The following is a 288,358-nucleotide window of genomic DNA, read 5'->3' as shown; positions in this document are numbered from 1 at the left end:
TAAAAATTCAGATTCAATATGAACAATTGATGTAAAACTAATAATATAGAGTTATTTAGGACTCTCCAATTATTGTTTAAAATAATGGGGGTCAAAGAGGTTTAATTTCTCGAGAAATTAAGTTCTAAAAAAATGCTAGAATGTATCAGAGTCATTTAATAAAAAAATACAGAAAAATAGATAATAGTTGATTTGTGGTCTTTTGTAATTATTGTTTTATAATGTAACTATATTCTATCAATTTTGAAAGAATTATATGGTTTTTATTTTCCTTGATCATACATATTTTTGTTTGGAGGTATTAACTCAAATATTAATTTTGTACGATACCGATATGTATAACAGTTTTGTTAATTTTGTTAAGCCTTTTGAAAATTTTGACCTTAAAATTGTCATCGGAAGAGATCCGCATAAATGTGGAAAACAATGGACCGAGATTTATGGCCCAATAACAGTGTTGAACTAAATCAAGCCTGCACGTAGGGGTGCAAACGGATCAGATACGGATCGGATAGTGGTAAAACCATATCCGTATCCGTTTTTATTTTCCGGATACGGATACGGATCGGATATTAGACGGATACGGATACGGATCAGATATTAACCGGATACGAATACGGATATATGTTTTTTATAATAGTGAATAACATAATTTTTTTCATAATTCATATTAAAATATATAATATATGTCTACTATTCGGATACGGATAATTAAAATTCAAAACTATATCCGTATCCGTATCCGCACGGATATTCGGATATCGGATATCCGTATTAAATTTTCGGATACGGAGTCGGATACGGTCGGATAATATCCAACCCGTTTGCACCCCTACCTGCACGGCCTAAAATAAGTGTTTTAAGCATGAAACACAGCCTTAAAAATCAGAAGAAATTAATAATATATTTTAAGCACAACACATATTAGCTTTAACCATGAAATCTAAAACAAAATTATAAAGTAATATTGTTTATACTAATAATTAATTTTTTTATTAGTCTACTTGACATTTAAACTAAATTTTGTTTTGATCAAAGTAATATATATTATTTCAATAATGACATAATAATTTTATCATAGGCAAATTGAAATAAAAGTACTTGTAATAATGGATATGTATTATATTCAAATTAGCTCTTGTTTTATTAAGTTTTCAGAAATTTGCTATCAATATCTATTTTTATCGGCGCTTGTATCTTTTTTAACTTGATACACAATTCATGCAGTAGTATAATCCGTATATTTTGTTCTCTACAATTTTAATGTATCAGGTTGTTGTCATGATTCAAATTAATACTCGAAAAAAAATAAGATTTCAGATTGTGTTGTTGTTATTATAAAAATTGTGAAAACATTTAATATCAAACACTAAGATACGAATAATTAATTTATAATAATGAAAATAAAATTCTATAATGTAAAAATATCTCCATAATAATATATCTCTTTGACACATAATTGATTTCTTCTAATATTGAATATTCAAATATTATATAAGATTTTTTAAGCTCGAATGAAATTAATTTTTCTCTATTGATATTTATAGTAGTTAAGCTAGTTGAGTTTACATAAAAGGCATTGAGAAACGAGCTGAAAAATAAAAAGTGCGTGAAGGAAGGAAATAAATGAGTGATTCTTCATTGTAAATATATGACAAATAATCATCTCTTTCTTATGAATTTATAAATAATTTTATCTTGCATGAATTGTAGATGAAAGAAATACATAGTTTTGTACTTGAGTAATAGAAAGTATACATTTATAATACAATTATGTTAGAATTAACTGGAATGGGTGACCATTCCTTGAACCACTGTACTGGTGTACCGATGTGGTACTATTACTGTACCAGACCTTGACCAATAAGGAATTATGATCTGAACCAAACTGTATTATGTCAAAAACCAACCAATTAGGTTAACAGATCATAATTTCTGATTTCTCTTGAATTAAGCCCTGAGATCAATATGCATGGCATGCTGATGGATCAAAATGGTACTATACTAACTTTCAGTATAAATTAATATAATTTTTATATCCTAACTCTACTTTCGTTCGGATCAGAAGCGTATGATCTTACCGTGTAGTATAATTGGGGTATCGATCTACAGGGATAATGTATTAAATATTTAACAATTTCTACTAGTATAGGTTCTCCAGTTTATAAAGGTTTGAGGTTGTGACGCTAATTGTAATTAAAATACAAATGTAGATAGTAAATAGAGAGTCTCTAGGGTTTAGGTCTTTTCCTTCTAAATTATGCAAAATATAATTTTGATGTCTCTCTACCCTACATATACGGCACTGTCACCACCGTGTGCGACATATATTGTCCCACAGAGCAACCTGCATATGGTACTATCACTACCTGCAAGCGTCCAGGGTACTTGCTTATGCGATTTTAAAGGTTTTCCGATCTTACGATCGGCTTTTAGGCTAACAATTCAAAATAATACAAGTATGCAATAAATCTGTGAGTCCGTGCATGTGGCCAGTGGGGTAGTCCGCATACTGACACTGGTTAGGCCGCACGGCTCCTGACTTAGTGGATTTTCTGTGTTTTTCACCATTTTGAATATTGCGCACTTTGTATTAGGTGTTGCATATTCTATATGATGTCCTCTTTTGACACCATCTTCATAAATCGCTTAAATATGATATTTTTGCTCCTTTTTTGGTCTAAATATGCAAGTTTCTATAATACCTGCCAAAATAACCTAAAAACATATTTGCAGTAAATAATTTGGAAAAAACAGCTACTTTGCATTTGCTTTTCGTCATTTTTCGTAAGAAAAACTAGTGATTTTTGCTATATGATTTGGCTTCATCACATGCATAACATAGAGTTTAATTTAGCATTTTTACATCAACAGATTAATTAAAACAAACAAGAAAAATTCATCTTTTGAAAAAAAAAACACTCAAAACATTAACGCCTTTTCTACTTTTTAATTAAGGTATTATTAACACAAACTCTCTAAAATATGAGTACTATATGTGGTATACTAACAAAAAAAACAATGTGTCAGAAAACATTATAAAAATATATAATATGATAAAATAATGTCTTGACTGATTGAATTTGATATATATATCATACATTTGTCATATTTTATAATTGATCGGTACAGAGTCGATAGAAGAAATTTATGATCTTTATCGTGTTGGTGTTTAGAGATTCCGTTAGAAGATTCATTTTTTACCTGGTAATATAGTCTTCAGTTCTGTAGTAGTATAAATTAATGATTCTATTTTTAAAATCTGTGCCATTTGGTTTGGATGGATTAAATTCACATGTGAAAAACATGATTCTGAAGTTTAGAATTGATCACTTGACCGTAGAATCTGAATTGGATGAATCGGTCAGAATGAGCCGAATCAGATTGAAAGTTCGAATTTCTTTAACAAAAACTTGTTTTGTACTGAAAAAAAATTAAAATTTTGATAAAACAAATAATTTATCAAAAAACTATGTTAAGACTAGATTACACTTAAATAATTCACTAATTATATAATATAATATAAGCATTACAACTAAAACACACATTTTATTGTTAAAAACTATGCCGAGCTAGCTAAATCATCTCGTCGTCGTTGTACAGATTCAAATAAATGAAGACATTAATTTAGTGTCAAATGAAAATATATGAGGAGGGATCCACTTACACCCTTTTTTGGTAACATCAAATTACACTCTACAATTTAGTTTTCAAAATTTAAACAGTCGAGCCAAACCGTTCAACATGATGGATATATTAAAATGTCCTTACATATCAAATTTTACATTATTTTTGAATTTGTTTACTATTTATTAAGTATTTTACAAAATCGTTGTTTTCAGACCATTGAATTTTTGTACCTATCTTAATAAATAGTAAAAAAAATTCAAAAAAAATATAAAATTTGATCTGCAAGCATATTTTAATATATCTATCATGCTGAATCGTTTGGATCAACTATTTGAACTTTGAAAATATATAATGTAATTCGGTGTCACAAAAATATAATGTAAGTGGATCATCATATAATTATAAAGAGACTTTTGAGTACTTTCTCTCCAATTCGTGGCCGTACATCAACAGGCATCAACTATCAAGTATCAACGGGCTTTCAAAAACAAACGTAAAATCAACGAAGAAATCAGCTTGATTCGGTCTAACTCGATCTGACTCAAACCAAAAATAAGCTAACTTGGTTGAGTCAAACACTGTTCAATCGAGTTCGATGAAAAAATCGCTTGAACACGAGACTCGAGTTTCACTCAGTTCGAACCTGTCTGATTTGAAATTGACTCAGGCTCGGCGGATTTTCCAAACCATAGTAAAAAGTAACCGGCGTCATTTATCTATCACGTGTGTAAAATTTGCTATTCGTACTATAAATTGAGTCATTTTTCATGTGTGGCGAACTATGACGATAAATTCGGCAACAATATTTTGCCAGACATTAATTACAGTAAAAATTAACACAAGAACTGCAAAATTAATTACAAAATCAAACAATGCAATCCAAAGGTGAGTGATGCACGCTGCATAATTCCTTATTCTCAGTCTCCCCCAATTGCACTTGTTCGTCTGAATTGGGAGATGAAGAATTGATATCAGCACGACACAAGGGACACGTAGAATGAGAGGCGAACCACATGTTGATGCACTCCAAATGAAACCTATGACCGCATTGCGGCAAAGCTCTCAATTTCTCTCCATCTGTAAACTCGCTGATACACACTGCGCACGATTCCGAAACCTTGGCATCTCCATGCAAAGAGAGTTCGATTACCGGAATTGATTTGATTATGTTTTCATCGAGGCAGCGAGGGCTAGGTTCGGTACGATTGGAGAAGACTAATCGAGGTTGTCGCCTGATAACCAGGCGACGTCTTCTATGACGGCGACTCAAGCAACTATAGATAATGTAAATGAGAAGGAATACAGCAAAACATACAAAGAGACCCATTAGAATGATTTTTCCGGAGATAACGTAGTGTGGCGGAGCTTGTACGAATTCATCGTGATCGGCATGGTATGGCGGGTCATCTGGCTTGCCCATAAGGATATGTTTATGAAAGTTGTTGATGACTCAAAGAATTAGAAGTGTAGTTATTTATTTGGTTTGTATCAATTTGGAATTGGGTTGCTGTATTTGAGGTGAAAAGATGGATGGAATTAAGTGTTGGTTGTTATGTGTTTGGGAGAGGAGCAAGGGAAGAAATGTATATAGAAACTAGCTAAAGAGGTTGAGGCCTTGAGGGGCATTGCATTACTTTAAGTAGTGACAATGAGGAAGTCAAAAGTCAGCATGAGAGAGAGAGAGAATTAATGTTAGTGACGTAGAGGAAGGAATTAAGGAAGCTTCCTCTACTTTTTTTTTTATTATAAACCTAAAAGCAGTGGCCCCGTCTCCAAATTCAGAGTAATTAGGGTGTTCTTTGTGAATTTAACTGTGTAAAGTTTATCGGATTAGTTTCAACGATAAATCTAAACAGTTTAAATAGATTGTTTGTTAGATTAGTTTCAAACGATAAATCTAAACTATATATTGAAATTGATCGATCTTCAGAGTGACGCGTCTATATTCAAAAAAATTAAAATTTTGAATTAACTTTGTATAGTGTCGAGTCTTTGAAAAGTGTTCAAAAAATAAATGTATTAAAATTAATTTTATAAACCTTCTAATTTTAACCGCTTGACTAAATACTAAATTTAGTCTAAAATTTAAAATTTGTGTATGTAGATGTATCACACAAAATAGTTCGGTTCTAACAATTTAAATAATATATATCATTTGAACTCAATCCAATAATTTTTATAATTAAATTTACAAAGATACTTGGTGACATTAAAAACATCCTAATTCTACTCTGAATCTGAACAAATATTAAAATATTTTCGTGCATTCTAAATCATATCAGAGGGTTCTAGATTATGATATATTATGATCGGACGGTCCAATTCAAACTCAAAATTTTACGTTATTTGGAGAGAATCCAGCCCCCAAGTCTTCGGAATTCGTATCCTCTGAGATATCTCACCGCGTGCGTGATTTTTAAAACAATCTTAACCGTTCAAATACATTATGCACGAATCTCAAAGCACATATACACACCGTGTATGTCAGTCAGACTTGGGAAGACCTGACTCAGAAGGGTCTTTGAGTCATGAGTGGAAAACGAGTTGTAATTATTTTTCTTTTTCTTTGTTTTTTGTTTTTATCTTTGAAAGTGATGTTTGTAATTTATCCCTTTTAAGTCTTTTAGGAAGTTTCCGAGTGCTTGCCTCCAATGCTAAGGCTACCTAATTTACACACTCATAACATTTCAAAAATTATTTAACGCTTGACAAATACATCGGTCACACGGTAAAGAAATTGTAACGAAATTTACATAGCATTGGATAATAGTTATGATAAAATACAAAAAATATTATTTACATAAGCATAACAATATTTTGATGATAAAATAAAAATATACTAATTTTGTTAAGAAGGAAATATAAATATACTATTTAGATAGGCTGTTAGGCATAATAATAACAAAAGTATATCTCTTGTTGTACCATATTCATAATCGGATACAACTGGAGTATCCTCTCCATTTGATATATTGACTTGACCTCTCCTTTTTGCAAACTAGAAAGCAATTCAAAATCCTAGTTCTATATTCTCTGGTTTTGAGCAGAGTATCTCAAAATAGTATATTTAGATCTGACGTTGCAACAATTACTATTTTCCTAGATTACTAAAATTTTGATGTGAAAAAATAATTAAGAAGTCAGATTAAATATGAACAATTGAGGTAAAATAAATAATCTAAAGTTATTTAGGACTCCAAGAGGTTCAATTTTTGAGAATTAATTTTTAAGAAATACTGGAATGTATCGGAGTCCTTTAATAAAAATAACAGGATAATAGTTAATATGAGCTCTCTTGTAATTCTTGTTTTATGTAACTATTTTCTATCAATTTGCAAGAATAATATGGTTTTACTTTTCATGGATCATATATATTTTTTGTTTGCAGGTATTAGTTCCAATATTTTTTTCACTACGATTTATATGTATAACTATTTTGTTAAATTTTTGTTAACTCTTTTAAATTTTTTATATATTTGACCTTTATAATTGTCATTGGCAGAGCTCTGCAAAAAACTCTTTTTTATCTGTAGAAATTAATAATTTATACTTAAGAAATATAAAAAGTGTTGTGTTTCCAATAATTATAGAAAGATCGGATTAATGAATCCAATTCAAATATATAGATCGGACTCAATGATTCAGATCCACAGTCTGATTAGAGGAGAATCAAATCTTGGTCCACAGATGATCCTCGAAAAACATAATATTTGAATATGAATTATTGAGTTTAATCTATAATATTTGGATTAGACTCACCTTTCTTTTTAAATTTATTGAAAATAAGAAACTCTTTCCATTTCTGTAAGTCTGAATTTAATAATTTATATAGATATTTTTTTTTTCAAAAAACTCTACAGCCATCATAAATGTGGAAAAAAAATGAGCTGAGTTTAGTGGTCCAATAACAGTGTTGAACTAACTGAGCCATGCATGGCCTAAATTTTGTGTTTTAGGCATCAAACACAGCCTTAAAAATATGAAGAAATAGAGAATATATCTTATGAGCATACCATATACTAACGTACTTGATTTTTTATTAATCTACTTGATTTTTAAGTTATATTTTGTTTTGATTAAATTAACATATATTGTTTCAATAATGAAATATATATAATTTTATAAGAAACAAATTGAAATGAAAGTATCTGTATCAATTGAAATGTATTACAACCAAACTGACTCTTGGTCTATCGAGTCTTCCATATTTGCTATTAACATATCAGATATGTAATTTTGATTTGTGCTTGTCTTTTTTGTCATCATACACAATTCACAAATCGGTACCCTTATATTCTTTTTTCAGCACTTTTAATGTTTCAGGTTGTTGTCATGATTTAGAAACTTGAAAAGGCAAGAGATATGAGATTGTGTTGTTTTCATGATACAAATATTTAGTTTCAAACACTAAAATAGAAATAATTAATTTATATAATGAAAATTAAATCCTACAAAATAAAAATATCTCAGTGATAATATCTTTATTTTACATAGATTTGATTTCTTCTAATATCTAATATTCAAATATTATATAACATTTTTTAAACTCACAGGCAATTAATTTTTCTTCAATGATATTTATAGTAGTTAAACTAGTTATATAAAAGGAATTGAGAAACAAGCAAAGAAATAAAAAGTGCTGTAAGAGAAAAATAAATGAGTGATTCTTAATTGCAAATGTTAATAAAACTTACTTGGATAATATATGACATGAAATGTTAATTCAATGGATTTAATGAAGGTAATTTTGTGTCCTTGATATACAATTTATTAATCCATATAATTTTTATATTTTGTGAAAACATATAATTTCAAAAATTATCATAGAAATAATTAATTTATAATAATGAACTAAAATTCTAAAATATAAATATTTCCGTGATAATATGTTCCTTTTACACATAATTGATTTATTCTAATATCTAATATCCAAATAACATATTTTTTTTTAAACTCAGATGCAATTAATTTTTCTCAATGATATTTATAGTAGTTAAATGAGTTATATAAAAGAAATTGAGAAACAAGCAAAGAAATAAAAAGTGCGTGAATAAGAAAAATAAATGTGTGATTCTTCATTACAAATGTATGACAAATAATCTTCTCTTGCTTAATGCACTTAAATAACATTATCTTGCATGAATTGTAGATAAAAGAAACACAAATGTAGTTTTGTACTTGAGTAATATAAAGTATACATTTATAATTCAATTATGTTAGAATTAACTGGAATGGATGACCATGCATTCCTAAAACCACTTTACCAGTTTACCAATGTGGTACCAGTACTGTACCAGACCCTGATCAATAAGAAATTAAGATCTGAACCAAACTCGTATTATGTCAAAAAACAACTAATTAGGTTAACAGCTCATAATATCTGATTTCTCTCTTGAATTAAGCCCTGAGATCAATATGGAATGCATAACATAAGAGTTTAGTTTACCATTTTTACATCAACAGATTAATAAAACAAACAAGAAAAATTCATCCTTTGTCTCTGATCATGATCAAAAGTAAATTACAGAATTCTTAAATAGCCTACACAAATATAAAGAGGTCCAAATAAAAGACCTATATTACAAAAACAACATAATATGTGAATAAACTCCTAATGAGGTTGGGACCCAACATAATCATCGTCCACTCCCAATAACCAGCATGGCTTTATTCTCCAGACTACGGTCTGAAATCATTTCCAATTCTTGATTGTTTGAAGGTTTTCTAAGTAAGCTCTCCATCTCGTTGCAATCGTCCTGTCCCCACGGATGCTTCATGGTTTTTCTTAACTTGTCGATCCCTTCAGCAACATCTCTCATTTCAGGCCTCTTTTCTCCTTCCATATTCAAACATTCTCTCGCGATCTCAGCAACGCCCATGATCAGATTCATGTTCTCTTCATTCAGAATTTGGTCATCTACAATTTCCTCGATTTTTTTCTCCTTCATAGCAGTCAAAAAGGCTAAAGAGAGACTCTTTTCTTCCCCTCCCTCCAAATAGAATGCCTTTTTACGAGTTAGCAGCTCTATAAGAACCACACCAAAGCTATAGACATCACTTTTCACTGTCAATTGACCTGTTTGCATGCACTGCGGGTCTAAATAACCGCGAGTTCCTTGCACCATTGTGAGAAATTGATTTTCATCTGTTGGTGCTAAGGTGGATGCTCCAAAATCAGACACCTTTGCCACATAATTCTCATCTAAAAGAATATTAGAAGATTTAACATCACAGTGAACAATAGGCGGAAATGCCCACGAATGCAAGTAAGCAAGGGCTTCGGCAGCCTCTTGAGCAATTCTGATGCGCCTGCCAAATGAAACACGGGAAGCACTTGAATGAAGGAGGTCAAAAAGGGTTCCCTTTTGAATAAACTCATAAACCAGGATTGGAATTTCTACTTCTAAACAACAGCCAAGGATCCTAACAATATTTTTGTGGTTTATTTGAGAAAGAATTAACATTTCTTTTCCGAATTCCTTCTTATTTCTCTCATCAATTATCTTGCATTTCTTTATTGCTACATCTTTGCTGCTCATAGTTCCTTTGTAAACAGTGCCATTTCCTCCTTGTCCAAGAATGTTAGCTTCATCAAATTTATTTGTAGCCTCTTTGAGTTCTGCTTCTGTGAATATGGTAAATGCATTGCCATGATTGCTTCTCATTTCTTCAAGTAGTAGTCGGCCTCCATATTGTTGAAAATACTTCTCTTTAATGTTGGTGAGCCTTCTTCTTTCACGTACAATATAAGTCGAAAAGGCCAAAAATAGAAGCAATAGAAGACCTACGCTAATGCCTATTGAGAAAAAAAAAGTAGATATAAATTAAAGTGTCAGAAAAGCGGTACAGTGATAAACTATTTTTGTCATAATAACAATAGTGCTCCTAATCAAAGATTTAAATAGCTGTCATAGCATGCAGCTGGCAGCTTTTTGGCATGATAAATGCTATGACACTGTTAGTTTTTTTTATTTAACCATTTAGCGGCTTGTACTAAATATAGTGGTTGGAAAAGTTCAAGGCCCTATGGACTCTAATACTTTAAAACAGTTATCTAATGATACATTGACTACCAAATTTGCTCAATTATCTATATATTGAAACACAGTTAGCCCTCAAACAAAAACATATATATTCTGCTGAAGGAAGAAGATTATATAATGAAATTAATGATGTATCATGGTTCTGAAAATCGGAATCGTAATTAGAATCGGTCACTTAATCATTGAATCAGAATCGGATAAATTGGCCGGAATTAGTTGAATCGGATCGGCAACTCGGAATTTTTTGGCAAAAACTTGTTTTGTACTAAGAAAAATAGAAAAATTGATATTTTGATAGTTAACAGTTTAAATATTTATAACACTCATAATAATTAAATTCTGATGGATAACAATTAATTTAATTTGTAGTGTAATTACTTAAAATATTAAAATTATCTAATTTTAATATAAAATAGACTATTTCATAAAATAATAAAAAAAAGTGAATGAAATTCACCAAAGAGAAATAAAATATTTAATTCCTACATTTTATATTTTCGTAACGAGTAAGGCTTGGGTGCTATGGATAGCATAAGGACATCCATGCTACGTCCCGTATAAACTTCAAACTTCGATTTAAGTAGCTCAATAAATTGGTTATATAATAATTAAGCTTGTAGAATACTAATTTTTACTATTTTTGTAATTTTTTTACTACTTTCTATAATTTATGAAAGATGACCAAAATATAAAAGAAAATTGTCAATATTTTAGGCTATTTATTGTCATATTTCATAAACAATAAAAAATAGTAAAAATTAGTATTCTACAAGATTATTATATAACCAATTTATTAAGCTACTTAAATCGAAATTTGAAATTTATACGATATATTTTTGAGGCCGTAGCATAGATCTCTTTGTGTTATCCATAGCACTCAAGCCTTACTCTTTCTTAACAATCAAATTTAATTTGTAATATAGTACAATCTCATTCTTTACTTAGTCAAAAAAACAAATAAACAACCCTAGTAAGGCACTCAAGCAAACCAGCAGACTTTTGAGTCTTTGACCAAGTATTTTGCTCAACAGAAAAAAAAGAATAAGTTGTTGGATCACGATATAAAATGGACAAGGTTTATCATGAGCCACTACAAATTCAAATTTTCGATCGTACAAAATTATACACCAAGTCTAGCCATAGAAATAACTAAAGATTCTTCCTCCTAAGTCAGCCAAGGACTTCCCCCTTTCCATTTTTTTCCGAGCACCATTTTCCTCTTCTAAAGATTCAAAACTGAACTTAAATCTCAAATCAATAATAATGATTTTCTTGCTCTCAACCTTAAGATACAACAGAAACCTAAGGCGGGAGACCAAATCAGTCTAGGACAATGATTTTCACTGTCCATGTACTGATTTGGGTGAAACTCGATTTGACTCGGCCTAACTCGGGTGAAACTCGGACTGACTCGGCCTGAAAATTGGATAACTCGGCCAAGTCAAACACTATTCATCCGATTTTTGCTCAAAAACTTGTATAGGCACGAGACTCGGGTGAAACTCATACCGAGTTGACTCAGTATCGGCCGAGTTTCAGAACCATGTGATGAATGGCCCTTCTAGTTCAAAATATTTGAAGGATAAGAAAATTAAGGATCATTTGATACTGGCGAATTACTTTCATTAGATAAGGATCATTAGGGCAGGGTAAGAAATTGCTACATAAATCTTCATGGCTAATTATTTGAACATTCATATTTTCTATAAACAACTTGGTGATCTTGCGGTTCTTGAAATGTATTCCTAGGTACTTAATTTCCTTTTATGTGATTCACCTTAATACTAAATTGAATAATCAGTTAAAAGACTATTTCGTAATCAATTATATTTGAAGCCAATATATTTAGGGGTGTCAATGGCTACGATACAGGTAGGGTGGAAGCATTTTCGTACTCATATCTACTAAGAATGACCTTACCCATACCCTACCCTTACCCATTAAGATTTGACCTTACCCTACTCTATCCTTACCCATTGAAATTATCATGTAACGAAACGGTAGTGGGTGAATAACGAATAATACTACTATAATAATTAGTTTTATTATATTTTACAAATATAACATCAAAACTCATTTATTTCTCACATATGCAATAATATTACTAATAAAAAAAATGTACAATCAATTTTAACTAAATTATATTTTTTATAATACAAGAGAATTTAAAAACAAAAATATATCTTCCGACAAACTTAATTATTTAATTAAAGAACAAGACATACAAATAAAAATAATATGTTTAATATTTTTCTTACAACAAAAATAATACACTAAATAACAGAAGTAATCACTAATTATTGCTCAAACATTATCATATTATTATATTTTATATAATTACCCTATAGGGTAATGGGTACAAAATAGCATTTACCCGTACCCTTACCCGTTTAGCTAACGAAAAAAAAAATCTTTATCCATACCCATATCCAATAAGCTAACGAAAAAAAAAACCTTACCCATACCCGCCTTATCGAATACGGTATGGGTCGGATAAATAGCTAAAAAGGTATCATTGACACCGCTAGCCATATTAAATGGCTACTGCAACTTTCTAAACTGAATTAATTATCATTCCAATTCATTTTGGAGTCACCTTGAGGAAATAATATTGAGTAGTATATCACATATAGGTTTTCCTTTTTAAGGGATGGAAAAACAAACAATGGCTGTCGTGGTTTTATTTATTTATTTTTTTAAGTAGAAGGCAAAACACCTCCTAGATGCCATGGTTCAATTTTTAGAATGCCTAATCTGGTTCTAGTGTAAGAAATTACACCATTTTCCTCAAAATAACTATCATGTTCTTGGAATACTTGTGTACGTACCGATTGCCAGCTTAGCGAATGGTGATAGAGTTTGGCTCTGAGCAACGTTAACCGGGTAGCATCTTCCGTTCCTTGTAGCATCGCCTTGTGTGCCCGGTGGACAAATGCACTCGTAGCTTCCTTGTGTATTTATGCATGTCCCAGACCGAGAGCATGTTAAATTATCATTACATTCATTAATATCTGCAAAGAAAATAAAAGAAAAACTAAACCTTTTAGCCAATTGTAATGACTGGTAGAAGTATTTGTCTTACATGATAACCAATGTTTCCCAAACCTTGTTGGTTGAACTAAACATGGCTCCTACAATTAAAACCATTGAAAATTTACTATGGGCCAACAGGAATTAGAAGTGCAAAGAGATTGTCAGCTGAGTAAGAGAACCTAATTAATGATAATCCACAAATGAAAATACAATTGGCTAAAGAACAAAATGAGTTAAACTAAGCTCAAAAGTCCACTTCTTCATGGGGTATTGCAACTACCAAAACAATTAATAATAACAACAGATAACATATTAATGACAGTAAGTCTAGATAAAAGGAAAGGGATTGTATTTTGGTGAAAGGATTAGACCTTCGCAGCCGTCAAGGAGATATGGATTGCCTTGGTACCCTTTTGAGCAATTACAGATGTATCCTGGACCATTTCGAGAGTCAACACAATCACTTTTCTTGCTGACACACGCATAGTTGTTCATGTTGGTTTGAGCAACTTTACATTTTTCTGTCCCTATGGACCAATCAAGCACAACAGGAACAGTGCCATTGTGCTCATCCCAGAAACTAGTTGTAGAAATATAAGAAGTACTGAAGTTGAAACTGTCAGTCGCCATTATCACTGCATAACTACAGTCGCCATTATTGTAGTTTGAATCAAAGGATATCTGGTAATAGTTAATACCAGATGGAATTGAGGTTTGGCAGCAACCATTTCCAGAACATGAGCCATTCCTTAAGCTCTCTGGATTGTAGCAGGTAGATACACACCCTGTCCGGTACTTGGTACCACTGTAGCCATTCATGTCATTGAATGCAAGGGTCTCACATCCAATTACTGTGAACCTATTGTCGAACTCTGAAAACCTATATATTGTAGAAGTTAAGCTCAGCCATCCAGGACCTGAGTTTTTACATTGAAAGGCAATTGTGTTGTACAGTCTAGCTTGAGCTGTCGATAGCGTGACGTTAAGCACCTCAACATTCCCATGAAAAGGGACCATTTTTTCACCAGTCTTATTACAGCTTAGTGCAAATCCTCTATGAAGGGAGCAATTGGTGCCAATACCAAATGGGTATGGTATGTCGACAGAACCACATTTGTCCAGGCAGCCGGGCTTCACCATTATTTTGCCTTCTGCAGCTGTAATATATAGAATAATATGGAATAAAAATATCAGCAATGCCATGTGATAATGTTTTTGTTGTGTGGTATTGTATGTTCTATATGTGGATTTTATTAGATCAAGTATCTATATGATTATATACAGAGGCATGGTCCCCAGGTTCTTTTTCTTCGAAGAAAAGATCAAACCTAATTTTGTAATCATTTTTGAAAATGTCAACCACGTTTATTGTTATTATTTATTATTTTATTTTTTTGCAGTAAGACTTTGTTGTCATTTGAAATGGCCTTACCTAGCTAATTGGACAGCATTACGTCCAACGATTTGACAGCAACGATCAAACGAATAAGAAGTAATTAACAATTGACTGATAATTACCAAGTCAAAAAAATACTGATATATGGCTGGCCTGGAGACACACTTGCCAATTCTGCCATCTGCCGGAAATTTGGTTTTGGATGGGTTAATGTCAATCCCTTTTTCATACTTGGAGCAAATTCTCTGACATTACACACTTTGCTTGTCAGCTGCCTACTATTTCATGATTTTGAAAATCGGAATTGGAATCGAAATCGGAATCAGATAGTCGACCCTTGACGCAGAATCAGAAGAATCGGTCGGAATCGGCTAAGTCAACTCGGAAACTCAGATTTTTACTAAAACACTTGTTTTGTATAATAAAAATAGGAAACAAATATAAAAAAAATATTAGTTCAAAAATGATGTTAAGGTCATCTACTAATAAAATAAAATATGAACATTTAAATTAAAAAAATCACAAAAATAAAAAACGTAAAAAAATAATTACGTGTTCATCACATATCACATCTTATGTTCTTCACATTAGATTTTAGCTTGTATATTAAGTCCACTTTTTAGAGAAAATAATTCAATAATATAATATAAACATTCAATATCAGCCGATTAAAAAAATTCACTCCATATTTTCTATTATTATTATTTTTTTATTATTATTATTATTATTATTATCATTTATTATCATTTATTATCATTATTATTATTTTTCTATAATTAAACAACAAAATAATTCAGGTAATTAATGTTCCCTCCAAATTATGTTTTGTTATAGAGATTTGGCAGTTAATGTGGCAAGTCATAATATGTTCCGTATTTGTTTTAATTCATATAAAAAATAATATCTAAAAATTAATAATTGAAGAGAGTACAATAAAATTTGGTGTTTTAATTTCACAGATAATTAATTGAAGAGGAATATTCTAGCATAATTTTTCAAAAATTGTCTATCCTTGTGCCTTTTTGTTATAGATCTATCCCTCAGTCCCATGGTTCTGAAAATGTTAATCGGAATCGGAATCGGGTAGTTGATTATTGATTTGAAATCGGAAGAATCGGTTGGAATTGGCCGAGTCAACTCGGAAACTCAGATTTATTCGAAAAAAGCTTATTTTGTATTAAAAAATAAGTAAACAAAATGTAATAAAATAATTAGTTTAAAAATGATGTTAAGATCACTTTTTACATTAATATAATCCACTAATAAAATGAAATATAAACATTCAAAGCTCATCAGATAATATATGAATAGTCGCACATAGTATAAAAATATAATTTATTCAAATATGCAAAAAATAATTCCATTTATATAATCAACTAGTATAATAAATTAAAATAAAAGCGTACATAAATAGTGAAAATAGTCATGCAGAATTAATTACATATTACATAGATAATAAAATATTACAATAATTAATAACGTACGTAATATAAGGAGATACACATGACATTTAGAAGAAGAAAAGACGAAGCAGAATGGACAGATGTATAAGAATCCACTAGTTTATATTATTTTGTACGTGCTTTTTTTTCTGTGACCAGTAATGTGGCAATTAGAAAAAGTATATAAAGTTGACCCGCTACATTAAGAGCATTTAAAAACAGCAGTTCCAAATGGACATATGTAAAAGACAAATTAAATGTGTTCAGTTTATCTAGGCGAACATGGTGTAGCTTGAACCATGAAGCATATTTAAAATTGTTAGGCAATAACATAGCGAAACGAGTCTACGCAGATAAACCGTCTCCTTTCGCAAGGAATGCGTCTTTCTTCTCCAAAATTCCTGCGACTTTTTGTCCCAAATCAAAAACCTAGATAACCTTCTAACAAAATTCCTTTTTCAATCTTGCGATTACTTAACAGACTAGGCCTGAATCGGTCTATTTCGGCCTGACTCGGCTGAGTCAAGCACTGTTCATCTGAGTTTTGCTAAAAAACTCACACAAGCGCCAGACTCGGATAAAACTCGATCCGATCCCATCCGATTCCGAGTTGACTCGGAATCGACCGATTTTTTGAACCATGCTCAGCCCAAAATATGTGGCTTAAGAACTTTAGGTTAACTGTTCTGATATGTGTTTGTTTTGATCCAGTTTACAGCTGAAGGATTTTGTGTTTGATATGTTTTCTTTTCAGATACACTAATTTCGTATTAAGCTGGTGTAAGTTAACTATGTTTTTTTTAATGGAAACGGGTTTAGGCCTTTTTATCAAAAAAAAAAAAAACCATGAGCAAGTCAGCAGTCAGCATGAGAAAAAAAAAAGAGGTAGCACAATTGACTAGAAAAAAAAATTCTAAGATTGTTGTAATCAAAGATTGAGAATTTGATTACTTCTCACAACTTCACAACTTCTGCTGAGATTTTTATTTTTACCCAAAAAAATATATATTTTATTATAAATAACTAAGGTTTAGCAAAATTTATAAAAATGCTCAAACCACACAGAATATTTGCGGTCCGGATTTAAAATTCCGGACCGAATAAAATATTTGTGCTCCGGTTTTTTTTTTTTGATTTAAAATTTCGAACCGTATAGAATATTTGCGGTCCGAAATTTATTTATTTATTTTTTTTTTTTTTTCAAATGACCGAGGTAATTTTTGAGTGATAATATCTCACGATCTATTTAGAGATTTTGTATGAAACTTCACAGTCTTGTTCTACGATATCAAGACTATATGTCGGTCAATTTTCATGATTTTTGAAAATGTTTTTCTATGATAACCAGAGATGCAAAGTTGGACTCAGAAGCACTCCTTCAGCAGTTCGGACAATTTTTGGGAGATGATATCTCACGATCTGCTTAGATATTTTCTATGAAACTTCACAGTCTTGTTCTACGATGTCAATACTACATGTCGGTCAATTTTCATAATTTTTGAAGATGTTTTTATATGTTAACCAGAGATGAAAATTTGGACTAAGAAGCACTCCTTCAGCAGTTCGGGCAATTTTTGAGTGATGATATCTCACGATCTGTTTAGAGATTTTGTATGAAACTTCACAGTCTTGTTCTATGATGTCAAGATTACATGTCAGTCAATTTTCATGATTTTTGAAGATGTTTTTTTATGATAACCAGAGATGCAAATTGGACTCAGAAGCACTCTTTCAGCAGTTCGGGCAATTTTTGGGAGATAATATCTCACGATTTGTTTGGAGATTTTAAATAAAACTTCACAGTCTTGTTCTATAATATCAAGACTACATGTCGGTTAATTTTCATGATTTTTAAAGATGGTTTCCTATGTTAACCAGAGATGCAAAGTTAGACTCAGAAGCACTCCTTCAGCAGTTCGGGCAATTTTTGAGTGATGATATCTCACGATCTGTTTGGAGATTTTGTATCAAACTTCACAGTCTTGTTCTACGATTTCAAGACTATATGTTAGTCAATTTTCATGATTTTTGAAGATGTTTTTCTATGTTAACCAGAGATGCAAAGTTGGACTCAAAAGCACTCCTTTAGCAGTTCGGGTTAACAAGACTGTGAAGTTTTATTTAAAATCTCCGAACAGATCATGAGATATCATCTCCCATAAATTGTCCGAACTGCTGAAGGAGTGCTTCTGAGTCCAACTTTGCATCTATGGTTAACATAGAAAAACATCTTCAAAAATCATGAAAATTGACTAACATATAGTCCTGACATCGTAGAACAAGACTGTGAAGTTTCATACAAAATCTCCAAACAGATCGTGAGATATCATCACTCAAAAATTGCCCGAACTGTGAAGGATCGAGTGCTTCTGAGTCTAACTTTGCATCTCTGGTTAACATAGGAAACCATCTTTAAAAATCATGAAAATTAACCGACATGTAGTCTTGATATTATAGAAAAGACTGTGAAGTTTTATTTAAAATCTCCAAACAAATCGTGAGATATTATCTCCCAAAAATTGCCCGAACTGCTGAAAGAGTGCTTCTGAGTCCAATTGGCATCTCTGGTTATCATAGAAAAACATCTTCAAAAATCATGAAAATTGACTGACATGTAATCTTGACATCGTAGAATAAGACTGTGAAGTTTCATAGAAAATATCTAAACAGATCGTGAGATATCATCTCCCAAAAATTGTCCGAACTACTGAATGAGTGTTTCTGAGTCTAACTTTGCATCTCTGGTTATCATAGAAAAACATTTTCACAAATGATGAAAATTGACCGACATATAGTGTTGACATTGTAGAACAAGACTGTGAAGTTTCATACAAAATCTCTAAACAGATCGTGAGATATCATCACTCAAAAATTACCTCGGTCATTTGAAAAAAGCCAAAAAAATAATAATAATAATAATAAAAAATTCAAACCGCAAATATTATGTACGGTCAAAAATTTTAAATCAAAAAAAAAAACCGGACCGCAAATATTTTATACGGTCCGGAATTTTAAATCCAGACCGCAAATATTATAAATTTTGCTAAACCGTGGTTATTTATTATAAAATATATTTTTTTTTGGGTAAAAATAAAAATCTCGGTAGCTCTGCTAACGTTTTCAAAAAACAAAAAAACAGTCAGCATGAGAGAGATAGAAAGAGAGAGGAAGAAGAAAGGAAGCTTCCCCTACTTGTATGATCCGAATTCGGATTTTCCAAATACCTCAAAATTTATTTCCTTATTTCCTGAGATTGTATGATCCTAATTTGGACGAATATAATTAGAAGAATTTCGTGAATTTTACATGAGATCAAATTGTATGAGCCTATTTTTTATTTATTATATTTTTTAAATCTGATGGTCCGAATTCAAACTCAAAATTTTGTTTCATGAGTGATGTGTACGTTTTCATAAGTTTTATAATTTATGGAGTTTATTCTTGTATTAGATCTTGCACTGATTATCATAGTTAATTTTCTTTGTCATCTTTGTTTTATTTTAGTCGATAATTATATTTCCTAGATGAATTTCTTTATCATGACTCTTGAGCTAACCTGCCTGTGTACGTTAAGATTTTCATTTTGGGTGTGTTTGGATGAATGGATTGACAATATGTTCTGATATAAAATTATGAACAGTGTACCACGCCTGTCATATGAATATTCAACTGGACTAATTCAAATGAAAGAGATTGGATTGTATGGTTTAGCATAACCATGTGGTTTGTGTGGAAGCAAAGGAATGAGAAGATTTTTAGAGATAAGGTGTTGCCTTCAATGAATTTAGTTGATCGAATTCATGAAGAGAGAATTTTGTGGATGAAATTTTGCAAGGACAAATTGAGATAGATATAAAATGGTGGAAGGAGAGAATGAATGTAATTTTTATTATTCTTTTCATTTTTGGTTTGGTAGCTTCTACCAACATTGTCAAAAAAAAAAAAAAAAAAGAATATTCATGAATTGCAATATGAATATTCAATGCATGCGGGGGTGACTCTTGACTCTTCTGAGTCTTCAGACACTGAAAGACGAGTTGTAATTATTTTTTTTATTTTTTTATTTTGATTCTTCAGACACTGACAAATACGTCCCTCACACGGTGGAGAAATTCTAACGAAATTTACATACCCATAACAATAATGATGATAAGATAAAAATATACTATTTTCTCATGAAAGAAATAAAAGTATAATATTTACATAGGAATAACAATAATGATGATAAAATAAAAATATATTATTTTTTTAAGAAGGAAATAAAAATACTAGTATTGTGTCTATATATTGCAAAAGAAGCATATTATAAGATATAAAAAATATCTCATACAAAATAACATATTTTCACAAAAAAAAAAAATTGACTAAACAACAAATAACATTTCTTAAATGACAAGTTAAATATAATCTACACGTAAATAACATTCCTAAACGACATATTAAATAACATATTAAATAACATATTAAATGACATATATTTATTTTTATCTTTTTAACATATTTTCATAAAAAAAAATCAAACAAAATGACATATTAAACGATAACTAACATTTCTTAAATAATATAAAATAATAGAAATAAATGAAGACATGGCCAATCAATTATTAATCTATTCAAAAATTACTTAAATGACATTTAAAAAATAAAAATAAATCATGACCAATAAAAAATATGATATAATTTGAATATAGAGAGTACGTGTCTAAATAAATTTAGACTTCTGCACGTAAACAAAAATAAAAAAAAGATGCATAAAATCAAAATATCTGATTGAGGGCTAATATTTAATCCAAAATTTAATCTTTTAATCAAAATCATTGATATATCTGAATATCTATGTGCTTATTATAAGAATAGAGTTACTATTTACATATGCATAACAATAATGATGATAAAATAAAAATATACTATTTTTTTTAAGAAGGAAATATAAATATACTATTCACATTCGGATACAACTGGAGAATCCTCTCCATTTGTTATTCTGGCTTGACCTCTTCCTTTTGCAAACTAGAAAGCAATTCAATCTCCTAATTCTATGTTCTCTGGTTTTGAGCAGAGTATCTGAACAGTATATTTTGATCTGACGGTGCAACACATACTTTTTTAGATTACTAAAATTTTGATGTGAAAATTAATTAAGAAGTCGATTAAATATAAACTGTTGATTTAAAATAAATAATGTAAAGTTATCTAGGACTCTCTAATTATAGTTTAAAATAATGTTGGTCAAAGAGGTTCAAATCTTGAGAATTAAGTTGTAAAAAATACTGAAATGTACCGGAGTCCTTTAATAAAAAAAATAACACGAAAAGAGATATATAATAGTTGATATGAGATCTCTTGTAATTCTTTCATAATGTAACTATTTTCTATCAATTTTGAAAAAATTATACGGTTTTTATTTTCATTTATCATATATACTTTTTGTTTGCAGGTATTAATTCAATTTTTTTTACTACGATATGTATAACAGTTTTGTTAAATTTTTCTTAAGTCTTTTGAAAATTTATATAGACCTTTATAATTGTCTTTTTGAAAATCTGGGAAGTCGTGGGAAGGAATTAGACTTTCGACTTTTTTTTTTTTGATGGTTGGCGGCGAATTAATTACCGCCAACAGATTGATTGATATATATAAAAAGAGTTATTTACAAAACTTAATTGGAAACCCTAATAAAACAAATTAACTCGCCCCTATTGCTTCCAATAAAAGACAGTACTTCCCCTCATGCCCTGCTACACCCTCTTGGCAGAAGTTAGATATTCTGCATCCATAGAAGAACTTCATTTGTTGTATCATTAAGGAGGTTGCCCACTAGTTTACTCTTATTTGAGAAGAACCTTCTATTCCGTTCTCCATACAATATTGTGCAATATACAAATACTCGCCTCGATATCCTTGATCATGAGGCGCCAACTATCTTTGATATCACCTCTATTCTGGATGCGCATGTTGAATTGTGCAAATAAACCTTCCCAGAGCCTTTGAGCATATTGGCATTCCCAGATAATATGACCTGTTGTTTCGACATCTGTCGAGTCGCATAACTGACACTTCGGTTGTATTGTGCATCCCCTGATGAGTAGAATTTCCTGCGTTAGGATTTTGTTTTCTCTCATTAGTCATACAAAAATGCGCATCTTCATCGGCACCCGTAGCTTCCAAAGGATTTGATAATCATGGGAGATAATCACTATGTAAGCCGATGCACATGAGAATTGACCTGAAGTGTTCTAGCGCCAGGTTAGCTCATTGTCTCTCCTTACTGGACTTTTGACTTTTGAGTATAACAACTCTAGGACTTTATTATAGCCAACTGTGCTATCTTTTCTTTCAAACTTTATAATTGTCATCGGAAGAGCTCCGCAAAAACTCTCTACATTCATATAAATTAATGTGGGAAAATGGGCCCATTTTAGTGGCCCAATAACAGTTTTGAACGAAATGAGGCCTGCATGGCCTAAATTTTGTGTTTTAAGCATCAAACGCAGCCTTAAAAATCTGAAGAAATAGAGAATATATTTTATAAGCATACGAGCTTTATTCATAAAATATAAAAGAACAAATTTATACGACAATATTTTTTATCCTAACGTACTTGAATTTTGTATTAACCTACTTTATTTTTGAATTATAGCCGTTACACTATTTAATTTTGGTAAGTTGCTTTTTCATTTTTGGTACAACAGAGAGAAGAGCTAGGGTCTTTAATTGACAAAAGTCGGCTTTGCTAAATACAACCCAACTTGCGGAAAAATTCATTTTACTAACTTTTTTTTTTTCAAGCTAGTGTCTTCACATTTTTACCGTTTAGGTGGCCTTTATTTTTATTTTTGAAGGTCAGGTAGCAATTACTACCGACAGATTCATTGAAATAAAAATAAAAAGTGCTACACATGATTTATACAAGGCCCCCCTCTAATTAATTACACACACTCAGTATTTTAAAATAAAGCTCTGGAATTACAATGCAAAAAGGACAGCAATAAAAATTGAGAACGCCGAAGCACTGTTCATTCGTAGCGGATTAGGTGGCCTTTAATTCTCAACTCTTTCTCAAGCTAGCACATGTCTTAGCATTTTTACTGCTTGACTGGTCGGTTTGACTCTCCCTGAAAATCGCTAGTGTCATTTTCCACTTCATCTTTTTTTTTTCAATTTTCCTCAACAATTCGGAGTTTATTGATTTGGGGTTTCTCAATGCTTTCTTTCTCTTGTTCGCCAGCTCATATAGTGTTCATTGCTTTGGTACGGGTACATCCTTTTCCAATTTGATGGGTTTTTTTTTTCTCTTCAGTGGTATGGAGATTATGGATTTGTCCTCTCCAGATCTCAAGTTTTTTGTCGGAGAGAATAGGTGGTTTTTTTTTTGTATGGTTTGGGAAGAACAATTCGGTGCTCAACAACTAACTTTCTGAACGAATTAGTCTTGCACAGTGCAGCAACCATCTCTTCTCACTGTCATTTCTTTTATTTTTTAGCAACAATCATGGTCTGAAAACTCGGCCGAGTCAGACCAGAATCGGACCAAAAATAAAAAATAAACCACGATCTGATTGATTTCGACCGATTCATCCGATTCCGATTACACAGTAAAGTGACCGACCCTAAATTAGATTCTGATTTTGCTAACCATGGCAACAACCTTGCTTTTTCTGATTTGATTTTTTTACTTGCATTTTACTGGTTCAACCAATGGTTTTTTTTTCTCCATTTCTTAACGGGTTTCAACCCAATAACCATTACTAATTTCTCCCTTTCTTTTTTTGCTTGTATTTGCCATTAATGACAAACTCCTCTACTGGTCTGAAACATATTGTTAATATTTTTTTTTCCAATTAAGTGTGTCTTAATCCGAGTAACTCGCTCTGATACCACTTTGTTAAACTAAATGCACCTCTAATTGAACAAAAACTGAAATTAAATTGCAATTGAAAGTAAGTAGATGAGTTTAGAGAGATTTGACACGCGGGATGTTAACAGAGTTCGGCAAAACAAAGACCTACGTCTCCGGGGCTTCGCAACCTTGAGTGATGCGCCTTTCTATTACCCAATACGAAAGGATTACAACTTGTGAACCGTTGAGCTCTTACACACCAAGTTGGAAATCAAACGGCCAACTCAAGGAGATGAGAACAAGGTCTCTTAGTTCAAGCTACTCAATAGAGACACTCAATAGATCACTCTAACCTAATCTAATTTGAGATTAGTGAAGTGTGTTTGAGGTTGTTTGAGGGATTTTGAAGTTTTAAGCTCTCACAACAATGGAGTAGGCTAAGCTCTCAGAAAATTGCTTTTTAGAAGATTAGAGTCAGCTGAGATAATTTGGGAAGAAAGCTCATTCCCCTATTTATAGAGTCAACTCAAAACTGAGCTAAGTGAGCTAAAACGTTACAACGTTTTCCCTTTGCGATTTTTAGGTTTTCAAATTGACTGACAACTCAGCTAAAATGCTCAAAAATGTTACAACGTTTGTAAAACGTTACATAACGTTTTGCTCTATAAAATCTTGATAAAAAACATAACTTTTGAAGATCAAATTTAAGTAAAACGTTACAACGTTTTGTGAAAACGTTATAACATTTTAAGACTCTTGTACAACTGGATTTCATAGTCCCTTAACATCCCTAAAACGTTACAACGGTTTTGCAAAACATTATAACGTTTTAGGACTATTTGTACAACTGAATTTCGTAGTCCTTTAACAGACTTAAAACGTTATAATGTTTTTATAAAACGTTATAAGGTTTTATGTTTTCTCTGAGTTTGATCAAGCTCTTACTTAGTGTTTTTGACAGGAGTAAAACATTATAACATTTTACAAACGTTACATAACGTTTGGCTCTGTAAAAACAGTCTCAAACATGCTTTACTAATTATTAAATATTACAATTTACATTCTTGACGAATATCTTCATGATTTCTTCAGTCCAAGTATTATACATTGCAATTTCAATTCTTCTTGAACCTACATATATAATCTCAAAGTAAAAGAAATTGTAAAATTCAATAATTGTATGTTTTTGCAAATTAGTCAAATAGACGTAAAATATTATTGTACGAACAACACACTAAATATCAAAGCGAATTTAGCCTGCTTTATTAAGGGATAGGATATTTTTATAATGGTGTAGATCGATCTTGTTCTTATAACAATGATTAAAGAACTAACTAATTTGAAAATAACATACCGCTCCATCAAATTAACACTAAAATGAACAATAAACCATGGACTTAGTGTAGAGGCACGAGTCTCTTCTTCTAAGAGGAAACAAGTTCAATTCTTATGAATATATACTATCTAAAAATTACTGGAGTGTACCAAAATTCTTTAATAAAAAAAAAAATCTATAAAATCAACAAGAAGCCTGGTTAGCAAATTAAATGGTGATAGACCTTTCCTCTAAGACCCAAGTTCAATTTCCGCAAGAAATATTTAAAAAGAAAATTCCATGTTGAAATTAATTAATGATAGTTCTTGTTTTAAGAAAATAATTAACACTAAAGTGAATACTAATTAATGTTTTCTTATTCGAGTAGGTGGATGTCCAACAAAACAAGCCATTAACAAGAAAAGTTAGGTAAATGAATATATTCAGTTGACCTAGATTAAAAGAACCAAAAATCAGTTTCTTAAACATAGAAAGGAGGACGAGATGAAATAAAACACGCATCTATTTTGCATCTATTATTTTGAATAGTGATTGTTTTATTATATTATGTGTTGAGAAAAATATAAAAATAGAATATATTTGAGAAAAATCATAGAGTCAGGCATAATTTTATAAAAAAAAAAAATAAAGGAAAAAATTGTATTTTTTTGAGAAAAAATATATAAATAAAAGTCTATTTTTGAAAAGGTTTCATATGGCGCACTCTGTTCCTATATGTAAAACGTAAGGAAGTGGAACCTGTCCGCTCAAATCGTTCTGATGCCTACTCAAAACCTTTTAATGTGTTTCATAATTTGTGCGTGTTTGATCCGCATGAATATTAAAGCGGTACACACAAATAATATTGAAGCATAATGCATGAATCATAAAGTGAATCGGACGGTTATGAATGAGTATCGGACCAATTTGAATCCAATGTCCATCGGACATGCGGTCCGCTCGCAAACTGTCACAAATGCAAGTGTAATTAATGCATGTGACGTACGTGTTGTGCTACATCAGGTCCTGCTTATCACAAATGCTGGTCATGCTGTCTCTTAACTCTCAGGAATTTATGCTTGCGGGGCCCATGTAATTAGATAGCGGGGCACGCTAGGCCAACGTGTTTGAAATATAATAATATGAATACTCAATAAAACAAGTAATTAATCATCATATAAGATAATATATACCACTTAAAGTAATCGGTCAAATATGAGATCAGTGATGACATTCATAGTACATTATCAAATACATGCATCTAATATATATATAATATAAATATTGATATTACAATTATATTTTTGTCCTGTGCTTACTTTATTTAAGATATTATAGTTGACCTCTTTTGTAATTTTTGTTTGGTAATATAACTATTGTCTACTAATTTGGAAAATTAATATGATTTCTCTTTTTAGTAATGATATGTTTAATCTTTGCAAGTTTTGTTAGATCTTTTGAAAAATTAATTTTTTTTCCTTTACAGTTGTGGAAATAATGTAGAGTGCTCCGCAAAAGCTCTCTCTATATGCCTCATAAATGGGTCATTAATGGGTCGAGTTGGGTGGCCCAAAAATAGTGTTGAATTAAATGAGGCTTTCGTGACCCAATAATATTTACCAGACATTAATTAAAGGGGGAATTTCATGTATCCCCTCAAAAACCTTGAAATTACATATTTCTCCCTCTAAAATTCATAATATCATATTTACCCTTCCAAAGTTCAAAAACTGACAAATTTATCCAATAAATTGATTTTCTTATAAACACTCATTTTAAATTTATAAATTATCCATTTTACCCTTTATTAAATAATAAAAAGCCATCCCTCCTCTCGACACCAAAAATATTGAAAAGGCTCTGTCATTCAGATACGAGATTGAACTAAGAAAATCAATATGGATGGCATTAAAATAGAGAAAAGGTTCTTGTCCACTGCCATTTGTCCACCATTTGTCCACTGCCCCTTATCCAACTCCCGTTAACTGTCTTCCGGTCCCACTTCGTAACCGTCTCTCGTCTTCGTATTTAAAAAGGTTGGCGGACGAGCGTATCCTTCCTTTTTCAAATTTCCATATTTTCAAAACCGATCAGATTAGCTCCGCATTTGGCGATTTCTTTCTTCTTTTTTTGCGACGCAATATTCAGCCGATTAGTCACGGCTCTCTCCAGATAGCGATCTCTCTCTCTCCAGATAGCGATCTCTTTTTTTTTCAAATAGCGATTTCTTTCTTCTTTCAAATAGCGATCTCTCTCTTATCTTCTCCGATTAGTCACGGCTCTCTCCAGAATTCAGATTCATCGTTTCTTTGCTCGATCCTCCTTCGAGCGACACACAGTGACGGCAGCAACGGTCGCAACGGCTTCGATTAACCTGGTTCGATTTGCTTCAATCAAGCCCTTCGCTCTTCATTTGTCTCTGTCCTTCATTTGCTTCAATCAAGTACTGGTTCGATTTTGGCTCGCTACTCCGAACAGTGAATGCATTGTTTCAAGCTTTGGTAAGAAATATTGTAAATTTCTGATTCATTTTTCCTTTGCAATGTCGATTTTAATTGAGATTACTGACTGGATCTCGTTTTTTATACATAATCGCAATGGAACCTTCAATCATGGAGCGCGATCGAATAGAAGTTGTTTTTGTTGAAGAGCACGGCAAAATTCAAATCTAGTAAGTTATTTCTGTTGAATTTGTTGTTTTCGTTGTATGCAGTAACAGATCTAGCATTTCAAATGAAATCTGGAGGAAAAAGATGATAGAGATGCGATATGGAGTATTGATCTGTTAATTTTACTGTATTGTCTCGTTAATTTTACAGTATTCATCATGTCATTTTACAGTATTCATCTTGTGAAAATCTGGAGGAAATAGATGATAGAGAGGCGATATGGAGTATTAATCTATTAATTTTACAGTATTGCCTTGTTAATTTTACAATATTCATCTTGTCATTTTACAGTATTCATCTTGTGGAAATCTGAAAAAAAAAATGATTTGTTAATTTTACAGTATTTATCTTGTAATTTTACAGTATTCATCTTGTAATTTTACAGTATTCATCTTGTGAAAATCTGAAGGAAAGTTATATCTTAAATCTTTCTGAAAGTCAGTAAGTTATATCTGAAAAAGGATTGGACCGATTGATCGTGGAGCGCGATCGAATAGAAGTTGTTTTTGTTGAAGAGCACGGCAAAATTCAAATCTAGTAAGTTATTTCTGTTGAATTTGTTGTTTTCGTTGTATGCAGTAACAGATCTAGCATTTCAAATGAAATCTAGAGGAAAGAGATGATTTTTTTTTTTTTTGAAATTTGTTGACAGTGGCTGTCAAACTGAATTACATCCTACTAAAGTAAACGAATTTAAACAGCAAACTTTAGCACAGCTTTTCCCATAACCTAGCACTTCGGGGGGAACCAGTTCTCCTCTGAAGATTCTGACAGTGGGAGGAAAGAGATGATAGAGATGAGATATGGAGTATTGATCTGTTAATTTTACTGTATTGCCCCGTTAATTTTACAGTATTCATCTGTCATTTTACAGTATTCATCTTGTGGAAATCTGGAGGAAATAGATGATAGAGAGGCGATATGGAGTATTAATCTGTTAATTTTACAGTATTTCCTTGTTAATTTTACAGTATTCATCTTGTCATTTTACAGTATTCATCTTGTGGAAATCTGGAAGAAAGAGATGATAGAGAGGCGATATGAAGTATTGATCTGTTAATTTTATAGTATTGCCCCGTTAATTTTACAGTATTCATTTTGTCATTTTATAGTATTCATCTTGTGAAAATCTGGAGGAAAGAGATGATAGAAAGGCGATATGGAGTATTGATTTGTTAATTTTACAGTATTTATCTTATAATTTTACAGTATTCATCTTGTAATTTTACAGTATTTCATCTTGTGAAAATCTGGAAGAAAAAGATGATATAAAGGCTTCTTACTCATCCGAACAATATTCAATTGAAAATTCTACTGTATACAAGATTCAATTTTACAGTTCTGCTGATTCAATTTTACAGTATACAAGATTCAATTGTAAATTTTACTGTGTAGAAGATCCAATTTTACAGTATACAAGATTCAATTTTACAGTATACATTATTCAATTTTACAGTATACAATATTCAATTTTACAGTATACAATTTTCTAATTTTACAGTATACAATATTCAATTTTACAGTATACAAGATTCAACCCAGTGTTAATAACCGCTAATAACTAACTCTAACTATCAATAACTTCCTATAACTGTAATTTTCGAAAGTACAGTTTGAAAGTACATTTATTTTGTCATGTTGTGCAAGTTGCAATCTTTTTCTAACTATCATGGGACCACTTCAAATAGTTGTTGGATGTTTTGTGATTAAGTGATATATTTTATGTGATATATTGTATAATTATATAGCATGTAGAAGTAATTTTACAGTATTCGCGCAAGTCAAAGCTGTGGACAAATGGTGGACAAAAGGCTGTGGACAATTAGACGCTTCCATTAAAATACTCTTGTCTGATTAAATTGAAATTATTGGAGAGAGACTTGGGTACTATATTGGTGATTACATCCTCTTTCTTTCTAACGCTCGGGAGATGCTCGACAATATGCCTCAAAGAATCTACACAAAGCCATTACTTCTCTGATCTCAATATTCATCTATCATTCCTACCTTTAATCTCTCCGCTTCAAATTCAACAATATCTCAAACTCCATTACATTCATTGCTTCCATTGCTCTAGTAAGAAACGTATAAAACTTCTCACTTGGATTGATGAGCTTTCATTTTTATGTTGAAAAATCTTTTGCTCAATATACCATGCATAGATTGTTTTATATATCTCTCCATTAATTGCTCTGTACACTGAATAGCTTCCTACCTCTTGTCTCGATATTTACTACCACTGCCAAATATACACTTCCCAAAAGTATTCTCTATTATCAAATATACACTGAATCGATCCCTCCTTCAAACTATACTCGCTGTTCCACACAAAATCTACTGCACACCCCCATAGCCATTACACCAATCTCTAAAGGTTCCAGCAATGGGTCGGAATAGACATGGGGTGCTTCGATAATCCAGGTGCAGCAGTTCATAGCCCAGGTGCTCTGATAATGGTCTCCAAATCAACTACGCAGGAAAATATTTCTTTTGGGAGGGAGAATTTTTATTATTTGATCAAGGGTAAAATGGGTAATTTATAAAATTTAAATGAGTTCTAATAGAAAAAATCAAATAATTGGACAAATTTGTGAGTTTTTGAACTTTAGAAAAGTAAATATGATATTATGAATTTTAGAGGGGAAAATACGTAATTTCAATATTTTAGAGGGGGATTCATGAAATTCCCCCTTAATTAAAAACATAAGAGCTTCAAAATTAACTACAGAATCAAACAATGCGATCCAAAGGTGAGTGATGCACGCTGCATATATAATTCCTTATTCTCAGTATATATATCCTCCAACAGCATTTGTTGATTTAATATATGGTTGGCACTTGTTTACATATTAACAAGTTTTCACTAGTAACTATATACAATGTTTACAATTGACATATATAATAAATTTGAAGGGTGTCTATATGCAAATTTATTCGAAAAGCGTGAATTAACAGTACGTAAACAAATTTGTGCATTCAAAAAGTATGTATAGTGTGCAATTTACCAACTGTCAAGCGTGAACTATATACTCTTATGTAAATTTTTTTGGGAAATTTTTTTGTATACCCCGGCCCTCAAAAATCTTGATTACGTATTTTTCCCTCTAAAATTTAAAATATCATATTTATCATTCTAAATTAAAAAAAATCTAATTTATTAACTTTTCTATTATAACTCATTTTAAATTTATAAAATACTAATTTTATCCTTTATTAGAAAAATAAAAATATGTAAAGTGTGTAAGAAAAAAATGTTGTCTTCTACATGAAGGGTTTCGAGGATAATATGTTCATTTCTCTACATGTGACACATACACAGTAGCATTTATGCATATGTTTATGTGTGCGTTACAAGCAAGCCATTTGCTCTCAAAATAGACCAGTTAAAGCACTAGATATTTCTTTTAAACAATATACATATTTTTTATTTTTTAATAAAGGGTAAATGGGTACATTAAATGTAAATTGAGTTTTATTAGAAAAGTCAATAAATTGGATAAATTTTTCAGTTTTTTATGTTTAGAAGGATAAATAGAATATTATGAATTTTAGAGGGGAAAATATGTAATTTGATATTTTTTTAGGGGTATACATGAAATTGCCAAAATTTATTTGAAGTGTCAATCATATAGGAATACAATTTTATTCAAAGTTCACACTTATGGAAAGCTTCATTTATTTGGTAGTAATGTACATAATTATACAATAAATGCCGATTTTTTTATTAATATCCAAAAAAATATGAAATTTCAGAAGCTATCTAGGTTTTTCTTTTTTTTCGAAATCTACCCAAACCGCAAATTTTTTTTGTGATAATTTAGTCTAAAACCGCAAAAAAAAAATGCAGTTTCAATTATTTTTTGTTTTTCATATTTTTCATTTAAATAGAAATATTTATAATTTATTTATCTTTTGTATTGAAATATTAGAAATATTTAATATATTTCTTTGAAAATAGATGGAATACTATATAATTTGATTTATTAAAAAGACTGCTACAAATAATCTGGATCAACATTTTTTTTGCTGGATTTTTTTGCGGCTGTATGAAAACTTAATATATTTCTTTATGTGTTATTGGAAAAAAATAAAAATGCTTGGATTCTTAGTTATTGATCCCGTTTCAAAAGTTACTTCTAAGTAAATACAAAAAATATTGTCATCCTTCTAGTATATTTAATTTCTAAAATGTTGTATCTATTTTAAAAAGAAATAAAAAATTTAAGTTATTTATTAATTGTTATTCAAAAAAATTCTCAAAATAGATACAACTTTTTAGAAATTAAATATACTAGAAAGATCACAATATTTTATGTTTTACCTAGAAGTGACTTTTAAACCGGGATCAATAACTCAAAATCCAAGCATTTTATTTTTTTTCCAATAACTCATAAAGAAATATATTAATTTTTTTTACAGCTGCAAAAAATCTAGCATGAAAAATATTGATCCGGGTTATTTGTAGCAGTCTTTCTAATAAATCAAATTATATAATACTCCATCTATTTTTAAAGAAATATATAAATTATTTCTAATATTTCAATACAAAAAATAAATAAATTATAAATATTTCAATTAAATAAAAAAAATGAAAAAAAAAATTGAAACATCAAAAAAAATTTGCGTTCTTTGTATTAAAAAGAAATGCAAAAAAATTTTGCAGTTTGGAATTTCAAAACTGCAATTTTTTTTTTGCAGTAATTCAGTCTAAAAGTACAAAAAAAAATTGTGATTTGTGTAGATTTTGAAATTTCATATTTTTTTGGATATTAATAAAAATTTCGGCAATAAATGTGGTATTATATTTTTTGACTAAATAGATAATTACCCTTCACTAGTTTGGTAATTAAACTAAGGAAAAAGAAATATCAAAGGAAGTTCGTAAAAACCATGAATTTTACGGTGATATCAGATTCTTTCCATTTTTTGCGTTGACCAAATCCTTTATTGGATAATAGCTAAAATATAATCAATACAAAAGATCTCTATAACATAATAATATGTGCAAACATAAATTACAGAAAAAAAAATATAGCTGCAAAAATAACAAAAAAACTAAACCATACTATCCAAAGGTGACCGATGCACGCTACATAATTCCTTATTCTCAGTCTCCCCCAATTGCACTGGTTGATCTGAAATGGGAGATGAAGAATTGACATCGGCACGACACAAGGGACAAGTAGAATGGGAGGCGAACCACATGTCGATGCATTCGAGATGAAACCTATGACCGCATTGCGGCAAAGCTCTCAATTTCTCTCCGTCTGTAAACTCGCTGATACACACTGCACATAACTCCGAAACCTTGTCATCTCTGTCTATAGAGAGTTCGATTACCGGAATCGATTTGATTATGTTTTGGTCGAGGCAGCGAGGGTTAGGTTCGGTACGATTGGAGAAGAATAATCGAGCTTGTCGCCATTGAGCAAGGCGACGTCTTCTTTGTCGGAGACGCAAGTAACCGTAGATAATGAAAAGGAGAAGGGATATGGCAAAACATGCGAGGAGGCTAATTAGGATGACTTGTCCTTGGATAACGTAGCTGGGTGGAGCTTGTTCAAATTCATCGTGATCGGGACCGGTACCAGTGGTTCTCGGAATATGTAAGGGGATCAAACCGGGCGGCGAGTCATCTGGCTTGCCCATGAATTTCTGTGTGTGCTTCAAGGCTAAAAAAAGTTTGCTTATTTATTTGGTTTGTATGGATTTGGAATTGAATTGGTGTGTTTCAGGTGAAAAGATGGATGGATGCAAGTGTTGGTGTTATGTTTATAGGAGAGGTTGAGCGTCATTAAGGAAAGAAAATGACTGACAAGTGACAACGAGGAAGTCAAGAGTCAACATGAGAGAGAGAGAGAGAGAGAGAGTATTAATGGCGGTTGGGTTATGTCGGGAGAAAAAGAAAGGAAGAAGAAAGGAAGCTTCCTCTAATTTATTTTGTTCAAAACCAAAATGGAGGGTCCCGTCTCCAAACAGAAGTGTATACCTTCTGGGGAGTACAAGCGTACAACTAGGATTTCGGATCGCTCAGGTTACTGTTGAAAAGGACATTCCACAAGGACCACAATGGTTTTTTTTAATTATTGAAAGAAAATTTGAAATTGGAATCAAAGTCGGACACTAGATTTTGGAACCGGGGTAGGTTGAATCGAATTGGAAATTCAGATATTTTTCAGAGAAATTTATTTTGTACTAAAAAATAATAAAAAAATTTGTAATCAAATAATATGTTTATAAAATTATAATGAAACAAAATATTACACACAAATAGTTTATTATATAATATAATATAATTATTATAATTAAAATAAACTCGATCTGCAAAATAATTACGCACAATTTAGTGTCCGGATGGTTCCAATATGGGATTAGTCTCAAACCCCAATATAGTTTCAAGTGCTAAAGTAACATGATTTATCAACAAATAGGGGTGTTCATCGATTTGGTTCGGTCTACGCAAACCAAAGTTATAATTCGGTTTTAAAAATAGAACCGAACTGAACCGAATTAGCATTGCAACCAAATTGAACCGAACTAAAGTTTTATTTCGGTTTGTTCGGTTCAAACCAAAATATATTAATTTGTTTATTTAAAACAATGTATTTATAATAAACCAAAGTATATTAAGAAATAAATTAAAATATTAAAAAATAAACCGAAGTATTTAAAGCAATTTATTAAGAAATAAACTGAGACGGTCCGAATCAAATTCATAATATATAAAAGTTCGATCGGTTCAGTTATTTCGGTTTTAAAATTTTTCAAACCGAACTGAACCGAAGTTATAATTCGGTTTTAAAAAGAAAACCGAACCGAACCATTAAAAAGAAAAACCGAACCATTTGATCCTAACTAATTCGGTTCGGTTCAAAACTGAATAAACCGGACCCAATGAACACCCCTAGCTACAAAAATGAACTGTTGTAGTGTTAAATTGCTCTATGCACACACAGCGGGTCTTTAGTTCGAGTTCCGTGGACGACAATTTTTTTAGATAAGTTTTTGGGAGATAATATTTGGAGCTGAAACGGTTGGAAATTTCCGAAATAAGACCGATTTGACCGAAATTTGACAAAAATATCGCCTACCATGCAATTCAGCCAGAAATCAAATCGGTACAATTTGATTTCAGTCTGAAACAACCGATTTTTCCTTCCATGCTTAATACTAGTTCCATGTGCTATCCCAAATAGGTTATAAACAATGTTCTAAATAGCACGCTATAGTGGCACAATAGCAGTGCTATAGCGTTTTTGGACCTTAAACGCTAAGCTATTGGATAAAAGTGTGTTATTTCAGCTACAACTGCTATAGCGACAATAGCGGTCTGCTATTTGCGCTATAGCACACGTTATACTACATAGGCTTTTATTTGGTCCAAACTGAATTATTATTTTAAGGAGCAATTTTTTTCAAGGTCCGGATTGCTTTTGTTTTTAAATAGAAAAAGATAAAAAATTTATGCCATGATGCTTAGATTTTTTTATTAGAAAAAAATATATAGTTTATGTCATGATGCTTAGATTATTTTTAATGAAAAAAAGATAAATAGTTTATGATATTATTAGAGATATTTTGAATAGCAATTTGAAATTTGTACTAATTCAATATGATTATTCTTATTGCTTAATCAATTTTCTGTTATTTATCATTCTATGAGACATTAGATAATTTTGATAATTAGTAGAAATATAAAAAACATAATTTTTTTTTAAACAATAACTACTATGTAGGATAGTCTTTGCTATAGCTATGCTATTCGCAATATCTTTTATTTTTTAGCCTTTATGCGATAACGCGATAATTGCTATTTAGAACATTGGTTATAAATTGTCCGATTAGTGTCAAAATTCTCACAAACAATTTAAATTTACCGGATAATTAAAATTTATTCATACAAATTTCAACACAAATCTTACGGTATATATGGACCCAGCTTTGAATTGAATTTTATTGAAAGCTCTATGAACACCCAATTCTTTTTCTAATTAAATAGCTCAAAATTTGGGTTTGTATGATCCGAATATGCATGAATATTCAACTTCAGATTGTGATTGTAATCTGAATTCAATCTCAAGTCTCCGGGGGAAGACTATTGAAAGAGATGTTTGAGTCTTGAGTCTTGAGTCATCACTGGAAGACGAGTTGTAATATTTTTTCTTGAAATAGATATTTGTAAATTAGCTATTTTAGTCTTTTAGGAAGTTTCCGAGTGCGTTCCTCCCATGCTAAGGCTACCCTACATTACACACAAACATTTCAAACACTATTAATGCTTGACATATACGTCGGTCACACGGTAAAGAAATTGCAACGAAATTTACGTAGCCATAACAATAATGATGATAAAATAAAAAATATATATATTTTAAGAAGGAAATATGAATATACTATTTACATATATAGGCATAACAATAATGATGATAAAATAAAATAAAATATTTTTAATGAAAAACGAAATATATTGACATAGGTATAACAAGAGTAAAACTATGGTGAATTTGATTTTTATGTTGTAGCAAATATAATTTTTGCTGTGTTATATGGTAATTAAGGAGGGTTTGAAGCAAATACAATTAGCTCCCTTGTAATTCTTGTTTGATAATGTAACTAGTTCTTATCAATTTGGAAGAATAATATGGTTTTTTGTTTTCATTGATCATATATTTTATCATTTAGGGTAATTAAATATTTATGTTTTGAAATTATCATATTTTTGCACTTACAATTGTCATGAGAAGAGCTCCGCAAAAGCTCTTTATAAATGTCAAAATAATGGGCCGAGTTGGTGGCCCAATAACAGTGTTCAATTAAATGAGGCTTTCAAGGCCTAAATTTTGTGTTTAAAGCCGATAAATATTGAGAAATAAACTAAGACGATTAATAATAATTCAGAAATACACTTAGACTATTAATATTAAGAATTACAAAATAAAAGAGTTACAGATGAATGGAGATCCATATATACATTTACTTAAATAATAATTGAAACCTAAAATGTCCTACTTTAAATTCCTTGGATTGTTTAACCTCTGTTCGGCTGCCAGGTGGAAACGATAATGGACTTGGGTTTGAGTTCAATTTGAATTTTCAAAACACTGTATGCGTGAGAAAAAAAAATTTCACTCTGAGTGAATTTTTTTTTCCCACGAGTTCAGTGCCAGATAGAGCCTTAGAGTTTAGACCCACTTATTTTCTTGGAGAAATTTCACGTATATCCCTCAAAATCATTAAAATTATATATTTCCTCTGAATTTTGAAATGACTTATTTCCCCCTCGAAACTTTAAAAACTCACAAATTTACTCATTTTATTGTCTTTTATATCAAAACTCATTCTAAGTTTATAAAATATCCATTTTGCCATTTATTAAAAGCATAAAACACTCCATCGAACTCATATTTAAAGTTCCTCCACTATTCGATCCACGTGTATCGCATTAAGATTTGTGCGCATCATTTCAACTTTCGTGCGTGTTTGCTTCAAGATTCGTGCTAATCTAGTGTGCATGAATCTTAAATCAATTCTGATCTGGGCATATTGCATTAAGATATGTGCATGTTGCTTCACTATTCATGTGTGTTAGCTTCAAGATTCGTGCTGATCTAGCGTGCACATATTTTAAAGAAGTTCGGACGGTGGAGTACTCTTCAGATTCAAATTTGAGTCAGATGGACGTTTTATATTTTTATAAGAGGGTAAAATATGTATTTTTGAAGTATAGAAGAGAAATATGTAATTTTAAAGTTTAGAAGGGTAATACATAATTTTGAAGTTTTTGAGGGGTATACATGAAATTCCCCCTATTTTCTTATACTTTATTCGGCACCACCTTTGTGCAGTCTTTCCGCATGGTATAAAGCTAACACACTCTCAATTTTTACTGTAAAAAAAGGAGAATAAATTCTCTTGCCTTTACTAAAACAAGGGGAAACAAATCTGCAGGAGCCTCCAGATCCCAACCGTTCAAACTTTTTGATGGACGAATCTCGACGAATTGTGCGAAGGTACCTCTATCACTCTCTTCTTAAACCCTAACACCATGATCAGAATCAATCTCCCCCTTGATATTGTTTAAATGGAATTCTTGTTTGGCCGAATCGTCTGATCAGATTGAGGAGGAGGAGAAAATTTTGTGTCGAAGGCAATGAAGCAACCCGCCACACCTAAGGCCATAATTCATCAGAAGTTTGGGTCGAAGGCACACTACCAAGTTAAGGAGGTAGCAGATGTTGATGAGAATCTGTGGCCAGGTCTGGCCATGCCACAAAAAACCAAGATTCAATACCGATGTGTACTCAAGCTCCCTGATTTCACTGTTTCTTCAGAAACTTTCTCCAGGAAAAAAGATGCTGAACATTCTGCTGCACAAATTGCTCTAGAGAAGGTAGTAACACAATTCAAATATAAATATATAATATTGTCAAAACTTTAAATTGAGCACATGATTGATACTTCAATGTTTAATCTTCTTGTTTTGATTGGTTCTTTAGTTGGGTATTGAGGCCAATGAGCAAATCCCAACACCAGAAGGAACCTTTGACGAATTAATTGCTCGATTAAATATACTATTCACAGATGAGGTCAGTGTGCTTTTTTTCTTGATAGAAAGATACATTTTTAAAGGTACCCAAGGAATCTAAAATTGGCCAAGAATATCTCTAATTAAGCCTCAATTGTAAAAATTATGCATTGATTGATCACCTAATTAAGCTTAAATCATGCGGCAAATTTATACATAGTCCAACTTTGCATAAGTTGAATCTCAGTTGTGCAATCATGATTTAATCGAGATACCATTTAATATTATTTTACCCCCTACTTTGCAATCTAGCCCAAAAAAAATCTATTATAAGAAAAAAAAATATTATTATTATTTTTTTTTTTTTATGTAGAAGCATTTTCTTGACATATTTCTTTTTTTTCATGTCTTTCCTTTCTTCTTCTGGATAGTTTCTGTTATCGACTCACCCCCTAGTCGGCCACTTGAGAGTGGTGCTAAAAAGAGAAGGCAGTCTCTTTGGTTTAGTACCAATCTCAGCTATAGCTATATGTGATAGTAAGGTCAATAGTTTGTGCAAGTTAATTGACTCCCGTGCTGAGTCAGACCCATCTTTACTGATTTCTCTCATCTCCAAGGCCGCAAAAGCCTCTACCTTGCTCTCCACTAGAGATAATGGATTTTTGATTCAGAGGCTGAAACCAGTATTACCTAAGGCCATTGAAGTGTTGGTGAGTTCTCAGATCAGCGCATCAAATAACATCCAGATAGAGGTGGTGCGTATTCCAGTTCATCTTAATGAGGAGGTGAACGGGTTTAAAATCCATGTACCTAAGTATGGATATTACTTGGATGTAATTGCAAAATATCTAGAAGCAAGAGATTCATCTCATATACTTGCTTCGAGGTCAGTATTTGTTCAAGCTGTGGGCTTTGGTAATTTCATAAGAGGGACAAGTAACCATATACTTGTTATGCATGACATAAGTTATCAGTATGTATAATATTGCATAACTTAGGTGTTACCATCACATAAACAGCTTCCTTTACCAGTAATGGTTTGAATGGTTTGATATGCTTATACCATAGTATGAGTACTTTCATTTGTTCAGTTTCTGATCTTTGGAAGCGTCATCATTTTCAATTAAGCACACCTTAATAGGTCAAAAAAAGGAAAACGTAGTAATAAAAGATTGGAACTTGAGTGAGTGCCAAACTACGATGGTCCATTATGGGAATAGGTATGGAAAATGTGGTTTATAAATTGCTTAATATCTTTCAAATTGAATAACAGGACAATAGGCAAAGATCCATCTGAAATGAGATTCTATTTTACTGCGCCACAGTGTCTTTTTTCTTCATCAGCAAAAGATGCAGTCAGTGCCACTGATTTTGAGGCAGTAGTCAACAAAAGGGCTTCCTACATTTCTGGCCAAACTATTTATGGAGATGCCATCCTAGCTAATATTGGGTATATTTGGAGGAGGCGTTCTCGTTTATTATATGAGGATGTATCTCTCTGCATCTATTACAGGTTTTACTTTTCTTCTCGTTTTTCTTTTCAATTTTCACTTTCTGGTTTGGGGAAAGGGACTGGTCATTGTGCTTATTTAGAATGATAACTGCTAGTAGCTCATGACTTATTATTCATTGTGTTCTTGGTTGAAATCTTTGTTAATAACATCAATCCCCAAAATGATTGTATTCTTTAACTATCAATAAACTGCTTTATATGTGTGTCTTTTTTGTGCTTGTTTTTCACTTGTGTTTATTTGGGTTTCAACATAGTAGTTAATTTCAGTAGCAACATGAGCCAAGTGATATGGTGCTCCCCTATTTTATGAGTTCACATCTTAAGTTCATCGGGGAAAGAAAAAAAAAATATTAATTCTTTGCTAATACAGAAAGGTATAATCACATGGTACAGGATGCTTTTAGGTCAGTTACCAGATGGATATTACAAGTTATCAAGAGAGGCGGTACTCACAGCTGAACTCCCTTCATCATATTCTTGTGCTACCTGGAGAGGATCCGTTCCAAAGGATCTCCTCTCCCTTTTCTGCCGTAACCATAGACTATATCAACCAGTTTTTTCTATACAAAAGGTTGCATCTTCACAGATCAACAACACCAATTCAGATAACACACATTTTTTAAGGTGTGAAGTGAGAATACTTTCAAGGAGGGAGGAGCCTTTGATTGTTTGTTCTTTCCCTGATACATACCGAAAAGAAGCTGATGCAATTCAAAATTCTGCATTAAAGGTTCTTAATTGGTTCAAGGTATACTTCGCACAGCTTTATTTGCTGGGAGATGAGTTGCATTCTTTTGGAATTGCACCTGGAGAATGCTTCAAGCTTTACCCTAAAGCTATTTTAGAGGAATTCTCCCTTTGGACATCTGTTTTTGCAAAATCCCTTTGTAACTATCCCAAACCGAAGAGAGTTTTAGAAAATGGGGTGGTTTCGTTAGATAATGAAGGCCTTGATTCAGGTGTAATCCCAACTGTTGGATCTGTGACTTCTGTCAGTTACGAGGTGTGGTTGCTAAGAGAAGGAGAGGGGGGTAAGAAATATCTAGTTGAGAAAAATGAAGAATTTGAATTTGAGGTTGGGTCGGGTGCAGTTATTTGCCCGATGGAACTGTGTGTGACACAGTTTTCGGTGGGCCAATCTGCAAAATTCACCGTGGGACCACCACCCAGAGCGGTTATTTTGGCTGCATCACACGCTGCCCCGTCTGATCTATCAAAGATCCCTCTTCGTAAGAATAACTGTTTAAATCTGATTCATGTTAATTTTAGGATGTTATACAACATAACAAGGAATTCTAGTTCATGCATTTTAGTAAGGAAACTTTAAGGCTCTCTTTGGATGAAGTTGAAAACTGTATTTTTTAGGGGATTTTTTTAGAACTCACAGGACCTCATATGTCTCCAGCACTGCTTAGATGCACATTATGATACTTGTAAAAGGCGAGCAAGAAAACTTTTCACTGATATTTTTATCCTTACCCCTGAATGATAAAATTATCTTGCATGTGTCCGCAATACAAGAAATATCTCTTATGTCCCAATGGAATTGGTAATGACATATACCCCTCCCTCCTTTCTCAGTTCTCAATGGGGCTATCATGTCCATGAAAGAATTTATTTACTTTGGTTTTTAGTAGGTTACAATTTGTATTTGAGCTTTTAAAAGCAATAGATGAAAATTCCTTTATTAAAAATATACATAAAACTGTGATTCTCATCTTCTCTTTTTAAATATTTGTTTCAGAAAATTGTTGGTTGGAGTATGCAGTGAAGGTGTTGCGTGTGCCAACTCCAATGAAGGAGAGAGTGGAGACAACACCTTTCAGCCCTCCTCTTTCTAAGCAGCGAGTGGAGTTTGCCGTTCACCACATCAACCAATCCCATGCCCTTTCTCTTGTAAGAGTTATTTTTCTTTTGGTGCTTTTAAATCTGAGTAGACAAATGCAGTTCCTTTAACTGATTTGGGTTGTTGGAGTATATTAACTCAAAATAGAGCATAAAGGATATATTGAATTAATAAATTATTATCTGTAAGTGCGAGATCTATATAAGAAAATAATACTAGATGCAGTTGGAAAATAAGTCAAATTGAGGTTGTTTGGTATTGCCTACTTTGGTACTAAAAATCTCTTCCTTTGTTTTTCCAGATGCAAATAAAAATCAGTTAACCCGAAAGGTGATAAAGGTTAAAAAGAAAATACAACAGAGGGGGTATTCTTTGCTATTTAGTTTGTAAGCCTAAATTTAAACACTAAAGCAACCAAATAGCATAAAAAGTTCCAGCTGATGTATGTATTTCACGTAGGTGGATTTTGGGTGCGGCTCAAGAAGCCTTTGGGATTTGTTATTGGATCAGAACACTTGCCTAGAGAAGCTTGTAGGGGTTGATTTCTCTATTAAGCGTCTGACAAGTTCTGCAAAGGTATTTTTCATGAAGTCATGGACAATTTAGTTACCAGCATTAATTTACACCTGCCCCAAATGTTACATGTCCAGGTTTTTCTGGTTCAAGCATTATTTTTTTCTGGTTCTTATTTTTAACTTGAACTCAAGCCTCATTCAACACCATCAAGACAGGGAGGACTCAAAATAATTAAACAAAATTCAAACAAATTTGTAAATTAATAAAATTTATTACCTAACCGTCTCCAGGTTTTAGCCTAACTCTTTCATACTTTGCATAGGAAACTAAAAGAAATATTAATTTTTTTTATTGCTGATGAATCAGGTTCTCCACCAAAAGCTAAGTAGAAATTGTGCAATGCGCGCATGTCTAAGATCAGCTGTGCTCCTACAGTTAAAAATAAAAAGAAGAAAGAAAAGATCAGCTGTGCCTTATGATGGATCAATCATGGATTTTGATGAACGGCTGTGCAACTTTGACATATGCACCTGCCTTGAGGTACGTGCTTTATGTAGAAATTTAGGTTGGTCCTACTTTTTAGTTGATCCGACATAACAAATATTTGGGTGTTATTTGTTAAGAACTTGCTGTTACATTTCAAGTTCCCCTGATCACTATTTTATTACACACAAAAAAGGGGCAAAAGAGATAAAAATGGCGAAAATGGTACGATGTTGATAAAATGCTAGCCCTGTTTCCTGTGTACCATTTTGACATTTCAGAAATATCATGTATCAACATAAAAAACATGTTAGTATCTGATATGCTGTAGAAGGTTAGTGAAAGGATCACTGTAGGGGTGTGTAATATGTTTGCTTCCAAAAGATGGCTGACCTCAATGGTTTGGTGTTTACCAACAAATGTCAAGCAGTGCATATGAAAGACAATTTCTATAATTTGTCATTGTATTTTGTAAAGTATGAAGACTGTTGTATTTATCAATGGTAATTCACCAAAATTTAGGTGATTCAAGAAATGGAAGAGGAACAAGCACAACAATTCGTAGACATTATTTTAAGTAAATTCTGCCCCAAAATACTGATCGTCTCGACTCCAAATTATGAATATAACCCCATTTTCCAGAGATCAAGTTTGCCAAACAAGGAAGAAGATCCAGAAGAGAGAGAAAAAGCTGGTCCATGTAAATTAAGGAACTTAAGCCACAAGTTCGAATGGACCAGAGGTCAGTTCGAAAAATGGGCCAATGATCTCGCAACAAAGCATGGGTATGGCGTGGAGTTTAGTGGGGTCGGCGGTTCAGGTGATGAACCTGGATTTGCTTCACAAATTGCCGTGTTCAAGGAGGTGAGTAGTGGGTTCATAGACACAAAATCATTTCGCAGCTCGTATAAGCTTGTTTGGGAATGGTGTGGTGGTAATAAAGAAAGAGGTGATTAGCCCGTATGAGCTATTTCTAACTAAACAAGGAGGTTTTGGTAAAGATTCTAGCTTTTTGTAACTATTTACGTAGGCATTACAATAATGATGACTAGTATTATACCCGTGCGAAATTTACATGTGTTTTAATGAGCTATTTCTAACTATTTATGTAGGCATTACAATAATGATGACTAGTATTATACCCGTGCGTTTCAACGGAGACATATTATAAGAAACAAATATATCAATGAAAATAATAATTATTTAAAAATTAAAACACATGTTAATAAAAAATTTATATGATTATGTATTTTTAATTAACTTTAATCGTGATCTCTGATAACAATTTGATGATGTGATGATTCTTTATTTTAAGTACTAATGATATCAAATAATAGCTCGATTCGAATCTAATATCAAATATCATACAACAATTCAATATCAACATATAATATGATATAAAAAAAACATAAATAAAAAGTGTTATCGTTTGTATGTATAGGATACACACACACATATTATAAGAAAAATATATATTCACATACACGTTTCAATTTATATTCTTTTTTGTTTCCAATTTAGAATACACACACACATACACACATTGATATATTATATATTGGAAATATATTCTAAATTGCCCACACCAATATGTATAGAAACAAAGAAAGAAAAATAAGAAAATTAAAAAAAAAATGATTTCCATTGTGATTCGTATAGAAACGAAGAAGTAATGAAACAATAAATAAGAAAATGAAAAGTAGAGTCTTCTTAATTGAAGATGAAAAATATGAAAATAAAGGAATAAGGAAACAAATAAATATATAGCTAAATTTCAGAATTTGTTCATTTTAAATTGTAACGTATCGTGTGGCAGCATATGTGGTAGGTATGTTTTTAACTAAATTTAGACTTCTATATATAAAAGAAATGCATTTAATCAAAAGAAGACAAATTATGTAATTAGAGAGCTGAGATCAAATCTAAAATTTCATCTCTCAATCGTAACCGTTGGCGGATCGGACACCCAACGTGCTTAATAATAGAATGGAGATAAAAGAAAATATACTATTTTTTTAAGAAAGAAATATAAATATACTATTTACATAGGCATAACAAGAGTAAAACTATGGTGAATTTGATTAATGTATATAGAGAATCGTTCTATGAATCCATACTAACTAACTACATTCATGTTTGGTGTAATCCAAATCATTAAAATTAAACTTTTAACCTTTTTATTTACTATTGTATTTTTATAATAAATATGTTTCTTATAAGGATGATAAACTTTTGATGTCGTTATATTTTTTTTCAATAATAATAATAAAATAGTGATTTATCTCTATAATCTGACTAATATGCAATGGAAGAAAAGTTAGAATTAATAATCTTTAAAATTTTACTTGGCCAAAAAATTCAAGTTATCACATGTTTCATTTTCTTTATTTAAGGACTTTGCCCCCACTATATATCACACCTCAAAATTGAACACCTCCAAAAAAGTAACAAAAGAAAAGAAAAAATAATAATTAGATATCTAACTGTCCAAGCCTATCATGCCTTCATGGAAGCCAGTGACACTCTCGGCGGTTACACATTGCGTGATCAACCGGGCACCCGGCTTACTGGCCCATGGCTTGACAAGTATGCATGTGGCGATATAATCTAAGTTTGTTAGAGGGACCACGTGGGCTGGCGGGCCCCAACCGTAATCAACCTCGGCAAACCCAAGCTTCGTCCAGTCGGAAACAAGTAACGTGTTATAGTCCGATGTGATTTGATAAGGATCTACCTTGAGGTCCCCCTTGGCCCATTTCGCGAACTCAACCGGTAGCCTCTTCTTGCCGTCTTTGATCATCTTCACTATCTCCACAATTGAGGAATTTACAAGCTTCTCACTATTGGCCTGAAACCTTCATAATGTAGTAACAATTTCCGTAAAAACCTCCACCGGCTGGGAGTTTGTGGTGCAACAAGGGTCGTGCATTCATGGCGAATGCAAGGTGCACGACTGAACCAGGTTCAAAATTGATTGCACGAGTCCTGCTTTGCCATGCCTTGGCAATCAACACCTCAAATGCAGAGCACCACTGGCCAGTTTGCTCCATGTATTGGTTCTTGAAATGGTTAATATAATCAATGGATATGTCGATTGCTAGGTATTGGAGATGAGTGTTTGTTGGTTTTGGTAAATGACCGATGGGTGCGTGTTTAGGGTTGGGTATGGCCTCACGGCACCACTCAGCCTCAATGGTTGGTTTCTCTTGGCCCCTTGCAATTTCTCCTATAGAGATCATGAGCTGCGCTGCACCGGGCCCATCTGCTACAGCATGGCAGAACCGGAAGCCGACCACAAACCCGCCACATGTAAATTGTGTAACCTGTCCAAAGAAAGATATGCCACATTAATATGATTATTAGTTTATTACACAATCGCTTTTCTAGTATCGATCTGCAAAAATATTTCGATGCTAAACAAGAAGAGATAGCAATGAGAAAGAATTTATCAATTACCTGGACCAAAAGGATCAATTTATCTTCTTCAAATGGATCCAAAATAGGGCTTGGATGAGGCAACAGTTCATCTTTTGATATCATCAATGGATACTCTAAATAATCCACATCCTGCAAGGCACAACTTGCGTTTGCCTCAATAAACCACACGCCTTGTCCTTCGCATGACACGTGCAACTCTCCATCTAACGATTTAGCCAGACGACCGGCCAATGGGTAGTAGTGCACCAAGGCCTCGGCTAGGGCACGCTTTATGGTGTTCACTGGGTCCTGTTGCATCCCTTGAACCGACTTGAACACGTGTAATGATTCAATCAATGCCATTTGGGTTGGGTACTGGTCGAGCCAGGAAAGGTGCAATGGGCCGGTGGGTGTCGGCCCGGCAGGAGAAACTAGGGTTTGTGAGAGCCTGTCGACAGTGGCTTTAGGTGCCATAGTGTCAGCCTTAGAAGGGTTGGGGTTTTGTTAGTTTGTTAATCAAGGGAGAAGTTGTTTGTGATGCAGAGAGGAAGGGGTGTCAATGGGGCTTTAATTTTATAGTGTTGATTACTTGACTCTTCACCAAATATTTCAACTAATAGCTAGTGTACTTTTAACTTTTATACGTAAGGAATGAACTTTGTCTTATTTTAATATCCAAAAGAAAAGCTATTTAGTGGGTGTGCATTTAACACAAGCAAGCGTGTTGAAAAGAAAAAGCTAGTCAATTCTGTCATGCATGTGTTGCTTCCAAACAAGCCAACTTAGTCAGTATGAAATTGAAATGGGGTCATGGCAAGAAATAAAAGACAGAAAAAGAGCCGCAAAAGACATATATAAAGATTGAATTGTGCCAAGTACCAACTTCCTTCTAAGAAATGGGAATGCGAAACTTTGGATATGATCTGATACTATGATATATAATTTAGGGAGAATTTTATATATACCACTCAAAAACTGTAAAATTACGTATTTATTATTCAAATTTCTGTTATTACATATTTATCATCTAAAAATCTAATAACTCACATATTTATCCAATTAATTAAAAAATGAAATTAATTAAATTTAATGTTATATAAAAATGGTTTATTTAGCCTCTTTTCTTTCTCCACCCCTTCCTCTTCTGCGCATATATTTACCTCTTGTTTTTTTTGGCGTGGCTTTCCCTTTCCCGCTGAAACTCGGAGAGAAGAGGGCAACAAACTCAAAGATTATAATTTCAGCTCTAACTAGCTTAATCGTCTAAAAACAATGTAATCACTCCACCTTTTCCAACATAACAACTCTAACTGAATTCGATGTTGATACGCAACCCGTTATCAAAGTAGTAACTGAGTTTGAGAATCTGCGTTTTGTTAGCTCAGTTTGGATTATATGTTTTTAATCTCTTATATTGGATATTAAGGAGAATAGATCTAAGGGGAAAAAAAGATAGAGTGTTAAGTTAATCCTTAATTAATTATAGTTTTAAGAATATTAAACATAATTAATTTGAGTTTTTGGTATATTTGATATACTAAAGTTATATTGGATAAATTTGTGAGTGAGTACATAATTTGACAGTGTTTTAGTGGTATATATGAAATTATCCCTATAATTTAATGTACCTGGTCCCGAATAGTTATTTTTTTGGTGGCTACCTATCGGATATCTATTCCCACAATTTAAGTGGTGTATATCTGGCTGCGCTTAAAGCAAATAAAAAGCGAAGCCGCCAACCAATCTAACTCCTAATTATTACATACATTTAGGGAAATAATGATTCTTATTCTCTAAGACAAATGACAAATGGTGTGTTTTTTCTTCTCTCCTTTACGCTTTTTTTCCTTTATGACAATGCAAAATGAATAGAACGAGTTGTAGGTATAGTTTACTATATTATATGTTTGTGAGCTGTTTGTGTTTGTGCTTGGTTTGTTGAGTTTTTGATTTATTCTGTTCTCCCTTTAAGTATTTCTCTCTTTTCTCTCTATCTACTATTCTCTTTCTTCTTTTCTCTCCTCCATATATATGAGGTATGGGGCTTTTTTACTTTCTTCTTATGGTCTCTATTTCCATTCTCTTTTTTTTGGGCTATCAAATTGGCAGCTCTTCATTGGGACTTCTGAGTAGTAATTGTTCCGGTTTGGTTTGATTTTGTGTCTTTATTGGAGCTTCTGAATGGTGACTGCCCAGCTGGCTAGGTTGATTTAGTTCCCCGTCATATTTGTTTCAGTGCCTTCTTTGTTGTACATACCTCTGAGCAGTGTCAACTTTGGAAATGGAAGAGGTTTTGTGCAGAAGGAAAGGTTCGCTACAATCATGTAGTCTATTAGAAAGAACATGACAAAATATACACACAGAAGAAACAATCACTAGATTTTTATCATTACAATTAAACAAAGATAACTAAATTTGTGTCCACATGATATACATATAATTTTATGTGCATTTTTAATTTGTTTATAGAATATTTTCAATGGCACTTATTGTTTAATATTATATCTCAGCTAAGTATTGATAGTACATGTTGTAATTCACTATTAGAATGTAATTTTTTGACGTACTGTTTGTTTATACTTACTAAAATATATGTCTACTAACGCTTTGACCAACAAAAGTTGAAATGACTCGCTTTTACTTCAACAATGTTAGTTACATATATACTGATCGATGTCATATACCGACTATTTACAGTAAATTATTACATATTAGTGAACTCACTTGCTTCTATTTTCCGTTAGTCCGGATATTTTTTTTTAACTCAAATTTTGAGTTTAGATTCGAACGTACTATTTAACATGTGTGTCAATTTAGTTTGAAATAAAATACACGGAGCATTTTTAATATTCGTGTTTAAGCTAAACTATAGGGCCGTCACCATTGATTTTTCCATTTTATGTGGATGGTAAGGATAAAATTATTGTGATTTTATCAATTAATAGAAATTAAATGTCAAATGCAATAAGTAATTATATCTTATTTAATTTATGTTTTCTTCTTTACAAAATTTTAACTAATTATATCTCATTTACCATATTCCCACTCTTGGATACAACCGGAAAATCATTTTCATTTGTGATACTCGCTTGACCTCTCCTTTTTGCAAACATAGAAGAAATTCAAAATCTTAATTCTACATTATTTAACTTTGAGCTGAGTATCTTAACAATATATTTAGATCTGACGGTGTAAACTGAATTTGATCACTTATAACTTTTGAAGATTAATAGCTAATATAGAGAGAGTCCTTGTTTGAATCTTCTATTAATTTTTATAATAACTTTATAGTGTACAGGTGTTGTATATTTATAAAATACAATCTCTTGTAACCATAATTGACGATTAACCACTCTCTAACAACCGTGATTATTGATATAACTAACTTACTAACTAAGATAATATAGTTATGTAGATACAAAATTTGAATATATCAAATATTAAGTTGCTAACTAAGATAAAGTATTTCTATTTAATTTATAATTGATTTTTTCTAATATCTAATATTTAAATATATATGAGATATTTTAAACTCATATGCAATTACTTTCTCTCACGTGATATTTATATAGTTAAACTAGTTGCTTACAAGTGTAAAAAAACATGCAAAAAAATAAAAAGTGCATGAAGAAGGAAAATAAATAAGTGATTCTTCATTTAAAATGTATGACAAATTATATATCTTCTGTTGCTCAATGCACTTAAAATAAAATTATCTTGAATGAATTGTACACAAAAAATACATAATTTTGTATAGTAGAAAATATACATTTATAAATACAATTTTGATGGTATTTTTATTTTTTTTGGTTGAGTGTTTCATCTTCTTTGAAGCATTGTTATTTTTTAGTTTAGTGTCTAGCTCATTATATTAAAAAGGAAAACGGGCCTTGGTTGTATAAAAAACCGGGGCTTTTGCCACGGTTCGTATCTGGTTTGTATGATCCATCCCGTGTGATACTTCTGATTTTTCATTCACAAAGTCATACAGGAATTAAAAAGGACTATTATGATACTTCTGATTTTTTATTCAATAATATGATATTATATATATACACACACACACATTGTTCATCTTTGAAAGAATTTGCGGTATCATATTTTTATTCCCTTAGCTAGGTACCTAAGTATATGCCGAAATTATTATTTTCTTGCTTAAAAAGTGGAGAATGAATTTCTCACTGTGAGTATATGATAACTTCATGGTTTAAATGTAGTTTCAATTGACAATTAATACTCTTTAAAGGTCTTACGTGGTGTATTTAATTTGGATGGTGTTGCTTTGTCTAAATGCAAAAATATTGTATTTTGGAATGCTATTAAAGGTTACATCAAATTCAATATATTGTTTGGTGGTATGCCACGTAAAAGCAAAAAGTGGGATTGCTGTGTTCTTAAGTTCAGCAAGTTGTTGGTGAACTCAAGTTTAAAACCCGTCAAATCGACTTCAGATGACAAATTCGAACCGTTGAAACCCGCCTACCTTACGAGTGATCCGTCTATATGTGAAAATTTTAAACATTCGAATTAATTTCGTATAAAATTAATCGGTCAAAATTAGAAGGTTAATAAATTAATCTTAATGTATTTATTTTTTGAACATTTTTTGACCGTTTGACTTTATACTAAATTAATTCGAATGTTTAAAATTTTCACATATAGACGCATCACTCGTAAGGTAGGTGGGTTTCAACGGTTCAGATTTGTCATCTGAAATCGATTTGATCGGTTTTAAACTTGAGTTCACCAAGGCTGGATCAACTTAAGAACACCCTAGTTCTACTTATTTATTAGTTTATATTGTTGCTATATTTTTTGTCTTACTTGTTCATTTGCATTGTATATTTTATACTTTGTATCATCAGCAACTCATTTCACCATCTAAATTAGTTTGGTGGTATGTAATAATTGGTATAGTGGGTTCGTTGGCTACTTCGCTTTTTATACACCATCTAAATTCTGACAATAGATATCCGATAGGTAGCCACCAAAAAATAACAAACTGGGACCAGCAGGTACATTGAATTAAATAACATATATATAGAATCATATCATATCATATCTAAAGTTTCACATTCCAATTTCTTAGAAGGAAGTTGATACTCAGCAGTCAGCACAATTCAATCTTTATTGGCTTGTTTGGAAGCAACACATGACAGAATTGACTGTAGCTTCTCTAATTTCAACACGCTCGCTCGTGTTAAATGCACACCCACTAAAGAGCTTTTCATTTGGATATTAAAACAAGACAAAGGTTCATTCTTTACGTGTAAAAGGGAAAAAGTATTAGTTGAAATATTTGGCGTAGAGTCAAACAAATTAATGAGTAATCAACACAATAAAAGCCCCACCGACAGGGGCGGACACAGGATTTTTGTCAGGACGGGGCAATAATCGGATGCAAATAGCTTATCGGGTACAATTCAACATAACAAAAAAAATACCAATCAATATAATAAAAATCCTAAATTACTTGAAAAAAATCAACAATTCAACATTTATAGGGAATTTGAAATCAACATTTTGGTTCAACTTGACAGCCTCTGCCTTTGAATTAAAAAAAAAAGTAAAATAAATAAAAACATTTTGGTTCAACTAATTTTCGCTATTTGGGATCAGCGCTTATTTGGGCTCCGCTAATTTGTTTCGCTCAGAGTTTATATGGGCTCCGTTCCGTCTATTAGAATTCCAGAATGGGCTACAGGGGGGCAATTTGAATTCCAGGGAGGGACAGAGGTCCGAAAAGCAGATTTTTAGCACTATTTTTGAAAATCCAGCGGGGGGAAGCTGACCCCTGTGCTACAGTGGATCCGCCCCTGCCCACCGACACCCCTTCCTCTCTCATCACAAACTTTCACACCTCTCCATTGATTAACAAACTAACAAAACCTCAACTCTTCCTACCCTAACACTATGGCACCAAAAGCCACCGTGGACAAGATCTCGCAAACCCTAGTCGCTCCGGCTGGGCCAACACGCACCGGCCCATTGCACCTCTCCTGGCTCGACAGGTACCCGACCCAAATGGCATTGATCGAATCATTGCACGTATTCAAGTCGGTTCAAGGGATGCATAAAGACCCGGTGAAGAAAATAAAGAGTGCCCTAGCCGAGGCCTTGGTGCACTACTACCCATTGGCCGGTCGTCTGGCTAAGTCGCTTGATGGAGAATTGCACGTGTCATGCGAAGGGCAAGGTGTGTGGTTTATCGAGGCGAACACAAGTTGTGCCCTGGAGGATGTGGATTACTTGTAGTATCCATTGATGATATCAAAAGATGAACTGTTGCCTCATCCAATGCCTAAATTGGATCAATTTAAGGAAGATAAATTGATTCTTTTGGTCCAGGTAATTGATAGATTCTTTCTCATTGCAATATTTTCTTGTTTAGCATAGGAATATTTTTGCAGAGCCATGAAAAGATATTATGTAATAAACTAATAATCATATTAATGTGGCATATCTTTCTTTGGACAGGTTACACGATTTACATGTGGTGGGTTTCTGGTCGGTTTCTGGTTCTGCCATGCCGTAGCTGATGGCCCGGGCGCAGCACAGCTAATGACCGCTATTGGAGAAATTGCAAGGGGCCAAGACAAACCAACCATTGAGACCGAGTAGTGCCGCGAGGTCATACCCGACCCTAAACATGCACCAAACGGTCATTTACCAAAACTGACAAACACTCATCTTCAATTGACATCTCCATCAATTATATTAACCATTTCAAGAACCAGTACATGGAGCAAACTGGCCAGTGGTGCTCTGCATTTGAGGTGTTGATTGCCAAGGCATGGCAGAGCAGGACGCGTGCAATCAATTTGCACCTGGTTCGGTTGTGCACCTTGCATTCGCCATGAATGCAAGGCCCTTGTTGCACCACAAACTCCCGGCGAGCGGAGGTTTTTACGGGAATTGTTACTATATTATGAAGGTTTCAGCCGATAGCGAGAAAGTTGTAAATTCCTCAATTGTGGAGATTGTGAAGATAATCAAAGATGGCAAGAAGAGGCTGTCCATTGAGTTTGCGAAATGGGCCAAGGGGGGCCTCAAGGTAGATCCTTATCAAATAACGTCGGACCATGACACATTACTTGTTTCCGATTGGACGAAGCTAGGGTTCGCCGAGGTGGATTACGGATGGGGCCCGCCGGCGCACGTGGTCCCTCTAACGAACTTAGATTACATCGCCACATGCATACTTGTCAAGCCATGGGCCAGTAAGCCAGGTGCCCGGCTGATCACGCAATGTGTGACCGCCGAGAGTGTCACCGGCTTCCATGAAGGCATGATAGCCTTGGACAGTTAGATATCTAATTATTTTTTTCCTTTTTTTGTTATATTTTTGGAGTTTAATTTTGAGGTGTGACAGTGGGGACAAAATCCTTGAATAAAGAAAATGAAACATATGATAACTTATATTTTTTGGATAGGGAAATTTCAAAGCCTTGGACAGTTCTGATATGTCCTTCCTTTTCGTCTCCGTACACATTATCGATAGGAGAATTCTACATCCTCTAACGGTAGTATAGTATATTATTTACCGACAGAAAAGATATGATTATCCCATCAGTAATGAATCATGTATCAATATAAGGTGAATTTTTTTTTTAACTTTCATTCATAAAATTAACCTGCCTCCACAATTTGCTAGCTTTAGAAGGGACGTCTAATTGGTTGTTAATCTATAGAAGTGGGTTGTCTAATCGATTGTTAAGCTATAGATTTAGTTAGACAACATTTTTAGGTTAATCTATAGCTCAAGCAGTGCACAAACATAAATTGCAATCATTAGCTCTTTATTGTTAAATGGAGTTACACTAGAGAAACTGTCATTTCTCATAGCACATTCTCTCCATTAAATAATAAAGAGTAAAAAAGCTAAGTCTGTAGAAAAATATATGTAACTGTCATTTATTTCGATATTTAAATCACTCACATGCAATAAATTGCAATCATTCTCAATTACTCTAATTTCACATGTGATCTTATCTCAAATCTTAATTACTAAAACGTAATCAACAGAGAGAAAATTGTATGAATCAAAGATAATTTTTCATTTCTTTATTATTACTCAATTACAGTACTGGTACATCTCTATTTATAAAGAGAGATTATGCTAACCTAATTATGGTTAGACTCTTGATTAGAGTTCTAACAGCCTATGCTCTACTGTTACATTATAACAAACAATCCTAACTAACTATTAGTTACACTCAACAGTATCTAATGAATAGTTAGTTTTATCTTCTGTCTTGATTAATTCGGCTAAGGCCGGATTATCTCTATGAATTACTTTAATTTCACCAAATCACTCTACTCTAGTTACTAGTTGGTTCATATTAAATTGAAAGACGTACCTAAACTGAGGAAAATTACATTTATATTTGAGTAAGTTTTTACATTATTTCAATATTGATGGCTTAAATTAATTATTGATTCATGCCTCAAGCCTATATATAACGAATTTACTTTTCTTTTCTTTAAACAAAAAACTCATTCATATATAGCAGAAAACCAACATCACAATCTTAAAAATACGGAACATATATTAAGGAAGAAGAGAGAGAAAAAATAAAATAATAGTGTTGGGGTTATTTATATATAAAATGTTAATATAAATAATATCAAGTTGTTAATTAAGATAGTAATAATTGATTTTTAATAACAAAAAATATATTCTTCACAATAAAAATATATACTTTTTTATGAAAAATTGATTTTCTCTAATATCTAATATCCAAATATTATATGAGATTTTTAAAACTTCCATGTGATTAATTAAGTTTTCTCACATGATATGTATAGTAGGTAAGCTAGTTACTTGAAACTTGAAAGAGACGGCGAAAAGTGTGCCAAAAAAAATAAAATAAAAATAATGTGTGAAGATGGAAAATAAATGAATGATTCTTCATTGTAAAAATGTGACAAATCATCTTATCTTACTCACATTGTAAAAATGTGACAAATAACATTATCATGCATGAATTGTAAATGAACAAAATACATTTTTTTACATTAGTAATAAAAAGTATACATTTACATTACTATTTGATAGCATTATATTTTATTTGAGTGTCTCGTGTTGCTGTGAAGGGATCCTACAAATTTTAATTTGGACTGAATTATCTCTTTCCATTGAATGTGAACGATGCAGAAATTTCATGCGCGCAATTAAGAAATTCAAACCAAGTCAACAAGCATGAAAATGGGTACATATCTTGACAGGACTGCTTTTAATTTATACATAACACTACAATTATAGAGTTCAAAACAGTTCTCTTCATGATATTTGCTCTCTGCATTAATAAAAAATAGTCTTGTCAAAATGTTTACCTCTTTCTCTTGTATTTTTTCTAAACAAAAAAAAAACTAGATAATGTGTGAATTGTATATGTTTAATCTAATTATCTATATATGTTATTTTAATTTCTTTATTCTATCATGATTCATTAACATACAAATAGTTTAGAATGAAATTGTACATTGAATGATGAGTGAGTCTATGGTACTATGCATATTACGATTTGTTACTGTGCTACGGCTCTATATTCGAGTTTTTAAATCTTAACGGTCGATCCGAACCGTTCATCTTGTTCTCCATATTAATATGTGTTTGGAGACCAAATTTTATATTTTTTGAAATTTTTTTACTATTTTTTTAGATTTATTAAAAATCACTGTTTTTGGATGGTCCAGAATTTTCAGATCAAGTGATTTTCTAAATATCTAAAAAAATAGTAAAATATTTTCAAAAAATGTAAAATTTGGTCTCCAAACACATATTAATATGGAGAACAAGATGAACGGTTCAGATCGACCGTTAAGATTTGAAAACTTGAATATAGAACCGTAGCACGGCAACAACCCATGATATGCATAGTACCATAGACTCACTCTTGAATGATTGTTAGGTATATATATACTTTATTTTGACTTCGCATAGAGACACAAGAAAAAGTTCCAAAAAGTTAAACAGGAAAAAGGACTTATGATACTTTTGATTTTTCATTCAATAATATCATATGATGGCTTAGTTAATGCGCAGTGGGATAAACACTACTTAAATATCTGGTAATAGATATCCGATAGGTACGTAGCCACCAAAAAATAACAAACCGGGACTTTTATCGTATTCACATCATATCATATCATATCCAAAGTTCATAAGTTTCACATTCCCATTTCTTGGAAGAAAGTTATTCTACTTAGCTCTGATACGGAACGTAACATTACAGCTACGATACGACATGTGTGTCAGTTATGTATTGTCACTTGCATATCGCGTGATGTGATCAGTTTTTGATAAAAATAAAATAAACACGACACAAAACACAATATAAAAGACAATACAAAATGGCTTGATGACACGTTTATTTTTACCAATATATAGTTCTTCATTTTAAAATTTTCAAGAAATATTTCAATTTTTTAACTTTTCTAAATATTTTTAATAAACAAATTTAAAAAATATGATTTAATGTAATGTAATTATTCATTTATTGTGACTACTCTCATTATTTTAATTATAATACGTGAAAATGAATTAGATTACGACATGACACAAACAGCATAATAATTACGACACGTGACCAAAAAAGTTTCCACTCTAGTGCGTTGCTATTGTGGAGTCAACAAATGACAGAGTTGACTAGCTTTTCTTTCCAGCACACTCGCTCGTGTTAAATGCACACCCACTAAACAGCTTTTCTTTTGTATATTAAATGCACAACCATAGGTCATGTTTGGTTGTGAAGTAAGAGGTGGAGTAAATCTCTTATTTCACGCTTAAGAAATTAAATGAGGAATAACATAGGCGGTTTAAGATGGAGTAAGATTTGAACTAAACCGGAGTAACTTACACTATCTAGAGAGGTGGTTTAGCTTACTTCACCAAATATGATTAACTTACTCCGATTTAGCTTGGAGTAAGAAATTTAATCCGGTTTAATTTTACTCCACAACTAAATATGATCTATGTAAAAAAGATGTACCTATATATATATAAAAGGAAAAGTACATGTATTAAATTCAGCTCAATTCTAACTTGAAACGACTAGGAAACCTTAAAGAATGTCAACAAACCGAACACTAATCAACATTATAAAACCCCCATTGACACCCCTTCCTCTCTCATCACGGTACCTTTCCATTGATTAACAAACCAACCAAACCCCAACTCTTCCTACCCTGACACCATGGCACCTAAAGCCACAGTCGACAGGCTCTCGCAAACCCTAGTAGCTCCAGCCGGGCCGACACCCACCGGCCCATTGCACCTCTCCTGGCTCGATCGGTACCCGACCCAAATGGCATTGATCGAATCATTGCACGTATTCAAGTCGGTTCAAGGGATGCAGCAAGACCCGGTGAAGACCATAAAGCATGCCCTAGCCGAGGCCTTGGTGCACTACTACCCATTGGCTGGTCGTCTGGCTAAGTCGCTAGATGGAGAATTGCACGTGTCATGCGAAGAGCAAGGCGTGTGGTTTATCGAGGCGAACGCAAGTTGTGCCTTGCAGGATGTGGATTATTTAGAGTATCCATTGATGATATCAAAAGATGAACTGTTGCCTCATCCAAGGCCTGTGTTGGATCCATTTGAAGAAGATAAATTGATCCTTTTGGTCCAGGTAATTGATAAACCCTTTTTCTCTGCTATCTCTTCTTGTTTATCAAAGGAATATTGGCAAAGCCAAAATAACAATTGTGTAATTATCATATTAATATACCATATTTTTAATTGGACAGGTTACGCGATTTACATGTGGCGGTTTTGTGGTCGGGTTCCGGTTCTGCCATGCCGTAGCAGATGGACCTGGGGCAGCACAGCTAATGACCGCTATAGGAGAAATCGCCAGGGGTCAAGACAAACCAACCATTGAGGCCGAGTGGTGCCGTGAGGTCATACCCGACCCTAAACACGCACCAATCAGACATTTACCAAAACCAACAAACACCCATCTCCAATACCTAGCAATCGACATCTCCATGGATTATATTAACCATTTCAAGAACCAATACATGGAGCAAACTGGCCAATGGTGCTCTGCATTTGAGGTGTTGATTGCCAAGGCATGGCAGAGCAGGACACGTGCAATCAATTTTGCACCTGGTTCAGTTGTGCACCTTGCATTCGCCATGAATGCACGGCCCTTGTTGCACCACAAACTCCCGGCGAGTGGAGGGTTTTACGGAAATTGTTATTATATTATGAAGGTTTCGGCCGATAGCGAGAAACTTGTGAATTCCTCAATTGTGGAGATTGTGAAGATGATCAAAGATGGCAAGAAGAGGCTACCGGTTGAGTTCACGAAATGGGCCAAGGGGGACCTTAAAGTAGATCCTTATCAAATCACGTCGGACTATAACACGTTACTTGTTTCCGATTGGACGAAGCTAGGGTTCGCCGAGGTGGATTACGGCTGGGGCCCTCCGGCACACGTGGTCCCTCTAACGAACTTAGATTACATCGCCACATGCATACTTGTCAAGCCATGGGCCAATAAGCCAGGTGCCCGGTTGATCACGCAATGCGTGACCGACGAGAGTGTCACCGGCTTCCATGAAGGCATGATAGCCTTGGACAGTTAGATATTAATTAATTTACCTATTTATTTTTTTTGTTATTTTTTCTGGAGGTGCTCAATTTTGAGGTGTGATAATGGTGGGCAAATCCATGAACAAACAAAATGAATAATAAGTATTGCTTAATACTTTTTTACTTGTAAAATTTCAAAGATTATTAATATAACAAAATAATTATTTTGTTCTTGCCTTGAACGCTAATCTCGATGCACAACCCACTGTTGGGATTGCTCATCACCCCGGGCTAACTGTTCTTCCATTGTTCATCCCTTTGAGAAGATTTGCTTTCCATATGTGACTATAAATTCCGAAATTTTTGTGTAGCGAATTATGGCTACGTATTCAACTCATAATATATTTAACGGTTTGGATTTGATGTTTGAAATACATTATCTTGCATGAATTGTAGACAAAATAAAGACAGTTTTTATTATATAAGGAAATTTTATAAATTGCTCTACCATTCAAAATTTTCAAACAAAATACTTTTCTAAAATAATTATTACCAAAATGTCCTTGTGGCACAACAAGAATGAGACACTTTTCGCGAGGATAAAAAAATAATTTTTTGCGACGGACTATTCTAATTGTTTAATTTTTTCTTTTTGCGACGGACGACCGTCATAAAAGTGTTTTTTCTCTCGCAAAAATTGTCTACTTTGTTGTAGTGTGGCCCTTCAGTTCCCTCTCGTTCCCCCTCCCACCCCATACCTCCTATTTTTCATTTTTGTTTTTTTAATTAAGTCTAGTATCTTGCTTCATTTAAAACTCAAATAAGTTTTTTTTTTTTTCAGATTTGCGATAATTATATTTCAATTTCTTTTGTGAAGATGCAAAAAAAAAAGTGTAGGGAGAAACGATATAAGTAGCTTAAAAATCACTAGTGTCATGAATAATGATTTCTTCTCACCCAAGTGTTTAATAAATTGTTGTTGAGGTTGCTAAATTTTAAAATTTTCTGTAGTTTTCAAATTGACACATGCTCTGAAATTCCACCTTGTCTAAATGTAATAATATTTATTTTTCGATTGTTTTAGTTGAATTGTGTTTTGAAATGCTACTAAAGGTTAAATCAAATTCAGTATTTGGTGGTATATATTTTGTTGTTAGAGAGTAGCTAGCTAGGATGCTTTTTGTGAGTTTATCTAATAACAATGTGATATTATGCTTTTATATTTATTGTTCAATTGCGCTGCATTTTTTATAATTCATTGCATGCAGTTATCATTTGCCAAAGCAAAGCTGCTCATTCCACTAGTATATAATAATTGGGAATGGATTGGTTGGCTACTTCGCTTTTTCTTTGTTTAGTGCGCACTTAAATTCTGGCAATAGATATCCGATAGGTAGCCACCAAAAAATAACAAACTTTTTATCGTAGACTTTTATCATATCATATCATAAGTTTCACATTCTTTCCCGTGATCTCTTGGAAGGCAGTTGGCACAATTCAATCTTTATATTGTGTTTTTTGGGGCTATCTTTCTCTCTTTCTCCTGATCTCACTATGGCCCCATTAATTATTAATTCTTATTTCATGCATGCCAAGAATTGACTAGCTTGTTTTGATGCAACACATGACAGAATTGACTAGCTTTTCTTTTTTCAACACGTTTTCTTTCGTGTTAAATGCACACCAACTAAATATCTTTTCTCTTAAGCTTGGATATTAAATGAAGAGAAGTTCATTCTTTCTGAAAAAAGTTGAAATATTTGGTGTATAAAAGCCCCATTCACACCCCTTCCTCTTTCACAAACTGTCACACTTCTCTCTTCATTAACAAAACTAATTAACCAAACCCCAACCCATCCAAGCTTCACACTATGCCAACAAAAGCCACCGTCAACAGGCTCTCACAAACCCTAGTTTCTCCGGCTGGGCCGACACCCACCGGGCCATTGCACCTCTCCTGGCTCGACCGGTACCCGACCCAAATGGCATTGATTGAATCATTGCACGTGTTCAAGTCGGTTCAAGGGATGCTGCAAGACCCAGTGAAGACCATAAAGAGCGCCCTAGCCGAGGCCTTGGTGCACTACTACCCATTGGCCGGTCGTCTGGCTAAGTCGGTAGACGGGGAGTTGCACGTGTCGTGCGAAGAGCAAGGCGTGTGGTTTATCGAGGCAAACGCAAGTTGTGCCTTGCAGGATGTGGATTATTTGGAGTATCCATTGATGATATCCAAAGATGAACTGTTGCCTCATCCAAGGCCTGTGTTGGATCCATTTGAAGAAGATAAATTGATCCTTTTGGTCCAGGTAATTGATAAATTCTTTGTCATTGCTATCTCTTCTTGTTTAGCAGAGCAATGTTTTGGCAGAGACCTGAAAAAGCAATTGTGTTATATCATACTAATGTGCCATATTTTTAATCGAACAGGTGACACGATTTACATGTGGCGGGTTTGTGGTCGGGTTCCGGTTCTGCCATGCCGTAGCAGATGGGCCCGGTGCAGCACAGCTCATGACTGCTATAGGAGAAATTGCCAGGGGCCAAGAGAAACCAACCATTGAGGCTGAGTGGTGCCGCGAGGTCATACCCGACCCTAAACACGCACCAATCGGTCATTTACCAAAACCGACAAACACTCATCTTCAATACCTAGCAATCGACATCTCCATGGATTATATTAACCATTTCAAGAATCAGTACATGGAGCAAACTGGCCAGTGGTGCTCTGCATTTGAGGTGTTGATTGCCAAGGCTTGGCAGAGCAGGACTCGTGCAATCAATTTTGCACCCGGTTCGGTCGTGCACCTTGCATTCGCCATGAATGCACGGCCCTTGTTGCACCACAATCTCCCGGCGAGCGGAGGGTTTTACGGTAATTGTTACTATATTATGAAAGTTTCGGCCGATAGCGAGAGGGTTGTAAATTCCTCAATTGTGGATATTGTGAAGATGATCAAAGACGGCAAGAAGAGGCTACCCGTTGAGTTTGCGAAATGGGCCAAGGGGGACCTTAAGGTAGATCCTTATCAAATTACTTCGGACTACAACACGTTGCTTGTTTCCGACTGGACAAAGCTAGGGTTTGCCGAGGTGGATTACGGCTGGGGCCCGCCAGCGCACGTGGTCCCTCTAACAAACTTAGATTACATCGCCACATGCATACTTGTCAAGCCATGGGCCAACAAGCCGGGTGCTCGGTTGATCACGCAATGTGTGACCGATGAGTGTGTCACCGGCTTCCATCAAGGCATGATAGCCTTGGACAGTTAGATATCAAATTAATTTAATTATATCTTTTTCTTTTTATTTTGTTATATTTTTTGGAGGTGTTCAATTTTGAGGTGTGATAATGGTGAGCAAAAGCTTGAACAAAGAACATGAAAAATAAGCATGACTTAAATATTTTCGGCTAGTAAAAATTGAAAGAAATAGCATGCTTATGTCTGCTGTACATTATTGGGCCATAGTTCTGGACCGGGCCAAGCTATTGAAATTGACACAATCATTTTATTGGGCCTTATGAATTGAAGTAAACCAAGTTTATGTAATCAATAGAATTTAAAAAATTAAATCCATGACATCAAGTTCAGAAAAAAAAAAATTATCACGAGCACAAAAGATGTCTTTGGTAATATTTGCAGAACGGTTGGTAAAAATTTGATGGAAATTAGTGGCGTTTTGGAATAAATGAATTAAGTATTAATTTCTTCCCAGTATATATAAGAAGTGCAGCAACAATATAGCCATCTGATTTGCAATAAGTGTCGCGCTGACAATTTTAAGATTCGTGCATACTCTGCAATAATAATCGTGCATATAACTTTTTAAGTTTGTGCAAATTAAGTACTAACAAATATTATTATTGATTGAATAGTTCTGATCTGACCTCAGACTGAATTCCTCCGGCCTCTGCAAGTCTAAAATAGTTGTATGTAAATATAATTCAATCTTTCTTCTTCTTTTTTCCAATTTTCAGGTGACTATTTTTATAACGGACTAACTTTTTCTTAATATACACATATGCTTTCAATTAAAAAATAAAATTCATTCTTTGACTAATGCTTTACAAAAACTATAAAATGTACATTAATTAGAGTGGGTTATCTCTTATTAGGATGTTAACTGTCACCAAAAAAATTTGTTCTTTTGCTCACAAACAATAAATCCATCCAAAATTAAGTTTGTAATCTCTAAAAAAATTCAATTTTTACAATATCATAATTTTAGGAGTAGAACTAGGGTGCTCTTAAGCTCACCAAAGTTTTGGTGAGCTTAACTCTAAAACTTATCAAATCGATTTCAAATGACGAATCGAACTGTTGAAACCCGCATACCTTACATGTGATGCATCTACATGTGAAATTTTTAAACATTCGAATTAATTTAGTATAAAGTCAAGCGGTCAAAAAACGTTCAAAAATGAATGCACTAAAATTAATTTATTAACCTTCTAATTTTGACCGCTTGACTTTATACTAAATTAATTCGAATGTTTAAAAACTTCATATGTAGATGCATCACACGTAAGGTAGGCGGGTTTCAACGGTTCAGATTCGTCATTTGAAATCGATTTGATAAGTTTTAGAGTAAAGCTCACCAAAACTTTGGTGAGCTTAAGAGCACCCTAGTTCTACTCTAATTTTAATTTTAGACATATTGTCCAATGAGGTGGTACAGTTTATTGGCTTGAGAGTACAACCAAAAGGATTTACACTAGGAAATAAATCTGTTGTTATTCTCAGGGAATAACAGGAACCTGTTATTCTGATCCATCCATTCACATTTTTCCATGTGTTAATTCCAACGAAACATTTCTTTCAAGCACGAATCTCAACTAAAACGGTTGGGATTGGAATAACAAGATCCTGTTATTTTCAGGGAATAACAGCATATTTATTTCCTTTACACTAAACTGTGTGCTTAAAAACAGAGTACATAAGGAGAGAGAAGGAGATGCGAGGAGATGATCGGATCTAAACAATTTTTGTGTACTTGCTTCAGAATATTAATTTCGAGGAAGAAATGAGGATAATTTAACCTTTTTGTACGACATTATTTAATTTTGTGTAGTAGTAATTTTATTTTATTTTGGTTTTTTCAACACAAAGTGTAAACAAACAATATATAAAATTGACCTCAGATTAATAATCTATATTGTGACCTACATTAAAAAAAATTGTACTTGAGCTTCTCATTAGGAGACAAGTTTTTAAGTCAAATCAAATTTATTTTTCCTAAATGTACTTTGCTAGAAATGATGACATTTAATGAAGACTCACCACGCGGTCCACGCCATGCTCCCCTCAGATTACCTTTTTTATTTGTTGGATAAATGATTAATTAACTTTTCATTTTGGCAAGAAAAGGATCAGTTTGGCAATAATAATAAGAAATTGTATTATTTTTTTAACATTTGAATTAGAAAATATTATATGTGACATTTTCATAATTTTCATGAAGACAAAATAAAACCATGGCAGGCAACGGTCACCTTGAAGAGGTCCCACCAAACAGCACCAACCAAATTGCGTCAAGGCCCCTCAAGAGACAAAACAACCTAACACCACCATGATATGGCCCACTTACTGTGAGACAATATTTATCTCAAACTAGTGAGCCGGGAGCAGCTTACTTTTTATCTCTTCAAAATTGCCTTTTATTAGACACACCACCATTTTTGGCGTCTCTCTGAAAAGTGCAAAAGGAACTTTTCAAAAGAAAACAAAGAGCTATTCTCAGACAGAGAAGTAGAGAAGAGAGAGAATGAGCAAAGCACCAATCTTCCCCATTTCTGAGCCACAGCATTTCAGTGACTATGGATTCGACACCCAAATCAGCTATTTCCAGGTACCATTTTATTCATAGTTTCATCTTCTTGGTTTCTTTGCTTCTTTGCTTCTTTGCTTGATCGTTTGCTCCGTACTAGGTTTTGGAGGAAGCAAGAAGGCACGCGAAAAGAGGTAACGACACAAAACCATGCCTAGACTCGGTGCACCTGAAGCTCCAAAAACCTATCTCTAAAGACCACAAGCACCACCGCCGGACCACCGCTGGGAAGTGGTTGCGCTCGGCTGGATCCGCGTTGCTGTTCTGGAAGAGAAACAAGAAGGAGAATAGCTATTCCCTCTCTTATTCCCGCCACCCTTATTCCACCTCTTATCCCACATGCTATTCCAGTTCTTATTCCGCGTCCGGTCCGTTGTATGTCACAGATAGTTATTCTCAGGCGGAGGTGGTGACGTGTCGTGCTAAGTCGGGTCCACTTGCAGGGACTTATTTTAATCTGAGGGAACTTAATCTGGTAAGTGGGGTCCAGAGTGACAGTAGCGGTTCCTGTTCAATGCCTGTATACCTTGTCACTTGAAATTCCTCTCTGTTTATTTGGACTGGAGATGTCCGGTTTTTTGTTTTTGATTTGGGAAGTGAATCTGTGTTAGGAGATAGGAATGGAGACTGGAGGTGATTTTGGTTTGAATTAGTACTTGTCTCGTGCTAGACCTTTTTCTTTAACAGTGTACTATAATTATGACTTTTACCTACAAAAATGAATGCTAGTAGATGAGATTCAAAACCATTTTTCATTTTTTTTTCTTTTTTTATTACTTGAGAAGAACATTCATAATTACTTCCCGTGACATTTTGAAGCTTTAATTAATAGCTAGTGTTGTTGACCGTGCAATTTAATAAAAAGAGGAGGTGAAGCAATTAGGGATGAAACGCATAGTGGGAAAATTATATTTGTATTTTTTTTTTTTTTGATCGGATATCAGATATCTGTCAATATATCATAAATATTTTTATAATATATACTAAATAGTATATGTCGAGTAAAGCTAATATACACTTAAGTGTACCGTACTCTTAAGTTTAGGCCGTTTGATTTCTTTAAAAGTCGTGCAGATTTTTTAAAAGTCGTGAAAGCACGACTTTTAAATAAATCGAACGGCCTAAACTTAAGAGTACAGTACACTTAAGTGTAGATTAGCTTTACTCGTATATGTCTACTATTTTAATATGGATAATTAAAATTCAAAATTATTATTGTATCACTGTATTTGGATATCAGATATTTATATCTATTTTTTTAATACGGATCCAGATTCAATCGGAGCAATGGTAAGAAAAGAAAATGAATAAAAACAATTTATGTAGCTAAATATAGGATCAAATATAATAGCTAATGGATGAAATTGCTTCACCTATAAGTATTTATCTAGCCCAAGAAATAATTTATGTTTGGCAAAAATCTTATGTCAAAATGAACCAAAGTAATTATATTTGATCCCACACGCTTACACCTCTAATTAATTCTGTTTTTCTTTTAAGGAAGAATTTCATTTATCTCCCTAAATAGTTTCAATATTACGTATTTTCCCTTTCAAAATCAATAATTACATACTTATCATTTAAAATTGTAACAACTCACATATTTATCGAATCCATTATATTTAATATTAATTTTATATAAATTGTCCTTCAACCCGAGTTAAGGGTTAATTGCCAATTCTCCTTCTTTGTTTCTTTACGGGTTCATAACCCGAATCTGGTACTAGTCTCAAGTAGCACTGTACAAGTGCTTTGTTCACTTGTTCTAATAATTGTGATGCCCTGCTAAATCGTTACTGAACATTTGCATAATTGTCCCTCAATTTATCTTTATACTCATATAGTATTAATTTTGCAACAATTAATAGCAAATCAATACTTTTACTTTTTATGTAAATTGTATGTTATTCGAACCCAAACCCAAATTCAAACTCGAATCCAATTTCTGCCTCTCCCTGACTCAAATCCCTATGCCACTACTCATGAACATTTATAATAATTAATTATCAAGCACATTTGATGCAAATGATGTGACTAATGAAAATTTGCTAATAATTCATGACCTGACTATGGCCTAAAGATCAGCAAATAAACAGGAAAAAAATGGAAGAAAAGTCATTTTTTTTAGTTTTCTTCAAGAAAACTATGAAAAATAACTTCTCTTCCATTCTCCCATAAAATAAAACCTTCACTAACATTATATTTAATGAATATATATATGTGAGTTATTGTGTATTTTTACTATTAATTAATGGTATGACTTAACTAAATTAAAACCCACTAACAGTAAAGCCGAAATAAAATCTTACACCAAAATAAATTATTTGATCGGTTCATCCGACAGCTTCACGAGATTTAATTTATGGTTCTTGAAACACAAAATTATTTTTCTCCAGTCAGATAAAGTACACCCTTAATTAATTATAGGAAGCATCAAGCTGTACTCCGGTCACAATTTCTCATTCCGTCTCCCGGACATTAACTACTTGAAAAGACCACTATTTAAATGGGAGGGACTTCAAACAACATCGCAAAACAAAAGAAAACGTAAAACAAAAAGAGCAAGACGATGCATAACCGGCAGCGCAAGTGCTAGATTTTTATAAACAATATTCATCTATAAAATGACAAATATTCATACCTACAAATAGTAAAGTGCTAATATGTGTGTTATAAAGTATTTAAGAGAAACATACATACGTCCTGTACTTTTAGTTATATTATAATTTAGATACGTAAATTAGTCGTACAAAATTTTAGAGAAGAAATGTTTATCTATTGTACGTGTTTTTCTAATTATTCCTAAGTCGAGCAATTCATTATTTTATAACTAATCTAATTCTACGCGTAATTAGTCGTTTCGAATCTAAGTCAAAAATAAATATTTCTCGTTGCTAATTAATTGTTCTTTATTAATTAGCAACGAGTTTTTGTACAAGTTCGAAAATGTTTAAATACATATTTTAATTTAAAAAAAAACTTATTATGAAACTTTTATTTTATTTTAAATATGTGGAGTGCTTTAATTTTATGCGATTCTTTATTTTAAAACCTAAATTTTAAAGCCGCGTTTTTATCCGACTAATTACGTCTTTTGACCTAAGTCAAATTCCAAAATTTAATTCAAATTCCTTTTAATCCAATTCTTTTGTATTTTCGGATTGGGCCTATGCCCAATAAAATTAAAAAGGCTCCCTCAACATTTATCTATTAAGGTCTACATAAGCAAAGGCCCAAGGGCCTCAATCAATTTAATTAATTAATTCACAAGCCTAACAGCAAAGGTCACAGCAAAGTTCACGGCTCCAAACTCAAATTCCCGATTTTTTTAAAAATACCCAAAAAAAAATTGATTTTATTAAAAATAACCAGTTTTCAACTGAAATTTTAAAAATACTCTCCCCGCAGAAAATATTTGCGCTCTGAAATTATTATTCCCGCCCGCAGATAATATCTGCGCTCCGACTTTGAAATTACAGATCCTCTTCACGGATCTTAAAAGCAAATGCGCGGTCCGGAATTATTCTTTGGAAGCGCAGAAAATATATGCGCTTTGGATTAAATATTCTGGCCCGCTGAAATTTTATGCGTTCCAAGCTTTAAATTATAGAAACGCTGCACAGATCTTGAAGCACCCTTTCTTCCCCAAACCCCACCCCCGTGAAATCCCTCCGCCAAACCGTACCTGTCACTGCCGCTCCACCACTGCTCCGTTCTTGCTCCGCCCCGCTCCGTTCTTGCTCCTCCCCGCTCCGTTCTTGCTCCGCCCCGCTCCGTTCTTCTCTTCTCTGTTACAGTGGTGACCGGTGAACCAGTAAATCTCCTCTCGAAATCAGGTTAGGCATTTCAATGTAATCAAAGGTATATTAATTGATTGTACCAGTACATACCGAGTCATCGATTGTACCCGTAATTAATTGATCTGCACAAAAATTCTGTGGTCTATCGACTATATTTCTAGCACCGACTACATGGTCTATCGATTGTACCCGTAATATTTCTAGCTGTCAAAATAGGAGCTGCTACCTTTCAGTTCAAGAAACTTCTAATTTTCGTTTCCGATTATTCTCTGTTTTGCATATATAAACACATTGCTTGCATTCCAATTCGAGTAATGTAACTATGTAAGGTGTTAAACCTATTTATTGCATTTGTTGATCAACTCTAGGCCTCCACTTGATTGACAAAATAATTGTTGGGAATTATTGAGAAATCATGAATAATTTGTGTATAAAATGGTTAAATATTAATACCTCTGGTTTTCTGGTATGATATTTATATATGCCATTAAGCAACTAAGTTTGATATTGTACTTGGTACCACTGGTACAATTGGGAAAGTTATGGTACTTGGTACAATCATTAATAACGGAGCGGGGTGAACCAGTAAAATCTCTGGAGCGCATATTTTTTATGCAGGTGGGAATAAAAATTCTGGAGCGCAGATTTTTTCTGCGGGTGGGAATAAAAACTCTGGAGCGCAGATATTTTGTGCGGGGGGTATTTTTAAAATTTCGGTTGACAACTGGTTATTTTTAATAAAATCATTTTTTTTTTGGGTATTTTTAAAAAAATCGGCTCAAATTCCATCACATTTTTCAGATTGGTCCTTGATTAATATAATTTCACACAAGGGCATATATTTTACCAAATCAGCCCCTAATAAAATTTAATTGTAAATTGGTCCCTACCAATTCAAATACTGGTCTAATACACCATAACAAAAAAATCTCCCAATAAGCACAAATCAAGGCACCATTCAAGTTATGGACAAATACCATACCAGATTAGACAAGGAAACCCCAAGAATTTTCAGAACCGAGAAAAGATACAAATCGACATAATCAAGTCAGAATACACAAGTTTAATTTAGGTGAAAGAGGCATAAGGGGTGCCCAAGTCTAGGTTGTTGCCAAGAACTGAAATTGTTCCTTTAATCAAGATCACACAAGCAATTTAGGCAAGCAAAAGGGCGCAGGTCAACACAGGTCCAGCCGGGAAAATCAACAACCCGAGCAAAGAACAAAATCCGATCAATTAAATGAGCATTTCAGAATTTACCCGATTAGAGCTAGCACAAGATGGAGAGGGAAAGAAACGGTCGGCTCCAAGCGAGGCTTGCGTCTCAGCCGTCCTAGGTCAATAATCGTAACGACGAGGGAATGCTCGGCTTAGAAACACTTCAAGGACAGCCAACGAGCAAAGGATTTACAGTCACACAGAAAATCAGATAGTAAGATAGGGGATTTTTCTCAACACATGAGAGAGAGGCGGAAAGAGAGAGAGAGGGGGAAAGAGAGACCCAAAAATCCATCAAACAACCATTATATAGGTCGAAATTACCAACCATGCTGCCAGTGGACGGGACTAGGGCTGTCAAAAAAGCTCGCGGCTCGTGGCTCGCTCGTGGCTCACCTCTAGCTCGCTCGCTAACAGTTCGCTCGGTAGTGGACCGAGCTGTTAACGAGCCAGCTCGGCCCAGGCTCGGGCTAAAATAAACGAGCTGAGTCAGGGGTTAGCTCGGACCGGGCTAGCTCGGCTCGTTAAGCTACAGTGGATTTAGGATTTAGTCCAGTCTCATTTTCAAAGGTGCAATTATGCAAAATTGATGTATTTTCAGTTTGGGAAGAAAGGATATGGGCTTTAGTTGCTTGAAGATGTGTCTGCTGGACGATTTCTTAAATTTTTCGAATGGGTTTTCTTATTTTTTTATTTTTGAATTTGTATAATAGCAGCCCAATAAAGTCCAGCGAGCCAGCTCGTCAGCTCGCGAGCTAGCTCGGGCTAGATTATCACAAGCTGAGCCAAGACTTTTGGCTCGGGACCCCTATGTCCAGCTCGCTCGGTCCAGGCTCGGGCCAGAATTAACAAGCTGAGCCAAGATCCAGCTCGGTCCGAGCCAGCTCGTTTACAGCCCTAGACGGGACAGAGCAACCAAAGTCGCAAGAGGGGCGTGGGTTCGCTGACTAGCAAAGGGACGGGCGTACGGCGCCACAGAGAGAGAGCGGAGCAAAAATCAAACCGCGAAATCCTTCTCCAGGAAGGAAGAAAAAGAGAGAGCACGGGAGATGTGGGCCCTGCGGATCAGTGAGAGAAGAGAGGAGAGATCAGGTGTGGGGTGCGCCACACAGAGACAGAAGAGAGGAAGAGGAAGGCCTTGCCTCCTTGCGCGAAACAGAGAGGAAGACGAAGAGAGGGAGGGGGTCTGGTGGACCCGAAATGGGCATTTAATTTGGTTAAATCCAAATTTTCAACTTTAATTCAAGCTTCAAGATTCGTGCAAACTTAAAGATAAAACAAGTGAACGAATTAGAATATTTGGGCGGACCCGAACTCAAAATTTGATTTGGTTAATTCTAATTCTTTAATATAAAATAAGCCTTGAGATTGGTGCTAGATGAAAAATGAACGGTTGAGATTTTTCAAAAGAAACAAATATGCATACATAGATGTATACGGTGCGAATCCATTCCGACGGAATCAAAGGGATATGTTATAAATCATTCTCTTTTAATTATTGATGTATATGTATATGGTGTGAATTTCTTCTCTGTTAATTATTAAGTTTCTTTTATAACTTCGAATCGAAGTTTTATAAAATATTATAGTGTCGTACGAATATTATTATGTGTTTTATAATTCGATTCTAAAATTCAAATAGTTCAATATCAAATAGTATATAAGTCATACTTCTATAATTTATAATAAATCATGATTTATAAATTTTATAATATTATATTTTCAAATATTTCACGTGTTTAATCTCATTTATAATCTCGAATAATTTGATATTAAATTATGTATGTTTTTACATAAATATTTATCTATTCAATTTCTATACTTTATTTATTTATACGAATCTTATTATTTTTTTTTCCTAACTCTTATGTTGGTAACGAATTTCCATGGATAGTTATAAAAATTATTTTAAGTCTGTAATAATAATGTTTCTAATATACATAATATCATATTTCGTTTATATTACGAAATTTTAGATTCGTTTTATATTGGTCAGATAAATCTGAGCATTCGTTAATCTAATAAAATTTTATTTAGGCAAAATGATCAATTTAACAATTAAATAATGTTTTAAAATTTAGGAATATAACAAATATATGTTGAAGTAGTATTTTTTTGTGTTGTAAACTATCAAAATTTCATATAAATACTAAAAACATGTAATCACATAACAATTAAAAACTATAAATTTAAAATAATTTACCAAACTAAATTTATATTACATAAAAAAATCTAAAGTTATATCACAAGTTAAATACAAATATTTAGTCAATTTTTAAACAAAGCTAAAGATATCACAATTACCCAATAATTAGTTATCAAATTTACACAACTATATTAGACATTCTAAACAAATTTATCAAATATAAAACATATCAGAATTTAACCAATTCATTTGAAATCATTTATAATACCAATAAGAAATCAAAATAAAAGAAAAGGACGCTCAGCCTTTATTATTTCCTACAATTTTTAACACATGATATATGATTAGTTCAAAAAATGAAACTTTAATCATATAAATTAAAAATATTGAAAAGACAATAACCTGTGAAAAATCTAATGGAAAATTCTTGTTAAGACAATTGATAAATAACACAACAAAAATTACATTATCATTTGATACCTGGTGTTGACAATCCATACATATATATTCAACATCAGACTTTGGTTTTCTGAGTAATAAACCACTGTTACATTATGTTTTTGCATGATTACTTAATTTTTATTTTTATTTCCTTCCATTTTTTCTTCTTTGAATTTTGTATATATCACTCTGTACAGACTCTTATATTACACCGTTGGTGTAATTATTAATGGAATCTGAGAGCTCGACTCCCTTGTTTCTCTTTCAAAAAAATATTCAACATCGATCCATTACTCTTCTCCTGAATATAAAGTAATTATAATATTTGTATAAAAACATAAATTATTTATACATGGTTATATATGAATATCTGTAATTTAAAGTATTCATATATAAAATAATATATTTGTTTAATAAAAAAGAAAAGAAAAAAAATAACATATACTCACCAAGCTTCCATGGCGAAATTTTTTTTATACATTGTAAATGATTAATGTGTTTTCATTCTTTAATTATAATTATAACTAATATTAAGTTGTTAACTAAGATAGAAATATTTTTTTTAATAACAAAAATTAAATTCTCCAAACTAGAAATATCTCTTTTTTATGAATAATTGGTTTTCTCTAATATCTAATATATAAATATTATGTTATATTTTTTTCAACTCATATGCTGTTATTATTTTTCTCACGTGATATTTATAAAAAAATTTTTGAAACATATATATTTATAAGAGTGAGTCTATGGTACTATGCATATCACGGGTTGTTACTGTGCTACAGCTCTATATTCGAGTTTTTAAATCCTAACGGTCGATCCGAACCGTTCATCTTGTTCTCCATATTAATATGTGTTTGGAGACCAAATTTTACATTTTTTGAAATTTTTTTACTATTTTTTTAAATATTTAGAAAATCACTTGATCTGAAAATTCTGGACCATCCAAAAACAGTGATTTTCAATAAATCTAAAAAAATAGTAAAAAAATTTCAAAAAATATAAAATTTGGTCTCCAAACACATATTAATATGGAGAACAAGATGAACGGTTCAGATCGACCGTTAAGATTTGAAAAATCAAATATAGAGCCGTAGTACGGTACCAAATCGTAATATGCATAGTACCATAGACTCACTCTATTTATAATAGTTAAACTAGTTATTTTGATGTATCAAAAACATGCAAAAGAATAAAAAGTGCATGATGAAGGAAAATAAATGAGTGATTCTTCATTTAAAATGGATGACGAATTATCTTCTCTCGCTTAATGCACTTAAAATAACATTATCTTGAATGAATCGTAGACAAAAGAAATACATAATTTTGTACCTAGGTATTAGAAAAATATACATTTACAAATAGTAACAGTTGGAATTAATTAATTGACAAGTCACTACTTCCAGTTCCACATGCATAACAACCTGATGTTGTGTTGCATGCTACGACAAAACAGGTTATTTAAAAAATAAAAAATGTGGTGTGCCCGACCTGTCAGTGGTTTGTAACGCTTTTTGTAATTCCCATAGGTACTTTTGAACGTCAAAAATAGTATTGGATTATAACTGTTTTAAAATTAGTGACTAAAATTAGCGTTATTTTTGCTAACTAATTTTAGATTAACACTATTTTTGCTGTTTTGAAGATTGCATCCAAACAAACATAAACTCTATATATAGTCCGGTGTACATTACGGTGGCACTTGTGTGTTACTGGGGTCAGCTGTCAGCATGTCAGTGACTGTACAGTATACTACATTTTTTTATAAAGCAATAAGGGGATCATGGAGTTCTTTTAACATAATATATATTAGAATAATTAAGATCCGGAACTCTGAATGGCATGTAGACTGGATTTTTTATTGTAAGGATTTATAACACTTACAAAGAAGTATTTTTAAACATTATATCATTACACTTTGAGCCGAGATTTCCATTAATATCCAATATTAAAAAAATAATAGAAATGCCCACAATTTTGTGGGAATTATAAAAATGCCCAGACCACAGCAATTCACTTTTTTCTGGACCGTTAAGATTCTCGGTGTTCTCAGTGGTTGAGAAAAGAAGTGGACCGCCGAGAATCTCAGCGATCTGGGCATTTAAATATTTTTTTTTCATATGAGGTGAATTTGTTGAAATTGAGTACTTATTATTTAATGTATTGAGGAGAAGAAGAAATTGAGTAGTTGTTTAATTAAGTTTTTAGTTTAAATGTGTGTGGATATTTTTTTAATTAGCATCAAATAAAACATAGCGGTCAATGTGAGTTATGTTTTGTGACGAGTCTCAACCAAAGATACATGCGGTAGAAGTAATTCCAACAAATTCATAGCAAGATTATCCCATGGTCTAAAGATATAACTCGTAATTTTTCCACCATAAGTACCTCATAATATCTCTATACTTTCAAATGATTAGTTCAGAAGATAATTAAGGAGTTAAGCATATGCAAAAGTAATTATATAGATGCGTTTATTCCTCTATGTTATGAAAAAAACTGACGAAGTACATCTTTTGTGGCCTAAGATACATATAATAAGATTAATGATTGTGATAACAAAATTCTTAGAGTGTTGGAATTAATTTTGAAATATGAAAAAAAAAATCTTATTGTTTCAGTAATTTGCATTAATACATTAAATTCTTAAACAATCTAATTAAAAATATTTATCATTTCTTATCTTCTAAGAAAAAATCAATAAAACTTGTTTTCATACATGTTACATTTGTTCCGTTGATATCAAACTGAAAATCATTGTATAATTATCAAAACATAACTTGTAGATCTTTTTGTCATCTTGATAGTATTGTGGCACATATATAATATATCCAACTGCACGACATACTAACATCTATTGCACAAACTGATTTGATTGTGTTGTGATTTTTTGATAAAAAGAATGTAATTATAACTAATATTAAGTTGTTAACTAAGATAGGAATAATTAATTTTTAATAAAAAAAATTGTATTCTCCATATTAGAAATATCTTTTTTTATATAGTTAATTGGTTTTCTCTGATATCTAAATATTATATTATATTTTTTTAAACTCATATGATATTATTTTTCTCACGTGATATTTATAATAGTTAAACTAGTTAGTTAGAAGCATCAAAAAGCATGCAAAAGAATAAAAAGTGCATGTTGAAGGAAAATAAATCAGTGATTTTTCATTTAAAATGTATGACAAATTATCTTGTCTTGCTTAGTGCACTTAATTTTGTACACACTAACATTATATTATCTTGAATGAATCGTAGACAAAAGAAATACATAATTTTGTACCTAGGTATTAGAAAAATATACATTTATAATACAATTTTGATGGTATTTTTTTAGTTAAGAAATATAAGCAAGATTGAACATAGAAAAATAAAATGTAACTCTAAAAACATATAAAAGATGAGTGGGTGCATGATAAGAGAGAGAAAGAAAAAGAGTTGATATATCCATTTTTTTTTTAAAAAAAATTGATATGTTAGATATAAATACTTAATAGATATCAATATTTGTGCGCACCAATTGTAAAATCGTTAGTGATTTTTTAGAAAGTGATCCCGATAATATAGTTAGAGTTTGGAAGATTTATGAGAGATTTTACTTGAGAGACTATTATGAGATTCCCTTAACAGATTCTCTTATAATTAGATATATGATGTTCGTTGAAAAATCAATGCAATGTTGTGAGAACTTCAGCTAAGTATTCTTGCTCCTGAAAGGGGTACCGAATCTACCTTCAAACCATTTTAATTCGATCGGGCTTAATTGTCTTAGATGGACGAGGTTCTTGAGATTCGCACCGGATTAAAATAAATGATCGATCCGGATCAATCATTCTACCAGGGCAAGTACTTGACTGGATCTGAATTTCCTAAAGGGGTGAAGCTTTAATTTAGCTAAGCACCAGCATGTATTTATTTTGACATTTTTCTCAACCGTCTGATTGCATAAAGAGTCTGTGATTATTTTTCCCTTATCCAACGGCTCTGATTTGTTATAATTTTTCCTGAAAATTTTTAGAGGGGAATCATCTATAGAACTTAATGTAGATACTTATGAAATTAAGTGTGAAAAACAGCGCAAAATAAACTCACATGATGAGGATGCACATGAAAAGAAATATCTCATGTGAAACTTTGTTGAATTATAAATAAATGTGGAAATTATATTTTTGACTAATGGAGTGTAATTTGATCTTTTCCAAAGAGAATAAATCGATAAGTTTCGAAAACTGATCAAATTGCAAATCAACCAACACCAATAGTAGAAAGAAAAAAGAAAACATGAAATTCACAAACATATTTGGAAGAATATTTGGTGACACAAACTTAATTTTTGAAAAATAAGAGGGGACACAAGGTAAGCAATAATTGTGTACATGCCATCACTAGCTAGGGTTCGTTCATCAAACATTTTCTAGCCAAGTTTGGTTCAATCCAAACACAGTCCAACGGCTTTGCTGTATCACAAAAGTTCACTTCATATCTCTTGCTTTTCATGCAATATGATGCACACGTCTTGGTTGCACCCAAGTAAATTGATGTGAAGAAAATCTTGTTCGACCAGCTTTTGTGTGGCGACGGCGTCTTAGCGAAAGAACTTCTCGGATCAAGAAAAAATGTCCAACCTGCAAGGTCTTCTACTTCTATCCATTCCATTTTCACTCTATCCAACTTGAAAACAATTGTCTTATCATTTAAATAGCTTTCATCACAAAAACCATCGTATTTGAAAACCGATACCAAATCACCGCACAACTCTAGCAGAAAGCAATCTTCGGTACCGATAAAATAATTATCATCCCCATAATTAACCAATTTTGGTTCATCGAGCATTGCCCACGTCTTTTCAACTAGATTAAAAATCCCAAGCTCTCCTTCCTCTCCCAAGCAATATAGCTGCCCATGAAGAAAAACAGGATTTGTATTGGCAATACAAAAAGGAATTTCGCCATCATAAATGACAGTCCATTTCTCCTCCCCAATGTGCCATACATGGATTTCAATAATGGCATTATCACTTCTATCAAGACAAATTCCCATCACAATGTAATCTAATGAAGTTGAAATTGATGTAAATATGATACCATGGAGATCTTCATCAGTTATTTCTAGAGAGGGTAGTTTAATTACATGTTGAATCATTGGGTTGATCATGAACATTGAATAATCATGACCGAGCACGACAACCCAACCATGTTTGGAACAAAGCATTTGAGTAGGGAATGTAGATGAGGGCAATCTAATTTTTGTTGTGTACTCTTTCCCATTTAAAGGGTCAAGCAACTTGTATGTGCCATCCAATATTTCATGGTACATGAGCCATGGCCATGTTTTCGCCATTGGTATTGAATCTGAACTCAAATTCCATGCCTTACATACTGCAAAAAGACGTACGGAGTCAACCAAAGACACATGCGGTACAAGTAACTCGAATAAATCCGTAGGAAGATCATCCCATGGTCTAGAGATATTGCTCGTGATTTTCTCCTCCGTAAGTACGTCATAATCTCTATACTGTGAAATGATTGATTCATAAGATGATTAAGCAATTAAGGATATGAGAAAGCAATTATATACATGCATTTATTTCTATTTGTTATGAACAAGACTAAAGAAACACATCATACCTCATTTAGAACTACTGCCAGAGATTCAGAAGATTTCGTAATCATCTTTCGTGGCCTATAATGCATATAATAAGATAAATGATTTTGATGGTAAAATTTTTAGAGCTTTGGAACTTTGAAATATGGAGAAAAAGAAAAATCTTATCGCTTTAGTACTTAGAATTAATAAATTAAATTCTTAAAAAACCTAAAGCTAATTAGCATTTCTTACCTTCTAGGCACAAACCAGTAAAATATGTTGTCAAATTGCATTTGCTCTGTTAATATCAAACTGAAGGTCATTGTATGATCATCCAAACAGAATTTGTAGATCATTTTGCCAGCTTGATAAAATTTCGGCACATAATATATACAATTGCACGACACACCAACATCTATTGCACAAACTGATGTAGCGTAACTCTTGTGCGATAAGAAAAAGGCACGTTCGCCAATGCTCTCAACCATCAACCATTTATCGGAGGAAGTGTCTAACCGGTAGATATCCATGTTGATGATTGGGCCCATAAGATTGCTGTACATTCTCACCAAATAAATATGCCCGCGTGATTTGATGAAATGTGTACTAACCAAGTCAGTTCGGGGATATAGAGCCAATGTTGGTCCCCTTATGGTTCTCGAATCTATCTGACCTTTTAGCAAGGACGGGACATCAAACACAGTAACACGATCAACACTATATGCATATAGTTTCCCGTCGAAGATTACACATGTTTCCCCGATAATAAGATTCAAATCCTCATCAAGAATTAATTTAGTCCACTCCTTGTCATGCAGCTGGCAACACATAAGAAAGGGTTCTGGTACTCCATTAGTCTCATGCTCTAATGTTGCTCTAGTGAATATGACCGTACAATCAGAGTGATTGGGAGATGATGAGAAAATAAAATTGGTATTGATATTGCTCAGCCTGTACTCTCTCGGCAAAGGTGGGAGGTGAACTTTGGACAAAGAGTTCAGCTCGAGAAAGAAAAATTCTCTGCTTTTTTTGTCCCATAGAAATAGCCATTCATCGATGCAGCCGAAGCATAGCTTTCTTTTAATATCATATTCTGTCTTCTTTTCTTCAATGTTTGCTGCCATCGGATCGATAAAAGTTACTGTATCCTCTTTTCCTCCGTGACTCTTAACAATCCATGGTTGATTAAAGAAGTTAGATGGAAATGAGCCTCCATTTTTACTTGTGACCATTTTCGTCAAGGAAATCCATGGTTGATTAAAGAAATTAGATAGAAATGAGCCTCCATTTTTACTTGTGACCATTTTCGTCAAGGAATATATATATAAATATGTAGGCTCGCCTTTCTTGATTTTCTGTTCAAAAAAAGTTAACTTAACAAAATAACACTTTTGATAAGGTAATTAATAAACATATTCTCTCCATAAGAATATCATAGAGTTAATTCGTCAGAGAGTTGGGTGTCATTATTTCTCTTTTGTTAATATTTCATAATTTTAATTCCAAGTTTATGTAAAGATGAATCAGAACAATTCCCATACGGTTTTAAAAAAAATTCAAGTTTGTTTGAAAAAAAATTATAGTACTTTTTTTTGTTCATTGTCTCATACCAGAAGAACTATTTGTACAATATTTTTTGTTCATGCAGGGCTTGAAAAATAATACTAATTAAGAAAAAGAATAATTTTGAAAATTAATGTTTTAAACATGGTAATACCAGAATCCTTCTCTCAATTGAAATAAAAGGATACTAATTATTCCAACTAGAACACATAGCATTACATTGTTTTCGTTTTCGTTTTATGGTTCGTTTTTATTGGGAAAAATATTCGGTAATTCAGCATTCCAATTGAAATTTACTTAAGCAGGAAAAATTGTATAGTGCTTTAAGCATAACAGATTGAACTAAAGAAATACAAGAACAAAATAGATATAATTAGAAGAACTAACCAGAACACTTGATTCCTCTTACTAGATCAAAAGAGAAGCTAGCTAGGTGACAATGTCGAGGTAAAATTATAATCTGCAGTTTCAGAGAAGCAAAAGAGAATATCCTGCAAATTTTGAAGAATGAAATATATATATTGGAAGTTCTTCTAATTAAAATTAGAACTCCTAATTAATATGGTATGTTAATAATATATAGCATCCATATATATATTTCTATTTTAGAAACCAGATTATTGTCAAATAAGAAGATTAAAAATATCGACACAAGAAACATTTAAAAATAAAATGAATCGCTTTTCGTAAAGAAAGAAAATATAAAAAGAATATTGACTAAAAAAAAGAAAGCAATGCAATATTTTGGACTGAAGGATTGAAATGATTTTTTTTTTTTCTTTTTCATTTTCTAATCTTAGATGTACCAGTTTTTCTACAACTGGGACATCTATTTTTGCACCTGCTTTCTCGTGTTTTAATATAGGAAACTAAAATGATTATATTTTTATCATAACTATTTTTCTTTTTGTAGCAATTATATTTAACTAGTACAATTAAAGGCACGCTCTTTTTAACCACAACTATCTCAATGCTTCATTCCTAATGAGTTTCTGTTGAAGCATATCTCAGATTCCCGGCCTTCTTTTCGTCGACTTTCGATCAAGACTCAAACTGCTTTTTCTCACAACTATCAAGATTCTGTTTTCTGGTAATTAGTTAATTATCAAATACAAGGTTCTGAGACAACCTTTTCGGGTTAATAGTGCAAAACATAGATCTTAATTGATCTTTTTGACGACATATTGCTGTCCATGCATGGTGTGCTAACAATTAGATAGTTATAAACTAGCTATTTTGTAAAAATTCAATGAAATCCTGTTAGAGAAAATAAGTAGGAATCTAGAGAAAAAATATATTTAGATATCTGCGGACAAGTTTCTGAACAAATTAAAGCTGTAAATAAAATATAAATTTGAAATCAAACTCATATGTTGGATATTATATCATGTGATACATATATGTCATGCATATAAAAAGATAAGCTGCTGATATATGATTAAAAAAAAAAAAAACTCAAGATAGTGAACTCAAGTTCTTGGAGCAAATGAGAGTGTATATATAGTGAAACTTATGAATGTAAATGAGCTGTGAAACTAAGTTTTTCGTCTACATTTTTGTTAACGATCTTTTCTTTATTTAGAGGAGGAAGAAGGCTAGCCTACATTCATGAGTAAAATGGTTACAATCAATCATGAAGGCTTGTTCCCGTCTAACTTTTTCTACCAAGCGTGGCTTATGCAAAGTAGTTATCGAGCAAACCAGACTACACAAATCTTTATTGACCCAATTATGGAAGTATAAAAGCAAAGGAAATAGCTCAGATGCAAGGGACAATGTGCTTTGGCTTCATTGATGAGTGGCTATTTCTCTGGGATAGACGAAGCAATGAATGCTTCTTTCTCGAGCCAAACTCTCTACCAAAAGTTCACTGTCCTCCCCTCCCTGTATGGCCCAACTGCTTAGTAAGTTTCAGTCTTTCATCAAATGTGAATCACCGAGATTGAACACTCATAATGTTGGATTCCCAAGCTTTTTCCTTTATTGCCGTCCCAATGTCGACAAAACGTGGACTAAGCTACCAATTGAGGGTTATTATCGAGCTGGAGAAACTATTGCAATCCATGAAGGGAAACTTTATGCTCGTAATGGCAATAATGTCGTTGTATTTGATGTCCCATCCTTGCTAAAAGGTCAGATAGACATGGCGACCGTACTGCTCCCAAAGAGACCAATGCATCCAAGAGCTGACATATCTAGTTTGAATCTTGTTGAATCATGCGGGCACATCTATTTGGTGGGGATAAAAATTTCTCTTGGCGAGATGAGACTAGCAAATTACATTGACATCCACCATTTGGATGTTACTTCCATGTCATGGCTGAGAGTAGATAGCATAGGTGACTGTGCCTTTTTTCTTGGAGAGCGTTATTGTTATGCATCGGTTCGAGCATCAGATGCTGGAGTTGACAACAATTGCATGTATTATATGTCGTTCGTCAGAGGAATAAAATATAAATGAAGGATTTGTAAATTCTATTTGGACGATCATACTGTGACCTTCATTTTAGTACCAGATGGAGAAACTACATATGATGGCGTATTTTGTTGGTTTTTGCCTACAAGGTGAGAAATGCCTACTCTAAGCAAAATTTCCTAAAAACTGAAATTTCCACAATTTGGTATTTAATCTCAGATTTCTGTTTCATGCTGCTGTTATTTCAAAGATGGTTCTGCCTAATTTCATTTGGGCTAATTTATCCTTCTATATTTTTTTACATCTCTTGATTGTTCTTAATATTCAATAACAGTTCAAACTATTTGGATAGATCTTTCTTTTTCTGCACAATATATCTATTACAATGTCATTTGTTGGTCGATGTTGAATATCAGTCCTATCTGCAAAAACACAGCTTATAATTTTTGCAATTAGTTAAAGTTTAAAAAGATGATTTAACTTATTCTCAATAATCTTTCATTGTTATCATCTGCCAAAATAACAATTGCTATAATTATTTGTTGTTGATGATGATAATGATCATCATAGTCATCATTGTTTTACTTCTATAATGAATGGCCTTATTATGTGCCACAGGGCAAGAAGCATTCAGAAGTCTTCAGTAAAATATATACTAGTTTTAAATAAGGTATGATGTACATTTGTTAGTATAATTCACAAAATATTGAGACTTACATCAATGCTTTTGAATGATCTGCTTCCCATGGTTTTGTTTTCAGGTTCAACAGATAATCCTTCACTTTTCTATTTTCACATTTCAAGTTGATTTTATTTTCAAGTTATAATGAAAATTAAGTCTAAATAAATCACTCACAGGCTACCGGATCAGAAAATAATGACATACTTGCCGAGGAAGAATCTTTAAATGATCCAAGGCCATGGGACAAGCTTCCTATAGATTTGTTAGAGTTTCTTCTCCCATGCCTGTCTTTGGTTGATGTTGTGTGCCTTCCTTCTGTTTGCAAGGCATGGAGTATGATTGCAAACCAATTTCCAAAGGCAAAGACATGGCCATGGCTCATGTACCATGAAAAGGCAAGTGGCATATGCAAGCTCCTTGACCCATTTTATGTGAAAGAATATCGAACAAAAATTCAAAAAAATTCGTGGGGATATAACACCCCATTTAGAAGGATAGGTTCTTGTTCTAGATGGCTATTTCTCAGTCTTCATGATAAATCCTTTGCTCCAGGATTTTATAGAACTACCCCATTTAGAAGGACTTAAATATGGTTTCCATGGTGCCACAATTACTTCAGTTCCTACTTCTCATGATGATTGCATCGTATTTGGATTCTCTAAAATCGACTTTTTACAACTCTGTTGAAATATATCAATGGCGTCTCGGTGAGAAGAAATGGAACGTGACATCAATCGACATCCTAATTAATTTTCGTTTTATGGCAGCTAATAACAATCCTGTATTCTTTCATGGGGAATTATATTACTTGAGGGTTTTAGGTGATCTCTGGGCTTTTAATATTGAAACAAAGACCTTCCGGTTGCTCGATATTCCAAGACACATCGTTTACCCGGAGAATGTCATTTCTTCTACCCCGCAAGAGGGCTATTTGCTGGAGTTAGACGTAGATCTGGTGTCAGTCTTCATATTCAACTATTCAAGTTACGGCGTAAGTGTTTTCAAATTGAACATAATGAAAATGGACACTTTTTCTTGACCATATATAGGGGTTCTTTCGCTATGCCTTCGCCGCACAAAAGTTGGTCCAACAAGATATTCTTTTCAGCATTTCATTATGCATACAAGTACATGTGCAACCTACTGTATGGAAAGCAAAAGGTTTAATATGAACTTCACTAATATGAAGAAGCCACTTGACTGTGTTTGGCTTCAGCCAAACTTGACTGGTAATTAAATTATAAATGGATAAAGCCTTTTAGCGAAAGGTGTGAACACCTCTGAGTTAGCCTTATAATTCTATCTTATCAGATTTATTTCAATTTATTTTTTTACATCTCTTTGAAAAGTGTCACACTAGTGGAGAACATACAATTAGTGTCGCCTTAAAAAACCGACACTAATACTTTAGTATCGGTCGTTTACAAAAAACCGACACTAATAATATTAGTGTCGGCTATTTAGATGTAGGCGGCACTAATAACTGAGAATTAGTGTCGGTTGTTTAATGTATTAGTGTCGGCTATTTATAAACAACCGACACTAATACTTAACAATTAGTGTCGGCTATTTATAAACAGCCGACACTAATTCTCACTTATTAGTGTCGCCTATTTATAAACAGCCGACACTAAAGCTAAAAAAATTTCATTTTAAGTCCCGCGCACCTCTTTCAAACGCACGCCTAGGGTTTAAACATTCACTTCGCTTCACGCTTCTCTCTGATCTGATCTTCTCAGCCGCTTCTTCTGCGCATGTTTCACGAAAAGGGGCGTAACTTTTGATCCGTCCGTCGGATCAGGCTGAAATTTTGACAGGAACTCCACAGCTCAAAACCGGATGCAAAACCAATCTATGATTCGTTTCGCATTCTGCGGGCTCAGATTCGCGATCCGAGTCTTCCTTCATGGACTTTTGGTATAGTCTTTATAATTTTAGAGTTTTTAGGGTCTTTTATGTATCTTTTATGTATGTATTTTCTGTTTTAGGGTTTGTATGATAACAATAAAGGGTCTTTTATGTATCTTTTATGTATTTTCTGTTTTAGGGTTTGTATGATAACAATAAATGAGCAATTTTGATGATATTTTATTTAGTGAGTGTTATTTGTAAATTATGATGAATTATTTGATATCTTTGTTTTATATATAGTTCAGAACAAAAAATTTCATTTTTAGAATTTTCTATGATTTATAATGAATTTTTAAAATTTATTTTTTTAAAAAAAAAAAAACATTAGTGTCGGCTATTTATTAAAAAGCCGACACTAAAAGTTAGTATTAGTGTCGGCCATTTAATAAATAGCCGACACTAATGTATTACTTTTAGTGTCGGCTATTTACAAAGTATTAGTATTAGCCCGATTAGTGTTGCCTAATGTCCGACACTAATACTCATAAACAGCCGACACTAATTCCAAGTTCTCCACTAGTGTCAGCACTCTATATATATTGGTGTATGTTGAAGGAAGCACGACAACTTTTTTGTTTTATATAGGTGGACATCCTACATTATTGTCATGATGTCTACTACAACTTCTTGTAATATAATTGCCATTACCATCTGTCATTAGTCTTGTTCATATGGAGGAATTAAATCATCATTTAAGTCATAATATATAGTATAATAGGAAATAATTCAAGAATTATGCTTTACCTTTTAAATAAAAAGGAAACGTGTGTGTAGAGAGAGAGAGACCGGCTAATATGTTTTCAGTAGCACTTTGGTCAAAATGCAATAGGCTCAAATTTAAAAAAATATATATATATTCAAAACATTGATCTAAGTAGCTTAATAAATTGATTATATATTAAATTTGTAGCATACCAATTTTTATTATTTTAATAAAAATACTATTTTGTATGATTTTTGAAAGATGTTCTTTTCTATCCTAAAATATTGGTATTTTTTATTTTTAGGCTAAAAAATCATTTTTCAAAAATCATAAAAAATAGTAAAAAAAAAATTCCTAAAATGGTAAAAGTCTGTATTCTACAAGTTTAATATATAATTAATTTATTGAGCTACTTAGGTCGATGTTACGTTACTTTGGTACTACCAGTTTATTTTTACATTTATTTTTGTGATTTGAATGTTTAAATAGTCGATCTGATGTACTCAAAATGTTCTCCATAATAAAATATTCTTGAACACCAAGTTTTACATTTTTTTAGGAAATTTTTACTTTTTAAAAAAAAAATTAAAATCACTATTTTAATAACAAAAAATTAATGAAAATTAAAAAATATGAAAAAAATTGATTTTCAAAACTTCTAAAAAGTAGTAATTTTTTTTTCTATCACATCAAATATAATTGCCTTCACATAAGCTGACTAGACAGATACTCTTAAGAGTTAACAGCTCAATTGAAGTCACAAATATTAGTAAATTTTATTGAAGGTGGGGAAAATAATAGCCAACGTCCCAGACCACCAATAATTTGGTGGATAAATGAGGTCTTCCATATTTGCAAATATTACTCAAATTATATATATATATACTCTATATGAGTAAGGCTACTCTACTTTGCAAAGCAAAAGACCCCTTGTGCTTTGTATTTCAGACCATTGGATCTACTTCAAAAACTGTGCAGATGAAAATAGATTTGATTTCAATTTTGTCGCTGAAATGAGAGGAGCGCCTCTCCATTAACTGGACGGTCCAGTAAATAAAGAAGGCCCCAAACCTGTACCCCTCCCTTTCCTCTCTCTCACGCCATGGCAGCGACCTCCCTTTCTCCTTTTCTCCATGGCAGTAACCTAAATCTAAATCACACCAGAAATCTTCACCACCGCTCCTCTCTTCTCTCGGTGCCCACTTCTCCAAGAACTGCTTTTCTCCATCTACAGCGAAAACCTTTCTCCTCTCTCCCGATGAAGCTCTCTACAACGACAACCTCTCTTCTCTCTCTAGCGTGCTACAGATCAGTTGCCGATCAGCGACCCCTTTTTCTCAGACCTAAAATTGGTAATCTCTCTCTCCCTCTATCTTGTGTGCATCTGAAATTAATTAGTGACTGTTGTGCTTGGGGAATCTCAAATTGTTGTGCTGTTATCGATTGATTAGTTCAGTTGGTGTCTAAGATCAAATTTTAGAAGTGTGTTGTTGTGAGATATTTGAATCTTGTTTTGAAAAATTCAGCTATGTTTTTTTATTGGATTTGTGTTTTATATCTGTATTACCTGTGAATACCAGACTTAATTAGAAAACTGACATCTCATGCATGGTTTAGTTTGTAGTACATGACAAATTAAAATGAGAATAAGAAGCAGAAGAATAATAAGAAAAAGAAGAAGAAATTTTTTGAATGTTTAAATTTTAACTTGTATTTTGCTGTGTATGCAAAATCTTTGAATGTTTAAAATTCATTTATGAGCTTGGATTTTGTTAAGAGCTTTTACTGAATTATGAACCAATTAGGAGAGCTAAGGGTGGATAAACACCTGCAAGGGTGGATATAACACTTGTTTGTATTAAAATCTTTGATACAATGTTTACTGTATGCAATTGTGCAATTTTGAAGAATGTTCGAGATTGTCTAATATATTTCAGTTTTTAGGAATATCCAGATTTGAACATTTTTGTGTAAATAAATTGGAGCTCAGACAAGCTACTGGTACCAGGTGACATAAGGATCTCAGGCAGGAATATGCAAAATGTCTGAAGTGGCAAAGTGGGAAGGAAGCTCTGGCACTCATTAGTACATGTATGAAGTGGATAAGGTACTTTCTTTAAAGTTGAAACCTTATGCTAAATTAATAATGAAAATAAGGAATAAAAACTTATCTTATTTTCTACTTCCTGACAGAGCCTTGAAGAATTGGACTTTCCTAAGTTTCGGGACCCCTTGATTCATTCCTTCATGCTTGTTCAAAAATAATGCATCAGTGGATTTTACGGTTCATTTGTGGTAGATTAAAAAATAGTGTCTGGTATTGAGAAAAAGAGTTACAAAAGAAAATGCATCAGATTGGTGAAATTAAATTCTGAATTTTTTTTCTTTTTCATTGATGTTGTTTATCAATGATTAATGTTGTATGGATTATTCGAAAAATCTTGCAATATGCTTTTGTGGTTTTTTCAATTTTTGTCTTTGAACTTCGATTATTTGGTGTTGTATGCACCAAGAAAACGTTTGTCAGAGGAAACTCAGAAGCAGCTGATGCCTTTCTTTGTTAATTGAGTTCATTCTTTGGTCTAATTGTTCCAGCCCTTTCACACAATGATTAAACAACACAATAAGCATTATTTTGGACCACATGCTTCAATGCTAGAAACAAAGTGTCGCTGCCATGGCATGAGAGAGAGGAAAGGGAGGGGTGGGGGTTTGGGGCCTTTTTTAATTTACTGGACTGTCCAGTTAATGGAGAGGCGCTCCTCTCATTTTCTCTCATTTCAGCGACAAATTTAAAATCAAATCTATCTTTCATCTGCACAGTTTTTGAAGTAGATCCAATAGTCTGAAATACAAAGCACAAGGAGGCTTTTGCTTTGCAAAGTAGAGTAGCCTTACTCCTATATGAGTATATATATATATATATAGAGTTAGGCTGGGGTGCTATGGATAGCATAGTGGCCTCTATGCTACGGCTCAATATTTGAGTTTTCAAAATCCAAACGGTCGATCCGAACCGTTCATCTTATTCTCCATATTAATATCTGCTTGGAGACCAAATTTTATAATTTTCTGAATTTTTTTACTATTTATTAAGCCACTTTGAAAATCGCTAATCCAACGGTTTTACTGTTTTGTGCAGCCACCGTTGGATCAACAATTTTGTAAAATACTTAATAAATAGTAAAAAAATTCAGAAAAATGTAAAATTTGGTCTCCAAGCAGATATTAATATGGAGAATAAGATGAACGGTTCGGATCGACCGTTTGGATTTTGAAAACTCGAATATTGAGCCGTAGCATAGAGGCCACTATGCTATCCATAGCACCCCAGCCTAACTCTATATATATATATATATAGAGTACGGCTAACGCGCTTCCTCTAGCATATGGGCCGAAATGCTTCCGGTGGAAATTTGAAATTTCAAAATCCAAAAAGTCGATCTGAACCGTTCATCTTCTTCTCCATATTAATATCTGCTTGGAGACCAAATTTTACATTTTTCTGAAATTTTTTACTATTTATTAAGCCACTTTGAAAATCGCTGATCTAACGGTGGCTTAACAAAACAGTAAAACCATTGGATCAGCGATTTTCAAAGTGGCTTAATAAATAGTAAAAAATTTCAGAAAAATGTAAAATTTGGTCTCCAAGCAGATATTAATATGGAGAAGAAGATGAACGGTTCAGATCGACTTTTTGGATTTTGAAATTTCAAATTTCCACCGGAAGCATTTCGGCCCATATGCTAGAGGAAGCGCGTTAGCCGTACTCATATATATATATATATATCCTCTGGCTTATAAAGCCAATCACTAAAAAAAAAATCGGATTTAATTAAATTTAAGAATAAAAGAGTCAAAATTTATACCATAATTCTTGCTAAAAAATGTAATTTTATAGTTTTACTTAGTAAATATGCAATTTTTTTCAAAAAGTAGAGAAAAAATTAAAATAATGAACACCTAGCATATCCCTAACTAAACTGCTTTATTTTTTATTCTCTCGTGTTTACTCGATTTCTTTGTTATTTTGTGCTATATCTTTTTTCCGTGTCCTGATAAAAATATATTGTGTGGGATTCTGGAACAAGTAAGAAAACTATTTATATTTGAAGGAAAAAAAATTCAGTATTACAAAATATCTATACAAAGAAATGTTTTCTTTTTCTTTTATTAACCAAACTAAACCCACAAAAACAATTAAATTGGAAACACATGAATTGTTAAAATTGGGTTTTTGATCTCATGTTGTACGTTAAAATTGATAGTGTTATTTCAGGAATCGTCAGACATTTTTTCTTATCATATAATTAAAAATAAGTAAATTAGCAAACATAGATAAAAAAGTTAAATATATTTATTTTTATTGATTTTTTCTGATTTCTGATTTTATGATTTTATAATTTACGCAAAAACATAATAAGTTGCGTTTGCTTAATTTCAGAGACACTTAAATCAAGCGTCAAGCATCACTGATTTATGATTAATTGATCATGTAAAACTTGTTTCTAGTTTCAATGCACATGCAAAACCCTTTTCGATGAGAACTTCTAATGAATAGTTGTAAAATATTCTATAAATTTAAACATCAAGTACACACATGTTAACATCGTGCTACAAAAATTTCAATATGCTTGGCGCGGTTGTAATAAAAATTTAAAGAACCAACTTTCGAAAATGGTAATTATAAGAAGTTAATTTATTTATTTCAATTAAAAAACCATTCATTTAGGATATATATGAAAGAAGCATGTTTATTAATTCCCCCAAAATATAAAGACATCCAAACTTTAGAGGGTGGGCAGTTATAGTTTTAAGAATATATATATCTCTCTCTATATATATATATATGAGATGGCTAAAATAAGTCATGGTGTAAAACGCGTTGGTGAGCTATAGCACTATATTTATATTTTGAAAATCCAAACAACCGATCCGAACCGCTCAACATGTTCTCCATATTGAAATGTGCTTGGAGACCAAATTTTATATTTTTTGGAATTTGTCTACTATTTATTAAGTTACATTGAAAATTACAGATCCGACGGTCCAGAAACTTTTACTGTTTTTACTGTTCACAGCAAAACAACCAATTTCAAAGTGGCTTAATAAATAGTCAACAAATTCCAAAAAATGTAAAATTTAATCTCCAAGCACATTTCAATATAGAGATCACATCTAAAGGTTCGGATCAATTGGTTGGACTTTCAAAATGGAAATATAACGTGGTGTAAAATGCGCGGTGAGCCATGGCTCACCCAAGTCAATCTCTCTCTCTACAGAGAGAGAGAGAGAGAGAGTCTTTAATTTTATATTGTATACGTAGTAGTCTTATGAAAGAAATGTTTAGTTTCTAAAAATACATAATTACTAATTCACATGTTCAAGTCAGATATACTCACAGAAAATATATACTTAAAAAAATATATGCATCTTTTTGCAAAAGCTAATATACATTAAAATTGATAATCTCTTAACATAAAGTCACTTTAATTTCGTAATCATTTTAGAAATGATGGTGGTGGTGGTGGTGGTGGTGGTGGTGGTGGTGGTGATGGTGATGATGATGATGCCTTGCCACTATTGAGCACTGGAAAGTTTGAAGTCAAAAAAATTTGCACCAATGTATTTGTACTAGTATAGTCTTGATTAGTTTCAGCTAATTTGAGCTATCCTTCACACAAATTCAACTTTTGATTAGTTGGCATTCAACATTTTGTATATTGTTGTCAACTAATCAAAATGTTTGTTTGTCAAAACTAATAGAGTTTCCGTGAATCCGGCCGGATGAATGGAGTTCTTTCCTACTCATGAAAAATGAAATTGACTATTTCTTACGACATGCATTATATAATTTCTTCTATTTTGTCGCACCACCGCCTTCTCTCTCGAGTTCAGATCCAGTGAAGTAACCCAATCTTTGGGTTTTAAATCGGATCATCCGATTCGAATCCGAAATAATCTATTCGAAGTGAAGCACACGTATCTCGAGACATGAATCCGAATTGCGAAGCAATTTCGATTGATGGATTCGAACCAAACGGTATCCATTCAAAACCCAGAGATTGGGTTACTTTAGGGGATCCGGACCCGTGGCGTTGTGGGGTGTTCATGTCAGCATGTCAGATTCATTGTGAACTTTTTATTTTATAAGTTTCCACCAGAAATTAATTATTGTAAAAAAACTTTGCATCTCAAATGATAACAATCTCCAAATATTCACACCCAAAGGAGCAAAGCCAAGTGGCCAATCTTTTTTATTAATAAAAAAATATAAAATATACATCGACAATAATGAACGACTTTGGCAAAATTCGAAATCTAAGAAAACCGCTATGGTTTATAACGATTTTGAACGATCCGAAATTCGACAATATCCAACTTGGGATTCAAGGTCCAAGTTCCCAACCCAAAAGAATTTTAAAAATATAATTCTATTTTTCTTTTTAAAGAACTTATAAAAATGTACTTAAACTTCAAATATGTTTTATTTCTATATTTTCCTCATTTTTTTATAAAAATATACTTAATATTTAAAATAATCATAAAATTATGAATCATTCAAAAATTTTGCCCAGTTATGCAATCCTGGCCCAAATATATTTCAAGAATTATAGCATCTCAAAAATAGATTTTAAACGGAAATTCACATAGTAAACATAGTGAAACAAAACACAACCTACCGATTTTTTTTTTTAAAAAGGCGGCTCAATACCACTGAATCTTTTGAATATAGAAAACAAATACAGAGTTTAATATTAGAAAAAGTAAATAAAACAATTAAACCTTAAATTACATTTGTATTTTTTTTTTATAAAGCACTTTACTTACAAATGCTAAAAGACAGTAAATTATGTTATTTTAAATATGATATGAATCAAGCAAAAAAATAAAAAAATAATATGATATGACAGTTTTTGGAAATTTAGAGTCCAATTTAAAACATGTGCAACAATTGCAGTGCATGTTATTTCACAGTGCATTGCTATTTCTTACCATCCATGTGCATATCATGTGCAACGGCTATATTTGGAAAAGTAATTAACCCATGCATAGAAATAAAATAGACTCGTCATTTACTTGATTCTATATGCTGATAAAAGTATTCGGTGCCTGAAAATGAACAGGCAGTACCAGCAAAAATTCAGATTCAACACAGTACTGGACTGTTTAGAATGAGAACTGAGTCGTCAGTTTCATTCTGGCACTCAAAGCAAACCCCCCATATTCCAAATATAACCCCCAATCTCAAGTAAATATATTCCACTTTATTTACGAAAAGAAAAAACTCAAGTAAACAAAACAGTTCCATTTAAATTGAAACTGGTACCATAATCCTCCAAAGAGGGACTTATTTCATATGTAACTACAAATTTTTCATGAACTAATTTTATTCACCAGTTTACAATCTATCAGCATTACACCATTTAATCATAATTTCGAGGCATTGGCAGTTGATCTGCTCAAAGCAACAGCTGCCTTTGATCCTGACTGTCGTCCCAAATGCCGGCAAATAAATTCACCAGCTGACATCAGCTTCCCCAAATCGACATTGGTTTTGATCCCTAATCCATTCAACATGTACACTACATCCTCAGTTGCCACATTTCCCGAAGCACCTTTTGCATATGGGCACCCACCCAAACCGGCCACCGACGAGTCTACTACGCTTATACCCATCTGTTGAACAGTTAATAGTTAAATTAGTAATAAACCTTTAACAATAGGAGTGTTAATGGTACCCTTTTATCTATTTACCCGACTCGTATAGTATTCGATAAGACCGGTACGGGTAAGGTTATTTTTGTTAGATTATCGGTACGGACAAGGGTACCCGTTACCCTTTTATATGGGGATGATGCATGATATGATATAGTTTTATTCATGGCCAGTATAACTGTATAAATCTATTGAATGGCACCCTTTTATCCGTTTATCCGACCCGTATCGTATTCGATAAGATAGATATGGGTAAGATTTTCTTTCATTAGCTTATCAGGTACGGTAAGGGTAGAGTTTTTTTTTTTTTTTTTTTACGTTAACTTAACGAGTAAGGGTATGAAAATGGTTCCACCCGACCCATTTCGTACCCATTGAATGGCACCCCCATTTAACAAGGACAAGAAGATAAGAAATTTATTAGACTATATAGCACCTGGAGAGAGATGAGAATATTAGAAAGAGATTGGCCATAGGTGTCATGGAAATGCACTCCCAATTTCTCTAATGGTACCACAGCCATCACAGCCTCTAGCATCGGAACCACTGTACCTGTTTCACAAAAGTAAATATATGAAATCAGTGACTACATTTTCAGTATAAATAAAATAATACTTGTTTGCTTTGATATCTTGAAGTCTTGTTAATGCTCTATGCCATTTCTATAATAGACAATTTTAAATACAAATAATGTTATGCATATTGTATGCTATACAATTGTAAACCGCATACTAATAAAATACACCATCTATTGAGATTTTGCACAGATAAACATTTTTTTGGGTACAAAAATCATTCAGGTGACAGATCAGTGCTGTTTCGAGTTTGACCTCGTAAATAGTCAAAATTTCACACACTGTAAACACTAGTCTTTTGTCAGTTTTGAGATTCATGCAAAGTGCGAATCTCAATGCAGATTAGTGGTACTAGCAACTGTTAAGGATCTGAAATTAAACAAGCATTATATTATACGTACCAGGAGTTCCGACGCCAATGGTATCACCAAGAGAAATCTCAAAGCAACCCATCTCATGAAGCGCTTTTGCCACATAAGCCACCTTTGAAGGAGGTACGGGGCCCTCTACTGGGCAACCGACAACACAAGATACATACCTAACATATTATAACAACTTAGTTCCAATATATCTTGTTTTGTGACATATTATGACAACTCAGTTTGTGTGTGTATGAGAGAGAGATGTGGCTTACCCACGAACAGGAATTGCATGCTGCTTGGCAGCAAGTGTGACATCTCGGTACCGCTGAAGACTCTCATCAATGGTACAGTTTATGTTTGACCGAGAAAATGACTCTGAAGCAGCAGCAAAGACTGCAACTTCTTTGGCACCTGATGCTAATGCAGCCTCAAATCCCTAATGCAACAAACTAATAACCATTGAGAAATATTAAAAAAAAATTGTAAAGTGCAGTTCAGAATGTGAGTATTGTGTATCAGTGATACCAGTACGCGAACTGAATAAAATAAAAAGAAACCGAAACAAAATAATTATTCTAACAGGGTCAATTAAGTAATTATTCTAGTATTTAAGTTTCCCTTAGAATAGAGTTTTCTAATTTTCATTGGTGTCAATTGACCCCACAACCTTAGAATGTCACCCTGCCACTGTTTGTAAAATACCCAAATAAAATACAGAGATTACTATTGCGAATATTTACTTTGAGATTAGGAGTCAAAACGGGAAATTTGACACCATCAACATTTTGTATTGCTGCCATGACATCCTTGGCATCAGCGAGCTGTGATTCAGAAAAAAAAAAAAACAAAACAAAACAATTACGCACTGGATTTACCAATTTCGCTCCATTCTAATTTTTTTACAACAAAATGTAATTTCAGTATCTCCAATACTTCAAATATCCAAAAGTGACACAATATCATCCTCAATTTATTATGTTTGCATTTATACACGAGACAAAAATTAGAAGGATTTGACTGCTAGAAAAACACGGTTCTGACCTGAGGGACCCACTTAGGAGAAACGAAGCTTGTTGCCTCTATAACTGACAATCCAGAAGAAACCAACTTTTTTATTAGCTCGATCTTGACAGATGTCGGTACAATGCCTTTTTCATTTTGCAACCCATCTCTCGGTCCCACTTCTACTATCTTTACATATTTAGGAAGCCCCCTATAAGACTGTCAAATGTTGAATTTTAGTCCACCATCTTCCAATTATTTAAAAAAAATGTAGTTTTTGAAAAAAAAATCAACTGAAATTGACGTTTACCAGCAATTGAAATTTTGGTTTTTTTTCGGTTTTTAATCTGAAATAGTTTTGATTTTGTAAGTGCCCGACACCAATGGTATATTGCTGTTACCATTGTACTGAATAGTTAACTTGGTCAAAGATAATACTTTTAGAGATAAATAGATACAGTGCAAAAACAATCGAGCAAAGAAAAGTATCTCCTAGCACCTGTCTTGAAAAATCTGTTTTTTCTCGATCGGTGCTAGATGTAGTGTAAGAACGACTCTGTGTGTCTGATAAACCACCTGTAGAATCAATCCTTTGATTCCTTGCGAAGGAAGGGTTTTTATAGAATTGCTTTGAGCACAGGGTTTCCTGTCTTCTCCATTGATAGTTATCCCTACAACATCATAAAAGAAATTAAAAGAAACAAATTAGTTCATAAATAAGTAAATAATTTACAAAATGAGTGGGCCTATGTACTATGCATAGCGCAAACTCAATTTTCATATGAAGTAAATTTACAAACTAAATTTTGCATTTTTGTAAAAAAAAAAATTTATATCAAGTGATTTTTTCAACCTACACAAAAAAATAGTAAAAAAATTCTAAAAAAAATATAAAATTTGATCTACAAGTACAATTTCATATAGAGATCATGTTAAATGGTTTCGATCAATTGTTTAGACTTAAAAATTGAGATACCAAAATGAAAATAAACATTCTAATGCTCACTTGCAAGTGTTAGAACTGATGCAATCTCCCTTTTCATCAGTAAACTTCATAGAACTATTAGACTCATGAATCATTGTATCTACCCGATGATTTGATTCTTCAAGGCTCGAACCGAGAGAAGATATACCCCAACGGGAATGGGATAGAACAACCCTGCGCAAGCTGTAGCTATTCAAAACTTCTCTCGCCATTGCCATTGCCACGCCAGCATCATCAGAGAACCTTCAATTCCATTGCTGCGATGCCATTTGGGAAATCGATCGATTCTTTCTCCGACTGAAAGTGGCTGATTGATTATCGGAAGAGAGAACTTCATTTTTTTTTTTTTTTATATTCTTTTTTTGAGGGTTGCGTGAAATTTTGGAGTTCAAATCCATTGCGGTACAATACCGTGTAGAATAAGATATGTATCGTCTGATTTAAAATGACACGAATCTTAAAGTAGATCTCTGTGATTTAAATACGTACCAAAATGATTTTGGCTGGAGGTACCGTAGGGATGGATACTCACCTGAACTTGATGGGGCCCATTGGTCAGTGAACTAGTAAGTTGATAGATGGATGGATATACTTGACACATCAGATCAGACGCTACAACACGGAGAGAAAAGAAAAATCATTGAATAATTAGAGAAAGTAAGATAAAACGGACATGGGCTTGCTTTATTATATCATAGAGATGGAGAGTGTGAAAGGCCCAATTTCAACTTTCTCAGCCCATTGGCCCAATTTTATCTCTCATTAATAGTGCATGACTAGATGGACCGATAATAAGAGACCTCTCCAGTTGCCGGTTATTTTGGAGAAAAACAAATTGCCAAAAGGTGTTAAACAAATTAAAAAAAATAGCAAATTAGAAATTTATAGCGTAGATCGGTTTTTTTTGTTATCTTAAATTCCTATAAACTAGCTAGCCAGAGGCCTCGCTACGCTTCGGCAAAATTTTCCAATATGGAGAGAAGCGTATAAAATTTTCCGGTTATTTTGGATTATTACGTATCTCCATTTTCAAAGTCCTAGCAATCAATCTGAGCCATTCAAGATTATATAAAAAAAATAGTAAACAAATTCTAAAAAATGTAAAATTTAATATGCAAGTACATTTTTCATATGGAGATCATGTTAAATGGTTCAGATTGAATAATGGACATTGAAAACAAAAATATTGAGCTGTATACGGACCAATATGTGCTATTCATAGTATCATAGTCTTCTTTTTATTTACTAAACTATTTATTTTTAATAATTTTGTAGGTACTATTACAAGCTCATGTGGGGAGGATGGTAGAGGGGCTAGATCTAAATCTATATCAGCAATCTCTCCACCTCAGTAGAAAAACTTGAATCCTATATATCAAATGCAAGTATATCTAAAAGAAATTTAGGGTAATTCTTGTAAATTTTGATTGATTTTTAATTTTTGCATGCAAAAGCTGAATGCAATTATTAAATTGTCTAAAGAATGAGTTTTTGTGTGTGTTTGTTTGTGTTGAAACCGAGAAATTACAACCCGAATCAGTTTGAGATGTCCCATATAAAGTCAATTCCATAATTTTTTAAAAGTTAAGCTCACAACCTACTTTGTTTGTATTAATGAGTACTCATCCCTCGTAATGAACTCGGTGGGTTTTATCCACTTTCTTAAAAAAAAAAAAAAAAAAAAAATACTCCTAACCAATAATAATGTACTGTTGGAGAACTAAAACATATTATATAGAATTATATCTAAATTGCCTATAACTTATCCCTGAGAGACATTAATTATTACAAAGCAAGCAACTGATACGCCCTTAATTTGTTTGAAGATTGCTGACTTGGTATTATTCAATCGATGTGTTTGATGGTCGGTTTTGATGTGCCGCATTTTAGGTGTTTTTCTCACCGAGAAGGTCGCTTTCTGGCTCGCTCCTTCCTTACTTAAGCTGGATATATAAAACCTACAAATTAGTATATGAAAAAACATTGCTTGGTGAAATACAATAGCTTTACAGCTAGCTTTCCAAAGAGAAATAGATATGGAACTATGGAAGGTAAACATACTTTTCCTAAAGAGGCACTCACTTGCTCCTCTTCTAAAATCTTGAAGGAAAAAAAAAAAAACCAGCTGACGCCTTTGATAAACTGCAAAAGAGTAGTTGAGGTAAACATAGCTTAATCTATGTTGGATTAGTACCTGGTGTGGTATGATGAAGTATGTACTCATTTGAGGAATCAATTTAAGAAACAATAAAATGAAAAAAGAAAAATGACAGTAAAATAATGATAAGTGGTACCGAAAATTATCATTAATTGGGACCTACCAGGTTTAATTGAATACTTATAACTAGCACCATCCAGCAGAGAGTACTGATTTGTCCCTACAACAAGCAATTGAAAAGAAATTAAAAAAAAAAATTAGTGCATATATAAGTAAACAAAATGAGAGAGGCTATGGTACTAAGCATAGCACAGATTGGTCTATACTACGGATCAATATTTTCATTTTCAAAGTCCTAATAGTTGATCTGAACCATTCAACATGATTTTCATATGGAAGTGTATATGCAAACTAAATTTTAAATTTATTATAATATTTTACTAAATTTTTAGATAGGTAGAAAATCAAGTGATTAGTGCCAGGTGTGGTAACTTAGGACCTAGGATGAACCCGTATCCTCTCAGGTATTGCACAATTATTGCAGAGGATCACTTACTTTACGGTTTGAGATTAAATCTCAAACTGCTTGGGATTCAGGTCACTGTAGGGGGGGCCATTTTTGGGCTTTGAGATTCGTGCCAAGTTAAAAAGTACGGTTCAGATCTAGTAATTGTAAAAGATTCCCTTATCAGGTATTGGAGAGGATGTGAATTCACCTAGGATTAGTAAAGGTAGTATGATGAAGGAGTTAGGCTAATATGACACTAGTGTTATATGAAACTAAATAACACCACATCTTAAACCCTTAGATCTGCTTTAAGATTCGTACTATCCGCTTTTACTGTTCAAGCACTTCATTTTGTACGAATCTTAAAGCAGATCTAAGGGTTTAAGATGTGGTGTTGTTTAGTTTCATATAACACTAGTGTCATATTAGCCTAACTCATGATGAAGTATGTACTTATTTGAGGAATCTATTTAAGAAACAAGAAAAAGGAAAAAAATAAATAATAACAGGAAAATAATGATAAGTGGTACTGAAAATCATCATTAATTGGAACCTATCAATTTTCTCTAAAGCACCATCCAGCAGAGAGGAGTACTGATTAGCCTTGTCGGAAGCTTTCTGGTCAAGCCTGAAAATTAATTTTTCCAAAATATCAACTCTTGTTAGTTATAACATGACTCAATAAAGGCTCAATTTTTTTTGTAGAAAGGAAATGATTCAATAAATATTTACAATCGTCCTCTTACTCATTGTTCTTGTCCTCTTCCTCATTGCTCTCGTCCTCTTCCTCATCCTACACGTAATACTCGTCATCTTCCTCATCGTCCTGTTCCTCTTTGCTCTTGTCCTCCGCATCATCCTTTTTTCCAATTTTTGATATGATTGAAGAGTAGGGTCCCTCTTTGCAGAATTTTTCAAGGTCAGGGCACTCTGAAATCTTAAGCTTTTTAAGAGAAGAGAGCCATTCACCTCCAGGTAGCTCCTTCACCCTTGGACATTCAGACACCCAAAGAGTTCCCAACTCTTTAATTTCTGGTAACCAACTCGGCAAAGAGGTCCAACTTATGCATGAGAGATACAACATATCCAGCCGCTTTATGCCTGAAATCGACTCCACTTGAGCACACTCGTCTAGTTCCAAAACACTGAGATCATCTCCACATTTCGGAACTTCTTCTAAAGAACTGCATCCATAGAATTCTAGCTTCCTCAACTTAGGAAAGAGCGATTTGTTATTTTCTTTGAGATCATCTGTTTGGGCAGGAAGTTTGCCAGTTAGGTTTGGGCACATTCGGATTGACAGCTGTATCAATTTTTCCAAGTATCTAAATTCAAGAGGCCAGGAAACGAGAGTGTTGCAATTAATAATTTCCAAATATCTAAGCCAATTAAATGATCTCCATAGACCTGAGACACACAACAGTGAATCCATTCGCAATATTCTAAGTTTACTGGCCAGTCTCTTCTCCACCTCTTCATTTAATGCTGGAAATGGCTCATTATCAGCACTACTTGCTTTTGCAATGTTGGCTTCTTCAACTAAGCTCTTTGCTTGAGTAATTACATTTGTGACAGACAGGAGCAAACTATAATTTTCTATACTTGCTGTTATGTGTTTAAGTTTAGGAACACGTGGCATGGTTTTCAGATTTGGACAACTGGTGATTTCCAATTGATCAAGCATGGTGAATATTGTGACTTCTTCAAAAATGGTTTCCAAGTTTGAGCACGTGGCTCCTCCTCCTGCTTCCACCTCTTCATTTGTTTCTCCTCCTCTTTCTATTATTGTATGTATTACTTCATGCCACCTTTCCAACTTCTTCAGACCAACCAATACCAGCCTCTTGAGGCTTGGAAAAAATTGCCCCGAGCTATCTTTTTCATCAGTACGAGATATACAAGTCAAACTCGGCATGTGCTTCAAGCAGAGAACTCTAAGGAACGACAACTTCCACACTGCAGGAAGGGTTTCACATTGTGAGCAACTAATCAAATGAAGTTCAACAAAATTTACAAAACCCGTTGTCACTGGATTGGCAAGCCAACCTGCGAATACACGGCCCCCATATTGCTGTACTTTTAACACTTTCAACTGGGTGTGAGGCTGTAGAGCCTCCAATACTCCCAAATCATTATTTTCTTTTGACATAACTAATGGTTCAGTACCCCAATTTAAAGTCAGTCTATCCAAATTTGTCTTTGAAACCAAATCAGCCTCTTTTGCAACTGTTACAGTTTTCACCTTACGCAAGTTATGCAACTCAAGCAAACCACCGAGATGCAAGCCCTTTATTTGATCAATGCCGGTGCTGGTATTTTCTTCTCCAACAATGTAAGTTGTAAGGGTTTGTAGGTTACTGAGCTGCCTAATATCTGCTGGCATTTTCTTTAGCCTGGGGCATTTATGGATATAGAGATGCCTCAAGCTCCTCATATATTTCATATTTTCCGGAAGGTGGTAAAGGAGAAAACATTTCGAGAGATTTAAAGTTTGTAGGAAATATAATAAGCTTGTGGATTCGGGTAATATTTTGATTCTACTTCCGGATAAATCGAGATATCTCAAGTGTCTCATATATTTCAGTACGAAAAGATCCCGCTGAAATAAAGCAGAGTGCAAGTGCAACCCTCTCAAGGAGTTTGCTCTGGGCACTGCACTACAATTAACATTTCTAATAAAGGGATCACCTGGGAACAACAAGGTACGCGTAGCTGGATTGGGTTCTAACAATATAGGAATATCTACTTGTGAATCACCAGAAATAGATAACAGGTAAGGGTTTTGCAGTGCAAATTCTCTTGCAGCAATTATTGCCCGCTCATGTATAAGGTCCAGCATCTTGCATGTTACTCTACTATGGTATCCATATTTGTTCCCGTATGAATCTTCATGAACGAGTTTAACATCCTCAAAGAAGTGCCTCGAGGCAAGTTCATTGAAAACAATGTTACCATTTTCTTTCGGAGGTGTCGATCTTGATCCATCTGAAGGCAATAATAGACCATTGGCCATCCAGAGTTTGATCAAAACCTCCTTGTCCATGTAATATCCCTCAGGAAAGAGAGAACAAAATGCAAAGCATTGCTTAACTTGAGAACATAAGTTATCATAACACAGCTTGATAATTTTCTTAACAGTCTCGACACCATCAAGAGTATAATATTCCAATTGGTTAATTACTCGTTGCCATTCTTCAGGCTGTTTCTTGAACCTCATCAGAGCACCCATCATATTCAATGCTAGAGGTGATCCCCCACATGTGTCAACAATTTTCTTGCCCATCTCTTCTAACATCTCTGGACAAGTTTCATTAGCATCATCCGAAAATGCTTTCTTATAAAACAGATTCCATGCATCTTCAGCTGTCAAAGGTTCTAGTACATATTTATAATAAGATTTTAGAACCTCATCTCCGAACATCTGCCCATCTTCTTGAGAACTGCTTGTAACTATTAACCGAAATATCCCTCCATGAGTTTTCATCAACTTAATGAATTTCAATATCAGTTCCTTACAAACAGTACGCACATCATCCAATACAACAAGGCACTTCCTGTGACATAGTTCTTGAGAAAGGCGAAGCTCTAGTAAATCTGTATCACCTTCGGATATGCAACAGTCTTTCCCTATTACTTGATCAATTATGGATTTTGTGATTTTACCAATGGTAAATTCAGATCCAACATCAACCCATACTACACAATGAAAATCGAATTTGACATCAGGACTGTTGCATAGAAATCGAGCCAAGGCAGTCTTGCCTATTCCTTGTGGACCCACAATAATGGAATTGACTTTTCTGTCATCGGGCAAGTTTTGCCTATTGATCCGTGTCTTCAAAAAATGTTTCGGGAGAGCTCGTTTCTTAATTTCTATAATTTCTTTATATCTTCCAACAATTTTTGTCGGATTTGAGAAATTCAGGTGTTGTGGCATTTCTAGAGATGTTATATTTATCTCCTGACCTGGTCGAAAGTTGAAAGCTCTCATCTTTTCTTCAAGTTTATCAATTTTATTAACAATACTACCAATTCTATTTTCAATTCCTTTCAGCGCCCTACTCCGATTAATGCTACTAATCTTAAAACAAGATAAGAGGAAGAGACCAGCCCTTACACTGTCACCGTTCCGATTTTGGCAACCTTGGGCCTCAGCCTTTGCCTGGAGCTGTGCATATCTGAAATCATCTACTATGTCATCAGCTTCATACACCATTGCGTCAAGATCATCAAGCCAGGTTCTGACATCAGGATTATCAGCTTCAGTGTGTGATTTGACATCAGCAAGCTTGGGAAGGGTATCAGTGAAAAAGTCAAGTAGCTTCTGGCGCTCTTTCTCCATCTCGAGCATCGATCCGGACTGTTGCAGGAGAGGTATGAGGCCCGATATCAGCATGCTTGCCATTACTTGCTCTAGGTTGAATGAGAAAGGAAAAAGATGAAGAGAAAAATGTTTGAAAGCAGTAGAGAACTAGAGATCTCAACAAATCAATTTGTGCTGCTATATGTTTAATTTCCTCTTCTTGTTTAATTTCTTTCTCTCTCTTCTTTGCTTGAGTAAATTCTGTGATGCTAAGCGTGTAACAAGTTATCTCAGGTGTCCCTGTAGGTGTTTTTTTCAATATATCTAGCAATGCTAGCTATATTACACTACAGATAATAAAAACACTACAACAATGAATAAATCATATAGTTGGTAATCAAGATGCAACAAATAAGTTGTTAATTCTTTTTGGAAAGTGTTCACATTGCACATGGGAAATGAGACAATATAATCAGTGCAAGCACATTTCTATATTATTAATAAATTGTTCTAACAATAATTAAGTCTCCCTGTCCAATTCAGGTGGACCTTTACTTTGAAAAATAGCCTATATATGGGCCATGGGCATAGCTAGGTTACAAAATAATTTTGAAAAAAGGAGGAAGAGAAAAGGAATCAAATTTTAGAGCAGATTGCCGCATCTGCTGCTATTTGTGTCTAGGTAGCAGACTTGTGCTCCTCACATTCAGACCGTGTGATTTAAAACGGAAAAAAAAAAAAATCCTATTTTAAGTCGAAAATAACTTAATCTATAAAGTTAATATTCAATACTTTTGGACCGGTTAATAAAATTCAATGTCCAAGATAGAGTGTTGCAGTTCCTTTCTATGCATGCAAAATAGCAGCTGAAAATTCTCGAGTAGATTCACAGCTCAGCTGTAACATCAAAACAATCTCCACGACCACGATGTATACCTAAATATTCAAATTAATCAAATAAAAAGGATTTAACAAAAAATATTGTCCAAACCTAGATGCTCCAAGACTACTAATATTACAGATTGTTCACATTAAACTTAGTTCCGTATAGTGAAAGAGTTTAAGAATATTTATAGATAAATTTAAATTCAATAGCTATCGTGAAAGTTGTTTGATAATTTGAAATATAGAAACTTATATAGCACTGCATTGAAGTGGATCAATATCTACACATATATTTGTTTTATGGTGCTTTCAAATTTAAAATGTGTCGACACTTAATTTGCGCCTCAAATTTTAAAATGTAAACAGTTGATCTAAGTCAAGTACTGTTATATTTACGTAATGGAAATTTATCGAATTTATATATATATATATATATATATATATATATATATATATATATATATATAGAGTTAGGCTGGGGTGCTATGGATAGCATAGTGGCCTCTATGCTACGGCTCAATATTCGAGTTTTCAAAATCCAAACGGTCGATCCGAACCGTTCATCTTATTCTCCATATTAATATATGCTTGGAGACCAAAATTTTATAATTTTCTGAATTTTTTTACTATTTATTAAGCCACTTTGAAAATCGTTAATCCAACGGTTTTACTGTTTTGTGCAGCCACCGTTGGATCAACAATTTTGTAAAATACTTAATAAATAGTAAAAAAATTCAGAAAATTATAAAATTTGGTCTCCAAGCAGATATTAATATGGAGAATAAGATGAACGGTTCGGATCGACCATTTGGATTTTGAAAACTTGAATATTGAGCCGTAGCACGGGAGGCCACTATGCTATCCATAGCACCCCAGCCTAACTCTATATATATATATATATATATCTGTTAGATTCTTTTACTATTTCTTTTATTTTCATAATATTTACCTAAAAGGTTAAAAAAAAATTGTTCTACTTTATTCCTCAAAAGAGTTAGTTTAAATAAGTTTGGTGGGTGGCATACATGACTAAAGACTTGAAGACATCATAACATCCAATCAATGAGACAAGTTAGTAGTTAGAATATATACATAACGCTGTCTGGCGATTGCACGATATAATTTTATTTATAATCGGTGAATTAGAAAATGAGGCATACGTACGTTATGATTTTTGTTCTTCTTCAAGGAATATTTTACTTGGCCCTTTGTTGACTGAAAATTTAACCTTAGAATATATGACCATGAAAATTATAAAACAAAACAAAAGGAAGCTGATAACAATACTCACACTCAAGTACCCGCAAAATTCCTACACCATAAGTACTATAACTATCTGAGGGTTTTGTAAAAACTACAGCACTAAATTATTTTTCTAAAGTATTAGTACCTATGCACTGAAGTATTTATATCTATGAGGTGAATAATTTTTAAGTAAATAATTTTCTCCTCAATCATAACTCTCAAACTACATGGGGGATACACGTTTTTAGAGGTGGTTTTATTTTTCTCCAATCAATCTCATCCATATTTCTGACGATCTGTAGGAAATTTTGTGAATCTAAAACAACGAACATCTTTTATGCAATTTTCTCTTTCAAATGAGATCTATGATAACGTACTTTCAGGCTTGTCGTCATGCAAATATTTATATCTCGTTGTGCAAATATTTTTGACATATGACATTGGATAGCGCCTTAAAGTATTAAATATCAAGTATTGCAAGTATTTATACCTATACACTAAAGTATTTATGTCAACTATTTTTGTTAGAGGAAGATTAACACGGAACGATTGGGGAAGGTTGATGCGGGGATACAGGTGCCCACTACTTCATTAGAGGGAGGTTGATGCGGGAGCGATTGGAGGATTGGTAAAGGGATAATCATAATAAGTTATGCATCAAAGGATTAATATCTCATTTTTTAAGTATTAATATATTATCTTCCAAGTATTTAACCTATAAAAGTTGACGCGGAGACGAATGCAGGAACTAGGAAATGAGACCATATAATTAGTGGGAACCATAGTACATCATTCCTCTAATATTGCTCCGGGGATTTTGAGGGATACTAGAGTGCGGAGACTCTAATAATTATTCAAAACAAAAACAATTCTATATGTAAAGGAGCAACAAACTGCTAATTGATTGAATTGAATCGCCTGCCATTATTAATTTGTCAACAGTCACATACTTGACTGTGTCACCGCCGCCCCGGATTTCGAGCTTCATTCTATGCATAAGGTAAAGAGCAAATTTAAGGAAGTTAAATTATTGTATAATTTGTCTATGGTTTCTAATGAAATCGGTGTTTTCCCACTTTCTTCCAAAAACAAATTATTGTGTAATTCATCTTTTTTCAGATAAAATTTTAAATAAAAATATGGAAGCATATTAATTTATCAGCTGCAAAACTGAAACATCTTTTTGTTAAGTAGCTAGGGAGGATCTGATCCCAGACTGTGCTGGAATAGAGAGGTCAAGAATTAAGCCAGCATGCAAATCAAAATCATAACGGATAGCTGGAAGAGGTTTTGGAATACCGAAGAAATTAGATTCCTCGTGCTGGCAAGCTTGTGCTTGCAATTTGGCCTCGTTTTCTTGTCTCCCTGGAGAAAACGCACTGCTTGGAAACCCCTGATTGTAATTCTATGGTGTTTCTACCAGGCTGCCGATTATATCGCCACCTTGGCACTCGGCTATATTCTGAAGAAACAAAATGAACAAAGCGGTGGCGATCTGACGACCTTTTGGGCTCCTTTTCTTCTCCTCCACCTCGGAGGGCCTGACATGATCACGTCGTATTCTATCGAGGACAACGAGCTCTGGTTGAGGCATCTTAACGGATTGGTAGTTCAGACTGCCATAGCTTTCATGGTGGTGCTGGGGTTATTTTCCATCCCTAGGCTGCGTCTAGCAGTGGCCATTGTTTTCATCACTGGGTTTGTCAAATACGCAGAAAGAACTTGGGCGCTTCGCTCTGCCAGCATGAATCAACTGAGAGATTCTCTGGTCAAGGATCCTGATCCTGGACCAAACTATGCTGAATTCATGCAGGAGTACGTCTGGCGAAGGGAAGCCGGGCAAAGTGGATATGTCAAAAAAAAGAATGAGGCAGCACAGCCTTCCGACAACAAATTTTCCAGTAATAATAGTGATGTAAAACTGTTAGTTGAAGCCTATGAGTCTTTTAAGAGATTCAAGCCTATTGTGGTAGATCTCATGCTCACCTTCGAAGATCGGGAAATTAGCCAAACCTATTTCTGGACCAGTACTGTATCTAATGCATTCAAAGTGGTAGAAATGGAGCTCTCATTCCTATATGATGTGTTTCACACCAAAGCAATTCATATCAGTGGCATACGCGGTGGCATTTCACGATTTATCTATCTTGGCATGATCTCTGTTGCTTTCATCATCTTTCATAATTGTGAGAAGCAAGGCTATGTCAATGCAGACATTGTGATATGTTATATTTTATTGGGCAGTGCTGTCTTCATGGAATTGACTTCCCTGATTCTAATCACAACATCTGATTGGATGATAGTTGCACTTTCAAGAAAGAGATGGTTAAACTTGAACAAACTGGCAGGTGTTATTACCTGCGCGGTGTCATGTATCTTTCTTAAGGGCAAACCAAGGTGGTCAAACTCTATGAAGCAGTACAACTTGCTAAGCCTTTCCTTTGGAGACAAAGAAGAATCCTTGATTAGAAGGATTTTGGGCGCTCTTAAGGTGAGGGAGTTATGGAATAACTTTGTTTTTGTGGGCTCTGTCGGCGTACCGTGCCATTTAAAAGCTCTTTTATTTAAAGAGCTTAAGGAAAAATCAAAGAGTGCACGCGACACGGCTGGTTTCAAGGAGTTAAGGTATTGCAAGGGAGAGAAAGCACTAAAGGAGGAGGGATGCAGCCATTTGAGATGGTCCATCGACAAGGAATTTGACGAGAGTATTCTCCTATGGCACATTGCAACGGATCTCTGCTTCCACATCCATGGCAATGCGGATGAAGACTGTAAGACCGGTCAATGGGGTGTAGAGCAAATCCATGATGTTGCTAATGGAAAATGTGAGATTTGTGAAAGGGTTGTAGAGCATATCAATGGCAATAATGCGAATGAAAACTGTGAGACGGGTCAAGGGGTTGTAGAGAACACCAATGGCTACTCAGACCGTAAAGTTATTAGTTTGGTAATGTCAAACTATATGGTGTACCTTCTAATCATGCAACCATATATGATGCCAGCTGGGATTGGAAAGATAAGATTCCAGGATACCTGCGCTGAAGCCAAGCTTTTCTTTCAAGCAGAGAAGAAGGGGCTTACTGAAGCAGAGGCAAGGGAAGCATTGTTAAGTGTGGAGACAGATGTCGACCCAATACATGTAAAAGGAGACAGATGCAAGTCGGTGCTGTTTGATGCATGCCGGCTAGCAAAGGAGCTTAATCTGATGCTAGAAGATGACAGGTGGCGTCTTATTAGTAAAGTTTGGGTGGAGATGCTCAGCTATGCTGCGGTCAGCTGCAAAACAAACTACCATGTCAAGCAATTGAGTCAGGGAGGGGAACTTCTGACGCACATCTGGCTGCTGATGGCTCACATGGGGATTGGAGAACAATACCGTGTCGAAACTGGAAGTGCTACTGCAAAGCTTGCCTTCAACAATTAAGTGAAATCTAGGTAATTATATATTATTTTACCATCGGCTCGCCTTTTATTTGGTTGTTTTATGTACTTCTGGTATGCTTGTGTGCTTTCTTAATTAATTAATCATGTACCAACTTTAATTATCTTTTAGACTGAACAAGATGATGATAATATATGTTTGTATTTTTCATTTCAGTTGTTAATTTGATTCTTAAATTAGTCTGACCATCCATCCATCGTCCATTGTTAACCACTACGTACAGCAAACCTTGTTGGTTTAAAAGATTCACTTTCTGGTAAACAAAAAAACTTATATGCAATAGAGAGAGAATCTGACAATATCCAAATATCCAACCAATTTCAATGCCACAATAGGGAACAGAATTGTGCGATCTCACGGGTAAGAACAGCATAGCCTTTATAATTATAAAAGTAAAGGCAATTGCATATCAGATAGTTGAATATCCAGCTTAATGTAAGATAAAAGATCTATTGGACTTGCCTCCAGATTCTTTAAATGTACAATTCCAGTATTAATCCTTGTTAAAATCAAGAATTCATACTGCAATCCATACAATTGAAATTAGCGGTTCAATGGTTACCTTGCTAAAACCAGTACCCGACAATTTCTCTTCATTCTCCTCCAACTTACACGAAATAGAAACAACTAATACCAGTACCTTGCTAATCCTTGTGGGGTCGTTCGGCAACAAAGGATTAAGAATGAAGAATTAAGAGCTTAAGAAGCGCTAATTTGAATTCAGAGATCTTTTCCCAGCTTCTTGTTCTTTTTTGCACTTGTTTTTGCTTAAATTTGTGAATATGATCCGATGAGCTTTTGTTTCTGTTAATAAGTTAATGTAGGTGATAATAGGAAAGAAAAGGGGTAACGTCAGCATCTTTGTTTCTTTTGTTCTCATATGAGACTAATTAATTATTCTCAGTTCAACTTAGATGTGCTTATTTTATTTGTTGCAAATACAGCTTAATTCCGTATTTCCATATATATTATAATTATTCTAATTACTTGAGACTTCCTTTCCTTCTCTCTCTGTCTAGTACGGATATAGTACCAGTACTGGTACAATATTGTTTGAAATTCTCATCAAATTTCTATATTAGAAGCCATCTACAAACAAACACAATGTAACTAAAAATTCAGGATGAACACAACCCTTCTGGTATAAATTAATACTTAGTACCTGGATCTAATGAATTGGTGCAATAATTTAAATGCTTTTGGAGAAGTATAGGAAAGCTAGGAGACAGCCACATTGAGAATCGAGCTAATAATTTAACATGGAGATCATGTTGAGTGGTTCAGATTGACTATTTGGTCTTTGAAAATCTAAAGATACAAATGTGAAGTATGATTGGACTACGAAAACAATTGGACATTTTAACTCTACTCATAAATAAAATAATTTAGAAAATATCATACTTAATAACCCTTCAATTTCAAAACAAAACGACGTAATACTTAGTAATACTTACTTGCAAGTGTTAGAACTGATGCAATTTCTCGTTGGATCAGTGAACTCAATAATTAGGCTCCTCAAGGCTCTAACTGAGAGAGAAGAGAAACAATGGGAATTGGATAGCATTGTAAAAAGATTCGTGAATTATTCATGAATAATTCGGATTTGAATTGTTGGCAAATCAATCCGCATATTATTTTATTTTCCAAAAAAAAAATTCGATTTTTTTGCGAATTTTACAATTTTTTTGCGATTTTTTTTTTGGCTCTTTTCTGAATTTTTCTTTTTTTTTATTGCTCTCAATGTATAATTCGAAATATTCTCAATATACACGAATTATTTCCAAATTACAAACTTTTAGCCTGTCAAACTTTTCCCAAATCATTAAGTTGTCACTATGTTGGATCGAAGAACCCTGCTAGCATCACCAGAGACCTATATTTTTCTACTTGAAATTAAAATTAGGACCTTCTATATTCTCAAGGAATAACAGGGAATATGTTCTTTTATTCTGAACCGTTCAAACTTTTCCATGGAAGAATCTCCAAGAAACAAGTTTTTCATACACGAATCTCGATGAAGACCAACGGTTTGGATCGGAATAACAGGTTACTATTATTCTTAAAGCAGATTTATTTCCTCAAGAGGAGAGAACTGATAATCTTCTTGCGTGATGGATTGTGGATGCCTAAAGTAACCCAAATCTTGTGTTTAGATTCGAACTGTCCGATCAGAATCACATAGAATGAACGGACCATATTCCTGGCAAAGAAGATCGGACGCTTCTTATCCAAACTCATAGTTTAAGTTACTTTATGTTTCGTTGAAGGGGGCCAGAAAGTAAGATAAAACGAACGTGAGCTTGGTCTATTAATTATAGATCTATAGTATAGTTTACGTTTGATAGAGAGTGTGAAAAGCCTATAATGCTATCCAACTCATTTGTAAATCTCAAGTTTCTCAGCCCATTGGCCCAATTTTAATAAGATATCTCTCCAGTTGCTGGGACTTGATGGTTTCTTACAGATCACAACTGTCCATTACAGATCGGACGGTTCTGGATTTTGATTTCAACAAGCCTGGCTTGACCTCGGCCGAGTGATCCGTGATCTGTAGGGATCATCATTGAAGTAACTCAAATTTTAAGTTTAAATACGAACCATCTGATAAGAATCAGGGCCAATCCAGCCGAAGGTAGAATGCAAGGGGCCACTTTAATATTAGTGTTTGGACAGATCAGACGGTCCGCACATCAATTCAAAATTTGAGTTACCTTATGTTTTATTAATTCGAGGGACTACTGGAGAGGAGCCATCAAATCCTTCTCTCTCTTTCGGTCTCTCCAATTCGTATACTGTTTCTGTCGCCCCATCGCCTCCTCTCTCTCTCTACACTCTCGCACTCGCAAAATCGCAATCGCAGGTTACTTTTCTCTTTTGAAATCTCTCTTTGACATTATATCATTAGTACGGTGAAGTATTTAAGTTCAATTTTGAAAACCAACTCCAGTGAAATTTTCCCCAAATTAACGAAATTTCTTACTTTTTAGATGGCTGCTTCTGGAATAAAGCCTGGTGTTCCCGTAATTTTGCGAGAATTGGAACCCTCTTCTCCATTTTTCAAGCATGGTCAATCCCTTCGAGTTACGGGAAGGTCAATTACAACACTCATCCCCTTTATTCTTTCTTCATTTCATTTCATTTTTTTAAACAATACACAATTACCTCTGGTAAATTGTAACTTCTGAGTATTAACATACCACCTTGTACCAGTACTGACCAGGCGATGTGGCACTGATGTACCAGTATTGGTGTATTAAGGTAATGATAATAATAGTTGTTTTATTATTTTGTCTAGGCTTCAATCTTATCAAGCAGAGACTGGAATTGCTGAGATGAGTGATGGAAATGTCATATTGAAAATCGACACCCGACATTTGTCCGACCTCATATTCTCAGCTGGGTCTTTGTACCAGTTCATTGGTGAACTGGTTATTGGCTTCAATACCCAAGATGTATGTATCTTTTATCAATTAAGCTTCTAATTAACTTGTTTTTTTCTCAATGGCATAGTAACGAGGGTTATTGGGTTCAATATCAACAATGTATAAATCTACGGGCTGTAATGGCATGCTTTAAGTGTTATTTGAGTGAGGCTACGGTACTATGCATAGCGCATATTGATCTGTATTATGGATCAATATCTCCATTTTTAAAGTCCTAACAATAACCGTTCAACATGATCTCCACATGAAAATGTGCTTGTAGATCAAATTTTACTTTTGTTTTAGAATTCTTTTTTTTTTTTTACTATTTTATAGATAGGTAGAAAATCTCTTGATCTAAAGATTCTAGACCATTTAAAAGTATTGATTTTCTATCAATCTAAAAACATACTAAACAAATTCTAACAAAATGTAAAATTTAATATTCAAGTATATTTTCATATGGAGATCATGTTGAACGGTTAACATCAATTTTTTATTTTGAAAATGAAAATATTGAGCCGTAGTACGGACCAATCTGCCCTATGCATAGTACCATAATTTTTTTTTTTATTTACTAAAGTACTATTTTACTTTTAATATTTTTGTAGGTGTTATTGCAAGCTCGTGTGGGGAGGATGGTAGATGGGCTAGATCTAAATCTATACCAGCAATCACTCCATCTCAGTAGGAAACTCGAATCCTATATATCAAATACAAGTAGATCTAAAAAAAATTTAGGGTAATTTTACTAAATTTTGATTGATTTTTAACATGCAAAAGAATGAGTTTTTGTGTGTGTTTGTGTGTGATGGAACCTGAGAAATTACAACCCGAATGAGTTATGGTCCAATATGTGATTTATTATGAGTAATTATGCTGTGGGCCCATGAAAACATGAAAATTTACTATCCTGGCAGCAAAAAGAGCATGCTAATACCAGTAGTTCCATTACAAAGCTGATTTGAATGTAATGTGCCTGAGTTCTGTATATATAGAAACTATGATGATTTTTTCCAGCTAAGCATTCAAATCATGTGAGAGATATTATTCTGTCACTATACAGGAGATGTTAACAGGTACAACACGTATACCAAACATGACAAATTCAATTCAAATTCTTGCTTGTTTTTTTCTTGTGGGTTCAAGTGTAGAGTCATAATCTGATTGATCTGTCATTTTCTCTCTGGAAGTATTTTCATATAGTAGAAAAGTACACCAAGCTGTATTTATTTTGGCTGCAAGTCTGAGACTCAGACAAGAATTCTAGTTTATAATTTTAGTTAAAAGTGTCATTTTCTTATTTGTTGTCAATGATTTAAATTTATACTGTGTGTGTTTAATGTTACTGTCATTGAAAAGTGCAATAACATCAAGTTGAAATAAGAAATGGGACTTTCTAGACTTGTATCAAAGAATGTGATACATGTGCTATGTCTATCAAAGAATTTGAACTTTTCAAAAAAAGTTGGGTTATTTAATGATATTCGATATATTTAATTTTTTGTTAATACATGAAATGTGATAGATAGTTGAGAATACGGTACTATGCATATTATAGATTAACTCGTGCTACTAAATTTTTTTTAGGTTCCTACTCAATGTTTCAAAATTCTGATTTTACTATTGATTTCTGCAAATTTTATATGTTACCACGTGTTCAGCTTGATCATGAATTTCCTCTGTTTTCAATTTAATTTGAGCTAAATTTGGAGCTTGTGGGACCTACGCCATCATGCGCAGCTTGGTGTTGCGCACATAGTAACATTTGATTTTTGCATAAATCAATGGTAAGAGCATCTACATTCATAAAACTCAAAAGGATTTCTAAATAACTGTTAACTACTTTTTAAAAATTATGTTTCTAACTCTCACATCCCTGAAACTCATTTTAGAGTTTCTACTAAGCCAGATCAGCAATAAATTAAAAAGGAGAAACAATTTGAGCCAATCATTTGGCCAACATAGAGTTTATAAACAGTTTCTTAATAAGAAACTTTCCTGCATAGTTTCTAAATAAGAAACTCTCCCACATCCCTGAAACTGGATTAGAAACTGCCACGTCAGATTAGAAACTCTAATAGTTTCAGGGATGTAGATGCTCTAAGGTATGAATTTCGATATATGGAGATGGTAATCACTTGATTTGCCCGTACTATAATCCATATCTTTAAATTATATATTTATTTTTAAAGTTCAAATAATCAATTCAAAAATAATTATGAATAATTAAACATAATTAGTACTTGTAGACCAAACTTCACATTTTAGAATATTTATTTTACTTTTTTTAAATAGGTAGAAAATAGTTGCTTCTGAATGATCTATACTTTTCAAAACAAGTGATATTTTACATATTTGAAAAATAGTAAAAAAAAAATCTAAAAATATATATATAATTTGGTATACAAGTACAGTTTCATATGGAGTCATGTTAAACGGTTCAAATTGACTATTTAAATTATAAAAAAGAAGATACAAGTTCATAGCTTGGACTGTTGTGTAATATTCATATTACCATACAGAGGCAGATTCAAGAAGTTATGGGGTCAATTAATCTCATTTTTTTTTTTAAACTTTTATATTTATATATGATTTTTTTTATATAATTTAGTGCAAAATTGACTTATTGTTTGCAAGAAAATTTAATATGATCAACCTTGATATGTTTGATTCCTATAATTTGAAAGTTTGTCTTCATTCCTATCACCAAAGCCTCACTCTAGATATTTTATTATTATTATTATTTGACATTCTAGAAATTTATATTGATTTAAAGATAGAGATGGTAAAGTTTGAGAGGCATTAAAATCGCAAAAAAAAAAAAAAGATAGGATGCATATTCGTTTTCATAATATCATTGTTGGAAAAATGTCTTAATTAGGGGTGTTCATTGGGTCCGGTTTAGTCAGTTTTAAAGTAAATAATTTGAATTAAATAGTTCGGCTTTTTCGGTTTAACGGTTTGGTTCGATTTATTTTCTAAAACCGAATTATAATTTCGGTTCAGTTCGGTTTGAAAATTTTCAAAACTGGAATAACTAAATTGACCAAACTTTCATATATTATGAATTTGATTTGGATCGTCCCAATTTATTTCTTAATCAATTGCTTTAAATACTTTGATTTATTTCTCAATATCTCAGTTTATTTTGTAATACTCCGATTTATTTCTTAATATACTTTGGTTTATTATAAATCAATTGTTTTAAATAAAAAAGTTAATATATTTCGGTTTGAACCGAACAAACTGAACAAACTAAAATAGAACTTTAGTTCGGTTTAGTTCGATTACGAAGCTAAATTAATTTGGTTTGATTCTATTTTTAAAACCGAATTATTGAAGACACCTCTAGTTGTAATGTCTCGTTTTAATCATTTGAGTGTTAGATTTATTGTGGAACCCTCCTTATCCAAAACTTTTGTCTTATAAAAAATGTAAGATTAGTTAGTTGTACTATACATGTTTTGATATTTGATATCACAACTTTCATTTTCATGTTTTTAGCCGACCTTTTTGAATTGATATTCAATCAATAATTAGCACGCTTTTAAATATCCAAGCCATCCCACGTGAACTTGGAGCGTGCACCGTCCCTTTCTTCCTTTCTTTCTTTCTTTCTTTCTTTCTTTCTAACAAAAAGATATATACAAGCAAGCCATCCCACGTGGACTTCTGGATCAGGTCTGAAAAACAAACCCATCTACTTTTGTATCTTTATGCTTTATTTTTATTAAAAAAATATATATTGTTTTTGCATTCAATACAGCTCTAAAATGCTTTAAAATACATTAAAAAAATTGTAAACTTCTATTTTTTTAATCGTTTGATTTTATACTAATGTAGCTAAGATAATTTAAAAATTAGTATAACTAAAAAAATTGCAAACACATATAGTAGCTAAAAAGAAAATTGAAATATAGATGGATAATACAGAAAATTAATTAAAAAAAATAAACTAGCTAAAAATAGAACAATTTTTTATTTCATTAATTTCTGTAAAGAGAATAACAACTTAATAGTAATTTTAGAGTTCTACAGTATGATATATATTCTCTATATATTTATTACTCACTTCTTCATTACCTCTTTAAATTAGATGCATGCTGAAAATCATAACTAAATATTAAAAAAATCATACCTGAAAAATATTTAAATCCGAGATATTAATTCCGATTCAAACTTTGATTCCGGCATGAACTTGTAAACTTCTATTTTTTTTAATCATTTGATTTTATACTAATTTAACGAATTTTTTTTTTTGCAAACTTTAATATGTAATACTGCATCACTCATAAAATATATGTGATTCCTACAGATTGAGATGTTATATATAAAATCAATTCAATAAAAGTTAAGCTTACAAACTACTTTGGTAAAGTTAAGTTCATGCTAATATTACTTTACATCTTTAAATTTTACTAGAATTAATTTTCAGATTTAGCCTATAAAGGAGATATATATATATATATATATATATATATATATATATATATATATATAGAGGAGGGATCAAGTTACAACATCATTTTTTTTTCATTTTCAAAGTCCAAATCGTCGATCCAAACCGTTAGATATTCAATCTATATTAAAATGTGCTTGCAGACCAAATTTTACATTTTTTGAAATTTTTTTGCTATTTATTAAGATGGGTACAAAATCGCTGTTTTTATTAAAATTCTGCACCATTAAAAACAGCAATTTTGTACCCATCTTAATAAATAGCAAAAAAATTTTAAAAAATGTAAAATTTGGTCTGTAAGCACATTTTAATATAGATTGAATATCTAACGGTTTGGATCGACGATTTGGACTTTGAAAATGAAAAAAAAATGATGTTGTAACTTTGTTGTAACTTTCAAGTGTTGTAACTTGATCCCTCCTCATATATATATATATATATATATATATATATATATATATATATAGAGAGAGATGGGCTATGGTGCATTGCAATGCACCAACCCTCTTATGCATTGCACTATTAATCATGGATTTAAAGTCCAAACGACTAATCTGAACCGTTCATCTTGTTCTTCATATTAATATGTGCTTGGGGACCAAATTTTACATTTTTTGAAATTTTTTTACTATTTATTAAGTAATTTTGAAAGTCGCTGATCTGATGGTCCAGAAAATTTTACTGTTTTTACTGTTCACAGCAAAACAGCAATTTTCAAAAATACTTAATAAATAGTAAAAAAATTCCAAAAAATGTGAAATTTGGTCTCCAAGCACATTTCAATATGGATTAAACACCTAACGGTTCGGATCGGTCGTTTGGACTTTAAATCCGTGATTATAGTGCAATGCATAAGAGGGTTGGTGCATTGCAATGCACCATAGCCCATCTCTATATATATATATATATATATATATATATATTTTAGAAAATATCGACAATAACTTCTAGAACAATCTTGGTACCATCCTGTTATAAAATTTAGGGCTTCATTCTAATTTAAGGGCTTAATATTTAGGCTTGTTATAAAATCTTGGTACCAAGTACCAACCTGTTATAAAATAACTTTTAATTAAAATTCTAGAAGTTATTGTCGATATTAAAAGTTCATTCTAATTAAAATTTTCTTTTCTTTTTTTAAAACTTAGTAGCGAATTTTCTTTGTATAATCATATGACGATCTTTTCTTAGAAAAGAGAACAATCTTGGTACCAACCTGTTATAAATGAAGCCCTAAATATTAAGCCACATAAGATCAATTTATCTTTTATCTTTTGAGAATCTATATTATTATATAATAAATGAGGTTCAAAGACTCTCTGTTGAGAATCTACATTAATTTATATTGAAGCTCAAGAAATATGTGGCATGCAATCTTCTAAATGAGAGTGAGAATAAATATATTATTTTATAATAAGAAGAAATGTGTGGCTGCGCATAGTTTCAATCAATGTCATATTGAAAATCATGAAAAAAAAACCTCAAACTATGGATATTTTTCATGGTTTGAAATTAAAATTTTAAATCTGAAAAATTTTCACGGTTTGAATATTTTTTAAAATTCGGCTTAATTCTATTTATTTTTATTAAATATTTTTACAAAATAGGTATTTTTAAAAATGTCGGCAAAGCATGGCACATAGTTTCATTGCGCTTTATGGAATGATTTATGGTGGTTTATATATTTGCAGACAGAAGCTGACGTAGAAAGCTCAAATGAGTTAGTGCCATTCTTCTCTTTAGAAAAAAATTGATAGAAAAAAGGAGAGATAGATAGAAAAAAATTGATCTCACAAAAGAACTGAATTGTTAATTCAATTTCTTTACTCATTTTCTAAAGGATTGTACGTCTTCAAATTTAAGCATATAAATTCAAAATTTAATGAAACCTTAGCACTTAAGCATTACTTAGTTTTTTTTAAAATTAATGTAAAGAGACCTTTTTTATTTTTAATTGTCTGTGGCAAAAATTTGAAGATCTCATTTGATACATAAAGCAAACTAAATTATAATTATGACCAAAAATAAAATTCTAAATTGGAGGTGTGACATGACATGATGTTGATTTTTCTTATTTTGTAGGATTGGTGGCTATCTGATATGATATGACCTATATGTATCATTGGATCAAGTGGAAATGTGGAATCCCCATCATTTAATTTTAACTTTATTCAGGCGGCCTGGTGGGTACAGCTATTTATTTTTTGAGTTTATATCAATATTTGGTGGCAATATTGATTATACCATAAGTAGATTATTTTTATTTTACCATAATTATTGATTATACCATAAGTAAAAAGGGAGTGAACTCAACTAGTTTAACTTAAATATTGATTAAATATTATATAGCATAATTAAAAATATTGATTATACCATAAGTAGAATTTTTTTTTATCAAGTTTATTGGAGAAATTAAAATTAAGTAGAGAAAAATAATTTTATTTAAGGAAGCATATTAATTATACCATAAATTTGATGTATATATATTAACTTGAATTAATATGATATTTTATTTCATGGGTTTAATAAAAAAAAACAATTTAAAGAGTTGAAAATATGATATTATATTTAACAAAAAAATAATTAGCTTAACAGAAAAATTGGCATGCATGTTATTGTCACAAATTCAACTTAGAAACCAAATATGGCTTGTATCAATTAATTTGTTTTTCCCGTAAAAATATGATATTAATTTAAAGTTATTTTAATTTTAAACTTTTGCATCTAATTTAAGTTTTTAAGATATTTTTCAAATGTGTATGATCATATTCTTAAAAGAAAGAAGCTTTGTTACAAATTACTCAGAATTTGATCACCTTGTGCTAGCTATAGATTTATCTGAGGATTTCTAGTTGGCCTAGACTTTTTGCTTTACAAAAATATCATATTAGTATGGCATTAATATGATAATTAGTCAATTAATCACTTTAAATGTATACTAATACTTGAAGCATGCACCTTCCTTTTCTTTCTTTCTTTCTTTCTTTCTTTCTACACAAAATTAAAATCCATGCTATCCCATGTGGAATTGGTGGATCAATGTCATACTCTTGTCATAGTTTTGATTTTGTTTTGTGAAAGCAAAGTCTAGCTAGTGGCTTTCTACAAATTTAGGATTCAACCAATTTATCAACTTGGTTAACTTTTGTACCTTAAAAGTTTTAAGTATTCTAAAAGACATTCTTCAATAGATGCAGTGCACTGAATCTACATTATGTACGACTGTACCAAATGTCGAACCAAAGTTCTCTGTGGCCTTTGTGGTGATTCATTCTGTGCAGTGACTCACCAACACTTTGGATCTCATTACGGTTTACGACAAAATTCATTTACCCGTTAATTTTATCCTATAATATTTGATAAGATGGATATGAATAAGATTTTCTTTTTGTTCGTGAGAGAAATAGATAAGGATGTGGATAAAGAAATCATTAGTTTATATATTAAAAGTATAGTTAAGAACTATTTCTAACTCGTTGTTCCATAAAGTAATAGATAATATTAAATTATGAATAAAAACATATTTTTTCATTCATATAACTATAAACTTTTATTGTATTATTACGAGATTGATTTATTCAATATTTTATATAGTTTTTTAGTTAGTAATTTATGATAAGTTTTGTCACTATGGTCTAATTAATTACTTATTTCAATTTGTAGCAAGTCAATTATGCCGCTCAAATACACATGCAATCACATTCAACTCATGAAAAGTAATATGGATTTAGTATTTGATATTCGTGATTTACCTTAGTATAATCACTTTCAGAATAGATACAGGAAGTTGCTAGCAAGTAGCAACTGACAAAACCAATCACAATTTATCTATAATTTATTTGAGCAAAAAGAATATATATTAGTTCTTGAATTTAAAGTTGACGATAACTCTTCTGTTAGTTTCGCAATTAGGTAGTGATATGGATATCTCATTGCTTTTTGCAATAACGCATGGGATTGGTGGGAGTTAGCTAACAATAGTGTCAAACATAGATCATTTGTGATCTCTGAAGTTGGTTACTTGCAAATTAGTATTAATTATGGGGACCTCACTAATGAGAATGTTCAAGTTAATAAATGCAAGTTTAGCCAGGACAATATTAGGGTTATGATTAACTATCTAGGGGGGTTTGTCCAAAAGATAGGAAGAGCAATAAGAAGAAAGTTGCTACGGTAAACCAAGATTTTTGCAAGGCTCTAATGAGCACATTGTTTATTTAGGGTAAGATTTGCTTCTGTAGCAGACCTTATCTATCGGGGAATCCATGACACTGACCCTTCAAAAGGTACAACCTTAGGTGAATTAGAAAGGTATCTAAAAAAAATGAAATTGGATAATTTTTGGAGGATTTGGGTTTTGATTTTAATGAATTAGATTTTGTTCATAACTGGAGCAGAATATATATCAGCCCTTCTTTTAAAAGCCAATGATGATATAACGTATCAGTGTTAAGGAAGAAAAGAAGAAGGGGAGAAAAAAAAAAAAAGTAATCTCCAAGTCATGCAGTTACAGCGGTACCAGATTTAGAACCCAAGTCCGTTGTGACTTTTGTGGAATTTCATTATGTGTAGTGAGTCACCAACACTTTGGATCTCATTACGGGTTTCAACAAAGTTTATTTACCCGTTAATTTTATTTGGTAAAGATAATTAGCACATTGTTTTGACTCCTGACCTGGTTTTGTTTGCCAAAGACAATCTCTGATGTGGAAAGTAAATATTCTTTGGTGGTATCTGATATGATTTAATCAATTCAGATCCATTTCTTTTCTATGATTGGTGGATATGTCATGGGGTTTGGTGGAAACCCCACTAATTATAGTGGACCCTCTCCAAAATTGTATGAATTTTATTGAACATCTTTATCAAGGATTATTACTATTTATTGAACTTTTTTTTAAGAATACTTACTTATATATTGATATCACAAAAATTAAATATTGATGTCATGAGAGATTTTTCATTTGAATTTTAAATTTATCTTTTATTAAACTTTTTGAATCATATGTAGATCACTTATTTATATTTTCAGGTATTCAGATTAATTGTTTTTCAAATAAATAAATAAATAAATAACACTAATGCCTTTTATGTGAAAAGTCATAAGAGTTCGAAATCCGGATAAAAAAATTCTCTGATAAATATCAATATATAACTAAAAGCTTGCACTCATAGCTAGTCTTTGTCACACAAAATTATGCTGACTATAATTCTGAAATAATTTATGAAAGTCACAAGAAATCACAAAAAAATAATTTCAGAATAATTTTATAATACGTTTATTTCATTTATTTGTTTGTAAAATACATACTGAAAATAAGTATCTCCAAAATTATTAGTGCTAATCATTTTGGGGCTATTTCTAGTATTCAAGAGTCAACCCACCATTGACTATCAGATTTATTAGTTGAACTTATTTTTAAAAACCTTCAATTATATATTTTTCAACAAAAACATTTCACTGCCAATATGAGATCTATATTTGGATTGTTCTTTGAAGTCTAATTACAAAGAAAGTCAAATCAAATTGAGGAATATTGAAGCATGAATGGTGGTGTATTATGAGTCACAGTGATAAAGATGTTTTGTTTAGGCAATCACTAAAAATAAATTAGAGCCACATGCCATTGGAATTTTCTTCCTTAGGATTTTTTTTTGATTTAGTTGTTAGATACCGGCCTTTTATTCTTGGCCATAAGTTACCCCAACCATTGATATTTTGCTGTCCTTGTTCTTTGTAATAATTTTGGTAAATGGTGGTGGGGGCTACCTACCCCCCCCCCCCCCCCCCCCCCCCCCCCCCCCCTATTTTGTCTTTCTAGGTGTGGTCATTTTCTTCACTTTTCAATTTTTATGCATGGAAATCTAGTGACCTTGGTCATTAGGTTTGGAGTTCAACAACTATTAATTTGACAAGGACATATACACTCACATGTTAATGTAAGAAATATTTGATGGGTCCATAAAAAAAACAATAATTATTAATTGGAGTTTCACCTTTAAAAAGTAACTATCAAGTCAAAGGGTACAACAAATCAACATCACTTGTTGTGGCCTCGTTTCTTTTGGAGCAATTTTATGTATACCTCTAAAAATCTTGAAATTATGTTTATTTTCTTTGTAATTTCACATTTACCCTTGTAAATGTCAAAATTTGACAATTTAACCCAATTTGTTGTCTTTTCAATTAAACTCATTTTAAAATTTCATTTTATCCCTTATTGAAAAAAAATATATATGTAGTATGTATAATAAAATGTTTAGTCTTTTCAATTGAACTCACTTGTTGGATGTTAAGCCACTCACCTCTTCAATATCCACAAGGGATTCTTCCTTCCGGGTTTCAAATCTGCAATCTCTCACACAAAAATGTTAAGTCTTTTAATTTGCTAGTTTCTGAGAGCAAATTGTTTATTTTCTACTTGTTACGTATATATAGTATATACCTTGAAATTAGCCATCTATCATCACAAATCAACTAATAGAAGCCTAAACATTTATCTTACACATTCTACATATATTTTATTTTTAATAAAGGGTCAAATGAAAAGTTTATAAATTTAAAATGAATTGTAATAGAAAATGCAATAAATTTAGTAAATTTGTGAGTTTTTTAATTTTTGAAGGGTAAATATGATATTATGAATTTTAAAAGGAGAAATTTGTAATTTCAAGATATTTGAAGGGTATGTTTAAAATTCTCCCCATTTTTTGTGAGGTGAAAATCAAAATTTGACATTCTCTAAAACATAATTTAGTAGCTTAGTGCATGCATGACCTTTCTATTTTTTTTTTTTTCTGTATGAGTATTTCATTGGACGGACCAATGAGTTGTTTCCAAATTTTTTTTTTATATGAGAAATTTTTGGCTCAACCCTTTAAATTCAAGCCCTTGTATCTCCATTCTATTATTAAGCACGTTGGGTGTCCGATCCGTCAACGGCTACGATTGAAAGGTGAAACTTCGGATTTAATCTCAGTCCTTCAATTACATAATTTGTCTTCTTTTGATTAAATGCATCTGTTTTATATATAGAAATCTAAATTTAGTTAAAAACATACCCACCACATGTGCTGCCATACGATACGTTACAATTAAAATTCAACAAATTCTGAAATTTAGCGATATATTTATCTGTTTCCTTATTTTTTTGTTTTCATATTTCTCCTCTTTAATTGAGAAGACTCCACCTTCCATTTTCTTATTTCTTTATTTCCTTACTTCTTCTTCGTTTCTCTTTTTTTGTTTCTATACATATTGGTGTGGGCAATTTAGAATATATTTCCAATATATAATATATCAATGTGTGTGTGTGTGTGTGTGTATATTCTATAAATTGGAAACAAAGAAGAATATAAATTGAAATGTGTGTGTGAATATATATTTCTCTTATAATATATGTGTGTGTGTATATATCCTATACATACACACGATAACACTTTTTATTTATGTTTTTTGATATCATATTATATATTGATATTGAATTGTTGTATGATATTTAATATTAGATTCAAATCGAGCTATTATTTTATACCATTGGTACTTAAAAATAAAGAATCATCACATCATCAAATTGTTATCAGAGGTCACGATTAAAGTTAATTAAAAATACATAATCATATAAATTTTCTATTAACATGTATTTTAATTTTTAAATAGTTATTAGTTTTATTGATATATTTGTTTCTTATAATATGTCCCGTTGCAACGCACGGATATTATACTAGTATAGAGTGATTTATCTCTAACTTATCTATTTTATTTTATTTTCAAATAATAAAATATAAAATAACAAAATAGGTTTGCAAGTTTTACTTTATCAGCTTTGCAAAATAACAAAATCCAATCTTAACATTTTTCTTTAAATCACAAACAATTATGGCAGTTCTATAACACAATATTTTTTTACCCAAAAAAATATCAAGCAATTAAAAACTAAAAATATGCATGGTTTAATACAAAATGGTACCATGTAAAACATATTATACTACTGAAATTAGCCATAAAGATATTAATTAAAAGTGAAATAGGAATGCTTACCACTAAATTTTATTAGCGTAATTAATTTAGTTTCAATAGATTGAACCAATAAAATAATATATGATTTTGGTCAAAATGAAAGGTGAGTTCTAGGTGTTTAAAAAAAAAAATCAAAGTATAGTGGTTAATTAAAAATGAATAATTTCCAGTGGAATTCATCGAGAAATTACGCTAAGATTGAATCTTGACTATTTTATAACATTACTTGAAATTAAAGAGGAAACCCACAAATTATTATTTTATGTTCTTTCCTTTTCAAAAGCTACACATTACAGCACATAGAAGAAAAAAAAAAACATTTTTAAAGGGGAGAATTTTGCAAACAAATAACATATCATTGACTTAAAATAAAAATAAAAATTTAAAAATTATGAAAACCAAAATGCAGAATTCCACATGCCGACAAAATCAAATTATTTACTGAAAATATTTTGATTCCATCCGAAAAAAAAAAAAATTTGTGTGAAAAGGGTAAAAACAAAACAATTATTTGTTTAATAACCATATTAATTGAAGTATTTAATAATGGCATCTCAAGGTATCTTGAGAAAACAATAATATCCTGACCTAGTCAGAGATTAGGTTTTGTGATCAATGGCATCAGAAAAAATAATTCATCATAACTTACAATTATTCTTGTGGTCCTTTTTTTTATTTGGAACCTGACAAATTCTACCATCTAAAAAATCAAAATTTGAAACACGTTATTCACAAATAATAGAAAAACATATCATGATAAATAAAATGTTTTTGAAAGCCCCCAATGATATATATTAATTAAATAACCATAATTAATGCAACAAAAACTTCTTAGGGTAATTTAGTTGGATACAAATCTACTGAAATTTTCAATCGTGAACAGTGACTCTGAAATCCATGTCTTTTCAAATCCAGTCGTCCAACTTTTTTGAGATTCATGCACAAAAAAAGTTGCTTTGAGATTCGTGCATGAAAAAAATTAAACATATGAATTCGAAAAATCAGAGATTTCAGAAATTGTTTACACAGGAAGAATTTCAGCAGATCTATTCCAAACTAGCAACATAAAATTCTTACGTGCTTAAATTTGTTACTAATATTTTCAAAATATATAAATTACTGAAGATCTCTGGCGTGAAAAAGTAAAAAATAGTGATGAGAATGATGGCAAATATACAATAAAAGAATGAAAAAAGAAGCTTGAGTGTATTTGTGTCAAACAAGAAATAGAGAGAATATAATAATATTTTTTTGTCACTCTTTGAGATAAGTCGGCTGTAAAAAAATTAATAGTTCAAAAAAAGATAATGACAGTCAATGAATGAATGAGACATGAACAATTTCATAGTGGCAATTGTGGTTTATCATCCAATTAACAACCCCTTAATGATTATTAGTGGGCACTAATCTAACACTAAACTATAATTAATTTAGTAGCTGATGAAAGATAAGATTGTAAATTTGGAACATTTGACCTATCATGATAGTAACAACTTTACCAACTATCTAGATCTTTTGTAACTATTAGCCATGTGGTGTTATGTGTAACATAACACTTAGTCAAAAAAGGAGGATATTAGAAAAACTCAACAATAATCTCAATTCAAAAATTTAATTCTATCCAACACCTCAATAATTTTTGTTTTCATGTTTTTGTTTAGTTGCATCTTAAATTGAGGAATAAGAGGCTTCAAACAAGAATTACCTTTTAAGATGTAGTAAAAACTGAGTTACTGTAGAATAAATTTAATTATTTTTCAGGTGAATTAACTTATTTTTCTCTGTGAGACTATATGTTAGAGACCAAATTATATATATATATATAAATTTTTTTTTTTTTGGAACTTTTTACAAATTTTTTTAGGTAGGTACAAATCAGTGTTTTTTTTGTTTTTCAAAAGATTGTGGACCATTCAAAAATATTAATTTTGTACCTATCTAAAAAAATAAAAAATATATAATAAATTTGGTCTCCGACTACATTTAAATATGAATATCATGTTGTGCAGTTTGAATCGATTGTTTGGACTTTACAAATATAAATGAAGGTGTGAGTTATGCCAATTTTTTTATTAATATCCAAAATGAATAATTAATTTCAAATTATACAACCTTTCGGACGAAAATTAAAAGAATACCCAAACCGTAAAAAAAATTGCAGTTTTGGATTTACTTTTCGTAAATTTTATTTATGGTTTCAACCTTACCAAAATTGCAAAAAAAAAAAAATTACGATTTTTAAATTCACGGTTCTGAAAATGAAAAAAAAATTGCGAACTTAGATTTTAGGTGGAAGGATTTTTGTTGTATAGTATGTGGCTTCAAATGGTCGAAATTTTTAAATATACCATACCCCAAAAAAAAAAAAAAAAAAAAATCAAATAACCACATTTTCTGAAAAATTTGAATTTTGACACGGCCACATCCTCTAGATGCGGCCCCTATGTTAACCATTAATAGAGAGCCGCATCCTCTAGATGAGGCCACTCTTTTTTTTTTCCTTGAAAAAAGAAAAAGAAAAAGAGGTGACCGCATCTAGGGAATGCAGCCTCTAGTAATGGTCCGCATCTCTTACATGCAGTTCCCAGAAAATGGATCGTACCTAGGGAATGCGGTCGTGTTAAAAATTCAAAATTTTCAAAAATATGGTTATTTGATTTTTTTTTTTTTTTTTTTAGTATGGTATTTTTAAAAATTTCGGTTCAAATGAAGAGCTTAAAAATATATTTAATAATGCCGACATGAAGAGCCGTTTCACTGTGTGGCTTCAAATCTGAAAAAAGGCATCACGCAAGGAGCCAAATAATAATGCCAAAAGATGATTGTACCACACTCATGTACGGAGCCGCAGAATAAGAATTTTTTTTATAAACAATAATTAGAAAATTTATTTTTATCAAACCAACATGATTAATTTTATTTATTTATTTACAAAAATCACAAGGATCGAAATGGCATTTTGTTCCTGCATTATTTTTGGGACCGAAATGTCATTTCGGTCCTTATGATTTTTGTAAAAAAATAATAATAATCATGTTGGTTTGATAAAAATGAATTTTCTTATTATGGTTTATAAAAAAAAAATTCTCAAAACAGCCGTTTGTAGTCAAATCAAACTTTACTGTTTTTTTGGTTTTGTACACATTTAATATCCGATTTATAAAAAAAAACTTTACTGTTTTTTTGGTTGGATAAAAATATTATCTGATTTGTATTTGTACTCATTTAATATCTAATCCGTATTTGTATCCATTTAATATCTGATCAGTATCTATATGTGAAAAATAAATATGGATACAAATATGGTTTTACCACTATCTGATCCGTTTGCACCCCTAATTATAGGAAGCAGTAAATAAACAGACGGTTCAGATTAATTTCAGCTGGTCAAACTCTATCGGGTTCCCATAAAAACTATAATGGTTTGCTTTGAGATTCGTGCCAAGTTAAAAGAATGGTCCAAATTTACTTATTGCATCTAGGTACATGGGTTTTTTTTTTTTTTAATTCAATCATATGCATATACTCATTTTCATCCTAAAACATATAAAATTCATCACAATAAATAAATAGACGGTTGAGATTAATTATAGCTGGTCAAACTCAATCTGGTTCCCATAGAAATTATAAATATTCGCTTTAAGATTCGTGCCAAGTTAAAAGAACGGTCCAAATTTACTTATTGCATCTAGGTACATGGTTTTTTTTGTTTTCTAAACTCAAGCATATGCATATACTCATTTTAATCCTACTCAAACATATAATATACTTGACAAAATAAAACATGTGATGAATTTGATGGAAGTGTGAGCCACAATTAGTGCCACTTAGATTTTCAAAAGAGAATCCAGCATCTCTAATACTGACCACTATTTTCAAAGAGAATCCAAACCCATTTATTGTGCACAATATTTGACTTGGAAATGGCCCCCATTGACCATGTCATGTCAATAACAAAAAGTTGTTTGATCCCACTACAGTCCCCATTGAAATTTTCATGGACATAGAAATTTTGGTTTTTAGGTATTTTTTTGGGTAAATTTCGCTGTAGGTCACTAAACTTTGGTATTTGTCACGAATTGGTCACTCAAGTTTGATTTGTCCCTTTTGAGTCACTCAACTTTGTTATTTGTCCCAATCAAGTCCTTCTGTCATTTTCCATCCAAAAATTTAACGGAATATTCCTATTCCGTCCAAAAAATTAACGGAATATACTCATTCCATCCAAAACATTAACGGAATGAGCATATTCCATCCAAAATACTAACGGAATTAGCATATTCCGTTAAAATTTTGGATGGAAAAGAACAGAGGGACTTGATTGGGACAAATAACAAAGTTGAGTGACTCAAAAGGGACAAATCAAACTTGAGTGACCAATTCGTGACAAATACCAAAATTTAGTGATCTACAGCAAAATTTACCCTATTTTTTTTATAGTAAAAGTAGGAATCTAGTCTCCAAATTTTATTAGTTTAAATGAAAGAAAAAGACAGAATGAAATGAAAATTAATTGCAAAATTAGGAGTTAATATTTGTCCATGTCGTGCTTGAATATATGTGGTTTGGGTTTATGATTTGTGGAAGCTTCAAAATAATTTTCCAGTGGTGCAGAATTTTAATAAAACAGCGATTTCAAACCATCTTAATAAATAGCAAAAAAATTCCAAAAAATGTAAAATTTGGTCTCCAAGCACATTTAAATATGGATTAAACATCTAACGGTTCGGATCGGTCGTTTGGACTTTGCAAATCGGAAAATGACTTGGTTGCACGGGAGGGGTTGGTGCAAACGTTTTGATATTAGCCTATCTCTCTCTCTCTCTCTCTATATATATATATATAGAGTTAGGCTGGGGTGCTATGGATAGCATAGTGGCCTCTATGCTACGGCTCAATATTTGAGTTTTCAAAATTCAAACGGTCGATCCGAACCGTTCATCTTATTCTCCATATTAATATCTGCTTGAAGACCAAATTTTATATTTTTCTGAATTTTTTTACTATTTATTAAGTATTTTACAAAATTGTTGATCCAACGGTGGCTGCACAAAACAGTAAAACCGTTGGATTAGCGATTTTCAAAGTGGCTTAATAAATAGTAAAAAAATTCAGAAAATTATAAAATTTGGTCTCCAAGCAGATATTAATATGGAGAATAAGATGAACGGTTCGGATCGACCGTTTGGATTTTGAAAACTCGAATATTGAGCCGTAGCATAGATGCCACTATGCTATCCATAGCACCCCAGCCTAACTCTATATATATATATATATATATATATATATAGAGTACGGCTAACGCGCTTCCTCTAGCATATGGGCCGAAATGCTTCCGGTGGAAAGTTATAATTTTAAAATCCAAAAAGTCGATCTGAACCGTTCATCTTCTTCTCCATATTAATATCTGTCTGGAGACCAAATTTTATATTTTTCTGAAATTTTTTACTATTTATTAAGCCATTTTGAAAATCGCTGATCCAACGGTAGCTTCTGATTTTTACTGTTTGGTAAGCCACCGTTGGATCAGCAATTTTCAAAGTGGCTTAATAAATAGTAAAAAATTTCAGAAAAATGTAAAATTTGGTCTCCAGGCAGATATTAATATGGAGAAGAAGATGAACGGTTCAGATCGACTTTTTGGATTTTGAAATTTTAACTTTCCACCGGAAGCATTTCGGCCCATATGCTAGAGGAAGCGCGTTAGCCATACTATATATATATATATATATATATAAAGGTAGGCTATTATGGGAAGTAAAAAGAGTGTTTTACTTTCCGCTTATATCACTATTTTTAAAGTTTAAACAGTTGATCTGAATTGCTCAACATGGTCTTCTTATTAATATATACTTGGAGACCAAATTTTACATTTTTTGAAATATTTTTACTATTTTTAAATTTTTTTTTAAAATCACAATTTTTCATTAAATAAAAAATAATAAAAAAATACTGATATTCAAAAATTCTAAAAAAATTTCAAACATGATCGTTGCCCGTGAACTCACTTGAGTTTGACCCGGACTACAATGCCATTGTACGATTTGTACACAGCCAGATCCGAAGGGGGCATAATTATTTGCTATGTCACATGGAGAGAAAGATACAAACAACATTTTAGAGAAGGAATCAAAACGGTACAATTCATGACATGATAGAGGTACCTAGCTAGTGAGTTTGTCAGCTGCCTCAGTTGCATGGTACAATACACAAGGACAAATAAGAAAAAAAAAAAAATGTGATTTTCATTTTTTTACTTTTTATTTAGTTTGAAATTGTTTCGTAACATGAGAGTTGAAACTAGAGGTTTGCTAAAACCCGTAACGGGTTACCCGAATCCAGTCCGTCCGTACCCGTTACCCGAGGTACCCGTATCCGTGCTCAGGTATAGGCGGGTAAACGGGTACGAGTTTGAGACGGACAGGACACCATTATTTGAAAAAAAAACCGTCCAACCCGTACCCGCTGTACTCGTGCCCATTGTACCCGTGCCTGCACCCGTGGACCCGTACCCGAACCCCTTTACCCGTTGTACCCGCAACCCTTTACCCGTTTAACCCGTACCCGTTAACCCGTTTCAATTTAAAATTCAAATTTTTTTCAAAAATTCCCGTCGGTTCAAACAAAAAAAAAGAAAAAAAAATACCCGGACCCTACTCGAGGTACCCGTTACCTGTACCCGAGATACCCGTTACCCCTATCAGAGATGGGCACGGGTATGAAACGGGTAGGGTAGAGTTTTTGAAAAAAAAAATCCGCCTACCCGTATCCGTTCTACCCGAGTACCCGCCTACCCGTTACCCGTCCCGGATTTACCCGAGGTACTCGTACCCTACCCGAGAGCAAATCACTAGTTGAAACCACTTGTGTCGTAATCAATAGAACTTGAAGGCCTCACTGGAATGTTAAAACGGTAGGTTTATTTGAAATCGAAATAAAATATGCAAACTAAATTTTATTTTGGGTTTTAAAAACCGTGCTGACCCGATTGAATTAAAATGACTAACTAAATAAAAACCGAATCGTTTAAACTGAATTACATTTCGATTTGTTCGGTAATTTAGTTAAATTAAATTTAAAAAAAAATCAAAACTCAATACATACAACAATGCATTAATAATTTCATAGAAATAAATAATAAATAACATTACACATATTATTCAATTTCAAACAAAATAATACGTAGATGTTCAAAAATATTCAAACTAAAATAAAAGGAATCAATGATTGAATCAAACAAAAGATAAACCATACTTGGAATCAATATAATTCGATCGATTCAATTTAGTTGATTTTGAAAAGTCTAAACCGAACTGATCCATTTAAATTAAAATAATTTTAAATTTCAATTGAACATATCCATTTAAATCGAACAACTGATCCATCTTAACTGATTTTTTTCAATTCGATTAAAAATCAAATAAACCGAACCATTTGACCACCCCTAGCCCTCACCTTCATTTAAAAAAAATAAAAACAATTGAGGATTGATTGTGTATATAAATGTACAAATAACACCGTGGGTTTAAACTTTCATATCATGAATTTATTGACATATAAAAATATGATGTAATTATGTTACTTATCTAAAAGAAATTAAGATAGCTTTGAATTGGGAACATTGTGGACATTTCCATGAGAACGGTGTGAGGTGTCTATTAATTAAATCAATTAATGGAGGAGATGGGATGTTTTGATTTTTGAATAGCCCACAAAGATTCTGTGATTAACACCTGTAAGGCAATCAATGAATGAATAGTTTCCTCAAATACTTTGTACCTGTTTGCACTGTTTCCAATACTGTTAAGGTCATAACACAGTCTTCTAGTGATATTAGGTAGAGTATTAATTATACCCGTTAAGGGTATACCCTATCCTACCCGCCCGTGCCCGCCGCCCGAGGTACCCGTGCCCGAGCCCGGGTATGGGTCGGGTACTCGGGTACGCGGGTACGGTCAAAAAACGGACCGAACCGGTTTTTTTGGACAAATACCCGACCATACCCGTACCTGACTTTACCCTACCCGGTACCCGGGTACCCTTCTACCCTTACCCGTACCCGTACCCGTACCCTTATACCCGACCCAATAATTCAAACCCCAAATTCAAATTTCCCCCCCAAATTCAATTTAATTTCTGTTTTTAAAATTCTGTTTTTTAATTTCTGTTTTTAAAATTCTGTTTTTATTTCTGTTTTTTAATTTCTGTTTTTAAAATTCTGTTTTTATTTCTGTTTTTTAATTTCTGTTTTTTAATTTCTGTTTTTAAAATTCTGTTTTTATTTCTGTTTTTTAATTTCTATTTTTTAATTTCTGTGTTTTAATTTCTGTTTTTTAATTTCTGTTTTTAAAATTCTGTTTTTAATTTCTGTTTTGTAATTTCTGTTTTTAAAATTCTGTTTTAATTTCTGTTTTTTAATTTCTATTTTTTATTTATATTTATATTTATATTTTATTGTTTTAAAGTAAAAAAAAAAAACATAACAAAAACAAAAACAAAAATAACAGGAAAAAAAACGGAAAAAAAAAACGAAAACAAAAAAACCAGAAAAAAACAGCAAAAAAAAAAAAATATACCCGTACCCGGACCGCCCTACCCGTCAAGGGTACACGGGTACGGGTATAGGACGGGTAGGGTATGGTTTTTGAAAAAAATACCCGACATACCCGTACCCGTCATACCCGTACCTGAGACGTACCCGTACCCGCCCCACCATTAATACACTGATATTAGGTATGGTCATTTAGTTAGTTTACCAAAATAATTGAAGGCATTCATTTAGTATGAGATGAATTAATGAACACAATCTAAACATGAATGCATTCCGATTTGCTGTCTCATTTAATACTTGTGATTTTCTTTCTTCTGATGCTTCGAACCAAAGATTTGAATAGCGGAATAGCTAAAAAAATAACGCTATGTCCATATAACGCTGCTATAGCGGGCTATAGCCATTGAGTAATGATTACTAAATACATGTGTTTTAAAATACATAATGTATTGTCAAATATTAAAACTCAGGATAGTATTGTAATTCTTTTAAAATACATGATGAAATAAAAATTAAGATATTGACCAAATTAGAAATTAAAGGAGCCAAAGAGTTACAAATGCCAACTACAAAAAGAGTTTATATCAATAGTTAGCTGCTCAAATTTGTGAATGATTGTCCTCTTTTTCGTTTTTGCCCATCAATTCAATAACTAAAAAGTTTATTATTATTATTATTATTATTATTATTATTATTATTATTATTATTATTATTATTTTTACAATGCATATTTGTTGTTTGTTAAATCACTATGCATTTATGTTACATGTAAATCGATCTATATGTGTAAATCTATATATGTATGTCCTCATCTTTTAATTTGTTTTATTTTTATGTATATGTGTACAATTCCAATTTATTAATAACATCTCAAATTTATATGAAGTAATTTCTTTTATTTGATTCATATCTTTATTTTCAAAGTGCAACAATTGATCCAAACCACTCAACATAAACTCTACATGTAAATGTACATGGAGGCCAAGTTAAATCCTTGTAAAATATGATATATTCATGTTACTTATATATAAAGACGAGTGAGTCTATGGTACTATGCATATTACGATTTGGCACAGTGCTACGGCTCTATATTCGAGTTTTCAAATCCTAACGGTCGATCCGAACCGTTCATCTTGTTCTCCACATTAAAATGTGTTTGGAGATCAAATTTTACATTTTTTGAAATTTTTCTACTATTTTTTTAGATTGATTGAAAATCACTGTTTTTGGATGGTCAAGAATTTTCAGATCAAGTAATTTTCTAAATATCTAAACAAATAGTAAAAAAATTTTAAAAAATGTAAAATTTGGTCTCCAAACACATATTAATATGGAGAACAAGATAAACAGTTCGGATCGACCATTAGGATTTAAAAACTCGAATATAGAGCCGTAGCATGACAACAACCCGTGATATGCATAGTACCATAGACTCACTCTATAAAGATAGCTTTGAATTGAGGACATTAGGATGAGAAGGGTGTACTTAATTAGGTCAAGGGAGAATTGTTTTGAATACCCCACAAAGATTCTGTGATTAACACGTGTAAGGTAAGCAATGGATGAATAGTTTCCTCAAATACTTTTTACCTATTTACACTGTTTCCAATACTGTTACAGTCATAACACAGTCTTCTAGTGCTATTAGATATGGTCACTGGTTGAGCTTATTTATTTATTATTATTTTTTTTTCAAAATGTCAAAGTTTGTCGACATGATTTCTAAAATTAAACTCATTTTTTTCAGCTTAGTAAAAAATAAATAAAAAAATAATAAGAGCATATCCATTCTAATAATTGAAATAAATTTCTAAATAACTGTCAACCAATATTTAGATATTAAAGCCTCTAAAACTTTTAAACCTTCGTATCTCTGAAATTAATTTTTGAATTTCTAAAATAATCACGTGACGATTAGAAATAATTTGAGCGAATCGTTTCGTTAGCGTGACGATTAGAAATAGTTGTTTAAATTGGAATAGAAATCTAAATAAGAAATTGAGCACATCTTTGAAATTGAAATAAAAATCATCACGTCATATTATAAATCTCAAAGTTTTTTGAGATGGAGATGCTCCAAGTATGAAATAATTGAACCGCATCTAGAAATAATTAATTAGTCAGAGGAACACATCTATAAATAATTAAGTAGTCATATTGGTTGTCTTATTTGGTACTTAGTTTTTTTTTTTTTTTCTTCTGATGCTCCAAACACATATATTGAGTCATGAGTACAAAATACATGTGATTCAAAATCATACATAATATAAAGGTTCTAAATAGCGCGCGTTAGCGGCGCTATAGTGATTTTGGACCATAAAAGTTATGGCGCTATCAGCGCAATAGCGGCGCTATATGGCCATAACGCCAGTTTTTTAACCATGGTGTTATGATGCGATAAACGTTATTTAAACCTTTGCATAATATTGTCAAATATTAAAAACTCCGACTAGTATTGTAATTCTTTTAAAATACATGATAGAAAATAAAAATTAAGATATTGATCAAATTAGAAATTGGGTAACACCCAGTTTTCAACCTTCACAAGTTTCCGAGTACTTAGTCCAAAAATGTATGTACTAATTCACTTTTTTTTTTTTTAATACATGGTCTCTGATTAAATTGTCAAAAACATATATGTAAATAAAATATTTTTCCTTTCTTTTCAAGTTGATTTCAAACCCAATAAAGAAAACCTCTTCAACCTACCTAGCCAGGGGGGTTAATGGGTAGGATACGGGTTGGGAAGAGGCATTTTCATACTGTATTCGTTGTAATAACGCAAAAAAAATCTTTACTCTTATCAATCTTTTCAAATACGGTACGGAGTCGGATAAACAGTTAAACAAGTGCCATTAATATTTTAATTTGTTCTTTCAATAAAATATTTTTCAAAACAAGAAAAAAAAATAATAAATACCACTAATTTGTATTATGAAAATTTAATAAAATATAAAACTTTATTGTTTCATGTATCTTCATACAAATTATATCTATATATATATAATTTTATTTTAAAAAAATATCTTATACGAAAACATGCAAAATAATAGAAATAAATTGTTATCTTTATCCATACTTGATAAGCTAACAGAAAAGAAATCTTATCTTTATCCATATTTTTGGATATGATATGAGTCAGATAAACGGATAAAAAGGATGCCATTGACACCCCAAACGGTTTAGGCTAAACCTACCTATTGAACATTCAACTAATTTGTTTGCTATTTCTGATTCGATCAAGAACATTATGATAAACCAGCTGTTCAACATAAATAATTGTGCATATTATATATAAGAGATTTCTCTCACGTGTTTTCTCCAAGGAAGAAATTGCAGTTATTAACTTTAGAGGGGGTTCGCTGCAAAAAAAGCTATATTTTTTTTTATCATTCTCCGTGGTTTCAACACCAACGGTAAGATATATACAGCAACAAAGACTTGTCACCACAAGCAACAACAGTCTCATCTCACATTAATTACATAACAGAGACAAAGAGAGAGAGAGAAACCCATAACTCCATGACTCAAGGAGTTGTAAATTCTCCTTTCTAGAGAGAAAAAGCTTGAATCTCTAACCCAAAGTTGAGATCTTTACCTCAATTGTACCCACAAGTTTGCTAAGATGGGGCAAATTTCTAACTTGTTGAATGGGTTGGTGAATTCAATCTCTCCAAGGAAAGAGAAGAAAGGGCAACAAGAAGAAGAATTGAGAAAAGAGATTGTGTTGAAATCTTCAGGTTGGGTTGATGGTACCGGGTCCAATTGTTTTGTATCGGTTTATTCTCAAACGGGTCAGAAAGGGGTCAATCAAGATCGCTCCATTGTTTGGGAGGTACTCTCTCTCTCTCTCTAACCATGTCAGGTGCAAATTTTTGGGTAAATTTTTTAACAGAGTAGTTTTAGCTTCATGCAGAGCACGAACTATATGTAGTGCTGTTTTGATTCTATAGTCCGCGCACTGCATGAAGTAAAAGTTGCTCAGCTAAAATATTACACAAATTTTTGGACCTCTATTCTGTGTTGATATTATTGTGAGAAATAATTTGGTAATGTTTAAGGTTACAAATGTAAATTTGCAATTTTATCCAGTTTATGTTCATATACTTCATATTTTATCTTAAGAAAGGTTATCTGAATTTTTTTGTTAATCTATAGAAGACATGGAAAAACCAAAAAAAAAAGAAAATCATATTGACTTTTCTGATGGCTTAGTTTTTTTTTTATAATATTCATCAAGGTTACCATTTTCAATAAACTACCATTTTTTTTGGAATATCAACAAGTTAGATACTTAATTCTTCTAATTGGAAATATAATATAAGATGGAAAGAATCTCTTAACTTTGGTATATTTGACAACTAATTAAAGGACAAATATGTGGTTGGTTGGTACTTAATTAGTACATTGTTGTTAGTGTAGGTTGCAACTACACTGCTGATTATGAATTTATAATTTGATCCCTATTTTTTTCTATAATAAAGTAGATTTCATATAAGAATTTAAAATCTTTGACATAATATATATTATTTTAATGTTTTAGTTTGAAAAAGAAAGCCTTCTTTTTTCATAACAACATGCTACAAATTGATTTTTCACCTTGCACTGTTCAAGGTAAAAAAAAGATTTATTATGGAATCTACCAAGAATTATTTAAGAGTCAGGCAGGTAGGCAAGAGCAAGATTTCTGGAGATTAGATGGAATATTACTTAAAAATCAATGATATTTCAAGATTCCAATTATATCTTGTATGAGTTTGGTCTCTCCAATTTGTGTTTTTTTAGGTAGTTTCTCTCGGTTTGTTTTGAAATTTGTCGTTGTAATGGATCCATTAAAAAAATAAAGTTTTTTTTTATTTTGCACAACTTTTATTAAATGAGGCAGGATCCAAGCCAGCTGCCATTTTTCATTATTTATTCTTAATAGTTTCTTTTAATTTATTACATAGGACCAGGTACAGAGCATTTTTTTTTTTTATTGAAACATTATATACTTGTGAGCATTTTTTTATAGGGACTAAAGAGAAAAAAAATAACTCCGCTCAATTGAAATAGTCATTCATCATAGTAAAATGATCTTTTGTTATTATCAATTTATTTTTCTTTTTTGAGTGGGTCAAAGTTTTGTACCTGAAAGGTTCTTCTGCCTCTAATATAATTTACCTCAAGGTCCCAATAATTTTCAAATTTCACGAAGTCATACTATCATATATGCTTTTTGACATTTCTTTCATTTTATAATTCTGCCTCTGTTCTTCAATATATCATAGTTCTCTCCAAACCTTTTAACTATCCTTGTTTTTTTTTTTTTTCCAATTGCTAAGTAAGAAGTCATTCATCACACTTCTTTTTTATTTTTTATTGAATTTTTATTGAATTTTTATTTATTTATTTGTTTTTCCTTTTTGAGGGGGGCACAATTTGAATATTTTATTCTCTACATAATTAAAAAGTTTACCAAATAAGTCTTCCTATTAAATTGTACATGGCCCTGAAAATTGCAAATTTGCAAAAATTCCTCTCCCATAAAACATATTTTCTGTGCCTCTAAAATGAAAATTACATCAGGGTCCCTGAGATTTTTATATTCCATAATCCATCTTCATACCAAAATTAAACAAATATTTACCAAAGGCACTGTGTTGCACAGGGATTTGGGTGCCAAGACGACACAATATTTTGTGGGGTTTTCGATGGCCACGGTCAATGGGGCCACTATGTAGCCAAGCATGTAAGGGATGCTATCCCGGCCTCTCTCCTTAGTCATTGGCAAGAGGCAGTTGCAAAAGAATCCTCTCTCATCTCTTCTTCTCCTACTGAAAAAGAAATTATAAACCAATTCAATGTGTGGAGACATTCTTCTCTCACTGCTTGTGAGACTGTTGATAAAGAGCTTGAGAGGTCCCGTAGTATGGATACCTATTATAGCGGTACCACTGCGTTGACTTTGGTCAAACAGGTATAGTGGCGCTTTTCCTTGTGACACCTTTTTTCACATACTACCATTCTTTGTATTATTGTATGTGTGTATGAGTGTGATTTTCTGTATGATACTGTCCAACAACCTATGTGTAGGGTTTAGGGTTTAATTTTTTGAATTACTTTGGTTTTTCGGTTTATTTGTGTATGTATTGTGTTATGACCTATTAAACTTTAATCTCTCTTATTTCGGTTTAACCAAACTAACCAAATTTACTTTGGTTATTTTGGTCCGGTTGTTATTCGGTTGACAAGTTTAATTTTGTTGGTTCGGTTGTATTTTTGAAAACCAAATAAATTTTGGTTTGACTATTTTTATTTTTATCCGAGCCGACCGAACACCCTTACCTATGTGATGAAATGCCTGTACCAATTAAATGGTATGGTCCATCTACCTGTCTTGCCAAAAACTTAAAACTTTAGGGATTTAATCATATTAATTTTGAATTTTCTAAATAGGGTGATTTGATGGTAGTATCAAACGTGGGTGATTCTAGAGTGGTATTAGCCACCACCTCTGATGATGGACGCTTGGTGCCTATACAACTCACCGTCGATTTGAAACCTAACTTGCCTCGTATGTTCTAATCATGACGTGTATACTTTTTTTTTTTTCTTTTTAAATTTTAATATTTTCTAAAGTGTTTAGTGTGATATGTGAATCTTATACAGAGGAGGTGGAGAGAATAAAGGAGTGCAATGGCCGGGTGTACTGCTTGGATGAAGAACCGGGTCTACACAGATTGTGGCTACCTGATGATGATTCTCCCGGGTTGGCTATGTCAAGGGCTTTCGGAGACTTCTGTTTGAAACGCCATGGCCTCATTTCAGTGCCAGATGTTACACAGAGAACGATCACAAGTCGAGATCGCTTCGTTATTCTGGCAACTGATGGGGTATGAACAATAACCTCATATTTTCATTCTCTTTTTTATTTTTTTATGTTTTCACCTCAGGGAACACACATATTTTCACTGTTTTATATATATACATATATATAATATATATACATATATATAATATATATACATATATATAAAGGGTAACAAGAAGTTGAACCTATAAAAAAAAATGTATTTGGCTGTCGAAGGATATACATACCGGCTTGAATGCGCCAAAAGTTATACAGAAAAATAACGATTTTAACAGATGATACAAAAATAAAGGGTTACTGTTTCTGATGTTCAATTAATTTATTTTTGAAATAAGGTGTGGGATGTGATTTCAAATGAAGAAGCAATACAAATTGTATCATCAACTCCTGAGAAGCACAAGTCGGCAAAACGGTTGGTAGAATGTGCGGTTCGTGCATGGAAGCGCAAGAGAAGAGGGATAGCTGTCGATGATTGCTCGGCAATATGCCTTTTTTTTCATTCATGTGCACAATGATGTTAATATTCTGTGGTCAAATCTGTATGGATGTTGGTGGAAATAAGTTTTATCAATTCAAGAAAAAATTTTGTTTGTGTTGATTGGGGTCAAATTATTCATTCAAAACTTGTGGGTTATGGAGAAATTTCTCTCTGCTGCTCCTTTGGAGCTTGGAATTATCAATGGAGTTGGGCCTTGCACCAATTTTTTTTTGTTTTGTTTTTCTTTGATGCCTTTCAAGAGTGGAGATGAAGGGGTATTTTGAGAAAAACCTTAAGAGAAAATGAAAAAGAAGAGATGGGTTTGTAAATAAATTCCTAAATTAATTTTGTCATTTAGTTGGGATTTTTTTTCTTGAATTTTTTGAATGAAAGGAGATGGGTTTGTAAATAAATTCCTAAATTACTTTTGTCATTTATTTGGGATTATTTTTTTTTTTAAATAAATATAGCCTAGAATTATATTACTACTAAAAATGTCATTGCATGGCTAGAAAATCCACTGACAACCTTTCCTTAAAACTCTTTATGGGCTTTAGCCACACGGCCCACACACACTTCCCTGCTAATGAGTAGGATCAATTTATGAAGTGTGAAAAGCCCAGTTTGAACTCGGCCCATCAAATCCATGCTCAGCCTGGCTAAAATACTGGTATTAACATGCCCTTTTTGCTGTCAGGATAGTAAATTTTGTGTTTTCATGGGGGCCCACAGCATGATTACACATAATAAACCACAAATTGAACCGTACTCATTCGGGTTGTAATTTCTCAGGTTCCATCACACACAAACACACAAAAAAGCTCATTCTTTTGCATGTTAAAAATCAATCAAAATTTATTAGTGAATTACCCTAAATTTATTTTAGAATTATTTGCAGTTAATATATAAGATTCAAGTTTCCTACTGAGATGGAGAGATTACTGGTACAGATTTAGATCTATCCCATCTACCATCCTCCCCACACGAGCTTGCAATAACTACAAAAATATTAAAATAAAATAATAGTTTAGTAAATAAAAAGAAGACTATGGTACTATGCATAGCGCAGATTAGTATGTGCTACAACTCAATATTTTTGTTTTCAAAATCAAAAGTCGATCGGAACCGTTCAACATGATCTCCATATGAAAATGTACTTGAATATTAAATTTTACATTTTTTAAAATTTCTTTACTATGTTTTTAGATAGATAGAAAATCAATACTTTTGAATGGTCTAGAATCTTTAGATTAAGAGATTTTCTATCTATCTAAAAACATATTAAAAAAAAGAGAATTCTAAAACAAAAGTAAAATTTGATCTACAAGTATATTTTCATATGGAGATCATGTTGAACGGTTATTGTTGGGACTTTGAAAATAAAAATATTAATCCATAGTACAGATTAATATGCGCTATTCATAGTACCGTAGCCTCACTCAAATAAAACTTAAAGCATGTCATACAACCCGTAGATACATACATTGTTGGTATTGAACCCAATAACCCTCGTTACTATGCCATTGAGAAAAAAAACAAGTTAATTAGAAGCTTAATTGATAAAAGATACATCTTGGGTATGAAGCCAATAACAAGTTCACCAATGAACTGGTACAAAGATCCAGCACAGAATACGAGGTCGGTCAAATGCTGGGTGTTGATTTTTTTTTTTGAATGTAGTTGCATCACTCGTAAAATAGACGTGTTTTAACAATTTATATTCATCATTTAAAATCAATCAGATAAATTTTAGAGTTATTCAAAATAAACTTAATGAACTTAAGAACACCCTAGTTCTACTCATCAAATGAAATTTGATTATAAATTTTATAATCAAATGTTGTTTCAGTATCCCTAATACTTTTTTGAATTTGCAATTAAACACAAGACAAACAATTTAGAGGATTCTTTCTACTAAGTTCTTACCTGAGGGACCCACTTATAACTGACATATGTCGGTACGATGCCTTTTTCATTTTGCAACCCATATCTTTGGTCCGAATTCTACTATATATCTTTAGTTCTTTACATATTTCCCAAGCTCTCTATAAAATAATGTTTTTAATAACCATAAATAAAAAAAATAATTAATCAAACCAACTTGATTGCTTTGAATTTTACAAAAATCATAACAAATAAGTTGTCATTTAGGTTCGAAGTATTTTTTTTTTTTCAGGACCGAGATGCCAGTTCGGTTGGAACCGTTTTCACATATTAAAAAAAATGATGTAACTATTGAATAAAACTAGTGAAAATACCTCGGACCGAAATGACATCTCGGTTCCGAAAAAAATACACACTTTGGACCGAAATGATATCTCGGTTCTTACGATTTTTGTAAAAACTAAAACAATCAAGTTTGGTAAATCATTTTTTTTTTTTGGTTTTTAAAAAAAATTCCCCATCTTACAATTATTAAAAATAAAAATAAATTGATATTGAAGAAAAATCATGTGAAATTGACGTGCATTATTTAACTTGTTATTTTTTCTTGCCAGCAATTGAAACTCTGGTTTTTTTTTTTTTTTTCGTTTTTTTTTGCGCTAGTGTTACTATCATACGAATAATTAACTTGGTGAAAAAAAATAATTAACTTAAAAAGGTGAATCTTCTCACATAACCAGAAGTAATTAGAATTTGAGCATGTCCAAGTTACAGTTTAATGCTGAAAATAATTAAGGTACACGAATATGGAAGTTGCTTTGATGCTACAACTGAGCATCTAAGCTAACTTCAGATATAGTTTTCCTCCACTACACTCCATGCATCAACTTTGTAGACATGCATGTGCTTGCACTCATTATCCTCTATTGCTTTCCTTTTCCATATTCTTCCTTTAATTCATTGTTGTCTCCTGCATGCAACAGCCACCAATCTTTAATTAAAACCTTTTAATTAAAGTGTTAAGATCTATACTTCTCTACTGCTTTCAAAATTAAAACATATACTAATTAATTTTCTCTTCATCCTCGTTCAACCTAGCTCGAATTAGCAAGCAATGGCAAGCATGCTGATATCGGGTATGATACCTCTCCTGCAACAGTCCGGATTGATGCTCGAGATGGAGGAACAGTACCAGAAGCTGCTCGAATTTTTCACTGATGCCCTCCCCAAGCTCGCTGATGCCGAATTACGCGCTGAAGCTGAACCTGATGTTAGAACCTGGCTTAATGATTTCAACACAGTGGCATATGAAGCTGACGACATAGTTGATGATTTCAGATATGCGAAGCTCCAGGCAGAGGCTGAGGCCGACAGCTGCCAGACTCAGAATGGTGACAGAGTAAGGGTTGGTCTCTTCCTCTTATCTTGTTTTAAGACTAGTAGCATTAATCGGAGTGGGGCTCTGCAAGGAATTGAAAATAGAATTGGTAGTATTGTTAATAGAATTGATGACCTTGACGAAAGGATGAGAGCTCTCAACTTTCGACCAGGTCAGGAGATAAATATAACATCTCTAGAAATGCCGCAACGCCTGAATTTCTCAAGTCCGACAGAAATTGTTGGAAGAGAAAAAGAAATTAGAGAAATTAAAAATCTAATACCTTTTGGCTTCTCTGTCTATATCTCCTTTGTGGGTCCACAAGGAATAGGCAAGACTGCCTTGGCTCGATTTATATGCAACAATATTATGATCACATACCGAGATAGGTATAAAAGATGGCTTAATGTAGTATGGGTTGATGTTGGATCTGAATTTAACATTGGTAAAATCACAAAATCCATAATTGATCAAGTAATAGGGAAAGACTGTTGCATATCTGAAGGTGATACAGATTTACTAGAGCTTCGCCTTTCTCAAGAACTATGTCACGCGAGGTGCCTTGTTGTATTGGATGATGTGCGTACTGTTCGTAAGGAACTGATATTGGAATTCAATAAGTTGATGAAAACTAAAGTACGGACAAATTGGTTAATAGTTACAAGCAGTTTTCAAGAAGTTGTGCAGATGTTCGAAGTTAAGCATACTATGAATAATGCTAATTATAATTATGTACTAGAACCTTTGATGGATCACCATGCATGGAATCTGTTTTGTAAGAAAGCATTTTCGGATGATGCTAATGAAACTTGTCCAGAGATATTAGAAAAGATGGGCAAGAAAATTGTTGACACATGTGGGGGATCACCTCTAGCACTGAATATGATGGGTGCTCTGATGAGGTTCAAGAAACAGCCTGAAGAATGGCAACGAGTAATTAACCAATTGGAATATTATACTGTTGATGGTGTCGCGACTGTTGAGAAAATTATCAAGGTGTGTTATGATAACTTATGTTCTCAAGTTAAGCAATGCTTTGCATTTTGTTCTCTCTTTCCTGAGGGATATTACATGGACAAGGAGGTTTTGATCAAACTCTGGATGGCCAATGGTCTATTATTGCCTTCAGATGGATCAAGAACGACACCTCCAGAAGAAAATGGTGACATTGTTTTCAATAAGCTTGCCTCGAGGCACTTCTTTGAGGATGTTAAACTCGTTCATGAAGATTCATACGGGAACGAATATGGATACCATAGTAGAGTAAAATGCAAGATGCTGGACCTTATACATGAGCAGGCAGTAATTGCTGCAAGAGAATTTGCACTGCAAAACCCTTACCTGTTATCTATTTCTGATGATTCACAAGTGGATATTCCTATATTGTTAGAACCCAATCCAGATACACGTACCTTGTTGTTCCCAGGTGATCCCTTCATTAGAAATGTTAATTGCAGTGCAGTGCCCAGAGCAAACTCCTTGAGAGGGTTGCACTTGCAGTCTGCTTTATTTCAGCGGGATCTTTTGGTACTGAAATATATGAGACATTTGAGATATCTCGATCTATCCAGAAGTAGAATCAAAATATTACCGGAATCCACAAGCTTATTATATTTCCTACAAACTTTAAATCTCTCGAAATGTTTGTTCCTTTACCAGCTTCCAAAAAATATGAAATATATGAAGAGCTTGAGGCATCTCTATATCCATAAATGCCCCAGGCTAAAGAAAATGCCAGCACATTTTAGGAAGCTCAGTAACCTACAAACCCTCACAACTTACATTGTTGGAGAAGAAAATACCAACACCGGCATTGATCAAATAAAGGGCTTGCATCTTGGTGGTTTGCTTGAGTTGTATAACTTGCGTAAGGTGAAAAATGTAAAAATTGCAAAAGGGGCTGATTTGGTTTCAAAGACAAATTTGGATAGACTGACTTTAAATTGGGGTACCGAACCATTAGTTATGTCAAAAGGAAATAATGATTTGGGAGTATTGGAGGCTCTACAACCTCACACCCAGTTGAAAGTGTTAAAAGTACAGCAATATGGTGGCCGTGAATTTGCAGCTTGGCTTGCCAATCCAGTGGCAATGGGTTTTGTAAATTTTGTTGAACTTCATTTGATTGGTTGCTCACAATGCGAAACCCTTCCTGCAGTGTGGAAGTTGCCGTCCCTTAATGTTCTCTGCTTGAAGCACATGCCGAGTTTGACTTGTATATCTCGTACCGATGAGAAAGATAGCTCGGGGCAATTTTTTCCAAGCCTCAAGAGGCTGGTATTGGTTGGTCTGATGAAGTTGGAAAGGTGGCATGAAAAAGAGGAGGAAGGAGGAGAAATAGAAGAGGAGGAAGGAGAAACAGAAGAAGAGGAGGAAGAAGAAACAGAAGAAGAGGAGGAAGGAGGAGAAGGATCCTCGTGCTCATACATGGAAACCAGTTTTGAATTAACCATGCTTGATCAATTAGAAATCACCAGCTGTCCAAATCTGAAAATCATGCCACGTGTTCCTCGACTTAAACACATAACCGCAAGTATAGAAAATTATAGGTTGCTTTGGTCTATCACAAATGTAATTACTCGAGAAGAGAGCTTAGTTAAAGAAGCCAACATTGCAAAAGCAAGTAGTACTGATAATGAGCCATTTCCAGCATTAGAAGAAAAGGTGGAGAAGAATCCGTCCATTAATAATCTTAGAATATTGCGAATGGATTCAACAAACAGTTTTTTCATGCCTACAATATTACCGCATTCACTGTTGGGTTTCTCAGGTCTATGGATATCATTTAATCAGCTTGAATATTTGGAAATTATTAATTGCAACACTCTTGTTTCCTGGCCTCTTGAATTTAGATACTTGAGAAGATTGGTACGGCTGTCAATCCGAATGTGCCCAAATCTAACTGGCGAACTTCCTGCCCAGGCAAAAAATAACAGTTCTTTAAAAGCACTGTTCTTTATTAGTTTGAGAAAGCTAGAATTCTATGGATGCAGTTCTTTAAAACAAGTTCCGAAATGTGGAAATAAACTCAGTGTTTTGGAACTAGACGAGTGTGCTCAAGTCGAGTCAATTTCAGGCATAGAGCAGCTGGATATGTTGTATCTCTCTTGCATAAGTTGGACCTCTTTGCCAAGTTGGTTACCAGAAATTAAAGAGTTGGGAACTCTTTGGGTGTCTGATTGCCCGAGGGTGAAGGAACTACCTGGAGGTGAATGGCTCTCTTCTCTTAAAAAGCTTAAGATTTCAGAGTGCCCTGACCTTGACAAATTCTGCAAAGAGGGACCCTACTCTTCAATAATCTCAAAAATTGGACAAAGTACAGATAATTCACCATCCGCTATATAATTTGTCTTCAAGGTACATAGCACCTCTTTTCTTGTCTATGTAAATATTTATTGAATTATTTCCTTTCTCCAAAAAAAATTGAGCCTTTATTGAGTCATCTTATAAGTTATAACTAACAAGAGTTTATATTTTGGAAAATTGAATTTTCAGGCTTGACCAGAAAGCTTCCGACAAGGTTAATCAGTACTCTCTGCTGGAAGGTGCTTTAGAGAAACTTGATAGGTTCCAATTAATGATGATTTTTGGTACCACTTATCATTATTTTCCTGTTATTATTTTTCTCTTTTTCTTGTTTCTTAAATAGATTCCTCAAATAAGTACATACTTCATCATACCAAACCTGTATTAATCCCTTAATTTTCTACCTATCTGAAAATTTAGTAAAGAATTATACAAAATTTAAAATTTAGTTTGCAAATACACTTCCATATGAAAATCATGTTGAACGGTTCAGATCAACTATTTGGACTTTGAAAATGAAAATATTGATCTATAGTATAGACCAATATGTGCAATGCGTAGTACCATAGTCTCACTCATTTTGTAAATTATTTACTTATATAGTTATATATGCACTAATTTGTTTCTTTTAATTTTTTTTCAATTGCTTGTTGTATGGACAAATATGATCAATGGGGAAAAACATGATAGCTTCCTACAAGGCTAATCAGTACTCTCTGCTGGATCGTGCTTCTATTGTTAGGTATTCAATTAAACCTGGTAGGTCCCCATTAATGATAAATTTCAGTACCACTTATCATTATTTTACTGTTATTTTTCTTTTTTCTTGAATTGATTCCTCAAATGAGTACATACTTCATCATACCACACCAGGTACTAATCCAACATAGATTAACATATGTTTACCTCAACTACCCCTTTTGCAGTTTATCAAGAGCGTCAGCTGTTTTTTTTTTTTTTTTTTTTTTTTTCTCCCCAAGATTTTAGAAGAGCAGCAAGTGAGTGCCTCTTTAGGAAAAGTGAGTATGTTTACCTTCCATAGTTCCATATCTATTTCTCTTTGGAAAGCTAGCTGTAAAGCTATTGTATTTCACCAAGCGATATTTGTTTTTCATATACTAATTTGTAGTTTTTATATATCCAGCTTTAGTAAGGAAGGAGCGAGCCAGAAAGCAACCTTCTCAGTGAGAAAAACACCTAAAATGCGGCACATCGAAACTGACCATCACACACATTGATTGAATAATACCAAGTCAGCAATCTTCAAACAAATTAAGGGCGTATAAGTTGCTTGCTTTGTAATAATTAATGTCTCTCAGGGATAAGTTAGATGCAATTTAGATATAATTCTATATAATATGTTTTAGTTCTCTAGCAGAGTAGCAGTACATTATGATTGCTTACGAGTTTTTTTTTTTTTTAAGAAAGTGGATAAAACCCACTGAGTTCATTATGAGAGAGAAGTACTCATTAATACAAAGTAGGTTGTGAGCTTAACTTTCAAAAAATTATCAAATTGACTTTATATGGGACATCTCAAACTGATTCGGGTTGTAATTTCTCGGTTTCATCACACACAAACAAACACAAAAAACTCAATTCTTTAGACAATTTAATTTCTACATTGAGCTTTTGCATGCCAAAATTAAAAATCAATCAAAATTTACTAGAATTACCCTAAATTTCTTTTAGATCTACTTGCATTTGAACCCAACAACCCGTAGATACATACATTGTTGGTATTGAACCCAATAACCTTTGTTACTATGCCATTGAGAAAAAAAAAAACAAGTTTATTGATAAAAAGATACATACATCTTGGGTATTGAAGCCAATAACCAGTTCACCAATGTACTGGTACAAAGATCCAGCACAGAATACAAGGTCGGTCAAATGCCGGGTGTCGATTTTCAATCTGACATTTCCATCACTGATCTCAGCAATTCTAGTCTTAGCTTGATAAGCTTGAAGCCTGTACAAAATAATAAAACAACTATCAATATTATTACCTTAAAACAACTATCCGACATCTGTCAGTATGGTACCAACATACAATACCAGTACTGGTACAAATTACCAGAGGTAATTGTGTACTGTTTGAAAAAATGAAATGAAATGAAGAAAGATTAAAGGGAATGAGTGTTCGAATTCACCTTCCCGAAATTCAAAGGGATTGACCGTGCTTGAAAAATGGAGAAGAGGGTTCCAATTCTCGCAAAATTACAGGAACACCAGGCTTCATTCCAGAAGCAACCATGCGATGCTATTGATATGGTGTCAAAAGTAAGAAGAGATTTCGTTAATTTGAGGCAAATTTCACTGGAGTTGGTTTTTAAAATTGAACTTAAATACTTCACCGTACTAATGAAATCGTATCAAAGAGCGATTTGAAAAGGGAAAAGTAACCTGCGATTGCAATTTTGCGAGTGCAAGAGTGTAGACTGTAGAGAGAGGAGGCGGTGGTGCGACAGAATACAAACTGGAGACACCGAGAGAAAGTAGTCCAGAATTCATTTAATCTAAGGTAATTCAAATTTTGAGTTTAGATTAGACCGTCCGATCTGTTTTCACACGAGTATTAAAGCTAGCCTTGGATTCCACCTGTTCCGATTCTTAGTGAACGGTGTGGATCTAAATTTTAAATTTGAGTTACCATAGGGGATTTGGACTCCCAAGTCCTGGTAACTGGAGACGTCACAGAGAACATGCGTGTGCTCTGCTTTAAAAATCATGCATGTCTGCTTCAATTTTCATGTGTACGGATCTGGAAGTAAATCGAACGGTGTTGATGTTCATTGGAGTCAAAGTAGGTTCGTCTACTAGTGAACTAATTTTATTAATAGGAAATAAAATTGGGCCAATGGGCCAAGAAACTTAAAGTTTACAAAGTAGGTCTACTGCATGAAAAGCATTTCACATTCTCTATCTATATTATACTATAGATGTATTAATATAATAAAGCAAGCTCATGTCCGTTTTATCTTACTTAAAATCAAGCCCATGTCAGTGATTTTTTATTTTTTATTTTTTATTATGCTTGTTGTTTGTTCGAATTTATTTTAAATGATAAATCCGAACCATTGAAACTCGTATACTTTACGAGTAATGTGTCTACATGTGAAAATTAAAAAATTTTGAATTAATTTTGCATACTGTCAAGTGATAAAAAAAAAGTTTCAAAAAAATGAATGCACTAAAATTAATTTATAAAATTCTAATTAATTTTGACTGTTTAACTTTATATTGAATTAATTCGAAAGTTAACTATTTTTGCATGTAGATACATTATTCGTAAAATAGACGAGTTTCAACAATTCAGATTCGTCATTTGAAGTCAATCAAATAAGTTTTAGAGATGTTAAAAAAAAACTTATCAAATGAAATTTGATTGTACATTTCACAATCAGATGTTGTTTCAGTATCCCTACTACCTTTTGAATTAGCAATTAAACACAAGACAAACAATTTAGAGGATTCTTTCTACTGAGTTCTTATCTGAGGGACCCACTTATAACAAACAGATGTCGGTACGATGCCATTTTCATTTTGCAACCCATATCTTAGTCCCACTTCTACTATCTTTACGTATTTCCCAAGCTCTCTATAAATTAAACTTTTTTGAAAACCATAAATAATAAAAATAATTTATCAAACCAACTTGATTGCGGTTTCTACAAAAATCATAAAACCCGAGATATCATTTAGGTCCGAATTATTTTTTTTCCTGGAACGAGATGCCATTTCGGTCCGAGTCATTTTCACAAATTAAAAAAAATTATGTAACTGTTGGATAAAACTTGTGAAAATACCTCAGACCGAAATGACATCTCAGTTCTGAAAAAAATACACTTTGGACCGAAATAGCATCTCGGTTATTATGGTTTTTGTAAAAATCAAAACGATCAAGTTGGTTTGGTAAATATTTTCTTTTATTTATGGTTTTAAAAAAAAATCCCCCATCTTAAAATTATTAAAAATAAAATAAAATTGATATTGAAGAAAAATCATCTGAAATTGACGTGCATTATTTAAGTTGTTATTTTTTCTTGCCAGCAGTTGAAACTTTGATTTATTTGTTTTTCAATCCGGCAACAATGGTCATCCGAATAATTAACTTGGTCAAACATAATAATGTTAGAGATAAATAAGTACAATTGAGCAAAGAAAAGTATCTCCTAGCAGTTAAAAAGGTGAATCTGATGGTTAGAATTTGATCATATACATAAGTTACGAATATGGAAGTTGCTTTGATGCTACAACTGAGCATCTAAGCTAACTTCAGATATAGTTTTCCTCCAGTACACTCCATGCATGCATGTGCTTGCACTGATTATCCTCTATTGCTTTCCTTTTCCATATTCTTTCTTTAATTCATTGTTGTCTCCTGCATGCAACAGCGCGCCACCAATCTTTAATTAAAATTTTTAATTAAAGTGCTAAGATCTATCCTTCTCTGCTGCTTTCAAAATTCAAACATTAGTTAATTTTCTCTTCATCCTCATTCAACCTAGCTCGAATTAGCAAGCAATGGCAAGCATGCTGATATCGGGTCTGATAACTCTCCTGAAACAGCCCGGATTGATGCTTGAGATGGAGGAAGAGCGCCAGAAGCTGCTCGAATTCTTCACCGATGCCCTTACCAAGCTCTCTGACGCTGAATTACGCGCTAAAGGTGATCCCGGGGTCAAAACCTGGCTTGTTGATCTCAATGCAGCGGTGGATGATTCTCAATTACGTGTTTTACGCACTGAAGCTGAACCCGATGTCAGAACCTGGCTTGATGATCTCAACGCAGCGGCATATGAAGCTGACAACATAGTAGATGATTTCAGATATGCGAAGCTCCAGGCAGAGGCTGAGGCCAACGGCTGCTGGAATCAGAATGGTGACAGAGTAAGGGTTGGTCTCTTCCTCTTATCTTGTTTTAATAATAGTAGCATTAATCGGAGTGGGGCTCTGCAAGGAATTGAAAATAGAATTTGTACTATTGTTAATAGAATTGATGACCTTGACGAAAGAATGAGAGCTTTCAACTTTCGACCAGGTCAGGAGATAAATATAACATCTCTAGAAATGCCGCAACACCTGAATTTCTCAAGTCCGACAGAGATTATTGGAAGAGATGATGAAATTGTAGAAATTAAGGATGCAATTTTTATTTACAGTGATGTCTATATCTCCATTGTGGGTCCACAAGGAATAGGCAAGACTGCCTTTGCTCGATTGGTATGCAACAATGTTTTCAAATCTGTTTCTGTTAATTGTGTAGTATGGATTGATGTTGGATCTGAATTTAACATTGGTAAAATCACAAAATCCATAATTGATCAAGTAATAGGGAAAGACTGTTGCATATCCGAAGGTGATACAGATTTACTAGAGCTTCGCCTTTCTCAAGAACTATGTTACGGGAGTTACCTTGTTGTATTGGATGATGTGCGTACTGTTTGTAAGGAACAGATATTGAAATTTATTAAGTTGATGCAAACTAATGTATGTAGCTTTTGGTTAATAGTTACAAGCAGTTTTCAAGAAGTTGGGCAGATGTTCAGAGGTGGTTATGATTGTGTACTAAAACCTTTGAGAGCTAAAGATGCATGGAATCTGTTTTGTAAGAAAGCATTTTCGGATGATGCTAATGAAACTTGTCCAGAGATATTAGAAGAGATGGGCAAGAAAATTGTTGTCACATGTGGGGGATCACCTCTAGCACTGAATATGATGGGTGCTCTGATGAGGTTCAAGAAACAGCCTGAAGAATGGCAACGAGTAATTAACCAATTGGAATGTTATACTGTTGATGGTGTTGCAACTGTTGAGAAAATTATCAAGGTGTGTTATGATAACTTATGTTCTCAAGTTAAGCAATGTTTTGCATTTTGTTCTCTCTTTCCTGAGGGATGTTACATGGACAAGGAGGTTTTGATCAAACTCTGGATGGCCAATGGTCTATTATTACCTTCAAATGGATCAAGATCGACACCTCCGGAAGAAAATGGTAACATTGTTTTCAATGAGCTTGCCTCGAGGAACTTCTTTGAGGATGTTAAACTCATTCATGAAGATTCATACGGGAACAAATATGGATTCGATAGTAGTAGAGTAACATGCAAGATACTGGACCTTGTTCATAAGCAGGCAGTAATTGCTGCAAGAGAATTTGCACTGCAAAACCCTTACCTGTTATCTATTTCTGGTGATTCCCAAGTAGATATTCCTAATTTGTTAAAAACCAATCCAGCCGCGCGTACCTTGTTGTTCCCAGATGATCCCTTTATTAGAAATGTTAATTGCAGTGCAGTGCCCAGAGCAAACTCCTTGAGAGGGTTGCACTTGCACTCTGCTTTATTTCAGCGGGATCTTTTGGTACTGAAATATATGAGACACTTGAGATATCTCGATCTATCCGGAAGTAGAATCAAAATATTACCCGAATCCACAAGCTTATTATATTTCCTACAAACTTTAAATCTCTCGAAATGTTTGCTCCTTTACCACCTTCCGGAAAATATGAAATATATGAGGAGCCTGAGGCATCTCTATATCCATAAATGCCCCAGGCTAAAGAAAATGCCAGCACATCTTAGGCAGCTCAGTAACCTACAAACCCTCACAACTTACATTGTTGGAGAAGAAAATACCAGCACCGGCATTGATCAAATAAAGGGCTTGCATCTCGGTGGTTTGCTTGAGTTGTATAACTTGCGTAAGGTGAAAACTGTAACAGTTGCAAAAGAGGCTGATTTGGTTTCAAAGACAAATTTGGATAGACTGACTTTAAATTGGGGTACTGAACCATTACTTATGTCAAAAGGAAATAATGATTTGGGAGTATTGGAGGCTCTACAACCTCACACCCAGTTGAAAGTGTTAAAAGTACAGCAATATGGGGGGCGTGAATTTGCAGCTTGGCTTGCCAATCCAGTGGCCATGGGTTTCGTAAATTTTGTTGAACTTCATTTGATTGGTTGCTCACAATGCGAAACCCTTCCTGCAGTGTGGAAGTTGCCGTCCCTTAAAGTTCTCTGCTTGAAGCACATGCCGAATTTGACTTGTATATCTCGTACCGATGAGAAAGATAACTCAGGGCAATATTTTCCAAGCCTCAAGAGGCTGGCATTGGTTGGTCTGAAGAAGTTGGAAAGGTGGCATGAAGAAGCAATTCATACGATAATAGGAGGAGGAGAAATAGAAGAAGAGGAGGAAGGAGGAGAAACAGAAGAAGAAGAAGAAGAAGAAGAAGAAGAAGAAGAAGAAGAGGAGGAGGAAGGAGGAGGAGAAACAGAAGAAGAGGAGAAACCGAAGAAGAGGAGAAACAGAAGAAGAGGAGTCATAATATTCACCATGCTTGATCAATTAGAAATCACCAGCTGTCCAAATCTGAAAACCATGCCACTTGTTCCTCAACTTAAACACATAACCGCAAGTATAGAAAATTATAGGTTGCTTTGGTCTGTCACAAATGTAATTACTCAAGCAAAGAGCTTAGTTGAAGAAGCCAACATTGCAAAAGCAAGTAGTGCTGATAATGAGCCATTTCCAACATTAAAAGAAGAGGTGGAGGAGCGAGAGGGCAGTAATACACTTAGAATATTGCGAATGGATTCAACTAACAGTTTTTTCATGCCTACAATATTACCGCATTCACTGTTGGGTGTCTCAGGTCTATGGAGATCATTTAATGGGCTCGAATATTTGGAAATTATTAATTGCAACACTCTTGTTTCCTGGCCTCTTGAATTTAGATACTTGAGAAGATTGATACGGCTGTCAATCCGAATGTGCCCAAACCTAACTGGCAAACTTCCTGCCCATGCAAAAAATAACATATGGCTCTTTCCTGAGTTGAAAAAGCTAGAATTCTATGGATGCAGTTCTTTAAAAGAAGTTCCGAAATGTGGAAATGAACTCAGTGTTTTGGAACTAGACGAGTGTCCTCAAGTCGAGTCGATTTCAGGCATAGAGTGGATGGATATGTTGTATCTCTCATGCATAAGTTGGACCTCTTTGCCGAGTTGGTTACCAGAAATTAAAGAGTTGGGAACTCTTTGGGTGTCTGATTGCCCAAGGGTGAAGGAGCTACCTGGAGGTGAATGGCTCTCTTCTCTTAAAAAGCTTAAGATTTCAGAGTGCCCTGACCTTGAAAAATTCTGCAAAGAGGGACCCTACTCTTCAATCATCTCACAAATTGGAAAAAAGGATTATGAAGAGGACGAGAGCAATGAGGAAGAGGAAGAGGACGAGGACGACGTGGGGAATGACAAAGAGGATGACTAAGAGGACGAGAGCAATGAGGAAGAGAGGAGAAGAACAACGAGTAAGAGGACGATTTGTAAATATTTATTGAATCATTTCCTTTCTACAAAAAAATTGAGCCTTTATTGATTCATCTTATAACTAACAAGAGTTGATATATTGGAAAAACAAATTTTCAGGCTTGACCAGAAAGCTTCCGACAAGGCTAATCAGTACTCTCTGCAGGATGGTCCTTTAGATGAACTTGATAGGTTCCAATTAATGATGATTTTCAGTACCACTTATCATTATTTTCCTGTTATTATTTTTTTTCTTTTTCTTGTTTCTTAAATAGATTCCTCAAATAAGTTGATACTTCATCATACCACCTTTACTAATCCTAGGTCCTAAGTTACCACACCTGCACTAATCACTTGATTTTCTGCCTAACTAAAAATTTAGTAAAAAATTATAAAAAAATTAAAATTTAGTTTGCAAATACACTTCCATTTGAAAATCATGTTGAACGGTTTAGATCAACTATTTGGACTTTGAAAATGAAAATATTGATCCGTAGTATAGACCAATCTGTGCTATGCGTTGTACCATAGCCTCACTCATTTTGTAAATTATTTACTTATATATGCACTAATTTGTTTCTTTTAATTTCTTTTCAATTGTTTGTTGTAGGGACAAATATGATCAATTGGGAAAACAGGATAGCTTCCTACAAGGCTAATCAGTACTTTCTGCTGGATGGTGCTTCTAGTTGTAGGTATTCAATTAAACCTGGTAAGTCCCAATTAATGATGTTTTCTGTACCACTTATCATTATATTACTGTTATTTTTTTTATTTTTTTTCATTTTGTTGTTTCTTAAATTCATTCCTCAAATGAGTACATACTTTATCATACCTAGGTCCTAAGGTACAAAAGTTCATGACTAGTTCCCTTTAAGTAGCTAGCCTATTGAAAGAAATATATATATTGCAGCTGTGCGCGTCCAGAAAGGGACTACGGATCTTTCCTTATTTCATTCGCTAATTTTAAGTGATTTCAATGGAAATAGATCTGCTGAATCGCAGGACCCTATGATTCCAAATCCACCCCTTCATTTTTTGTAATGCACGAATCTCAAAAACATTTATTTTTTATGCACAAATCTCCAAACATATCAATGAATGGATTTAGAATAATAGAGTCCTGTGATTCCAAAGAATCACAACAGATTTGTATCTGATTTCAATTCCTTGTATTTGTTTTGTGAACTTTATTGGTATTTTTTTGTCACTTTCATGATGGAAATGAACACCTCACGTGTCTAGAACTTGTACGCAGAGTCTCAGTAGATCGTCGAAAGCTGACAAACCCAACATAGATTAAGATATGTTTACCTCAACTACTCTTTCGCAGTTTATCAAGGGCGTCAACTGTTTTTTTTTTCTCCAAGATTTTAGAAGAGCAGCGAGTGTCTCTTTAGGAAAAGTGAGTATGTTTACCTTCCATAGTTCCATATCTATTTCTCTTTGGAAAGCTAGCTGTAAAGCTATTGTATTTCACCAAGCAATGTTTTTTCATATACTAATTTGTAGGTTCTATATATCCAGCTTTAGTAAGGAAGGAGTGAGCCAGAAAGCAACCTTCTCGGTGAGAAAAACACCTAAAATGCGGCACATCGAAACCGACCATCACACACATGGATTGAATAATACCAAGTCAGCAATCTTCAAACAAATTAAGGGCGTATCAGTTGCTTGCTTTGTAATAATTAATGTCTCTCAGGGATAAGTTAGAGGCAATTTAGATATAATTGTATATAATATGTTTTAGTTCTCCAGCAGTACATTCTGATTGCTTAGGAGTTTTTTTTTTTGAAGAAAGTGATTAAAACCCCCCGAGTTCATTATGAGAGAGAAGTACTCATTCATACAAACAAAGTAGGTTGTGAGCTTAACTTTCAAAAAATTATCAAATTGACTTTATATGGGACATCTCAAACTGATTCGGGTTGTAATTTCTCGGTTTCATCACAAACAAATATACAAAAAAGCTCATTCTTTGGACAATTTAATTTCTATCATGTAAAAATTAAAAATCAATCAAAATTTAGTAGAATTACCCTAAATTTCTTTTAGATCTACTTGCATTTGATATATAGGATTCAAGTTTTCTACCGAGGTGGAGAGATTGGTGATATAGATTTAGATCTGGCTCCTCTACCATCTTTCCCACACGAGCTTGTAATAACACCTACAAAAATATTAAAATAAAATAATATTTAGTAAATAAAATTAAAGCATGACATTAGAACCAATAACCCTAGTTACTATGCCATAGAGAAGAAACAAGTTAATTAGAAGCTTAATTCATAAAAGATACATACATCATTGGTATTGAAGCCAATTACCATTTCACCAATGAACTGGTACAAAGATCCAGCACAGAAAACAAGGTCAGTCAAATGCTGGGTGTCGATTTTCAATTGACACCTCATCACTGATCTCAGCAATTCCAGTCTCACCTTGATAAGCTTCAAGCCTAGACAAAATAATAAAAGAAACTAATAGTATTATTACCTTAATATACCAATACTAATTATACATCAATGCTTCAGTTCCCCTAAAGTAACCCAAATTTTGAGTTTGGATATGGGCCCTGTGCATTCCACCAAGGACTGGATTGGCCTGAATTTCCAATCAGATGGTCCCGATCCAAACTCATAATTTGGTTACTTTAGGGGGTCCTAACCCCGGGTTGTTATGGTATGAACATGGTGTAAGGATGGAACAAAAGGAATCAAACGGTTCCAATCAATACATAATTGTGATTCAGTTTACAGTATCAGTCTACAAGGTGGTATATTAATAAAACAACCGATACTGGTACACCAGCGCTGGTACAAGGTGATATGTTGATACTTGAAAAGGGAAATGAAATGAAGAGAGATTAAATGGGCCGAGTGCTCTAGTTCACCTTCCCGTAACTCGAAGGGAGCATGCTTGAAGAATGGAGAAGAGGGTTCCAATTCTCGCAAAATTACGGGAACACCGGGCTTCATTCCAGAAGCAGCCATCTGTTGCTATTGCTATGGTGTGAAAAGTAAGAACTGATTTCGTTAATTGGGGCAAATTTCACTGGAGTTGGGTTTTTGAAATGAGGAAACTAACCTTGTGATTACAATTTGAAATGAGGAAGCTAACCTTGTGATTTCAATTTGCTAGTGCGAGAGTGTAGACTAGAGAGAGGCGATGATGAAAGAGAAGGATTCGGGTCGCTCCTCTCCAGTAGTCCCGAATTAATATCACCTAAGGTTAACTCAAAATTTGTGTTTAGATCAAGACCGTCTGAACTGTTCGGCGCGAATATTAAAGCTGTCCTTGAATTCCACATCCGACCGTCTGGATCCAAACATTAAATTTTAGTTAAGCGAATCCAGACTCCATTCACTGACGATCGCTCGGCCGAGATCGAGCCCGGATTTGGACCATCAAAATCGAGAACCGTTCGATCTATAAGGGACAGTTGAGATCAATAAGAAACTATCAAGTCCCGGCAACTGGAGAGGTATCTTATTGTTGGGCCGTCTTCTCATGGACTAATTATTATCATTGCGAGATAAAATTGGGCCAATGGGCTTTCACACTCTCTATAATATAGTATAATAAAGCAAGCCCATGTTCCGTTTTATCTTACCTTCCTCAATATTCAATGATTCTTTTTTCTCGGTGTTGTAGCGTCTGCTCCGAGTATTCGTATCCTTTGCATTAACTCAGAAAAGAATCTAGTTAATGCATCTGCACCGTCTGATCAGCATTAAAATTTGTGCAAATTAGATATGTAATAATATTAACAATCAGACGGCCGATATACATTAACTCAAAAGATAAGATGTTCTTTTTTGTTAATGCAGACGATGCGGACACGAGGTGCCAGTTTCAATTGAAATGGAATCTGTTTTGTTTAGTTGAGGTTTTATTTTTGTAAATATATTGGAATATATTTACTAGAGATGGGGGTTTGCTTTGAGATTCGTGCCAGAATAAAACAGACGACTCAGATCTCACCTGACACGGTTCGGTATCGTGTTGGATCTGAATTTTTGCTGGTACTGCCTGTTAATTTGCAGGGCACCGAATACATTTACTAGCATATAGAATTAAGTAAATGATGAGTGTATGTAATTTCTATGCATTTGTTACTTATTCAAATATAGCCGTTGCAAATGCTATGCACATGACTGGCAAGAAATAGCAATGCACTGTGAAATAACATGCATTGCAATTATTGAACATGTTTTACTGTAATGTTGATAGTTGTAATTTTTTTTTTTTTAAATTGGACTCTCCAAATTTCCAAAAACAACTTCTGATTTTTTAACAGGGTAAAGCATATGAGAGCGTTGCCCTTGCTACTACTGACATATTTTATCTCTGTTTTGCATGAAAACATCCAAAAACTTTGTCATATCATATTTAAAATAGGAAAAATTGTGAAAATGCCACTACAAAACTTTCAAAATGTGAGAATGCCACTACAAACTTCAAAATGGTAGAAATGCCACTCTAAAACTTCATTAATTGTGAAAATACCATTCTTATACAATTTTTATAAAAAATAATCTGAAAAATTCTGTTTTAGAATACGTATTTTCGTATTTCTAATTATATCCTTGAAGTGAAATTAAGAAAGAAATGGCCACCTCTAATCAATCCCTGCCTCCTCTCTCGTGAAACTTCCCTCTCTTGCATGATTCTTCCCTCTGTCGCTGAGCCCTCTCTGAAAACTCTCTGAGCCAAACACTAGCGAATAACACTCTAGTTTGCTATTGTGCGTGCCACTCCACTGTCTCTCTCGCACGTTTGAGTAACTCCGTGTTGGGTTTTGCGCGGTGTGCTAACCGGAAACCCTTTTAGGCTTAAGTTGCGGAATGACCGCAGAACAAAAATTTCTACGGCCAACTTAAGCTCAGGATTAAACGGGGTATGTCAGGAAACTTTCCAAGGCGGTCCACCTTCAGTATTCCTTTGGCATCAAAACCCAATTTAATCATTTTACAGATCTACTCCATGATTGATTTCTAAAACTTTAATCTACTTACAAATTAAATAGATTAATATAACATATTTATACCTTGTTTCCAAATCACAGTTGGAATGCAGACCGAGCGAGTAGAGCCTCACCAGGGAAGGAATCGACTCGGAGTATCACACGTGTGATACCTCTATCGGTTATCCACCAGGACTAACCGGAGAGCGGTTTATTTCTTCTGCCAGAAATACCGTAAACCGCGGAATTCTGCAAAAACACTATTCACGGGAAAAAGACGAAAACCCGTAAACACGAATTTTCGGTTGCTCAGTTTTATCAATATGCAAAACTGACATACCGCTAAATTCGGTAAAACACTATTCATCGATCCCGTAAATATACTCCACAACAACCCGCAAGATTATACGTCAACTACGTATAACTTTATTTTCTCAACCGAAACACTATTTGGGAGAGAAACCGAGAAAGAGAGAAAATACCGATTCGTTTCTACACGAAAAGATACATGTGAATGTGCATATGTATATATGTGAATATATCTTTCTCTCTCTACCCCTCCACCCCTATTTATAGTGTTTAGATTCGGTTGCAAAAGACCAAAATGCCCTCCAAGTTCGGCCTATTTACAAGATATGCCATTGACACCTCATCCTTTTATATGTGAAATGACCAAAATACCCCTTCCACACCCTTCCACATTCTTCTCCATGCTTCTACACATGCAAGGTGGCATAGGTGTGAAATGACCATTTTGCCCTTGTGGATAGGATTGATGACATGTTATCTGGATAGGATCAATGACGTGTCATGCGGATAAGCACGAATCTGAAAAGACCCGAATGCCCTCGGCCCGAACACAAATAATATTCGTATAATTATTCTGAACAATTATATATATATTTTTCTTTCGGTTATTTGTTTCGGTATCGATGACGTGTCATCTGGATAGGATCGATGACGTGTCATCTGGATAGGATCGATGACGTGTCATCTGGATAGGATCGATGACGTGTCATCTGGATAGGATCGATGACGTGTCATCTGGATAGGATCGATGACGTGTCATGCGGATAAGGACGAATCTGAAAAGACTCGAATGCCCTCGGCCCGAACACAAATAATATTCGTATAATTATTCTGAACAATTATATATATTTTTCTTGCAGTTATTTGTTGTTTCGATAATTTATACAATGTGTCCTGCACATTTATAAATTAACCGGTTAACTTTTATACAACGTGTCATACACGTTTATAAATTAACCAATGTTTTTGCTTGTTATTTTTACATAACATTTATAATTTAATTATAACACGTATAATTAATTATAACCATCTTAATATTAATTATAATCAATTTATAATTAATCAGTAAGATTCTCCGAGTAGCTCCTATATGGTGTGACCCAATAGGATCTGTGTTATGTTGGTAAACAGAGTTAAAACTGTTTTAACTTCTGTTAGTCATGGGTGGCATCTGGCAACACATCATGACCATCCAATTACACAGATGATGCTGTACTATACAATATCACGATCCAGTAAACAATTTACTTGTGTCTGTTCTTCTGTCTCATAGCTATCAGATCAGTTTCAAGGTAGATGTGTGTCATCCTTGCTAACTGAATCTTTTCTTGATCTTGAGCAGATTATCAAATATAATTACTCTTGTAATTATACCGCTAGCAGATAATCTAACTCTATCAAGGGGCCCAGTGATGCTATAGCTCGTATAGAGATACGAGGGACAAATAGTATTCTTGGTAAACTATCACTTCCTCAGCTAAGCTATACATATGGAAAAGCTACCGTTATGACTGCTTTTTACGGACAGCGGTGGATAACAATCACACATACATATTTCTCAGTGGGAACGATAAATACCTCATACTGTAGAACGTGACACTGAATGAAAACATAAATGACACGAACACAATTCTATTTAATGTTTCATTCGGGGTCTGTCAAATACCATGTTCCTAGAACATGTATCTATGTGATTAAAATGACATCTCGTGTCAGGTGGTTTGTAAAACTTAACCATCTTTTAATCCACATACTAACCTTATTGCGGTAATTAGTGTTCCTGCTAATTACCTTGGTCAGTGACCTTTTAAGAGTATATATCATCTATATTATGGAGTTTCACAATTTCAGTCATGAACTCGAAATGATCCATAAATTCAATAATACTCAAGGCAACAAAATGATATATAAATAAACATTCAATTCATGAACAAAGCTTTATGATAAATTATCGTATTATTGACTTCTAGATTATTACAAACTAACAATCTCCCACTTAAGCTAGGAGCCAATCATCGTAGGCCCTACTTATATACAAAATTCTTTATTCTCTAAGATCTCGTAGATCCTGAGAAAATCACACAACCAATCTTCTATGTGTTCCAGACCCATAGAAGCATTAAGCATCTCGTGATTGGCTTGAGGAAGAGATTTTGTGAGTGGATCAGCTGTGTTGCTGACTGTGTCAACTCTACTTATCTTTACATCACCTTTATATTAATTATATCTTTTATAATTAATTATAAGCATCTTATGATGTTTACGATCTCTCGTATTAGGTGATAACGTTGTAGACGAGAAACATATCCTTAGTTCTCCTCAAGAACTTAAGGATATTCTTTACAGCATTCCAGTGCTTTATGCCTGGATTAGCCTGATATCTACTTGTCACACTCAAAGCGTACGAGATATCTGGGCGAGTGCACAACATGGCGCATATGATAGAGCCAATAGCCGAAGCGTATGGTACTCTACTCATAGTGCTTTGCTCATCAGTTGTCGAAGGACACTGAGTCTTGCTAAGCAGTGCACCATGATTCATTGGCAGGAATTCTCTCTTAGAATCCTGCATGCTGAACCGATTCAGCACTTTGTCAATGTACGTGCTTTGACTTAATCCTATAAGTCTCTTTGATCTACCTCGGTAGATCTTTATGCCTAGTATATAGACATCCTCGCCCAAGTCCTTCATCGAGAAAACTCTTCTTTCATGAAGACTTGGCTAATTGCAATAGAGGAATATCGTTTCCTATTAAGAGTATGTCATCTACATATAAGATTAAGAAAGGGCGATGGCACTCCCACTAGTTTTTATGTACACATAAGATTCTTCTTCGCATCTGACGAAGTCAAGCTTTTTGACTTCTTCGCCAAATCGAAGATTCCAACTCCGTGATGCATGCTTCAATCCATAAATGGATTCAAGAAGCTTGCATACTTTCCCAGCATTCTCTGGATCTTCAAAACACGTAGGTTGTGTCATGTACACATCCTCTTCTTAAATTTCCATTTAAGAAGGTGGTTTTGACATCCATTTGCCATATTTCATCATCATGAAATGCGGCAATTGCTAGGAGTATCCGAATTGACTTAAACATAGCCACGGATGAAAAAGTTTCATCAATTCCCAGAATTTGTTTGAAACCTCTTCGCTACTAGCCGTGCTTTGTAAATAGTCATATTATCATCCATGTCTGTTTTCTTTATGAAAAACCCATTTGTTAGCTACGGGTTTCACCCCATCAAGTGGTACAACTAGGTTCCAGACCGTGTTGTCATACATGGACTGTATTTCGGATCTCATGGCCTCCAGCCATTTATCAGAGTCAGGCCTATCCATTGCTTCCGCATAGGTCAGAGGATCTTCAGTGTCAAAAACTGAGACCTCGTGCAGTCCCAAGTACCTCTCGGGTGCATGGACTGTTCTCGTTGACCTACATAGCACTTGTTCTTCGGGCTGTCAAACTTGATCCACAACTGTCTGCGGATCCAGTTCTACTTCAACTTGCATCAAAGTACTTGAGCTCGGGACTAGAACCTCTTCCACAGCTACTTGTGGATTTGGTTCTTCCAGATGCTCATCAGCCGAAGTATCAAGAGGTGGGTTAATCTGATCTGGTTCAGATATTGTATTATGTGATGTATCTTGAATTTCTTCAAGTATTACATTACTCCCACTACTTCCTTTTGCGAGAAACTCGTTCTCCAAAAATATACCATGACGAGCAACAACTATTTTGTTCTCGGATTGGTAATAGAAGTAATATCCTTTCGTTTCCTTAGGATACTCTACGAAAAAGCACTTTGTCAGATTTGGGACCAAGTTTGTCAGACGTCAGGCGTTTGACAAATACTTCGCAACCCTATTTTTAAGATAAGACATATTTGGGATTTCCCAAACCATAACTCGTATGGAGTCTTTTCAACTGACTTGGATGGAACCATATTTATTGTTAGTGCGGCAGTATCTAGTGCGTGTCCCCAAAATGATTTTGGAAGGGTGGCGTTACTCATCATGGAACGAATCATGTCCAGCATGGTTTGTTTCATTTTCTTGGCAACACCGTAACATAGCGGTGTCCCTAGAGGTGTGAGTTGTGAGACTATCTCACATTCCTTTAAGTACGTTTTGAAAACCATAACTCAAGTATTCGCCTCCACGGTCCTACCGTAATGCCTTAATACTTTTGTTCAGTTGATTTTCTACTTTAGTCTTAAATTCCTTGAACTCGTCAAAGGATTCAGACTTATGTCTCATGTAAGTCAATACTTTCATGAAACGTTTTGAGTCTTTTGTTATTGACGTTAAACACGGGGTTTTCCATTTCTAGCATATAAAGACCATTTAACAAGTAAGATGATCCATAATATGTCTCATTTTTATAAATAGAACATCTATTGTCCTTTATAACAAACGAGAAATCATTCATCTCTAAACACGAGATTGATATGATATTTCTAAAAATGGTAGGAACAAAATAAACATTTTCTAGTTCCAGAATAAACCCGCTAGGCAAGTACAATTCTATCCTACCGACTGTAACGGCTGCAACTTGTGCTCCGTTTCCAACTCGGAGTTGTACTTCCTTATTGCGTAACTTCCTCTTAGTGAGTGCATATTCGTGCAAATATGAGCACATGATTCGGTATCCAGTACCCAATCATTAAGAGAGTTCGCAACATTAATTTCAATAACATAAATACTTGAGACTGAGACTTTTGAGACATTCTCAAACTTCATATCTCCAAGATACTCCGGGCAGTTTCTCTTCCAGTGACCTTTGCTATTGCTAAAATAGCAGTCAGAGTTAGCAGAAACATTTATCTTGGGAGAGTTCGTTCCTGGAACCAACTTCCCTTTGCCTTTGTACTTAATCGCCGTTTTTCCCTTTTGCTTTCTTGATCTTCCTCCCACCTTCTTGGATCATGAGGACATGAGAGCTATTCTCGATGTCTTTATCAGTGATCCTCAGCATCCCTTGGGGCTCCTGCAAGCTCTTATCCAACTCTTGCTTATGGGAGTTCACAATGAACTCCGAATAACTGGGAGGAAATGAGTTCAGGATAACTTCCGTGGCCAACTCGTGGCTCCACGGACAGTTAAGCTTCTCCAGTTTCTCATCATCGCTTGTCATACGAAGCGTGTGAGTACTGACAGAGCTGCTCTCTACTATTTCAGCAGGGACCGGTGTATTTAGGATATATTCCTTTTTCTCATGTATGTCTACCTTTTCGAGTAGGTAGCGTAAAGAGAAAGACGTTTCTTTAGCCATATTTCTACAACGTTTTAAAGTAAAGATTTTAGCTTTGTTCATGTAATGTTTTATTCAATAATAAAACTCCCACTGCAAATTTGTTCTATTCCCGTTTGCAGTAGGACCAAGATCCATATTTTCACTAATAACCAAGGCAGTGTATGCATATCATGGCTGTTAGTTATCTTAGGTAAGCAAACTTACTAATCACATCTCTTTGTGATTCTTGGTTTCGTTAAAACATCACGTGTATTTAACGAAGACTTTGCCCCGAGCCCAAAACTGTTTTGGAAATCATCGGTAAGTAACCTCACTCTATTTGGTTTGATATGTCGGACATAACCCTCGACCACCAAAGGTAAAAGGCGATGTCTACTGAGTAGTTTACCCATCAACCAATGAACAGTGGTTTGAGGAGGATAGAGTGGGAAGGGCATACTACTTAATATTTAATGGGTTGGTGTTTATGCTTAACAGTGCCAGCAATCTCCAAAGGGTAATGTGAGAAAGAACGACTAATGTGATTCTATTCGTATCTTTATAGCGACTTCTTTCATATGCTTCATTAAGCAATTATGGAAATGAAGTCTTGAATACTGAATGTGATCTCCATTTCTTTTCTTATCTTATGTCAGAAAGAACGATTAATGTGATTCTATTCGTATCTTTATAGCGACCTCTTTCATATGCTTCATTAAGCAGTCGTGGAAAGGAAGTCTAAAATATCGAATGTGATCCTCATTACTTTCTTTTCTCAGCATATGTAAGAATGACTAAATGTGATTCTATTCGTATCTTTATAACGACCTCTTTCATATGCTTCATTAAGCAGTCGTGGAAAGGAAGTCTTGAATACGAAATGTGATCTCCATTAGTTTATGTTCTTATCAGTACCTCTTTGATACGCTTAGCTTTGTTAAGCAGTCAATTCTTGTAACTGACTTTAGCTACCGTCTATCTTGTAGAGGTAGTTTATATGGTTTCTTATAAAAACGGTAAATCTAATCTATACGTTTTTATATGATAGCAGTAAATCTGATTTACCTATATATGTGACCGAGTCACGTATATTTCTTTCAGTTCGTAATGTTGACCTTGGTCAGCGTTACGGACACGTGAAAGTTGTTTGTCAGAAAAATACCGATTGTGATCCACTTCCTATCTTCCTCAAAGACCTCTTTCATATGCTTCAGTAAGCAGTCGTGGAAAGGAAGTCAGACAGAAAGAATAGTGAATATGATCTCATTTACATTTTCCTAAAAGACCTCTTTCATATGCTTCAGCAAGCAGTCGTGGAAAGGAAGTCAGAAAGAAACAATGTCAAATGTGATCCCACATTCATATTTTTCTTCAAAGAAAGTTTTCTTTCACGGTTCCTTAGAAAGATGGTAAATCTAATTTTACTCATTTTTCATTTTAAAGCAGTAAATCTAATTTACTCTAAGCTGTAAATCTAATTTACTTATATACGGGACCAAGTCGGTATATAATCTATCAGTTACCAATTCTTTATTTTGCAGCTATGCTCGGTTCTTATTTATACCATTTAAAGCACATAAACAATTTATATGTTTTAAAATCAGATATTCTTTTCGGTCCATAAAGCAATTTGGTAACGTGACAAAGTTCCTTTTGGGCCAGTCATTAGGACACGTGAAAGGGGCTCCCAGGAAAGATTGGGGTCACGAGGACCGCTTAGACTCAATCTTTCCTAGACAGAACCATCTCTTTCTTGTGTGGAAATGACAGCTCTTACTCAGGTACTTTATCACATTCTTCGATGAACTTTATTTATCCGAAGGTTTTCGAAAAGGCGAAAAACTTACACTAAATTTTGCCATTTCAAAAGCGTTAAAGCAATTTGGTAACGTGACAAAGTCCCCTTTGGGCCAGCTATCAGGACACGTAAAAGAGGGTTAGACGAAAAGCCGAGACTTTTCTTGTCATTAACCTTGTCTTTTACGGGTGGAGATTAACAGCTCTTACTCAGGTACTTTATTGCTTCATCACATTCTTAGATGAACTTTAACGCAATCAAAAGTTTTGAAAACGAAAACATAAAGAAAGCATAAAATCCTATTTTATCTTTCTCGGTCGGAAAACCGATCCAAGAAATGTAAAAGTTTACATTTCATAAGAAAGCATAAAGAAAGCTTAAATCTAATTTAACTTTCTTAGTCGGTAGAACCGATCCAAGAAAATCTCATTTCTAATCGGTTTTGGACTTAAGCTGCAAATGTAAGAATTAAACTGATATGCGGTATATGCACTTAATTTGCATAAGTTATAACTTTTAGAAAATCAATCAGCGGGAGAGCCTTGTGCTCTGATACCACTGTTGGGTTTTGCGCGGTGTGCTAACCGGAAACCCTTTTAGGCTTAAGTTGCGGAATGACCGCAGAACAAAAATTTCTACGGCCAACTTAAGCTCAGGATTAAACGGGGTATGTCAGGAAACTTTCCAAGGCGGTCCACCTTCAGTATTCCTTTGGCATCAAAACCCAATTTAATCATTTTACAGATCTACTCCATGATTGATTTCTAAAACTTTAATCTACTTACAAATTAAATAGATTAATATAACATATTTATACCTTGTTTCCAAATCACAGTTGGAATGCAGACCGAGCGAGTAGAGCCTCACCAGGGAAGGAATCGACTCGGAGTATCACACGTGTGATACCTCTATCGGTTATCCACCAGGACTAACCGGAGAGCGGTTTATTTCTTCTGCCAGAAATACCGTAAACCGCGGAATTCTGCAAAAACACTATTCACGGGAAAAAGACGAAAACCCGTAAACACGAATTTTCGGTTGCTCAGTTTTATCAATATGCAAAACTGACATACCGCTAAATTCGGTAAAACACTATTCATCAATCCCGTAAATATACTCCACAACAACCCGCAAGATTATACGTCAACTACGTATAACTTTATTTTCTCAACCGAAACACTATTTGGGAGAGAAACCGAGAAAGAGAGAAAATACCGATTCGTTTCTACACGAAAAGATACATGTGAATGTGCATATGTATATATGTGAATATATCTTTCTCTCTCTACCCCTCCACCCCTATTTATAGTGTTTAGATTCGGTTGCAAAAGACCAAAATGCCCTCCAAGTTCGGCCTATTTACAAGATATGCCATTGACACCTCATCCTTTTATATGTGAAATGACCAAAATACCCCTTCCACACCCTTCCACATTCTTCTCCATGCTTCTACACATGCAAGGTGGCATAGGTGTGAAATGACCATTTTGCCCTTGTGGATAGGATTGATGACATGTTATCTGGATAGGATCAATGACGTGTCATGCGGATAAGCACGAATCTGAAAAGACCCGAATGCCCTCGGCCCGAACACAAATAATATTCGTATAATTATTCTGAACAATTATATATATATTTTTCTTTCGGTTATTTGTTTCGGTATCGATGACGTGTCATCTGGATAGGATCGATGACGTGTCATCTGGATAGGATCGATGACGTGTCATGCGGATAAGGACGAATCTGAAAAGACTCGAATGCCCTCGGCCCGAACACAAATAATATTCGTATAATTATTCTGAAAAATTATATATATTTTTCTTGCAGTTATTTGTTGTTTCGATAATTTATACAATGTGTCCTGCACATTTATAAATTAACCGGTTAACTTTTATACAACGTGTCATACACGTCTATAAATTAACCAATGTTTTTGCTTGTTATTTTTACATAACATTTATAATTTAATTATAACACGTATAATTAATTATAACCATCTTAATATTAATTATAATCAATTTATAATTAATCAGTAAGATTCTCCGAGTAGCTCCTATATGGTGTGACCCAATAGGATCTGTGTTATGTTGGTAAACAGAGTTAAAACTGTTTTAACTTCTGTTAGTCATGGGTGGCATCTGGCAACACATCATGACCATCCAATTACACAGATGATGCTGTACTATACAATATCACGATCCAGTAAACAATTTACTTGTGTCTGTTCTTCTGTCTCATAGCTATCAGATCAGTTTCAAGGTAGATGTGTGTCATCCTTGCTAACTGAATCTTTTCTTGATCTTGAGCAGATTATCAAATATAATTACTCTTGTAATTATACCGCTAGCAGATAATCTAACTCTATCAAGGGGCCCAGTGATGCTATAGCTCGTATAGAGATACGAGGGACAAATAGTATTCTTGGTAAACTATCACTTCCTCAGCTAAGCTATACATATGGAAAAGCTACCGTTATGACTGCTTTTTACGGACAGCGGTGGATAACAATCACACATACATATTTCTCAGTGGGAACGATAAATACCTCATACTGTAGAACGTGACACTGAATGAAAACGTAAATGACACGAACACAATTCTATTTAATGTTTCATTCGGGGTCTGTCAAATACCATGTTCCTAGAACATGTATCTATGTGATTAAAATGACATCTCGTGTCAGGTGGTTTGTAAAACTTAACCATCTTTTAATCCACATACTAACCTTATTGCGGTAATTAGTGTTCCTGCTAATTACCTTGGTCAGTGACCTTTTAAGAGTATATATCATCTATATTATGGAGTTTCACAATTTCAGTCATGAACTCGAAATGATCCATAAATTCAATAATACTCAAGGCAACAAAATGATATATAAATAAACATTCAATTCATGAACAAAGCTTTATGATAAATTATCGTATTATTGACTTCTAGATTATTACAAACTAACACTCCGCCCCACCTGCTCCCCCTCTCTTTCTCTCGCAGGGACTGCTCCGGATTTACTGAACTGGTTCCTCTCAAATCCTATCTTGGGTTTCGCTCGTTTTATCTCAGTGGCCTGAGCATTTACGCTATGGGTTGTTACTCAGATTGAGAAGAAGAAGCGTGATTTCTATTGAGATTGTGATTCATGGTATTCCTCTATTTCTTGATTGATTTTCTTTCCATCTGATTTTAGAGTTTTGAAAAATTGAAATTAGCAAGTTTAGGCACAACTTATTATGATGAATCAAGGGTAAACGATTTTATATTGCTTTTACACCTAATTATTTCCAACTAATTACTCATCGTTAGATCAAGATTCGAGGAGGGATCGATCGTCCAGTTGAGCGAACCGACAAGGGACTCGATTGAGAAAGAGGTAACATCATTCTGACATGTAGGAATTTGTTGATTTGGTTTTTGCTTACTTGCCTGCTAAAAGATTCTTTTAGTGCTTTCCTTGTTTTTGTTTTTTTGAAATACTTAGCAGATACTGCTAAGTTTTACATCATGATTATACAACGTGTATATACCTTCTATTCCTATTGCCTGAAGCTATTAACACCGCTCTAGCACCATTGCAACCACATTTTGGTCTCCTGCACCGCCCATTCTGCCAAGTTCTCTTCAGTCACGCTGGTTCCTCTAAAGATTTTCCCATTTCTACTCTTCCAAATATGCCAACACGTCCCAACAAATTGCGTGGTCCATTCCTTTCTTGACACCCTTTCCATTCTTCTTACTGTTGCCCATGACTCTTCCCAAATTTCGTCTACTGATGGTTGATGTATCATGATTTTGTATCCTAAAATCTGAGATACCTGATCCCATACCCTCATCGCATAAGGACAGTGAAATAACAGATGCAGGAGCGTTTCAAGATCACACCGACCGCACATCTCACAGCTAGTTTCACACCGTATATTCCTTCTTTGTAACCCATCACGTGTCAGGATCTTGTCTTTTAGGACCAAATATGCAAATATGTGAACTGTAGGTGGCATCTTACACTTCCAACTATATTCATAACCCCATCTTATCATTCCTTCTCCAACCATCATTCTATAAACAGATTTTGCTGAATATACCCCCTGGCTACTCCATCCCCACACTAGGCGATCTCTCGTGTTGTAGAACTGCACTTGCTCTTCTATAACCACCTCGGGAGCAATAACATGCGCTATCGGTAACGCCTTTCTTAGGCTTATCCTAGGATAATCTGCCTCATTACCCCTTATTATTGGGTGGTCCTGCCACGTGTCAAACCAAAACGAGATTCTCAATCCATCTCCAATTTCCCAATACGCACTCCAATGAAAGATGTGTTTAATCTTCATTAGGTAGTTCCAGAAAAATGAACCTTGTGCCTTCCAGATTCTCGGTCCATTAGCATCAGAGCCCAATCCCTGCAACTTGGTAATCGTTTGTGACCATATGGACTCAGGATTAGTATATGTGGACCACCACCATCTCAAGATTAGTGCTAAGTTATGAACTCTTAAATCAGGGGCACCCATTCCTCCCCACCTTCTAGGTAGTATTACTGTCTCCCAGTTAATCAGTGACATGCCCCTTTGCTGATTTTGCTATTTGCCCCAAATAAAATTCCTTCGGATTCTATCGATACTGTCAATTACCCATACCGGCATCGGAAAACAAGTCATGAAGTATGTAGGAATAGATGATAAAACCGACTTTGCCAGTTGTACACGACCTCCTCTAGATATTAGCCTCCCCTTCCAACCCTCCATTCTTCTCTCTATCTTCTCGATTAACTTGATATAGGCACTTCTGTTGGGTTGCCTTGTTGTTAGTGGCATTCCAAGATAATCCATTGGCAGGTCCTCTCTATCACAACCCAGAACAACCACAGCTACTTGCACCTCTTCTTCCGACATATTAAAGGGTATAATTGCACTCTTGGTGTAGTTTATCAGAAGGCCAGAGACCTCCGAGAACAATCTGAGTACAATTTTGAAAGTTGCTAATACTCCTGGTTCAGCATGCACAATAAATGCCGTGTCGTCCGCATACTGTAGTGAGATAATTGATTCCCTTATGGTGGGTGAAATGGGTGCTCTAACCAGTGTGCTAACAGCTTGAACCATCCGCTGCAGTACATCTACCGCCAAAATAAATAGTAAGGGGTACAATGGGTCCATTTAAAAGTCCATGTCCGTTTAATCTTACATTCCTCTAATTATTTAGTGATTTTTCTTTTTTCTCCATGTTGTAGCGTCTGATGATCTGATCTGATGTGTCAAGTATATCTATCTAGGAACAGAACTACTAATCTACTACCAATGCCAAATGGGGGCTCCATCAAGTTCAACGAAACATATGAAATTTTGGGTGAGTATCCTCCCTACGGTACCGTACCGCGTAGAATAACTCCAGCCAAATCATTCGGTGCCAAGGGCTGATGCCAGGTTCAATCGGACAATAAAGATCTCATTAAACACGGTAGGGTACCGCACTGGATTTGAACTCTAAAACTTCATGCAATCCCAAAAAAGAAAAAAAAAACAAATGAAGTTCTCTTCCGATAACTAAGTAGTCACTTCCACCTCTAAAATATGGATCCGTAAAAAAAAATATAGCTGAGTGGACGAGTCGGAAATAGAATCGCCATGCTGACATGGCAAGAGAAGTTTTGAATAACCACACCTTGCGCGGGTCCTGATCCCTTAAAGTAACCCAACTTTTTGGTTTTGGATCGGAACCGTCCGATTATAATCCGTCACTCAAGATCATTTCGGAATTCTAATTCGTTGTTTGGGATGTGTGCGCTCTGCTTCGGATGGATTTTCACGAATTCAAATCGGACGGTCTGGATCTAAAACCCAAAAATTGAGTTACTTCACGGGACCTGAATTCCGACTTGCGCAGGGTAAAATTTCAGATAGACCAATCAAATGTAGAGTAGAACTAGGTGTTTCTAAATTCACCAAGTTTTTTTCGAACTCAATTTTAAACCTATCGAATTTGTTTTAAATGATAAATCCAAACCGTTGAAACTCATATACTTTACGAGTGATGTGTCTACATATGAAAATTTTAAATTTTCGAATTAATTTTGCATAGTGTCAAGTGGTAATAAAAAGTTCAAAAAAATGAATGCATTAAAATTAATTTAAAAATGTTTAATTTTGACTATTTGACTTTATACTAAATTAATTCGAAAGTTAATTTTTTTTTGTATGTAGATGCATCACTCGTAAAATAGACAGGTTTCAATAATTCAGATTCGCCACTTAAAATCAATCATATAAGTTTTAAAGTTGTTCACAAAAAAAAATTAATAAACTTAAGAACAAACTAATTCTACTCATCAAATGAAATTTGATTGTAAATTTTACAATCAAATGTTGTCTCATTATCCCTAATACTTCTTTGAATTTGCAATTAAAAAAAAATTTAGAGGATTCTTTCTACTAAGTTCTTACCTGGGGGACCCACTTATAACTGACAGATGTCGATCTGTCGATACGATGCCTTTTTCATTTTGCAATCCAATCTTGGTCCCACTTCTACTATCTTTACATATTTTCCAAGCTCTCAATAAAATAATTTATCAAATCAACTTGATTGTTTTAGTTTTTACAAAAATCATAAGAACCGAGATCTCAATTAGGTCCAAATTTTTTTTTTCGGGACCGAGATGCATTTCAGTCTGAACCATTTTAACATATTTAAAAAAAAATTATGGAACTATTGGGTAAAACTTGTGAAAACACTTCAGACCGAAATGACATCTCGGTTCTGAAAAAAATACACACTTTGAACCGAAATAGCATTTCGGTTCTTATGATTTTTGTAAAAACCAAAACAATCAAATTGGTTTGGTAAATCTTTTTTTTTTATTTATGGTTTTTAAAAAAAAATCCCCATCTTACAATTATTAAAAATAAAAATAAATTGATATTGAAGAAAAATTATCTGAAATTGACATGCATTATTTCTTGCCAGCAATTGAAACTTTGATTTTTTTTTTTTTTCGTTATTTTTTGCGCTAGTGTTACTATCATACGAATAATTAACTTGGTCAAACATAATAATGTTAGAGATAAATAAGTACAGTGAAAAAAAATTAAGCAAAGAAAAGTATCTCTTAGCAGTACCTGTCTTAAACTTAAAAAAGGTGAATCTTTTCACATAACCAGAAGTGTTTAGAATATGATCATGTCCAAGTTACGGTTTAATGCTGAAAATAATTAAGGTACACGAATATGGAAGTGGGACCTGTATTGCTTTTCTTTTCTTTTCTTTTTCCATATTCTTCCTCTATCCTGTATTGCTTTGCTTTGCTTTTCTTTTCCATATTCTCCCTCTATCCTGTATTGCTTTCTTTTTCCATATTCTTCCTTTATCCGATCAAGGTTAATTTTCACTCATGTAAAGAATGGGTTTTTAGTTTTATTATTTCTATTCTTTGAAAAGAAAATGTATTGGGTGAAAACTCCAGTTATGAAAATAATATAAATAACAAATAAATCATTATTATGAAGAAATAAACATGTACCTTATTGGTTGATGATATGTATACAATTTGGCCATTCTTTAATTGTTTTTTTCAGCAGCTTTATTCTCTCACTGATTTAGGTCATTAAAATTAACATGTTTATGTGATTTCTTATTTGGACTTAAAGTAATCTTAACCATTTGTATATGATAGTAATTAATATTTTTTCTTGATTAATTTTAAAATAAGATTAAAATCTATTATTAAATTACATAATAATAGAATATATGACCATATTAAAAAACAATAGAGAGCTTTCAAAAATTAATCAAAACATAAATGCTACAAGGTAATATAAAAATTACTTAAAAATAAATAAATAATGTGTACACTAGAAATAACCAATTTTTTATCTCAACATAAATTAATAAATAAAAGTGTCTATTTCACGACTTCTCTCAACATTATTTTGAAACAAAAAAGCTCCATTGCAATAATAATCTTATACCTTTATTGCAGTTTTTTTTTTTCAATTTGGTGTTATTTTAAATTTATTTATGCTTTAATAACACAATAAGAATAAATTAATCATGTTACATTTGCTAAAAAAAATGATAAAAAATTAGATAAATATTTTTGTTGTTGTTATTCTTTCAAATTAGATAAATGCATATGAAATATTTTTTTTGTTGTTATCCTTTCAAAATAGATAAATTAATCGGGTTACCTTTTTTTGTTGTAATTCTTTCAAATTAGATAAATATTTCATAATGTAGAATATATAGTAACTAATAAATGGTCTTTGTTCCAGAAGATTTCATAATATCTGGAGAATCAAAATGCAAGTTGAAAGATATATGTATGGAGGGACAAAAATGTCTATAAAATTAAAAAAAATTGAAGTTGTTGTGTCCAAATAAAAAATTAGTGTGTTAGTATCATCACCCCTCACATAACCAGAAGTTTGATTATCCTGTATTGCTTTCCTTTTCCATATTCTTCTTTTAAATGATAAATCTGAACCGTTGAAACTCACATACTTTACAAGTGATGTGTCAACTCTACATGTGAAAATTTAAAATTTTTGAATTAATTTTGCATAGTGTCAAGTGGTTAAAAAAATTTCAAAAAAAATGAATGCATTAAAATTAATTTATAAAATTCTAATTTTGACCACTTTACTTTATATTAAATTAATTCAAAAGATAATTTTTTTTCCATATAGATGCATCACTCATAAAATAGACATGTTTCAACAATTCAGATTCCTCATTTAAAGTCAATCAGATAAGTTTTAGAGTTGTTTACAAAAAAAAAAAATAATGAACTTAATTAAGAACACTTTAGTTCTACTCATCAAATGAAATTTGATTGTAAATTTTACAATCAAATATTTTTTCAGTATCCCAAATACTTTTTTTAATTTGCAATTAAATACAAGACAAACAATTTAGATGATTTTTTCTACTAAGTTCTTACCTAAGGACCCACTTATAACTGACAGATGTTGGTACGATGCCTTTACATATTTCCCAAGCTCTTGATAAAATAATTTATCAAACCAATCTGATTGTTTGATTTTCACAAAAATTATAAGAACCAAGATCTCATTTAGGTCCGAAGAATTTTTTTTTGGGGACCAAGATGCATTTCGGTGCGATCTGTTTTCACATATTTAAAAAAAAAAAAAATGATGTAACTATATATTGGGTAAAACTTGTGAAAACACTTCGGACCGAAATGACATCTCGGTTCCGAAAAAAAATACATTAGACCGAAATAACATCTCGATTCTTATGGTTTTTGTAAAAACCAAAACAATCAAATTGGTTTGGTAAATCTTTTTTTTACTTATGGTTTTTAAAAAAAAATTCCCATCTTACAATTATTAAAAATAAAAATAAATTGATATTGAAGAAAAATCATCTGAAATTGACGTCGATTATTTAACTTGTTATTTTTTCTTGCCAGCAATTGAAACTTTGATTTTTTTTTTTTTTCGTTTTATTTTTTGCGCTAGTGTTACTATCATACGAATAATTAACTTGGTGAAAAATAATAATTAACTTAAAAAGGTGAATCTTCTCACATAACCAGAAGTAATTAGAATTTGATCATGTCCAAGTTAGAGTTTAATGCTGAAAATAATTAAGGTACACGAATATGGAAGTTGCTTTGATGCTACAACTGAGAATCTAAGTTAAAAAGGTTTAATGCTGAAAATCATTAAGGTACACGAATATGGAAGTGTGACCTGTATTGCTTTCCTTTTGCTTTTCTTTTCCATATTCTTCCTTTATCCTGTATTGCTTTCCTGTATTGCTTTCTCACATAACCAGAAGTTTTCCTCCACTACACTCCATGCATCAACTTTGTAGACATGCATGTGCCTGTATTGCTTTCCTTTTCCATATTCTTCCTTTAATTCATTGTTGTCTCCTGCATGCAACAGCCACCAATCTTTAATTAAAACCTTTAATTAAAGTGTTAAGATCTATACTCTCTACTGCTTTCAAAATTCAAACATTAATTAATTCTCTCTTCATCCTCATTCAACTTAGCTCGAATTAGCAAGCAATGGCAAGCATGCTGATATCGGGTATGATACCTCTCCTGCAACAGTCCGGATTGATGCTCGAGATGGAGGAACAGCGCCAGAAGCTGCTCGAATTTTTCACTGATGCCCTCCACAAGCTCGCTGATGCCGAATTACGTGCTGAAGCTGAACCCGATGTCAGAACCTGGCTTGATGATTTCAACGCAGCGGCATATGAAGCTGAGGACATAGTAGATGATTTCAGATATGCGAAGCTCCAGGCAGAGGCTGAGGCCAACGGCTGCCGGAATCAGAATGGTGACAGAGTAAGGGTTGGTCTCTTCCTCTTATCTTGTTTTAAGACTAGTAGCATTCATCGGAGTGGGGCGCTGCAAGGAATTGAAAATAGAATTGGTAGTATTGTTAATAGAATTGATGGCCTTGACGAAAGGATGAGAGCTTTCAACTTTCAACCAGGTCAGGAGATAAATATAACATCTCTAGAAATGCCGCAACACCTGAATTTCTTACGTTCGACAGAAATTGTTGGAAGAGATGAAGAAATTAGACAAATTGGGAATCCACCCCTATCAGAAGTCAGAAATGTCTGTATCTCCATTGTGGGTCCACAAGGAATAGGCAAGACTGCCTTGGCTCGATTGGTATGCAATAGTCCTCGTGTCAAATCCAAGTTTGATTGTGTAGTATGGGTTGATGTTGGATCTGAATTTAACATTGGTAAAATCATAAAATCCATAATTGATCAAGTAATAGGGAAAGACTGTTGCATATCCAAAGGTGATACAGATTTACTAGAGCTTCGCCTTTCTCAAGAACTATATTACAGGAGCTGCCTTGTTGTATTGGATGATGTGCATACCGTTTGTAAGGAACTGATATCGGAATTCAAGAAGTTGATGCTAACTGTAAAGAGAATTCGGTTAATAGTTACAAGCAGTTTTCAAGAAGTTGGGCAGATGTTCGGAGGTGAGCATCCCAAGTTCAATCGTAATTATAATTATGTACTAAAACCTTTGAGAGCTAAAGATGGATGCAAACTGTTTTGTAAGAAAGCATTTTCGGATGATGCTAATGAAACTCCTCCAGAGATATTAGAACAGATGGGGTGGAAAATTGTTGTCACATGTGGGGGATCACCTCTAGCACTGAATATGATGGGTGCTCTGATGAGGTTCAAGAAACAGCCTAAAGAATGGCGACAAGTAATTAACCAATTGGAATATTATACTGTTGATGGTGTCGCAACTGTTGAGAAAATTATCAAGGTGTGTTATGATAACTTGTGTTCTCAAGTTAAGCAATGCTTTGCATTTTGTTCTCTCTTTCCTGAGGGATATTACATGGACAAGGAGGTTTTGATCAAACTCTGGATGGCCAATGGTCTATTATTGCCTTCAGATGGATCAAGATCAATGCCTCCGGAAGAAAATGGTAACATTGTTTTCAATGAGCTTGTCTCGAGGCACTTCTTTGTGGATGTTAAACTCGTTCATGAAGATTCATACGGGAACAAATATGGATACCATAGTAGAGTAACATGCAAGATGCTGGACCTTATACATGAGCAGGCAGTAATTGCTGCAAGAGAATTTGCACTGCAAAACCCTTACCTGTTATCTATTTCTGGTGATTCACAAATAGATATTCCTAAATTGTTAGAAGCCAATCCAGCCGCGCGTACCTTGTTGTCCCCAGGTGATCCCTTTATTAGAAATGCTAATTGCAGTGCAGTGCCCATAGCAAACTCCTTGAGAGGGTTGCACTTGCACTCTGCTTTATTTCAGCCGGATCTTTTGGTACTGAAATATATGAGACACTTGAGATATCTCGATCTATCCAGAAGTAGAATCAAAATATTACCGGAATCCATAGGCTTATTATATTTCCTACAAACTTTAAATGTCTCGAAATGTTTGTTCCTTTACCACCTTCCGGAAAATATGAAATATATGAGAAGCCTGAGGCATCTCTATATCCATAAATGCCCCAGGCTAAAGAAAATGCCAGCACATCTTAGGCAGCTCAGTAATCTACAGACCCTCACAACTTACATTGTTGGAGAAGAAAATACCAGCACCGGCATTGATCAAATAAAGGGCTTGCATCTCGGTGGTTTGCTTGAATTGTATAACTTACGTAAGGTGAAAACTGTAACAGTTGCAAAAGAGGCTGATTTGGTTTCAAAGACAAATTTGGATAGACTGACTTTAAATTGGGGTACTGAACCACTAGTTATGTCAAAAGATAATAATGATTTGGGAGTATTGGAGGCTCTACAACCTCACACCCAGTTGAAAGTGTTAAAAGTACAGCAATATGGGGGCGGTGAATTCGCAGCTTGGCTTGCCAATCCAGTGGCAATGGGTTTCGTAAATTTTGTTGAACTTCATTTGATTGGTTGCTCACAATGCGAAACCCTTCCTGCAGTGTGGAAGTTGCCGTCCCTTAAAGTTCTCTGCTTGAAGCACATGCCGAATTTGACTTGTATATCTCGTACCGATGAGAAAGATAACTCAGGGCAATATTTTCCAAGCCTCAAGAGGCTGGCATTGGTTGGTCTGAAGAAGTTGGAAAGGTGGCATGAAGAAGCAATTCATACGATAATAGGAGGAGGAGAAACAGAAGAAGAGGAGGAAGGAGGAGAAACAGAAGAAGAGGAGAAACCGAAGAAGAGGAGAAACAGAAGAAGAGGAGTCATAATATTCACCATGCTTGATCAATTAGAAATCACCAGCTGTCCAAATCTGAAAACCATGCCACTTGTTCCTCAACTTAAACACATAACCGCAAGTATAGAAAATTATAGGTTGCTTTGGTCTGTCACAAATGTAATTACTCAAGCAAAGAGCTTAGTTGAAGAAGCCAACATTGCAAAAGCAAGTAGTGCTGATAATGAGCCATTTCCAACATTAAAAGAAGAGGTGGAGGAGCGAAAAGGCACTGAGAAACTTAGAATATTGCGAATGGATTCAACTAACAGTTTTTTCATGCCTACAATGTTACTGCATTCACTGTTGGGTTTCTCGGGTCTATGGAGATCATTTAATTTTCTTCAATATTTGGAAATTATTAATTGCAACACTCTTGTTTCCTGGCCTCTTGAATTTAGAGACTTGAAACACTTGATACGGCTGTCAATCCGAATGTGCCCAAACCTAACTGGCAAACTTCCTGCCCAGGCAGAAAATAACATATGGCTTTTTTCTAGTTTGAGAAAGCTGGAATTCTATGGATGCAGTTCTTTAAAAGAAGTTCCGAAATGTGGAGATTATTTCAGTGGTCTCAGTGTTTTGGAACTAGATGAGTGTCCTCAAGTCGAGTTGATTTCAGGCATAAAGCGGCTGGATATGTTGTATCTCTCATGCATAAGTTGGACCTCTTTGCCGAGTTGGTTACCAGAAATTAAAGAGTTGGGAACTCTTTGGGTGTCTGATTGCCCAAGGGTGAAGGAGCTACCTGGAGGTGAATGGCTCTCTTCTCTTAAAAAGCTTAAGATGTCAGAGTGCCCTGACCTTGAAAAATTCTGCAAAGAGGGACCCTACTCTTCAATAATCTCACAAATTGGAAAAAAGGATGATGCGGAGGACAAGGAGGACGAGATCGAGCAATGAGGAAGAGGACAATAACAATGAGTAAGAGGACGATTTGTAAATATTTATTGAATCATTTCCTTTCTAAAAAAAAAAAATTGAGCCTTTATTGATTCATCTTGTAACTAACAAGAGTTGATATATTGGAAAAATGAATTTTCAGGCTTGACCCAAAAGCTTCCGACAAGGCTAATCAGTACTCTCTGCAGGATGGTGCTTTAGATGAACTTGATAGGTTCTAATTAATGATGATTTTCAGTGCCACTTATCATTATTTTCCTGTTATTATTTTATTTCTTTTTCTTGTTTCTTAAATAGATTCCTCAAATAAGTACATACTTCATCATACCACACATGTACTAATTCTATGTCCTAAGGTACAAAAGTTCATGACTAGTTCCCTTTAATTTTCTACCTATCTAAAAATTTAAAATTTAGTTTGCTAATACACTTCCATATGAAAATCATGTTGAACGGTTCAGACTAACTATTTGGACTTTGCAAATGAAAATATTGATCCTTAGTATAAACCAATCTGCGCTATGCGTAGTACCATAGCTTCACTCATTTTGTAAATTATTTACTTAAATATGCACTAATTTGTTTCTTTTAATTTCTTTTCAATTGCTTCTTATAGGGACAAATATAATCAATGGGGCAAACAAGATAGCTTCCTACAAGACTAATCAGTACTCTCTGCTGGATGGTGCTTCTAGTTACAAGTATTCAATTAAACCTGGTAGGTCCCAATTAATGATAATTTTCAGTACCACTTATCATTATTTTTCTTTTTTTCTTTTTCTTGTTTCTTAAATTGATTCCTCAAATATGTACATACTTCATCATACCACACCAGGTGCTAATCCAACATAGATTAAGATATATTTACTTCAACTACTCTTTTGCAGTTTATCAACGGTGTCAGTTCTTTTTTTCTTTTTTTCTTTTCTCCAAGATTTTTAGAAGAGCAGCGAGTGCCTCTTTAGGAAAAGTGAGTCTGTTTACCTCCCATAGTTCCATATCTATTTCTCTTTGGAAAGCTAGCTGTAATGCTATTGTTTTTCATATACTAATTTGTAGGTTTTATATATCCAGCTTTAGTAAGGAGTGAGCCAGAAAGCGGCCTTCTTGATGAGAAAAACACCTAAAATGCGGCACATAGAAACCGACCATCACACACATCGATTGAATAATACCAAGTCAGCAATCTTCAAACAAATTAAGGGCGTATCAGTTGCTTGCTTTGTAATAATTAATGTCTCTCAGGGATAAGTTAGAGGCAATTTAGATATAATTGTATATAATATGTTTTAGTTCTCCAGCAGTACATTCTGATTGCTTAGGAGTATATTTTTTTTTAAGAAAGTGGTTAAAGCCCACCGAGTTCATTATGAGAGATAAGTACTCATTCATACAAACAAAGTAGGTTGTGAGCTTAACTTTTATAAAATTATCGAATTGACTTTATATGGGACATGTCAAACTGATTCGGGTTGTAATTTCTCGGTTTCATCACAAACAAACACACAAAAAAGCTCATTCTTTAGACAATTTAATTTCTACATTCAGCTTTTGCATGTCAAAATTAAAAATCAATCAAAATTTACTAGAATTACCCTAAATTTATTTTAGATCTACTTGCATTTGATATATAGGATTCAAGTTTTCTACTGAGGTGGAGAGATTGCTGATATAGGCTTATTAGATCTAGCCCCTCTACCATCCTCCCCACACGAGCTTGCAATAGCACCTACAAAAATATGAAAATAAAACGACAATTTAGTAAATAAAAAATTAAAGCATGACATTACAACCAATAACCCTATTTACTATGCCACAGAGAAAAAACAAGTTAATTAGCTTAAGAGGAGGGTTCAAATGCCTCCATCATACCTCTATTTTTAAAAACTCAAATAATTCAAAATTTAAAACTTAAACGTCAAAACAAAACTGTTCGATGTGATCTATGTTATTTTCTCTATGTGTCCATAAAAAATTATCACATTTTGATTTTGTTTTTATATGAATCAATAAGTTGAAAAATCAATATCTAGAAATTATCTACATTAATATACATTTTTATAAGCTCAAGATGACAACCAAAATAAAGTTGAAATGCCATAATTTTTTATATGTGCATATATAAAATGATGTAGTTCATATCCAATGGTTTTGAATTTTAAGATTTAAATTTTGAGTTACTAAAGTTTTTAAAAATGGAGGCATGATGGAGGCACAAAAAATGGAGACATTTGAACTCTCCTCTTAGCGTTAATTGATAAAAGAAACATACATTGTTGGTATTGAAGCCAATAACTACAAATAACCAGCACAGAAAACGAGGTCAGTCGAAATGCTGGGTGTCAATTTTCAATCTGACATTTCTGTCACTGATCTCAGCAATTCCAGTCTCAGCTTGATAAGCTTCAAGCCTTGATAAAATAATAAAACAACTATTAGTATTGTTACCTTAATATACTAATGCTAATACATGAATGCCTCGGATCCCTGTAACCAAATTTTGAGTTGCGACCTGGGCCCTGTGCATTCCACCAAGAGCTGGATTGGCCCAAATTTCCGATCGGACGATACGGATCCAAACTCATAATTTGGATTATTTTAAGGGATCCGAGGCATTGATGTATTAGTATTGGTACCAATCATTATTCACTTTATAGTATCAGTGCTGGTACAAGGTGGTATGTTAATAAAACAACTATTAGTACTATTACCTTAATATACCAATACTGGTACATCAATGCCATACCGCTTGGTCACTATGGCACCAACATACAGTACCAGTGCTGGTACTAGGTGATATGTTGATACTTGAAAATGGAAATGAAATGAAAAAAGATTTAAGGGGATGAGTGTTGTAATTTACCTTCCAGTAACTCGAAGGGATTGATCATGCTTGAAAATGAAGAAGGTTCCAAGCTTCCAATTCTCGTAAAATTACGGGAACACCAGGTTTCATTCCAGAAGCAGCCATCTAAAAAGTAAGAACAGATTTCATTAATTTGGGGCAAATTTCAGTGGGGTTGGTTTATAAAATTGAAAATGAATATTTGATCGTGCTAAATAAATATCATATGGAAGTGTGATTTGAAATGAGGAAACTAACCTTGTGATTGCAATCTTGCGAGTGCGAGAGTGTAGAGAGAGGAGGCGGTGGTGCGACAGAAGACACGGAGAGGACACAGAAGGATTTGGGTGGCTGCTCTCCAGTATTCCCCGAATACATGTAATCTAAGGTACCTCAAATTTGGTATTAAGATCCTGATCGTCCGATCTCCTTGGGCGCGAATATTAAATCAGTCCTTGCATTCCACCTCCTCAGATTCTTATCTAACGGTGTATATATAAATTTAAAATTTGAGTTACTGTAGGGGATCGGAAACCAAATACTGGCAACTGGAGAGGACTCTCTACAATTGGTCCGTCAACTCATGGACTATTAATGCGAGATAAAATTGGGCCTTTCACACTCTCCATTTATTAAAGCAAGCCCATTTCCCTTTTATCTTACTTTCCTCAGTATTTAATGATTTTTCTTTTTCCAATCTATCAACTTACTAATCTACTGCCAATGGGTCCCATCAAGTTCAACAAACATACAGACTTCGGGTTAGTATCCCTACGGTACTTCCAGCCAAACTCATTTCGGTGCCTATTTAGATTATAGGGATCCTCTTTAAGATTCGTATCATATTAAATCGGACGTCGATGATCTTATTCTGCATGATATTGTACCGCACTGGATCTGAACTCAAAAACTTCACGTAATCCCTAAAAAAAAATGTTCTCTCTTCCGATAATCAATCAGTCACCTCAGTCGGAGAAAGAATCAATCGATTTCCCAAATGGCACTGCAAAAATAGAATGAAGGTTGTAATTTCAATTTCCACTTATTTATCTCTATTGTTATTATCTTTGACCAAGTTAATTATTCGGTATAATGGTAACAACAATATACCATTGGTGCCGGGCACTTACAAAATCAAAACTATTTCAGATTAAAAACCGAAAAAAAATCAAAGTTTCAATTGGTGGTAAACATCAATTTCAGTTGATTGTTTCTTCAAAAACTATATTTTTTTTAAATAATTGGAAGATGGTGGACTAAAATGCAACATTTGACAGTTTCATAGGGGGCTTCCCAAATATGTAAAGATAGTAGAAGTGGGACCGAGGGACGGGTTGCAAAATGAAAAAGGCATCGTAAAGGCTAAAAAATTGGTTTCTTCGGGATTGTCAGTTATAGAGGCAACAAGCTTCGTTTCTCCTAAGTGGGTCCTTCAGGTCAGAACTGTGTTTTTCTTGCAGTGAAATCCTTTTAATTTTTGTCTCGTGTATAAATGCAAATTTAACAAATTGAGGATGATATTGTGTCACTTTTGGATATTAAAAGTATTCTAGATACTGAAATTACATTTATTTAAAAAAAATTACAATGGTATATACGAAATTGGTAAATCCAGTGTGTAATTGATTATTATTTTTTTTTTTTTGTAATCACAGCTTGCTGATGCCAAGGATGTCATCGCAGCAATACAAAATGTGGATGGTGTCAAATTTCCCGTTCTGACTCCTAACCTCAAAGTAAATATTTGCTTCATTAATTTCTGTATTTTACAAACAGTGGCTGGACGACATTCTAAGGTTTTGGGGTCAATTGACACCAATGAAAATTAGAAAACTCTATTCCAAGGGAAATTCAAATACTTGATAATTACTTAATTGACCCCGTTAGTTAACTGTTCTAGCTTTGCTGCTGTTTACTTTGTCTCATGTACGTTCAATGCTTATTCTAAGAAGTAGTTGGATGAATTAGGGTTTAAAAAAAAAATCGTGTTTATCTTTGTTATTTTTGTTATGTGGAGTTTATGTTATTTAGTTTGTTGTTTAGATTGTTATTTCTTTTTTCATGTGGAGTTTATGTTATTTAGTTTGTAATTTTTTTTTTTGTTGATCGGGAGAGAAAGAGGAATCAAAACAGTTAGAAAGACTAACTAGAATGGAAAAAATAGTTACCATAAGTAGTTAATGGTCAGGGGGACTGTTAGGGGACTAGAATGAGGGGGATGAAATCATTACTCTTAAAAAAAATCCCCCATCTTAAAATTATTAAAAATAAAATTGATATGGAAGAAAAATCATCTGAAATTGACGTGCATTATTTAAGTTGTTATTTTTTCTTGCCAGTATTTGAAACTTTGATTTATTTGTTTTTCAATCCGGCAACAATGGTCATCCGAATAATTAACTTGGTCAAACATAATAATGTTAGAGATAAATAAGTACAATTGAGCAAAGAAAAGTATCTCCTAGCAGTTAAAAAGGTGAATCTGATGGTTAGAATTTGACCATATACATAAGTTACGAATATGGAAGTTGCTTTGATGCTACAACTGAGCATCTAAGCTAACTTCAGATATAGTTTTCCTCCACTACACTCCATGCATGCATGTGCTTGCACTGATTATCCTCTATTGCTTTCCTTTTCCATATTCTTTCTTTAATTCATTGTTGTCTCCTGCATGCAACAGCGCGCCACCAATCTTTAATTAAAACTTTTAATTAAAGTGCTAAGATCTATCCTTCTCTGCTGCTTTCAAAATTCAAACATTAGTTAATTTTCTCTTCATCCTCATTCAACCTAGCTCGAATTAGCAAGCAATGGCAAGCATGCTGATATCGGGTCTGATAACTCTCCTGCAACAGCCTGGATTGATGCTCGAGATGGAGGAAGAGCGCCATAAGTTGCTCGAATTTTTCACCGATGCCCTTACCAAGCTCTCTGACGCTGAATTACGCGCTAAAGGTGATCCCGGGGTCAAAACCTGGCTTGTTGATCTCAATGCAGCGGTGGATGATTCTCAATTACGTGTTTTACGCACTGAAGCTGAACCCGATGTCAGAACCTGGCTTGATGATCTCAACGCAGCGGCATATGAAGCTGACAACATAGTAGATGATTTCACATATGCGAAACTCCAGGCAGAGGCTGAGGCCGACGGCTGCCGGAATCAGAATGGTGACAGAGTAAGGGTTGGTCTCTTCCTCTTATCTTGTGTTAAGACTAGTAGCATTAATCGGAGTGGGTCTCTGCAAGGAATTGAAAATAGAATTGGTAGTATTATTAATAGAATTGATGACCTTGACGAAAGGATGAGAGCTTTCAACTTTCAACCAGGTCAGGAGATAAATATAACATCTCTCGAAATGCCGCAACACCTGAATTTCTCAAGTCCGACAGAGATTGTTGGAAGAGATGATGAAATTGTAGAAATTAAGGATGCAATTTTTATTTACAGTGATGTCTATATCTCCATTGTGGGTCCACAAGGAATAGGCAAGACTGCCTTTGCTCGATTGGTATGCAACAATGTTTTCAAATCTGTTTCTGTTAATTGTGTAGTATGGATTGATGTTGGATCTGAATTTAACATTGGTAAAATCACAAAATCCATAATTGATCAAGTAATAGGGAAAGACTGTTGCATATCCGAAGGTGATACAGATTTACTAGAGCTTCGCCTTTCTCAAGAACTATGTTACGGGAGTTACCTTGTTGTATTGGATGATGTGCGTACTGTTTGTAAGGAACAGATATTGAAATTTATTAAGTTGATGCAAACTAATGTATGTAGCTTTTGGTTAATAGTTACGAGCAGTTTTCAAGAAGTTGGGCAGATGTTCAGAGGTGGTTATGATTGTGTACTAAAACCTTTGAGAACTAAAGATGCATGGAATCTGTTTTGTAAGAAAGCATTTTCGGATGATGCTAATGAAACTTGTCCAGAGATATTAGAAGAGATGTGCAAGAAAATTGTTGTCACATGTGGGGGATCACCTCTAGCACTAAATTTGATGGGTGCTCTGATGAGGTTCAAGAAACAGCCTGAAGAATGGCAACGAGTAATTAACCAATTGGAATGTTATACTGTTGATGGTGTTGCAACTGTTGAGAAAATTATCAAGGTGTGTTATGATAACTTATGTTCTCAAGTTAAGCAATGCTTTGCATTTTGTTCTCTCTTTCCTGAGGGATGTTACATGGACAAGGAGGTTTTGATCAAACTCTGGATGGCCAATGGTCTATTATTACCTTCAAATGGATCAAGATCGACACCTCCGGAAGAAAATGGTAACATTGTTTTCAATGAGCTTGCCTCGAGGCACTTCTTTGAAGATGTTAAACTCGTTCATGAAGATTCATACGGGAATGAATATGGATTCCATAGTAGAGTAACATGCAAGATGCTGGACCTTGTTCATAAGCAGGCAGTAATTGCTGCAAGAGAATTTGCACTGCAAAACCCTTACCTGTTATCTATTTCTGGTGATTCCCAAGTAGATATTCCTAATTTGTTAAAAACCAATCCAGCCGCGCGTACCTTGTTGTTCCCAGATGATCCCTTTATTAGAAATGCTAATTGCAGTGCAGTGCCCAGAGCAAACTCCTTGAGAGGGTTGCACTTGCGCTCTGCTTTATTTCAGCGGGATCTTTTGGTACTGAAATATATGAGACACTTGAGATATCTCGATCTATCCGGAAGTAGAATCAAAATATTACCCAAATCCACAAGCTTATTATATTTCCTACAAACTTTAAATCTCTCGAAATGTTTGCTCCTTTACCACCTTCCGGAAAATATGAAATATATGAGGAGCCTGAGGCATCTCTATATCCATAAATGCCCCAGGCTAAAGAAAATGCCAGCACATCTTAGGCAGCTCAGTAACCTACAAACCCTCACAACTTACATTGTTGGAGAAGAAAATACCAGCACCGGCATTGATCAAATAAAGGGCTTGCATCTCGGTGGTTTGCTTGAGTTGTATAACTTGCGTAAGGTGAAAACTGTAACAGTTGCAAAAGAGGCTGATTTGGTTTCAAAGACAAATTTGGATAGACTGACTTTAAATTGGGGTACTGAACCATTAGTTATGTCAAATGGAAATAATGATTTGGGAGTATTGGAGGCTCTACAACCTCACACCCAGTTGAAAGTGTTAAAAGTACAGCAATATGGGGGGCGTGAATTCGCAGCTTGGCTTGCCAATCCAGTGGCCATGGGTTTCGTAAATTTTGTTGAACTTCATTTGATTGGTTGCTCACAATGCGAAACCCTTCCTGCAGTGTGGAAGTTGCCGTCCCTTAAAGTTCTCTGCTTGAAGCACATGCCGAATTTGACTTGTATATCTCGTACCGATGAGAAAGATAACTCAGGGCAATATTTTCCAAGCCTCAAGAGGCTGGCATTGGTTGGTCTGAAGAAGTTGGAAAGGTGGCATGAAGAAGCAATTCATACGATAATAGGAGGAGGAGAAATAGAAGAAGAGGAGGAAGGAGGAGAAACAGAAGAAGAAGAAGAAGAAGAAGAAGAAGAAGAAGAGGAGGAAGGAGGAGGAGAAACAGAAGAAGAGGAGAAACCGAAGAAGAGGAGAAACAGAAGAAGAGGAGTCATAATATTCACCATGCTTGATCAATTAGAAATCACCAGCTGTCCAAATCTGAAAACCATGCCACTTGTTCCTCAACTTATTAAACACATAACCGCAAGTATAGAAAATTATAGGTTGCTTTGGTCTGTCACAAATGTAATTACTCAAGCAAAGAGCTTAGTTGAAGAAGCCAACATTGCAAAAGCAAGTAGTGCTGATAATGAGCCATTTCCAACATTAAAAGAAGAGGTGGAGGAGCGAGAGGGCAGTAATACACTTAGAATATTGCGAATGGATTCAACTAACAGTTTTTTCATGCCTACAATATTACCGCATTCACTGTTGGGTGTCTCAGGTCTATGGAGATCATTTAATGGGCTCGAATATTTGGAAATTATTAATTGCAACACTCTTGTTTCCTGGCCTCTTGAATTTAGATACTTGAGAAGATTGATACGGCTGTCAATCCGAATGTGCCCAAACCTAACTGGCAAACTTCCTGCCCATGCAAAAAATAACATATGGCTCTTTCCTGAGTTGAAAAAGCTAGAATTCTATGGATGCAGTTCTTTAAAAGAAGTTCCGAAATGTGGAAATGAACTCAGTGTTTTGGAACTAGACGAGTGTCCTCAAGTCGAGTCGATTTCAGGCATAGAGTGGATGGATATGTTGTATCTCTCATGCATAAGTTGGACCTCTTTGCCGAGTTGGTTACCAGAAATTAAAGAGTTGGGAACTCTTTGGGTGTCTGATTGCCCAAGGGTGAAGGAGCTACCTGGAGGTGAATGGCTCTCTTCTCTTAAAAAGCTTAAGATTTCAGAGTGCCCTGACCTTGAAAAATTCTGCAAAGAGGGACCCTACTCTTCAATCATCTCACAAATTGGAAAAAAGGATTATGAAGAGGACGAGAGCAATGAGGAAGAGGAAGAGGACGAGGACGACGTGGGGAATGACAAAGAGGATGACTAAGAGGACGAGAGCAATGAGGAAGAGAGGAGAAGAACAACGAGTAAGAGGACGATTTGTAAATATTTATTGAATCATTTCCTTTCTACAAAAAAATTGAGCCTTTATTGATTCATCTTATAACTAACAAGAGTTGATATATTGGAAAAACAAATTTTCAGGCTTGACCAGAAAGCTTCCGACAAGGCTAATCAGTACTCTCTGCAGGATGGTCCTTTAGATGAACTTGATAGGTTCCAATTAATGATGATTTTCAGTACCACTTATCATTATTTTCCTGTTATTATTTTTTTTCTTTTTCTTGTTTCTTAAATAGATTCCTCAAATAAGTTGATACTTCATCATACCACCTTTACTAATCCTAGGTCCTAAGTTACCACACCTGCACTAATCACTTGATTTTCTGCCTAACTAAAAATTTAGTAAAAAATTATAAAAAAATTAAAATTTAGTTTGCAAATACACTTCCATTTGAAAATCATGTTGAACGGTTTAGATCAACTATTTGGACTTTGAAAATGAAAATATTGATCCGTAGTATAGACCAATCTGTGCTATGCGTTGTACCATAGCCTCACTCATTTTGTAAATTATTTACTTATATATGCACTAATTTGTTTCTTTTAATTTCTTTTCAATTGTTTGTTGTAGGGACAAATATGATCAATTGGGAAAACAGGATAGCTTCCTACAAGGCTAATCAGTACTTTCTGCTGGATGGTGCTTCTAGTTGTAGGTATTCAATTAAACCTGGTAAGTCCCAATTAATGATGTTTTCTGTACCACTTATCATTATATTACTGTTATTTTTTTTATTTTTTTTCATTTTGTTGTTTCTTAAATTCATTCCTCAAATGAGTACATACTTTATCATACCTAGGTCCTAAGGTACAAAAGTTCATGACTAGTTCCCTTTAAGTAGCTAGCCTATTGAAAGAAATATATATATTGCAGCTGTGCGCGTCCAGAAAGGGACTACGGATCTTTCCTTATTTCATTCGCTAATTTTAAGTGATTTCAATGGAAATAGATCTGCTGAATCGCAGGACCCTATGATTCCAAATCCACCCCTTCATTTTTTGTAATGCACGAATCTCAAAAACATTTATTTTTTATGCACAAATCTCCAAACATATCAATGAATGGATTTAGAATAATAGAGTCCTGTGATTCCAAAGAATCACAACAGATTTGTATCTGATTTCAATTCCTTGTATTTGTTTTGTGAACTTTATTGGTATTTTTTTGTCACTTTCATGATGGAAATGAACACCTCACGTGTCTAGAACTTGTACGCAGAGTCTCAGTAGATCGTCGAAAGCTGACAAACCCAACATAGATTAAGATATGTTTACCTCAACTACTCTTTCGCAGTTTATCAAGGGCGTCAACTGTTTTTTTTTTCTCCAAGATTTTAGAAGAGCAGCGAGTGTCTCTTTAGGAAAAGTGAGTATGTTTACCTTCCATAGTTCCATATCTATTTCTCTTTGGAAAGCTAGCTGTAAAGCTATTGTATTTCACCAAGCAATGTTTTTTCATATACTAATTTGTAGGTTCTATATATCCAGCTTTAGTAAGGAAGGAGTGAGCCAGAAAGCAACCTTCTCGGTGAGAAAAACACCTAAAATGCGGCACATCGAAACCGACCATCACACACATGGATTGAATAATACCAAGTCAGCAATCTTCAAACAAATTAAGGGCGTATCAGTTGCTTGCTTTGTAATAATTAATGTCTCTCAGGGATAAGTTAGAGGCAATTTAGATATAATTGTATATAATATGTTTTAGTTCTCCAGCAGTACATTCTGATTGCTTAGGAGTTTTTTTTTTTGAAGAAAGTGATTAAAACCCCCCGAGTTCATTATGAGAGAGAAGTACTCATTCATACAAACAAAGTAGGTTGTGAGCTTAACTTTCAAAAAATTATCAAATTGACTTTATATGGGACATCTCAAACTGATTCGGGTTGTAATTTCTCGGTTTCATCACAAACAAATATACAAAAAAGCTCATTCTTTGGACAATTTAATTTCTATCATGTAAAAATTAAAAATCAATCAAAATTTAGTAGAATTACCCTAAATTTCTTTTAGATCTACTTGCATTTGATATATAGGATTCAAGTTTTCTACCGAGGTGGAGAGATTGGTGATATAGATTTAGATCTGGCTCCTCTACCATCTTTCCCACACGAGCTTGTAATAACACCTACAAAAATATTAAAATAAAATAATATTTAGTAAATAAAATTAAAGCATGACATTAGAACCAATAACCCTAGTTACTATGCCATAGAGAAGAAACAAGTTAATTAGAAGCTTAATTCATAAAAGATACATACATCATTGGTATTGAAGCCAATTACCATTTCACCAATGAACTGGTACAAAGATCCAGCACAGAAAACAAGGTCAGTCAAATGCTGGGTGTCGATTTTCAATTGACACCTCATCACTGATCTCAGCAATTCCAGTCTCACCTTGATAAGCTTCAAGCCTAGACAAAATAATAAAAGAAACTAATAGTATTATTACCTTAATATACCAATACTAATTATACATCAATGCTTCAGTTCCCCTAAAGTAACCCAAATTTTGAGTTTGGATATGGGCCCTGTGCATTCCACCAAGGACTGGATTGGCCTGAATTTCCAATCAGATGGTCCCGATCCAAACTCATAATTTGGTTACTTTAGGGGGTCCTAACCCCGGGTTGTTATGGTATGAACATGGTGTAAGGATGGAACAAAAGGAATCAAACGGTTCCAATCAATACATAATTGTGATTCAGTTTACAGTATCAGTCTACAAGGTGGTATATTAATAAAACAACCGATACTGGTACACCAGCGCTGGTACAAGGTGATATGTTGATACTTGAAAAGGGAAATGAAATGAAGAGAGATTAAATGGGCCGAGTGCTCTAGTTCACCTTCCCGTAACTCGAAGGGAGCATGCTTGAAGAATGGAGAAGAGGGTTCCAATTCTCGCAAAATTACGGGAACACCGGGCTTCATTCCAGAAGCAGCCATCTGTTGCTATTGCTATGGTGTGAAAAGTAAGAACTGATTTCGTTAATTGGGGCAAATTTCACTGGAGTTGGGTTTTTGAAATGAGGAAACTAACCTTGTGATTACAATTTGAAATGAGGAAGCTAACCTTGTGATTTCAATTTGCTAGTGCGAGAGTGTAGACTAGAGAGAGGCGATGATGAAAGAGAAGGATTCGGGTCGCTCCTCTCCAGTAGTCCCGAATTAATATCACCTAAGGTTAACTCAAAATTTGTGTTTAGATCAAGACCGTCTGAACTGTTCGGCGCGAATATTAAAGCTGTCCTTGAATTCCACATCCGACCGTCTGGATCCAAACATTAAATTTTAGTTAAGCGAATCCAGACTCCATTCACTGACGATCGCTCGGCCGAGATCGAGCCCGGATTTGGACCATCAAAATCGAGAACCGTTCGATCTATAAGGGACAGTTGAGATCAATAAGAAACTATCAAGTCCCGGCAACTGGAGAGGTATCTTATTGTTGGGCCGTCTTCTCATGGACTAATTATTATCATTGCGAGATAAAATTGGGCCAATGGGCTTTCACACTCTCTATAATATAGTATAATAAAGCAAGCCCATGTTCCGTTTTATCTTACCTTCCTCAATATTCAATGATTCTTTTTTCTCGGTGTTGTAGCGTCTGCTCCGAGTATTCGTATCCTTTGCATTAACTCAGAAAAGAATCTAGTTAATGCATCTGCACCGTCTGATCAGCATTAAAATTTGTGCAAATTAGATATGTAATAATATTAACAATCAGACGGCCGATATACATTAACTCAAAAGATAAGATGTTCTTTTTTGTTAATGCAGACGATGCGGACACGAGGTGCCAGTTTCAATTGAAATGGAATCTGTTTTGTTTAGTTGAGGTTTTATTTTTGTAAATATATTGGAATATATTTACTAGAGATGGGGGTTTGCTTTGAGATTCGTGCCAGAATAAAACAGACGACTCAGATCTCACCTGACACGGTTCGGTATCGTGTTGGATCTGAATTTTTGCTGGTACTGCCTGTTAATTTGCAGGGCACCGAATACATTTACTAGCATATAGAATTAAGTAAATGATGAGTGTATGTAATTTCTATGCATTTGTTACTTATTCAAATATAGCCGTTGCAAATGCTATGCACATGACTGGCAAGAAATAGCAATGCACTGTGAAATAACATGCATTGCAATTATTGAACATGTTTTACTGTAATGTTGATAGTTGTAATTTTTTTTTTTTTAAATTGGACTCTCCAAATTTCCAAAAACAACTTCTGATTTTTTAACAGGGTAAAGCATATGAGAGCGTTGCCCTTGCTACTACTGACATATTTTATCTCTGTTTTGCATGAAAACATCCAAAAACTTTGTCATATCATATTTAAAATAGGAAAAATTGTGAAAATGCCACTACAAAACTTTCAAAATGTGAGAATGCCACTACAAACTTCAAAATGGTAGAAATGCCACTCTAAAACTTCATTAATTGTGAAAATACCATTCTTATACAATTTTTATAAAAAATAATCTGAAAAATTCTGTTTTAGAATACGTATTTTCGTATTTCTAATTATATCCTTGAAGTGAAATTAAGAAAGAAATGGCCACCTCTAATCAATCCCTGCCTCCTCTCTCGTGAAACTTCCCTCTCTTGCATGATTCTTCCCTCTGTCGCTGAGCCCTCTCTGAAAACTCTCTGAGCCAAACACTAGCGAATAACACTCTAGTTTGCTATTGTGCGTGCCACTCCACTGTCTCTCTCGCACGTTTGAGTAACTCCGCCCCACCTGCTCCCCCTCTCTTTCTCTCGCAGGGACTGCTCCGGATTTACTGAACCGGTTCCTCTCAAATCCTATCTTGGGTTTCGCTCGTTTTATCTCAGTGGCCTGAGCATTTACGCTATGGGTTGTTACTCAGATTGAGAAGAAGAAGCGTGATTTCTATTGAGATTGTGATTCATGGTATTCCTCTATTTCTTGATTGATTTTCTTTCCATCTGATTTTAGAGTTTTGAAAAATTGAAATTAGCAAGTTTAGGCACAACTTATTATGATGAATCAAGGGTAAACGATTTTATATTGCTTTTACACCTAATTATTTCCAACTAATTACTCATCGTTAGATCAAGATTCGAGGAGGGATCGATCGTCCAGTTGAGCGAACCGACAAGGGACTCGATTGAGAAAGAGGTAACATCATTCTGACATGTAGGAATTTGTTGATTTGGTTTTTGCTTACTTGCCTGCTAAAAGATTCTTTTAGTGCTTTCCTTGTTTTTGTTTTTTTGAAATACTTAGCAGATACTGCTAAGTTTTACATCATGATTATACAACGTGTATATACCTTCTATTCCTATTGCCTGAAGCTATTAACACCGCTCTAGCACCATTGCAACCACATTTTGGTCTCCTGCACCGCCCATTCTGCCAAGTTCTCTTCAGTCACGCTGGTTCCTCTAAAGATTTTCCCATTTCTACTCTTCCAAATATGCCAACACGTCCCAACAAATTGCGTGGTCCATTCCTTTTTTGACACCCTTTCCATTCTTCTTACTGTTGCCCATGACTCTTCCCAAATTTCGTCTACTGATGGTTGATGTATCATGATTTTGTATCCTAAAATCTGAGATACCTGATCCCATACCCTCATCGCATAAGGACAGTGAAATAACAGATGCAGGAGCGTTTCAAGATCACACCGACCGCACATCTCACAGCTAGTTTCACACCGTATATTCCTTCTTTGTAACCCATCACGTGTCAGGATCTTGTCTTTTAGGACCAAATATGCAAATATGTGAACTGTAGGTGGCATCTTACACTTCCAACTATATTCATAACCCCATCTTATCATTCCTTCTCCAACCATCATTCTATAAACAGATTTTGCTGAATATACCCCCTGGCTACTCCATCCCCACACTAGGCGATCTCTCGTGTTGTAGAACTGCACTTGCTCTTCTATAACCACCTCGGGAGCAATAACATGCGCTATCGGTAACGCCTTTCTTAGGCTTATCCTAGGATAATCTGCCTCATTACCCCTTATTATTGGGTGGTCCTGCCACGTGTCAAACCAAAACGAGATTCTCAATCCATCTCCAATTTCCCAATACGCACTCCAATGAAAGATGTGTTTAATCTTCATTAGGTAGTTCCAGAAAAATGAACCTTGTGCCTTCCAGATTCTCGGTCCATTAGCATCAGAGCCCAATCCCTGCAACTTGGTAATCGTTTGTGACCATATGGACTCAGGATTAGTATATGTGGACCACCACCATCTCAAGATTAGTGCTAAGTTATGAACTCTTAAATCAGGGGCACCCATTCCTCCCCACCTTCTAGGTAGTATTACTGTCTCCCAGTTAATCAGTGACATGCCCCTTTGCTGATTTTGCGATTTGCCCCAAATAAAATTCCTTCGGATTCTATCGATACTGTCAATTACCCATACCGGCATCGGAAAACAAGTCATGAAGTATGTAGGAATAGATGATAAAACCGACTTTGCCAGTTGTACACGACCTCCTCTAGATATTAGCCTCCCCTTCCAACCCTCCATTCTTCTCTCTATCTTCTCGATTAACTTGATATAGGCACTTCTGTTGGGTTGCCTTGTTGTTAGTGGCATTCCAAGATAATCCATTGGCAGGTCCTCTCTATCACAACCCAGAACAACCACAGCTACTTGCACCTCTTCTTCCGACATATTAAAGGGTATAATTGCACTCTTGGTGTAGTTTATCAGAAGGCCAGAGACCTCCGAGAACAATCTGAGTACAATTTTGAAAGTTGCTAATACTCCTGGTTCAGCATGCACAATAAATGCCGTGTCGTCCGCATACTGTAGTGAGATAATTGATTCCCTTATGGTGGGTGAAATGGGTGCTCTAACCAGTGTGCTAACAGCTTGAACCATCCGCTGCAGTACATCTACCGCCAAAATAAATAGTAAGGGGTACAATGGGTCCATTTAAAAGTCCATGTCCGTTTAATCTTACATTCCTCTAATTATTTAGTGATTTTTCTTTTTTCTCCATGTTGTAGCGTCTGATGATCTGATCTGATGTGTCAAGTATATCTATCTAGGAACAGAACTACTAATCTACTACCAATGCCAAATGGGGGCTCCATCAAGTTCAACGAAACATATGAAATTTTGGGTGAGTATCCTCCCTACGGTACCGTACCGCGTAGAATAACTCCAGCCAAATCATTCGGTGCCAAGGGCTGATGCCAGGTTCAATCGGACAATAAAGATCTCATTAAACACGGTAGGGTACCGCACTGGATTTGAACTCTAAAACTTCATGCAATCCCAAAAAAGAAAAAAAAAACAAATGAAGTTCTCTTCCGATAACTAAGTAGTCACTTCCACCTCTAAAATATGGATCCGTAAAAAAAAATATAGCTGAGTGGACGAGTCGGAAATAGAATCGCCATGCTGACATGGCAAGAGAAGTTTTGAATAACCACACCTTGCGCGGGTCCTGATCCCTTAAAGTAACCCAACTTTTTGGTTTTGGATCGGAACCGTCCGATTATAATCCGTCACTCAAGATCATTTCGGAATTCTAATTCGTTGTTTGGGATGTGTGCGCTCTGCTTCGGATGGATTTTCACGAATTCAAATCGGACGGTCTGGATCTAAAACCCAAAAATTGAGTTACTTCACGGGACCTGAATTCCGACTTGCGCAGGGTAAAATTTCAGATAGACCAATCAAATGTAGAGTAGAACTAGGTGTTTCTAAATTCACCAAGTTTTTTTCGAACTCAATTTTAAACCTATCGAATTTGTTTTAAATGATAAATCCAAACCGTTGAAACTCATATACTTTACGAGTGATGTGTCTACATATGAAAATTTTAAATTTTCGAATTAATTTTGCATAGTGTCAAGTGGTAATAAAAAGTTCAAAAAAATGAATGCATTAAAATTAATTTAAAAATGTTTAATTTTGACTATTTGACTTTATACTAAATTAATTCGAAAGTTAATTTTTTTTTGTATGTAGATGCATCACTCGTAAAATAGACAGGTTTCAATAATTCAGATTCGCCACTTAAAATCAATCATATAAGTTTTAAAGTTGTTCACAAAAAAAAATTAATAAACTTAAGAACAAACTAATTCTACTCATCAAATGAAATTTGATTGTAAATTTTACAATCAAATGTTGTCTCATTATCCCTAATACTTCTTTGAATTTGCAATTAAAAAAAAATTTAGAGGATTCTTTCTACTAAGTTCTTACCTGGGGGACCCACTTATAACTGACAGATGTCGATCTGTCGATACGATGCCTTTTTCATTTTGCAATCCAATCTTGGTCCCACTTCTACTATCTTTACATATTTTCCAAGCTCTCAATAAAATAATTTATCAAATCAACTTGATTGTTTTAGTTTTTACAAAAATCATAAGAACCGAGATCTCAATTAGGTCCAAATTTTTTTTTTCGGGACCGAGATGCATTTCAGTCTGAACCATTTTAACATATTTAAAAAAAAATTATGGAACTATTGGGTAAAACTTGTGAAAACACTTCAGACCGAAATGACATCTCGGTTCTGAAAAAAATACACACTTTGAACCGAAATAGCATTTCGGTTCTTATGATTTTTGTAAAAACCAAAACAATCAAATTGGTTTGGTAAATCTTTTTTTTTTTATTTATGGTTTTTAAAAAAAAATCCCCATCTTACAATTATTAAAAATAAAAATAAATTGATATTGAAGAAAAATTATCTGAAATTGACATGCATTATTTCTTGCCAGCAATTGAAACTTTGATTTTTTTTTTTTTCGTTATTTTTTGCGCTAGTGTTACTATCATACGAATAATTAACTTGGTCAAACATAATAATGTTAGAGATAAATAAGTACAGTGAAAAAAAATTAAGCAAAGAAAAGTATCTCTTAGCAGTACCTGTCTTAAACTTAAAAAAGGTGAATCTTTTCACATAACCAGAAGTGTTTAGAATATGATCATGTCCAAGTTACGGTTTAATGCTGAAAATAATTAAGGTACACGAATATGGAAGTGGGACCTGTATTGCTTTTCTTTTCTTTTCTTTTTCCATATTCTTCCTCTATCCTGTATTGCTTTGCTTTGCTTTTCTTTTCCATATTCTCCCTCTATCCTGTATTGCTTTCTTTTTCCATATTCTTCCTTTATCCGATCAAGGTTAATTTTCACTCATGTAAAGAATGGGTTTTTAGTTTTATTATTTCTATTCTTTGAAAAGAAAATGTATTGGGTGAAAACTCCAGTTATGAAAATAATATAAATAACAAATAAATCATTATTATGAAGAAATAAACATGTACCTTATTGGTTGATGATATGTATACAATTTGGCCATTCTTTAATTGTTTTTTTCAGCAGCTTTATTCTCTCACTGATTTAGGTCATTAAAATTAACATGTTTATGTGATTTCTTATTTGGACTTAAAGTAATCTTAACCATTTGTATATGATAGTAATTAATATTTTTTCTTGATTTTTAAAATAAGATTAAAATCTATTATTAAATTACATAATAATAGAATATATGACCATATTAAAAAACAATAGAGAGCTTTCAAAAATTAATCAAAACATAAATGCTACAAGGTAATATAAAATTACTTAAAAATAAATAAATAATGTGTACACTAGAAATAACCAATTTTTTATCTCAACATAAATTAATAAATAAAAGTGTCTATTTCACGACTTCTCTCAACATTATTTTGAAACAAAAAAGCTCCATTGCAATAATAATCTTATACCTTTATTGCAGTTTTTTTTTTTTCAATTTGGTGTTATTTTAAATTTATTTATGCTTTAATAACACAATAAGAATAAATTAATCATGTTACATTTGCTAAAAAAAATGATAAAAAATTAGATAAATATTTTTGTTGTTGTTATTCTTTCAAATTAGATAAATGCATATGAAATATTTTTTTTGTTGTTATCCTTTCAAAATAGATAAATTAATCGGGTTACCTTTTTTTGTTGTAATTCTTTCAAATTAGATAAATATTTCATAATGTAGAATATATAGTAACTAATAAATGGTCTTTGTTCCAGAAGATTTCATAATATCTGGAGAATCAAAATGCAAGTTGAAAGATATATGTATGGAGGGACAAAAATGTCTATAAAATTAAAAAAAATTGAAGTTGTTGTGTCCAAATAAAAAAGTAGTGTGTTAGTATCATCACCCCTCACATAACCAGAAGTTTGATTATCCTGTATTGCTTTCCTTTTCCATATTCTTCTTTTAAATGATAAATCTGAACCGTTGAAACTCACATACTTTACAAGTGATGTGTCTACAACTCTACATGTGAAAATTTAAAATTTTTGAATTAATTTTGCATAGTGTCAAGTGGTTAAAAAAATTTCAAAAAAAATGAATGCATTAAAATTAATTTATAAAATTCTAATTTTGACCACTTTACTTTATATTAAATTAATTCAAAAGATAATTTTTTTTTCCATATAGATGCATCACTCATAAAATAGACATGTTTCAACAATTCAGATTCCTCATTTAAAGTCAATCAGATAAGTTTTAGAGTTGTTTACAAAAAAAAAAATAATGAACTTAATTAAGAACACTTTAGTTCTACTCATCAAATGAAATTTGATTGTAAATTTTACAATCAAATATTTTTTCAGTATCCCAAATACTTTTTTTAATTTGCAATTAAATACAAGACAAACAATTTAGATGATTTTTTCTACTAAGTTCTTACCTAAGGACCCACTTATAACTGACAGATGTTGGTACGATGCCTTTACATATTTCCCAAGCTCTTGATAAAATAATTTATCAAACCAATCTGATTGTTTGATTTTCACAAAAATTATAAGAACCAAGATCTCATTTAGGTCCGAAGAATTTTTTTTTGGGGACCAAGATGCATTTCGGTGCGATCTTTTTTCACATATTTAAAAAAAAAAATGATGTAACTATATATTGGGTAAAACTTGTGAAAACACTTCGGACCGAAATGACATCTCGGTTCCGAAAAAAATACATTAGACCGAAATAACATCTCGATTCTTATGGTTTTTGTAAAAACCAAAACAATCAAATTGGTTTGGTAAATCTTTTTTTTACTTATGGTTTTTAAAAAAAAATTCCCATCTTACAATTATTAAAAATAAAAATAAATTGATATTGAAGAAAAATCATCTGAAATTGACGTCGATTATTTAACTTGTTATTTTTTCTTGCCAGCAATTGAAACTTTGATTTTTTTTTTTTTTCGTTTTATTTTTTGCGCTAGTGTTACTATCATACGAATAATTAACTTGGTGAAAAATAATAATTAACTTAAAAAGGTGAATCTTCTCACATAACCAGAAGTAATTAGAATTTGATCATGTCCAAGTTAGAGTTTAATGCTGAAAATAATTAAGGTACACGAATATGGAAGTTGCTTTGATGCTACAACTGAGAATCTAAGTTAAAAAGGTTTAATGCTGAAAATCATTGAGGTACACGAATATGGAAGTGTGACCTGTATTGCTTTCCTTTTGCTTTTCTTTTCCATATTCTTCCTTTATCCTGTATTGCTTTCCTGTATTGCTTTCTCACATAACCAGAAGTTTTCCTCCACTACACTCCATGCATCAACTTTGTAGACATGCATGTGCCTGTATTGCTTTCCTTTTCCATATTCTTCCTTTAATTCATTGTTGTCTCCTGCATGCAACAGCCACCAATCTTTAATTAAAACCTTTAATTAAAGTGTTAAGATCTATACTCTCTACTGCTTTCAAAATTCAAACATTAATTAATTCTCTCTTCATCCTCATTCAACTTAGCTCGAATTAGCAAGCAATGGCAAGCATGCTGATATCGGGTATGATACCTCTCCTGCAACAGTCCGGATTGATGCTCGAGATGGAGGAACAGCGCCAGAAGCTGCTCGAATTTTTCACTGATGCCCTCCACAAGCTCACTGATGCCGAATTACGTGCTGAAGCTGAACCCGATGTCAGAACCTGGCTTGATGATTTCAACGCAGCGGCATATGAAGCTGAGGACATAGTAGATGATTTCAGATATGCGAAGCTCCAGGCAGAGGCTGAGGCCAACGGCTGCCGGAATCAGAATGGTGACAGAGTAAGGGTTGGTCTCTTCCTCTTATCTTGTTTTAAGACTAGTAGCATTCATCGGAGTGGGGCGCTGCAAGGAATTGAAAATAGAATTGGTAGTATTGTTAACAGAATTGATGGCCTTGACGAAAGGATGAGAGCTTTCAACTTTCAACCAGGTCAGGAGATAAATATAACATCTCTAGAAATGCCGCAACACCTGAATTTCTTACGTTCGACAGAAATTGTTGGAAGAGATGAAGAAATTAGACAAATTGGGAATCCACCCCTATCAGAAGTCAGAAATGTCTGTATCTCCATTGTGGGTCCACAAGGAATAGGCAAGACTGCCTTGGCTCGATTGGTATGCAATAGTCCTCGTGTCAAATCCAAGTTTGATTGTGTAGTATGGGTTGATGTTGGATCTGAATTTAACATTGGTAAAATCATAAAATCCATAATTGATCAAGTAATAGGGAAAGACTGTTGCATATCCAAAGGTGATACAGATTTACTAGAGCTTCGCCTTTCTCAAGAACTATATTACAGGAGCTGCCTTGTTGTATTGGATGATGTGCATACCGTTTGTAAGGAACTGATATCGGAATTCAAGAAGTTGATGCTAACTGTAAAGAGAATTCGGTTAATAGTTACAAGCAGTTTTCAAGAAGTTGGGCAGATGTTCGGAGGTGAGCATCCCAAGTTCAATCGTAATTATAATTATGTACTAAAACCTTTGAGAGCTAAAGATGGATGCAAACTGTTTTGTAAGAAAGCATTTTCGGATGATGCTAATGAAACTCCTCCAGAGATATTAGAACAGATGGGGTGGAAAATTGTTGTCACATGTGGGGGATCACCTCTAGCACTGAATATGATGGGTGCTCTGATGAGGTTCAAGAAACAGCCTAAAGAATGGCGACAAGTAATTAACCAATTGGAATATTATACTGTTGATGGTGTCGCAACTGTTGAGAAAATTATCAAGGTGTGTTATGATAACTTGTGTTCTCAAGTTAAGCAATGCTTTGCATTTTGTTCTCTCTTTCCTGAGGGATATTACATGGACAAGGAGGTTTTGATCAAACTCTGGATGGCCAATGGTCTATTATTGCCTTCAGATGGATCAAGATCAATGCCTCCGGAAGAAAATGGTAACATTGTTTTCAATGAGCTTGTCTCGAGGCACTTCTTTGTGGATGTTAAACTCGTTCATGAAGATTCATACGGGAACAAATATGGATACCATAGTAGAGTAACATGCAAGATGCTGGACCTTATACATGAGCAGGCAGTAATTGCTGCAAGAGAATTTGCACTGCAAAACCCTTACCTGTTATCTATTTCTGGTGATTCACAAATAGATATTCCTAAATTGTTAGAAGCCAATCCAGCCGCGCGTACCTTGTTGTCCCCAGGTGATCCCTTTATTAGAAATGCTAATTGCAGTGCAGTGCCCATAGCAAACTCCTTGAGAGGGTTGCACTTGCACTCTGCTTTATTTCAGCCGGATCTTTTGGTACTGAAATATATGAGACACTTGAGATATCTCGATCTATCCAGAAGTAGAATCAAAATATTACCGGAATCCATAGGCTTATTATATTTCCTACAAACTTTAAATGTCTCGAAATGTTTGTTCCTTTACCACCTTCCGGAAAATATGAAATATATGAGAAGCCTGAGGCATCTCTATATCCATAAATGCCCCAGGCTAAAGAAAATGCCAGCACATCTTAGGCAGCTCAGTAATCTACAGACCCTCACAACTTACATTGTTGGAGAAGAAAATACCAGCACCGGCATTGATCAAATAAAGGGCTTGCATCTCGGTGGTTTGCTTGAATTGTATAACTTACGTAAGGTGAAAACTGTAACAGTTGCAAAAGAGGCTGATTTGGTTTCAAAGACAAATTTGGATAGACTGACTTTAAATTGGGGTACTGAACCACTAGTTATGTCAAAAGATAATAATGATTTGGGAGTATTGGAGGCTCTACAACCTCACACCCAGTTGAAAGTGTTAAAAGTACAGCAATATGGGGGCGGTGAATTCGCAGCTTGGCTTGCCAATCCAGTGGCAATGGGTTTCGTAAATTTTGTTGAACTTCATTTGATTGGTTGCTCACAATGCGAAACCCTTCCTGCAGTGTGGAAGTTGCCGTCCCTTAAAGTTCTCTGCTTGAAGCACATGCCGAATTTGACTTGTATATCTCGTACCGATGAGAAAGATAACTCAGGGCAATATTTTCCAAGCCTCAAGAGGCTGGCATTGGTTGGTCTGAAGAAGTTGGAAAGGTGGCATGAAGAAGCAATTCATACGATAATAGGAGGAGGAGAAACAGAAGAAGAGGAGGAAGGAGGAGAAACAGAAGAAGAGGAGAAACCGAAGAAGAGGAGAAACAGAAGAAGAGGAGTCATAATATTCACCATGCTTGATCAATTAGAAATCACCAGCTGTCCAAATCTGAAAACCATGCCACTTGTTCCTCAACTTAAACACATAACCGCAAGTATAGAAAATTATAGGTTGCTTTGGTCTGTCACAAATGTAATTACTCAAGCAAAGAGCTTAGTTGAAGAAGCCAACATTGCAAAAGCAAGTAGTGCTGATAATGAGCCATTTCCAACATTAAAAGAAGAGGTGGAGGAGCGAAAAGGCACTGAGAAACTTAGAATATTGCGAATGGATTCAACTAACAGTTTTTTCATGCCTACAATGTTACTGCATTCACTGTTGGGTTTCTCGGGTCTATGGAGATCATTTAATTTTCTTCAATATTTGGAAATTATTAATTGCAACACTCTTGTTTCCTGGCCTCTTGAATTTAGAGACTTGAAACACTTGATACGGCTGTCAATCCGAATGTGCCCAAACCTAACTGGCAAACTTCCTGCCCAGGCAGAAAATAACATATGGCTTTTTTCTAGTTTGAGAAAGCTGGAATTCTATGGATGCAGTTCTTTAAAAGAAGTTCCGAAATGTGGAGATTATTTCAGTGGTCTCAGTGTTTTGGAACTAGATGAGTGTCCTCAAGTCGAGTTGATTTCAGGCATAAAGCGGCTGGATATGTTGTATCTCTCATGCATAAGTTGGACCTCTTTGCCGAGTTGGTTACCAGAAATTAAAGAGTTGGGAACTCTTTGGGTGTCTGATTGCCCAAGGGTGAAGGAGCTACCTGGAGGTGAATGGCTCTCTTCTCTTAAAAAGCTTAAGATGTCAGAGTGCCCTGACCTTGAAAAATTCTGCAAAGAGGGACCCTACTCTTCAATAATCTCACAAATTGGAAAAAAGGATGATGCGGAGGACAAGGAGGACGAGATCGAGCAATGAGGAAGAGGACAATAACAATGAGTAAGAGGACGATTTGTAAATATTTATTGAATCATTTCCTTTCTAAAAAAAAAAAATTGAGCCTTTATTGATTCATCTTGTAACTAACAAGAGTTGATATATTGGAAAAATGAATTTTCAGGCTTGACCCAAAAGCTTCCGACAAGGCTAATCAGTACTCTCTGCAGGATGGTGCTTTAGATGAACTTGATAGGTTCTAATTAATCATGATTTTCAGTGCCACTTATCATTATTTTCCTGTTATTATTTTATTTCTTTTTCTTGTTTCTTAAATAGATTCCTCAAATAAGTACATACTTCATCATACCACACATGTACTAATTCTCTGTCCTAAGGTACAAAAGTTTATGACTAGTTCCCTTTGATTTTCTACCTATCTAAAAATTTAAAATTTAGTTTGCTAATACACTTCCATTTGAAAATCATGTTGAACAGTTCAGACTAACTATTTGGACTTAGAAAATGAAAATATTGATCCTTAGCGCTATGCGTAGTACCATAGCCTCACTCATTTTGTAAAATATTTACTTATATATGCACTAATTTGTTTCTTTTAATTTCTTTTCAATTGCTTGTTGTAGGGACAAATATGATCAATGGGGCAAACAAGATAGGTTCCTACAAGACTAATCAGTACTCTCTGCTGGATGGTGCTTCTAGTTACAAGTATTCAATTAAACCTGGTAGGTCCCAATTAATGATTGATGTGAATTTTACTACACAAGTAATAAATCCTAATTTTACCCTCAATTTGGTTGCAAGTGTACAACCTTGTCAAGTAGTACTTAGGGATCGTCTCCACAGGGACAATTCGGAATATTAAACCTAATCTACTAATTTAATTTAGTAAAAGGAAATAAAAGGAATTTGTTTGTTTTTATGATGGTTTGGTTTGTTGCTGATCAAATTGAATTAACTAAATTCTAGATCTAAATGTGGTTTTTAAGCAAGAATGAGAAATCAGGGTCTCTTAGGGTTCCTATCCACTAATGTCACGATTAATTGATTTATTAAGGTTGTTCTTATAATTATGAAGGCACAGTCTAATGTTATCGGTATAAAGTGATATCTCTATGTTAATACCGTCTTTAAATTAGCATAAATGTCACCTCTCGGTACTTAGTTACACTAATCCAAAGTATATTAAGTTCTTAACTATCCCAATTGGTATAGAAAGTTATTCGTCACCTCTCGGTACTTGGTACAATTTTCTAACCTATCGGGTTAAGCCCGTATAAGATAAGCGTCGCCTCTCGGTATTTAGCCTATCAAATACCCTATTCTTTATGGTCAGGACTAAATACTCAATTTCTCAATTGTAAATACCGAATCCTAGGGTTTCATGCAATTTCGATTAAGTTATCACAATCAAATAATATAAAAAAAAGATCATACCAAGGAACAAGTAAATATAATATAAAATCAACTAATCCATGACATAAGTTTCAAGTCTAACCCTAATCAACCCTAGAAATAACCTTAGCCAATCATGGCTGAAGCACACAAGAGAAATAACAAGTAAAAGAGTTCTAAAAGAAAGAAATCAATGTAACCGCTCGAAGAATTCGCTATCTTCTTCTCCCTCCTTTCGTCTCTCCTTTTTCTCCCTATTCTCCTGTGCTTTCTCTCTCTTTCTAATGTCTAAAATTCGTCCCTCAAACAGTTATATCCTTTTTCAGAAAATAAAAACAACTAATAATAGCAAAAATCTCGCTCTGGAACTGTTTATTGCGGGCCGCAATACCCTCCATTGCGGGCCGCAATAATAATACAAATTTTCTGTTCTGCAAATCAGTTCTGACTAGTTGGTTGCGGTCCGCAAGAAATTAATTGCGGCCCGCAATAAAAGTGAAAATTCGCCAGACTTCGTGCTTTCTTGCTCCAGATAGCTCGTCTTCCTCCGTTAAGCTCCAAGCACTTGATTGCCTACAAAATAAACACAGCTAGGGCAGTAACTTGAACTTTTAAACATTTCTAACCTAATTAAATTCTAATTTCAACAAAACTCGGCTTAATTTATACAACAAACCCTAGGTTTCAACATATATCATTTTGGCTTATCAATGATAATTTTCAGTACCACTTATCATTATTTTTCTTTTCTTTTTTCTTTTTCTTGTTTCTTAAATTGATTCCTCAAATGAGTACATACTTCATCATACCACACCAGGTGCTAATCCAACATAGATTAAGATAAATTTACTTCAACTACTCTTTTGCAGTTTATCAACGGTGTCAGTTGGTTCTTTTTGTTTTTCTTTTCTCCAAGATTTTTAGAAGAGCAGCGAGTGCCTCTTTAGGAAAAGTGAGTATGTTTACCTCCCATAGTTCCATATCTTTTTTCTCTTTGGAAAGCTAGCTGTAAAGCTATTGTATTTCACCAGGCAATATCTTTTTTTCATATACTAATTTGTAGTTTTTATATATCCAGCTTTAGCAAGGAAGGAGCGAGCCAGAAAGCGACCTTCTCAGTGACAAAAACACCTAAAATGCAGCACATCGAAACCGACCATCACACACATCAATTGAATAATACCAAGTCAGCAATCTTCAAACAAATTAAGGGCGTATCAGTTGCTTGCTTTGTAATAATTAATCTCTCTCAGAGATAAGTTAGAGGCAATTTAGATATAATTCTATATATTATGTTTTAGTTCTCCAGCAGTACATTCTGATTGCTTAGGAGTTATTTTTTTTTTTTTTTTAAGAAAGTGGATAAAACCCACCGAGTTCATTATGAGATATAAATACTCTTTCATACAAACAAAGTAGGTTGTGAGCTTAACTTAAAAAAATTATGGAATTGACTTTATATGGGGCATCTCAAACTGATTCGGGTAGTAATTTCTGGGTTTCATCACATACAAACACGCATAAAAGCTCATTCTTTAGACAATTTAATTTCTGAATTCAGCTTTTGATATATAGGATTCATGTTTCCTACTGAGGTGGAGAGATTGCTGGTATAGATTTAGATCTAGCCCATCTACCATCCTCCCCAAAAGAATGTAATAACACCTACAAAAATATTAAAATAAAACAACAATTTAGTAAATAAAAAATTAAAGCATGACATTACAACCAATAACCCTATTTACTACGCCAATGAGAAAAAACAAGTTGATTAGCTTAATTGATAAAAGATACATACATTGTTGGTATTGAAGCCAATAACCAATTCATCAATGAACTGGTACAAAGAACCAGCACAGAAAACGAGGTAAGTCAAATGCTGGGTGTCGATTTTCAATCTGACATTTCTGTCACCGATCTCAGCAATTCCAGTCTCAGCTTGATAAGCTTCAAGCCTTGATAAAATAATAAAACAACTATTAGTATTGTTACCTTAATATACTAATACTAATACATCAATGCCTCGGATCCCCGTAACCAAATTTTGAGTTGCGACCTGGGCCCTGTGCATTCCACCAAGAGCTGGATTGGCCCAAATTTCCGATCGGACGATACGGATCCAAACTCATAATTTGGATTATTTTAATGGATCCGAGGCATTGATGTATTAGTATTGGTACCAATCAATATTCACTTTATAGCATCAGTGCTGGTACAAGGTGGTATGTTAATAAAACAACTATTAGTACTATTACCTTAATATACCAATACTGGTACATCAATGCCATACCGCTTGGTCACTATGGCACCAACATAGAGTACCAGTACTGGTACTAGGTGATATGTTGATACTTGAAAATGGAAATGAAATGAAAAAAGATTAAAGGGGATGAGTGTTGTAATTTACCTTCCAGTAACTCAAAGGAATTGATCATGCTTGAAAAATGAAGAAGGTTCCAAGCTTCCAATTCTCGTAAAATTACGGGAACACCAGGTTTCGTTCCAGAAGCAGCCATCTAAAAAGTAAGAACTGATTTCATTAATTTGGGGCAAATTTCAGTGGGGTTGGTTTATAAAATTGAAAATGAATATTTGATCGTGCTAAATAAATATCATATGGAAGTGTGATTTGAAATGAGGAAACTAACCTTGTGATTGCAATCTTGCGAGTGCGAGAGTGTAGAGAGAGGAGGCGGTGGTGCGACGGAAGACACCGAGAGGACACAGAAAGGATTTGGGTGGCTGCTCTCCAGTATTCCCCGAATTCATATAATCTAAGGTACCTCAAATTTGGAATTAAGATCATGATCGGCCGATCTCCTTGGGCGCGAATATTAAATCAGTCCTTGCATTCTACCTCCTCGGATTCTTATCGAACGGTGCATATATAAATTTAAAATTTGAGTTACTGTAGGGAATTTGGACTCAGAGGTCGCTCTACAATTGGTCCATGTACTCGTGGACTATTAATGCGAGATAGAATTGGGCTTTTCACACTCTCCATTTAGTAAAGCAAGCCCATTTCTGTTTTTTATCTTACTTTTCTCAGTATTTAATGGCGAGGAGGTTTCCGCCTTTATTTTTTGTGTATTTATTATGTCTTCATTTTTTTTAAAATTTATAGTTTAAAATTTAAAACTTAAAAATTAAAATAAAATTGTTTGATATAATCTATGTTATTTTTTCTATGTGCTCATAAAAATTTATCACGTTTTATTTTGTTTTTATGTGAATCAATAAGTTGAAAAATCAACATCTCTAAATTATTCACATTAGTACATTTTTTACAAGCTCTTGATGACAACCAAAATAAAGTTGAAATGTCATAAATTTTTACACGTGCATAGATAAAATAATGTAGATCATATTCAACGGTTTTAATTTAACACTTAAGTTTTAAATTTTGAGTTATTAAAAATAAAGACAAAAAAAAATGAAGGCATTTGAATCCTCATGATTTTTCTTTTTCCAATCTATCAACTTACTAATCTACTGCCAATGGGTCCCATCAAGTTCAACAAACATAAAGACTTCGGGTTAGTATCCCTACGGTACTTCCAGCCAAACTCATTTCGGTGCCTATTTAGATTATAGGGATTCACTATAAGATTCGTGTAATATTAAATCGCACAATACAGATCTCATTGTACACGGTATTGTACCGTACTGGATCTTAACTCCTAAACTTCACGTAATCCCCAAAAAGAACGAAAGATGGAAGTTCTCTCTTGAGTCTCTTCCGATAATCAACCAGTCACTTCAATAAGTCGGAGAAAGAATTGATCGATTTCCCAAATGGCATCGCAACAATGAAATTGAAGGTTTTAATTTCGATTTCAATTAGAAAAAGATAGGTCTCTGATGATGCTGGCATGACAATGGCAATGGCAAGAGAAGTTTTGAATAGCTACAGCTTACGCAGGGTTGTTCTATCCCATTCCCGTTGGGGTATATCTTCTCTCGGTTGGAGCCTTGAAGAATCCAATCATAGGGTAGATACAATGATTCATGAGTCTAATACTTCTATGGAGTTTACTGATCAAAAGGGAGATTGCATCAGTTGTAATACTTGCAAGTGAGTATTACATTACATCCTTTTGCTTTGAAGGGGTAATGTATGGTAATTTCTAAAATATTTTATATATGGGTAGGGTTAAAATGCCTCATTTTTTCTAAAGTCCAAACAGTCAATCCGAACCACTAAACATAATCTCCCTATTAAAATGTGTTTGGAAACCAAATTTTATATATATATTTTTTAGATAGGTACAAAATCACAGCTTTTAACAAGATTATGGGCATAAAGTATGATATTTTCTAAATTATTTACTTATTTTGTTTCTTCTAGGGACAACTATCAATGGAGAAGACAGGAAACCCTACGCTCAAAGCAATTGTATAAAAACCCTTCCTTTGCAAGGAATCAAAGGATTGATTCTACGGGTGGTTTACCAGACATGGAAAGTCGTTCTTACACTACATCTTATCAATCTAGAAAAATCAGATTTTTCAAGACAGGTGCTAGGAGATTCTTTTCTTTTCTCAATTGTTTTTGCACTGTACTTATTTATCTCTAAATGTATTATCTTTGACCAAGTTAACTATTCGGTATGAACAATGGTAACAGCAACATACCATTGGTACCGGGCAGTTACAAAATGAAAACTATTTCAGATTAAAAACCGTAAAAAAATCAAAGTTTCAATTGCTGGTAAAGGTTGATTTCAGTTGATTTTTCTTCAAAAACAATTTTATTTTAAATAATTGGAAGATGGTGGACTAAAATGCAACAGTTGACAGCTTTATAGGGGGCTTCCCAAATTTGTAAAGATAGTACAAGTGGGGCCAAGAGATGGGTTGCAAAATGAAAAGGGCATTGTACCGACATCTGTCAAGATCGAGCTAATAAAAAAATTGGTTTCTTCGGGATTGTCAGTTATAGAGGCAACAAGCTTTGTCTCTCCTAAGTGGGTCCCTCAGGTAAGAACTTGGTAGAATCCTCTAATTTTTTGTTGTGTTTAATTGCAAACTCAACAAATTGAGGATGATATTGTGCAACTCTTGCATAATTGAAGTGTTTGGGATAAATTGGTAAATCCAGTGCGAATTGAATTTTTTTTTTGTAATTACAGTTTGCTGATGCCAAGGATGTCATGGCAGCAATACAAAATGTGGATGGTGTCAAATTTCCTGTTCTGACTCCTAATCTCGAAGTAAATATTCGTAATAGTAATCTCTGTATTTTATTTCGGCATTTTACAAACAGTGGCAGGGCGACATTCTAAGGTTGTGGGGTCAATTGACACCAATGAAAAATTAGAAAACTCTATTCTAAGGGAAACTTAAATACTAGAATAATTACTTAATTGATCCTGTTAGAATAATTATTTTTCTTCGGTTTCTGTTTATTGTAATCAGTTTGCGTACTGGCATCACTGATACACAATACTGGCATTCTGAACTGCACTTTACATTTTCTTTTTAAATATTTCTCAACAGTTATTTGTTGCATTAGGGATTTGAGGCGGCATTCAGGGGCGAGTCCAATGTACAACAGGGGTAGGCACTTGCCTACCCCTGGAAATTTTTTTTTTTTTTTGGACTGGGCTTATGTTTTGGGGTTGCCTACCCCAGGAGTGAAATTCTGCCTACCCCAGGCCCAGAACCATCTCTTACGTGAAGGAAAAGAATGTCTCTGCGTGAAGAAAAGAAGAAGATGAGTCGCGTCTGTCTGTCGCGAAGGGAAAGGAGGCCGGGCTCCGTCGGCAGTTGCGCGTCTCTCCTGCGTGAAAGAAAAGCTGCGCGTCTTCTCTCCTTCGCTCAGCGTGCGCGCACCGGCATGACAATGGCAATGACAATGGCAATGGCAAGAGAAGTTTTGAATAGCTACAGCTTACGCAGGGTTGTTCTATCCCATTCCCGTTGGGGTATATCCTCTCTCGGTTGGAGCCTTGAAGAATCCAATCATAGGGTAGATACAATGATTCATGAGTCTAATACTTCTATGAAGTTTACTGATCAAAAGGGAGATTGCATCAGTTCTAATACTTGCAAGTGAGTATTACATTACATCCTTTTGCTTTGAAGGGGTATAATGTATCGTAATTTCTAAATTATTTACATATGGGTAGGGTTAAAATGCCTCATTATTTTTCTAAAGTCCAAACAGTCAATCCAAATCACTAAACATAATCTCCCTATTAAAATGTGCTTTTAACAAGATTATGGGCATAAAGTATGATATTATCTAAATTATTTACTTATTTTGTTTCTTCTAGGGACAACTATCAATGGAGAAGACAGGAAACCCTATGCTCAAAGCAATTGTATAAAAACCCTTCCTTCGCAAGGAATCAAAGGATTGATTCTACGAGTGGTTTATCAGACATGCAAAGTCGTTCTTACACTTCATCTTGCACCGATCGAGAAAAAATAAATTTATCAAGACAGGTGCTAGGAGATACTTTTCTTTGCTCGATTATTTTTGCACTGTATTTATTTAACTCTAAAAGTATTATCTTTGACCAAGTTTACTATTCGGTACAATGGTAAAAGCAATATACCATTGGTGTCAGGCACTTACAAAATCAAAGTTATTTCAGATTAAAAACTGAAAAAAATCAAGTTTCAATTGCTGGTAAACATCAATTTCAGTTGATTTTTCTTCAATTGTTTTTTTTAAAGAATAATTGTAAGATGGTGGACTAATGCAACATTTAACAGTTTTATAGGGGGCTTCCCAAATATGTAAAGATAGTAGAAGTGGGACCGAGAGACGGGTTGCAAAATGAAAAAGGCATCATACCAACATCTGTCAAGATCGAGCTAATAAAAATATTGGTTTCTTCGGGATTATCAGTTATAGAGGCAACAAGCTGTCTCTCCTAAGTGGGTCCCACAGGTAAGAACTTAATAAAATCCTCTAATTTTTTGTCTTGTGTTTAATTGCAAATTTAACAAATTGAGGATGATATCGTGGTACTGTTGCATAATTAAAGTATTTGGGATAAATTGATAAATCCGGTGCGTAATTTTTATTTTTTTTTTGTAATTACAGCTTGCTGATGCCAAGGATGTCATGGCAGCAATACAAAATGTGGATGGTGTCAAATTTCCTGTTTTGACTCCTAATCTCAAAGTAAATATTCGTAATAATAATCTCGGTATTTTATTTTGGTATTTTACAAACAGTGACAGGGTGAATTGACACCAATGAAAACTAGAAAACTCTATTCTAAGGGAAACGTAAATACTAGAATAATTACTTAATTGACCCTGTTAGAATAATTATTTTTTTTCGGTTTTTGTTTATTTTAATCAGTTTGCGTACTGGCGTCACTGATACACAATACTAGCACTCTGAACTGCACTTTACAATTTTTTTCTTTTAATATTTCTGAACAGTTATTTAGTTTGTTACATTAGGGATTTGAGGCAGCATTGGCATCAGGTGCCAAAGAAGTTGCGGTCTTTGCTGCTGCTTCTGAGTCATTTTCTCGGTCAAACATAAACTGTACCATTGATGAGAGTCTTCAGCGGTACCGTGATGTCACACTTGCTGCCAAACAACATGCAATTCCTGTTCGTGGGTAAGCCACATCTCTCTCTCTCTCTCTCTCACTCACTCACTGACACACACACACACACACATGTAAACTGTACCATTGATAGTCAACTTGACCATGTAATTTTCTTTTTGCACTTGGGTGTTTCTTGCAAATTACTTAAAAAAGATAAAATATTGGGTCGGTTCGAGAAAGCTAGTTCAACTAGGCAGTTCCTGTTAATTATGGCACAAAACAAGATATAGTGGAACTAAGTTGTTATAATACGTTAGGTATGTATCTTGTGTTGTTGGTTGCCCGGTAGAGGGGCCTGTACCTCCTTCGAAGGTGGTTTATGTGGCAAAAGCGCTTCATGAGATGGGTTGCTTTGAGATTTCACTTGGTGATACCATTGGGGTTGGAACTCCTGCTGCGCATAATTCTTGTTTAATTTCAGTTCCATAACAGTTGACAGTACCACTAAGTTTTCATCGAGATTCAAGCTTGCGTGAATCTCAAAGCTGACAAAAGAATGGTATTTACCTAAGAGGTTTAACTCTAGAACAGCACTTATCTGTTATCCGAATCATTTTGTACCAAAAAAAAATGCATATGACTATGCAAAATCTCAATAGATGGTAAATTTTATTAATATGCAGTTTACAAATATATAGCATACAATATGGATTATGTTATTTGTATTTAAAATTGTGTAATATAGAAATGACACAACGTGGACACAAATGGTTTAATGTATGTTGTATTCAAAATTATCAAAGCAACAATGTACTAATTTATTTATACTGAAAATAGCTGTCACTGGTTTCATATATTTACTTCTGTGAAACAGGTACAGTGGTTCCGATGCTAGAGGCTGTGATGGCTGTGGTACCATTAGAGAAATTGGGAGTGCATTTCCATGACACCTATGACCAATCTCTTTCTAATATTCTCGTATCTCTCCAGGTGCTATATAGTCTTGCAATTTTTTTTATCTTGTTGTCCTTTGGAATTTTGTTTTAGTGAGGCTATGGTACTATGCATAGCGTGGATTGGTCCATACTACAGATCAATATTTTTATTTTGAAAGTCTAAATAGTCGATCTGAACCTTTTAACATGATTTCCATATGAAAATATATTTTCCGAGTAAATTTTACATTTTTCAGAATTTTTTACAATCTTTTAGATAGGTAACAAAATCACTACTTTTGAATGGTTTAGAATTTTTAGATTAATTGATCTTCTACCTATCTGAAAACATAGTAAAAAAAATTCTAAAAAATGTCAAATTTGATCTTCAAGTACATGTTTTACGGAGTTCATGTTGAACGATTCATATCAATTGTTTGGACATTGAAATTGGAGATATTGATCCGTAGCCTCACTCTTTTGTTTTTTTACTAATTTAAATATTAACTGATAGGGTACCATTGACACTCCTATTGTTAGAGGTTTATTACTAATTTAAATATTAACTGTTTAAACAGATGGGTATAAGCGTAGTAGACTCGTCAGTAGCCGGTCTGGGCGGGTGCCCATATGCAAAAGGTGCATCAGGAAATGTAGCGACTGAGGATGTAGTGTACATGCTCAACGGATTAGGGATCAAAACAAATGTCGATTTGGGGAAGCTGATGTCAGCTGGTGAATTTATTTGCCGGCATTTGGGACGACAGTCAGGATCAAAGGCAGCTGTTGCTTTGAGCAGAACAACTGCTAATGCCTCAAAATTATGATTAAATGGTGTAATGCTGATAGATTGTAATCTGGTGAATAAAATTAGTTCAAAGCATGAAAAATTTGTAGTTGCACATGAAATAAGTCCCTCTTTGGAGGATTTATTGTGCCAGTTTCAATTTAAATGGAATCTGTTTTGATTACTTGAGGTTTCTTCTTTGTAAATATAGTGGGATATATTTACTTGAGATTGGGGGTTCTATTTGGAATATGGGGGGTTTGCTTTGAGATTCGTGCTAGAATAAAACAGACCACTCGGATTTCATTCTACATGGTCCGTACCGTGTTGGATCTAAATTTTTGCTGGTACTGCCTGTTCATTTCCAGGGCACAGAATACTTTTTACCAGCATATAGAATCAAGTAGATGAGTCTATTTCATTTCTATGCATTGGTTAGTTATCCAAATATAGCCGTTGCACATGCTTTGCACATGGCTGGCAACAAATAGCAATGTGAAATAAGTTCAAATCTGCTGTTATCCAAATGGGATAACAGGAACTTGTTATTCTAAATTTAACCATTTATTTTTATTGAGATTCGCGCATGAAAAAATTCAACAGTTAGATTTTGAATAACAGAGTCATTTTATCTCATTTGGATAACAGCATATTCGGATCCCTTTGAAATAACATTCATTGCAATTATTGAACATGTTTTACTGTTATGTTGATTGTTGTGTTTTTTTTATTTTATTTTATTTATTTTATTATTTTTTTAATGGACTCTAAATTTGCAAAAACAAAACTTCTGATTTTTTAACAGGGGTAAAGCATATGAGACCATTGCCCTTGCTCATACTGACATATTGCATCTCTCTTTTACATCCAGAAACTTTGTCATATCATCTTGAAATAACATAATATATTGTTTTTTTTAGCATTTGTAAGTAAAAGTGTTTTATAATTTTTTTTTCAAATACAATTTAAGGTTTAATTGTTTTATTTACATTTTTATGTTAACTCTGTATTTGTTTTTCTATATTAAAAAGATACCATTGGCATTTAGCTGCTCTTTTTTAAAAAAATAAAATGTTTGGTTGTGTTTCGTTTCAAAATGTGAATTTCAAATGCTAGAATTCTTGAAATATATTGGGTCAGAATTGCATAACTCTAGGTGTGAATATTTTGGAGAATATTATCCCTTCAGATGCAAAGTCTATTTGCAATAAGATAATAGATTTGACCATAAAATCTGACATGCTGACATGAACACCCCACAAGGCCACAACACAGGCGCAATTGTTGACTTGTTATAACTGGATCCGTCCAGTTTTTGTAAATGGAGAGAATCCTAACTATATCCTTATGAACCAAATGGCATCAAATGCATCAGAGGAATAGATTTAAGCACCAAAAAGGGGATATTCTCAGATATTGAAAATCTATTATGAGATTTGAATAAAAAACTATAAACCAAGGTATTACTGAATTTACCATAATAACCCCAGTAAGGTTATATTTATGTTAGCGTATTAAATATGACAACTTCAAATCCATCACTAACTCATATTGCAAAAATGATTTAATAGTCAATTATAAATTTATATATGATTAGTTGAGTACGCAAATAATAAGCTGTACAACGTTGAAATAGCCGAAATTTTTTAGTTACCATTCTAAACTTTTAAAATTATGAACTTATCATCGCTTTAGAAAAAATTCAAAACTTGATACTTGTGCAGACTGGATTTGCACATTATTTTTTGTGCATGCGCGGACCTTTTTTTTTATTTTCTTTTTGTTCTGTTTCTGGACATAACAACAAAATTTTGTGTGCAGACTCAGTTTGTGCACGTGTCAAGATCTGAATTTCCAAATAAGCGGTGATAAAATCAGAATTTTAAAGTTTAGGGCGGTAACTAAAAAAATTTCGGTTGAAAAATAGTTACAAAAAATTAAATATTAATCACACCAACAGTAAAATGTATTTTTTTAACATTCTCATCTTTTATCTTATTTTTTATATATAAAATTGGAGACAAGCTCACTGATTTCATTGAAATCAAACAAATAAAATTGTGAGAAAAAGGCACCAAATATATTAACTACGTATAGAGTTTAAAAAAAAAAAATAGAAATGTATAAATTACTTGTCTTAAACTCAACGGCAGGAAATTCATGCTTGCAAGTATTAACCACCTCTTTTTTTCAATCATATAAATTTCATTTATGCCCATTAATACACCCCTCATACCTCTAATGAAAGATACATCTCTTATAATTTGGAGATTTGCAATCACTAATGCGTTAAATTAAATATATCAAATTTCTATTGGGTAGATTAAGGGAAAGTGACCCGTTACACAAATGTTATACCTTGAGGGAAACAACAGATCCCATATCATACACCACATATTTGAAGGATGAACAAAACAATCAACTACCAATGAACCAGAAAAAAAGGAGATCATATTATTCAATTAATTTGAATACCATCTATGTGCAGACAAACCCACTTAAAATTTGAAATTTCAAAATCACTATGATGCATGTACTAATTAGACTCTTGACTAAGGAGATCAGATAATTGGTTGATTGGTAGTTTGGTACTGGTTATTTCTGATGTACATGTCTCCCTGTCTGCTCAATCTTGCTTCATTAATTACCATTTTATGTTTTCCAATAAATGTTTTCTTATGTTTATGTACTCTTCTCTCTTTTGATTTGTTCCTGGTGGGACATTGAAGAGATGCATGGGGGTTGGTTTGTGTGTTCCTGTTTATCAGTTTGGTTCGATTAAAACTAAAATAAAATAGACAAATTAAAATTTTATTTGGTTCTCAAAAATATAATCCAACCGGTCAAAATAAACTTATCAACTGAATTAAATTTGAACCACATAAACTAAATTAAATTTTAGTTTGTTCGGTTAAACTAAAATAGAAATATTAATCATTAAAATAAATATTTCTTATTAATTGTTTGAACTTTTTAAGGATGGATTAAAAAAAAAAGGTTCGATCTAACCGGTTTTAAACCAAACCAAACAATATACATTATGTCGTAATTTTTGAATTTTTTTAAATCTTTGGTTCGGACATGGTTTAAAATTTTTGATCAGTTTGATCTAACTGATTTAAAAATTTTCTAAACCAAATCGAACTATTAAATAGGTTTTAAAAAAAACGAAATTGATCCATTTAACCGAAAAACCGAACCGTTTAAATTGAACTTTCTCAATTCGGTTTAAAACCGATTAAACCAGACCCGATGAACACCCCTATCTCCACACACTAGTCCAGATCCTTTTCAAAATTTGGTTTGAATATGGACTGTCCGATTAGAATCTGAACCAATCCGGTTCAAGTTAGAATTTACGGGACATCTTTAATATTTGTGCGGATTCTGATCAAATGGTCCGGATCCAAACTCAAAATTTTGAGTTGCTTTAGAGGATCTGAATTCCTATAAATACTGGGTATTTACGGATATCTTATTGAATTATTTGTTTTGTGGTTGATAGGAATAAAATGTACCTATTAATTTTGTGTTTAGTAAGTGAAATAAAATAAACGAAGTATATATAAAACTACTTTAAAATATTTTATAGTAGGGAAATGAGGAAATAGAATTAAATAAAAAGATTAAATTGTTTTCATTACTGTGTTAATTAGCAAGTAAAACATCACCTAAAAATTTAAATATTAAGTTTTATTTAAAAATTTAAACATCACCTAAACATCACCTAAAAATTTAAATATTAAGTTTTATTCAATTCTCTTTTTTTTTAACTAACCATAAAAAGGTATGACAAGAATATTATGTTAAAATTAAACTAATTTTTTTTTCTTATTTCTCTAAAAACTGCATACTTTTGACTTTCCTAAAAATTGCATAGTCAAGTAAAACTAAAAAAAAATCTAAGATAGATAAAAAGGTATGACAAGAATATTATGTTAAAATTAAGCTATTTTTTTTTTCTTATTTCTCTAAAAATTGCATAGTTTTGACTTTCCTAAAAATTGTGTAGTCAAGTAAAAGGAAAAAGAAAATCTAAGATAGCTAAAAAGGAATGAAAAGAATATTATGTTAAAATTAAGCAAATTTTTTTTTTCTTAATTCTCTAAAAATTGCATAGTTAATTTTGACTTTCCTAAAAGTTGCATAGTCAAGTAAAAGTAAAAAATCTAAAATAGATAATTTAAGTTTTACAAAAGATATCATAAATACAACAACTTCAACTCATTTTAGTAAAAAAAGAAAGAAAATTGAACATCTGAAGCAATTTACAATTATTTACTCATAAATTCTTTCACTCTCTACGGATAAATCCAGTAATTAATAATTTATTTATTGCAGTGACTTTAATAAACCTCCATTACCACTTCATCATTAAACAACTTGCAAGGTAATTACTTATTAGTCAAAAATAAAATTTCTTTTCTTGGACAATGGATAGCAAAAGATAGGTAAAGCTTTTAACAGAGTAGTTTTGACTTCATGCAGCCTACAAATCATATGCAATGCTCTTTTGATTCTATAGTTCGTGCATTGCATGAAGCCAAAGCTGCTCTATTAAAATATTTACCCCAAATGATATCTAGTGGGGGGCGGTCCGATGGGTGTCGGAGATGTTCGATCCACATTAAGATTCGCACGAACTTTGATTAGCACGAACTTAAAGTTGTTTGTATGTATCTTGACACAAATTGGACGGTTCCGATCAGTTTGACGCTCAACGAACACCTCCCCCACAATATATTTTGAGGTTAAGATTTTAACAGAGTAATTTTGGCTTCAAGCAGCACATATACTATCAAATTAAACGTAGTTTGTCTGTCTGTTCGTTGCACAAAGTCAAAAGTGCTTGTTAAAATCTAGACCCAAAAATATAAGGTGATATTATTTACTATCCTAGAGCATAATTTCTAAAATTACAAGGGTCAAATTTCCAAAAGAAAATTCCAACGACCTCTCTCTCGCTTTCTTTGTTTCCGTATAAAGGTTCCTAACTCATTCTTCAGAGATCCGCACACATTCGGATATTCCGAGAACAACCCACCAAAATGAGCTATTATTTAAAATTCAACAATCACCCAAAATGCCAAAAATGCCAAAAAGCTCCAAACTTTGAAATCCACAGATTCTCATTCTCTTTTTCAATCAAACTTTGATTGTTGGGTTTTTTAATTAACCCAACAATGGCGTCGATTTTTGCTGGCGATGAATTCAAGTATGTGAAGTTGCCATCTGAACCGGTTCCGGTTTGCTCGTCGTCGCACTTGTTTGGGCTCAACTCGACCGGTGTTGACAGTATTTGGATTTTCGACGAGTTACCAAAGGCTGAGATCATCTCTGTGTCGCGACCTGATGCTAGCGATATCACGCCAATGCTTCTATCCTACACTATTGAATTCCATTATAAAGAGGTAAACTTGAAGTAATTTTGTTTCTTTTTGGGAATTTTTTGGTTGGTTTTTCTCGTTTTTTTAGATAAGGTTTGAGATTTGTGAGGTGGGTTTGAAATGAGAAATCCCAAAGCGGTCAACTTTCATATAAGTTTGCTTACTAGAGGTAGTTCTAGTTCAAGTCAAATTCATTTATAGTTCTAATGAAGTTATTGGCGTTTGTTTTCTTTATTTAAAAAGGTAAAGAAAAGTTTTCTGGGTTTTGTTTTGTTTTGCTTCCATTAATTTGGACCAGAATGAATTACTATTTTTTTTTTGGATGAATGTGTTCTGACGTAGAATGTAAGATAACACTTGTACAGTGAATTTATGACAACTCTTCTTACAAGTGGGACCAGAATCAATAATCAATAACACTTGTACAGTTTTTAATTAATGTTGCTTTGAATTAATTACTTGGTGCATTCAGTTCAAGTGGCGTCTGAAGAAGAAAGCCTCTCAAGTTCTCTACTTACATTTTGCACTCAAAAGACGCGCTTTTATAGAGGAAATTCATGAAAAACAAGAGCAGGTAATTTAATAACCTTTATGGGGTCATGTGGGTTCAAATCCTAAATAAATGTGTGGTACCAGATTGCACAGGTGAGGTTAAAATTCAAAACAAATTCAGGTCAATTTACAACAACTGTAGCTTATTTGAGGCTAAATTCTGTAAATTGAAGCCCATTTTGAGCCAAATTGGGTTGATTTTGAATGCATTCTGCGAATCTGAATATGAAATCCCTAAAAGGATTTTTTTGGTACAACTATTTTGCTGATTAATGCAATGCATTTTGAAGGTAAAAGAATGGATACAAAACCTAGGGCTTGTGGATCACCCACCGATTACACATGATGATGACGAGGGTGATGACGTGGCAGATGCTTTCCACCACAGTGAAAACTCGGTAAAGAATCGGTACGGTAAATTTTGTACTGTCAAATGTTGGTTCAGTAAATTCTGTCTCTGTCAGTGAATGCATTGTTTATCTACTATTTATTTATTTATTTTTTTAAATATTTTAAGGAATGTGCCATCGAGGGCCGCTCTGTCAGTGATAAAGCCGGCATTGGGGAGGCAGCAATCGATATCGGACAGAGCTAAAGTTGCTATGCAAGGCTACCTCGATCAATTTTTTAGTAACTTGGATATTGTCAATTCCCGTGAGGTGAACCTTTTATAGCCTTGTTAATATAAAATAAATATGATAAATTAATATTTTGGACATCTCAATACTGGTACTCGACTGAATAGAATTAACATATATATATTTTTTTTTTGGTAAGATGACAATTTCTGCTTTTTATTTCTTCTTACTATTTTGGATAGCAGTTAGCAACAGGTGGACTAAAAAATTATGTAAGGAGCAGCATGTGTATTATTACGCATATTGACAAATTTACAGGGGGTTATTTGCTAAAATGACAGGTTTGCCAGTTCTTGGAGGTATCATGGCTCTCTTTCTCCCCAGAATACGGACCTAAATTAAAGGAGGGTTATGTAAGTGTGAAACATTTGCGTAAAATTCGCACGGATAAAGATGCGAGGTTTTGCTTGTGCAATCCTCTCAGCTGTTGCGGCAAGAGTAATTGGCAAAAGGTAAAAGATTTCTAATTTTTTTTTTTATGACAATTAATATATGCTTTTAACCAAATTAAAAATATTCATCTAATATTCCTCAGACTAGAAATGTTTAGTTTTTTTTAACATGTCAAAAGGGGTGTGTGAGTGTTATTTATATATATATCTCGTTTCCAAAGTACAAACAGTCGATCCAAACCGCTCAACATGATCTCAGTATGAAAATGTACTTGGAAACCAAATTTGACATTTTTTAGAATTTGTTTAATATTTTTTTAGATAAGTAGAAAATCATTTGATCTAAAGATTTTGAATTATCTGAATGTAGTGATTTTCTACCTTTTTTAAAATAAAAGTAATAAAATTCTCAAAAATGTAAAATTTGGTATCCAAGTACATTTTCATATGTAGATCATGTTGAACGGCTCAGATCGATTGTTTGGACTTTGCAAATGGAGATATTGATCCATAGCATGGACCAATCTGCACTTTGTAAAGTACCATAGCCTCACTCTCTCTCTATATATTTTTATATAGTAATTTTTAGGTCTTTTTTGCCCCTTGTTTTGTGCTGTAGGTATGGGCTGTTCTGAAGCCTGGATTCTTGGCCTTTTTACAAGATCCATTTGATACAAAGCTTTTGGATATCATTGTTTTTGACACATTGCCGACTTCTAATGGGAATGATCAAAGTGGGGTTTCATTAGCCAAGGAAATCAAGGAGCGTTATCCTTTGCATTTTGGGTTTCAGGTATAAATCTAAGGGAAACTGGCGCTCTCTTATTTTATTTATTTTTTCTTTTCCTAATTCCCTATTGTTTATACTCAGTTAATGAGTATTTAACTCAAGAGCATTTTATTATGTATCTTACAATTTCATGACATACTGAATCGTTCCTCAATAGAAGCAATATCTGAAAATGTGCCTCCTAAAATTAAAAAATTATCTGCAAAAGTGTCCTTGAATTTTAAATTTTTTCAAAAGTTTAGACCACTTGCATTGTCAGTGAAATTGAGAACAAGGGGCTCGTTACCTGTATCAGGAGAAAATATAAAGAAGGAACTGCTCTGCTAATAGTGTCACCATCTCTTTATTTGAAAAGGTTTCTAGTGGGACCCGCACAATAAATTTGAGAGTGAGAAACAGCGACAAGGTCAAAAACTGGGTTGGCATGATAAATGAAGCAGCTCTACGACCGCCGGAGGGATGGTGTAACCCGCACCGGTACGGCTCCTTTGCACCGCCTCGCGGCCTCACTGACGACGGGTCCCATGTGCAGTGGTTCATTGATGGAGAGGCTTCGTTTGATGCAATAGCCACTTCCATTGAAGAAGCCAAATCGGAGGTTTGTATTTCAAACCTTCAATCAATGTTTTTTTTTTTTTCCCTGTAATTTAGTTTGGAGTGAGGCTATGGTACTATGCATAGTGCATAACAGCCCATACTATGGATCAATATGTCCATTTTCAAAATTCAAACAATTGATCTGAATCGTTCAACATGATTTCCATATAAAAATGTACTTCTAGATAAAATTTTACATTTTTTTAGAAAATTTTAATATTTATTTAGATAGGAAGAAAATCCCTTGATCTATAAATTCTAGACCATTCAAAAGTAGTGATTTTCTACCTATCTAAAAAATTTGTAAAAAATGTAAAATTAAGTCTGCAGGTACATTTTCATACAGAGATCATGTTGAACGGTTCAAATCTTGGACTTTCGAAATGAAAATATTGATCCGTAGTACGGACCAATCTGTGCTATGCATAGTACCATAGCCTCATTCGTTTAGTATGAATCAGTGTTTATAAAAATCAATTCTAGAAAAAATAATAATATTACAAATGTGATGCTCAAACCTTGAGCCAGGGTTTATCAGTATATGTTATATTAAAATATTGAAATTGTAGATATTTATAACCGACTGGTGGTTGTGCCCTGAATTATATATGCGTCGTCCCTTCGACTCAAATGCTGCTTCTAGGCTTGATTCTCTTCTTGAGGCAAGAGCAAAGCAAGGTGTACAGGTTTGTTTTGCTATTTTCTTTTTGAATTTTTATACTATTAATTCCTTTTAAGTTGTCAGCTAACTAGTTTTGTTGGCCCATTTGCAGATTTATGTTCTCTTATACAAAGAGGTCGCGTGGGCATTGAAAATTAATAGCTTGTACAGCAAGAGACAGCTGTTGAACATACATGAAAATGTGAAAGTACTAAGATACCCAGATCATTTCTCAACCGGTGTATATTATTGGTATGATGAGTTACTGGTTTCTTTATAAACTATTGCATACTGAACCCTGCTTTATTTTTATTTACTTTTTCAATGTCATTGAAGGTCACATCATGAGAAAATAGTAATAGTTGACAATCAAGTGTGCTACATTGGTGGTCTTGATTTGTGCTTCGGCCGTTATGATAACCCTGAGCACAAAGTAGGTGATTTGCCGGCTCATATTTGGCCAGGAAAGGACTACTATAACCCTAGGTATAATTTTTGATATACCTCCCCAAATAATTTCAAAATTAGTCTTTTAAGTGAAATTTAGATTTCTAAATGTATGGTGATTCTAGGGAGTCCGAACCAAACTCGTGGGAGGATACAATGCGAGACGAACTTGATCGGTCAAAGTATCCACGCATGCCATGGCATGATGTACAGTGTGCCTTGTGGGGCCCACCTTGCCGTGATGTGGCCAGGCATTTTGTTCAGCGCTGGAATTTTGCAAAGGTAATTTTCATATTTTAGTTTCATGCATGATTTTGTACCGGTGTTGGTGTTAGTACAGTGGCATCATATCCGTAAATTTGATCAGCAGGGGTTGTCAATTTGTAGTGTATAAAAGACGGTTGTTTACATACACTTTTTCTTTTATCTAACTTTTTTTTTTTTTTTGAAAAAAAAATGTGATCTCAAGGATCTCTTGTTTCCTATTATCCAAACAATTCTTCACATCCCTTCACCTGCTTCAAAAATTAAACAACACTGAATAAAACCTAATTACTAGAAAACTATAAAATTCACATTATTTATCTCTATTGGTCAGAGAAACAAAGCACCGAACGAACATGGAATCCCTCTACTAATGCCACAGTACCACATGGTCATCCCTCATTACTTGGGAAGATCCAACAGTCAATCAAAACCCGAATCCTCTGATGAAGAAACCATGCCTCAAGAAAATGACAGCAATCCTGGAAACCACAAAGTTTTTAAGACCGTAAATTCCTTTTCTTCAAACGCCTCATGCCCCGACATCCCGTTGCTCTTACCACAAGATCCGGTGGGACCTACACCCGACAACTCTGTCAATATTTCTGGGACCAATAAGAAGTCGCCACCTGTCCCTTTACCCCTTGGGAAAAAGAAACCTCAGGGTTTGGCAATGAAGACCTTTGTGGCCGAGATGGGATCACCTGAGCTGGACAAAGGAGTGGTGTTTGACGTGGGCCCACTGTCAGGGAGTGAGGTTAGAAATGGAGAGGAGGAATGGTGGGAGCAACAGGAGAGGGGGGACCAGGTGGCATCAGAAATTGAGTTGGGTCAGGTGGGCCCCAGGACCACATGCCATTGTCAGGTAATTTCTTTCACATTGAAAGTTTCACTTAATTTTAAGTACCGTTTTGTTTGGTTCAAGACGAATGAAGAATCATAACATGAATATAACACAACCAAAAAATATTATCAAATATTATAGTCCAAAAATATCAATTTCCCCATACATATCTCATATGACCATTGTTTTCAATCATTGAATTATTATGTACATGCCAAATAAATATCATGTATTGAATAATTTGTTCATATATTGATTTCTTTTATTGTGTTAAATCACAAGTCAGAATACCTTAGAATAGGAAAGTTTTTAACTGGTAAAATAAAAAATGTTTGGTTTAAATATTTGTTCATACATTGGTTTCTTTTATTGAGTTTTTTTTTTTTCCTTAGATTGTGAGGAGTGTGGGGCATTGGTCAGCGGGTACAAGTCAAACAGAAGAAAGTATTCACAATGCTTATATTTCACTGATTGAGAAGTCAGAGCACTTTGTATACATCGAGGTTTGTAAATTTCTCCTCTTTCTTTAACTTTATGTGAAGTTTTAGACTTTTAGTCATTAGTAGAGAAGTTATATTAATGTTTTGCAGGGCGTTCTACAGAAAATATCAAATAACGCCCAATTATTCATTGACAATACTTGCGCTGTTTACAATTGTAACCAATTATTCATTGTTCTTTTGCACATATGTTCAATCTCAAGAGCAAAACAGTTTAAAATACTGCTACCCTAAACCCTAAACCCCAAACTCCACCTACAGCTGTCAATTTGGTAACTCCGCTCTTAAATACTGCTACCCTTGCTTTACCGTGTTATTTTGTTTTCTTTCTTTTTCCTTTTCTAGAACCAATTTTTCATATCTGGACTCCATGGAGATGAGATCATCAAAAACCGTGTATTGGAAGCTTTGTACCGGCGTATAATACGGGCTTATAATGAAAGGAGGCGTTTCCGGGTCATCATAGTTCTACCCCTTCTACCTGGCTTTCAGGTATTGATACTTCATATTGGAAAATTACATATAACACCCTGATTTTTGTCAATTTTATAAAATAAAGGATTTTGTGTTGCCAAGAATGTCAGGTGTAAATACCTGCATCAATAAGGGCAATATGTTTCGTAAAAGTTGACAAAACCAAATAGGCAGTAAATAGAGTAGAAGTAGGGTGTTCTTAAGCTCATCAAACTCCTTGGTGAGCTTAATTTTAAAATTCATTGGATTGGCTTCATACGACGGATCCAAATCATTGAAACCGATCTACGGCACGAGTGATGCGTTTACATGTGAAATTTATAAATTTTCGATTTTATTTCTATAAAGTCAAGCGGTAATTTCTTTTTTTTGCAGTAAATATTGATACAGATAACACTTTTATGTAATTAAATAATGCAAGGGTGTAAAATATAGTTCTCTTTTTCTTTTCCCATTTTGTAATTTTTTTAATGTTAACATCTTTTGGAATGCAGGGAGGAATTGACGATGGTGGGGCAGCATCAGTGAGAGCAATAATGCACTGGCAATATAGAACTATTTGTAGAGGTTCAAGTTCAATTTTGCAAAATCTATATCACAAAATGGGGGATAAAGCTGACGAATATATTTCCTTCTACGGCCTTAGAACCTATGGGCGTCTTTCTGACAGGGGCCCACTTGTGACCAATCAAGTAAAATCTCGACTCTGATTTTTTTTTTTACTAGCTTTTATTTAATACTGTCAATAATTTACTTAAGATGTTCGCATATGAAGGAATTATAATTTGAGTGAGGCTATGGGACTATGCATAGCGCTGCTTGGTCCATACTATGGATTAATGTTTCCGTATGAAATTGTACTTGTAGATCAAAATTTACATTTTGTTTAGTATTTTTTTAGGTAGGTAGAAAATCTAAAAATTCTAGACCATTGAAAATAGTGCTTTTCTACCTATCTAAAAAAATAGTAAAAATTAAAAAAAAAAATGCAAAATTTAGTCTTCAACTACATTTTTAGATGGAGATCATGTTGAACGGTTTAGATCAACTTTTTGGACTCTGAAAACAAGATGTTGATCCATAGTACAGACCAATCCGCGCTATGCATAATACCATAGCCTCACTCTTATAATTTTCTTTCTTTTTGAGTTTTTGTAAAGAGGTTTGATTTGTGTGTACAGATATATGTTCACAGCAAATTGATGCTAGTGGATGATCGAATAGCGCTCATTGGTTCGGCAAATATTAACGACCGGAGCTTACTTGGATCAAGGGATTCTGAGGTAACTATATAAAGAGAGTAGCATGATTAGTTTCATTTTTTCTTTTTCAATGTATTTACATTTTTTTCTTTAATTTTGTGTGTAGATTGGCGTGATTATAGAAGATAAAGAGTTTGTTGATTCACAAATGGATGGGAAGCCATGGAAAGCGGGGAAATTCACACTTAGTCTCCGTCTCTCTCTCTTGTCAGAACACCTCGGTCTCCGTGCTGGAGAGGTTTTTATTTGATTTTTTGAACTTTCTATTTATATAGAGATTTTTTCTTGCTATACTATACCCACCAAATTAGAATTCATTTTCTACCTTTTTTTTTCCTTTCGTATAGTTTTTTTTACTGCAAGTAAGTTTTATATACAATTTTTGCATAACCTCTGTGAAATGCTTTATTTATAACTGAATAAATGCCCTCTTTTTGGTCACAGTCGAGCCAAATAATAGATCTGGTAGAGGATGCAACTTACAAAGAGATTTGGATGGCCACTGCTAAGGTAACAACTCTACATTATATTAACTTAGTTTCTTACGATATATTTATTTTCTTACAGCTTTTGGAATAGTAAAAGGACGTCACGCTTTTTTATTTTGTTAACAATCTGTCAATACTAATTGCTTTTTCTTATACGTTTTTCAGAGGAATACTTTGATTTATGAGGATATATTCTGTTGTGTACCAAATGACCTCATCCATTCAAGGTATTGTTAACTTATCAAATCAAATGTGTTTCTTCTCTTTGCGTTGACTATGCATTAATATTCTGGTAAAAAAATATGCAGATCTGCATTCCGACAGAGAATGAAGGAGAAAATTGGTCACGACACAATTGATTTAGGCACCAAAAATAGTGAAATTATTGATTCAAATGACCCAATGAAGAGATTAGATTCAATCAAGGGTCACATTGTTTGTTTTTCCTTGGAGTTCATGTGTCAAGAAGACTTGCGACCGTATTTTGCCGAAACCGAATTTTATGCGGCTCCTCATGTTTTTCATTAGTTGTAGTACACAATCTTAGTGAGTTAGAATGTACATATTGTGAGGTCACACTCACACATCCTTAGGTATTGGAGCATTCAATTTGAATAGAAAAGAAAATGAATAAGAATAGATGAATAAGCATATATAGTTCATCTGTGGGGAATAGTTTCAAAAAAATAGGTCAATTTATTCATTCATTTGTTGTATATTTTATTGAAATCCAAACTAGTTAATTTTATTTCATATGTATATTGCTCTAAAAGTTTTAAGTCTCGTCTATATTTCTCTATTAGTTTTGACAAACAACCATTGTGATTAGTTGACAACAATGTACAAAATGATGAATGTCAACTAATAAAAAATTGAATTTGTGTAAAGGATAGCTCAAATTAGCTTAAACAAATCAAGATTATATAGTACAAATACAAATATTTTGACTTCAAACTTTTTGGTAGAGGTGCTATCGGGTTGGGTAGGGTCCAAATACTATATTATATTTGAATTCGTACTCTAAAATTGTTCGGATATGAATGTCAATTCATATACTTGTTAGTTTCAAATCAGATTAGGTCTGGATCCGGATATTGCATCTAATGGTAGATATTTTGGGTCCAATATTTTGGTTCCGGGTAGATAGGTACACATAAAATGGTAGTAGCATTGTATCGGGTATTTACATGGGTATCGGGTCGGGTTTGATTGTGATCGATAATTAAATCAAAATCATATCCTATCCATTACAATATTGGTTCCGGTTTGGATCTGAATTGGATATTAAAGTATTAATTTTGTAACCGTACCCATAATTTGACCGGTTATATTTTTTGAAACCATATCCTATCTAAATTTATCGGATCTAGATCGAAGTAGGATCGATAATTGGATAAAAGTAGCCCTTCTATTTTCCGGTACTAAAAAATGGCGATGCATTATTATATATTTTTTTTTGGTAAAATATGGCAAGTCATTATAAAGTGTGTGAAAGGCAAAGTTAGCAAACCTTATTTGTATCAGGCCATCTAATAATTATTTGAGCTCCCTTGTGTACCAATGGTGCTGGTTAGGGGCATTGATACCAATCTAAACCACCTCTTAGGCTCTTATACATATCTACTCTTAGGCGAATTCGGATACCGTAAGGTACCTCATTTCAGTTAGGTTAGATCCAAATCATTTAATGTCACTTTGTATGAATTTTAAATGGATCTCTATATTATAATAGGAAGGTTCAAATGTCTTTATTTTCTAAAATTAATAATATAAAAATTTAAAGTTGAAATATTAAAATAAAACCTTTAAATTTGATCGGAAACTTGGATTATTGTTTTTTTGCTAGAAGTTGTTTTGTACTAAAAAAATTAATAAATTGATAAAAAAATAATTTGTCAACAATCTATGTTTAGACAAATAACTACACTCAAATAATTCACTAATATAATATAATACAAACATTAAAAAAAATAATAGAGCTAATTTTAAATTAAAAAAAATTATAAAACACAAAGAATTTAAGAAATAGTAATTTATAAATAATGCGGTACAAAAATAAATTCAACTACTACAAAGGAAAAAATATATAAAATATCAAAACAAATATTCTAGCACTCACACATTGACAACACAATTATTGTAACAATGTATTCCAACATTAAATCTGAGTTTTCGATCTGATTTTAAAAAAATATATATCATGGAAAAGTAATTTAAAAAAATCCAAATGGTCCCAATGTGGGGTTAATCCCAAAACCCAAGAGTAATCTAAATATATTATTGTTACATTTTCTAATTATAAAGGTAAGCGTGGTAAAGCTCTTTGTTGTCACTCCAATGACTTGGGTTCAACTTCAACCCCTGCATGTCACAATTATTAGAGATATATTGGGAGCTGGAACGGGTGGTTCCAGAAAGCAGTCGTTTCGTCCAAAATTTGACTGGAATTGACCATTTCAGCTGAAATTTGACTTGAATCTGACAGTTTCGGCCATAATTTGACTGAAATCAGTCTGTTTCGGCCGAAATTTGATAAAAATATCGGATAGCGTGTAACTCGGCTAGAAATCAAATTAGTACCGCCAGATTCCTTTCTGGATCGGCCAATTCCAGTCTGAAACAACCGATTTTTCCTTGTATGCTTTGAATACCGGTGAACGGCTAGCAAGTATTAATCTACGAGCAGAGATATTATCCCCTTCCACTTTAAAAGTCAGTCTCCTCCTCCATTTCTAGCAATGCACCAAGATCCTCACCCAAATTAAAGTGACAAACTTCAATGGAACAATTTTTAAGCATTGCACATATATGGCTCATCATTTATTATAATAGAACAAACAACTATGAAATAATCATCTATATATGACATAATACAACTCTAAATCAGACCTTTTTCATGAAACTATTGAAAACCCAGCCTAGTTTCAATTGAAATGTATCGGTTGATCTTACCCAAGATTGTTTCGACGGCCTACAGTTTTAATTTAGTATACCCATGCCAGTTCATGATATGCTGTGACACTTATAGAAGTGGTTTGGAGTTGTAGACCTAGAGAGATGTAGGTGTCTTTGTTGGCCAAATATGGCCCCCGACGGAGAACGTGGGATCGGTAATGAACTCCCCGATGCCAATTTCTTTGGTTTTTATAATATTCAATTTTGAATTGGTGATAGCCTCTTGCTACTTGCAAGCTGATAGGCATATCAGATTAATAAAGGACCAACTGCAAAGAAATAGATGCATTCAAGAGAATCAAGTAAGGGGACTTGGCTACGGTGCTATGGGTATCTAAGAGGCCTCCCGTGCTACGGCTCAATATTCGACTTTTCAAAATTCTAACGGTCGATCCGAACCGTTCATTTTGTTCTCCATATTAATATGTGCTTGGAGACCAAATTTTATATATTTTGGAAATTTTTTACTATTTTTTTAGATTTATTGAAAATCGCTGTTTTTCAGACAAATCTGGACCATAAAAAACAGCGATATTCAATAAATCTAAAAAAATAGTAAAAAATTTCCAAAAAATGTAAAATTTGGTCTCCAAACAGATATTAATATGGAGAACAAGATGAACAGTTTGGATCGACCGTTAGGATTTTGAAAAGTCGAATATTGAGCCGTAGCACGGGAGGCCTCTTAGCTACCCATAGCATATTAGCCAAGTCCCAAGTAAGGTAGTATATATGTATATGTTATATATGCTGCAATTGATGCATAAGAATGATATTTAATTTAATGCAATTGAAACAACACTTCCATCGGTCGATTGACAATTCATTAATTCTTTGCCTCTGTGTTTGTTGTGTAGATGGTGTGTACTTAATTTTTTGGGTTGTAACTTCTAACTAATTAATCCGTTTACTTTGTAGTAAAAAAAAATATATATATATATATATATCCTTTAGTGTTAGTTTGGTATGTTTTTGTTAGAAGACAATTCATTATCTCATGGCCATAAAAGAAAATTTAAATTAGGATTTATGCAACATGATTCAGTAGAGAGAGTAGATACCTAACAAGAGAATTGGACGGAGATGATGATCGACGGCGAGTTGGGCAACAAGTAGGAGAATCGCAGGTTCAAAACCACTTTATAATTTGGTTTGGTTTATTTCTTTTAACTATTTTAATCTTGGGGAAACCATAAATAAAGAACAAAAAACAAAAAAAAATTGTAAATACTCTTTTTATATATGAAATTGTTGGTGGGAGATCACCCACCAACCTTAAAAAACAAAGAACAAAAAAAAAAAACCATATGCCCGCAAATCATCAAATGTCTTTGAACAAGAAGCAAAAAATATATCTTCTAATAATATGCCCGCAAATCATCAAGTTGTCTTGAACGGCTTATACATCTTTAGATCCGATACAATTCTAGCAACAGATCTGGTACTCAATAGCATGCCTATTGGGGATGGACGTCGCAGAAGTGTTCAAGGAGTTATTTCGTCGAACACCTTGCGGTCATTCTCCAATATCTGAATAAATGAAGAAATATGAAAGATACATAATGACCTAATACAACAAGCAATCAAGCACAGTAAATTAAAAGAGAGACACAAGATTTTACGTGGAAATCCTTACGGGAGAAAACCACATGAGCCCGGCACAAAATCACTATATGAAGGAGTCTTACAATACAAGGTGATAATCAAGCCATTAACACTCTCATGCACACTCTCTTACAATTACATACGCCAATCTACGAGATTATCAAATGTATTTGGTAAATTGGTACAAAAAGAGAAACCTTAGAAATAAACTTGAAAAAAGAGGCTTAGTTCTAAGAGAGAAGAGAGAGCAACTCACCACTAAATGATTCACTGATTGGATCTTTCAATTCCAAGTTAACTAAAAAAAGCAAAAAACAGAATCAATTCCAAGTCTTCAAATGCAGTTATGCAACCAGGTTGTAAGCTGACAACTCAATTCCAAGAGAGAATAGAGCAACTCTAGTTTTAAATAGAGTAATGATTCAAAACTCAACGCATCCACCTCATCACCAAGGAAATTAACCTAACAAATACAAACATCAAAACAAATAAAAAACTTGCGCCTTTAATGGAATAGAAAATTTTACCCTAACAAAAATATCCCGAGGACCCCATTTTTTTTCCAACTTTTCTGAAATGCTCACCGTACTTTTTCTTTTTTCACATTCTCACTCAAGAGATAGGAAAGAATTAATTCACATTTTTAATTTGGAAAACATGGTACCTCTTTCTGAGCCGTGCAAAGGTTATCAATTTTATTTCAGAGGCCATCTTTTTTTTGAAAGCATTGGCAGTTGCTGCCAAAGGGTACAGTAATATAAAAGTAAAATTACAACGGGGTCCCTCTAATTAACAGAAATTAAACCACATGCATCCTCCTGCAAAATCTTCTGACCCAAGATTACAGCACTTCTATGCTTCCCTTTAAACACCACTTCATTCCTTTGGCGCCACAACCACCAACAGACACAGAGAAAGCGGTTAAGCCATTCAGCCTTGGCCATCCCTACCCGACCTCTAGCCTCCAGCCAAGACTTTTCCCAGACTTCCTCTATTGAGAAACAAAGGTCCAATTGCCTTGTCAGAATGAGCTTCATGGCCGTATTCTGAACAAATCCCCAAACCTCCCTTGCGTAGGCACAGTTAAACAGTAGGTGGCAAATTGTCTCAGGATTTCCTGAATTACACATCGGGCAGTTGAGCTGACATGGAATGTTCCTAATTTGCAGCACCTCTCTTGTGAGAATTTTATTTTGTATTGCCAAGGATCCAAAAATCCTTACGGTTGGTGGAGCTTTCGCCTTCCAAACATAGCTGAAAGCCCCATCTCTGAGGATCCTATAGAGGGACCTTGATGAATAAATGCCCGATTCTGTCAGATCCCAGCGAATTGCATCTCTATGACTGTCAAAATTTATTGTCACCTGCGGACCAATGTCTGACAGAATTGGTACTGCATCCCTCAATGATAACATTGGCTGTGGAGGTCTGAAATTTTCACTATACTCGATCAGAGGAGGCCCGTCCCATTCAGAGGCCATCTTGTACCACTCTTTTTCAAGACTCCTCTTTTAGAAAAATCTTGAAACAGTACTCAACAGAAATTTTTTCACTTGGATCCCTCTTCTTTCATTTTTTTGCCTTTAAGCCATCACTCGCCTCACCTCAGAAGAGAATAGCATCAATTAGTCTTCTTCTAGTGACGTAGCTAAACTGCATTACCATGAACAAAGTTGAAAAATATGAATTACACAGATCAGGTGTTAATAAAAGAACACATGGTACCACTGCTACAAGCATTGAATGTCATTTGTATGTCCGGAATATCACTGAATATGTGAAGTTGAGACTACTGAACTGGTATATTCTCATGCTGATTGTCTACTTGCTTCTTGATTGTATATATTATTGTAATTGTAATTTTTCTGAGAGAGAGAGACCCAGCTCATTAGCAGGCCTAAGCTAGACTCATGCTTCTTCGGAGATTACAACTGCTAGTGGTGTGGTTTTGTATTTTCCAATAACAAAAAAGGACTATAATATAAAATGATCTATAATTTCCTCTTCAGCACTTCCATCTTCATCTTCTCTTCATCTTGGGGGTTGTCAATAAGATTCAACTGCCAATGAAAATTAGACATGACAGTCAGGTAAGCTAGGATTGTTCTAGAGCATTTTATACTGGATATCAGTATAATAAATCTGTTTGGTCCTGTAACAACCAAATATATTATACCACTGGAAATCACCTCTTTTTCATATATTTCATTTCTTTTTTTGTCTTCTACTAAACTTAGTTATATTTTTTTATGCTTATGAATCAATCAAGGCTTAAGCATGGAATTCCATAAAATTTACCCAAGATGTTGGTACTGGTTGGATCTAATATTAATAGATATATATAGTCAAGGGTCTCTAGCTTCTAATTAAATTATCTAAAAAATAATTTATTTTTAATGTTGTACCTAGCCGTCGCGGTAAGTGATGCTGTTTCTCTGGCACCATTCTCTCATCAGAGGACAACCACTAATTTTGGTAACTAGAGGCCTGAATTGGAGGCTTTCATTTGCAGGAGAGATGCTTATGTTCCTACAGTGCAGTAGTTTCACAGTTTTCAGTTTCATCAGGCTATGAAAACCTTCCAACACAGCAAGCCTTGGGCACTTTATTATCAAAAGCTCATTGAGAATGTACTTCGAATGGTTTTGAACCCATAGCAACGGAAAGGAGCTCAGCTTGTCACAAGAACCCAGTCGAAGGGACTCCAGTGATAGTGGTAGTGTTTGATCATTCCAATCGCATAACTCCGGACAGTAAAATATGTTCACACATTTGAGGTTGCTGAGGTTATCCAACCCTGCAACTGATATGACCTTTCTACATCTATAGATCTCCAGTATCACCAACGAAGCCAGATTTAACATTATAGATTGGCAGCTCACCTGAACTGATGGTGCCCATGTTAATAATTCCACTCCTAGAAAATCTTCCTTTGTTAAGAATAGTGTAAAGGGCTTTTCAAGAAGTGGTATTATAGAATTGACTGATGCATGTGACAGACGGATCTCATTATTCCCAAACAAATTCAACGCTTTAATCTCTGTATCTCTCTGTTGTTGGAGAAAAATAGATTAGTGTAATTAAAAAAAAAACATTAATGAGTAAAAAAATAATGTAGATTAATGTAAACATTATAAAATGCTCATCACCTGATAGACATATCTTTCCCCCAAATCCATTCTAGGACAATCATAAATTTCAGCCCTCTGGGTCAGGAAGTGTAGCACATCCTTGACAGGAAATTGCAGTTCCAATTTTGGGCAGTATTTAAAACTAACTTCTCTAATAGAATTTAAGCCTCTGTCCATGCAATTAATAGAGATTAGCTCTATGCAATTCGAGATTGATAGGTACCCAGATACTGACTGGAACATGATTTCACGAAAGCCACACTCGTGTATCTTTAGTTTTCTTATTACCGATGGACATGTTAGGAGTCTCAATTTTGGACAGTATTCGAAAGAAACTTCCCTAACAGATAAGCCCTTGTACTTCCAATTAATCGAGATTAGCTCTAGACAGTTTGAGATGTTCAGATTCTCACATATTAATGTCGTGATTTCACGAAAGCCACATTTGTGTATCTTGAGTTTTATGATTCCTGCAGGGAATGTTAGGAGTTTCAATTTTGGGCAGTATTCAAAGGTAACTTCCACAATAGAATATAGGTCATTATCCCTCCAATTAATCGAGAATAGTTCTAAGCAGTTTGAAATTATTAGGTTCTCAGATTTTGACGGTAACATTATTTCACGAAAGCCACAATTCTGAATGTCAAGCATCTTAAGTTCTTCAGGAATGGTAGGGAATATCCATAATTTACGACAGGAATGGAGTACAACACTCTTAAGAGAAGGTAAGTCATTACCCATGGAATGCACTGAGACAAGATCTGGACAGTTAGAGATCAAAACATTTTCAATGTTGGATTCTGATGAGAATTGAAGTTTATGACAACCGCATTCTCTAATCAGCATCACTCTAACTTCTTGTGGAATTGTTGTGATTTTCCATAATTTTGGGCAATTATTTATAACAAGCTTCTTAAGGGAGGGGAAGTCACCATCATGCGCCTGCCACTCCACCAAATTGTGCATGTTCCTCAATGAGAGCAGTTCAAGTGATGGGTAATTAAGTTCCGTAGGTTGCCTGGGAGAACCATATTTTGCCAACAGTGAATATGTGTTGAGTTCATTTCCCATATTTCTAACACCAGTATTACCTGATATATAGAGAAATCTGAGATATGGCAGTTGACCAAATGATGGAAAGAAGTTAAGCTCAGTACAAAAGTTAAGAATAAGAGTTGTAAGTTTCGGAAGTAATGGATTACGCAACCAAGAAGGACCAATTCGTCCTCCATAATTTAATATTGCAAGTTCTGTGAGGTTACCATGAGGTTGGAGGCTTTGGAGTACAACCTCCTGCATCTTTTCATCATTCTCATTCTTTGCATTTTTCCTTGAATTGACAGTCAAATGGAGATGGAGTTTATCACTACAATTCATCATACTACAATTTTCCTGAAAATTTAAAATTAACTTGTGTAAATTTGTCTTTGATGCAAGATTGGTATTCCTGGAGTATTCCACATCACTGATATTTCTGTGCCCTTTTAAGCACAACAACCCACTAAGCTTATTCATATTCTTAAGCTCTCCTAGCCCCCCAATCATGTTATGATCCATGACACTAAAATGCCCACTTAACTGTTTAAGACTTGTCAATTTTCCAATCCCAGATGGCAAGTTGAATTGTACAGGTAAATCTAGAATGCGCAGCCTAGTTAATTGCTCTATGCCCTTTGGTAACTCTTTGAGTTCTGTACAATACCTTAACGATAATGTACGCAGGTTACGAAGCAAGAAGACAGATTCAGGTAACTGCTGGATTTTGCCACTGCACAGCTGAATGTACCAAAGGTTAATAAGGTTTTTGATGTTTTCAGGTAACTCCTGAAGGTAAAAGCTAAGCACATCCAAAGATTGGAGGTTGTAAAGAAGACATAAAATTTCAGGAAGTGTTTCCATATGACTATTTTCAATAGAAAGGTACCGCAAGTGCTTTAACATGCCGAGTGTAGTTGGCAAAAAGAAATAACTCAACTGAATAGCTCTCACACTACCAATCCCAGAGAAGTTATCAAAGCAAAAGTTCCTTGTTGGACATGTATTTACAAATGTTCTGATAGAGCAGTAGTTGTTGGGTGCTAAAAAAGAACCCAAAAATTTATCTTGTTCAGTTAAGTATAGATGGTATACTTTGCGTGCACCATTGCATTGTTGGTCATTTTCCAAAACAGGTCGGTATGCTTCTTGAGAAATGGATCTGGCTAGATCATGTATTAAATCATGCAACAAGTATTTAGTGGAAGGCGCACAATCAACAAGTGATCTGCCTTGCAATTCATCAAAGTACTCACTTCCAATCTCTTCCAATGTTTTCAAATTTCTTGTATTTTCATTAATATAGCCTTGTGCCATCCAGAGCCTAACAACCATGTCCTTTTCAAATCGTTTACCTTTCGGAAACATGGATAAATAAAGGAAACATGGCTTAATATATCTCGGCAATTTCTGGTAACTTGACCGTAATGCTGGCATAATCTCTCCAGTCTCATCAATTTCTGATATATCACTCTCCAAAATTTCCCTCCATTTCTCTTCATCCATTTCATAATGGAGAATGCCTCCAAGTGCCTTTATGGCCAACGGTGCGCCTTTGCACTTTTTGACAATACCACGACCAATCTCATGCAGATTTGCATTATCACTTGCCTCCCTATTGCCAAAAGCACAATGCTTAAACAACAACCAACAATTTTCCTCATGTAAGGATCCCAATTGAAAATGTGACATTGTCTGCATGATCTTAGCAACCGAGGTATTGCGAGTTGTTGTCAATATTCTTACAAATTTTGCACCAAAAAAACCAACTCGAAAGCACTCCCACAAGTCCCTTTTTTCATTCCACACATCGTCTAGAACGAGAAACAAGCCAAGACCTCTTATCTTTTCCTTGAGTACATCTTGGAGTATGCTTAGCTGAGAAAACTCACAAGGGCTATTACTCACCGACTCAACAATAGCTTTGGTTAGTCGCACTAGATCAAAATCTTCAGATACAGACACCCAACATCTCTTGTTAAATAACCGACAAATCCTAGAGCTATTGTAAACAAGCTGGGCAAGTGTGGTCTTGCCGAACCCACCCATTCCAACAATGGGAAGAACCATAAAATCTGGACCATCTGAAGGGTTGAGGAGGCTAATGATCTTCTCTTTCTCTTCCTCCCTACCAAAAATAGCCCTCTCGTCCACATGGGAGCTGGTATGTGGTGGGATTTGTGGACCAATAACCAGTCGGGCCCCATCCTCCTCTCTTAAATGAAGATCCCTACGAGCATTTGATATATCTTCAAACCTCTCTATTATACTCTTGATCTTCTTGGCCATGTCATCGGGAATCGAGGCCTTAGTAATGGTAAATGAATAAGAAGCAAAGGAGGATGATGGGTACATCTCAGCAAATTTTCTCTTAGTCCCTGTGGAATATTAGATCATTTCATTTAGTGATCCCCATCTTTATCACACAAAAAAAGAGTAAATAAATGTCTTATTAATCTCCCCCAAATTCCTTGAGAAGTGAAGAAAAATTAACACAAGGGTTACCCCAAGGATTTTTTACGTTATCTAATTTTTTTCTTCACGTTGTTTTGGATTGATTGCATAGGGTTAAAGTGTCATATCTATAACCCATTTTTAGGCAATGAGGATTAAAAAAATGCAACATCTCATGTTTATGTAATAATGTTGGAAATAGTAAGCTTAATTATTAGTCAGATGCAATAGTTAATGTTGGAACTCTCTGGAATTGTCATGAATGTATTACTTAATATTGAAACTATCTAGAAGTCATGTTGTAGTTTTCTAGGTTGTCTTGAAAGATGAAAAACGTATCTAGGAAATATAGGATATGATTAAATGTCATTTAGTGATAGTAGAGTGTGTAGAAAGTTTGGGTCTATATAATATGTAAGAAGTTTTTAAAATGTAAGAGAGTAAGAGAATATTTGTAATAGAAATATTTGTGCTCTCTCTTCAACTATTAAATATTAAGTTCTTATTAAATACTAACAAATTGGTATCAGAGTTATGGCAAGCTCCATGGTGACATCGTTGGGACAAGTTCCGTTGTCGCGTCTTACAAAGAACAACTATGATAATTGGAGTATACAAATGAAGGTCTTGCTCGGTGCACAAGATGCGTGGGGAGTAGTCAAAGTTGGCTATGAAGAGCCGACTACAACGACAAATTAGACGGAAAATCAATTGAAGGCGCTAAAATAAATCTCTATGAGAGATAAAACCATAGTAGGAAATATCGGTATCGATATCGGGATCGGTCACGGCCGATACTGATACGTATCGGACCAGTATCGGCCAATACCATAGATTGGAGCTTAACACACTATCGCGAGTATCGGACCAGTATCGGATCGATCACGGCCGATACCAATACGTATCGGTATCGGCCGATATTTCCTACTATGGATAAAACCACACTTTAACTCATTTTGCTAGCAGTTGATGAATCTTGTGTTGAGAAGATGCAGGTGCAACATGATCAAAGAAGGCATGGGAGATACTCGAGAAGGCATACAAAGGTGCTAAGCAAGTCAAACAAGTGTGCCTACAAACACTTCGCGATGAGCTTGAAGTGAAGAAAATGAAGGAGACAGAAAGTGTATCCAACTACATCACTAGGGTACAAACCATGGTCAATCAATTGAAGAGAAATGGTTAGACTCTAACCGATGATTGAGTAGTGGAGAAAATACGTTGATCCTTAATCAAAGATTTTGACAATGTGGTGTGTGCAATAGTAGAGTAAAAAAACTTAGAAGAGTTAACATATATGAGCTTTCAAGTTCCTTAGAAGCTCATGAACAAAGAAAAAAGAAAAATAAGCAAGAAGTGTTGGAGGAAGTACTTCAACCCAAAGCAACAATTAAAGAAGAAAAACCGGGCAGCAGTGAAGGAAGTCATGGTGTCGCGATAGAGGCTGCAGTCGTGGTCAAGATGAAAATGAAGAAAAAGAAGAAAGGTAGTACAACAACCAACGTGGTGGAGGTTGCAGTCATGGCAGAGGCGGTCGATCAAGTATGTCTCATATTCAATGTTACAATTGTAACAAGTATGGTCATTATGCATCATAATGCTATCACAATGAAGAAAATGTGGAAGGAAATGAAAATTTTGGTACCAATGAAGAAATTGATAATAATGGTGCCGTGCTATTAGCAAATAAAGAGAATAATCCCGACAATGACAACGTCTGGTATCTCGATATGGGTGCAAGCAACCACATCTGTGAGTACAAGCATATATTTAATAACATTGGGGAGATAGCAAATGGTTATGTCTCATTTGGAGATGCCTCTAAGGTATGTGTAGAAGGCCAATGTAATATTTTAGTTCATTTGAAGGACGTGACTCAAAAGTTTATTTCAAGTCTTTATTATGTTCCGAAAATGAAAACCAATATTTTGAGTTTGGGACAATTGATGGAATTGGGTTATTTGGTTTACATGAAAGAAAATGTTATTTATTTGAGGGACCAAAATAATTAGTTGCTAGCACAAGTAGAAATGATAAAAAACATCATGTTTAAGATGAATTTGATGAATGTTCAAGCAAAGTGTTTAGAGGCATGTATAGATAAAGATGAAAGTTGGTTATGACACTTACAATTTGGACATCTTAATTTTGGTGGTTTGACATAATTAGCAAAATTGATGCCCATCAATGAGTTTATCAACTATGATGATAAGTCCAAGGCATATAATCTCTATGACCATTACTAAAACGGTACATGTGAGTTTTGATGTGCAGGTTAATGAAGAAGGCATGTGGAATTGAAATTCCATGGAGGACATGTCTTATGAAAAGATGAAAAAAGCGACATCAACAACAATTCCTACATCAACAAACACAACAACAGCATCAACGCAAGCTAAAACTTCTTCGCCATTATTTAACAACGAAGATGAGGAGAGAACACAAAAAATAATTGAAGCTTGAGAAATCTTTATGAGGCGACAAATGAATTACACTTAGTGTTTGGCGGATGTGGAGGTTACTACATTCGAACAAGCCATTAATGGTGAGAAATAGCAAGCAACAATGGAAGATGCTCAGAATGTGAGAAGGAAGATAATTAAGTTTAAGGAGGGATGTTAAAAATAGTAAACTTAATTATTAGTCAAATGAAAGGAGGGATGTTGGAACCGGGTCTACAGCAAAGGAGGGATGTTGGAACTGTCTAGAATTATCATGAATTTATTACTTAATATTGGAATTATCTAGAAGTCATGTTGTATTCTAGGTTGTCTTGGAAGAGGACGAAACATATCTAGAAAATAGTGGAGGTTTATGAGATGATTAAATGTCATTTAATTATTGGGAGCATCTAGCTATCCCCCTGTAACAATCTCCCATTTCATCCCCTAGTCATTAACTACTTTAATAACTACTAACTACTTAGGAGGACTACTTACTATTTGGGACCACATAATATTTAAAAGATTTTACAACTGGCACGCGCAAGTATTCATCTATAATGCATCAAGTATTCATCTATAACACATCAAATATTCATACCTAATATATTAAGTATTTAAAAAAAAAACTGGACATGTTTTTAGAGGTGAGATTTTTTTTTCGTTCAATTTAATCAATATTTCTGACGATCGGTGAGAAATTTTGCAAATCTAAAACCACAAATGTTTTTGTCATAATTTTATCTTTAAAATGAGATCCATGATGATATACTTTCGAGTTGTCCGTTGTACAAGTATTCATCCTTATCGAGAAAATATTCATCCTCGTCGTGCAAGTGCAAATATAAAAACTGGACACATCACTCATCCATCTTTTACACGTTTTTAGAGGTGAGTTTTTTTTTCTTCGTTCAATCTAACCAATATTTCTGACGATCTATGAGGAATTTTGCAAATCTAAAACCACCAACATTTTTTACACAATTTTATCTTTCAAATGAGATCAATGATGACATACTTTTGAGTTGTCCGTTGTACAAGTATTCATCCTTATCAAGAAAGTATTCATCCTCGTCGTGCAAGTGCAAATATAAAAACTGGACACATCACTCATCCATCTTTTATACGTTTTTAGAGGTGGGTTTTTTTTTCCGTTCAATTTAACCAATATTTCTGACGATCTGTGAAGAATTTTATAAATCTAAAATCACGAACGTTTTCTACACAATTTTATCTTTCAAATGAGATCCATGATGACATAGTTTCAAGTTGTCCATTGTACAAGTATTAATATCTTGTCACGCAAGTATTCATACCTAAGATATTAAGTATTCGTTTATACACATTGAAGTATTCATTCATATATCTCTATTTTTTTTTCAAAATTTGTTTTTATGTCATTTATTTAATACGCAATGGCCTAATTCATAATTAATAAAGTTTTGTTCTTTGCAAAACTTGCTACTTCATGAGGAAGGGGAACATAAACATGAAAGTGATTAATTGCATATACATATACAAAATTATTTTGATAAATTGACAGTGACGGATCTGACCCGGTAGAGATGTGTTCTAGTATTCATTCGTACACATTGAAGTATTCATCCATACACATTGAAGTATTCATTCATACACGTTGAAGTATTCATTCCTGGCAGAGGCGTGCTTAATTGGGATGGAGTGACGGATGATCTCTGGCAGAACGTTCACTGGAGCGGGAGCAGCAGGCATAGAGGGAAAAAACCGAGGCGAAAGTGTAAGAGGGAGGGAGCTTATTGTATTTACCATTTCGAGGTGGGAGAGGGAGATGAGCTTATCGATGGAAAAACGGAGGTGAAGGAGGTGGGAGAGGGAGGTAGAGGTGGAGGTGAGGTGAGGTGTGGGAGGCGAAGGTGAGAGAGGGAGGTGAGAAGTGGAGGTGGGAGGCGGAGGTGGGAGAAGGAGGTGGGAGAAAAAGATGGAGGTGAAAGAGAAAAATGAAGGTGGAAGAGAAAGGGAGAAAGAGAAAAGAAATAAAAGTTGTTAAAAATAGTAGTTATAGTTATAGTTAAAATAGAAGGTTAGTTGGGGGATGAATAGGTGGGGGAAATTATAATTACCCTTAATTATTATATTAATAGTGTTTAGAAAGTTCATACGAATCTATATAATATGTAACGAGCTTTTTTTAATGTAAGAGAGTAAGAGAATATTGATAATAAAAATTAAATTTGTGCTGTCTCTTTCACTATTAAATATATTAAGTTTTTATCAAATACTAACAAGTACCGGTAGGCATTTGGCAGTAAAGATAAATGAAAAATAACTCAACTCACATGAGTCAGCATACACATATGAGAGCCAGTAGAGCTAGTAAGACAAAAGGAGTGTGCTAAATTTTGCTATGTTCCCGTACACCGATGAAATAGCCACCGAACATTTCATTGAACATCTTGTGTGCAATAAGTACCAAAAGATACAATTAAAAGCGTACCCCTGTCTCTATGGTAGGCCTCAATAGCAGCATCTCCACTCTTAACGATGGATCTGAGCACCTCGTAGTGAAAATCATCGAGCAGGTCCTCTGTTTGGTAGGCCACACCTCTCAGCTCCGCCAGCCACAGACGAACAGAGCTGTCGTGAATCTCCCTCTCTTCAGCATCTTGTTGAACTGCCTGGATTCTTGTAAGCATCCGATTCAGCTTCTCCAAATCCTCTCTTATGCTTTCATTTCGATCGGGGGATGGTGGATCGTGATGGTGCAAAGTGGAAGTGGTGGCACGAATGACCTCAAGGAGCTTGGTGGAGAGGGATTGGATGGAAGAAAACAATCCGGACGCCATTAATTCAATTTGAATTGTATTGGATCTCTCTCTCTCTCTCTCTCTTAAGTTTCTGTCTCTTCTATGTCGCTAGAATTGATAGATAGAGAACACAGAAGATAAATTAGAATGAGTGGTCAAAACTAATCTGTATGGACTATTATTTTTAATCTCTTGCCACACCAACCCATGTGGCAGTATGGCAATATGGCATTAAACAATGCTACGAAAAGAATCAAAAGATTTAAGTGGGTTGTCAGTAGTGGCCTAGTGGGGCACCCCACTCACTCAATTTGCTAAATGGTTCCGTAGTATGGATACCTATTATAGCGGTACCGCTGCGTTGACTTTGGCCAAACAGGTATAGTTGCGGAGTGGATATGCAAGCCGTGGGTTTATTCACTGTGGCACACTCCGCATAGGAAATTATGTTGCAGGTCGCTGACAGCTATAATTTTTATCAGCTTTTTTGTAATTTTAACAGCTATTATTATTTTTGTTCTGTTGCCAGACCAACCATGTGATGAAATCAAGCTCCAAGGCTCCACCCATATCATATAGATATGTAGTAATTTATATAGCTGCTCATCCAGAGGGCTCCGCCATAATAAGTAATCTTTACATATATACAATTGTACAATGTAAATGATATAATTACAGGATATTGCATCTATTTTCTATATAAATATATAATGGTCATTGATCGAGTAAGGGTACCATACTTTGTAAAGCGCAGAACAGTCTGTACAATTAATTAATATTTTTATTTTTAAAGTCTAAACAGTTGATACAAACGGTTCAACATGATATTTATATGAAAATGCACTTGGAGACCAAATTTAGTAATTTTTATATGAAGATATGTTGAATGGTACAAATTGTTTGTTTGGACTTTGAAAACAGAAATAAGAATGTGACGCACGAATGAGATATATGAAAGACATATAAGGCATTTGAACCCTACTCATGCAAAAAGTTACTCTTTACTACTTTAAAGTGATATCTATGATCACCGTTTCCATTACCAAGAGCAACAAAAACAATGTTTTACAAAAGCATGATGAATCTCTTGAAGATAAGAAAATGTATGGACAAGACATTAAAATCCTTCCTAGGTAATAATCTGGAAAAGGATAAGAAATTTTCCTTCGCCCACACACTGTATGAGGATAAGAAATTCCCTAGCAGCCACACATGAAATTTTCTTGAAATTTTACAATATACTTTTACTTATATTAAAAAGAATCTAAATATTTATGTAATATGTTTTGGTATATATATATATATGGCCTGTCAACAGTATACTTCTGGTACATATATATCTGCTCACGTATTAATTATTTTACGTGTATATAAACAGATATATCACAAAATATGTACCAATCTATGAAAAAAAAAATATATATACCCCAACAACTAATTTCATTTTCCATAATATAATATCCAATTTATACAAAGTTAATATACTTCTATTGCTAATTAATAACTATTTGACCCATCAATAATTTTCTTTAATTTAGTACATGGCCTTATAAATGATACGGCTATGAAAATTATCCTTTGGACGAGTTCTTTGTAAATATTGGGAGATCATTTTAGTAATTTTGTAAATATTAGTTAGCTGAATAAGAGTAACTTTAGGGCCTTGTATATAAACTTTTTTATCAATATATTTGTTAGCATAAATTTTATGCCAACCATCAAAAAAATAATTTTCTTTAACAAGTCAATATTTTAAACAATTTACCTCCCGATATTTTTATGTATATAATTTAAAAATAAAATAAAATTTATAAGGTATATCACGTATATGAAAAATACTTGAAACCTAGCAGAAATGCAACGTTGGTCTGCATTTTATCTTTTATTTAAGGTAATAGACAAATACAAAGTAGATGTTATATATTTTGTGAACTGTGTTATTAAAAAAATTGTAGTTTTGTATGACTTTATGTCGCATTTTACACATTTTTTATTTAGTAATGGGTAAATGCATTTTGCAATTGTTTACAACGTTAATTGAATGCATGAATAATGTTGAATACAAAATTGAATAACTTAAGAAGAAACATGACTTAAAAATTAAACTCAACTAAATAAACATACACAGTTATCACAATATAATAACATAAATGGTCATTACAGGAAATAAAAAATTGATCAACTTTAAAAGTCCTCCATACTGGTGCTTTATTGCAATTTTATTTCTTCCCATTTTTGTCTTGGTGCTTGCTTGTGCCGGCCCATCAATAATCTAATTACAGATTGACCCTTAGGCCCAAAATTCATCAATTTTGGATCCGGGCTTAAATTAGACAGACACTGTCCTGAGACATCTTTGGGCTACTAAGGCAGTGTTCGCACAAGCATCAATCTTTTGGTGCAAAGGCACTGGTACTTGTTGATTATACTATTTTGGTCAAATGACTAAAATACTTCAATTAAACTGCAATAGTCTTCTATATTGATTAGAAAATTTAGTGAAACTCAGAAGTTGCTTTTAAATGACACAGCGTATAGTTCAAGTTTTGAAGATTCATCAAGCGGTTACGGTAAAATAGTCAAGGAGACCCTTTAGTCATCTGGGACGGGACGGATTATTTTTTTTTTTTCATGTCTGGGACGGGACCGATTATGCTGGTTGGGTTTTTTTCTTTTTTTTTTGTGCTTAGCGGGGTTACGGTTTGAATTAGCGGTGATTAATCCGGATGAAATTTTTTGTACCGTAGGACAGAATAAATGGTCCCGTTTTACCTATATTTCGATTTCTAGTCGAAACACCACCCTTTCCCGATATATTTTATTAATTTTTTATTAATAAAAAAATCGGCGCTTATGAACCCAAGTTTCACTCTGTTGATATGGCATTCAAGAGAATACAAGTAAGCCATATATTTAGATTAGATAAATCCACATTTAATACATCTTCAAGGTAAAAAAAAAAAGGCACTGTACTGATCCAGGTATGGTGAAACTACATAATAGCAACAATTGAGGACTCATGAAAATGCTCTCAGAATGAATTGAAAACAAGAAGGAAAAAACCTTTTCTAGCTTTCTTATCTCATCGACTCAAATAAGAACTTAAAAAGCCAATATTTGACTTGTGCACTTGAAGACACAGCAATGATGATACACCAAAAGAAAGTGTTGAAGCAGTCAAAACTTAAACTGAAATCATATGCTCATAAAAGCGAATGTATAAAGTGTATGAGATAAGGGGGGAAACAGAGGTCCGGTGGGCATTGGAACAAATTCGGTTTATTGCATGTCTGGGTTGTTAGATTGGTGTCGAGATTCACGCACGAGTTTAGATTCACAGGACAGTTGGGAAATTAATAATTTTCATTTTCCAACATGAATCATAATGCATATCTAACGACCCTGACTAGGAATCAGACCGAATCTGGTCTGATGCCCATTGAATACACTTCGCTCCCCCTAATACATGACCTGCCCATTTGGAGTTTGTTGGGATTTGCATGGCCGAAATGGGTACAGGACGCATTAATCAGAGCTTCTCCATCCGTCACACTAATTAAATGAGAAAAGTATTTAGAATTCCTATGAGTTGTACTTGTATACAATTTTATTACCAGACATGCATATCATACTATCTTAAAAATGAAATGCACTATATGTATGAAAATCAAAGGACAAGATTCAATCGAGCATATGGTCTAAAGTTGTTATGATCAACTGTCCAAATAGAAATGGCTATATGAATTCTGGCATTAAAACTGCCTCAAATTAATCTTGACCAGATGAACTATCATTGTTTAGGCAATACACCTGCTCCACAATGTACCTGTTTAGGCAATAGAATGATTATTACAGACCAAGATGGTTCTAAACAATCTCAGATCAATTGCTTCAAAAGATTGCTTGACCCTGCATAAAAGAAAAAAATGTCATGTACTGATCTAGTTGAGAATGATTATTAGTTGGTGTACCTTGCTAGCCAAATTATTACGTCTAATTTCAATACAAATTATCATTAAGTCCTGCTACCAAAGATTATCTTAGAAAGGTGATGTCAGCTGAATCACCTTTGATTGTAAGTAATTAATTATATTAAACAGTTAAAGTGTAGGTTAAGCAGAATCCGCCTGACCAATAACATTTATAACTGCTAATTCATATTATGCTTTTTTATTAATTAGTTTACAGTTCTTGAAACCCCTAATTATTGCATAAATTAAAAAATAAAATATTTATCCAAAGTTCAAAAAGTCTTCAGCAGGGACTTACCAGCATATTTAATTATCCTTAGTTATTCATCCAGCACTTCCCTGTTCTGCTTCTCTATCATCTTGGGGATTGTCAATAGGATTCAACTGCCCCTGAAAATTAGACATGACATGCAGGTAAGCTACGATTGTTCTAGAGGATTTTATGCTGGATATCAGTATAATAAAGTTTTTTGGTCCTACTCTATATTGCTTTTTATTAGGAATGGAAATCACCTGTTTTTCCTATTCTATATTGCTTTTTTTTTTTTTTTTTCTTCAGAAACTTGGGTATATTTTTGTATGCTTTATGAATTGATCAAGGCTTAAGCATGGAATTCCAGAAAATTTACCCAAGACGTTGGTACCGGTTGGGTCTGATATTAACAAATATATATAGTCAAGGGCTCTAGCTTCTAAAATAATCTAATATAATTTATTTTTAATGTTGTACCTAGACCTCTCGTAGCAAGTAGAGACAAATAAATATATATAGTCAAGGGTCTCTAGCTATTAAAATAATCTAATTTAATTTATTTTTAATGTTGTACCTAGACCTCTCGTAGTAAGTGATGTTGTTTCTCTGACACCAGTCTCTCATCAGAGGACAATCATCAATGGTAATAGGAGGCCTGAATTGGAGGCATTCAGTAGCAGGAGAGATGCTTAGGTTACTACACTGTCGTAGTTGCACAGTTTCCAGATTCATCAGGCCATGAAAACCTTCTAACACGGCCAGCCTAGGGCACCCGATTATCTCAAGAACCTTGAGAGTGCTTGAATGGTTTTGAACCGATAGAAATGGCAAGGAGCTTAGCTTGTCACAATATTTCAGTTGAAGGAACTCCAGTGATAGTGGCAGTGTTCTATCATTCCAATTGGATAACTCTGAACAGTATGATATGTACAATATCTTGAGGTTGTTGAGGTTATCCAGCCCTGTCACTGATATGACCTTTCTACATCTACAAATATTCACGCTCACCAACGAAGGCACACTTATATGTTGACAGGTCACCCCAACTGATGGTGCACATGTTAATGATTCCAATTCTAGGAAATCTTCTTTTTTTAAGAATAGTGCAAACGGATTTTCTACAAGTGGAATTTTGGAAATGCTTGACAGCTGGATCTGATCACCATTCCCGCACAACGTCAACTCTTCATCAATTGTTGGACCTCTCTGTTGCACAAAAATATATTCATGTAATTAAAGAACATAGAATAATGAGTAAAACAGATTAACGTAATCAAAGAATGTAAAATCATGAAAAAATTATAAAATGTACATCACATGTGATCATTTACCTGATAGACATATCCTTTGCCCAAATTCAATCTGGGGCAGTCATAAATTTCAGCCCTCTGGGTCATGGAGTGTAACACATCTTTCACAGGAAACAGGAGTTTCAATTTTGAGCAGCATTCAGAAGTAACTACCTGAACATAATTTAAGCTCCCATCACACCAATTAATTGAGAATAGATCTACACAGTTTGATATTTTCAGGTTATCACATAGTGACCCAAACATGATTTCACGAAAGCCACACTCGTGTATATTCAGATTTAAGATTCCAACTGGAATAGTTATGACTTCCAATTTTTGGCAGTATTCAAAACTAACTTCTCTAACATAATTTAACCCCATGTCGCTCCAATTAATCGAGATTAGCTCAACACAATTTGAGATTTTTAGGGTCTCAGATACTGACTGGAACTTGATTTCACGAAAACCACACTCGTTGATCTTTAGATTTCTTATTACCGATTGACATGTCAGGAGCTTCAATTTTGGGCATTGTTCGAAAGTAAGTTCCCTAACTTCCTGCGGAATTGTTGCGATTTTCCATAATTTTGGGCAACATTCTATGACAAGCTTCTTAAGATGGGGGAAGTCGCCATCAAGTGCCTGCCACTCCATCAAATTGAGCATGTTCCTCAATGAGAGCACTTCAAGTGATTGGTAACTATGTTCCTTGGGCTGCTTGGAAGAACCATATTCTGTCAACAGTGAATATGTGCTAAGCTCATCTACCACATTTCTAACACCAGTACTACCTGATATTTCGAGAAATCTGAGATATGGCAGTTGACCAAATGGTGGTAAGAAGTTAGGCTCAGTACAGAAGTTAATAGTAAGAGTTGTCAGTTTTGGAAGTAACGGATTAAGCAGCCAAGAAGGAAAAATTCGTGCTCTGTAATTTAATATTACAAGCTCTGTGAGGTTACCATGAGGTTGCAGGCTCTGGAGTACAACATCCTGTATGTTCTCATCATTTTCAATCCTTGCATTTTTATTTGAACGGAGAGATAAATGGAGTTCTTTATCTCTCCAACCCAGAATCCTATGATCTTCTTGAAAGTTTAAAATTAGCTTGTGTAAATTTGGTTTTGACACAAGATTGGCATTCCTGGAGTATTCCACATCACTGATGTTTCTGAGCCCTGATATGCACAACAACCCACTAAGCTTATTCAAATCCTTAAGCTCTTCTAGCCCCCCAATCATGCCATGCCCCTTGACAGCAAAATGCCCATTTAACTGTTTAAGAGTTGGTAATTTTCCAATCCCAGATGGCATGTTAATAGGAAATTTAGGTAAATCTAGAATGCACAGTCTAGTTACCTGCTCTATGCCCCTTGGTAACTTTTTGAGTCTTGTACAATCAGTTAACAGTAATGTATGCAAGTTACGAAGCAGAAAGATAGAATCAGGTAAATGATGGATATTGATACTGCTCAGCTGGAAGAACTGAAGGTTAATAAGGTTTTTGATGTTTTCAGGTAACTCCCGAAGATGAAAGAAACTCAGATCCAAAGTTTGGAGGTTGTAAAGAAGACATATAGTTTCAGGAAGCACTTCCATCTGAGTATGTCGAAGAGAAAGGTAGCGCAAGTGCTTCAGTGTGGGCAGAGTATTTGGTAATGAGGAAGACCATGACTGAAGAGCTCTCACGCAAGCAATCTGAGAGAAGACTGCAAAGTTAAAGTTCTCTATTGAGCATTCATTTACAACTGTTCTGATAGACCAATAGTTGCTGGATTCTAAAAAAAAATCTGATAATTTATTTGATTCGGTTAAGCACAGATGGTATACTTTGCATAGACCATTGCATTGTTGGTCATTTACTAAAATAGGTTGGTATGCTTCATGAGAAATCGATCTTGCTAGATCATGCACTAAATCATGTAGCAAGAAGTACCAATGATCAACAAGTGATCTGCCTTGCAATTCATCCAAATACTCACTTCCGATCTCTTCCAATGTTTTCAAACTTCTTGTATTGCCATTGATATAGCCTTGTGCCATCCAGAGCCTAATCACATTATCTTTTTCAAATATTGTACCTTTCGGAAACATGGATAAATAAAGGAAACATGGCCTTATATGTTGCGGCAATTTCTGGTAACTTAACCTTAATGCTAACATAACCTCTCCAGTCTCATTTATTTCTGATATATCAGTCTCTAAAATTTCTCTCCATTTCTCTTCCTCCATTTCATAACGGAGAATGCCTCCAAGTGCCTTTATGGCCAAAGGTGAGCCATTGCATTTTTCTACAATACCACGACCAATCTCGTGCAGATTTGCATTGTCACTTGTCTCACTATTGCAAAAAGCAAAATGCTTAAACAGCAACCAACAATTTCCCTCAGGTAAGGATCCCAATTGGAAAGGTGTTGTTGTCTGCATGATCTTAGCAACCGAGGTATTGCGAGTCGTTGTCAAGATTCTTACAAATTTAGCCCCTAAAAAACCAACTCGAAAGCATTCCCACAGGTTTCTTTTTTCATTCCACACATCATCTAGCACGAGGAAGAAAGAAAGACCTCTTATCTTTTCCCTGAGAATATCTTGGAGTTTGCTTAGCTCAGAAAATTGACAAGGGCCATTACTCACCGACTCAACAATAGCTGTGGTTAGCCGCACTAGATCAAAATCTTCAGATACATATGCCCAACATCTCTTGTCAAACAACTGCAAGAACTTGGAGTCATTGTAAACGAGCTGAGCTAGTGTGCTCTTGCCCAACCCGCCCATCCCAATAATTGGAAGAACCATAAATTCTGGACCATTTAAAGGGTTGAGGACGCTAATGATATTCTCCTTCTCCTTTTCCCTACCAAAAATAGCTCTTTCATCCACATGAGAGCTGGTTGGTGGCCGGATTTGTGTACCGATAACCAGCCGGGTTCCATCCTCCTCCTTCAAATGAAGATCCCTATGAGCATTTGAAATCTCTTGAAACATTTCTGTTATGTTCTTGATCTTCTCAGCCACACCATCTGGAATCGAGCCCTTGGTAATGGTAAATGTATTAGAAGCAATAGAGGAGAATGTGTACATCTCACCAAATTTTCGCTTAGTTCCTGTAGAGTTATATATTAAAATTTCTCTTAGTGATCCCCATATTTATGTTTAAAAAAAAAATCGTAGTCCCTGACAAATTCCTTGGGAAGTGGAGGAGTTACCCAAGGATTTATTTAGATTTTCTATTTTTTTTTCTTGGTGTTGTTTTTCCTGAAGTGCTTAAGGGTTAAAGTCCCATACCTATAACCATTTTAGGCAACGAGGATTTAAAAAAATGGGACATTTCAGCTGTATCTTATCATCCCGCCACTTAGGCAGTATGCCATTAAGATAAATGTATAACACAAATCAACTTACACACTTGTTAGCACAAACTGGACATATTGATAGGGTTTCCGTACATTGGACATTTCATCGAGTATCTTGTGTACGTGCGATCATTAATGTGCCAAAAGATACATTTATAAAATCCCCACAAGGTGCCAAAAGATACAATAAAAAGCATACCCCCATCCCTTTGGTAGGCCTCAATGGCAGCATCTCCGCTCTCAACGATGGATCTGAGCACCTCGTAGTAGAACTCATCCAGCACATCCTCTGCTTGGTAACCCACACCTCTCAGCTCCGCCAGCCACAGCTGAACAGATTCATCATGAATCTCCCTCTCTTCAGCATCATGTAGAACGACCTGGATCCTCCTAAGCATCCGACTCAGCTTCTCCAAATCCTCTCTAACACTTTTCTGTTGGTCGGTAACAGGGGATGACGGATCCTGCTGCTGGGCGGAAGTGGAAGGGGTGCCACGAATGGCCTGAAGGAGCTTGGTGGAGAGGGATTGGATGGAAGAAAACAGTCCAGACGCCATTTGACTGGAATTCAATTGAAACTCTCTCTTTATCTATCTCTGTTCACTAGTTCAGTTTCAGTCTCTTTCTTCCCTCAAGTTGCCGAGTTGGTATGCATGCAACCCGTGGGTTTATTCACTGTGGAACACTCCTACTAGGGAATCATGCTGCAGGTCGGGGACACCTATTATTTTTAATTTTTTGAGTTCTTTCTAATTACAACACTCTCGTTGTTCTTCTCTAGCTGACACAAAATCAAGTCCCTGTCCATATAGCACCACCACATGGCATCTCTAACCATGTGAACCGTTTGGAGAAATGAACCTGTTGAGAAATAAGATCAAGATCTCACATCTCTAATTTCCAGGGACGATGGGAGCTTCCAGCACCTTTCGTTGCGACAATTGCAAAAAGGAGCATCCATACCTCTGGCCAAAGGGGATGAGTCTCGGCAGGAGGAGCGATCGGAACAAGGGGGAGAGGCTGGGCCACGTTTTTCACAACACAAAAAGGGAGACGATCTCGGATTATCAGTAAATCCTCAATCGGAAGAGAGAAGAGGGGAAGATCTCTTTCCAAGAGAGGAGGCGATCTCAAATCGAAAGAGGAAAAAAAGAAAAAATTTCAGCGAAAAATTAGAAGAGAGGAGAAGTGGGGAATTAGCGACCCTCTCTCTGTGAAACGCTATCCTCTGCCGAGGATTTACCTGCGCAGCTGTGCGGTGTTTTTGATCTGGTCCGTTCGTTTCGGATCGGACGGGCTGGATTAAGAATTCATCAAATTTTGAGTTTTTTTAAATTCGGGCAAGATCTGATCTGGTCCGTCCGATTCGAAACGAACGGACCAGATCAAAACCACTGCACAGCTCTGCAGGTAAAACCTCCGCAGAGGATACGCTTACTCTGTGAAGAATAATAATATCCTGGATCCACTCCCTCCATTTCCAGAGAAAATGGATGTCTCCATTCAAGGGAGGAAATAACAATCCTTGTGAAGTGGGTCATCACAACTCGCTGAAGGAAAGATCGGATCAGATGAGGCAACCCTTCAACAACCAATTGCGCTGTCGATTTATCAAGATAGCTCAAAAATGCGGTATCATTTTAAATTCAATTAAAGTTCCTTTATATTAAAATTGATAATCATAGATAGAGGTACAACCAATCATATATTTTATATAAAAAGAAAAAAAAAACTTTTTTACTAAAGAGCCTTGACCTAACTTGAATAACCAAATAATCATAAATAGCGGTGCACCAATCAATAGTATAGAAAAATCTAGAAAATTGCTGAATATATTTCTAGAGAAGTTTAAAATATTTCTATATAGAACCCTTTACAACAAATTTACTTTCTATGAAGAAATTAGCACAATGAATGATGTTCCTTTAATCTTGATGCACTGTATAATTCACAAATAAAATTGTATGTAAGTTTCTAATATTTTATGTTATGATTTTCATAAATTAATACATGAAGTTTTTTGACTTTATGTTGTTTGAAAAAAAAAATTATTAATTATTTTTCTATAACAAAATTATGAGATAAATATGGCACAAGATTTTTTGGACATCCTTTCTCTAAAATTAAAAAAAAAAAAACTAAAACTAAAACTTCTAATTTTTCTTCAATTGTGATGTGAATTATGCAATACAAGTAATAAATCCTAAATTGCACTCAATTTGGTTGCAAGTGTACAACCTTATCGAAGAGTACTTAGGGATCGTCTCCACAGGGACAAGTCGGAATTTCAAGTCTAACCTAATCAATTTAATTTAGTAAAAGAAAATAAAAGGAATTTGTTTGTTTTTAGGATGGTTTGGTTGTGATTAAATTGAATTAAACTAAAGTCTTAAAGCTAAATTCGGTTTATAACAAGTATGAGAAAGTAGGGTTTCTTAGGGTTCCTATCCACTAGTGTTATGACTAATTGGTTTATTAAATTTGTTCTTTTAGTTATGAAGGCACAGTTGGGTGTTGTAGGTACAAAGGGATATCTCTATATTAATACCATCTTTAAATTAGAATAAACGTCACCTCTCGGTACTTGGCTACCCTAATCTAAAGTCATTAAGTTCTTACTGTCCCAATAAATCTAGAAAACTATCTTTCACCTCTCGGTACTTGGCACAATTCTCTAAACTATTAGGTAAAGCCCGTATAAGACAACCGTCACCTCTCGGTACTTAGCCTATCAAATACCCTATTCCTTATGGTCTGGACCTAATATTCAATTTCTCAATTGCAAATACCAAATCCTAGGGTTTCATGTGATTTCGATTAAGTCCTCACAATCAATTAAAATAAAGAATAAATCATAAAGAAGAACAAGAATATATAAAATAAAACCAACTAAATCATAACAAAAGTTTCAAGTACAACCCTAATCAACCCTAGAAAAGCCCTTAGCCAGCCATGGCTAAGGCACAAATGAAATCAAAAGAATAAAAGAGTTCCAAAAGAAAGAAAACAATAAAACCGGTTGATCGATTTTGCTCTATCCTTCCTTCTTCTCTCCTCTAGCTTTTCCTTGCTTTTCCTTGTTGAAACCCTAGAAATTCTGCCTAAAAAACGTCCCCCAATATGTTCTACAAGTTCCTATTTATAGCCCCCTCTAAAACCTAGAAATAACCAACCAAAAATAGCAAATTCGGACTCTGAACCGACCTAATTGCGGGCCGCAATACATTCATTGCGGGCCGCAATACATTCATTGCGGGCCGCAATGTACTGTAGCAGTTAACAGACTGCGCAGAAAAATTCTGAAGAGGTCCTTGCGGGCCGCAATAAAAGTCCTTGCGGGTCGCAATACATTCCTTTTATATTCTCAGGTTGTAGATCTTCTCGTTAGCTTTCCAAAAAGTGGTCACAAGCCTAAATCGGAGTTACGAGTCAAAAGTTATGGCCGTTTTAAGTTCAGACTCTATTTTTGCGGGCCGCAATAACAGTGCGTTGCGGGCCGCAATAACTTTATTGCGGGCCGCAATAACTTTATTGCGGGCCGCAATAACTGTGCTGTAATGAAGAGGCTCTGACTTGTTTGGTTGCGGGCCGCAATAACTCCATTTCGGGCCGCAATAAATGTTGGCAGAAGCTCATTTCTTCGTACTAACTCACCCGTTTTGCTTCGTTAAGGTCCAAACACTTGATTACCTGTAAAACAAACATAACTAGGGCAGTAACTTGAACTTTTGGACATTTCTAACCTAATTAAACCTAATTTAAACTAATTTAACCAAAACTTGGCTTAATTTACATACCTAACCCTAGGTTTAAATAGATACAATTTTGGCTTATCAAATTGTACTAATTATAATGGTTTGTAAAATTGCAAAACTCTTTCAAAAGTTTGTTAACTTACAAGAAACTCAAGTTAGAAAATAATTATTTACAAACTATCTTAAAAATCTAAGGTATTGTTTTCATATAAACGGGTTAAGGTTCATATAACATATTCATAATAAAAATATCAATATTCATATCTGTAACATTTCGCAAAATCGTATATAAAATTAATAATTGAAAATAATATATGAAATAACTTGAGCACATTTTATTAAAAATGTATGAAATAATTAAAGACCAAATGTTATTTTATGGACAAATTAACAAGACAATAAAGTTAATATGTGATTAACAATCAAGTTAATGTATGAAAGTCTATTTAATCGACTAAAATATGTATAGTGTTAATTAAAGTTTTAAAATATCAGAAATTTATATAACCCGAAATTGGAAATTTAATATATTGTAATAAACAAGATCAATTTGGAATAGTATACATCCATTAATATCCAAAGAAGAAACAATAGCTATATGCATGTGAGATTGAATTATAAAATCTGAAAACTTGAAGGTTTAAATTGAAAAAAAAATAATAATAAGCACGACACTAATATAATAATTAGAAAATTTTGGATGTCTCGAAACATAAAATTATTATATATTATGAATAATAATCAAATATCAAATTGCTAATAAAATATATTTTATTGAATGGAGCTTATAATTCATGTCATTTCTCCCTTAGATTATTTTTCTTTTTCTTTCCACACGTGGCAATATTTCCTCTCTCCAGCAATATGTTGAGTGTGCTGCTTGGTACAATATCCTCTCTACACCATTCCATTTTCTTGTACCACGGTACACTAAGTATCATTTCCATCTCTTTCTTTATTGGTTTTGTTTTATTTTGGAAAAATTACCAGACGCTGCCGATGATTACAAAGAAAAAACAAATTACATCTCTACTACATATCCAACTAGATGAGCTTGATCTTACACCTTGCATGCCACGGTTTCCCCATGCAGCGTGTCTGCTAGTAGGCTTTGCTCTGCCAATCATTTGGATTGATTTGTTGTAAATAGTTGCTTGTTTTCACAGCGCACATAGTGCTTTTATTGGGTATTCATCTTTCTATTTCTATTTCTTATTTGATCCAAACCCGATTACTATGGTTGACAATCGTATACTTGTTATTTACTCTTATTATCTAGCTCGGTTGCTATCTGTGATTAGTAGAAGAATTATCTTGAGAAATTATTTTCTATTTAAGCTTAAAGTCAGGAAATCAAACTAATTGTTTTGGTATCAATGTATTCTTATTTTTTTAGATCTGCGTCTGAGGTTTTTAGGGGTCTAATTATAAAAGCACTGTTGTCATGAGGTATTTTAAGCAAAGGTTTTTAATAATTCTTTGTTAAGGCACTAAATAGTAACATGACTAAACTAATTGAATAAGGCTGAAAATTAAATTAAAATATTAAGAAGACTGATTGAATTTAGAAATGATGTATAAAGGATGAAGATGAAAGTTTTGAAGAATCACACACACACACACATGAATTTGAGTTAGGCACTGGGATACTTTGTTAATTATCGAATATATATTAATTCAGTTATGTTATATTGATATACATGTAGATCTGTTGCACGAGATTTCGTCAGAGACTTCTAGACCTTAGTGAGATATATTTTCTGCATATTCTACAATATCAGGTGCGAGGTTATTGGATTAGTCTGAGATTCATAACTAGGAATTAAATCGTAACTCGCTGTGCATTTTGAATATTTGATTGACTGCATTGATTGAACTGTTGCATCATATGCATAGCCCAATACAACTGAAACTGAATTACAGGTAAATCTGTTGACTGTCATGTTGATATTGTTTATCGATTGGTTAATTTTTATTGCAAATGATTGATTGAGACCACAGTGATTGAATTGAATAAATATTGAATACTGAAATCCTTGAACCTCTATATAGTGGAGAAAAAGGATTATTATACGTAAAGTCTAGCTAGCTACTAGACTTTACTCCAGGACCCTTATGCGCATATGGTGAATGGCCCCAACTGAATCCAGTACCGGTTGGATAGGGGATATTGAATAAATGTGAATTGTGATTGTGAAACTAATGAACTATGGTAACTGTCTTATCATTGATTTTCTTTCCGATAATGACAGTATTGTAATATTGTTTCTGTATTGGTTCTGTTAACAATATGTCAGAATAGTTAGAATGGTATAAGCCACGACAGATACATGTTATAGTATCTTTCAGTATTACCAGACTATAAATTGTAAAGTTAAGAAACCAAATGTTACCAGACTTAGTGGTTCTAAAGATAGGTCCCAAACCATTTATTCTGATAAGATTCTTAGAGTTCTAATTTAATTATGAAATATTTGTTATTCAATTGGATACTGTTTCTGAGCATTTGCATTCGTCATTATAGAACTGAACTGATAATTTCTCGTGCGGTGATTTCATTCTGAATATGGATTTCCTTCGAATCCAATAATCTGAGTGGCAATCAGCACTGAGAAATAATTTATTATTTCTCACTCGTTTCCCCTTGTGGGTTACAGGTTTATTATACGAAGATAAAGAGCGCTTTCGGGTAATATTTGACAGCAGGGCCACCTAAAGGTATGGGATTTGGGTTTATTATATCTGACAGGGTGCAGAGAATATATCTCTAGCATCATCCACTATAAAATGTCAGATAATTATTGTAAATAAATTGGGATGTGGCAAAAATAATGGATGCTATTGGCAATGCATAAAAAGATCCATGTCTTATATTACGTATATTGTTATGGTAAATAGACGTGGTAGAAATTGTCGCGCCTCCGGACCGAGGGTGTGACAATATCTTTTACATGGCACCACCATTCCAAAACAAGAACTACTAGAGCCATAGAGCTACTAGAGCCACCAAAACAAAAGCTACTAGAGCCATCGAGCTACTAGAGTCACCATAATCAAGAGCCGAAAGGTTTCGGCCACCATAGCAAAGACCAAGAGCCTCTCTAGTCCAATGGTCATCAAATTGTGTTGGTAATACCTAAAAAAAAGAAGGAAAGAAAATTGTACAATTAGAAAACCAAGAAATTGAAACAAATGATCAAAAGAGCAGTCATTTTTTTTAATACCAAAAATTTTTTTTTTATCAAACTAACCAATATATCGGTTTTTTTTTATTTCTACCCAAACCGCCTGGCCTACGGGCGGTCCAGATCTCTAGTGAACCGCCAGGGGGTGGGGCGGTCCACTAGGAGACCTGACCGCCCACTGCCCGGGCGGTCCACTATGGATCCGTTTTAAGAACCCGTGATGCGCCCCTCTCTCTCTCTCTCGCGTTTCCTCTCTGGTTAACTCACGACAGAAGCCAAAGAAAAAAACCCTACCAACACAGCTCCGCCACCCCGCCGTTGCTCCTCTTCATAGCAGCCCCTCTCCCTCTCTCTCCTCTCCAAACTGCCACTGCCCCGCTCTCCCTCTCGACAGCAACCTCCGCGCCTTCCCGCTTCGAACTCCCTCGGGTAAGTTTTCGATTCGACGATTGAATTTCATAAGTTGTATAATTGTTGAATTTGATTCGATTCGATTCGATTGGATTGGATTAGGGTTTAGGTTTAGGGTTTTGTAATTGTGATTGTAATTGTGAATGTAATTGTGGATTAGGGTTTAGGTTTAGGGTTGTGTAATTGTGATTGTAATTGTAATTGAATCATGTATTTTCGATTCAATTCGGTTCAATGTGATTGAATTCGATTAAATGTAATTGTGATTGCGATTGTGATTATGATTGTCATGAAATTAATAATTGTGATTGTAATTGAACCTAAAAAAATGTTATTTGGGTTACTAATAAAAAAATTTAGGATTAGGGTTAACCCAAATAAATTTATGGTTAGGGTTTTATGGTCGAATTTTTCGAAATGCTTGAATTGTGGGTTATTAATAAAAATGGAGGGTTAAAGTTTATGGTTAAAAATTTAGGGTTAGGGTTTATTGAGATTATAAAAAATAATTCCAATGACAAAAAGTCATTAATTTTTAATTGATAATGGTAGGACGAAACTATAAAATTAAGAGGTTGAATAAGCTTTTGTAGTGGAATTTTATTTTATAATGAGAACTAAAATCTATAAATAATTATACATATTATAAAAAAAATAACAAAATTGATAATTTTTAAGTCAAAACTAAAATCAATTATTTATAATTGTTTTATTTTCAGAAAAAAAAATATGAGGAATTATAAGTCATAATATATATCTTACAAAACATGAAAAAAATGTAAGAATTTGGTTTGAATTAGAGTTGAATTAGGGTTTGAATTTGGTTGAAAATATTTCAAAATTGTTTAAAATTGCGAATAAATTTTGATTTCTTAATTTGTGGTTGATTAATATATATATTTTTTTTATAAATGTAGTATGACCAGATCTAGATAGTGGGCAGTATGACATGCGCCTGGAGGAGGTCCAAATGCGGGCCCGTCCTCGGTGGATCTGACTGGAGAGGGCCTGTCCTCGGTGGATCTGACTAGAGAGGGCCCATCTTATGAGGATATGACTGGAGTGGGATTTGAGGGTCAGTCGTCTGGGGCCGAGACTAAGGATGGCTGTCATGATCCTGACACATTTAATCCTATTTTATGGCATCTATTGAGGTACATGGTTATTATACGTAATGTAAATAGTACTAAAAAAAGGACACGATTTGAGTCTCACAAATTGATAATAAATATAGGACAAGGTGATGCTGATGGTGAGACACCGCACATCTGAGATTCCGTACGTTCCCCATCCATTGATGGAGGAATGCATCATGAACCTTGGGTTATATCAGATTGCCACCATGCCGCAGAGTATGATCGATCAGTCTCTGATGCATGGTCTAACCGAGAGATGGCGACAGGAGACTCATACATTTCATCTCCGATTGGGTGTCTCGACAGTTTGGCTTGGATGCTTTCATCCCGGAGCACCCGCTTATGGGTGAGAGAGACACTGACAAGTTCCATCAGTAAGTATTTTCTACTTAATTTTATTATCACTTTAATATTGACAAGTTTCCCGCTTTTCTAATTAATTGTACTTGTAGAACCCAGCACACTAAGTCTAAAGTCGACTGGAGCCAGCGTTTCAGCTTTGAGTACAACTTGGCTCGACATCCGGAGCAGCACTTATGGACTCCGCCATCTCCTGCATCATTGGGTGCTGGTCCTGAGGATTTGAGGTATGCCGTGCGGTACTAGAGATGGGGCATGTCGTCAGTCTACCTTACGGGCCATTATGGCGACACCCTTCGACGTAGACTGATGAATGATTCACATGGGACTTACATGCCTTGGGGTCCGATCAATGCTCACGTGGTAAATATAACTAAAACCTACTTTAATTAAAAATTGCAAATTTTAATTACACTTATTGTTGTCATAATCATAAACATATGTTGTGTCCAGTTATTGACAGCTGTGAGAGGAGTTGGACACAGCTTGGTGTGCATGGCGAAGGATGCTTGGCGAGCGATAGGATGCAATATGTTCCAGCACTCTACACCAATCGTGGAGAGAGGCGGTTGGGACGGCTGCCTCGTTGGCATGCTGCACGATGCTGGGGAGAACATCAATTGGCGGGAGATAAAGTCGACACCACGAGATCTAGATTATCAACCCCTGTCTACGGCGATGAGATGCCGTCACCTCCTACAGGTGATTACAAGTTAATATTCAATGTATGACATAAACAATCATTTTATTTTCCTCGAATTCTTTGTTCTAACTAATTTAACTTTCAATTATGCAGGTGATGAATCAGGTTGGGCGTTCCACAATTGGCTGTTGAATACCAAAGGATGGGACGCTTATAGAAATAAATATGGAGTTTCGGTAGAAATTGGCCAGGTAAGTTGATCTTTCTATTATTTATAGCACAGTTCTTTGTATGTAGCAAATCTAACATTATTTAAATTTAGGATGGAGCACCTCGTTGGCAAGCCGATCCCGATTTTAGCACACCGCTTCCTACCATGTATCCTCCAAGCTGGGAGCAAGATCCATGGGAGATGCGTACACAGCCGGCCGATGCAGAGTCAGCTGGTCTATTTGATCCATGGGCGGCCAGTGCAAGTATGTATGCTAGAGAGGGTCCGGGTGGAGAGGACGAGGATATATGAGATATGGATGAGGGTGGAGAGGAGGAATTGGGAGATGTGAGTCCGCAGAGGCAGATACAGAGGCGCGTGCAGCCGCATAGGATGAACAAAGGCAGAGCGGCTGATAGGTGGGATCCATCCGGAAAGAAAAAACGAAAATGATATATGTTTTATTTTTATTATGATGTAGTTATGACTATACTATTTTGACTTGCAGACTGTTGTATTATATGTTTGGGATTGTTTTATTTTATATTTCATGTTGGTTTTATGTTTTTTGCACTTTACATTTCGTCGAAACCACCTTCTCTAGGTTATAACATATCTATTTCGTCATTTTTATTTGCGGACGTATCTTTTGATTAGACAAGTTTGAAAACATATCTTCATTCTTATTTGAAAATGTATCATTCTTATTTGCGGACGTATCTATTTCTTCATTCTTAGAAATTCCATCGAAACCGCCTCCTCTAGGTTATAACGTATATTTTAACTAAACAAGTTTGAAAACAAATTTATATTTTCAGTTCATTTACAAATGTCATATCTTTCTCAAAAATAGTCTCACATAGTTTAACAGTACAATTAAAGTTCAACAATACAAGCAAAAGAGTAAGTTTATCAGCCACGACGTCCGAATAAACCCAATAGACGAGAATTTTTTTGGGTGCCAGCTGCAGGTGCGGCAGTACTTGTAGATTCTTGGCTACTATATAATTGGCTCCCAGGAGGTGGTTGTGGTTGTCTCCTACCAGTTGCTTCAGCAACAACTCTAGCATTTTCTCTTTCATTCTCAGCGTTTATGGCATCTGAACAAAATAATACAATTCAGTTATTAATATAATAAAATCATAACATAACAACACATTTCAGTTATTAATATAATAAAATCATAAATTAATTTTGTACAGTGCTACATACCTGCCGTGCGCCTGTCAGAAACAGAATGGCGAGCCCGATTTCCCGACGGTCACCTACCACCCATCTCGTCCATGATCATTACAACACGCTTGTGTCTCCTCCTCCCCTTTCTTATCTATCCTTCTGAAGGGAGTATTCTATCACCGACATATGCAGGCCACTCATGCTGGTTGGGATAAGAATAAATGATCCACCCCAAGTTGCAGCAAGGTAACTGGTACAATACCAGTCAATGACATAGAGATCCTCACAAAAGTTTCTCACTCGGCACACCGCCATCACGTGACTACATGGAATGTGAACTAGTTGGGGTCCTTGGCATGTACATGTCACCTCCCTACCATCTCCGAATTTAACTACGTACTTGAAAGCCCTTTTCACAAACTCCATAGTGTCATCTGGTCTACGGCTGGTAGGAATGTACTCAGCCGGATTTTGCACTTCGAATTCTGTACCATCATTACCCATCGGGATCACGTTCATAGTTGCACCTTTGTCCCTGTGTTTTCTTAGTTTCTTCTCCACCCTTGTTGAAAATGTCTGATCCCTCCTCATTAATTCTACGGCCTTAGCACGCCGTTCCTGAAACCATGCATTTAACTTGTAGAAGGTGTCATCTACAACTGCAGCCACATGCAACATCCGGCTCTGCTTGAAGACTGCATTCAACGACTCGGACCCGTTGGTGGTCATAATTCCACAATGCCAACCTCCATCACGTGCTTAAAATATTTTTTCGTATGCTGGATCCTCGTTGACATCTTTGGGATTATTTTTGCCCACCTTCGTTAAGTAGAGATTTGCTTTTGACATGTACTACACAAAAATAAGGAAATAAAATAATATAAGTAAACAATTGTACTAAAAAAATCGTATACAGATACAATAATATATGTAAACAATTGAAATATATATACCTTTGCAAAATCTCTAGTTATCTCTTCCACCCTTTTCGGCTTCTTCTTTTTGCAATTCCATCTAAATGTTTCTAGAACCCACTTGTCGCCCCCAGTTTCCTTAGAAAGGTTCTCCGCAACGTGTTGCATACACAACCTATGCACACACTCACCAGTATGTGTTGACCAATCGAATTCTTCACGATCAAAAACATATTTGATTACTTTGTGCTGATATGATATTACAGAGAAAAACTTTGTTGGCCCAACCACCCGTCTTCTTAAGAACTGCATGAAGAATCCCCAGTTCTCACCTTCCTCTTTCTGAACAATTGCAAATGCCAAAGGCAACAGCTGGTTCTTAGCATCATATGCACATGCTATCAGTAACCTCCCCTCGTAACAGCCAGACATGAAGCATGCATCAATACTGATAATGGGTCTGATGTATGGCATAGCTTGAATACAAGGACCAAAAGCCCATGCTATGCCCTTGAATTGTTGAGCTCCCTCTATTAGTACTCCCTTCCGGTCATAGAATGATACATGGGTAATTGTAACAAATGATCAAAAGAGCGGTCATTTTTTTATATTAATGATAGATGGGTAAAAATGATACATGGGTAAAAACTCTAAAAAATGATACATGGATAATTGTACAATTACTTAAAAAAAATCTAGAAAAAATTAAAATAGTTTTAATAAGTTAACACAAAGAGTTGAAATTTGGCTTTTACCTTGATTTTATATTAATTTAGATACAAAGATCGGGTTACTGTGATTGTTTGAATTTTTAATTGTAGGAATGAAGAAATGGGAAGAATCTGATAGATTGGAGCCAAAACTCTTTGGAGAAAATACTAGCAAGCTTGGATTGATCGACCTACAACCCAAGCTTGAGGGCGAGTGTTAAAAATAATGAAGAAAGCGATGACCAACTTGCTAATATCTTTACCAAAAGATTGGACCCGAGTCTATTCAAAAACATCACAAGCAAGCTAGGATTGATCGATATCTACAATCCTAGCTTGAGGGGGAGTGTTGAGAAATAAGATCAAGATCTCAGATTTATACTCATCATTGATCAAGATGAAGGGCCAAGATTAATTTAGAAATTAAAGACAGAAGAGGTGATACAACTGTACTAATAAATACCATTAATTGTAATAGTACCAACGGTACAAAATCTAGCAGTTAAACTTGGTAATATAAATAAGACTAAAACCTTGTAAAGAAAAAAAATATACATCAATACAAAAATGTATTTTTATCATAAACCATTCTCTCTATCTCTTCTCTATTTTTCTCTAAAATTCAACAGAACCCAATAAAAATAATAAAAAAAGAATGCATTGGTAGAATCATAGAATACGACACTAGTGCATGGCAATATGGCATTAACCAATGCTCCAAAAAGAATCAAATCATTTATGTAATATATATGTTTTGCTCTGTCATCAGCCTCTCAGACGAGGATGCCAGTAGCAAGAGAAATTTTCATAGATAATATTATAAAATAATAATAAAAAAAAGAGAAAGAGTACTTTGGGCCTTGGAAAAGTAGAATTTTTTTTTATTGCATCCGAAAAACATCGGGCCTCCAATAAAATTACCTTCAAATTTCTTATCCTGTTTGCCACATAAGATCCTAGACAGTTTTATTAGAAAAAAGCTTTGCATCGGTAGAATTTTTTCCGAACCAAAGTTTAAATTATTGAAAATTCTACCAATCCTTCTATATATACATTGAAAAAAGAGGTACTCTTTCTCTTTTCCTATATTATTTTATTATATCTTTTATGAATAAAATTTTTTCCCAGTTACATATTCCGTCAAATACTGATGATTTTACGTATATATAATGGCCTATCTCTTAGAATATTGACAAATCTGAGCAAACATAAAATTTTATACACCAATAAATAATTTCCATAATCAAATATCCAATTTAAAAAGCTGATATACTCTTGTCACTAATAACCATTTCGGCTTGTCACTAATAACCAATTTAAAAAGCTGATATATTTTAAACAATTGATCTCCTGATTAGATAGAAACATGACTAAAAATGGTTCAATTAAATAAACATACACACAGTCATCATTACAGGAAATGAAAAATTGATCAATAAGTCATACATAAATGGTGATTGGATTGCAACTTTGACTTGGTGCTTGCTTGTGTGGGCCCATTAATAATCTAATTACAGATTGACGCTTCAGCCCAAATATCCGTAAAATATAATTGTAAATAAGACTGAGGGTAGTTTTGTAACAAAACTTTTGTTCGAGGCTTATTATCTCTTTTTTTTGGTGAAATTTTGCCATCTCTGTGCTTAGGATGGGCTTAAATGAGACATTTTTGGGCTGCTAAGGCATTGTTTGCACAAGTATCACTCTTTTGGAAGAAAAACAAAAATTTACTGGTACTTGTAGACTATATCCAACTACCATGTCATCAACAACGTATGAACCTAAATTTCTGTGTTGATAGGTCATTGTAGAGCATACAAGTGAACCACAAATTTTGGATTAGATAAATCTACATTTAATACCTCTTCAAGGTAATTTGCAGTTCAGATTGGACTAATCCTGTAATCCACCAGAACAAAACTTGGTGCACATTACAAATAAGCCCATCAAATGACAGAATTCCAACACTAAACCCTGCTTCCATCACAGAGCCGGAATTTTATTAAGAAACAGAGCCGACAAAAGCAAATAATTATGGATTGACCCTTGGACCCAAACATCCTCAGTTTTGAATCCGAGCTAGGTTGTTACCACAGGAAGGGAATCACAAGTCCATAAAAATTTAATTCTAAATAAAAATTGAGGGTAGTTTTGTTTATGAAATGTTACGACAGGAAGAGAATCACAGGCACTGTTTGTGCTAGTATCACTCTTCAGAATGAAATTACAAATGTACTGGTACTGTCGATGCTATCCAACTACCAAGTCATCAAGAACTTGTCAATCCAAATTTCTCTGTTAAATGATATTGAACAGCATAGAAGTAACCATAAATTTAGATTAGATAAATCTACATTTAATACCTCTTCAAGGTGATTTGTTGTTCAGCTTGGATTAATCCAACAGAAGAAAAACCTGGTATTGTTGTAACTGCTAAGGGTCTTTTTGGATCTGTATGAAATGCTTCATCCCTCTCAATAAAGCAAAGGGTCTTTTCTGATCTGTTTCCCGGCAGGGTGGGGGGTGGTGGATGTTCAGGACCCTTCAGTAATTCCTCAAAGGACAGTTCACACTTGGGTTTCTTTAAGTTTTGGGCAGGTTGTTTAGTAGTGGTACTGATCTGAGAAGAGGGTTTTCTTGCAGCCGGGATGAACGGCCTTGCTGCCAGATTGAGAGACGGAGCCTTGCACTTGCTGGCCACATGTCCATCTTACCAGCAACAGCCGCACTTCACCGGGTTGAAGTATTTTGAAGCTGAATGGCCTAGCTAGTAGGAGGCAGCAAAAACACCACCCTCCAATCCGGGAAGTCGGTCTGAGGTGGGAATTGAAGTGTGGTCGGCCTGTGCGGGGATGAGTAGTAGCGCGTACCCCCAGGCTTTGGACGTGTGTTAGCCCTTGAGGAAGTCGGCAAGCTCTTGAGAGAGGTTTCAGATACAGAGCGGGTTTGTCATTTGGCCTCCATCTCCATACCTTGGTATTCTCCTCCTCTGCCGTTGTGCGACAGATGGTGGGGAATAGCTTCCGGCAATGAATGACATGCCAATCACCTTGGGCCTTTTCACAAACTTGATCATTCCCGCAATGCACACTAAAATTGTTGGTATCCAAAGGACCAGATTTGGAGGTGATTGTCAAAATGCATAAACTGCAGCTATAACCTAAACAACTAGTCCCAACAGGAGACACTACCAACGCTCGTTATTGTCGATTGAGTATGATGGCATCTGGACCTCCGAGGTGGAGCAATAGGAACGGGGTCCACAAGATGGTGAGGTCCCTTGATATGGTTCTACTGTCACTGCTGCTTGTCCATGTTACCCTGTGCTAATGTGGGAACCAACTCAGCAGTGAGATAAAACAGCCAAATAGTCAACGTGAGCAACTTGTTGGTGCTGTGTTTGCACAATGGTGCCAACTGCCAAGAACATGAGAGCTATATATATATCTATAAATTAGTTGATCGTCAACGCGAGGGTGCCAAGTTGATCGTCAATGCGAGCAACTTGTTCAAGTTCTTGGCACCATTGCACAAACGCAGCGCCAATAAGTTGCTTGCATTGACGATCTGGCTATTTTACCTCACTACTAAGTTGGTTCTCACATTAGCACTGGGTAACATGGGCAAGCAGATAGATCCTGCAGAAAGTGGTGACAGTAGAACCATACGAGGGGACCTCACCATCTTGTGGCCCCATTCCTTTTGCTCCACCTCGGAGGTCCCGATTCATATCATACTCAATTGACGATAACGAGCTTTGGTGGCTTCTCCCGTGGGGGCTAGTTTTGCAGGTTATTGCTGCAGTTTATGCATTTTGACAATCACCACCAAATCTGGTCCTCTGAATACCAACAATTTTAGTGTGCATATTCCAATATGGTTTTTAATATCTGGTTTTACTGTATGTTCTATCACGCAGCAAAAATAAAATAATAAAATCTGGACCATTTGAAGGGATCAGGAGGCTTATGATCTTCTCCTTCTCCTCCGTACAAAAATAAAGCTCTCATCCACACGAGAGCTGGTTGGTGATTGGATTTGTGGGCCCATAACCAGCCAGGTTCCATCCTCCTCCCTCAAATGAAGAATTCTATGAGCATTTGCAATATCTTCAAATCACAATGTAATATCCTTGATCTTCTCAGCCATGCCTTCTGGAATCGAGGCAATGGTAATAGTAACTGAATAAGAAGCAAGGGAGGATGATGTGTTCATTTCAGCAAATTTTCTATTAGCCCTAGTAAAATTGTATATCAAAATTTCTCTTAGTGATACCCATTTTTATTTTTTAAAAAAAGAATTGTTTTAGTTTCCTAATATACCCCAAGGATTTTTTACATTATTGTTTTTCTTTGTGGTGTTTTGGATGGATTTCACAAGGACTAAAGTGCCATATGCACATCTATAACCTTTATTTAGGCAATGAGGATTAAAAAATGAGACATTTCAGATATATGGCAGTAAAGATAAATGAAAAACAACTCAACTCACATGAGTCAGCATACACACGAGAGCCTCAATGGCAGCATCTCCGCTCTCCACTATGGATCTAAGCACCTCATAGTAGAACTCGTCCAGCACATCCTCTGCTTGGTAGTCCACACCTCTCAGCTTCTCTAGCCACAGACGAACAGATCTGTCTCGCAAACATCCGAAGCAGCTTCTCCAAATCCTCTCTAACACTTTTGTGTTGATCGGTAACAGGGGATGGATTGGTGCAAAATGGAAGGGGTGCCACGAATGGCGTCAAGGAGGTTGGTCGAGAGGGATTGGATGGAAGAAAACAGTCCGGACGCCATTGAATCTTGAATTCAATTGAAACTCTCTCTCTCTCTCTCTCTCTGTTCACTAGTTTAGTTTCAGTCTCTATTCTGTGGATGGTTGCTTGACTAGAAGACCTGTGGAAATTAGCTTTTCGCTTCTTTCTTCCCTGAAGTTGTAGAGTTGGTATGCATTCAACCCTTGGGTTTGTTCACTGTGTCACACTCCGAATAGAGAATCATGCTGCAGGTCGGGGACAGCTATTATTATTACTATTATTTTTATTTCTTTCTAGTTACAACACTCTCGTTGTTCTTCTCTAGCCACACAAAATCAAGTTCCGTCCATATAGCACCACCACTTGGCTTCTCTAGCCATGTGAACCATTTGGGGAACTGAACCCAATGAAAATAATAAAAATGGAAGCATTGGTAGAATCATAGAATACGACACTAGTGCAGGGCAATATGGCATTAAACAATGATACAAGAAGAAATCAAATGATTTATGTACCCTATGTAAGTGTTAATTTTCTATTGCCCTTTCAAAACTTTTTTCAATTTACCCTTCTACTCTTTTTATTCTAATATATTCTTCAACTTTAAATTTTTTTTCTATATAATCATAAAGTTAATTATTCCCCATGTAATATTGTCTAATTTATTTGTTTTCAATCGTGCCCTTGTCCTTTTGTGCAATGTACCATGTAAGAAAAAACCAGTTATGTTATATTCATAAATTATCTACAAACAAGTAATCTTATTTACAAACAACAAATCTAACGACTAAATACAATCTACTTTCTGTAAGCTGGTTAGCAAGATGGAAGAACTTTCATGACATGAGGCTTTTACGTCTAGGAAAAATCAAATTAATTCGTGACCAGCGGTACTTCTGTTCAAACTTTACCAAAGAAAACAGAAATTCGGATCCTTTAAGTAACCTAACCTTAATCAAAAGGCTAATGCATTGTCTAATTCAAAGCAATACAAAGACGGTACAATATTATTTATTTGAAGCAAATGCAAGAACTTCATTGCACAAATTTTGCAAAACAGTCCCAATATGGCTGTGTAAATAAAATTATTTAAACACCCAAAGAAGGAAGCATCGTGCTTCCTGAAAAGGACACTTTTTTGCTTAAAAGTGGAACAGCGATGGAGAACACAAGAAGACCGCCGAAGAGCCGCATGTCAGCACAATCAAGGAAAACACGATAGCATGGGAATAAAAAAAAGACCAATAAACTTACAAAATAAAAAATAGAACAAAATAGAAAAGGGTATTCTTGTCATTTATTATTTTAACTAGGATTTAACAATGGTTAACTCTATAGTTAACGTATAATGGGTAAAAAAAAAAGAGTTTTAAGAGTTAAGAAATAATTAGATAATTAAAGTGTTTAGGGATAAATAAGAAATTAGTACGTCTGCAAGGGCATACAAAAAATTATGTTTTGCTATAAGCTTTGTCATCAACGTCTTAGACGAGGATTCCAATAGGAAGATAATTATTCATAGAAACTATTATAAAATAATATAAAAAAAGAAAGAGAAAGAGTACTTTGGATTTTTTTATGTATAAATAAATAAAGCAGTAGAAGTGTTTTTGATCAAAAGTACTTTTTTTCCGGTTGCCTTAAAACTCTGTGGATCGTACAAACTTTGGGCCTCCAAAAAATTACTTCCAAATTTCTTATCTTGTTTATCATAGTTTAGATAGGTAAACTTTTTTCTGATTCAAAGTTTAGATCATTAAACATTGAAAGCGAAGGTATTTTTATGAATAAAAAAATGTTCCAGTTACATATTCCATCACATACTAATGATTTGACGTGTACATAAAAGCCTATCCCATAGAATATGGACAAATCTAAGAAAACATGAAATTATATATATACATACACCAATAACAAATTTTCATAATCAAATATCTAATTTTAAAAATCTGATATGCCCATGTCACTAATAACTATTTTGGCTTGTCAATAAGGTTTTTTTTAATAAGTCAACATTTTAAACAATTTATCTCCTGAAAAAAATTAAAATATCGCACGGAGATGAAAAAAAAAAAAATCAAAATCTAGCAAAAAAGCAACTTGTTGCCATTTACTTTTTTTTTTTTTTTTTAAGTAATAGCTAGACATTAGACACATACAAAGTAAATGTTATTTTGTACACTATATGTTATTACAAAATTGGCGTGGAGGAGCTTGGTGGAGAGGGATTGAACTGAAAATGATAACTTTTCACTGACAGACATACTCCACTCGGGTGGTTCATATGCTGCAGCTATGAACCACTCAATTTCCTAATCCCACTCAATTTGCAAAATTAGGTTCATATGCTTATTTGAGAAAGGAGAGGTAGCATAATTGGCTAGAAAAATGTTCTAGAGTTGTTATATCCAAAGGTTGAGAGTTCGATTCCCCCTCACGAACCTTGGTAGCTATTACCAAGTTTTCAAAAAAAAAAAAAGATTCATATGCTTATTTAATTTGCTCAATGGTCTGTCAACTCGGGTGCAGATTATAACAAGTCAGTTTTTAATTGCTGCAGGGTTGAGATGAGATAATTGTTATCTTTTTGGACCATACTGTAATAACTGTGTTTCATACCTTTCAAATTAGAGAAGTGCCATCCAAAAGGCCTAGTTTTTTTTAATTATTTTGAGAACTATGTTTCAGTAATGCTTTTGCAATGTAATTTTGTACTAAATTTTAAATGATTAAATTTAATTATTAAAAAATTACATTGCCGGTATTCTCACCACAAGGTGCTTACCATCATCAAATTCAAAAAAAAAAAATATATCTCCATTCCATTATTAAGCACGTTGGGTGTCCGATCCGCCAACGGCTACGATTGAGAGATTAAACTTCGGATTTGATCTCAGCTCTCCAATTACATAATTTGTCTTCTTTTGATTAAATGCATCTCTTTTATGTATAAAAGTCTAAATTTAGTTAAAAACATACCCACCACATGTGTTGCCACACGATACGTTACAATTTAAAATGAACAAATTCTGAAATTTAGCTATATATTTATTTGTTTCCTTATTCCTTTATTTCCATATTTTTCCTCTTCAATTGAGAAGACTCAACCTTTCATTTTCTTATTTATTGTTTCCTTACTTATTCATTTCTATATGAATCACAATGGAAATCATTTTTTTTTAATTTCCATATTTTTCTTTCTTTGTTTCTATACACATTGGTGTGGACAATTTAGAATATATTTTCAATATATAATATATCAATGTGTGTATGTGTGTGTGTATGTATTCTAAATTGGAAACAAAAAAGAATATAAATTGAAACGTGTGTGTGAATATATATTTTTCTTATAATATGTGTGTGTGTGTATATATCCTATACATACAAACGATAACACTTTTTATTTATGTTTTTTGATATCATATTATATGTTGATATTGAATTGTTGTATGATATTTGATATTAGATTCTAATCGAGCTATTATTTGATATCACTGGTACTTAAAAATAAAGAATCATCACATCATCAAATTGTTATCAGAGATCACGATTAATATTAATTAAAAATACATAATCATATAAATTTTCTATTAACATGTGTTTTAATTTTTAGATAATTATTATTTTCATTGATATATTTGTTTCTTATAATATGTCCCTGTTGCAACGCACGGGTATGATACTAGTATATATATATTACTATGGATGAATATCTTATTATTGTAATTATACTTTTGCCTATGTAATTTGTATTTCTGAATGACGACAGTATGGTTAAAAAAAAAAATTTCTCACCTCAGCCCTGCAGCAACTAAAAACTAACAATGTTAAGGTCTAATGAGCATTGGGCTTACTTTTGAATTCAATGTGCTTCAACACCGTCCGATCCACATTAAGATCTGTGAACACAGAAATTGAAGTAGACATATACGAATTTTAAAGCAGAGCACATGCATCTTAATGCAGATCGGACCAAAGTAGATTCGATGGATTCGATGGGCATCAGACCTATTCTCAATTCCTAAAAACTTGCCTATTAAAATATGCACCCTGTCCAGTCAATTATTGTAAAAGAATCAAAATAAACTTTCTATATTAAAATTTACTACTGTTGAACTCAAATAATTAATGTAATTTATTATATGCATATCTGCAAAAGAAACATATATGATCAAGTGCTGTATATCATCAAATTAATACAATAAAATTAAGTAAAATCAAGTTACAGGAAGGTCAATTATCTTTACTAGCACTATTCCATTGAAATTTACAAAATGATCCAATATATATATGTACACACCAAAAAAGAGAGAAATATATGTACACACCAACAACTAATTTTCATGCTCAAATATCCAATTTAAAAAATCTGATAATTATAATTGTTAATTAATAACTATTTTTTTGGTACGTGACTATATTTTCTTTAACATGTTAATATTTTAAAAAAAAATTACCTTTCCACCTCACACAATCTCTGACACTCAGAACTTTCGATTGATCTCTGTCGAATTCCAATGGTACTCGATATAGCTTTATTTTTTTATTTTTATTAAGGATTCCGGTACACTCAAATATTTTTTAGGTGCTATTTTCGAGAATTGAACATGGGTTCTCTAAAAAGAAAGACGAGAGGTCGTGCTACTACATGCACCAAGCTTTAGATCGATGAAATAATTAAATTCATATACCAAAATAAGAACTAATTAAATTAAAAAGTAAAATACATAGACTGAATATTATGACATCATTATTGTTGTTCGATGTTTGCCAGAGTTTGTTGAAAATTGTACAATATATGAAAGGTAACGAATCAAATAATTTAATTGAATTTTATATTTTTGTTAAAGTTTTTATATAGATAAACCCTCCTCATATATTATGATATGTGTGCTTGTAATCTAATGATCTAATTTGTTATAGTGGAGATCTAGATTCAAACTCTAGTCATGGGTTATGAATTTTAAGTTTTAGTCCACCCCCACTCTAATCTAAATTTTGTAGCTCCGCCTTTGATTATAGACTAGTCACAATAAAATGTTGATTTGTCAAATTATTGATATGAATAATGATAGTAACAATAATTTTCATATGCAAATAACCAAATAAAATGGAATAATATGTTTATTAATAAATAAATATTTAAAATAAGGAGTTTGTAACAAATATAAAGATGAAAAATATATGTACAAGATTTTATTACCGAGTTTGTTTAGCTATAAATATAGAAATGTTACAAATAGCTGCACATCGAGAGATCTTGCCACAAACAATCTTTATATTTATCATTCCACAACTAATTAATAGATTATGAGGGTGGTACTAATAAAAATTATTTTCTAGACTACGTACGCCGATTTTTTTATTTTTATCCAAAATTTAAATTTAATTTCAAAAATCAACCGAACCGCATTTCAAATTTTAAAACTACCCAAACCGCTAAACGGTTAACCGAACCAAGGGTTCGCTAAACGGTTAACCGAACCAAGGGTTCGCTAAACCGTTAACCGAACCCTTGGTTCGGTTAACCGTTTAGCGGACCAAGGCTTTGGGTTCGGTTAACCGTTTAGCGAACCCTTGGTTCGGTTAACCGTTTAGCGGACCAAGTCTTTGGGTTCGGTTAACCGTTTAGCGGACCAAGGGTTCGGTTAACGGTTAACCGAACCAAGTATATGGCTTCGGCTCTATAAATATAAGTCCGACAGAGAGATTAAATCAAAAAAAAAAATTGTTGTTTGAGAGACGAACGGAAGAAAAGGAAAAAAAAAAAAACCGCTGTTTGAGATACGAACCGAAGAAAAGAAGAAAAAAGAAGGTAATTTATTTTTATAATTAATTTGTAAATTATATAAGTTTATTTTTTAACTTTCGATTTTTGAAATTTCGTCTGCTGGAGAAGAAGAAATTAAAATATCCAACCAAAATACAACATATTATAACCGTAATATTTGCATATATTATTGTTATTCAATATGTACCACAATTTTGTTTTTGACCAACATGTGATAAATAAAATAAATTGGCAAATTGTTCATTATTGTTATAAAAAATATAAATCAAAAGTAATGGAGAAAGAATGTTACTTATTATTTAATTTATTATTTAATTTAATAACAAATTACGGATTCTTTTTTTTTTGAAAACTTGGTAGTAGCTACCAAGGTTCCAAAATAGTTTAGAATATGACAAAAAAATTCTAAAATGATTTAGAATTGTTTTAGGAATCCTTACGGAGCTCTGACTGTCTGATCAATCGGCTCTTCGATTCACGTATTTTTTGTTTTTTATTTATTTTAATTGATAATATAATTAATTAGTTCATTTTAAACGGTTCAGAATATTGTCGAAATAATTTATAATTTTTTAGAACATTCCAAAACGGTGTAGAATAATTTAGGAATATCCAAAATGGTCTACAATAATTTAGAAAAATGTAAAATGATATAGAATAATTTTTAGAGGTCCAGACAAGTTTTAATTACTTATATGTTGTTATTTTTTAAATTGCCAGACCAATCGAAACTAAAAATGACAACCATTTGTGCGGAAATTTTTATTGGAGGGGAAATCAAATACAATGATGACGGGGTCTTTTACAGTACCCGAGCTAAATACTCAGTACCGCTAACCGTGAACCACAATTTTGATTATCTTCAGAATGAGATTTATAAATTTGTTGGGTACAATGCTAGTCAAGCAAATCTGGAAATTCAAGCCAGGTTTAATATGTCCACCGATGGACAACGTGACTATAAATTAGTACCGGTAATGGACCAACAATCGTTCGAATTCATGTTAGGAGTTGTGTCGTCTTTTTCACAAAGGTTACCAATTCTGGAGTTATATGTAGAATTGGAACCGAACTGTACCAGTCAGATTCCTGAACCTCGATCCCGACCCAGTACAAGTCGAAATCCTGTGGATCCTGACCCAATGCCAGTTAGATCCCGACCCAGTACCGGTCGGCACTCTGTGGATGTACCAATGAGACACCGACCCAGTATCGTTAGCAACTCTGTGGATCAACCAGTTATACCCGGACTCAGTACCAGTCGAAACTCTGTGGATTTACCAGTTAGACCCCGACCCAATACCAGTCGGGTCCGTAGACAGGTACGTGATTATTCGCATGTACCTGTGGATGCAATTGATTCTGACAGTTTGGAAAGTGGAGATGAGATGCTCTCAGATGAGTCATTGGGTTCCGACGATGACATTGAACCACTCAGCCAGTCGCAATCAAAGTCTCGTCAAACACAATCCCGTCAATCACAGTACCCGATAACTGGTCGAGAAAATATGACACATCCGGTTGATAGTTTCAATGACATATCCGGTTTTCGGCCTGCGGATGTCGATTTTTTCGGCAGCTCAAAAAAAACATTCGATAATCCGTTGGCTAAGGGCGTAGTCTATGAGTCAAAAACGGCTCTAAGGATAGCAATCAATGAGTTCCATCTCGATAAGAACTGTGAGTGCAAGGTTCTTAGAAGTGAACCCAGACGTTACAAGGTGGCGTGCAGAGATGTTTTTTGTAAATTTAAGATATGCGCCAAGCAAAACGGTCTTTCAGAATCTTGGATTATTACCAAACAAGCGTATCCTCATACGTGCAGAGTATCAGCAACACGTACTGATCATTGTCAGCTGACAGCAGAGATGGTTGCCCTTGCAATTAATAAGACTATTAGAAGGGATGTGTGCTCTCCTATAAATCATATCCGAGATATCGTCATGCAGAAATATAATAAGGTAACCCCCAAGTACAATAAATTATGGAGAGGCCGTGAGCTTGCTATTGCAAATCTGTTTGGGAGTTGGGAGAACTCGTACAACTTGCTTATTCCACTATTAGAAGCCATCAAAAGAAACAATCCAGGAACCAAGTATTGTGTGATCTCGACCCCGATTGATGGAGAAACTGACAGGCTTTTCCACAGAGCGGCATGGGCATTTGGAGCTTGTATTGCAGCGATACCGTTCCTCAGACCAGTTATTAGTATCGATGCATGTTTCATGTCCGGACGGTACCAAGGAAGGCTGCTGATGGCATGTATGTATGATGCCGAAAACCAAATACTTCCAGTGGCTTTTGCAATTGTGGAGAAAGAAAGTGCTGACAACTGGGGTTTTTTTATGAGATGGTTGAGGCTGGAAGTAATTGGAGATAATCGATTCTTTTGTGTCATATCGGATAGACATTTGGGAATTAAAGCCGTGTTCCAGGATCCAAATCTCGGGTGGGATGAGACTACCGATCAATGTGTGCACCGGTATTGCTCTCAACATGTTGCCGAAAATCTCTACAAGCACGTGGGGCGTAAGAGAGAGGTTAGCGATAGGTTCATAGCTGGAGTGAACAAATGCAAACCTAGGAGGTTGCAGGAGATGTTACAAGACTTTGAAATTGGTTGTCCGAAGGCTATCGACTACCTTAACAAGGTGGGTAAGAGGAACCCTAATGATGAAGACGAGCTTCCATGTCCGGAGAAGTTGTATCAAGCAGAGGACGGAGGTCACCGATGGGGGATAATGACAACAAATGGGTCAGAGTCACTGAACGCCGTGTTCAAAATTAGTCGGCGATTACCGGTTTCAGCGGTCGTGGAGGACACGTTTTATAAGTTGAATAAATGGTTTTTTGACCGATGGAGCAAAGCTCAAATGAGATTTCAGCATGGTCAGGTGTGGTCCGAAAGGGTAACCCAGTTATTGCAAAAGCGTATCGAAAAAGGAAGGAACATGACTGTGATTCCTTATCGTGGAAGACATGGTATTTTTGAGGTCATGGTTAAGGGTGAAAAAATACCAGCAAGGCGTAATCAACCGAGACTTGAGTATACTCGTAGGGATTTCGGTTATAGGGTTGTTGTTATGGACAACAACAAGGTTGAATGTGAATGTCAGAAGCCTCAACTGACCGGCATACCATGTTCTCATTTCATGGCAGTTGTCCGCGAAATGAGATATGACGAAAATTTATACGTCAACCCCTTGTACCGTATGTCAATAGTGTTACAAACATGGAGCGGACATTGGGAACCGAAAGGCAACCAATGTGAATGGCCTGCATATAATGGCCCAAAAATTATACCTGATTCGGATCTGATCAAGAAAGGACGGAGACGACACGACCGCATACCGATGGAAATGGACAGAATGCGTGGTCGGAGACTCGGACACCAGCCTCATCGTGAGACAATTGATCGGAATGCTGCAGGTATAGCTGATCAATCAACTATAAATACATGTTTTAATTAAATTCACAATTTAATACATGCTCTACACTACATGTAGAGGATGCAACAAGACAGGCACAAGCAGCGGCAGAGCAACCGGCAAGAACAAATACAACTGTTTGGCGCACCATCGGACAACATTTCAATCTGCGTCGTAGAAATTAACTTGTGTGTTATTTTATTTGTATGTGTTTAGAACTAATTCATTCTGTATGTGTTGAGAACTATTTTAATTTGCTGATTTTTAAATTGTAGACGATAAAGATGAACAGTAACAATCGAGAAAAGACCGAGGAAAAGAAAAAAAACTATTTTGAAATATCTGATGATGATTTTGTAGATAAAAAGTTCTGGCTAGCACGTCCTATGGGAGTGATAAAAAAGACTGGCTAGCATTGTTAGTAAGTAGGTTGTCAATTTAAGTTTAGTTCAACTATTTTATTTGTATGTGCTAAGAACTATTTTATTTGTACGTGTTGAAAACTATTTTAGTTTAGAGGAGGCGGTTACGATGAAATGGTTAAAGTTACAGATAATGGTTTCGAATACCAATTAAAAGACAGAAGGAAATAAAAATAATTAAAGCTGAACAACTGGTTCCAAATCTAACGGGCAGTACAACCAAAATAGATAACTTTTACAGACATAGATAAAAGATAAGTAAATAGATCAAAGGCCGGGCATGTGGCCGGGATAATCTGCATACGTGAAGCGCCGGGTCGCACGGCGGCGCCTACGACCCCTTCCCAGTTGTTCTTCTGGACTTCTCTCGCCTGCAGTACCATCGGATGGACGTGAATGGCATGTGGATGCCTCTGCGTCAACAGTATCTATAGGTGGACGTGAATGGGATGTGGATGCTCCTGCGTCACCAATATCGATAGGTTGCCCTTCAAATAACCAACTATTCCTCGGGTGCTCTTGCCGCAAAGTCTCCATAGATACTCGTCGTGCAATGTCGATATCCGCCTGCTCCTGCAAATCCAACAAATCTTCTATGTTGCCTGTGCCTATTCCCTGTCTCTGATAATCCTCCCAAGACGGATTGCATCCACTCTGATCCTGATTCACCTGAAATTCATACACAGCTTTAATTCCTAAAAAAATAATTGTAATTCATAAAAAAATACTTGTTCAAAACGAAAAACATACCTGCCCGAGATCAACGTTCTGATGTAGGCTGTAACTCGGCCCATGCGTCTGCAAAAGGCTGTCCGGATTCCAAGCTTGCGTCCCCTCATCCTGAGATACCTATAATTAGAATTTAGTTTGATAAGTTGTGGTTTAAAGACAATTTTTTTAAGTAAAATTACAAATTACCTGTCCGGGGGCTGCGACTGGATGTGGTGGATTTACCGGTGCAAATGCTTCTGGTGAGATGTACTTTCTCCATTCGGTGCCGTCGTATAACCAACCCTTAAAAGGATCTGGGCCTTCGAATTGGCGCATGCAGCGATCCGGATAGGTATGCTCAACGATCCAATAAAATAACAGTGGACCGCGATACAAGTAGTAGGGCTGATAAATTTATCAAGAATGTGAGTTATAATTTATAAATACGGTAACACATAACTAAATAAATAACTAGATTGAAACATACCCTTCCCTGCTGGGTCACTGTCGGAAGCTTGCTGTAGACCGTCCCATACGGCTCCCAATTCACATGATCCTCCGTCAAACTCTGAAACTGGCCCCGCGGGATACGTGCACCCTGGGTCTTGTAGTGGGAGGATGACACGTATTTGTGCGGACAACACCATTTGTACGCAAAAGATGCGCCTGTATCAAGCGATGGAGCGCCCCAGGTAGGTTCCCAATTTTTAGTTTGCGGCTCAGGCTGGAGAACTGGAAAGCGGGTCCATGACCAGTGCTGCAGAAGCATCACCGGACCATACATAGATCCTCTCCCGGGCTCGGTAGCGAGACATAGATGCCGATACAGATATGCAAGAACTGCACCACCCCAATTATACTGTACCGGCGTGTCCAAATCCACAATTAGATCGAGATACCACAACGGTATCCCGTCCCCGCCACTGTCTGGGTACAAACTGGACGACATCAGGTCCAAGATATATGCACGGACATACCTAGCAAAATTCAAGACAAGGTGAGTACATTATTGATAGGCTAAAGAACGGATAAATTGATATATATAAATATACTTACCACTTCAGCGTATCCTCGTCGCGTTCTACTGGTAGATTCTCAAATCGTTCACAAAACTTAGATTTGAGGAAAGTCAACTCCATGCTTTTTTCATTTCTCTCAGACCCCCGTTTTTTCAAAAGATCACTCTGCTCATGCTCTTTGATTCCTAACAATTCGAAGAGCCTGCCTTTTGCATTCCTCCCGTCTGTAGTCCCTGTCACTGGGACTCCCGTAATGGGCAAACCCCATAAACAGCTGACGTCCTCCAAAGTAACTGTAATTTATCAAATTAAAAAATATAAATTTCTTCATTTGAATTGTCAGTAAATTATCACAAAGAACAGATTTATTTGAAATGGTTTCGAAGTTAATACCTGTCATCTCTCCGAAGGGAAGATGAAAGGTGTGTGTCTCGGGACGCCACCGCTCCACAAGTCCGTGTATCAGCGCCGCATCGATTTTCTTGTGAGGCATGCATGCGATCTGGTATAAACCCAATCGAATCAAGAATGGCGCGTATGCAGCGTGGTACGCGGTCATGCAACGGTAGTGCTTCACGTTTATAACCTCCTTTTTCTACATTACCGAAAATAAAAATTCGAAATTAAAACAAGATGATATTTCTGAACAAGTCAGAAAAAAAGAAATAAGTAATTGCTTACCTCCTCAGAAGCCTGACACACCCTGTGACTGGTATGCGGTATCCACAACAGATCACTAAAAGTATCTCGCGCCATAGGTACTTCATCATTGATTTCGTCTGCCATGCTACAAAATTAATTCAAAGTTAATTCATTATTTTCAAGAATTTTAAACTAATCTAAAACGTTTTGGATGTTTCTAATTATTTCTAAACCAATTTGGATTACCTAAATTTTCTAAACTATTTTACACTATTTTAAAATTTTCTAAATTATTCTAGACCGTTTTTGAACTTTTCTAAATTATTATCGACTATTTTGGAACTTTCTAAATTATTCGGGCACCACTTTAAAATTATCTAAATTATTCTACACTATTTTACAACTTCCTAATTTATTTTTCACCATTTTGGTATTTTACAAATTACTCTAAACTATTTTGGAACTTTTCTAAATTATTCTACACTATTTTGGAAGTTTCTAAATTATTTTTCACCATTTTGGAATTTTACATTAATTGGGTTGAATTTTTAAGGATAATTGGGTTGAATTTTGAATATCTTTCAAATTCAATCAAATTCAACCTAACAAGTTTAATACATGCAACATCTGATGATAATCTCTAATTATTTCTCCATGGAGTAATACATGAAATTTTTAGGAAAAGAACCAAAACAATTAAAATATTAGCACTTACAAAATTATTTTGTAAAGGACAAAATTATTAAAGTCTTTCTTGATTGTTTTAAGGCTTGATTGCTCATTGGTTGTACATTAGTTTGACATTAGCTCAGCAAAGAACCTTCTTACAAGATGAATCATGTTGAATTAATATTTTTTTTTCAGGTGATGGGATTTTGCAAATTTGACGGATGTCATTAATAAAGATATCATATTATATAAATTCTTAAGTAATTATTATTAGTAACTAAAAATTAAATAAAATATTAACCGAATAAATAATTACATAAATTAACTTTTCAGAACATAGCAATATTCGTGCAAAAACATAAATATAATCCGACACAATCTATTTTAACTAACAATAAGAACATCATTCATTAGACAACACTATTATTTTAATAATAAAATAAATAAAAGATAAGCAAATTCAATGAGCAGCATAAGCAATTAAGCATCATTCATTTTTGTAAACGACAAAATTATTAATTTCTATTTATATGGAATAAGGCTTATTTAACACTTTCCTAATTAAACTAGTTCCTGGTATATTGTACACTGTAATTTGAAAAAATTATTTCTTATGAAAAAAAAAAACCTGATGTCGGATGATCTCTGCTCTGCTTCTCAAACGAGCACCATGCTAAAACATTCTCAAACCTTACCCCCTTATAAAATCATCAGCCACGGGTCTACAGTGGATATGCCACGTGTCGACACCCCATCGCATGACCCCCACGCGTCTAAAAAAAAAAAAAAAAAAAACCCGGGTCCGGTTAACGGTTCACCGAACCCATCCCATCTGCCACGTGTCGATACCCCATCGGCATGACCCCCACGCGTCTAAAAAAAAAAAAAAATAACCCGGGTCCAGTTAACGGTTCACCGAACCAATCTTTCCGCTAAACGGTTAACCGAACCAATGAAACCGGTTAACCGTTAACCGGACCGAAACCAATTTTCCGGTTAACGGTTAACCGGACCATTTTAAAGAGTCCGGTTAACCGTTAACCGGAAATTTGGTCCGGTTAACGGTTGACCGGTTTGGGTAGAATTTGAAAAACGAAGCCGGTTCGGTTGATTTTTGAAATTTAATTTAAATTTTGGATAAAAATAAAAAAATCGGCTACGTACGACATCAGACCGACAACAATTGTACAAGGTAAACGATATAACTAAAGTTAAATCACATTGCATCTATTTGTTATATAAATATATAATGATCAATCATGCCATAATACTATAAAATGAAAAAAAAAATAGACAAAAATAAAATATATTGACGAAGTGGACAATATCTGTTCCAGTCCCACAAACCAATCTAAAAACATAACAATTAGCCAATGGTACTGCACCCAAAGAGGTGTAAACAAAGCGAATTCGGAGCGGATAATGTCAATATCAATTTTGTATCCGTCTTTTAATTAGTGAATATGAATACAAATACTATAGTAAACGAATGTCAAAATTTAAAACCAAATCTGCCTTAAACAGATACAGATACGGAGCGAATAATTCACGCATACCGATTCAAATAATGAAATGAAACAAATAATTATTGGATAATTGAGTCATATGAAAATTCACCTATTTAAATAAATTTTATAAAATTTTCAAATTTTAATAAATTGTGAAAAATACGATGTAATTTGTTAAAAAAATTACGGAGATAATCAATAGGGGATTAAAAAAATGATAATGAAATTGTTAATAATTGAGCGGATAGTCAGTACGATACAAATTATTTGTTTATCTTCTCAATTAAAACAAATATGATATAATTAAACCTATGTTATAAGAAGCGGACTGGACATTGACCAAGTAAAACTCAGGTTCAATAGTTTATTGGTCGAACTGGTGGGTCAACCGGTACAACCGCTGATTTTTTCAATAGTTGTATTTCAATAACATTAATACAGCCAAAGTTAATACTTCTTCAAAGCAAATTATACTTCATGGAAAATTGCGATAAGCCTACCAAATGACAGAATTCCAACATTAAACCCTGCTTCCATCACAGAGCCGGAATTTTATCAAGAAACAGAGCCAGCAAAACAAAATATAAGATTTATTACAAAAGAAAATTCATTAAAACTAATGGTTTAAGATCTATAATTATATATACTTTACCATCAATTAAACACAGGCCGCTGCAGAGAATGTTATCTGGATTAATACACATAATTCTATTGTTATTTTCACTTTTAGCCACTTCATTTTACTAGGCATTTACCAGTACCATTTTGCCACAATAATTCAAAACTAGAGAGAAATTAAAGAAAACTCTTGAAATTTTGGTAACCGATCCAATATCTCTAGCTGAGGTCATAACATCTATCAGGGTTTGAGAGAGGTGTTTAAGTTAACAAAGAAAGCACACCCTCTATTCTCCGCATCCAGAATGCAAAATAAAATTAATTAAATCATTCTTCTTCTGATACTTCTTTCAACTGCTATGTTATGTAGCTTCGGCTCTCTCTTCTCTACTAACTTCGCTTTCATGTCTTCTTCACCTAGTACATACATACATACACAACCATATAAAAATCATTAATTTAATGATGAGTTGATGACACCCTTCTTCAAAATACTAGCGATAATGCTCTTTAATTTCAGGATTTAGTAATTTCTGAGCTCTATTGAGCATTTGAGGCCTTAATCAGTAATTACCGGCTCCACTTAATGAAATTGCAATATTTGGAGTGAGGCTATGGTACTATGCATAGCACAGATTGGTCCATACTATGTATCAATATTTCTTTTTCAACGTCTTTTACGGTCGATATGAACCATTTAATATGATCTCCATACGAAAATGTACTTGTAAATCAAATTTTATTTTTTTAGTTTTTTTTACTATTTTTATTAGATAGGTAGAAAATAACTTGATTTAAAAATTCTAGACCATTCAAAAGTAGCAGTTTTCTATCTATTTAAAAGAATAGTTAAAAAATCTATAAAAATATAAAATTTAGTCTGCAAGTACATTTTCATATAGAGATCATGTTCAACGGTTTATATCGACTATT

At 34.0% G+C, this 288,358-nt stretch overlaps 24 protein-coding genes, 2 long non-coding RNA genes and 3 pseudogenes across 36 annotated transcripts; 16 read left to right on the top strand and 13 right to left on the bottom strand.

Annotated features, from left to right (window-relative positions):
- Nucleotides 1-4,495: 4,495 nt before the first annotated feature.
- LOC144553720 (RING-H2 finger protein ATL2-like) lies at nt 4,496-5,050 on the bottom strand. Its single transcript, XM_078301926.1, has one exon. The coding sequence runs from the start codon at nt 5,048-5,050 to the stop codon at nt 4,496-4,498; it is 555 nt and encodes a 184-aa protein (XP_078158052.1).
- Nucleotides 5,051-9,027: 3,977 nt separating this feature from the next.
- On the bottom strand, nt 9,028-15,018 carry LOC144554740 (wall-associated receptor kinase 2-like). Its single transcript, XM_078303060.1, has 3 exons — nt 14,078-15,018; nt 13,502-13,684; nt 9,028-10,426 (listed from the first exon to the last, which is right to left on the bottom strand). The coding sequence occupies exons 1-3, from the start codon at nt 14,907-14,909 to the stop codon at nt 9,267-9,269; spliced, it is 2,175 nt and encodes a 724-aa protein (XP_078159186.1). The 5' UTR covers nt 14,910-15,018; the 3' UTR covers nt 9,028-9,266.
- Nucleotides 15,019-33,423: 18,405 nt separating this feature from the next.
- Nucleotides 33,424-34,017, bottom strand: LOC144553719 (RING-H2 finger protein ATL2-like). The gene has a single exon (XM_078301925.1). The coding sequence runs from the start codon at nt 34,015-34,017 to the stop codon at nt 33,424-33,426; it is 594 nt and encodes a 197-aa protein (XP_078158051.1).
- Nucleotides 34,018-38,238: 4,221 nt separating this feature from the next.
- Nucleotides 38,239-44,325, top strand: LOC144553712 (small RNA 2'-O-methyltransferase-like). The gene is made up of 9 exons (XM_078301919.1): nt 38,239-38,758; nt 38,865-38,954; nt 39,325-39,779; nt 40,167-40,406; nt 40,800-41,635; nt 42,151-42,302; nt 42,712-42,828; nt 43,135-43,308; nt 43,774-44,325. The coding sequence occupies exons 1-9, from the start codon at nt 38,519-38,521 to the stop codon at nt 44,206-44,208; spliced, it is 2,739 nt and encodes a 912-aa protein (XP_078158045.1). The 5' UTR covers nt 38,239-38,518; the 3' UTR covers nt 44,209-44,325.
- A 1,246-nt stretch (nt 44,326-45,571) lies between these two features.
- On the bottom strand, nt 45,572-47,193 carry LOC144554739 (acyl transferase 7-like; annotated as a pseudogene). Its single transcript, XR_013511724.1, has 2 exons — nt 46,708-47,193; nt 45,572-46,574 (listed from the first exon to the last, which is right to left on the bottom strand). The product of XR_013511724.1 is annotated as an acyl transferase 7-like (transcript).
- Nucleotides 47,194-52,498: 5,305 nt separating this feature from the next.
- Nucleotides 52,499-53,992, top strand: LOC144554292 (acyl transferase 7-like; annotated as a pseudogene). The gene is made up of 2 exons (XR_013511592.1): nt 52,499-53,016; nt 53,146-53,992. The product of XR_013511592.1 is annotated as an acyl transferase 7-like (transcript).
- A 3,796-nt stretch (nt 53,993-57,788) lies between these two features.
- LOC144554291 (acyl transferase 7-like) lies at nt 57,789-59,344 on the top strand. Its single transcript, XM_078302619.1, has 2 exons — nt 57,789-58,301; nt 58,420-59,344. The coding sequence occupies exons 1-2, from the start codon at nt 57,867-57,869 to the stop codon at nt 59,260-59,262; spliced, it is 1,278 nt and encodes a 425-aa protein (XP_078158745.1). The 5' UTR covers nt 57,789-57,866; the 3' UTR covers nt 59,263-59,344.
- A 1,635-nt stretch (nt 59,345-60,979) lies between these two features.
- LOC144554290 (acyl transferase 7-like) lies at nt 60,980-62,629 on the top strand. The gene is made up of 2 exons (XM_078302617.1): nt 60,980-61,515; nt 61,637-62,629. The coding sequence occupies exons 1-2, from the start codon at nt 61,081-61,083 to the stop codon at nt 62,477-62,479; spliced, it is 1,278 nt and encodes a 425-aa protein (XP_078158743.1). The 5' UTR covers nt 60,980-61,080; the 3' UTR covers nt 62,480-62,629.
- A 2,343-nt stretch (nt 62,630-64,972) lies between these two features.
- On the top strand, nt 64,973-65,573 carry LOC144553717 (uncharacterized). Its single transcript, XM_078301924.1, has 2 exons — nt 64,973-65,056; nt 65,136-65,573. Exons 1-2 carry the CDS (start codon nt 64,973-64,975, stop codon nt 65,571-65,573), a joined length of 522 nt encoding a protein of 173 aa, XP_078158050.1.
- An 11,462-nt stretch (nt 65,574-77,035) lies between these two features.
- Nucleotides 77,036-79,464, bottom strand: LOC144553716 (uncharacterized). Its single transcript, XM_078301923.1, has 3 exons — nt 78,485-79,464; nt 78,274-78,328; nt 77,036-78,160 (listed from the first exon to the last, which is right to left on the bottom strand). Exons 1-3 carry the CDS (start codon nt 79,462-79,464, stop codon nt 77,036-77,038), a joined length of 2,160 nt encoding a protein of 719 aa, XP_078158049.1.
- A 7,104-nt stretch (nt 79,465-86,568) lies between these two features.
- On the top strand, nt 86,569-87,950 carry LOC144554783 (uncharacterized). Of its 3 annotated transcripts, none has more exons than XR_013511746.1 (3): nt 86,569-86,859; nt 87,462-87,614; nt 87,701-87,950. It is a non-coding gene; the product is annotated as an uncharacterized LOC144554783 (long non-coding RNA). The 3 variants fall into 3 exon arrangements; XR_013511744.1 differs by having other exon boundaries at nt 87,452-87,614; XR_013511745.1 differs by having other exon boundaries at nt 87,445-87,614.
- Nucleotides 87,951-92,758: 4,808 nt separating this feature from the next.
- Nucleotides 92,759-96,483, bottom strand: LOC144554669 (uncharacterized). Of its 3 annotated transcripts, none has more exons than XM_078302983.1 (8): nt 96,175-96,481; nt 95,668-95,839; nt 95,208-95,387; nt 94,907-94,987; nt 94,439-94,602; nt 94,206-94,342; nt 93,666-93,781; nt 92,759-93,190 (listed from the first exon to the last, which is right to left on the bottom strand). In XM_078302983.1, the coding sequence occupies exons 1-8, from the start codon at nt 96,369-96,371 to the stop codon at nt 92,942-92,944; spliced, it is 1,296 nt and encodes a 431-aa protein (XP_078159109.1). In that variant the 5' UTR covers nt 96,372-96,481; the 3' UTR covers nt 92,759-92,941. The 3 variants fall into 3 exon arrangements, with proteins under 3 accessions (XP_078159109.1, XP_078159110.1, XP_078159111.1); XM_078302984.1 differs by having other exon boundaries at nt 95,668-95,818; XM_078302985.1 differs by lacking the exon at nt 94,907-94,987 and having other exon boundaries at nt 96,175-96,483.
- A 2,735-nt stretch (nt 96,484-99,218) lies between these two features.
- On the bottom strand, nt 99,219-103,224 carry LOC144553715 (putative disease resistance protein RGA3). The gene is made up of 2 exons (XM_078301922.1): nt 99,566-103,224; nt 99,219-99,447 (listed from the first exon to the last, which is right to left on the bottom strand). Exon 1 carries the CDS (start codon nt 103,222-103,224, stop codon nt 99,613-99,615), a length of 3,612 nt encoding a protein of 1,203 aa, XP_078158048.1. The 3' UTR covers nt 99,219-99,447; nt 99,566-99,612.
- A 3,212-nt stretch (nt 103,225-106,436) lies between these two features.
- Nucleotides 106,437-108,844, top strand: LOC144554844 (uncharacterized). The gene has a single exon (XM_078303201.1). It carries the CDS (start codon nt 106,505-106,507, stop codon nt 108,674-108,676), a length of 2,172 nt encoding a protein of 723 aa, XP_078159327.1. The 5' UTR covers nt 106,437-106,504; the 3' UTR covers nt 108,677-108,844.
- Nucleotides 108,845-111,512: 2,668 nt separating this feature from the next.
- LOC144554259 (CST complex subunit TEN1-like) lies at nt 111,513-112,965 on the top strand. The gene is made up of 4 exons (XM_078302581.1): nt 111,513-111,554; nt 111,682-111,785; nt 111,990-112,146; nt 112,728-112,965. The coding sequence occupies exons 2-4, from the start codon at nt 111,682-111,684 to the stop codon at nt 112,860-112,862; spliced, it is 396 nt and encodes a 131-aa protein (XP_078158707.1). The 5' UTR covers nt 111,513-111,554; the 3' UTR covers nt 112,863-112,965.
- Nucleotides 112,966-136,600: 23,635 nt separating this feature from the next.
- Nucleotides 136,601-140,770, top strand: LOC144553965 (putative protein phosphatase 2C 73). Its single transcript, XM_078302138.1, has 5 exons — nt 136,601-136,984; nt 138,800-139,108; nt 139,588-139,705; nt 139,801-140,024; nt 140,338-140,770. The coding sequence occupies exons 1-5, from the start codon at nt 136,775-136,777 to the stop codon at nt 140,515-140,517; spliced, it is 1,041 nt and encodes a 346-aa protein (XP_078158264.1). The 5' UTR covers nt 136,601-136,774; the 3' UTR covers nt 140,518-140,770.
- Nucleotides 140,771-143,093: 2,323 nt separating this feature from the next.
- Nucleotides 143,094-148,413, top strand: LOC144553957 (putative disease resistance protein RGA3). Its single transcript, XM_078302127.1, has 2 exons — nt 143,094-148,067; nt 148,193-148,413. Exon 1 carries the CDS (start codon nt 143,479-143,481, stop codon nt 147,085-147,087), a length of 3,609 nt encoding a protein of 1,202 aa, XP_078158253.1. The 5' UTR covers nt 143,094-143,478; the 3' UTR covers nt 147,088-148,067; nt 148,193-148,413.
- Nucleotides 148,414-148,612: 199 nt separating this feature from the next.
- Nucleotides 148,613-149,510, bottom strand: LOC144553964 (uncharacterized). The gene is made up of 3 exons (XR_013511486.1): nt 149,455-149,510; nt 149,202-149,311; nt 148,613-149,020 (listed from the first exon to the last, which is right to left on the bottom strand). It is a non-coding gene; the product is annotated as an uncharacterized LOC144553964 (long non-coding RNA).
- Nucleotides 149,511-151,575: 2,065 nt separating this feature from the next.
- LOC144553714 (disease resistance protein RGA2-like) lies at nt 151,576-155,325 on the top strand. The gene is made up of 2 exons (XM_078301921.1): nt 151,576-154,193; nt 154,491-155,325. The coding sequence occupies exons 1-2, from the start codon at nt 151,576-151,578 to the stop codon at nt 155,323-155,325; spliced, it is 3,453 nt and encodes a 1,150-aa protein (XP_078158047.1).
- A 1,897-nt stretch (nt 155,326-157,222) lies between these two features.
- Nucleotides 157,223-158,521, bottom strand: LOC144553963 (CST complex subunit TEN1-like). 2 transcript variants are annotated; one of them, XM_078302137.1, is made up of 4 exons: nt 158,484-158,521; nt 158,257-158,368; nt 157,667-157,821; nt 157,223-157,533 (listed from the first exon to the last, which is right to left on the bottom strand). In XM_078302137.1, exons 2-4 carry the CDS (start codon nt 158,354-158,356, stop codon nt 157,399-157,401), a joined length of 390 nt encoding a protein of 129 aa, XP_078158263.1. In that variant the 5' UTR covers nt 158,357-158,368; nt 158,484-158,521; the 3' UTR covers nt 157,223-157,398. The 2 variants fall into 2 exon arrangements, with proteins under 2 accessions (XP_078158263.1, XP_078158262.1); XM_078302136.1 differs by lacking the exon at nt 158,484-158,521 and having other exon boundaries at nt 158,257-158,468.
- A 19,002-nt stretch (nt 158,522-177,523) lies between these two features.
- On the top strand, nt 177,524-182,678 carry LOC144553959 (putative disease resistance protein RGA1). Of its 3 annotated transcripts, XM_078302132.1 has the most exons (5): nt 177,524-181,309; nt 181,431-181,502; nt 181,905-182,006; nt 182,176-182,258; nt 182,363-182,678. In XM_078302132.1, exon 1 carries the CDS (start codon nt 177,698-177,700, stop codon nt 181,286-181,288), a length of 3,591 nt encoding a protein of 1,196 aa, XP_078158258.1. In that variant the 5' UTR covers nt 177,524-177,697; the 3' UTR covers nt 181,289-181,309; nt 181,431-181,502; nt 181,905-182,006; nt 182,176-182,258; nt 182,363-182,678. The 3 variants fall into 3 exon arrangements, with proteins under 3 accessions (XP_078158258.1, XP_078158255.1, XP_078158256.1); XM_078302129.1 differs by having other exon boundaries at nt 181,431-182,006; XM_078302130.1 differs by having other exon boundaries at nt 181,431-182,006; nt 182,348-182,678.
- Nucleotides 182,679-182,789: 111 nt separating this feature from the next.
- On the bottom strand, nt 182,790-210,229 carry LOC144553962 (CST complex subunit TEN1-like). Its single transcript, XM_078302135.1, has 4 exons — nt 210,195-210,229; nt 193,619-193,718; nt 193,029-193,183; nt 182,790-183,017 (listed from the first exon to the last, which is right to left on the bottom strand). Exons 2-4 carry the CDS (start codon nt 193,716-193,718, stop codon nt 182,880-182,882), a joined length of 393 nt encoding a protein of 130 aa, XP_078158261.1. The 5' UTR covers nt 210,195-210,229; the 3' UTR covers nt 182,790-182,879.
- On the top strand, nt 202,538-208,954 carry LOC144553958 (putative disease resistance protein RGA1). Its single transcript, XM_078302128.1, has 5 exons — nt 202,538-206,193; nt 206,315-206,386; nt 206,775-206,876; nt 208,416-208,498; nt 208,625-208,954. The coding sequence occupies exon 1, from the start codon at nt 202,582-202,584 to the stop codon at nt 206,170-206,172; it is 3,591 nt and encodes a 1,196-aa protein (XP_078158254.1). The 5' UTR covers nt 202,538-202,581; the 3' UTR covers nt 206,173-206,193; nt 206,315-206,386; nt 206,775-206,876; nt 208,416-208,498; nt 208,625-208,954.
- Nucleotides 209,012-210,062, bottom strand: LOC144554372 (CST complex subunit TEN1-like; annotated as a pseudogene).
- A 1,094-nt stretch (nt 210,230-211,323) lies between the features above and the next one.
- On the top strand, nt 211,324-217,017 carry LOC144553960 (hydroxymethylglutaryl-CoA lyase, mitochondrial-like). Its single transcript, XM_078302133.1, has 8 exons — nt 211,324-211,621; nt 211,895-212,064; nt 212,347-212,526; nt 214,604-214,684; nt 214,972-215,135; nt 215,384-215,520; nt 215,941-216,056; nt 216,580-217,017. Exons 1-8 carry the CDS (start codon nt 211,555-211,557, stop codon nt 216,826-216,828), a joined length of 1,164 nt encoding a protein of 387 aa, XP_078158259.1. The 5' UTR covers nt 211,324-211,554; the 3' UTR covers nt 216,829-217,017.
- LOC144553961 (hydroxymethylglutaryl-CoA lyase, mitochondrial-like) lies at nt 213,062-214,443 on the top strand. Its single transcript, XM_078302134.1, has 3 exons — nt 213,062-213,600; nt 213,825-213,996; nt 214,270-214,443. The coding sequence occupies exons 1-3, from the start codon at nt 213,236-213,238 to the stop codon at nt 214,432-214,434; spliced, it is 702 nt and encodes a 233-aa protein (XP_078158260.1). The 5' UTR covers nt 213,062-213,235; the 3' UTR covers nt 214,435-214,443.
- A 4,783-nt stretch (nt 217,018-221,800) lies between the features above and the next one.
- On the top strand, nt 221,801-230,845 carry LOC144554269 (phospholipase D zeta 1-like). Its single transcript, XM_078302591.1, has 20 exons — nt 221,801-222,199; nt 222,648-222,749; nt 223,018-223,136; nt 223,245-223,386; nt 223,647-223,817; nt 224,377-224,550; nt 224,903-225,145; nt 225,714-225,830; nt 225,918-226,057; nt 226,142-226,291; nt 226,378-226,534; nt 226,851-227,381; nt 227,753-227,863; nt 228,206-228,352; nt 228,829-229,026; nt 229,516-229,617; nt 229,703-229,834; nt 230,041-230,106; nt 230,250-230,311; nt 230,393-230,845. Exons 1-20 carry the CDS (start codon nt 221,972-221,974, stop codon nt 230,610-230,612), a joined length of 3,312 nt encoding a protein of 1,103 aa, XP_078158717.1. The 5' UTR covers nt 221,801-221,971; the 3' UTR covers nt 230,613-230,845.
- Nucleotides 230,846-234,227: 3,382 nt separating this feature from the next.
- On the bottom strand, nt 234,228-255,969 carry LOC144554729 (putative disease resistance RPP13-like protein 1). 2 transcript variants are annotated; one of them, XR_013511719.1, is made up of 5 exons: nt 246,179-246,639; nt 237,794-241,188; nt 237,050-237,694; nt 234,662-236,704; nt 234,228-234,569 (listed from the first exon to the last, which is right to left on the bottom strand). XR_013511719.1 is itself a non-coding variant. In XM_078303051.1 (4 exons), exons 1-3 carry the CDS (start codon nt 255,912-255,914, stop codon nt 237,050-237,052), a joined length of 4,398 nt encoding a protein of 1,465 aa, XP_078159177.1. In that variant the 5' UTR covers nt 255,915-255,969; the 3' UTR covers nt 234,606-236,704. The 2 variants fall into 2 exon arrangements, 1 of the variants encoding a protein (XP_078159177.1); XM_078303051.1 differs by lacking the exons at nt 234,228-234,569; nt 246,179-246,639 and adding an exon at nt 255,557-255,969 and having other exon boundaries at nt 234,606-236,704.
- LOC144554371 (putative disease resistance protein RGA3) lies at nt 251,444-255,085 on the bottom strand. The gene is made up of 3 exons (XM_078302694.1): nt 252,044-255,085; nt 251,502-251,918; nt 251,444-251,458 (listed from the first exon to the last, which is right to left on the bottom strand). Exons 1-3 carry the CDS (start codon nt 255,083-255,085, stop codon nt 251,444-251,446), a joined length of 3,474 nt encoding a protein of 1,157 aa, XP_078158820.1.
- Nucleotides 255,970-288,358: the final 32,389 nt, after the last annotated feature.

This window comes from Carex rostrata, chromosome 5 (genome assembly GCF_964058835.1).
Source record: "Carex rostrata chromosome 5, lpCarRost1.2, whole genome shotgun sequence".
Taxonomy (NCBI): domain Eukaryota; kingdom Viridiplantae; phylum Streptophyta; class Magnoliopsida; order Poales; family Cyperaceae; genus Carex; species Carex rostrata.
The sequence above is the reverse complement of the archived record's forward strand: the minus strand, read 5'-3'. Positions and strand labels throughout refer to the sequence as shown.

Coding starts and splice junctions, on each gene's coding strand:
- LOC144553720 (XM_078301926.1), bottom strand. CDS start 5,050: ATGGGCAAGCCAGATGACCCGCCATACCATGCCGATCACGATGAATTC.
- LOC144554740 (XM_078303060.1), bottom strand. CDS start 14,909: ATGGCATTGCTGATATTTTTATTCCATATTATTCTATATATTACAGCT. Junction 13,685..14,077: donor TCTCCTTGACGGCTGCGAAG/GTCTAATCCTTT, acceptor TTTTCTTTGCAG/ATATTAATGAATGTAATGAT. Junction 10,427..13,501: donor ATTCGCTAAGCTGGCAATCG/GTACGTACACAA, acceptor TTTTCTCAATAG/GCATTAGCGTAGGTCTTCTA.
- LOC144553719 (XM_078301925.1), bottom strand. CDS start 34,017: ATGGGCAAGCCAGATGACTCGCCGCCCGGTTTGATCCCCTTACATATT.
- LOC144553712 (XM_078301919.1), top strand. CDS start 38,519: ATGAAGCAACCCGCCACACCTAAGGCCATAATTCATCAGAAGTTTGGG. Junction 42,303..42,711: donor AATCCCATGCCCTTTCTCTT/GTAAGAGTTATT, acceptor TATTTCACGTAG/GTGGATTTTGGGTGCGGCTC. Junction 42,829..43,134: donor GTCTGACAAGTTCTGCAAAG/GTATTTTTCATG, acceptor CTGATGAATCAG/GTTCTCCACCAAAAGCTAAG.
- LOC144554291 (XM_078302619.1), top strand. CDS start 57,867: ATGGCACCTAAAGCCACAGTCGACAGGCTCTCGCAAACCCTAGTAGCT. Junction 58,302..58,419: donor AATTGATCCTTTTGGTCCAG/GTAATTGATAAA, acceptor TTAATTGGACAG/GTTACGCGATTTACATGTGG.
- LOC144554290 (XM_078302617.1), top strand. CDS start 61,081: ATGCCAACAAAAGCCACCGTCAACAGGCTCTCACAAACCCTAGTTTCT. Junction 61,516..61,636: donor AATTGATCCTTTTGGTCCAG/GTAATTGATAAA, acceptor TTAATCGAACAG/GTGACACGATTTACATGTGG.
- LOC144553717 (XM_078301924.1), top strand. CDS start 64,973: ATGAGCAAAGCACCAATCTTCCCCATTTCTGAGCCACAGCATTTCAGT. Junction 65,057..65,135: donor CCCAAATCAGCTATTTCCAG/GTACCATTTTAT, acceptor GCTCCGTACTAG/GTTTTGGAGGAAGCAAGAAG.
- LOC144553716 (XM_078301923.1), bottom strand. CDS start 79,464: ATGGTCACAAGTAAAAATGGAGGCTCATTTCCATCTAACTTCTTTAAT. Junction 78,329..78,484: donor TACTGGTTTGTGCCTAGAAG/GTAAGAAATGCT, acceptor TATGCATTATAG/GCCACGAAAGATGATTACGA. Junction 78,161..78,273: donor TGGCAGTAGTTCTAAATGAG/GTATGATGTGTT, acceptor ATCATTTCACAG/TATAGAGATTATGACGTACT.
- LOC144554669 (XM_078302983.1), bottom strand. CDS start 96,371: ATGGCAATGGCGAGAGAAGTTTTGAATAGCTACAGCTTGCGCAGGGTT. Junction 94,988..95,207: donor CTCCTAAGTGGGTCCCTCAG/GTCAGAACCGTG, acceptor TCTGAATCACAG/CTCGCTGATGCCAAGGATGT. Junction 93,782..94,205: donor CATTGGCGTCGGAACTCCTG/GTACGTATAATA, acceptor TTTGTGAAACAG/GTACAGTGGTTCCGATGCTA.
- LOC144553715 (XM_078301922.1), bottom strand. CDS start 103,224: ATGGCAAGCATGCTGATATCGGGCCTCATACCTCTCCTGCAACAGTCC.
- LOC144554844 (XM_078303201.1), top strand. CDS start 106,505: ATGCAAATCAAAATCATAACGGATAGCTGGAAGAGGTTTTGGAATACC.
- LOC144554259 (XM_078302581.1), top strand. CDS start 111,682: ATGGCTGCTTCTGGAATAAAGCCTGGTGTTCCCGTAATTTTGCGAGAA. Junction 111,786..111,989: donor TCCCTTCGAGTTACGGGAAG/GTCAATTACAAC, acceptor TATTTTGTCTAG/GCTTCAATCTTATCAAGCAG. Junction 112,147..112,727: donor TTGGCTTCAATACCCAAGAT/GTATGTATCTTT, acceptor ATATTTTTGTAG/GTGTTATTGCAAGCTCGTGT.
- LOC144553965 (XM_078302138.1), top strand. CDS start 136,775: ATGGGGCAAATTTCTAACTTGTTGAATGGGTTGGTGAATTCAATCTCT. Junction 139,109..139,587: donor CGTTGACTTTGGTCAAACAG/GTATAGTGGCGC, acceptor TTTTCTAAATAG/GGTGATTTGATGGTAGTATC. Junction 139,706..139,800: donor TTTGAAACCTAACTTGCCTC/GTATGTTCTAAT, acceptor AATCTTATACAG/AGGAGGTGGAGAGAATAAAG.
- LOC144553957 (XM_078302127.1), top strand. CDS start 143,479: ATGGCAAGCATGCTGATATCGGGTATGATACCTCTCCTGCAACAGTCC.
- LOC144553714 (XM_078301921.1), top strand. CDS start 151,576: ATGGCAAGCATGCTGATATCGGGTCTGATAACTCTCCTGAAACAGCCC. Junction 154,194..154,490: donor GGTCTGAAGAAGTTGGAAAG/GTGGCATGAAGA, acceptor AGAAAATTATAG/GTTGCTTTGGTCTGTCACAA.
- LOC144553963 (XM_078302137.1), bottom strand. CDS start 158,356: ATGGCTGCTTCTGGAATGAAGCCCGGTGTTCCCGTAATTTTGCGAGAA. Junction 157,822..158,256: donor TCCCTTCGAGTTACGGGAAG/GTGAACTAGAGC, acceptor TATTTTGTCTAG/GCTTGAAGCTTATCAAGGTG. Junction 157,534..157,666: donor TTGGCTTCAATACCAATGAT/GTATGTATCTTT, acceptor ATATTTTTGTAG/GTGTTATTACAAGCTCGTGT.
- LOC144553959 (XM_078302132.1), top strand. CDS start 177,698: ATGGCAAGCATGCTGATATCGGGTATGATACCTCTCCTGCAACAGTCC.
- LOC144553962 (XM_078302135.1), bottom strand. CDS start 193,718: ATGGCTGCTTCTGGAATGAAGCCCGGTGTTCCCGTAATTTTGCGAGAA. Junction 193,184..193,618: donor TCCCTTCGAGTTACGGGAAG/GTGAACTAGAGC, acceptor TATTTTGTCTAG/GCTTGAAGCTTATCAAGGTG. Junction 183,018..193,028: donor TTGGCTTCAATACCAATGAT/GTATGTATCTTT, acceptor ATATTTTTGTAG/GTGCTATTGCAAGCTCGTGT.
- LOC144553958 (XM_078302128.1), top strand. CDS start 202,582: ATGGCAAGCATGCTGATATCGGGTATGATACCTCTCCTGCAACAGTCC.
- LOC144553960 (XM_078302133.1), top strand. CDS start 211,555: ATGAGTCTAATACTTCTATGGAGTTTACTGATCAAAAGGGAGATTGCA. Junction 214,685..214,971: donor TTTTGACTCCTAATCTCAAA/GTAAATATTCGT, acceptor TTGTTACATTAG/GGATTTGAGGCAGCATTGGC. Junction 215,136..215,383: donor CATGCAATTCCTGTTCGTGG/GTAAGCCACATC, acceptor ATAATACGTTAG/GTATGTATCTTGTGTTGTTG.
- LOC144553961 (XM_078302134.1), top strand. CDS start 213,236: ATGTCTCTGCGTGAAGAAAAGAAGAAGATGAGTCGCGTCTGTCTGTCG. Junction 213,601..213,824: donor ATCAGTTCTAATACTTGCAA/GTGAGTATTACA, acceptor TGTTTCTTCTAG/GGACAACTATCAATGGAGAA. Junction 213,997..214,269: donor AAATAAATTTATCAAGACAG/GTGCTAGGAGAT, acceptor AACATTTAACAG/TTTTATAGGGGGCTTCCCAA.
- LOC144554269 (XM_078302591.1), top strand. CDS start 221,972: ATGGCGTCGATTTTTGCTGGCGATGAATTCAAGTATGTGAAGTTGCCA. Junction 223,818..224,376: donor GCAAGAGTAATTGGCAAAAG/GTAAAAGATTTC, acceptor TTTGTGCTGTAG/GTATGGGCTGTTCTGAAGCC. Junction 225,831..225,917: donor GAGCAAAGCAAGGTGTACAG/GTTTGTTTTGCT, acceptor GCCCATTTGCAG/ATTTATGTTCTCTTATACAA.
- LOC144554371 (XM_078302694.1), bottom strand. CDS start 255,085: ATGTACACATTCTCCTCTATTGCTTCTAATACATTTACCATTACCAAG. Junction 251,919..252,043: donor GCAAAGGATATGTCTATCAG/GTAAATGATCAC, acceptor TTTGTGCAACAG/AGAGGTCCAACAATTGATGA.
- LOC144554729 (XM_078303051.1), bottom strand. CDS start 255,914: ATGGCGTCTGGACTGTTTTCTTCCATCCAATCCCTCTCCACCAAGCTC. Junction 241,189..255,556: donor GGCCTACCAAAGGGATGGGG/GTATGCTTTTTA, acceptor AATATTCCACAG/GGACTAAGAGAAAATTTGCT. Junction 237,695..237,793: donor GGGAAAGATATGTCTATCAG/GTGATGAGCATT, acceptor CTCCAACAACAG/AGAGATACAGAGATTAAAGC.